General features: G+C 40.4%; 13 protein-coding genes across 25 annotated transcripts in view; 9 read left to right on the forward strand and 4 right to left on the reverse strand.

The window, feature by feature from the left end:
* Nucleotides 1–1,750: 1,750 nt before the first annotated feature.
* syt14b (synaptotagmin XIVb) lies at nt 1,751–20,640 on the reverse strand. 4 transcript variants are annotated; one of them, XM_084378477.1, is made up of 9 exons: nt 20,619–20,640; nt 16,346–16,393; nt 10,255–10,401; nt 7,773–7,904; nt 6,773–7,032; nt 6,072–6,509; nt 4,621–4,801; nt 4,154–4,210; nt 1,751–3,178 (listed from the first exon to the last, which is right to left on the reverse strand). In XM_084378477.1, the coding sequence occupies exons 1-9, from the start codon at nt 20,629–20,631 to the stop codon at nt 2,862–2,864; spliced, it is 1,593 nt and encodes a 530-aa protein (XP_084234603.1). In that variant the 5' UTR covers nt 20,632–20,640; the 3' UTR covers nt 1,751–2,861. The 4 variants fall into 4 exon arrangements, with proteins under 4 accessions (XP_084234603.1, XP_084234602.1, XP_084234601.1 ...); XM_084378476.1 differs by having other exon boundaries at nt 6,773–7,035; XM_084378475.1 differs by lacking the exon at nt 20,619–20,640 and adding an exon at nt 8,136–9,095 and having other exon boundaries at nt 10,255–10,322; nt 16,346–16,389.
* Nucleotides 20,641–24,169: 3,529 nt separating this feature from the next.
* On the forward strand, nt 24,170–31,695 carry LOC311272062 (cytosolic 5'-nucleotidase 1A-like; the record flags this gene model as incomplete). The annotated part of the gene is made up of 6 exons (XM_084378165.1): nt 24,170–24,280; nt 24,401–24,568; nt 26,787–26,916; nt 27,118–27,240; nt 28,764–28,948; nt 29,957–31,695. 6 exons carry the CDS (start codon nt 24,170–24,172, stop codon nt 30,317–30,319), a joined length of 1,080 nt encoding a protein of 359 aa, XP_084234291.1. The 3' UTR covers nt 30,320–31,695.
* Nucleotides 31,696–47,051: 15,356 nt separating this feature from the next.
* Nucleotides 47,052–54,448, forward strand: LOC311272061 (cytosolic 5'-nucleotidase 1A-like). Its single transcript, XM_084378164.1, has 6 exons — nt 47,052–47,253; nt 47,374–47,541; nt 49,510–49,639; nt 49,841–49,963; nt 50,887–51,071; nt 52,446–54,448. The coding sequence occupies exons 1-6, from the start codon at nt 47,143–47,145 to the stop codon at nt 52,809–52,811; spliced, it is 1,083 nt and encodes a 360-aa protein (XP_084234290.1). The 5' UTR covers nt 47,052–47,142; the 3' UTR covers nt 52,812–54,448.
* An 8,305-nt stretch (nt 54,449–62,753) lies between these two features.
* On the forward strand, nt 62,754–91,689 carry LOC311272073 (brain-enriched guanylate kinase-associated protein). 6 transcript variants are annotated; one of them, XM_084378186.1, is made up of 8 exons: nt 65,397–65,716; nt 66,277–66,314; nt 77,395–77,599; nt 79,948–80,109; nt 82,212–82,278; nt 83,269–83,376; nt 83,817–83,897; nt 89,356–91,689. In XM_084378186.1, the coding sequence occupies exons 3-8, from the start codon at nt 77,502–77,504 to the stop codon at nt 90,766–90,768; spliced, it is 1,929 nt and encodes a 642-aa protein (XP_084234312.1). In that variant the 5' UTR covers nt 65,397–65,716; nt 66,277–66,314; nt 77,395–77,501; the 3' UTR covers nt 90,769–91,689. The 6 variants fall into 6 exon arrangements, with proteins under 6 accessions (XP_084234308.1, XP_084234312.1, XP_084234309.1 ...); XM_084378182.1 differs by lacking the exons at nt 65,397–65,716; nt 77,395–77,599 and adding an exon at nt 62,754–63,126; XM_084378183.1 differs by lacking the exons at nt 65,397–65,716; nt 77,395–77,599 and adding an exon at nt 65,994–66,147.
* Nucleotides 91,690–94,071: 2,382 nt separating this feature from the next.
* rdh14b (retinol dehydrogenase 14b) lies at nt 94,072–96,803 on the reverse strand. The gene is made up of 2 exons (XM_084377203.1): nt 96,122–96,803; nt 94,072–94,936 (listed from the first exon to the last, which is right to left on the reverse strand). Exons 1-2 carry the CDS (start codon nt 96,473–96,475, stop codon nt 94,319–94,321), a joined length of 972 nt encoding a protein of 323 aa, XP_084233329.1. The 5' UTR covers nt 96,476–96,803; the 3' UTR covers nt 94,072–94,318.
* Nucleotides 96,804–98,330: 1,527 nt separating this feature from the next.
* Nucleotides 98,331–111,827, forward strand: LOC311271799 (interleukin-6 receptor subunit beta-like). Its single transcript, XM_084377656.1, has 16 exons — nt 98,331–98,969; nt 101,988–102,260; nt 102,393–102,519; nt 102,621–102,811; nt 102,918–103,045; nt 103,805–103,828; nt 104,027–104,195; nt 105,825–105,907; nt 106,035–106,248; nt 106,402–106,572; nt 107,071–107,172; nt 107,256–107,396; nt 107,500–107,637; nt 109,152–109,236; nt 109,358–109,436; nt 110,232–111,827. The coding sequence occupies exons 1-16, from the start codon at nt 98,915–98,917 to the stop codon at nt 110,640–110,642; spliced, it is 2,391 nt and encodes a 796-aa protein (XP_084233782.1). The 5' UTR covers nt 98,331–98,914; the 3' UTR covers nt 110,643–111,827.
* Nucleotides 111,828–112,235: 408 nt separating this feature from the next.
* rngtt (RNA guanylyltransferase and 5'-phosphatase) lies at nt 112,236–210,191 on the forward strand. The gene is made up of 16 exons (XM_084376700.1): nt 112,236–112,643; nt 115,338–115,447; nt 115,536–115,639; nt 115,721–115,809; nt 121,969–122,044; nt 123,684–123,936; nt 126,094–126,203; nt 127,558–127,659; nt 139,974–140,109; nt 144,732–144,803; nt 154,520–154,684; nt 174,552–174,620; nt 191,751–191,851; nt 198,823–198,889; nt 206,302–206,425; nt 209,611–210,191. Exons 1-16 carry the CDS (start codon nt 112,580–112,582, stop codon nt 209,775–209,777), a joined length of 1,809 nt encoding a protein of 602 aa, XP_084232826.1. The 5' UTR covers nt 112,236–112,579; the 3' UTR covers nt 209,778–210,191.
* Nucleotides 210,192–242,866: 32,675 nt separating this feature from the next.
* cnr1 (cannabinoid receptor 1) lies at nt 242,867–247,048 on the forward strand. Of its 4 annotated transcripts, none has more exons than XM_084378198.1 (2): nt 242,867–243,284; nt 243,993–247,048. In XM_084378198.1, the coding sequence occupies exon 2, from the start codon at nt 244,001–244,003 to the stop codon at nt 245,405–245,407; it is 1,407 nt and encodes a 468-aa protein (XP_084234324.1). In that variant the 5' UTR covers nt 242,867–243,284; nt 243,993–244,000; the 3' UTR covers nt 245,408–247,048. The 4 variants fall into 4 exon arrangements, with proteins under 4 accessions (XP_084234324.1, XP_084234323.1, XP_084234325.1 ...); XM_084378197.1 differs by having other exon boundaries at nt 242,867–243,279; nt 243,956–247,048; XM_084378199.1 differs by having other exon boundaries at nt 242,867–243,279.
* A 1,935-nt stretch (nt 247,049–248,983) lies between these two features.
* Nucleotides 248,984–252,598, forward strand: akirin2 (akirin 2). The gene is made up of 5 exons (XM_084376934.1): nt 248,984–249,513; nt 250,015–250,149; nt 250,535–250,684; nt 250,765–250,836; nt 251,968–252,598. The coding sequence occupies exons 1-5, from the start codon at nt 249,342–249,344 to the stop codon at nt 251,976–251,978; spliced, it is 540 nt and encodes a 179-aa protein (XP_084233060.1). The 5' UTR covers nt 248,984–249,341; the 3' UTR covers nt 251,979–252,598.
* Nucleotides 252,599–253,351: 753 nt separating this feature from the next.
* rars2 (arginyl-tRNA synthetase 2, mitochondrial) lies at nt 253,352–261,123 on the forward strand. Its single transcript, XM_084378175.1, has 19 exons — nt 253,352–253,642; nt 253,840–253,913; nt 254,023–254,125; nt 254,258–254,341; nt 254,431–254,528; nt 254,635–254,690; nt 255,171–255,254; nt 255,357–255,433; nt 256,076–256,234; nt 256,333–256,439; nt 256,689–256,784; nt 256,944–257,004; nt 257,963–258,039; nt 258,740–258,864; nt 259,141–259,208; nt 259,297–259,502; nt 259,624–259,698; nt 259,833–259,896; nt 260,918–261,123. Exons 1-19 carry the CDS (start codon nt 253,607–253,609, stop codon nt 261,002–261,004), a joined length of 1,737 nt encoding a protein of 578 aa, XP_084234301.1. The 5' UTR covers nt 253,352–253,606; the 3' UTR covers nt 261,005–261,123.
* Nucleotides 261,124–261,485: 362 nt separating this feature from the next.
* Nucleotides 261,486–266,180, reverse strand: slc35a1 (solute carrier family 35 member A1). The gene is made up of 8 exons (XM_084378176.1): nt 265,982–266,180; nt 265,526–265,706; nt 264,493–264,652; nt 263,704–263,856; nt 263,480–263,546; nt 262,982–263,158; nt 262,749–262,883; nt 261,486–262,251 (listed from the first exon to the last, which is right to left on the reverse strand). The coding sequence occupies exons 1-8, from the start codon at nt 265,989–265,991 to the stop codon at nt 262,118–262,120; spliced, it is 1,017 nt and encodes a 338-aa protein (XP_084234302.1). The 5' UTR covers nt 265,992–266,180; the 3' UTR covers nt 261,486–262,117.
* An 877-nt stretch (nt 266,181–267,057) lies between these two features.
* On the reverse strand, nt 267,058–270,642 carry LOC311271980 (protein yippee-like 5). Of its 2 annotated transcripts, none has more exons than XM_084378012.1 (3): nt 270,412–270,642; nt 269,379–269,527; nt 267,058–268,087 (listed from the first exon to the last, which is right to left on the reverse strand). In XM_084378012.1, the coding sequence occupies exons 2-3, from the start codon at nt 269,517–269,519 to the stop codon at nt 267,866–267,868; spliced, it is 363 nt and encodes a 120-aa protein (XP_084234138.1). In that variant the 5' UTR covers nt 269,520–269,527; nt 270,412–270,642; the 3' UTR covers nt 267,058–267,865. The 2 variants fall into 2 exon arrangements, with proteins under 2 accessions (XP_084234138.1, XP_084234137.1); XM_084378011.1 differs by having other exon boundaries at nt 269,379–269,524; nt 270,412–270,640.
* Nucleotides 270,643–275,666: 5,024 nt separating this feature from the next.
* LOC311271360 (phospholipase B1, membrane-associated-like) overlaps nt 275,667–288,358 on the forward strand; it is a gene marked incomplete at its 5' end in the record, with an annotated part of 13,598 nt that continues 906 nt past the window's right edge. Inside the window, 39 exons of the mRNA XM_084376975.1 lie at nt 275,667–275,734; nt 276,029–276,066; nt 277,042–277,126; nt 277,229–277,280; nt 277,661–277,741; nt 277,855–277,920; nt 278,026–278,087; nt 278,268–278,343; nt 278,471–278,578; nt 279,211–279,285; nt 279,411–279,482; nt 279,630–279,704; nt 279,791–279,851; nt 280,175–280,233; nt 280,702–280,775; nt 280,893–280,936; nt 281,060–281,168; nt 281,383–281,434; nt 281,885–281,965; nt 282,052–282,117; nt 282,492–282,592; nt 283,052–283,133; nt 283,218–283,322; nt 283,687–283,782; nt 284,250–284,321; nt 284,430–284,507; nt 284,797–284,857; nt 285,052–285,110; nt 285,457–285,524; nt 285,612–285,655; nt 285,892–285,991; nt 286,081–286,132; nt 286,220–286,300; nt 286,401–286,466; nt 286,574–286,668; nt 287,773–287,854; nt 287,952–288,056; nt 288,142–288,237; nt 288,320–288,358. The exon at nt 288,320–288,358 is cut by the window's right edge and continues 36 nt beyond it. Coding sequence (XP_084233101.1) covers nt 275,667–275,734; nt 276,029–276,066; nt 277,042–277,126; nt 277,229–277,280; nt 277,661–277,741; nt 277,855–277,920; nt 278,026–278,087; nt 278,268–278,343; nt 278,471–278,578; nt 279,211–279,285; nt 279,411–279,482; nt 279,630–279,704; nt 279,791–279,851; nt 280,175–280,233; nt 280,702–280,775; nt 280,893–280,936; nt 281,060–281,168; nt 281,383–281,434; nt 281,885–281,965; nt 282,052–282,117; nt 282,492–282,592; nt 283,052–283,133; nt 283,218–283,322; nt 283,687–283,782; nt 284,250–284,321; nt 284,430–284,507; nt 284,797–284,857; nt 285,052–285,110; nt 285,457–285,524; nt 285,612–285,655; nt 285,892–285,991; nt 286,081–286,132; nt 286,220–286,300; nt 286,401–286,466; nt 286,574–286,668; nt 287,773–287,854; nt 287,952–288,056; nt 288,142–288,237; nt 288,320–288,358 — 2,886 coding nt within the window. The remainder of the gene's footprint in view (nt 275,735–276,028; nt 276,067–277,041; nt 277,127–277,228; nt 277,281–277,660; nt 277,742–277,854; nt 277,921–278,025; nt 278,088–278,267; nt 278,344–278,470; nt 278,579–279,210; nt 279,286–279,410; nt 279,483–279,629; nt 279,705–279,790; nt 279,852–280,174; nt 280,234–280,701; nt 280,776–280,892; nt 280,937–281,059; nt 281,169–281,382; nt 281,435–281,884; nt 281,966–282,051; nt 282,118–282,491; nt 282,593–283,051; nt 283,134–283,217; nt 283,323–283,686; nt 283,783–284,249; nt 284,322–284,429; nt 284,508–284,796; nt 284,858–285,051; nt 285,111–285,456; nt 285,525–285,611; nt 285,656–285,891; nt 285,992–286,080; nt 286,133–286,219; nt 286,301–286,400; nt 286,467–286,573; nt 286,669–287,772; nt 287,855–287,951; nt 288,057–288,141; nt 288,238–288,319) is intronic.

Genomic DNA, 288,358 nt, shown 5'->3' on the forward strand with positions numbered 1-288,358 from the left:
TGTCTAAAATGACATCGGTGCACTGAAACAATAAACTTCACTGGGAATTTAATGATTATAGGTTATTCCAAGGATCTCCAAGGAAAAGAAAAAAGTTTTACATCAGCATATATCGGCCAACCATGACATCGGTCGGGCTCTACTAGATAACTTGGCGCAAAGATTTGAAACGAGGGAGAAGTGGGAGGTCTGGTTCCGTCCAAAGAAAACAAAACCCGTTATGAGCATCTCTAAAGCTTACTTATTAACATGTTATATCTCGTTTTTATAATTTACACAATAAAGGAGTGTAAAAAGTGACAATTTTCGATTCTACGGAGGTTGTGGGGCGGACTGTTTCCTGGATAGATTTCGAGGCAGAAAGACTCTAAAATACTGTCATCAGCCCCATAGATGTATTGTAAGAGCAGGACACTGGTCCCAACACTGGTACGTGAATGTACTGACGAATTGACAAACTGTTGACAGGACACCTTGAACTGCATCAATGACGATAATTTATGACTATGGAGGTTTTGTATTTGTAAAACTTTCCTCGAGCTGAGAAAAGCAATTTAAAAATCTGCTGTGTCATCACAATGTGAAGTCTGTTGGCAGAGCAGGATGTCTCAGGCTTCATAACCAGGAAGTAAACCTGGAGGCTAGAAAACTTTGGCTTATGCGCCAGGCGAGAAATTCTCCTTGAACCCTTTGTGTTCACTATGTAGTTCTATTTGAAATCAACGGCCCAATGCCAGCGTCCACGCTCAGACTTTTAGGCACATTCCCGGTAAGTCCGCAAGGGTTCAGGGCTCCCTTGCAGACATTTTGAGCCTTTCATTGCCGAGTTCTGAAAGGCTTGTTCAAAATCGACCTTGTTTGCAGTCTGAGGTGTCCTGTCAACAGTTTCTTTATAATGGTGCTCAGGGGAATTTTTTTTGCTGCAATACCACAAATGGCCCCCGGGGCAAAAATTGTAGGCAGAGCTGAGCAGCAGCACTGTGTCCAGTTCTTATTATACATCCATGTCGTAAACAAGAAATATTCTTGAGCGTAACCCTCAAAACACGACGCATTTTTAATCCACGCAACAAACGAGACGTATGTGTCCACTGCTGACCTTTAAACATGTTGGTAGGCTCACGGGATGTTCACAGCTGTTACAGTCTTCATGCTAAGTTAACCGGCTGTCTGTAGCTTCATGTTTATCACGCAGACATGAGAGTGGTATCTGTTTTTACTTAACTCTGCGAAAAAGCAGTGTACTGTAATTCCACTGCTCCTTTACTACTATAAATACTGCGCAAGCACAAACTGTGCCTGGACCAAATTGAAGCCAAACTTGTGATCCATCGGCTGTCATTCCCCTCTCTGCAACCAGAAGCCAATTGTTTATCTGCTAGGAATGCTACACATCTGGTTTTCATTCATCTCATAAGAAATTAGACTTTGTAGAGATTTGTCCCTGCGGAGGAGCTAAAGGGACGACGTGTTGTTCAAGCATCCCAAACCCAGAGGAGAGGCTCAGCTCTGACATCAGCTTGGACAAGGGGAGAGAAACATGCGTCCCACACCCTTTAGCTTCAGCCAGGAGAGAGAGGGGAGAGGGTTTTACACTTTTCCCTGAAACATGGGTGTGGCTGTCTTCAGTCGTCTTTTAGGGGATTTTCCGTCTAATAGATTTTCCCTTCTGATGAGGATTAAAAGATTGGCTTGGTTCCAGATGAGGACGAAGCAGGTACAACCCGATTCATCACAATTCTGGACAGTGTTGTCATTTATTTCTAGCCTTTATTTAATAATACATCATTCGTTCACTTGTAATGAGAAAAATATGATTCGCCATCTTCCTGTAATTTCATTTTTTTCTTGCCACTCCAACTCACTTCACGGCCGACACGCGAGGCTGTCGTCGGCAGCCTCACAGCAACAGCCAGGTTTATTGGACTGCGCAGGCTTTTTGCATATTCCTCCTCAGCGGGAAGCACCGTGTTTCTACATGAATGAACATGGCTGAGTTGTCAGAAGGCTGAATGGTGAAAGAGGCTCAATCTGTGTTACACAGGAAAGGAAACTGCTCTTTGATACCGGTGGCATGCAGAGCTGTGTCCAATTCTGTAAGAGACTCGGCGAGCGCAAGACAGAATTTCATTCCTCTCGTTTAAAGTGGCGTCAGATGCATAGTGTACCGAGTTATGCAAGACCACAAAAAAGAAAAAAAAATCTGGCTTTGTGTAACACATACCCCAGAGAGACATCCATTAAACCGGTAAACCATTTGACTGATAATCCAAAAACATGAAAGAGGAAACCAATGAATGGATCTTGCATAATGCCATGTGCATGTAAACAAACTGTACAAAGCATAGCTTGTAAGCGTAGTTGCAGCATGTTTTAGGCCCTTTGTAACAGTCTTTTTCATCGCCTTCTCCTTTGTCAATGATAGAGAAATGTCTGGTATGCTGGTGGCAGCTGAAGTCCGACACAGGGAGGAGTCTGTCAGTCCCGGACCGAGCTCTTTGGTCCAAGATTCAGAGACAGAGAATGTTTGGAAGGGTCTCAACATTGTCCTGTAAACAGTTAAGTGTGAACATGCAGATCTCAGCGCTGGAAAACCTTCTGTTCTCGGTTAGTTCGGTGATTATAATGTCATTAGTTTTCAGTCTGCCGTCGCCTCTTTGTGTCAGTTAAAAAAGGCTGGAGCTTTCACCTCCACCTCCTCCAATTAAGTCTGTCTGCCTCAGAGAAAAGTGGCAGATTAAAGGGTAATCATGCAGTCTCTGGCAGTGAAGACTGGGGACCCCTGCCTGTCCTCACACCTGTATGCAGCACACACACACATCACACTCTGATTGCGAGTTCAGTCCTCGTAGATCTTCCTCCTATGTGTCGGTGAGTGTGTGCCAGTGGCAGACCTGCTGACCCTCCGCCTCCTTCATCTCAGCCCAGTGGGCCTGCTGCTCCTCGCTGGAGCTGTTGAGGCCCAGGGAGACCCAGCCCAGCCTCTCCCTGGGCCTCATGCTGCTCCGGCGGCAGAACACCGTCAGCACCAGCGACACCTCGGACAGCTGGAAGAGCGCCACCTGGAATACGAACGTCTCCTTGTAGGTGGGGTTGGGCTGGCCGCGGCACACGGCCGTCTTGCACTTGGACATCTCTTTCCCCTTGGAGTCCAGCATTGTCAGCTTCACGTAGGTGTCTGAAAGGAGGTGTGAGGAGAGCGGTGAGAGAGTGCCATCAAGTGGTGGGTTACCAGTACTGCAGCAAACATTACAGACTGAGCAGCAGAGGTTTGAAACAGATGTACATTTCTCTTCTCGTGCTCTGAATAAATAACGATTTAAACTTTGAGACAGTGTAAGTAAACCAGAGCTGTGGGTCTCAGTGAAGACCAGGATTAAAGGATAAATTCACTCAAAAATCAAACTTCAGTCATTATCAAAATCAATTGAAGCTCGTCTTTCCAGAATTAGTGTCCTTGCTATTGTCCTTGGATAATCCACAGACATCAGGACATGTGGACAGTTCTGGATGAAACTTCTTTCTACCACAAAAAAAAAAAATCCAATCTTGCCGAGTTACATCACAAGGACGCCACCACTCTCGCATCTGTTGGTTAAATACGAAGCTAGAGGGCACGGTGACTGTTAGCCTAGCATAGCATACAGACTGGCTAGCCTGGCTCTGTCTGAAGGTTAAAATAAAATCAGTCTATTAGCTTCTCTAAAGCTCACATATGAACTTATATTTTCTTAAATTCCCTGTATTTGTTAAATCCCCCCAAAAAAAGTCAACGTTAGAGGTGGTGCTAAGAATATTTTGAAGAAGACTTCTTCCTGTCTTGACACTAAGCTAAGATAAGCTAAGCTAAGCTAAGAACTGACATGAGAGTCAATCTTCTGAACCACAAATAAGCATAATACTGACAATTTTGACGATTCCTTTAGAGTTAGATGTAAATTTTCAGAGCTGAAAGCACAAACAGGTCCAATAAAACCAAAACATTTTGTGTTGCTATCCCACAAGAGGTAAGTGAGAAAATACCTTGTTTTATTGTTTATTTACACACTGATAGAGCGTGATCCAATGAACTAAACCTAGACCTTCAAATATAGCGCACATATAACTAAAACATTTCAAACAGTAAGAAAATCTTAACTCACTGCTGACTTACCTCTCATGATATAAAGCTGCCCCCCTACAAAATGTTTTATACAACAGAAGAGACCGTCTGTGGCACACAGCACGGCACACAAGGTTGGAAAGAAGAAAGAGAGGAAGCAGTCAGTATTAACAGTTTAAAGATTGCGATACACACCAGAAGGTCAGCTTTCATGGGAATGCTGATAAAAAGCAATTGCTTCGGCATTATGGCTTTAATCACTCTGGTTATTAAAAAGCTGCTGCTGTTGCCAGGAAACATTTAAATCTAATGGTGCGAGGTTTGTTTTTGTTGCACGCTGCTGGGAGTCTTGCCCATCTGCTTTGCCAAAACACTTGCCAAAGTTATCAGCACACTTTGGGGAAGGAATGTTACAAGAGAGAAGGAAAGTTTACATCGACACAACTTACCACCTCACTCCACGCCGGCACAGAGCCCAAGAATTAAAACAATGTAACATGGAGGCGTTTTGTACGTACTGACGGGTTTATCCGACGCTGTGGTTTTGAAGTGGCTTCCCTGGATGACCTCAGCTGATAACTGTCCCGTGGCAGAGTTGTAAATGAGACCCAGGAGGATCTCAGGCAAGGAGGTGTCTTCGGTGGAGCGACAGGACAGAGCTCCTGCACTGCGAGACACGCTCACCAGAGAGCCGCAACCCTGGAAGATTCAACACAGAGAGGCTTCGGCATCAGAGGGGTCGCTTCAGTACGACAGAAATATCACAACTACTTCTGTTGAGATGAGTAAAAGTAAAGATGTATTACTTTGGTAAAAGTGAAAATCACTCATCTGAATATTACTCGAGTAACTTAAGTATCAAAATATATTTTCTAGCAATAAATGAACTTAATTATTTAAAGTGAAAGTAAATTATACATATATTTGGCTCTGATGCAGCATGTAATCTGTAAAGTAACTTGTAACTAAAGCTATAAAATAAATGTGGTGGTAAAGTAAATGTACTTAGTTACTTCCATCAGTGGAAAACTCAACAAACAAGTTCTTTGTGTAATTGAGACAAGTGATAAACACTTCACGTTATCATCATTCATCTGTGTTTTCAACATGAAAAGTAACTAAGTACATTTACTCAAAATGTTTAGTATGCTTAACTTGTGTTTTTCCATTTTATGCAACTTTATACTTCCACTTCACTACATCTCAGAGGTAAATATTGTACTTTTTACTCCACTACATTGTCTGACAGCTTTAGCTACTAGTTACTTTTCAGATTACCTTCCTGTCCAGTGAGAGCCACATCACTCCAGATGTGCTGATGTTGAATGTTTGTGATAAGCTGACAACATTGTAAAAAGTACCCAAAAGTTGACAGTTGGAAGTATAAAGTATCAGAAAATGGAAATGATCAAGTAAAGTACAAGTACCTCAAAATTGTACCTAAGTACAGTACTTGAATAAATGTACTCAAGTAGCCTTTTCTAGGCCGCTGCTGAGGACTCATGCTCTGCTAGGTGAGCAACCAGGGCACCCTGCAATGCAGTACCTTTAATGTAATTAAATATTAAGTAGTGAAAGTTGAATATTTTCAGGACTGTGTCAAAGTGCTGTCATACTCTATTTACTCTTTCATCTACTGGTGGAAATCTTTGACATTTGGTCTCAACGTTTCCTTCTCAAATGTGAGGATTTTTTGCATTTCCTTGTCTTACATTCTGGTAAATTGAATGTTATTGGGATTTGAACTGTTGGTTGAATAAAACAAGACATCTGAAGACGTACTCAGGCTCTGGAAAATTACGATGGTTATCTTCCACTGCTTTATAGCTTCATAAACCAAAACAATGTAAAAATGAATTGAGAAATCAAGTAAGTTGAATGAAACAGCTCTACAGTCGATATGTTCACAGCCCTCTGCCTCAGAGAAAACTATGCACAGTGCAGATATAAATTCACAAAGTGTTCTCACTGTAAGTTCAGAGCCCGGCTCCAGGGTGACAGGTAGAGCGATCTTGCCCTGCAGGTTGAGCTTAGTCAGGTAGAACACCTTCTCCCCCAGGACCTTCTCTTTTTTCATCCGTCTGATGCTGTACAGGCGGAAGCGAACAGCGTAGTCCCCCAGGGCCTCCTGTTCCACTCTGGAAAACTTGAATGTTTCTGTGAAGACGGGACACGGGCCTTTCTGCACACCCGTCTTGGCCCGTTGCTTCTTGGTGGGCAGCAGGACCAGGTGGACCTGCCACGCGATGTTGCCCGTCTGTTTAAGAGCAGGAATGTCTGTAGCCGCCGTGACCGTGACGGCCAAATACTGTTCACTGGAGTCGTACTCAAAGGCGACGTCAAGCGTGCCGTATTTGGCGAGTGGCTCTGGCTCGTAGGCTGTAGGGAGCTGAGGACCAGAGCCGTCCTGAAGGGAAGTGGAGAAAATGTTGTGTGTTTTATAGCTGCACATTTTCACGAAACACTGATTTTTTTCACCATTTACAGTGATCATGTCGTCCAATAACAGCCGTCTAATGAACTGGTAATAATTGTGACTATTTACACGTCGGTTAGGGTGAACTACAGGCCAGATTTAAGCTCAATATAAACTTTATTTACAGTATAAAACGAATAGTGATGCGCTGCCTCAGGACACAGAAGGTGAACCTAGAGTAACTCTGATCTGACCTCTTGTCCCAGCACAGCGGTGCTGTCACTGGGTATGTCCTCCTCACAGCCTTTGTTGAGGTAGCTCTCAGTCTCCTGGTCCACGCTGGCCTCACTGGAGCAGCGGGGGCTGTCGCAGCGCTGCGGGGACGACCCCCTCCTGACCCCGCGCTCCGAGCGGCAACGTGAGGACACGCGCCCCGCAGATCTCTCGTCCTGGTACGGAGGAGGCTGGGACTCGCTGAGGGAGGACTCTTTCTTTATTCTCTGGATGCTGTTGGCTGCTGTCAGGACAGTGATACAGAGAGGGATGCAGGAGGAGTAATGTGATATGAAAGGTGTGTTACTGGAGACTTACTGTGCTCTGCACTCATTATGTATTCAACATACAGTCGACCACAGAGTCACGTTGACCTCTTAAACTGTTCCGCACCCACAGGTGAGACCATCCTTTGAGAAAATAAACAACCTTGAAGAAGATTCATCGATTATCATATATTATTTTATATTGTTATATAACGTGTTATATTATGTATTATGTGCTCTCTAAAGATAGAATATGTAACTCTTCTGACTACGACTACACTTTGCTAGATATTTTTTGTTCGGATATTTTCATTATTCCAAATGTTTCCAACAATGTTCAAACCCAGAAAATAGGACTTTTGTTCAGTGTAACGATTCATTTGGTTGCCAAGAAAACATCACATGACACATCATGACTCAACATAATGTAAATAAAACTTTAAACATTACCTCGTCCATGAACATTTCTGCCTGAGCAGCATCAGATTTTCAGCAGCAATGGTGTTTGTTTAACAACAACTCCTATTGTTTTAATTGGGAAACCAGAATTTACATAGTGTGCATTTAATTATTTTTTATCTAATTCATTGTAAATCTTCTTCTGTGTTTTGTATCCTTTATCTTTTGTCTTCTACAACACATGCTTTGCTGAAATCTCGCCCGTTTCCTCCTGGTTGAATAAAATGATGTATAACACACAGCTGTTTGCTCTCACCTCTCTCACTGGAGGCTTCGCTGCTGTAGCCTCCCTGCTCAGTGGACTGTTTGTTGCTCCACACGGAGGTGGTGTTCTGCTGGGCCACAGCCTCGGGGCCTTTTTCCTCCTCGCTGTCTGATACAACTCCCTCTGGACACAACACATTCAAACAACACGGTGATCTAACCAAACATAATATGTGCAGTGCTTGAAGTAATGCAGGAGACGAGACGAGACAAAGGTGCAGATGCTTAAAACTGGCACTCTGGAAAGATTCAAGTTTCAGGTTATGATTTCAAATATTTGAAGAGTTTGAAAGCAAGAGAAGAAAAAAGAAGACGAGACCCCAAGCCGTGAAACAGAAGCAGCACACCATCTAACCTTGGTTCCCTTTCTTCTTTTTCTTCTTGCTTTTCTTCACTTTCTCCTTCTTTTTCTCCCCGTCTGACTCTTCTTTAGATTTCTTCGAACCCCTCTTCGCTCCTTTCCCCTTCTTCTTGTCTGACTTTTTCTTCTTCACTGTTGAGGGGGATCTCGAAGGCTCAGCCTCTTCTTCGTCATCTCCCTCTCTCTCGGGGCTGTCGTCCACTGCTTCCTCTTCTGCTCCCTCTTCTTTTTGCTTGTTCTGCTTTGACGAGCTGCTTTCAGTCTCAGGTGACTGGGGAGGTTCTTCAGCTCTTTGGTCTCCACTGTCACTCGCCTTTCTGTCTTGTCCACAGTTTTCTGCTTCCTCCTCTTGCTCTCCATCTTGACATTCCTCTTTATCTTTCCGTGACTTGGCTTCTTTCTCCAGCTGCCTCTCTCTCCTTTCTTTTCTCCTCTGTTCTCTCTTCTCCCACAGCTCCTTCTCCTCTTTCTTCCTCTTCTCTTCCTCTGCTAACTCCGCTTCTGTCTTCTTCACCCGCCAGCATCCGTCCCTCCACTCCCACTCCAGCTGGCTCTGAGCGTTCTCTGCCTCTGTTGAATCACTGGCCTGGTTGCTCTTTGAGGCTGCGTTTCCTGCATCTGAGTCTCTCGACATTTGCCACATGCTTTTACTGCTGGCCTTGCCTTCCTGTGCTGTGGAGGTCTGACCCGGCTCCTGGCTGCCGCTGTTCTCCCCGTCTTCCTCATTCTGCACCTTTTGGACGATAGTGGTGACCTGCTCGGTCAGCTGGTCGCTGACGGCGTAAGTGACGTCGCTGACGGCGTTAGCCAGGTCGTCCACGCGACTGGTGACCGAGTCCAAGATGGAGGAAATGTTGACAGATGGGAGGTTGGTTTGGAAGCTCTTGAAGAAGGCCATCTCTCAGCCGGGGATCCCGTCACCACGCTGACCGCTAGATTAGCTCATCAGAGGCTCTGACACGGACATGTGGTTGTTAGCAGGGTGTGGTGACAGCATCTCAGTGTGTGGTGAGACAAACACATGCATGCACACGCAACAATATGGTGAGTGTTAACATTTTAAAGGGGCACTGTGTAGTTTTGGAGAAGAAGTTTAATATTTACAATATGAATGAGAATAAAACAAACTCATAAATATATTTTATTCATAACTAAATAAACCCACTGAGCAACATATCTAAAAGACGGCTATTCAACATCTTCGACATCATCCATGCAGCAAAAGCTACAGGGAGGATTTTAACCCCTGGTCTCGATCTCAGTAGTCTGAATAAGGCATGTACTTCACCATCAAGCTTTTAATCAGCTTTGTTACACACCATCAGATTACACACCATGTTTTGGTCATCCAATCTTGCAATATTAGCCTACTTGATGAAGGTTGGATGACCAAAACAAGGCATGTAATAAAGCTGATAAATAGCTGGGAACAAGCTGTTCAGAGGAACAATGAGGTCCCCAGAAAACAGATTGAAGCTAGAAAGGTGGCAGGGTCCACCACATATAAACAAAGTAAAACAGTATGAAATTGTGTCGTCGTTTAAAGTCAGTTTGTTTATTCAGTCATGAACAGTTTCTTTATTTCATTTGTTTAGGCATATAAATCAGTCACTGAAGATCTTTCTCTTCGGATTTAAATTCCTTCCCCGAACCTACACAGTGCTCCTTTAAACACCTGGACATGACTGCTTATTCTCTATGAAAGGAGGGGAGTAAGCTCTTGTGGTGCTCTCATGAAGGCTTGTGTGCTAAAACACACCAGGATGTGCTATAAAACGAGTCCATTATGAGATACCTGTATTTTTTTTATCCCATTTCACAAACTGTTGTCATTTTAGCAGAACACAGATTAAAACATGGATCATGAAGACTTTAATATCTTTAGATGTGGATTGTTGTTACTTTATAGAGATGTGCTTTAACGTGATGTTTGTATATATCAAGTAAACTTTATCTATTTAAGCTGCAAGCTGTCCTGTTCTTGGATTTGTGTTCATATAGGACACGTGTCTAAGGAGGAAAAACAACATCTTTAAACAAAAGCAGAATTAAGCCAATAATCACCCTGATCTGAGTGTTCTGTGTGTGGTCAATCTATACATGTGTCGAGTACCTGGCTGGTTGTTCTTATAGCCACTGAGCTGTGTCAGATCGTCAGGACTCTCCACTGACAGCTTGTTGCTGAGGTAAAGAAAAAACAGAGCCATCAACGCCATGAAGGCTGCAATGGAAGACAGGACACCCAGAAGCTCAGGAGAGACTGAGGAGAAGAAGAACAGACATAAAGAGAAAACTAAAATTAGACATAGACAAACATAAGGTATACGGTTATGCAGGTATGTAACTTTTAGTTTGAAGAACAAATGTCCCGATGGCTATAAATAAAAAGAAACACAGATGGCTGCAAGCTAAAAAAAAAAAAAAATGCTTTGTTGAGGCTGTAAACAACCCCACTTTGATACCAAAAATAATCCTATTTGATGACGGGCATCTGATTCTGGAATCAAACTCCTCAAATGTTGCCTTGTCAGGGGAGCATCAGCTTTTGTACTTTTTAACACTCAGTGGTTTTTCCACTTCAAAGGCAAACCAGATACAATCTACAGCCGTGTATGTAGGCCAACCATACTTGATGTAACCACGCAGCCCTGTGCTATTTTTATGAGAGCCTCAAAGGGACTGAATCTTACTGAAACGTAGACTCAGTAAACCAGCCAAACCGCGCTGGGCCTGCACTTAATAGGCTACAACACATACACACTGCAGCGTAATAACTGAAGAAAAAGGGGAAGTCGGCGGACAATGAAGCATGAACGGCATTTCTAAAGACCAAATGCCTCGGTGGAAAGGGCAGCTTGAAAAATGAAGCGCACTGCAGGCGAGGCTTTGTGATACCAGATGTCTGAATTTCAAGTTTAAGCACTTGAGGCACATTATACCGTTTTTTGATCCCATAATTATACGGATTTATTTAACACTGAATCCCTAAGGATTTTATTAGAGACACCCCGATCTTACAGGCTTTCAAATGACGTTCTCTAAAACCCTACCTGGGACAGCAATTGTCCAATCGTAGCTTAACAACTGTAGGCAGGCTTGTCAAGCTTTGGATTTCTACACATGTTGAGTATGAAGGAGAGCTGCTTGTGATATTTGTCTTTTCAGCGATATTTATTGCGCTGCGAATGAATAAAGAAATTTTCACTGGAATTCTTGAATTGGTGTATTTTCCCTGATTCAGCAGCATGATCATGAGGCAGAAAAAAGGACCACAACACAAGGCACCAAGGCAGGCAGGCTGAAAAAAAAAGTGAGCTTTATTAAAATAAAGCTGAGATCCACAAAAACTAAAGGCAACAAAACAGGAATACAAGAGAGCAGGTACGATAGGAAGAAGAACATAGAACCGGGGAACAGAAAAGAAACAGACGAACTGAAGAAGAGTGAAGGAAAAACATAATATACACAGGGGCTGATTAGCTATCCAAACACAGGTGTACACAGAAAACAGGCAGGAAAAGTGGAAAGCAAGACATGACACATGAGCATATAACCTAGCAAATGGTACGACCTCATGCCTTGCACTTGTTTTGCTGGGAATGCATTTCTAGCTACATGTGTAGGTGTGATCAGCCTCTTACTCAACATAAGCTTCCTGCTATATGACTATTGCAATGCTGAAACGAATATGAAGCTATATAGCAATACTCTGTATTTAAAGAGTTTGCAGTGTGGTGTCTTTCAAACCAAAAACCCACTGAATAGTAATCTATCATGTCTTCCAAGGCCAAGCGTTGGCATATCATCTACTGTCTACATTCTGGTTACAGGTTAGGTTAGGAAAAGGTCCATCCAGGCCTGGATGTTATTAGAGTTTTAAGTTTACACTACAGCAACCTCAGCCGACTTTAGTCCTCATTCTGAACACCTAAGATTAAAAGCTAAACATACTTTTTAAAGGTACAGTATGTAGTTTTGGGGAAGAAATTTTAATCAGAAGAAAAAGATCTTCACTGACTGATTGTTTTATGTCTAAACAAACCAAATAAACAAACTATCTTAGTTTTCATGACTGAATAAACAAACTGAGCTTCATACCATTTTACTTCTGGCGGACCCTGCCACCTTTCTAGCTTCAAAAACTGTTCTGGGGACCTTATTTTCCTCTGAGAACAGCTTGTTTATTCAGTTATGGTAAATATAAATATTTCTAAGTTTGTGTTATTACCTCAATAATATTTTAAATATTAAAACTACATAGTGCCCCTTTAATTAATAAAGCAAAAATATGACTGTTATTTTTGCGACATTAGCCTTCATTTGGAGTCGTGTTTCTGGCCAACCAGTGAGGGTTATTCTAATATTCATTCTGCTTTCAGGTCTCTTTGAGCCTTCACCATCTCCTGCTGTTCACGAGCTAGTTCCTAACTTTGTCTGCTTCATGGTGCTGCTGAGCAGGTAGTGCACAGAGGATTTATCACGTTTTTTTTTGGTTTTTTTCTGCTAAAACATCTGCTTACTGTGTCTGGAAACGACACAGACAATAAAGTTGAAACTGAAGCACAGCTCTAAAACCAAAACAATGAGCTGAAATATGCTAAATGCTTCTTCAAAAATAAAAGTGCAGCCTTTAGGTGCTGCTTTAGTTTCTTTCCAGAATGTGTGTGAAAATGAATTGTCATCTACTTTGACGTTGTTGTAATAATACCAAACATTACCAAGTCGTAGCTGTGAGTTTTTGTTCTTTTTGTATGTCTTATGTGATAAAAAAGAAATTGATGATTGTGGGGTTTTAACTGTTAATCAGGCAGAACAGGTCACCATTTTCTGTTAAGACTAATAGACGATCAAAATATTTGTTAGTCGCAGCTCCATAAAAAAAAACAGACAAACATAAATAAAATGGTGGCTCATTTCAGGCAGACACAGCCCAAATGTTGCGTCATGTGGTTTGTAGCAGGTGCTCATTTCAGAAACAACCATCATCACCAGTCACTGATTAAAGCGATCGACAGTGTGAAACCTGGTATCTCCCTGAGAGCACAAACCAGAGGGGAAGAGAGAAAAACAGGGGCAGAGTTTCTCAAACCTCCTGGCAACAGGCAGATACCACTGCAGCCTGACAACTAGTGCTGCTGGCTGCTGCAGGCTGCCAAGATGATGAATTCCCCAAGAATGGCGAGAGAAGTAGCAGAGAGATGTGAGAGCGATGTGGCAGACGAGGCTTACCTTCTCTAAAAGAGTATCCTCTTTAAAGCCAGCTGTTCCCAAAAAGCACTATCAGTACTTCTGCTGCTATGCATAGAAAATGATCTCAGAAGAGGGAAAAACAAAGTTGTCCTGCTCTGAAGTAATCCGACATGTAATAAATCCCTTACACTCCAGCACTTGCCAGGCTTACGTATCGACTCTCACTGCCGACAGTCGTGTTGATTGAGCCAGAATGACCTCTGCCTCCACGGTCACACAGCAGCCTGTCCAAATGAACAGCTTATGGCCCTGTGCCCCTGAGTGTGATGACACTTCATACATGGACCTGTTCTGTAAATGTCAACGACAGCTGAATAATTTAAACACCTGAGGTAACCTGAGCCATCCGTCAATGTACACTGGAAAGTGGAGCGGCAGCGGCTGCCCTCTGAAACAGCTCACACCTAGTGTTGTAAAAAGTACCCAAACTCATATTATATATACTTTGAGTAAAAGTATCTGATATTAAATGTACCTAACCTGTTAATAGCTAGCCTCTATTTTGTGTCTCTGCTCGATGATTAACAGAGTGTGTCCCTGCAACTACAAGCTCTATTTGAATAATCAAGGTATCGTAATAAAGGGAACACTTGAAATATTTGCTCAGATGTGTAAGTATAAGTATTCATGTCACTGGGTCTGAGTAAATTAAGTTGGCACAAAGCATAAATGAAAGATCTTTTTTTTAATTACAATTTTGGAATGAACATCCCTGAGGAAGGATGCAGCTGCAGCTCCAGATCTCTAGCAAACCACAGCAAAACATCTGAACATTGCCTCTGCCAACTTTTATGCTAATAAAGTGAGTCAGAACAAAATAAGAGAGGTTTTAGTACAGAGCACTTAGGCAGAATCTCCAAATGTGCCATCTTGACACATTTTGGAACATTTTGGCACTTTTCAGCACCATTTGTACCATTTAACATTTCTCAGGTACCAAACCTTTTATTTTACCCTAGGTGCTCAAAAAATAGCCCAATTGAGCTCCACTTGGGCTTAACAGGTATCGAAAGTAGGCTACCTTTCTTGCAATAAATGTACTTGAAGGAAAATTTCACCCAAGAATGAAAATTCAGTCATTATTTACTCACCACTATGCTGATTGAAAGTCAGGTTTTGTATTTCTGGAGCTTCACAGCAAAACAGTGCTGCAGCATTCTCCTAAACAACTGAAGTAGGTGGCTAATCCAAGTCTTAGAGAACCTGAACTGATTTGAAAGGATGTTATTTACACTCTTTTTAAGCCAAAATCTTCACTGAAGCTGCCGAGCTAAAAGCACAACCCGTCTGGAGTGGGCGCACGAGCTCAACCGCACGTCGAGATCATAAAATACATCTTTTCAGATCAATTTGGAATCTAGGAGCTTGTGGAGACTTGGATTACACCAGTCGAGCTATATGGGGCCTTTTGATTGTTTTGTTTTGGTTGTTTCTTTACATTTTTAAAACATGTCTCCATCTACTCCAGTTGTTAGGTTGTTTTGCTGTGAAGCTCCAGAAATGTTTTGTGGACTACGAAACTTCACCCGACTTTCAGTCAGCCTGGGGCTGAGTAGATAATGACTGAATTTTCATTTTTGGGTGAACTTTTCCTTTTGCGTATCACAAGCACAAGTAAAAGTAGATTCTACATTTATCTACATGAGTATACTAGGGGGCGGCTGATTCTCGGATCAATTTTTTCGGATTATTTTTTATGCGATTACCAATAAAATAAATTAATTTAAAAATTGTCTTTTTTTGCTCTGATGCAGCACGCAATCTGGAAAGTAACTATTAAGTAAAGTTATCAGGTAACTGCAGTGAGTATAAAGTACACTATATACCTCCACAATGTGTTGGAGTGGAAGTATAAAGTAGCAGAAAATGGGGACACTGAAGTACCTCAAAACTGTTCTCAAGTACAGTACTTGTGTATATGTACGGTACTTAGTCACATCCTGTCTCTACTCACACCCCATTATCAGTTATTTTTAAGATTATACCCATCATTCTCAGAAAACTCTGATATTTTTCTTAACAGCAGAGCAGAGTAAAGTTGATTTTTCTCTCTTTTTCTCTCTTTTTCTGCTCTTTTTCACTCCCCTCCTCCACCTTATCCCATCCTCTCTGAGTGACTGCTTGTTCAATTTGTGTGCCTGAGCAGAATAAACAAGAAAATATAACCAAATAAATCTGTTTATTTTTTCTGCGTGTGAACTGAGGCTGAACTCAGGACACCGCAGTGAGCCTCAGGATTCAATCTGTTTTTTTTTCCCAGGTAATGACTCCAGCATGCCGACTAACAAACATGAAAACGCAGTCACTGAAGCGTTCAGCGTGAAAACAGCCACTGAATAATAACCTCGAAGAGACATGAGCTCATTTGGATGAAATGTTTTCCAAATAAATCAAAATGAAACAAATGATGCTGTCATGTTTCTACACTGTTATGACAGGAGACTGAAACAAATTATGTCGAGTTTACCTTCGTTAATTTGTTCACACGATAACTTATTACAATGTAAAGCTTTTAGACTGGTGCATAACTAACCTGGCTGTAGTTTGTAGGGCATGCTTGTTTAAAAAGTGGGTAGGCAATCTGGAAATGTTGCTTACACATGGACCTCTGATACGAAACAAAACCTCCACGCTGAATAAATCATGAACACACAGCTGCCTTCTTTTGCTGAAGTGAGCCAAAACTTGATATGCCATGCATAATTCAAGCTCGGACATTATGCTCTGTGAAGTCTATACAGAGACACTTTTTACGCACCAAACTTCAGTGAGGAATCACAGGAATAAGGGAGGTTGGGATAAACGTTTAGATGTGGCAATGCTTTTGTGCTTTTAAAGTGATGCAGTGGAGTATAGCCAAGAATGAACGCCATTAAACTCAAGCTGAATACAAACAAACACACAAAAATGTCCTCTAATGCTCAGAGTGCAGGGACCTGCTCGGTCGGCCTTACCTCGTCTGGCACAGATGAGCTCATGAACACCACAGTTCCTCCCCCCACCTGGGAGAGAAAGACAGAAAAGTTGGGAGTCTGAGGTCGAAAATATGATTCCACGTACTGAAGAAAGAAACATATGTTCAGGCCTCAGGTTAGCAGGGCTGGCAGATGGATATGCCAAGAAATATTAAACTGATTAGCTGGAACCAACTGAGAGAACTCACAGTCATAAATTAACAAGTTAACACAAATGTGCCAAAAGGAGGAGACATTTAGAGGGGAAAAAGCGAGTTAAGAATATCTGGATACACAAACGGTTCAACATTTTAAGTCCTTGCTGCGATTTCGATGAGAAGATCGATGCCACTCTCATGTTTGTCCATACATTACATCTGAAAGGAGATGTAAACAGCTAGCCTGATGTCTGTGTATCGTGTTGCATGCTAACTAGCTAGCCCTTGGCCAACCAGATCCAAAGCTCCTCTGCTAACAATGTAAACACTAAAACTTCTTTGGTCCCTGAGCTCCCTGCCTGAACTGCTAGCTGCACAGCTAACTGAGCTAACAGCTACAGTTAGCAGCAGTTAGCGGTTAGTCTGGTGATATGCTGCCCCCCTTTTTGTCAGGTGGACAATTCTTACATATTGGAGAAATATGAGAGTGGCGTTAATATTCTCATTCAACTCTTGGCAAGAAAGTAAATAAGCATGGGGCAATGGGCTCGTACGTTCTGCACCTGGGTGAGAAGAAATAATTCCCCACATATTCACACCACTCGCTAATATAGGCGATTTTAATCAAGAACATGCCTGATAAAAAGTTGTGAATGGTGAAGAGGCGGAGATGAAAACTTAGGAGAAGCCATACTGAATGGGTGAAATCATCACAGCGAAAGGCTCAAGGGTTTTTTTCCTTCCTTTTACCGTTTCTCTTCACGTGCACGGACTCACTTGGCTGAACAGTCAGAGTGATTTATCTCACTGACGCTGTCCACCGCCAATTCGACATGCTCAGTCGTCCAAAATGCCGCCTACCGACCTAGGCCAAAGGTGCGGGACACACGGCAAAAACTAGGGCCGCAGACACACACCGACTGCCGTCAGCTTCTTGTCTCAGGGCCATACTTCCAAAAGTGTTGAGCTATTCCTTTAAAATATTGCGTACATTCAGGGGTAAGGTACTCAAAATAACTATGAATAAGTAAAAAGTACAGTGTAAGCCATTTGTAACCAACTCTAAAGCAGGTACCTTTAATATGATCTTTTCATATTTTAGAGAAGTATGTTTAAGATTTCACTATATATTACATATCAGTTACTTAAATCCTCCAGAGGCTTAATTTAATGAATACTGACACTCGTATCTCCCTCGCACACATTCAAACACCCACGGGCTTATATTCTCACATTATCTCTCGGCTTAACACCTCAGTATTTAATGATTCAGGTATCTGCAGAGTGGCAGAAGCAAACCCTCGGCTCAAGAACAGTTTAAATATGAGGAATTTGGGAAGCGTCTTTCTTGATCTCGAGAAACAATTTTGTCCTTCCCTAAACTCTAAATGTAAACAAATCATCTGTGGATTTTTTGCTTAACTTCCCTCACTTCAAGCATTGGACACTGAAAATGGTCCGAGGTGACGACTGGAAGCCAGAGCAAAGAGAAAAAAAGCTCTGAAGCAGACAGCAGACAGCAGACAGACCCTCTCTGGACCAATTCACTTAATGGTAGCAAAACTCTTTGTTGGCTACTCTTGCAGACACAAAACACTTACCAAAATGAAGCGATAACTAATACGCTGGACACTGCTTTTGTTCACATCACTTGTAGTCTTACAAGAGAGCTTTTTCAAGTAGGCTAATAGGAGAAGATGATATTTTGCATGTCTTCAAGCGTGAAAAGTATGGAAAAATAAGTTATGCTGCTCTTAGGACAGTAGATTACCCCAAATGGCAAACCTTTCAATTAGACAAAGGATTTCTGACCTATCAATTAAATCATTTTACAAGTCTGGAGATCAACTTATATTTAAAAAGATAGGAGAGGACCAAAAAATGACAAACGCATTGTTGCAGTTTCAAGCTTTCTGTTTTACTTTATAACCATGATCAATTCAAGTATTTTTGGAGTATTTCTCCTATTAAGTGTTTTGAAAATCAGGGAATCTTCTGGTTTCTAGAACAAGCTGTCTATCAGTGAGCCAGGACCCAAAATGTATACTTGAGTGAAGATATCATGTTTGCGTTGGTTAAAATATTACTTTAGTAGAAGTGAAAGTCACTTGAATATTACTGGAGTAAAAGTCTTAAAGTATCTGATATTGAATGTACTGAAGTATTTACAGTAATCTTCTGGCAATGCATGTACTTCAATATCAAAAGTAGAAGTAAAAGTAAATTATACATGTATTTACATTAATGTATGTATATTTTGTGTTGGGGAATCACCAGAGGCCCCATGATATGGTATTATCACAATACGTAAGTCACAATATAGTATTGTGATTTTGCAATATGCCGAATATTGCGTCATCACATACTGTGATATATTGCATTTTTTTCTTGCCTTTTCAACTGCAAATCATGTCCTGAAGGTAAAACTTTTTCAACATGTTTCCAGTCTATTCATCTCAATCATTTTTATTGCAGCAGTTAATGGGAATTCCAATTATATGTTAGCATCAAGCTAACGGACTAGCTTAGGTATTGTAAGATCAAATCAGGAGTCAAAGAATCAATTCAGAAATTGTGAAAAAAAGAAACGCAATACGTAAGTGAATCAATATTTTTGATTTGATCAAAATTGATCTGAATGATTTGATCTATTGATCTATTGTCACGCCCTTTCTGGTTTGCCCCAAATACCTAACTTAAACATTGGTCAGCTGGTCCTGTATATAAGCAGCTCACAGAACTAACAAACTACCCTTTCACGTAACTGCAGTTGTCAATATGAGCAGATTTATTGTGATTTTCATCTTTTTAGTACTTTTTTTCTGTGCCGAGTTGGCGGCCATGTTGGTGTTGGTGACGTGTGTTGAGCAAGACGATGTAGTTCACTGAGCGGTCGAACACAAAACTAGATTATATTTTACTTATATTTACTGCGACTGTCTTGACTTAAAAAAAAAAACCTTTTAAATTGATAATCATATGTGTGATTCATGGCAGAATTCAAGCGGATCACAAATGATCCGTCTCTCTCCATTCACTACTATATGAAGTTTTTATTAAATAGGGTCCAACATGACTTCGGCTCTCTAAACAATCTTGTAGACGATTCTTTTAAAGTTGTATGATGCTGACTGTGGATTTCTATGTGACAGACTCCAGTGCCTCCTGCTTCTCCTCCACTCTGCTAACAGTGGCTAACATTAGTTTAGATATGTAGCCTGCTAACATAAACACAGAAGTTCCACAGAGCCCCTTTAACGCATCCGATGGAGAGGATGTGAGATGTGTATTCATGTCTGCACTGCTGATGTCTTCATGAAACCCGTACCCCTCCTCTGTCTCTCTCTCTCAGGTGTCAACAAACCCCGCTGCACGCTTGACTGCACGTGACACAATAAGAACTGTGCCCGTTACAGGACAGCGGGCACGGCACGCGCCTGTGCTCCACACCGACTCCATCCTTGTGTCACTTTCACTAAAACCTCGGAGGGACCCGCCGTCGTGCAGACTTTTAATATCCACTGTTCGCGTGAACAGACAACACGTAACAGCACGTGCTTCCACTAAAATAACGGTTTTCGACACGAGCGGAGTCGTCCTAGAACTCAAGATGTTCTTTTCGATCGATAACGTTGCACCGTATTCATCCGCCGAGTGATGTAGATCTTAATCAGCGGCGAAACAAAGTAGTTGTCATGTGATGCTCACGAGAAACCCGCTGTGATTTTTTTTTTTTTTTTAGATTAAGCCAAAAATATATATATTTAAATAAATCATCATATTTAACAACCGTCTTCAAATCAAAGCACGCGGACTATCCGTGTCTCTGACCACTTTAGCATCACTTCACGCGGCTGAGAGGGCACGCGCGCATCCCATGAAGGGATCACAACATTCCTGCATCGGTGCGGGTGTCCGCACTTCAGCATCAGCCCCGCGCTGCTAGCTGTCCCAGCTCCGGAGCACTGCGGTACTCGCGGCGAGATTTTACCAGACAAACTGCGTGGAAAAAAAATAACACACGCGCCGACTGTAAAATATGATTCATTAACATGCTGTTCTCATCCTGTCCCGAGCAAAGTTTCACCGCAGTACACCTGAGACCGAGCACTTACCGTCTATCGCCATGATGCTCCGTCCCGGACTCTACCAACTCTGAGGGGGTGTGATGGAGGAGGGAGGTCATTCATGTGCTAGTGGACGGTGTGCGTGCGTGTGTGTGAGTGTGTGTGTAACACTGAGAGAGATTGTGTAAGCATTTGTTACTATCAGAACATTGGCTCTGTGTGAGATATTACATTTAAACACACTCAAAATGGAAACATAAGATACATAACATAACATGAGCTTGATCTCCAGGGAGGAAGTTCAGTTGCTGTAGCAGCAGAGAACAGAACTAAGCAGGACCAGAGATGATTCTTTTACACAAAACTACAAGAAAAACATTAATCATAACATTTCACATACAACTAAATAATCTCAGATAATCTCTATGTGTATGTGTACAATTTCAAATAAACTGCGCTCTGAATATCATAATACAGAAAAGAAACTTTATCCGGGTTAATTGTTCTCATCTTGCAAGCTTTGCAATGTAATGTTTCATATGTGACTAGCCATCTTGACATATTACAGATAAATTCAAATTACGTCCTTATTTTATAAGAAATATATATAGACAAATTATTGCAGCAGCAGAAGAACATACAGAAACTTTGTACGATAAAAAAAAATATATGCCTGGTTTATGCACCTCTCTGGTGACAAGAATCAGACAAACCAGGCTTAGACCCAAATGCACGACTGTCAAGACAGTTCAGGTTTTCCAAGGCTGGTTCGGTACACAGGACATCAATCAGCATGGCAACCAAAACACAAAGGGCTAGGCAGAGGCAAGGTAAGGTCCAATAAACAGGGTCAAAAACACTAGGGGGCAAATACACGAGGAAGCTCATATCAGGAGTGTTTTTACTTTTAATTCCTTTCATCGTTGGAGAGTGATGTTTCCTAACATCAGTAGGAATGTCTGGACTGAATTTAACAGATTTCTTGTCCCTGAAGTTAAAGAAGTTCATATTAAACTCTTACATAGATACTATCCCTGTAATGAATTCCTTAACAAGTTTAGACCCGATGTGTGCCCTTTATGTTCCTTCTGCAAAGAAGAGGTTGAGTCTTTTTCTCATTTATTTTATGGATGCCCCCATTCTACTAACTTTTGCACTCAAATGTCTTTATTAATTGGAAGTCTCATAGGGTCCTGGTCACTATTACTATTATTTTTGAGTGTTGAATCTAATAATAAGGAAATTAATGATGTGATAAAATTGCTGTGTCTGTTGGGTAAATATCATATTCATAAAGCCAGATTTCTTCAATTTATTCCAAATGAAACTTTTTATGTTGAACTTAAGACTTTTTATGATTCTGTCTGTAAAGTACCTAAAAACATAAATGCTTTTAAGACATCCAGCCTGTTGAAAAATATTGTGGACTGCACTGCCAGGAAAACTATTACTGCCGCTGCTATTTTTTTTTTTTTTCTTTCTTATCTAGTGTTTATATAATTTGTTACATTACATGTGTTTTTTGTTTTTCTTTTATGGATTTTTTAATTTTGTCTTAATACTCCCTGTACATCCCTGTTGTTCCATGTTGTTTCTATTTTGTCTTTAATATGCTAATAAAGTTTGATTTAAAAAAAAAAAATACATGAGGAAGAATGCTGTAGCACTTGCTACAAAGGAATGAACTGGCAGAGAGAAAAGGGAGCACACAGACAGGTCAGAACAGATCAGGAGGGGCAGACAATCACAACAGCAGGAAACACACAAGGGCAGGAAGGGGATCTGAAAAGAGAGGAGAGTTAGACACCAAAAGAAAACAGGAAACAGAACTGAAAAGGTAAAGGAAAACAAAAACATGACCTAAGTTCAGATGAGACATGACATCTGGAAGTCAGGTCGGTACCAGTCTCACAGTAAACAGTGTTGGCTTTACAAACCAAACAAATGTTTACCTTGCCTTAACCTCTACATGACTGACTAAAAGTTCTGATACATATAGTGTACCAGAGCTGTACCAGGAAATCAGTAATACATAGCTTTAGCGGTTTCAGCTCTTCTGGGTAGGCTTTTCACAAGATTTTGGAGCCTGGCTGTACGGATTTGTTCACTAATAGATACTTTATAATAGCATATGTTTGCAGTGTTGCTTTCCTGTGATAACCTCATCTAAAAAGTAAACTTTTCGTGAGCTCAGCCCTAATGTCAGATTTGTGACAACATATTTTCCAAGTAACATAAGGTGGGTTATAAAGGGACAATAATCCCCAAGATTATCAGAAAAATTCAGTTTCAAAATCACAAAATTTGAGATACATGGGCTGCAATCGAAATTGCTTACACCATCTTGCTTACACATCCATCACAGTCCATAGTGTGAAACTTGAAGTAAAAAGGAAAGGTATGTGATGTGGAACACAGCCAATGAGCTGTCACCTGTCTGTGCTCTCTCAGCTGCTCAGTCCATGTGACATATCTTTCACTGTGCAAAGGCTTGTGCTAGAAAAGCCGGAAAAGCATGCTGGCTCACATAGCTACTGCTTAATGGATGAACCGGATGCATCTTGGTATTTTTAGCATATAGCACTTGTCAGACATTTGACCCTAGTTTGCGGCAGTTAATATTATTTTGGGAAAAAATTGTACAGTAGTCAGTGGGGAGAGACAAATAATGTTTTGATCCTGTTGGAACTACACATATGATGTTTTTTTTGTCAATTTAAAAGAATTCTTTCAAGTCAAGGAAGTCACACTTTGTCGTCAATAAAACAAAATACCATCTAGTTTTATATTCAATCGCTCAGTGAACTACATCGTCTCACTCAACACACATCACGAACATGAGAAGGTACTAAAAAAACAGTACAGTCTCTTCTGTGCTGAGTTGGCGGCCATGTTGGTGTTGGTGACGTGTGTTGAGTGAGACTATGTAGTTTGCTGAGCGGTTTAACACAAAACTTGATGATTTTTTACTGTATTTACGAAACTGTAACAAACTGTGACTGTCTTGACCTGAAAAATGATCTTTTAAATTGACAAACATCATACATATGTGTAGTTCAGGGCACAATTCAAACGGGATCGAAACATTTTTAGTCGCTCTCCATTTACTACCATACAAAGTTTTTCCAAAATAAGGTCCACGGAAGGGGCATGACTTAGGCTCTCTATACAGTATCTACATACATGTAAATATATGTATAATTTACTTTCACTACATTTAATATAAGCTACTTTTTACTCAGATTAGAATCAGAATTACTTTCCAGACATTTGTGCATCACAGCAGCCAAAGAACAGTTCAATATAACAATAAACAATAATAATGGTAAAAAATAAACAATATAATAAAAAGGTAAGAAATAGAAATAGATTTGTATATACATGGAGTGTCCACATACTTCTGGCCACATACTTTCAATCTCTCTTTTATTCAACCAACCAGGTTAAAGTGATGTTCACACCTGCCTGCGTCACGGCTGGAGGACACTCCACCTTGATTTCTTTTATTACATTTCCGGAAAGTTTTCTTGCCTGCTGCTGCCTCACCTCTTATCCGGGGATTAAAAAAGGTCTCAGGACTTTAGAAAAGTTGACAAAAGATGAGTGAAATCAAGCCGAACAAAGCTTCAACTGAAGACGGAGGAGAGGAGAAGGACTGGGCCGCTGCCAAACAACCTCCTAACAACCTCAAAACAAACAAGCCGAGAGCTGTGAGTAGTTTTACTCAAGTGTTTATGTTGAGCTGGTCGGTTAGCTTCACCTCCCTGAAGCTAAACACGCCTTGTATCATTAATCTAATGTGTTTAATGCCCCTTTCTATCCTCTAACAGCCTAAAACCAATTTTGCTGTCACCATCGCCGTCTCCTCGCGCACCCTCTTCAACATGGTGGCAGAGAGGAAGATCTATGAGGAAGAAGGTGTGGAGAAGTACGTGGCTCATCAGGTGGAGCATGAAAAGGAGCCCCTGAAGACGGGAGCAGCTTTCCCCTTCGTCAAGGTAAGGCCCGAGCCCCGGTACTGTCAACCTGCTGCAGGGTGTGGTCCCTGAAGTGCAGTCATTAAAGTCCACAGTACAGACAGTGATCTCTGTCAATGGGCTGCATCTAGAGTCAGCAGCAAAGACTGAAATACATGTTGCACAATGAGGCCACACCTCAATTAGTCATGCAAAAGTTTTTTATAGTTGTTTTTTTTGGTTTTATTTTTTTTATCAAAGACACAATTTCTCTCAATTTCATGTGTCTTTTTTTGTCTGTTCATTCATTCTTTAAATAAATACCATGCAGGGTTTTCCTAGAATACAACATACAGGTACAAAAGTCACTTATGACACATTATTAGTGTGTAGGTGTGTCGTATCAAGCTGCAAGCTGCAGGAGTACCAACAACTGCACTTCCTCAAATGGCCACTTGAGGCTGGCTCCAAAAGTGAGTTATGCCCACAAGAGCCCAAATTTTAACAACTTTAAAGCAGAAATAAACATGTTTACAGCCTGGTACAACAAACTGTTTTGGTCTCTATAGCTTATTTCCCCGCTGGTGATAACTGTACTTGTTTGATATAATTTAAACAAGTGAGTTCTCACTTGTTTAAATTATATTAAGGCTTAAAGTTATGTATAATTATTGCTGTGGCTGCTTTGAGTGATAGCTAGCCACAAGCTAGCTAATTCGAGTCACTAAATTTGGCCTCTTGGTCGTGTTTGTGCCTTTTGGAGAATTTTTAATGCAAATATCAGACTTATACACTACTCCAAATGAGTTAAGGATATTGGGATTCGGATGCATACATGCATGTGCATGGATATGCAATAAAAATCAAATGAAATGTGTCGCATTATTTTTGGGTACCAAAAGTATTCCTTCTTAAGCTTGTGCTGAAATCCACTGTAATGGATTTTTGAAAATTATTAATTAATTTTTTAATTTGACGGCTGGATGGAGGGGAAATGTACATCAGTTTATGAACGTACAGAGAGGAGATGGGGAAAATAAAAGACACTGCAGGATAACAGAAAGAAACTGAGTCTCTGGTGAGTGCTGACTTTGGTCAGAGACAACACAAATACACACACATCATGGTGCCTGTTGTTGCTTCCTCTCTTGCAGCCAATATACAAGGTATTGTGTCTGTTTGGGGCAAATAAACCCACAGCTGAACTCATGCTAGTAACGTGAGGTGAATTTAACTTCTCTTTATGTGTGAACACAGATAGCTTGTTAGCCAGCTTCCAGCTAGGTGGGCTTGTTTAACTAACTAGGCTCGCTTCAGCTGCATCCACTCTGCATTTCCTTGGCCATTTTTGAATAGCCAGGAGCAGGTAGAGTGAAGCACTACCAAGATGGCGACAGCTAGTACCACCCATGTTGAACTTCATTCTTGCTCTTCAAAACCCTGTGGGTGGCATCACGAACAGTCAATGGTCTGTATCTGCAGAAACCCTGCCGTTTACTTATAGTTTCTCATTCTCAGTTTTACTGTGTTTGGAACGTTTCTGGATGAACCAATTCTTAAGAAAGGTAGTTGATTGTTGAGTGTCATTTCTAGGTCATCAAATGCCATTGCTTATAGCTTGTGGCTTGCCAAGTTGTCAGATCACACCAGTCTTCAGCGTGAAAATCAAGCTTTTCTTAGAAGCATGCAGGATGTTCAGACTGGTTGATGTTCAGAGCTTCTGATTGTGCAGACGTGGTGTTCATCAGATCGCACTTGAATGTGCTGAGCTACTTGTTCACAGGCGTTATCAGCCTGGAGTGATTGCACACCGTTACTGTAAAATGATCTGGGCTGTTATGCAACTACTCAATGCCAGGGGAATAGATACAGACATGCTGCCACAGCTGGCAACAGACACTGTGGGTGTAAGGCTTCGTTTGGAGTCCTCCTTCCTGCAACTGTAAACCTGCTTGGATGTTGGGTATAAAGTGATCAATGACTCACTGGATGCATGTTAATTATTTCCATTGCACCATCACTCCTTTTCTTCTCTGCAATAAGTTCTTTTTTAATCAGGTTATCAAGGCTCATTTTGTACGCTACACATACAGAGCATGTATATTCTGTCTTGATTTAGAGGCATTAAGAGGCTTACATTTTTAATTTGCATGCAGATTGTTTCAGTGTTGTTTGAACCTGTAGTTCAAATCTTGTAATGTTTGTGTTGTAAATGCTCTGACAAAACACCCTGTCCCTCTGTGTCTATCCTCTCACACAGGCCCTGATGAATGTTAACTCTCGATTGATGGAGCTCTACCCAGACAGCGAGGAGCTGTTTGACATCGTCCTGATGACTAACAACCATGCCCAAGTTGGAGTGCGCCTCATAAACAGCATTAATCACTACGGTAAGCTGCGTCCTGAATGAAACATTGTTGATTGTAATCGCACAGTGGCTGCCGCGGCTCATCCACTGTGGCATCGACAGACATAATCTAGAACAAGAACAACACAATGATTACACAGTATAAATGAAGAAGAGCTGTTACAGTGTCATTACAGTGGGATTTCTGTCTTCACACATCTGAAACTTGCTTTTATACTTTCAGGTTTGAACATAGAGAGATTCTGTATGGTAGGAGTGGAAAGTCCTATAGGCTACCTGAAGGCCTACATGACAAAACTGTACCTCTCCAAGGACGCGGACAAAGTCACAGAGGCCATAAAGAAAGGTAAGTCAGTATCCATGACAACAGCTGTCTCACTTCACTTGTCGCTGGCTGGCTAGCTTAGCTAATGGATAAGGAAAGACAGGTGTTCAGCTGCAGCATCACTGAGTTGGAAGCATTAGTTGTTTAGTTGGAGGTGAGGATATTTAAACATGAATACATGGTGAGGAAAATGTAAAGCTAATAGGCTAACATCAGTGTTAGCCTCCCCAGTAGGCTAACACCACTGTTGGCTTCTCTAACAGGCTAACATTTGTTTTACCTGCTGTTACAGGCTAGCATCAATGTCAGTCTCTCCAAAAGACCAACATCTCGATAGCTTCTCCTACAAGTTAACATGACTTTTAGGTTTTCTAAGATGCTAACATCAGTGTTCTAACAGGCAAGCATCAATGTTAACTTCTTAAAAAGGTTAACATCGGTGTTAGCTTTCCCAACAGGCTTAAATCAGTGTTTGCTTCTCCAAAAGACTAATTTCAGTATAAGCCTCTTCGTTTGGCTAACATCAATATTAGCTTCTCCAACAGTAACGATTGATAAGATTTTTCTTAAATGGAGTTCAAGAACATCTTTCTGTAATACCAACAATCCTAAATGTCATCCTCTACTGAGGGTAACAGCTTGACGTTCCGAAACCCCTCCATTGCGAAACCCCTCCACTCCGACACACCGCTGTTCCGAATCCGACTTTCAACTTCCAATTACCTCCCAATATGGTTAGGGTTAGGGGTTAGGGGTTAGGGTCAGGGGTACCACAATAGCCTTTTCGGAATAGCGGGGTCTTTAGAAATAATGGGAAACCACGCCATTAAGATGAATGGAAGTCTATTTTCGGAACAGCGGGGTTTCGGAAAAGCGGGTTGTAACCTCTACTGAGATAAGACATGATTCAGTCTCAGTTCTGTCATGAGGCACAACCTTTTTAGTTTAGTAAATAAATGTGGCATGTGATTTATGGCTCCCTGTTGTCAAAATAAACACAAAACAAACTGATATGAAACATTCAAATGTAGTGCTGAGATTTACTGACCAGTTTTTTGACAGAAAATTAATTGACAGTTTTGATAATCAATTAGTCTGTTATCAACACTTTTAGGTTCTAGCATCTAAAATGCGATGATTATTTTAGCTTTTATCTGTTTTCTATCACTGTAAAATTGATACCTTTGAGTTCTTCGGCTGTTTGTTGTTAAAAAGAGGGTACTTAAAGATGTAATTTTGGGCTGTTTGTGATTGTTATAGGTAACACTCTATAAACACTCAATGAATTACTGTTCAATTGTGTTGCATGAGCTAAGTATCATGAAGTTCCTTCCATATTTGAATCGCTTCAGGAAAGACAGAATTATCAGACAAAAGTTTCTGCTCTTGTGATTGCATAAACTCAGCATGTGCAGTGACAATTAAAACATTGTTAAGAAAAAGAAAAGTTGAAGATGCCTGCAGCTGAGAGGTGTCTAATTGTAGACTCTATCAAAATGGAGTACAGCAGGTTTTTTAACTAACGCTCTGCTCCTTTCCTTCAGGCATTGCTGCAGCTACAATGTTTATGCCAGAAACGGAGAATGAATTGAGCGACACTCAGCTGAGAGTGGCCTTTGATGGCGACGCCGTCCTCTTCTCAGACGAGTCAGAGATCGTCTACAAGGAAAAAGGCCTGGACAGCTTCTTTGCGCATGAGAAGGAGTTCGAGGACAAACCTCTCCCTCGGGTAACTGATGGTTGTTTTATTGTTCACATTTGGCATCGACACGCACCCTGAGTGATCCAATCACAAGTGGACAGCTCTAAGTGCAGGTGTGAACACTTCGAGAAGCATTTGAGATCTGATCACTCAGACCACATTTGAAGGTGGTTACCTTTGTCTTACCTTGAATTAAACAAATTAATGATAAACATGTCAAATTTTACAAATACAGTAAACAGTAACTAATATAGGCTACTTCTTTGGTGTCTCTGGAGGAAGTCCCCAGACTCCCTTAGAAAAATGCTCAATTTAGAGACTTTGTTGCATGAGGAGAAACTAGAGATGTAGGTGTATTTTTGCATATAGATCAGGGAAGTGAGATCAGATCAGAAATAGGTCACTCAAGACGCATGCCGAGATGCATTTAATGCCAGGTGTGTATTGACGGGCTTAACGCTGTCTATTTGTGATCCGATCACTCAGGACGGATGTTAAAACCAACAGCCTCTATGTTCTTGACCTCATGGCAGTGTGTAGGCATATACTTTATATTTGGTGTTGCTGCATCGATTGTGATACCTTTTATTTTCTAACTGTCCATTGTGAGTCTGACAATGATAAAGGAGTACAATGTTAAATCGGTGGAGTTGGAGGATACTAAACTTAAGGTACATACAAAGAAAATAAATGACTGTGAGAAACACAAACTGAATCACATCTATATAACAGCACCTGTGTGGAGCAAAACAAGGGAAATGTCTGCAGGGTTTAGGAACCTGCTCTGCCAGCTCTAAATACATTTAAATCAGTTCAAGCATCACTGTTGTCCTTGTGTGCCCTCACAGAGATACAAACATACCTAGATTTAAGAGTTATATGTATCAATGTATCAATATGAGTTTAAAAGTTGGAGGAGGAGTTGGATTTGTATAAAAAAAGGGATTGAAGGGGATTTTCTGTTACTGATGTGTCTCTCTGTGTGATCCTTGTGTCAATAGGTTATAAATAACCTTAATTCTTTGTCTCTTTCAGGGCCCATTACTGTGTTTCCTGGAGGCTCTGGGGAAGCTCCAGAGAAAATTCTACGCCAAGAACGAGCGTCTGAACTGCCCCATCCGAACCTTCCTGGTCACGGCCCGCGGTGCTGCAAGCACCGGGGCTCGTGCCCTGAAGACTCTGCGCAGCTGGGACCTGGAGATCGACGAGGCTCTCTTCCTGGCCGGGGCTCCCAAAGGGCCCCTGCTGCAGACAATAAAACCCCACATCTACTTTGATGACCAGATGTTCCACATTGAGGGGGCCAAGAAAATGGGAACCATATCTGCACACGTCCCCTACGGGATCGGACAGAAGTACCACAGGGAGAAACTCATCGAACAGCCTGCAAAAAAGTAGTTAAGTTACTGAAGATGCACTACGTTAATTTCACCCAAAATAAAATACTGTTTTAGGAACAAATAATAACGGATTAAGGTAATGAATTGGTAATACAGTCGACATATTTTTCTACTTTTTGGGGGTTTTATGAAATATTTTGTTTGAGTTCAAATGGGTGCCATACTCTCTTAAAGGGTAAATCCACAAATTTTACACATTAAAGTGTGTTTACAGGTCTTGGGGAGTACTACTGCATATGTGAAAAAAGTAGTAGAAAGCCTTTGGTGGCTCCAGTGGAAGCTGCATGTAATCTGATACATTTTAACCAGTGATGTCACTCAGTGGCTAAGTTGCATTGTGGGTGATGTAGGCGGCAGTTTTTGAAAAAGAAAATTTCTCTGGTTGTGCTGCATCGATTTGATCATTTAAACTATCCAGAATGAGTCCAACAGTGTCACAGGAGTGCAATGCTAGACTAGTGGACTGCTTTTCAAAGACTGGTGTACCAGATTAATTCCACATCTCTGCCTTTAACCTCAATCTGTGTACCACTTTTTCAAATTTATGTTTCTCACTCGTTAATGCAATTTTTCTCTACAGTTTTATACAATAAATACATGTTATTTTATGTAACTTGGTTCTTCACACGTCCAAGGTGGAAGAATGTATCTGCTATGGTAGTTGTTTTTCTCTCTCTTTCATAGACTTAAAAATCACCAGCCATATAAAAAGGCCAATTCCAACAAAAGATTTCTAGCATGTTTGGTGTCTGGCATTACTTTTGCACATTTATTACCACATATTAATACATACCAATATGAGTTTTAAAGGGATATTTAACAGGGTAGAATGTGGTTTACATTCCATTTTAGTTACTGCTGTATGTGTGCACACAATATATGAAAGGTAGACTTTATATTCCTCAAACCTTAATACTCATGATCTGTACTTGATGCTTTTACATGGGGTCTGGATTTCAGGCAGCACACTGTATCTCCACATGCTGTGTTTTATATAGGACTATCTACATATATTGTATATGTTTGCAGACTGCATTTTACATATTATATATATAACTAAACCTGGAAGAGTTACAGTTACACTCACTTGTTTGTATGTGTTCATATCATGCAAGTCATGTTGTGAAATGATTGTACTGAAATGATTTTTGATAGTTTAGTACAATTTTAAGTACTTTTACTTTACTTGATTATTCACAGTTTTAGGCTTCTTTGTACTTCAAATATCATACCTCTACTTTACTATATTAATGTGTCTTTTACTAAATGTTGTGTAAAAGAAAAGAAAAACACACGATGAGCTCATAAAATCCATTTCAGTCATGATAATGTTCCCAAACCTCTTGCAAAAAGTTGTGTCTAGAGCAAATAAAGACTTTTAGTTTACACCTGTGAAGTTTGTGTCGCGAAACTTTGTTTTCTCTTCTTGTCACACGATCTCCCCAGATTAATGTTGTGACCTTTCAAGGGGCCCTGACCTGTATATTAAGTAGTTAAAACTAGCTCCATGTCAAACAGCTACAACAGTAAAACTCTACATGTGTATTTGCTTCTTTTTCATAGAACAAGCACTTTTACTTTTCGTACATTATACATTTTTGCTTAAAATACTTTTAATCAAGTATAATTTTAAATGAAAGACTTGTATCTATAGTGACGTATTTTCACAAGATAGAATTGATAATGAAGTAAATGATCCGAGCACTTTTTCCACCACAGGTCTTTGTACATGTCAGCAGTAGATGGTGGTGTTTAGCTGTAATTGTCCACCTTGATGCTTGTTTGCCCGACAGCCTTGTGTTTGGCAAAGAGTCACTTCCTTGTGAAAGTAACCCAGTTGGGGTGAAACTTTATCTTTATCAGCGTATCTTTGGGCAGATCTGTCCTGTCATTAAGCTCCATGTCCCTCACTCAGTGTCTGTCCAAACTCAGGTGATGAATATCCACTCTCGTCTTACATGTACATGATAACAGAAGCCACAAGAGGGCGCTCCTGTTTAAGTAGAGAAGTGGAACAACTTCAGAGACCCAACTTTCTGTGTTTACATTTTCTAAATATAGAGTACTGAATAATGAAAAGGAGGACAACATCACCAGGAAAGATCATTTATTCTTAAAAGGGCAATCAAAATGAAGTATAAAGAGATTTTTTGTTGTAGTTGAGCTCCCTCTTGGCCCATTTTTCAAGTAACTCAAATATAACTGCAAAGCACAGCAAAACAAAATGCAAATCACTCTGCCCTCAGTGTACTAACATTAGCCCTAATAGATGTTTCTTACTAAAATTCTTACACATTGCTCCTTTAAAGCACCAAAAGTAAAAGTACTTGATGCAGAAAAATGCTATCGTTTTAAAAATATCATTATTGGATTGCTACAAAGTTACTTCTGAGACAATGTGGGATTAGCATTTCATTCTGTAGTTAGTGGAGGTGGCGCTAATCTTAACAATTTTATATATTCGACACATTAATCCTTAGCAATTTATCCTTTTTTTTTTTAAAGCTATTTAGCTGTCATAAATGAATTCATACTCCAAACAAATGGGGCACAGTATATCACCAGAGTAATTGCTGAGTGCTGCTACTTGGCGCTGCCTTTAGCTAGTTAGCTAAGTTAGCCATGCAGCTAAAGTTCCGGAGAGGAAACTCAGTGGTATTATGAAATAGGACAGACCACTGCTAGCTTATTAGCATGCTAACTTTCAGTAGGAGCCCTTCATCACAATACACAGCCTAGATGACATCTAAACTCTGACATTATCGCATTCTGTCGATCATTTTTGTACAATTATTGTACAATTTCATATACTATTTGGTAGCTTATCTTCAGCAGTCTTGATATTACAGCAACATTAGCAGAGCATTCTGTTGACAAGCTTCAACAGCAGAACTATGACATATATTCACTTTTCACACACTTACAATATGCAAGCAACTTAGCAACATTACTGAGGTGACTCGATATTCCAATGGTGTGATAACACACTAAACCACGCCCTCTTTGGATCTGAACGTCCATGGGCTTTCCCCAACACGTTACAATATATTATAAACTAAATGCAGTTGTGTGATAACAAAATACAAAACGTAGCTACCTCTGAAGCGTTTAAAATAATCAAATTCAAATACCCAATTAAAGAGATTTACCTTTGTAAGTGTTCACAGCAGTGTACCAGTTTTTTATGCTAGCTGTCCCAGCTCCGGAGCACTGCGGTACTCGCGGCGAGATTTTACCAGATAAACTGCGTGGGGAAAAAAATAACACACGCCATGACTGTTAATTGTAAACTAGAAAAATTGTATTTCCTGCGAAAATACAGTGTGAATGCTGATTGCTGAAGTGATTTTGCAAAATCTGCTGAATGTGCTAGAAAACACTTGCCTAACGCAAGCTATAGCTGAACATGAAGCTGAATATTTTGATAGTTGAATGGTTTCTATAGCTGAACATGAAGCTGAATGTTTTGATAGTTGAACAGTTTCTCTAGCTGAACATAAAGCTGAATGTTTTGATAGTTGAACGGTTTCTATAGCTGAACATAAAGCTGAATGTTTTGATAGTTGAATGGTTTCTATAGCTGAACATAAAGCTGAATGTTTTGATAGTTGAACGGTTTCTATAGCTGAACATAAATCTGAATATTTTGATAGTTGAACGGTTTCTATAGCTGAACATAAAGCTGAATATTTTGATAGTTGAATGGTTTCTATAGCTGAACATAAAGCTGAATATTTGAAAAAGCTGAAAAGGTTGAAAAGGCTGAAAAGGTTGAAAAGCTGAAAAGGGTGAAAAGCTGAAAGTAATAGTCTGAAAGAGCTTAAAAAGCTGAACAGTCTGACAGCCAAACAGTTTCTGTAGCTGCACATATGCTGGAGCAGTAGCAGAACCAAAGTTGAAAATGTCCCCATAAGAATGAATGGGAAAACACCTCCCGAACAGCTACAGGTTTAGGAAAAAGTGTAATGGTTATGGCCAAAATATGTATACAGTGAGTAACAGGAGACATTTCTGAACCATGTGATGTATTTTTTATTTCTGAAGAGTGAAAAATGAGGGCACAAGAGCGAGAGACAAAACCGGTACCGTCTGCTCCACTCCAGAAATTTAGGCTCAAAGTTAACATTGCGGCTTATGGGGGAGTTGCTGGAGTGCTTGTCGCTCGAGGGCTTCTACAGCCAAAAGTTTAAGTCGCACATCTGAAATAAGATGATCATATGAAAGCCAACAAGATTTCCTACATTTCTATGTATATATTGTCTATGTGAAGTAAAAGCTGTGGGACCCAAATCAAGCTGAAGAGAGTTTTTTCTAAAGTTTTTGCAGCTGCTCTCCACTCTAGCGATGATGTTCCGCACTCTAGCTCACGCAATACACACCCATTATAAACCCAGAAGATGAGCTAAAAATCCTTAAAACTAAAACTGTGATAATTTCAAAACCGTAAAAGATTTTCAAAAACTGAAAATCAAGTTCAATAGTTCAAGGTCTTGTGGATAGTTTAAAGTTGGAATGGTGTCTCTAGCTCAAAGTATGAGGGAGAAGAAGAGGTTGAAAGTGGATGAGTTTTGAGGAGGATTTGAGGATTTTCCCATTTGTTTCCATGTTAAATTTTTTTTTGAAAAAGCTGAATATTTGAAAAAGTTGAAAAGCTAAAAATCTGAAAAGAACAAGGCTGAAAGAGCTTAAAAAGCTGAACATTTTGATAGTTGAACGGTTTCTATAGCTGAACGTATGCTGAAGTAGTAGCAGAATGAAATTTGAAAAAATCCCCATAAGGATGAATGGGAAAAAATTTTGGTTTTAGTTTTGAAAAAGCTGAATATTTGAAAAAGTTGAAAAGCTGAAAAGCTTAAAAGCACAAGGCTGAAAGAGCATAAAGAGCTGAACATTTTGATAGTTGAACGGTTTCTATAGCTGAACGTATGCTGAAGATGTAGCAGAATGAAATTTGAGAAATTCCCCATAAGGATGAATGGGAAAAATTTGGCAGAAAAAGCTGAATATTTCCAAAAGTATGAAAGATAGAAAAATGAAAAATAGAGGCAGTAATGTCCTTAACGAGCTGAACATTTTGATGGTTGAATGGTTTCTGTAGCTCAAAATTTGAAAGAGTAGAAGAGAGCTGAAAAACGTACGGAAGCTGGAATAATAATAATAACTAGAAAAATTGTATTTCCTGCGAAAATACAGTGTGAATGCTGATTGCTGAAGTGATTTTGCAAAATCTGCTGAATGTGCTAGAAAACACTTGCCTAACGCAAGCTATAGCTGAACATGAAGCTGAATGTTTTGATAGTTGAACAGTTTCTCTAGCTGACATGAAGCTGAATGTTTTGATAGTTGAACAGTTTCTCTAGCTGAACATAAAGCTGAATGTTTTGATAGTTGAACGGTTTCTATAGCTGAACATAAAGCTGAATGTTTTGATAGTTGAACGGTTTCTATAGCTGAACATAAAGCTGAATGTTTTGATAGTTGAACGGTTTCTATAGCTGAACATAAAGCTGAATGTTTTGATAGTTGAATGGTTTCTATAGCTGAACATAAATCTGAATATTTTGATAGTTGAATGGTTTCTATAGCTGAACATAAAGCTGAATATTTTGATAGTTGAATGGTTTCTATAGCTGAACATTAAGCTGAATGTTTTGATAGTTGAATGGTTTCTATAGCTGAACATAAAGCTGAATATTTTGATAGTTGAATGGTTTCTATAGCTGAACATAAATCTGAATATTTTGATAGTTGAATGGTTTCTATAGCTGAACATAAAGCTGAATATTTGAAAAAGCTGAAAAGGTTGAAAAGGCTGAAAAGGTTGAAAAGCTGAAAAGGGTGAAAAGCTGAAAGTAATAGTCTGAAAGAGCTTAAAAAGCTGAACAGTCTGACAGCCAAACAGTTTCTGTAGCTGCACATATGCTGGAGCAGTAGCAGAACCAAAGTTGAAAATGTCCCCATAAGAATGAATGGGAAAACACCTCCCGAACAGCTACAGGTTTAGGAAAAAGTGTAATGGTTATGGCCAAAATATGTATACAGTGAGTAACAGGAGACATTTCTGAACCATGTGATGTATTTTTTATTTCTGAAGAGTGAAAAATGAGGGCACAAGAGCGAGAGACAAAACCGGTACCGTCTGCTCCACTCCAGAAATTTAGGCTCAAAGTTAACATTGCGGCTTATGGGGGAGTTGCTGGAGTGCTTGTCGCTCGAGGGCTTCTACAGCCAAAAGTTTAAGTCGCACATCTGAAATAAGATGATCATATGAAAGCCAACAAGATTTCCTACATTTCTATGTATATATTGTCTATGTGAAGTAAAAGCTGTGGGACCCAAATCAAGCTGAAGAGAGTTTTTTCTAAAGTTTTTGCAGCTGCTCTCCACTCTAGCGATGATGTTCCGCACTCTAGCTCACGCAATACACACCCATTATAAACCCAGAAGATGAGCTAAAAATCCTTAAAACTAAAACTGTGATAATTTCAAAACCGTAAAAGATTTTCAAAAACTGAAAATCAAGTTCAATAGTTCAAGGTCTTGTGGATAGTTTAAAGTTGGAATGGTGTCTCTAGCTCAAAGTATGAGGGAGAAGAAGAGGTTGAAAGTGGATGAGTTTTGAGGAGGATTTGAGGATTTTCCCATTTGTTTCCATGTTAAATTTTTTTTTGAAAAAGCTGAATATTTGAAAAAGTTGAAAAGCTAAAAATCTGAAAAGAACAAGGCTGAAAGAGCTTAAAAAGCTGAACATTTTGATAGTTGAACGGTTTCTATAGCTGAACGTATGCTGAAGTAGTAGCAGAATGAAATTTGAAAAAATCCCCATAAGGATGAATGGGAAAAAATTTTGGTTTTAGTTTTGAAAAAGCTGAATATTTGAAAAAGTTGAAAAGCTGAAAAGCTTAAAAGCACAAGGCTGAAAGAGCATAAAGAGCTGAACATTTTGATAGTTGAACGGTTTCTATAGCTGAACGTATGCTGAAGATGTAGCAGAATGAAATTTGAGAAATTCCCCATAAGGATGAATGGGAAAAATTTGGCAGAAAAAGCTGAATATTTCCAAAAGTATGAAAGATAGAAAAATGAAAAATAGAGGCAGTAATGTCCTTAACGAGCTGAACATTTTGATGGTTGAATGGTTTCTGTAGCTCAAAATTTGAAAGAGTAGAAGAGAGCTGAAAAACGTACGGAAGCTGGAATAATAATAATAACTAGAAAAATTGTATTTCCTGCGAAAATACAGTGTGAATGCTGATTGCTGAAGTGATTTTGCAAAATCTGCTGAATGTGCTAGAAAACACTTGCCTAACGCAAGCTATAGCTGAACATGAAGCTGAATGTTTTGATAGTTGAACAGTTTCTCTAGCTGACATGAAGCTGAATGTTTTGATAGTTGAACAGTTTCTCTAGCTGAACATAAAGCTGAATGTTTTGATAGTTGAACGGTTTCTATAGCTGAACATAAAGCTGAATGTTTTGATAGTTGAACGGTTTCTATAGCTGAACATAAAGCTGAATGTTTTGATAGTTGAACGGTTTCTATAGCTGAACATAAAGCTGAATGTTTTGATAGTTGAATGGTTTCTATAGCTGAACATAAATCTGAATATTTTGATAGTTGAATGGTTTCTATAGCTGAACATAAAGCTGAATATTTTGATAGTTGAATGGTTTCTATAGCTGAACATTAAGCTGAATGTTTTGATAGTTGAATGGTTTCTATAGCTGAACATAAAGCTGAATATTTTGATAGTTGAATGGTTTCTATAGCTGAACATAAATCTGAATATTTTGATAGTTGAATGGTTTCTATAGCTGAACATAAAGCTGAATATTTGAAAAAGCTGAAAAGGTTGAAAAGGCTGAAAAGGTTGAAAAGCTGAAAAGGGTGAAAAGCTGAAAGTAATAGTCTGAAAGAGCTTAAAAAGCTGAACAGTCTGACAGCCAAACAGTTTCTGTAGCTGCACATATGCTGGAGCAGTAGCAGAACCAAAGTTGAAAATGTCCCCATAAGAATGAATGGGAAAACACCTCCCGAACAGCTACAGGTTTAGGAAAAAGTGTAATGGTTATGGCCAAAATATGTATACAGTGAGTAACAGGAGACATTTCTGAACCATGTGATGTATTTTTTATTTCTGAAGAGTGAAAAATGAGGGCACAAGAGCGAGAGACAAAACCGGTACCGTCTGCTCCACTCCAGAAATTTAGGCTCAAAGTTAACATTGCGGCTTATGGGGGAGTTGCTGGAGTGCTTGTCGCTCGAGGGCTTCTACAGCCAAAAGTTTAAGTCGCACATCTGAAATAAGATGATCATATGAAAGCCAACAAGATTTCCTACATTTCTATGTATATATTGTCTATGTGAAGTAAAAGCTGTGGGACCCAAATCAAGCTGAAGAGAGTTTTTTCTAAAGTTTTTGCAGCTGCTCTCCACTCTAGCGATGATGTTCCGCACTCTAGCTCACGCAATACACACCCATTATAAACCCAGAAGATGAGCTAAAAATCCTTAAAACTAAAACTGTGATAATTTCAAAACCGTAAAAGATTTTCAAAAACTGAAAATCAAGTTCAATAGTTCAAGGTCTTGTGGATAGTTTAAAGTTGGAATGGTGTCTCTAGCTCAAAGTATGAGGGAGAAGAAGAGGTTGAAAGTGGATGAGTTTTGAGGAGGATTTGAGGATTTTCCCATTTGTTTCCATGTTAAATTTTTTTTTGAAAAAGCTGAATATTTGAAAAAGTTGAAAAGCTAAAAATCTGAAAAGAACAAGGCTGAAAGAGCTTAAAAAGCTGAACATTTTGATAGTTGAACGGTTTCTATAGCTGAACGTATGCTGAAGTAGTAGCAGAATGAAATTTGAAAAAATCCCCATAAGGATGAATGGGAAAAAATTTTGGTTTTAGTTTTGAAAAAGCTGAATATTTGAAAAAGTTGAAAAGCTGAAAAGCTTAAAAGCACAAGGCTGAAAGAGCATAAAGAGCTGAACATTTTGATAGTTGAACGGTTTCTATAGCTGAACGTATGCTGAAGTAGTAGCATAGCGAAATTTGAAAAAATCCCCATAAGGATGAATGGGGAAAATTTTGCAGAAAAAGCTGAATATTTCCAAAAGTATGAAAGATAGAAAAAAGAAAAATGGAAGCAAGAGTGTCCTTAAAAAGCTGAACATTTTGATAGTTGAATGGTTTCTATAGCTCAAAATTTGTAGGAGAAGATAGGTGCTGAAAAACGTACGGAAGAAGAATAATAACTAGAAAAATTTGTATTTCCTACGAAAATACAGTGTGAATGCTGAAAGCTGAAGTGATTTTGGAAATCTGCTGAATGTGCTGGAAAACACTTGCCTAATGCATAAAAAATGCATAAAACTATGAGAATGAATGGTCAAGAATTTGCAGAAAAAGCAGAATTTTTCAAAGCTGAAAAGGCAGAAAAGGTGAAAAGGAATAGGCCGAATGGGTTGGAAAAGCTGAAGATTTTGAAAGTTGAACAGTTTCTAAGGTGAATATTTTGATAGTTGAACAGTTTCTCTAGCTGAACATCAAGCTGAATATTTGAAAAGGTTGAAAAACTGAAAAGGTTGAAAAGTTGAAAAAGGTGAAAAGCTGAAATGGTTGAAGAGCTGAAAAGGTTGAAAAGCTGAAAAGTAATAGGTTGAAAGAGCTTAAAAAGCTGAATATTTTAAAAGCTGAACAGTTTCTCTAGCTGAACATAAAATTGAATATTTTAAAAGTTGAACAGTTTCTCTAGCTGAACATAAAGCTGAATAGTTTGATATTTTAACAGTTTCTCTAGCTGGACATGAAACTGAACATTATGATAGTTGAACGGTTTCTATAGCTGAACATAAAGCTGAATATTTGAAGAAGCTGAAAAGGTTGAAAAGCTGAAAGTAATAGGCTGAAAGAGCTTAAAAAGCTGAACAGTTTGATAGTTGAACGGTTTCTATAGCTGAACATAAAGCTGAATATTTGAAAAAGCTGAAGAGGTTGACAGCCAAACAGTTTCTGTAGCAGCACATATTCTGGAGCAGTAGCAGAATGAAATTTGAAAATGTCCCCATAAGAATGAATGGGAAAACACCTCCCAAACACCTGCAGGTTTAGAAAAAAGTGTAATGGTTATGGCCAAAATATGTATACAGTGAGTAACAGGAGACATTGCTGAACCCTGTGATGTGTTTTTTATTTCTGTAGAGTGAAAAATGAGGGCACAAGAGCGAGAGACAAAACCGGTACCATCTGCTCCACTCCAGAGATTTAGGCTCAAAGTTAACACTGCGGCTTATGGGGGAGTTGCTGGAGTTCTTGTCACTCGAGGGCTTCTACAGTCAAAAGTTTAAGTCCTACATCTGAAATAAGACCATCATCTGAAAGCCAACAAGATTTCCCACATTTCTATGTATATATTGTCTATGTGAAGTAAAAGATGTGGGACCCAAATCAAGCTGAAGAGAGTTTTTTCTAAAGTTTTTGCAGCTGCTCTCCACTCTAGCGATGATGTCACCCACTCTAGCTCACGCAATACACACCCATTATAAACCCAGAAGACGAGCTAAAAGTCCTTCAAACTAAAACTGTAATAATTTCAAAACCGTAAAAGATTTTAAAATTTTGAAAAACAAATTCAATAGTTCAAGGTCTTGTGACTATTTTAAAGTTGGAATGGTGTCTCTAGCTCAAAGTATGAGAGAGCAGAAGAGGTTGAAAGTGGATGAGTTTTGAAGAGGATTTGAAGATTTTCCCATTTGCTTCCATATTAAATTTTTTTTTGAAAAAGCTGAATATTTGAAAAAGTTGAAAAGCTAAAAAGCTGAAAATAAGAAGGCTGAAAGAGCATAAAAAGCTGAACATTTTGATAGTTGAACGGTTTCTATAGCTGAACGTATGCTGAAGCAGTAGCAGAATGAAATTTGAAAAAATCCCCATAAGGATAAATGGGAAAAAATTTTGGTTTTAGTTTTGAAAAAGCTGAATATTTGAAAAAGTTGAAAAGCTAAAAAGCTGAAAAGCACAAGGCTGAAAGAGCATAAATAGCTGAACATTTTGATAGTTGAACGGTTTCTATAGCTGAACGTATGCTGAAGATGTAGCAGAATGAAATTTGAGAAATTCCCCATAAGGATGAATGGGAAAAATTTGGCAGAAAAAGCTGAATATTTCCAAAAGTATGAAAGATAGAAAAATGAAAAATAGAGGCAGTAATGTCCTTAACGAGCTGAACATTTTGATGGTTGAATGGTTTCTGTAGCTCAAAATTTGAAAGAGTAGAAGAGAGCTGAAAAACGTACGGAAGCTGGAATAATAATAATAACTAGAAAAATTGTATTTCCTGCGAAAATACAGTGTGAATGCTGATTGCTGAAGTGATTTCGCAAAATCTGCTGAATGTGCTGGAAAACACTTGCCTAATCCACAAAACATGCATAAAACTATGAGAATGAATAGTCAAGAATTTGCAGGAAAAGCTGATTTTTTTCAGAAGCTGAAAAGGCAGAAAGGCTGAAAAGTACAAGGTTGAAAAAGCTTAAAAAGCTGAACATTTTGATAGTTGAACGGTTTCTATAGCTGAACATGAAGCTGAATATTTGAGAGCTGAAAAAGTTGAAAAGCTGAAAAGTAATAGACTGAAAGAGCTTAAAAAGCTGAACATTTTGATAGTTGAACGGTTTCTCTAGCTGAACATGAAGCTGAACATTTTGATAGTTGAACGGTTTCTATAGCTGAACATAAAGCTGAATATTTGAAAAAGCTGAAAAGGTTGAAAAGCTGAAAGTAATAGGCTGAAAGAGCTTAAAAAGCTGAACAGTTTGACAGCCAAACAGTTTCTGTAGCTGCACAGATGCTGGAGCAGTAGCAGAACCAAAGTTGAAAATGTCCCCATAAGAATGAATGGGAAAACACCTCCCAAACACCTGCAGGTTTAGAAAAAAGTGTAATGGTTATGGCCAAAATATGTATACAGTGAGTAACAGGAGACATTGCTGAACCATGTGATGTGTTTTTTATTTCTGTAGAGTGAAAAATGAGGGCACAAGAGCGAGAGACAAAACCGGTACCGTCTGCTCCACTCCAGAGATTTAGGCTCAAAGTTAACACTGCGGCTTATGGGGGAGTTGCTGGAGTGCTTGTCACTCTAGGGCTTCTACAGCCAAAAGTTTAAGTCGCACATCTGAAATAAGATGATCATATGAAAGCCAACAAGATTTCCTACATTTCTATGTATATATTGTCTATGTGAAGTAAAAGCTGTGGGACCCAAATCAAGCTGAAGACAATTTTTTAACAAATTTTTCCAGCTGCTCTCCACTCTAGCGGTGATGTTCCGCACTCTAGCTCACGCAATACACACCCATTATAAACCCAGAAGAGGAGCTAAAAATCCTTCACACTAAAACTGTGATTATTTCAAAACCGTAAAAGATTTTCAAAAACTAAACACATGCCTAATAGTTCAAGGTCTTGTGAATATTTTAAAGTTGGAACTGTGTATCTAGCTCAAAGTATGAGGGAGCAGAAGAGGTTGAAAGTCCATGAGTTTTGAGGAGGATTTGAAGATTTTCCCATTTGTTTCCATGTTAAATTTTTTTTTGAAAAAGCTGAATATTTGAAAAAGTTGAAAAGCTAAAAAGCTGAAAAGTATAAGGCTGAAAGAGCTTAAAAAGCTGAACATTTTGATAGTTGAACGGTTTCTATAGCTGAATGTATGCTGAAGTAGTAGCAGAATGAAATTTGAAAAAATCCCCATAAGGATGAATGGGAAAAAAATTTGGTTTTAGTTTTGAAAAAGCTGAATATTTGAAAAAGTTGAAAAGCTAAAAAGCTGAAAAGTATAAGGCTGAAAGAGCATAAAAAGCTGAACATTTTGATAGTTGAACGGTTTCTATAGCTGAACGTATGCTGAAGTAGTAGCAGGGCGAAATTTGAGAAATTCCCCATAAGGATGAATGGGGAAAATTTTGCAGAAAAAGCTGAATATTTCCAAAAGTATAAAAGATAGAAATACCAAAAATACAAGCAAGAATGTCCTTAATGAGCTGCACATTTTGATAGTTGAATGGTTTCTGTAGCTCAAAATTTGAAGGAGCTGAAGAGAGCTGAAAAACGTACGGAAGCAGGAATAATAATAATAATAATAAATTCCAGAAGAACAATAGTGTGAATGCTTTGGAGCATTCACACTAATAATAACTTTAATAAATTCCGGAAGAACAATAGTGTGAATGCTTTGGAGCATTCACACTAATAATAACTTTAATAAATTCCGGAAGAACAATAGTGTGAATGCTTTGGAGCATTCACACTAATTAATGACTGTTATGATTCATTAACATGCTGTTCTCATCCTGTCCCGAGCAAAGTTTCACCGCAGTACACCTGAGACCGAGCACTTACCGTCTATCGCCATGATGCTCCGTCCTGGACTCTACCAACTCTGAGGGGGTGTGATGGAGGAGGGAGGTCATTCATGTGCTAGTGGACGGTGTGCGTGCGTGTGTGTGAGTGTGTGTGTAACACTGAGAGAGATTGTGTAAGCATTTGTTACTATAAGAACATTGGCTCTGTGTGAGATATTACATTTAAACACGCTCAAAATGGAAACATAAGATAACATGAGCTTGATCTCCAATTTCAAATAAACTGTGCTCTGAATAGCAAAATAAAAAGAGTCAAGTTTATCCAGATTGATTTTTCCTCATCCAGCCATTTTGACATATTACAGATAAGTTCAAATCATGTCCCAATTTGATAAGAGAGAAATATAGACAAATTGTTGCAGCAGCAGAAGAAGAATACAAAAACTTTGTACAATAAAATCAGACAAACCAGGCGTAGACCCAAATGCACAACTCGCAGACAATTCAGGTTTTCCAAGGCTGGTTCGGTACACAGGACATCAATCCGCAATGGCAACCAAAACACAAAGGGCTGGGCAGAGGCAAGGTAAGGTCCAATAAACAGGGTCAAAAACACTAGGGGGCAAATACACGAGGAAGAATGCTGTAACACTTGAACGAATGAACTGGCAGAGAGAGAAGGGAGCACACAGACATGTACACAAGGGAGGTGGGGATAATTGGACACAGGTGAAACAGATCAGGGGGATATTCCAGAAAGCGGGTTTTGTGAAAACTCTGAGTTTGTTAACCCTGAGATGAGAGAAACTCTGAGTTTTCAGTTCCAGAAAGAGAGGTAACTTAAACTCTGGGTCTGTTACTGCGGTAACTGACTCTGTGAACATAACCTGCTCACTGGCAGGTTTACCTGAAGAAACCCTGAGTCTGACGGAGCTGTCTGACAGCGGCTGTCCTTTCCTTCTCAGTCCGATCATGTTGTAGCAGAAATAATTCACATAGTTTTACACCAGGAGGAGAATTTAGATTCATTTAGATGAGCTCTCACTCCCTGACGAGGACTGAACCGAACAGTAGACCGCTCCTCATCAGTCCGTCATTTATATTCTCCGGCCGCACAGCGAATATCAGTCCTCTCTTCTTCTCTCCTCTTCGTTTTTTGTTTTGTTTTGTTTTTTTAATCACTTCGCAGGTTAATCAATCACCTTCCAGCAGCCAGAAGGAGGAGGAGCCACCGTGAGACTGTTTTTATAGGTAGGCTAGCCTAAAATAAAATAAAATAAAACATTGAACAACATTCAACCACTTCCCCAAAGGCTAATATGAAAGAAACTGTTGTTAAATTCCAAATGAAAAGAAGACCGCATCTAAAACTCTGTCAGTGATTTTTATTACGGCCGCAGCCGTGTTACTTCTTTATTTTTGTCCCCAGAAAATGTCTGCTTCCTGTTTTCTCCCCCGTTGCCATTGTGAATCACAGTATCGGAGCTCCATTGATGATGGCTTTTTACTAGTCGTCAGGCACGAGCACAACTCAGAGTTAACATACTCAGAGTCGACTTACCGAACTCAGATCAGCTGTTCCGGAACTGAAAACTCAGAGTTTCACTTCACAGGGTTAGTCAACTCGGAGTTCAGGGTTAGACTCAGAGTTTGTTGAACCTCCTTTCTGGAATACCCCCCAGGAGGGGCAGACAATCACAACAGCAGGAAACACACAAGGACAGGAAGGGGATCTGAAAAGAGAGGAGAGCTAGACACCAAGGAAACAGAACTGAAAAGGTAAAGGAAAACAAAAACATGACCTAAGTTCAGATGAGACATGACATCTGGAAGTCAGGTCGGTACCAGTCTCACAGTAAACAGTGTTGGCTTTACAGACCAGACAAATGTTTACCTTGCCTTAACCTCTACATGACTGACTAAACGTTCTGATACATGTAATGTACCAGAGCTGTATGAGGAAACCAGTAATACAGTCTCAGCTCTTCTGGGAAAAGCTTTCAACAAGATTTTGGAGCCTGGCTGTATGGATTTGTTCCCTAATAGATACTTTATAGCATCAGATGTTTGCAGTGTTGCTTTCCTGTGATAACCTCATCTAAAAAGTAAACTTTTTGTGAGCTCAGCCCTAATGTCAGATTTGTGACAGCAAATTTTCCAAGTAACCTAAGGTGGGGTTTTGTAAATAGGTTGTCTGAAGAAGTAGGATAATTTTCTCAACATATAAAGGGACAATAATCCCCAAGATTATCAGAAAAATTCAGTTTCAAAATCACAAAATTTGAGATACATGGGCTGCAATCAAAATTGCTTGCACCATCTTGCTTACACATCCATCACAGTCCATAGTGTGAGACTTGAAGTAAAAAGGAAAGGTATGTGATGTGGAACACAGCCAATGAGCTGTCACCTGTCTGTGCTCTCTCAGCTGCTCAGTCCATGTGACATATATATAACTGTGCAAAGGCTTGTGCTAGAAAAGCCTGAAAAGCATGCTGGCTCACATAGCTACTGCTCAATGGATGAACCGGATGCAGCAGGACAACCTGGTATTTGGACAAATGTTTACTTTTAGTACCTGTCCAAAAAGTATGACAATGAACTGAGCTAGAAATCAAGCCAGTTAATATTATTTATATTATTTATTAATTGTACAGTAGTCAGTGGGGAGAGACAAATAATGTTTTGATCCCATTGGAACTACACATATGATGTTTGTCAATTTAAAAAGATCATTTTTCAAATCAAGAAAGTTGCACTTTATTGTCAATAAAACAAAATACCATCTAGTTTTATATTAAATCGCTCAGTGAACTACATCGTCTCATTGAACACATATTAATATATAGATAATATATAGATAATAATATCAAAATAACAATAGATAATAATATTATTATTATTATTATTATTATTATTATTATTATTATTATTATTATTTCTGCATATTCTGAACTTTGAATGGGAGCAGCTATAACACAAACAATTTCCCCTCGGGGATATTAAAGTATTTCTGATTCTGATTCTGTCTCACCAACAAAAAGCTACTTTAAGAGTTTAACTCAAATACTATTTGTATGGGAGACTTTCACTTTTACCAAAGTAGTAGGTTATTATCATGATACCTTTAATCAAGTCTGTACTTCCAACACGGTAGTATCTTAAACTTGTACTTAAGTACAGAACCCTTGTAAATGTACCTACTTAGAAATGGTCAGTGACCTGGTAATTAAGATATGACTGTATGCCGGGGTGTCCACATACTTCTGGCCACATACTTTCTCTCTCCTTCAACCAACCAGGTTGAAGCGATGCTCAGACCTGCCTACGTCACTGGCAGGGGACACGCCCACCTGGATTTGTTTTTACTACATTTCCGGAAAGTTTTCTTGCTGCTGCTGCCTCACCTCTTACCCGGGGTTTGAAAAAGGTCTCCGGACTTTAGAAAAGTTGACAAAAGATGAGTGAAATCAAGCTGAACGAAGCTCCGGCTGAAGACGGAGGAGAGGAGAAGGACTGGGCTGCGGCCAAAGCCTTCTTTGACAACCTCAAAACAAACAAACCGAGACCTGTGAGTAGTTTTACTCAAGTGTTTATGATGAGCTGGTCCGTTAGCTTCACGTCCCTGGAGCTAAGCACGCCTTGTATCATTAATCTAATGTGTTTAATGCCTCTTCCCATCCTCTAACAGCCTAAACCCCGTTTTGCTGTCACCATCGCCGTCTCCTCGCGCACCCTCTTCAACATGGTGGCAGAGAGGAAGATCTATGAGGAAGAAGGTGTGGAGAAGTACGTGGCTCATCAGGTGGAGCATGAAAACGAGCCCCTGAAGACAGGAGCTGCTTTCCCCTTCGTCAAGGTAAGGCCCGAGCCCCGGTACTGCCAGCCTGCTGCAGGGTGTGGTCCCTGAAGTGCAGTCATTGAAGTCCACAGTGCGGACAGTGATCTCTGTCAATGGGCTGCATCTAGAGTCAGCAGCAGAGACTGAAATCCATTGTTGCACAATGAGGCCACACCTCAATAAGTCATGTAAAAGACACAATTTCTCTCAATTTCATGTGTCTTCATTGTCTGTTCGTTCATTCTTTAAAGGAATAATATGCAGGATTTTCCTAGAATACAACATACAGGTACAAAAGTCACTTATGACACATCATTAGTGTGTAGGTGTGTCTGTATCAAGCTGCAAGCTGCAGGAGTACCAACAACTGCACTTCCTCAAATGGCCACTTGGTGCTGGCTCCAGAAGCGAGTAAATGCCCATCAGAATCAGAATCAGAAATTCCTTTATTAGGCCCACTGTGTCACAGCAGCCAAAGAACAGTTCAATGTAACAATAAACAATATAATAAAAAGGTAAGAAGAAGAGCTAGAGCCCATAAGAGCCCATGTTAAAATTTTGACAACTTCAAAGCAGAAATAAACATGTTTTTACAGCCTGGTTCAACAAACTGTTTTGATCTCTGTAAACAAGTGAATAGTTTACTCACTTGTTTAAATTATATTAAGGCTCAAGGTTACGTATAATTAATGCTGTGGCTGCTTTTAGTGACAGCTAGCCACAAGCTAGCTAATTCAAGTCACTTAATTTGACCTCTTGGTCGTGTTTGTGCCTTTTAAATGTACATCAGTTTATGAATGTACCGAGAGGAGATGGGGAAAATAAAAGACACTGCAGGATAACAGAAAGAAACTGATTCTCTGGTGAGTGCTGACTTTGGTCAGAGACAAAACTTAACACAAATACACACACATCATGGTACCTGTTGTTGCTTCCTCTCTTGCAGCTTATATACAAGGCATTGTGTCTGTTTGGGGCAAATAAACCCACAGCTGAACTCATGCTAGTAACGTGAGGTGAATTTCACTTCTCTTTATGTGTGAACACAGATAGCTTGTTAGCCAGCTTCCAGCTAGGTGGGCTTGTTTAACTGACGTAGTGAAGTAGTGAAGTGCTACCAAGATGGCGACTACCCATGTTGAACTTCATTCTTGCTCTTCAAAACCCTGTGGGTGGCATCACGAACAGTCAGTGGTCTGTATCTGCAGAAACCCTGCTGTTTACTTATATTTTCTCATTCTCAGTTTTACTGTGTTTGGAACGTTTCCGGATGAACCAATTCTTAAGAAAGATAGTTGATTGTTGAGTGTCATTTCTAGGTCATCAAATGCCATTGCTTATAGCTTGTGGCTTGCCAAGTCGTCAGATCACACCAGTCTTCAGCGTGAAAATCAAGCTTTTCTTAGAAGCATGCAGGATGTTCAGACTGGTTGATGTTCAGAGCTTCTGACTGTGCAGACGTGGTGTTCATCAGATCGCACTTGAATGTGCTGAGCTACTTGTTCACGGGCGTTATCAGCCTGGAGTGATTGCACACCGTTACTGTAAAATGATCTGGGCTGTTATGCAACTACTCAATGCCAGGGGAATAGATACAGACATGCTGCCACAGCTGGCAACAGACACTGTGGGTGTAAGGCTTCGTTTGGATTCCTCCTTCCTGCAACTGTAAACCTGCTTGGATGTCGGGTATAAAGTGATCAATGACTCACTGGATGCATGTTAATTATTTCCATTGCACCATCACTCCTTTTCTTCTCTGCAATAAGTTTTTTTTTAATCAAGTTATCAAGGCTCATTTTGTATGCTGCACGTACAGAGCATGTATATTCAGTCTTGATGTAGAGGCATTAAGAGGCTTACATTTTTAATTTGTATGCAGATTGTTTCAGTGTTGTTTGAACCTGTAGATCAAATGTTGTAATGTTTGTGTTGTAAACGCTCTGACAAAACACCCTGTCCCTCGGTGTCTGTCCTCTCACACAGGCCCTGATGAATGTTAACTCTCGATTGAGGGAGCTCTACCCGGACAGCGAGGAGCTGTTTGACATCGTCCTGATGACTAACAACCATGCCCAAGTTGGAGTGCGCCTCATAAACAGCATTAATCACTACGGTATGCTGCGTCCTGAATGAAACATTGTTGATTGTAATCGCACAGTGGCTGCCGCGGCTCATCCACTGTGGCATCGACAGACATAATCAAGAACAAGAACAACACATTGATTACACAGTATAAATGAAGAAGAGCTGTTACAGTGTCATTACAGTGGGATTTCTGTCTTCACACATCTGAAACTTGCTTTTATACTTTCAGATTTGACCATAGAGAGATTCTGTATGACAGGAGGGCAAAGTCCTATAGGCTACCTGAAGGCCTACATGACAAACCTGTACCTCTCCAGGGACGCAGAGAAAGTCACAGAGGCCATTGAGGAAGGTAAGTCAGTATCCATGACAACAGCTGTCTCACTTCACTTGTCGCTGGCTGGCTAGCTTAGCTAATGGATAAGGAAAGACAGGCGTTCAGCTGCAGCATCACTGAGTTGGAAGCATTAGTTGTTTAGTTGGAGGTGAGGATATATAAACATGAATACATGGTGAGGAAAATGTAAAGCTAATAGGTTAACATCTGTGTTAGCCTCCCCAGTAGGCTTACATCAGTGTTTGCTTCTCCAACAGGCTAACATTTGTTTTACCTGCTGTAACAGGCCAGTGTCAATGTCAGTCTCTCCAACAGACCAACATCTCGATAGCTTCTCCACTCCATGTTTTTCAACATGCTAACATCAGTGTTCTAACAGACAACATCAGCGTCTTCAACAGGTTAACATCGGTGTTAGCTTTCCCAACAGGCTAATTTCTGTTTAAGCTTTTCCATTTGGCTAACATCAATATTAGCTACTCCAACAGTACCAGCAGCCTGGTGGCATGTTTGCACTACACTCATATTTACACACTTGCATGGTGACTTTGTGTTACTCATTCTCGACCCCATACTGTGCACCAAGAAGGAGCTGGTTGAAGACGCCGGCATGTGATTTATGGCTCCCTGTTGTCAATATAAACACAAAACAAACTGATATGAAACATTCAAATGTAGTGCTGAGATTTACTGACCAGTTTTTTGACAGAAAATTAATTGACAGCAGTTTTGATAATCAATTATCTTATCTCAGTCTGTTATCAGGCAAAAATGTTAAACACTTGTAGGTTCTAACTTAGCATGTGCAGTGACGGTTAAAACATTGTTAAGAAAAAGAAAAGTTGAAGATGCCTGCAGCTGAGAGGTGTCAAATTTTAGACTCCATCAAAATGGAGTACAGCAGGTTTTTTAACTAACGCTCTGCTCCTTTCCTTCAGGCATTGCTGCAGCTACAATGTTTATGCCAGAAACGGAGAATGAATTGAGCGACACTCAGCTGAGAGTGGCGTTTGATGGCGACGCCGTCCTCTTCTCAGACGAGTCAGAGATCATCGTCAAGCAACACGGCCTGGACACCTTCTTTGAGCACGAGAAGGAGTTCGAGAACAAACCTCTCGCTCAGGTAACTGATGGTTGTTCTTATTGTTCACATTTGGCATCGACACGCGCCCTGAGTGATCCAATCACAAGTGGACAGCTCTAAGTGCAGGTGTGAACACCCCCGAGACGCATTTGAGATCTTATCACTCAGACCACATTTGAAGGTGGTCTAGTACACATGTGACTACCTTCTTTTATGTGGTTCACTGTAATGTAAACTACATTATTGGGCTCTCTTAAGTTGGCAGCAGATGTTTGTGAACGCACCCTGCTTCAACTGTAAACGGCAATATCCCAGGCTCCCTTCCAAAAACTGTGATTTTTTTTGTTGTTGTTGCATGATGAGAAAGGCGAAGTGGCCACAGCAAATTCTTAATCATTGGTGCCTTCTTGTAATTTCGACATTAAATGCAAAACATTAAGATGCTTCTTACCTTGTAGAAAGTGTTTGTGAGGTATTGCTGTCAAAGACCTTTGTCTTACCTTGGATTAAACATATTAATGATAAACATGTCAAATTTTACAAATACAGTAAAAAGTAACTAATATAGGCTACTTCTTCAATGACTCTGGAGGAAGTCACCAGACTTCCTTAGAAAAATGCTCAATTTTGAGACTTGTTGCATGAGGAGAAACTTTATAAACTTTGTGAAACACTCTCTACAACAAATTATTAACTCTTTGGGCCTACTTGTTCATTCGGCAAACATTATACATGAAGATATTTCTTTCTCTCAGTTTCTTCCAGAGATGTAGGTGTGTTTTTGCATATAGATCAGGGAAGTGAGATCAGATCAGAAATAGGTCACTCAAGACGCATGCCGAGATGCATTTAATGCTAGGTGTGTATTGACAGGCTTAACGCTGTCTATTTGTGATCTGATCACTCAGGACGGATGTTTAAACCAACAGCCTCTATGTTCTTGACCTCATGGCAGTGTGTAGGCATATACTTTATATTTGGTGTTGCTGCATCGATTGATTCCTTTTTTTATTTTCTAACTGCCCATTGTGAGTCTGACAATGATACAGGAGTGCAATGTTAAATCGGTGGAGTTAGAGAATACTAAACTTAAGGTACTTACAAAGAAAATAAATGACTGTGAGAAACAAACTGAATCACATCTATATAACAGCACCTGTGTGGAGCAAAACAAGGGAAATGTCCGCAGGGTTTAGGAACCTGCTCTGCCAGCTCTAAATACATTTAAATCAGTTCAAGCATCACTGTTGTCCTTGTGTGCCCTCACAGAGATACATACTGCCTAGACTTAAGAGTTAAAGATTTGATTTGTATAAAGAAAGGGATTGAAGGGGATTTTCTGTTACTGATGTGTCTCTCTGTGTGATCCTTGTGTCAAAAGGTTATAAATAACCTTAATTCTTTCTCTTTCAGGGCCCATTAAAGTGTTTCCTGGAGGCTCTGGGGAAGCTCCAGAGAAAATTCTACGCCAAGAACGAGCGTCTGAACTGCCCCATCCGAACCTTCCTGGTCACGGCCCGCAGTGCTGCAAGCTCCGGGGCTCGTGTCCTGAAGACTCTCCGCAGCTGGGGCCTGGAGATCGACGAGGCTCTCTTCCTGGCCGGGGCTCCCAAAGGGCCCCTGCTGCAGAAAATAAAACCCCACATCTTCTTCGACGACCAGATGTTCCACATTGAGGGGGCCAAGGAACTGGGAACCATATCTGCACACGTCCCCTACGGGATCGGACAGAAGTACCACAGGGGGAAACTCATCGAACAGCCTGCAAAAAAGGAGTAACTTAAAAAAAGTTAAGTTACTGAAGATGCACTACGTTAAAATAAAAACACTGTCTTAGGAACAAATAATAACGGCAACTATTAGAGGATTAAGGTAATGAATTGGTTATACAGTCGACACATTTTTCTACTTTTTGGGGGGTTTTATAAAATATTTTCTACTGTATTCTTTTGTATTCTTTGAGTTAAACTGGGTGCCATACTCTCTTAAAGGGTAAATCCCCAAATTTTACAAATTATAGTGTGTTAACAGGTTTTGGGGAGTACTACTGCATATGTGAAAAAAGTAGTAGAAAGCCTTTGGTGGCTCCAGTGGAAGCTGCATGTAGTCTGATAAATTTCCACCAGTGATGTCACTCAGTGGCTAAGTTGCATTGTGGTTGATGTAGGTGGCAGGTTTTGGAAAAAGAAAGAAGATTTCTCTGGTTGTGCTGCATCGATTTGATCATTTAAGCTATGAGTCCAACAGTGTCATAGGAGCGCAAAGCTAGACCAGTGGACTGCTTTTCAGAACCTGGTGCCTACATTACCCACAATGCAATTTAGCCACTGAGTGACATCACTGGAGGAAAGTTGTCAGATTACATGTAGCTTCCTCTGGAGCCACAAAAGGCTTATACTACTTTTTTCACATATGCAGTCGTACTCCCCAAGACCCTGTTAACACACTCCTGTAAAGTGTAAAATTGGTGGAATTGCCCTTTAATGCTGTTTTGTACCAGATTAATTCCCTATATCTGCATTTAACTTCAATCTGTGTTTACCACTTTTTAAAGTTTTTGTTTCTCACTTGCATTAGAGTTGATGCAATTTTCTCTACACTTTTATACAATAAATACATGTTATTTTATGTAACTTGGTTCTTGGCATGTCCAAGGTGGAAGAATGTATCTGCTATGGTAGTTGTTTCTCTCTCTTTTTTTCTCTCTCGTTCATAGACTTAAAGATCACCAGCCATATAAAAATGCCAATTCCAAAGATTTCTAGCATTTTTGGGGTCTGGCATTACTTTTGCACATTTAATAACTCATATTAATACATATCAATATGAGTTTTAAAGGGATATCTAACAGGGTACAATGTGGTTTACATTCCATTTTAGTTACTGCTGTATGTGTGCACACAATATATGAAACGTAGACTTTATATTCCTCAAACCTTAATACTCATGATCTGTACTTGATGCTTTTACATGGGGTCTGGATTTCAGGCAGCACACTGTATCTCCACATGCTGTGTTTTATATAGGACTATCAACATATATTGTATATGTTTGCAGACTGCATTTTACGTATTATATATAAAACTAAACCGGGAGGAGTTACAGTTACACTCACTTGTTTGTATGTGTTCATATCATGCAAGTCATGTTGTGCACTGATTGTACTGAAATGATTTTTGATAGTTAGGTACAATTTGAAGTACTTTTACTTGATTATTTCCATTTTATGCTTCTTTGTACTTCAAATATCATACCTCTACTTCACTATATTAATGTGTCTTACTAAATTTTGTGTAAAAGGAAAGAAAAACACACGATGAGCTCATAAAATCCATTTCCGTCATGATAAAGTTCCCAAACCTCTTGCAAAAAGTTGTGTCTAGAGCAAATAAAGACTTTTCGTTTACACCTGTGAAGTTTGTGTCGCGAAACTTTGTTTTTTCTTCTTGTCACACGACCTCCCAAGATTAATGTTGTATCCTTTCAAGGGGCCCTGACCTGTATATTAAGTAGTTAAAACTAGCTCCATGTCAAACAGCTACAACAGTAAAACTCTACATGTGTATTTGCTTCTTTTTCATAGAACAAGCACTTTTACTTTTCATACTTTATACATTTCTGCTTAAAATACTTTTAATCAAGTATAATTTTAAATGTAAGACTTGTATCTATAGTGACGTATTTTCACATGATAGAATTGATAATGAAGCAAATGATCCGAGCACTTTTCCCACCACAGGTCTTTGTACATCTCAGCAGTAGATGGTGGTGTTTAGCTGTAATTGTCCACCTTGATGCTTGTTTGCCCGACAGCCTTGTGTTTGGCAAAGAGTCACTTCCTTGTGAAAGTAACCCAGTTGAGGTGAAACTTTATCTTCATCAGCGTATCTTTGGGCAGATCTGTCCTGTCATTAAGCTCCATGTCCCTCACTCAGTGTCTGTCCAAACTCAGGTGACGAATAGCCACTCTCGTCTTACATGTACATGATAACAGAAGCCACAAGAGGGCGCTCCTGTTTAAGTAGAGAAGTGGAACAACTTCAGAGACCCAACTTTCTGTGTTTACATTTTCTAAATATAGAGTACTGAATAATGAAAAGGAGGCAAACATCACCAGGAAAGATCATTTATTCTTAAAAGGGAAATCGAAATGAAGTATAAAGAGATTTTTTGTTGTAGCTGAGCTCCCTCTTGGCCCATTTTCAAGTAACTAAAATATAACTGCAAAGCACAGCAAGACCAACAAAATGCAAATCACTCTGCTCTCAGTGTACTAACATTAGCCCTAATTGTGAGTTAATGAGCAATCCTGATCCTGCAGCTCTAGTTATAGCCTCGTAAAAAATATCTGAGGTTTATCCCTCTTGGACTGAAATAACACCTCATAAGGGTTTTTATATTGTAATTATTGGTGTTATTTTTAAAGGAAGAGTTCAGCTCTTTTCAGGTCAGTGGTGGAGGAAGTTTAAAAAGTAAAAGTAAGTTCACCACATGTCTACTCCAGTACATTAAAAGTCTTGCATTGAAGAGTACATACTGTGTGCTTATGTCTACTGTAGTAGTGTGATTAAAAATGTATGTATTTTGAGTCAGGGTTTTCTTGTTTTCTTCCATTATGGGTCATTGTAACTGATAATAATAGTAATGATTGTTTAATACCATTTACCGTGATCTCATACCTTTGCAGCCCTGGTAAGAACAGCGCATGACCAAATGCAAATAGCTGGATTTCATTGCTGCATACCGAGCAAAGAGAAAGAGAGAGATTTTTAGAGACTGTCTTGATTTCTCGAGTCTATTTCTCTTGGTGCGATGTTGCATTTAGCAACAGGAACCTTTACCGATTTGGTCACTATGGTAATGGCAGTGAGTATTGTTTCCTGCCCAGCGACTATGAGGAGGAGAAGCTTGTTGGGCTTGAAGCTCAATACTCGGAGGGGGCAGGACTGATTTTTAATTTTATTGTAGATTTTTCTACAGTTGAGTTATTCATCTCGTCAGTAGAGCATCTTTGCAGCGAGGCACGGTTTTTTGTTAGGCAGCAGAATGTGTGTGTGTGTGTGTGTGTGTGTGTGTGTGTGTGTGTGTGTGTGTGTGTGTGCATCCCCGAGAGCTGGGACCAACCGGCTGTTGCCATGGATACTCAGTGCTGACACCACAAGAACTGTGTAGGCTTGTTGAAGATATAATTAATAACAAAGGATTAGAGGCAAAGGTAGCATGGGGCTCAGTATGAGAAACCTCATCACACAGTTACTATAATTGGCAACCTTTCTGTGTGTGCGTGCGTGTGTGTGTGTGTGTGTGCGTTTGTGAGGATGCCACAAGAAAAGTTACTGAAAAAAACACCCATGGAAACAGTACTCTCACACTCTCCTGCTGCATTTATCTTCTTGACAAGCAATTTGCTCTAAATATGTTTTCTTGGTCGGTGGCCAGAAACTTGTAGGTAGATGTTTTCTGAAAGTAATTTATTTGGATCAACACTACCTCGGAGGGTGCCTTAATGCCTACGTACTGGATATCTTGGGAACATTTATTAAACATAATGAGATAATTGATACTTATTTAATCAATAGTAGCTTTACATTTGGATGTGAGGCTAGAATCGACTTGATTTTAGCCATGTGAGTGACTTTATAGATGGTAATATTTCGCCCAGACTGAAATATCTCAACAACCACTGATACTGACGCTTTGGGTTGGTATTTCAGACCAGCCACCATTTCAAAGGGTCAGTATATGACTATCTACGAGCTACGAGCACAGATTCACTGCAGCTGTGACAGCCAAAGTTTTGGGATTTTATTTGTGTGTTTTTCATTGTTGCATTAACATAATTATGACCTTTGATTCGACTTTTTTTCGCTAGGTCTTTAAAAATGATTAAAAAATAGGACAGGTCATTAAAAATGATCAATAATCATCAGCAGATATGAAACTTCACTATCTTGATAGACTTTTCAGCCGTATAGTCTGGGATAATGATTACTTAAGAGTTATACGTGATAACAAAAATTGACAGAACAAGTATTTTAACTCAATAATTAATATTATTTTATTGTAAAGTAGTTTTTAGGTACACTTGACATTTACAAAAACTAATGCAGTCTAATACAACAGACCTGCAGTAAATCCAACCCTCATAATGTTCAGTTTCTGTTGACACTGTTTTAGAGGTGTTGATTCAACTTTGTGATATTTTCGGAGGATGTAGGTTGTGGTGTTGTTGAACTGTGTTGCGCTATAGAGAGAGATGTTTCTGTTATTTGGCCTAAAAGGAGTGGACAGAACAATAGTTAACTGGTGTCTTCCCTCAGAGCAAACTATCATGATGTCTCCTTCAGTTGGGTTTCTGCGGGAGGTGCTCATTTCCTCACGTAGTCTGTCATCAACACTCGTGGTAACAGCTCCGCTAATTTGCTGCACGACACTACGCTCACCATTTGCTGTGCGACCGAGTTGGGGGAGCACACACAGTGATGTGACAGGCTTTGTTGACACAAAACTGTGGTATGATAATGACATGTATTGAGGTCAGCTGGTCCCCCTCCTCAGCACATCCTTATAGATATATTATACAGGGTGCATCATCTCACGAAGCCTCGAGAATTAAAGCTTGAGATGCTGTAAATCTACTGTATTCATGAGGAGAGCGTGTTGATATTCCTGAAGTCTTTGATCCAGCACGGAGCTGATGCTGGATGCTTTGTAAAGATTAGACTACAAACTGTTTTTTTTTTCTTTGCTAACGCGCTTCCTGTTTGAAGCAGATGCTCGTCACCCTCGTGGTATGCAGTATGTGCTTCTGTGATTGCTGTCTGACTGATGTTATTGCAGACCTCACTGTGTGTTCTGCAGGGATCCCAGGAAACCCATCTCTACACCTCCAGAATGAGCTGGCCCTTATTCAATTTAGCCCATTCTCATTTGATTGCTCAGTGTGGTTCTCTGAAAGCGACCCCACAGGTCCGGAGGCATTGACAAGTGTCTCTGCATGAGATGGATTACTGATGCCACATCTGATGACACGCTGTTTCCTCATCTTGGCTTTTCACAAGCAGCACCTGTTCCTGTTAGCAATTATTGACAGGCTCGGCTCAGATACAAGACACAGTTAGTGCGCTCCACACTCCAACATCCAATATGCAGACCTAAAGTTGAGAACAGGTTAAGTGATTCTCTGAAAATGCTTCTAACAACCTGAAATCAATCGCTGCTTTGCCTGTTGCTTTGAAAGACGAGCAGGAGAGGGAGGCAGTGATCTTGCTGATAGCACGGCACTTTTAGGTTTTAGGTCGGGCTCATACGAGCTATTAATTCACTGACACATTTATCAGTTTAGGAACATTAAATGGTGCACAGTGGAAATAGAGAAATACTTTTCTTCCAGCGTTTTAGATTTATCTGCCCTGCGTGGAGGCCATCGGCCCGCTCTTTGTCACTGCCATCAGTAATATATGTTCAATGCAGTTTTTTACTGTAACTCAGCCACAAGTTAAACCGACTTTTGTCATTTCGAGAAGCATCAAACTGACCTCCTGTCCAGCCAGTGTTTGGCACAAGGCTGTGTGGACATGTGGACGAGCCAGCACTCTGATCTGGCAGAGACAAAACACACTGCCATAGTAACAGCTGAGCAGCACAAGGCCATACTTGCTCATAGCCAGTGCTGATCAGCTGTGGCATTTAGTCTGCCCTGCAGGCTCAGTGAGGGACATTGAATTAGTGCCTTGGCCCTGGGCTTTAGATTTGATATTTTATGTTGAATGTTTATCCTCACGTTATGTTTTACTTTCCATTTCCTGTTTTTGTCTTCTTTCCTGCCCATTTTTTGCAAACACCTGTTTCATTAGTTCATTCCTGTGTCTCTTGTGTTCCTGTGCCTGTTCCCCAGTCATCATGTGTCCTCAGTGTTCCTGCTTTGTTCTCCGTGGCTTGTGGTTTGTCTTCTGTTTTGTATTCTCTCTGGACTTTCCATTGCCCGCCTATTGTTGTTTGCATTTTTGGGATTGATCATCATCAAAGTTGTTCAACCTGCCTGTCCTGTGTCTGCATTTGGGTACTTGGATGAACTATCAGTAACCATGTTTCCATAAAAGTTCGCAAAAAATATCAAAATGCAAATCCGGCGTTTCCATAAACTGCTTTGAGCGAATGAATTAGGCTGTGAGACAAAATGGAGAGAGGTCTTCAGGAATTGCTTTCGATAGGTCAAGCTGTAACTGTTCTCGCATGTCAGCTAGCGTTGGCCATGTTGCACGCTGTCCGAAGACGATGAAGAAATTCAATGATCATAATGCACGCAGCAGACAGCGGAAACAGCTGATCATGTGAGTGAAATGTTCACAGCTTTCAGCTTGAAGCGAACATGATGAAACAGCAGAGAAACTAAACTTCAACGTGCAAAAATTCAGAACGTACAAAGCTTCTCCACAAAGTTGCAAAATTACTTTTAAAAATGCCTTTCTTAAAGTTTTCCTGCACAGACCTGAGTCGACTCTCACATCACAGGCCCAATGAGGGAGTGACAGGGGTTGGCATGGGTCAGCCGCAGTTGCGAGATGTCACCACGATCTGCTTTAAGGCAGGGTGGTCGCACTTTGGCCCTACCTGGAAGAGCATTGTAAAAACTGTTCATTGGAAAGCAGATCGACGTGGCCAGTGCCATTGGAAAAACCCCAAATGTGGCCCCTACAGAGGCTCATCCCAGCCAGCAACAACTACCCAGTAAGGGAAAGCAGACTGCAACCACTGAGCAAGCAAGCATCACCAATTATCTCCACCTCTGCGCTGGTAGCAGGAATCCATTTCAGCACCATTACCTCTGGGCAGCCACGGGCTGACAGTCTCTCCCGTCAGGGCGATAGTTCTAAATTGGCTCCCACCCCTCTCCTCCTCCTGAGATTGAGAAGAGATTATTAAAGACATTCATCATAGACGAGGCCTGAGCCTGTCTGGAAAATGGTGAGAAATGGTGGCACAATAGAGGAGGCCTGAAGAAAGCGGGGAGAAAATGATAGAGAGGTATGTCTGTGAGCTGAAAGCTTGGTTCTTCCTCCCCGGTACCAGACAGGGTGGTCCCTTGGGTGTCCTGTGAGCCGGCTGGTCTGTAGCAGAAGGCAGGGTGTGAGGCTCAAGTCTGGAGGAACGCATGCGCACTGCAGGCCACCCAGTTGTGGCTAAAACCCCTACATATTGGATGCAGCGCTAATGATACCCCTAGAGACCAAAACAGTCTGGCTCCTGCGTGACAGGATGCTCTGCCGTACAGTATATTATCCCTGTCTGATCCGAGCGAAGACTTGGGGAAAGACTGTATAGGTAGGACAAGTTGAAGGTCTCCTCTGAGGTCTTCTGCTCAGACATCCAATTAGATCGTCATGGCGTGGAATATTAAAGACTGATGGTCGAGAAATCTTTTCAGCCAAGAATACAAATTGTGTTTTCTCGTGGTGGGACAGCGAAGAAGACCACGAGTTGAAATGCTGGATGCTGCGCCTGGTGGTTTCTCCTGTTGCAAACTCCGGAGGACTAATGAGCCCTCATTTTTCAGCTTGTATCAATTTTTAACTCGTGCTTGAGATCGGGCTCTTACATTAAGGAGGCTCCACCCAGCCGAGCTTGGTAGGCGGCATGTAATTTCAGTCAGACTGCTGCCACTCACTTGCCAATCCCGATCTCTAACACTCCACCCATGCACAGACTAACAGAGGTGTTATCGATGCAGTTACGTAACCACCTGAATATTGATGAACATTCAAGCTACAGTATGCCCATATGAATGCTCTGTTCAGTATGTGAGAGCTGTCTTCGTGATACAGATCGCATGCGTATCAAGAGATGATTGAATTAAGAATGAGAGATGCAGAAGCATTAAAAATGTGGAGCAGCGTGTTTTACAGCAGCCAGAGCCAATTAGGGTTAAGTCACTGCAGATTTTGTGGTCGCTGATAGACATCTCGGTGATATGGGGTCATTTTATTTTTAACATCTGCTTTCTGTTGTCAAGAATCAAATTTGATTAGGGCTCCTAACATTTGAACAGCAGTCAACAGCTGTGCTGTGATATCGGTTTTTATTGGTGTTTAAAATGAGCGATGACAGAGAAGGTTAGGAGATACAAAACACTGTCATATGTCAAGTTCAGCCACAAAGCATCCGTTACTTGGTCTCAATGTCTATCAATGCTTGTCACACATGCAGAAAAACAACTCAAAACCATATTATTAATGTGGCTGCTGCAGAACAGATGCTTCACTTCTGAAACGTTGATGTCACACAGAGCCTTGACTTCATATCTTGGAGATAATGTCGGTAAATACACGTAAAATACAGACTTGTGTATCCCCTGCAAATGTGCCGCACAAAACACAGACATGGTGGGTGATTTCTAAATGACATGCCATCCCAGGGTAATAATGGTCCTGTGTGAATAAGGCTTTAGCCACTAATCCACAAGAGAACGAGTCTTTCATACATACAGTATGTCTTAGAGACCTCGCTTTTATTAATGAGAGATATTGATGAAATTACCATTATCCATTACTCAATCAACCCGTCCATTAGTCTGTGTGTCAGCTGCGATGTGCTCTGTCGGATCAATGCTCTATACGACCACTGACCTGGAAAAAGCTGAAAAAGCTTTGCCTGCTCCGCTATCAATAGACGGTCTAATTAAGAACAGCACTCTCGGAGTAAGCTCCGCTCAACTAGCAAAGACACTTGCGAGGATTGTGCTCAAACTCCCTTTCATTAAACTCAAACCTGAAGCTTCTGCAGATTAACGGCAGATGAGCCATGATTCTCCCTGTCTCCCACTTTGGCCTCACGGCATAAGAAGACGTTGTGTTGTTTGTGTGCGATATTAAAAACATATGAAAGTTTTGTTTGACCGACCTAAAAGGATGTCTCCCCAATTCTCTGCATTAAAATTTTAAGTCCTGCCTGTCCTTGCCTGACATAGCGGGGGGTTATCCTGGCACTAAAGGAGGCCATCTGTTCAGCCTAGAGTGAAAAGTATTGGATCCCTTCTAGGTCAGGCTTGCACAATAGTGACACAGGATTGGGGTAGAACTCTCTAAAATTGGAGCTGTCCACTGGACCGTGGATTATCTGCCAGTTGCAGATCCAGAGGAAGAACACATCGGTCCTGCCGATGGACGGGACAAGCAGCAAAGCCTGCTTCCTCTCAAAGCAGGGCCAGCCATCGCCGAAATCTTGGGCCTCCTCGAGAGCTCCCGTGTTTAACGACGATCAGGTCTGGTTGGAAGAGCTGATAGGCCCCTTGTCTAACCAGCCATCCAGCAGCCCGGCCGGCAGCAGGAGCAGCAGTGCGGGCAGCGGCAGTCTGTACAGCTGGAGCTCAGGAGTGACCCGTGTCATCAACAGCTCGATCAAGAAGCAAAGCCAGGAGGCGTTTCAAACTCGACTGAGAGAGGAGAGAAGGCGGGGGAGGCTTGCAGGATGGCCTTCCAGACGGCCTCGTTGTGGAGTTCATCCACAGGAGGAGCAGGGGGGGGACCACAACACGCTCCACGCATGGCCAGAGAGAGGTGGGCTGGATCAGGGGAGGGGCTTCGCTCAGACCAGCACCAACAGTGTGAAGCTGCAGTGGCTGCTGGAGGAAAAGGTCGAAGCCAAACTGAAGTTTTCACAGTTCCTGGATGAAGTGACGTCCAATGTGCTCAACCCAAACAGCCTGCAGGCATTTGGGAAACCGGTTTCTCCCTCCAGCTTCACCACAGCTCAGCCCGAGGAGAAGAATCAAGAGGTGAGACGGCAGACCCCGAGGCCGCCCCACTCGATGGCCCAACAGCAGGGCTGTTTATCCAAGGAGACAACCCAAGAAGAGCAGAGTCCCCTCGACCCAGCACAGAAAACATACCTGGAGACAGACATTGACGCCGTGAGGAAGGATGACGAGGTAAAAGCAGAAACACCACCACAGCCGGAGATAGACGACGAAACCGTGATCCCACCCCCACCACAGTTCTGCCAAGGGTTTGAAATGAAGAGTCCCTTTCCGGAGTTTCATTGCGACTTCCCCAGATACCCATCCAGATCTGCCTCTCTGCCCAGGGGCATCAACATGGTGAGTGATGAAAGTCGTCCCAGTCTTTAATCAAAGCCAGGCCTCGGAACATATGTTATGATTGGAGCGGAGATTGTTTCTCTCAGAGTTTGAAGTGATGTCTGAATAAATCAAGTCTTAGGATGATTGGAGTTCGCTGTTCTAGATTTTTCCGGGGCTTTGCTGCTCTATTACTCAAAGTGTTAAGAGGTGCGGGAAGAAATGGCAAATCAAATTGTTACGAGTTCTTTGTATGGGGTTTTCTTTTGTCGAGGATTTTAACAGCATACAGGGAATAATCTGTGCAGTAGTAACACAAACGAAGATGACAAATTATAAAAGCTTTCTTGTCTTTTGTTTTCACAATCTGCTCATGTTCATGTTTTACAAGAAAAACATAAAAATACACGAAACAAAAATGGTAAACATATGGTCATACACACACACATTCATGCCCTTATCCCCACATAAACTTGCAAACACGATGCTCATGTATATTACTACATACTGAAAGAAAACGTGGTATTATACATAACACATGGCCAACATTAGCCTATAGCTTTTCTTTCATTAGCATTTTTAACTACGCCAAAAAGGAAGGTATGTTTTCACCCGTATCCGTTTGTTGGTGGCTTGGTTGGTTCGTCAGCTGGATTACATAAAAACTACTGAATGGATGTTCATGAAACTTGGATGGAGGATGGGTCTCAGCCCAGAGTAGACCCCATAGACTTTTGGTGCAGATCGGGATAAAGGGACACATCCAGGAACTTTTTCACACTTTCTTTAACATTGTGAGATGGGTGTTTTTCAACATTTTGGTTAATTTCTCAGGGAGTAATGCATGGATCTTGATGGAAAAAATAAGGCTTATTTAGGTGGCTTGTATCTATGAGTGAGTACAAAAGGGGGCTGTTAGCCTTAGCAAAACATTGTCACCTTTTGAAGTTGTTATCTCTTAGCCCATAGCTCCCCATACAGATCCAGCAGACATGGAGTAGCATTATCATCCATTTTGAGTCGTGTTTGTGTCCACCTGATGAATGCGTGTTCAATTAAACTGACTTTTAACTTTGTTTTTGGTCTTTACCAACTGTTTGACCAGCTAGTTACTAACTGTCTAAGCAGGTAGCAATGAAAAACCACGCTGGTGAAATTAAAGATGTGGGCCTGAAACCAAAACAAGCTAAAAGTTACTAAAGCGACGCTGCATAGAGCTGAGGGTGAAAATGATATGTTGGATTTTTATACCAGTGACCACTTTCATATACACATTGTAAGCTGATCTGTCGCTTTTCAAAATCTCCATTTGAAAGATGATAAAAACAAACTGAAACTCGGTGTGTGTTATTCCACTGAACCACACAGACACAGCTCACACTCAGCTGGTCCACATGTTCAGCTGGGTGACGACGATGACGCGTGCACGGGAGCGGCGGTGCTTCATGCTGACCAGTGAGCAGGCTTTTTTTTTTTCATGGGTTCGCTCATTAGCATTCTACCCATCAGCAGCTCCTCCACACAATCTCAACTGAACAATGCAGTCATTTACTGAGTCAGCCCACTCACCAGCATTTATTGCGTGACATCCATCATTTACTCAGCTTGAGACATAACCTTGCTAAAATGGCTGTGGATGCAGAGAACCTGTTTGAAAACCGCTGTCTTTTTCTTCAGGAATAGCAACCGGTGGTTTCCCCCAGACTTTCGAGCAGCCGTGTGCGTGTCACAGGAAGACAGGCCTGAAGGCTCAATTAGCAATTACTGCATCAGAAGCGTGTTTGCAGTCTCAGCATGACATCCATCTCAGTGGTGGATCTTCCTCTGATTTCAAAATGTATTATTTCACTTACTAAAACACATAAAATCAGATTCTTCGGCTCAGACATCCGCCGTGTTTTGTATTCTCCGGACAGTGCGATCGCCCCGAGCTCTCATCTGTAGTCTTCCCGTGCGTCTCTCTGAGCACCAAAACATACTTGACAGATCTCCGAAAGCGGCACCGCTGTCATTTAATAACAAAGGAGAAGATCACATTGCCTTAATTTATTGTCTGATTAAAATTCAGCCTTTGCCGTCACCTTAGCAACTGCTTGAAAAAAGGTGGGTGGTGTGGGGGCTGAGAGGCAGGCATGTGAGCCTGTTGGTGTTCATCTCAGTGCAGCATGCAAGTGTCTATGCCTGTGTGTGTGTGTTGCTACCAAAGTTTCATCTCCTCACACGAGTCCTTGTACTTCTGCGAGCGCAAACGTTCTTCACAGGCACACGGCCTTCTGCTGCACACTCGCGTCGTTAAGCGTCCCCCCGGCGTGTTAAAAGCATGTTTTATTGGCATTCTATCCGTTATGTTTCCCGCTGACCCTGGAGATCAGATAATCTCGTGAACGGGCATTAAAGCCTCCCTCTGACTCCTGGTGCCTACTTACAAGCGTTTTTCGCCGAAACACAGCAGCACGGACGCCACACTCCTCGAGGCCTGCCCCCTCAATCTGAATGAAGAACACTGAGGGGAACATTCTCCAGATGATGCATAATTCATCGCCTTCAGGAAAAAGGGGCAGCAGCAGACGCGTATGAAACGCATTCTCCCTTACAGCCAGGGACTGGAGATGTAAGATTCAACAGATTGAACCACCTGTTCCCCCTACACCTCCCCCTTTCTTCCTCTATCTCTCCCCCTCCTCTTTGTCTCCCCCTCTCTGCGATTCAGCACCTCAACAAGGATATTGACTTGCTGCCAGTAGCCCTCATGGGGGGGCTTGCCATGTATCTGCAGTCTGGCTGCAATGGAGGTTTCCGCTCTCCCTCCCTCCCTCCCTTCGCCCTCCCCTCTCTTTCTCCCCTCACACTCTCCTGGCCATGATGCGATTGTTCTCCTCTCACCTCCGGTAAGCACAGATGTAGACGGCCAGGTGCAGCCTGATGAGCTCACGAGCAGGGGATGGAGCGGTGGAGGGGTGTGGGAGGAGAGGAAGAGGAGAGAGGGGGGAGACCAAACATAAACAAAAACAGAGGGAAACAGAGAGCGTGCCTGCTGAATATGTATGTTTCATTTCTTTTTTTTCCTCTTTTTTCCCTCTCGTCCGATGAGTGCTGCAGCGACGCTCCACTTGGCAGCTCCCGGGCCAGTTTGATGGGTCCCCTCCACTAACATGCTGTCATTTCCTTTAGGTGCCCGATGAAGAGATGATCGACATAGACACCATCAGGTGAGCTTCTCCCTCTCTTTCTCCATCTCTCTCTCTCTCTCTCTCTCTCTCTCTGAGGATATCTTTCAGCGCTCCATCATCACGCCCCCGCGTTCTCCCTGTCTTCTTCCTTTAAGCTCCTTCCCTCCCACTCTTCCTCTCTGTCTTTCCACACTTGCACTAGTCTCTCTCCCTCCGTCCTCCCTGCTGCCGTTGCTGCCGGAGTGGCGTGGTGGCTCTCGTTGGAGGCGCCAGTGGATGGTGGTGGCGGTGGTGGTGGGGTGGTGTGCATGTTGTGGGGTTTCTCTGAGCTTTAAGGGAGAGCTGGGTAAGCCAATCCAGATAGCATATAGAGGGGGGGTTTTCTCCGTTCTCCCGGCGAGGCTCAGGCGGCAGGATTTTATCTCTCGGTCTCCAGGATGAAGCTCTGCGTGAGCGGAAGGTACTGCTTCAGCGTTTGCATCTTTGATTTGGATTACAAAGCTTGCTGTCTGTGTGAATCTGTGCGCCTATGTGCTAATCTGTATGTGATGTGGCTGCGCTCATGCTCTATGCGTGCTGAGGGAAGAGCTGCTTTTCTGATAGTTTGTCAAAGATAAAAGGGTGTTTTTTCTCTCTCTTTGGTTGTATGCAGGGAATCTCTTGGCGAGGAAATTCACTGCAGCATATGTGGCGTTACTGTAAAAGCTTTTTCTCCCAGGGATCGATCATTTTAAATCAGTCTTGAATGTGTTGAGTTAGTAGAAATGTCCATCCGTGACTCTTGTGTATCTGCTTCTGCATGATTCAGACAGTCACCTGTCGGAATGCACCTAAAACACTGATTAATTACTCTGCATGGCAGCACCGGTAGCTCTCGCAGATGATTTCTGTGTTTTTAAACGAGCCTGACAGTCTCAAACGTCCACATAAAGCCGAGGCGATAACTGAGCCGATGCCTTCACATGCCTGCATAAACAGATTTTAATGAGCTCATTACAAAATTACAAGCGCTCACCCACTTTTCTGATTAAAGTTGCATTACACGGGAATTAAAAAGCGGCAAAGCAAACACGACGAGATGCAGGAAAGGACCTGCTCTTTTCTCTCCTCTTCCTACCTCACTGTCCTACAGTCGACACGTTTTAATTGACGCTATTACTAATGAACCATTATTAATCCGGCACAGATGGAAATAGATCTGGAGCGTTCCCTTTTGTGTTCGATTACCGATGGTATTATTACGATTTCAGGCAGATTACAGTTTAAAAGCCGTTTAAGCAGCCGATGAAGGGGTAATTAATCTGACTGGGTGTTTCTCCAGTATCAGACATCAATTGTCCTCACCTCTGTGTCACAGCTTTAATTGAATTATAGCAGCTCTGCCGAGATAAGAGGGGGTACTCCTGCGCCTTTTTTCCTCCTCGCTCATTTCGCTGAATAGGAAACAAGGTCACCTGTGGCCTCTGAAGACGCTGTGATGAGGTGAAACAGAAGGCCGGATCTACCTGAGAGCCCTGACCCTGCGTCTGTATCCCACCAGCCCCACACCTCCACCCCCTCACCTCATCTCCAAGACGCCTTCCAGTCTAAGTGATGAAACGTCCTGAAATCTCTTTCCCTCTCTTGCTCTCGCTCTTTCTCTTTTGCAATTTCTGTCCCTCCCTTGGCCGGGCTCCTGCGACGGGGCCCTGTGGCAGAGATAGAGATGTAAATTTTACATGGACACTGAAGCAGGGAGGCTCTAACCTCTTGGTTGGATGGACAGATTTAAAGTTTTTAAGAGTTTTCAAAGTGTTGTAAGAGTATTCTGTAGAAAATCTATTTAAAGTTGTTTTATTTTAAAAGTGAGATTGACACGACGAGTGACAGCTGCTCCTCCGGGATGACTGACAAGCCCCGAGATTGAATGCTGCTTCTGAAAGAGCGATGAGGAAAACGGCGTCCTTGGGTGGCAAGAAAACAAAAGTTTGACACAGTTTAGTGGTTTTTCAGTGACTTCATCAAACGTTCTTTCAGTGGATGTAAATTTAGAGCAATCCAAAATAAGCATTCTTTGTTTAAACTACCGTCATTTAGCTGAAAAATATGAAACATCTACATCTAATGGCGCCTTTGTTCAAATTGTTGAATATCACCGATTACTGCGATTAAAAAAAACAATTCAGTAGCTGTTCTGAAGCTTTCGATCACATCACATAATCTTCCTCAACAGATGGTGCTTGGCCATTCTTCACAGAAATGTAGATCATTGTAGAAGTTTTGCAGATTGTAGATGTCCTGCCAGCTTTTTTTTAAAGCTGTGTAAATACTAAAAAAAAATCTTATCAGTTATTAGTAGTTGTATCGCCGTATAAAGAGCTTTTGAAGCAGTGACTTTGATTAGAAAATAAGATTATTTTTCATGTGAAAAGGTTATATAAAAGGTTGTTTTTTCAAGATTTTTAAGATCCAATTTGTGCTTTTATTTCAAAAAAGTGTCTGTATTTAAATACTAGACCTTTGTCTATATTTTGTTGAGTTGCATACTTTTTATTTTCAAAAATGTTTACAACACATGTTCAAATCCAGAGAAAGTTACAAGTTTACTCATGTTAACGTTGCGCTTCACTTGGTTGCAGTTGTTACTTCCGGGATAGGGAAGTCATTGTACACTTGCCGTAAGCTATCGTTAGCAAGAAAAGGCACACGCAGAGATTGTGTGTAGGTGTTTAAATTCAGGTCAACTCTCACTAAATTCAGCACTCACCAGAGAGTTCTCTCCTCTGTAATCTGTAAAGTGTGTAAAGTGCATTTCCCCTTCTGCTGTCAACATTACAGTCGTTATTACAGTATATACACCACCGACGATGGAGGTCATCTCTGCAGATCTCTGCTGCAGTCAGGTTGATAAACAGGAGGGATGATAAATCCACTTTCTCATGCCAAAAGTTAAAAGGTAATCTCAGAGCTCTCCTCCCGTCAGAGCTGGGTTATTTGTTTAGTATTTGTAATGTCATAATATTATAATATATATCTTTTTCTTTGTGTCCGAGGTACAAAAGGGGAAATCAATAACATCAAAAGTTACAGTGATTTCCTTGAGTTTTGAGATGAAATTGCGAGGCAACCAGCAGAGCTGCTTTATAGGTGCTGGCAGGCAGATTTTGTAACCTTTGTACAGAGCTATGCTAGCTGTTTCCCATTGTTCCCAGCCTTTATGATAAGCTAAACTAACTAGCTTCCAGCACTGCCTGGATGAGCATTTCCCAAAATGTCAAATAATCTTTTAATTTCAACTTAAAGGGAAAATGTGGAACTCCTGTGTTGTGCTGGAAGCCGGTCCTTAGTTTACACTGGCGGACTCCACTTCTAAGCTAACATTAGCTGCTGTTGCTGTCTGTTGGTGAAAAGAGGCACTGAGACGAGGCACTCGAAAACGAGCATGAAGGCACATCCTTTTGGACTGTTGTGGAAAATCCAACCCGAGTCCTTCACAATGAAATCCTTAAAAACCTTTAAAAAAATCATCCACAGGCTTAAAGACGACCGAAACAGATGGTGAAGGTCTCATTTTTCACATCACGCTACAATCCGCTCACATACGGCCAATAAAACATTGATTAATGCATGTAAACTTCCACAAAGAGCTCCTTTAACTTAATTTCTTTTCTTTACCTGTTATAACTATATAATATTAATCAGATCAGCCATCGCCTCACCCCAGATGAATTAGTCCACAACTTCATCCATAATAAAAGTGATTCAGCAGACAAATGACTTTATCATGGATGAAGTTGTGGATTAGAAGAGCAGCAGCAGACATATGTAATAAAGTAGTGTGGGAGAGAGGCTGGTCTGAAGAGGATGGAGGTTAGTTTTGATCAGTTTAAGTGGACAGTGTTGCTCTAACAGACTAATGCTCTCTTCTATCCTCTGTGGTCTGAACAGTCGGCCTCTCTCACCCACTCTGCGTCTGGGTCTCTCTCTCCCGCGGAGCACTGACAGCTCCTCTGAGGGTCATTAAGTGTGTCCTATCATCTCAACCACATTATTCGTCCTCCCCTTTGCCCTCTTTAGCACCAGCGGGCAGATCGTACAGGTCATATTTTTATTCCTTGTGACGATGAAGCAGTCGGCTACGTAAATGGCTGAATGGCATCGCTGCGTGTGAGAGCTGCCATGAATCAATTTTTTGACAATTTGATTTGAACTGAATATTAACATAGTAATTTAAAGTGTAAGTCAGCTCCTTTCTGAAATAAGAGTGCATGAGTCACAACTTTATTGAAATGTAAAGGGGTGAACAGCAGCCACTGTGGCTTTAAGACTATGTTCAGACTTCAGGTAAAACTTTAAGGCAGATTGTCCGCACAAGTGATCAGAAAATCACCAACCTACCTGCATGGGTTACTGGGGTACGTACGCCGGTGACGTGGCTTTCCAATGTAGATCATGAGAAATATTGATCCATGTTGTCTCCATACCACTTTGCTAATAACAGCAGTGGACTCCGCACAGCTGCTCTGATAAACTTTTGTTAACTTATCGTCATTGTTGTGTGTCGTGCTGCAAGTGACAGTAGCTAACATTAGCCACAATAAGCTAATGGTCACACCACACCAGATAAGTCTGTAGCAGCAAAACTCCTGCGTGTAGTCGTGAGACTAAAAAATTGTATTTCCTCTTTCCTCCTTTTGCCATGAAATTGGATCTTGTCATTTTTTAACACTTTGGGTTTGTCTGAAATTACACAAAACAACAAAAATATAAAATGATATAGTTACTGTACTAGAGGAAAAGTTAGACATTTTCTGAGATATGCTTTCTCACTGACAGTTAGATGGAAAGTTGCTAGGTTGGCCTATGCTAACGTTAAGCCCCATAAAACCACAACATGTCGGTTTTCGTACGGGTTAAACAAACAAGATATAACCTGTTAATTAGTCATCTTAAGAGGCGCTGGTAAGGGGAATTCAATTACTTTCAGAAAGAGACAGACCAGCTGCTTCTGGTCTATGCTAAGCTAAGCTAACAAGCGGCTGGCTGTGGCCTTAAATTAAGCAGACAGATATGAGACGTATCCTTCATTTTGCCCGAGCATCAACCACCTGAATGTGAATTTACAGTGTCCTTCCTTACGATGAGTATGAAACTGTGAAAGAGGTTTAAACACAATAAATTAAAGTTTTCTCTCCGATTTCTGCTGCTTGTTTTCGAGCGATGATCCTCGCCGGAGGTCACCGATTATGCACTGCATAATTTTCTTTTTTTTTATATGCCACCACATTAACGGCACTCCGCTGGAAAGCTGTTAGTGCTATATTGCTTTCTATATTTTCTCAGTATAGTGTCTTTTTTGTGTAAAAGCTCCATTCATGCATCCCTGAGTTGAGGCTTTTTAGGTGCCTCTTGAGAGTTATGGATGGACCAGTAAGTACATCTGAGCCGCCCGCTATATGTGTACGAGAGCGTGAGGCAAATGCTTGTGGACACACACACTCGCACACACGGAAACACACAGAGCACAGAGCAGTGCACTGCAGGCTAGCAGATTTGCAGAGGTGGCTCCTTTGTTGTGTCTAATCACTACCTGTCCATTCGAGCTCCACTTGTAAACAATATGTTGTGATGGTGGGCGGTGTGCCGGGTACGTGTGTGCATGTGTGTGTGTGTCGACGTATCTGTGTTTGTGTCTGTTCTATTTTTAATGAGCTGAACCCCTTTGAAAGCTGCTTGCGCTTCTCCGTCCCTTCCCCTTTTTTTGGTCGTGGCTGAGAAGACGGCAAATACTGCTGTTATTTTTATATAAAAACAAAGAGCCAGAAGCCACAATATCTGGAAGCTATTTTAGGCAACTGAAACACAAGGAGACAGAATGAAAGACAGTAGGCAGGATTGTTTTTACTCTTAACGTTATAGAGAGGTTTAAATGCTAAAGCAATTCAGAGTCACTGAGTTTAAACGCGGTAAATCACAGGGAAACTTTCCACTCTCGAGTTTCTAATTGAGTGAGAGGTTTCGGTGTAAGTGTGTGGATTCTGGGTCGGAAGAAACTCGATGTCTCGGTGGTTTTGTTAGGACAGCTCTCAGATGGATTCACTGGCACCGTAACATGATTTTCCTGTCTTGAGGCTGATGCTGTTTTTGTAGGACAGAGTGTTCGTGTGTTTGATGTGCTGTGTCGGTAGGCGTGTGTGAGTGCATGTTGGTGCTCCCATGGCTTTGAGGTTGGCTCGATTGAACTCCAAACTTTATTTACGTATTTATTACCTCCGCCACAGAGGTTATGTGTCCTCCCGTGTCCGTTTGTTGGTTGGTTTGTCAGCAGGATTACACAAAAACTACCAACCAGATTTCCATGAAACTTGGATGTAGGATAGGTCTCAGCCCGGAATAGACCCCATTATCTTTTTGTGTGAGTCCGGATGAAGGGACGGATCCAGGGTTTTTTTCTCACTTTCTTGAATTAACATTGCTTTTGCAAGCATGGATCTTGATGAAAAGAATCAGGTGTAGGTGGGTGTACTGACTGAGTGCTGGATGAGGACCAAATAAAAATCTGGATATAGAAGATTTAAATATGTTTGGTTTGATTTCGGATTATCTTGATTGAATTACTCTCTATCGGCCGCACAATGTGTAAACTATGCGAACGATCCACGTAATTTTACACCCGGGACGTCAATTTTTTCTGGCTTCATGTGCCACAGAGCAGCTTTCAGAGGAATGATAAAACTAGGCTAGCTGTTTGCTCTTGTTTTAGTCTTTATGCTAAGCTAAGCAACCGGCTGGTGCGTGTAGCTTTATATTTGCTGTGCAGACATGAGACTGGTCTCGGCCTTTTCATTCAACTTTTGGTGAAGAATTCTCTAAATGTTAAACTTGTTCATGTTTACCAAAACTCCTCACCTCTGAACAAAAATCCTTTAGATTTTTTTTAAAGCGGTGCCATTTTCATTCAAAGCCCAACACCTCCATTTGGTGCATTCACACCTGAGTGTCTCTTTTCTTGTTAGGACAGAGGGGTAGGGCAAAGTGTTAGGGCTACATGGCCCTCCCAACAGAGGGTTTTCAGAGGCACACATTGTTGGGCGCACCCAAAATTAAATAAATAACTTGGTACCGCTTTTCTAACATCGGTGCAGACTGGCAGCGTAGGAGCACAGGTTACTGATATTTGCCTATAAAGTCACTGCTAGTGGCCAGGTCATGTGGTAGTTTTCTTCTTTATTTGATGACTTGATTGATAGGGTGAAAGTGTGAGCATCCATGCTTCGGCATCGTGATGGCAGTAACACACAAGAAATCACCACAGCTGAAGGAAGCATACTGGAAATGTCCTGTGATATCTGTTTACATAAATGTCACTAATGAAAAATGGGGAATTTGTGATTCTGTAATTCTCCGGGGGAAAGGTGGCACTAGAGAACGAGGCGTAGGTATAAAAAAATCAAAATGGCATTGAGCCAAAATGTCTAAATGTGCCGATTTCCAGCCGAACAGAGCTGTGTATATTTTTGTGTTTGTTTCGCAGCTCAGATAGCCTCCATCACCTCTTCCGCTCATCCTAAAAATCCTCCCGGGATGGTTGTCGTGATTACACACCCCCCCTGCGCCGAGTGCCATCAGCAGCACACGAAATCCGTTCAACGGGTCATTATCCCCTGCTGCTGCTAATGATGTTGGTAGTTGGTGTGTAACTCCTTAGGTGTCTGCTTCCCGAGTTAATCAGTGCCGGACAGAGAAGCAGCGGAGACATAAAGCCCACGTACGCTCACAGAATAGTATTTGAGAGTTGATGTGTTTTTCTCTGAGTCATACTGTACATGTCACTGCCTGAGCTGAGTGACTGTTGCAGGTTGGCTACCTTGTTAATCTGAAAGCATGCAGGACAGAAAGAGCGTCTTCTTCCCCTTCTTTCTCTCCTGCTGCTGCGGCTGCTGCTGGATGAGTCAGCCACTCGGGTTCCCCTTCTCTGATGCCGAGGTCTGGGCCTGTGATGAGGGCTTTTCCTGAGAGCCAATCTATCTGCAAGGTAGATGTGATCAGGAAGGCAGAATGGGCGAAACGGATAGACAGAACAGACGGAGGAGGAGGAGAGGAAGAAACGAGTGAAATTATGATTTTCAGTGGAGACTTCACACCCACTCTCTTTGCTTTTCTTCTCTAATTTAATGATGGCTTCTCCCTCTTTCTTGTCTTTGGCCAAATTGCAACTACTCTGCTTCCTGCTTTTCCCTCTTCTCCATTCCCCAACTTTAATGTCCTCCGCCTCCTCTTCCACCTCCCCTTCCTCTTCTTTTCAATGCTCCGAGTTCCTCTCAAATGTCAGCATGGCACGAGTGGGTGGCAGGCAGCAGCGCCATCTGAACGAGCCCCGTCCATGTTTTTTTTTTTTTTTGCTGCAGTGTGAGGATCGCCTAAAAAGAAAAAGAAAAAGAAAAAAGAAGAAGCGAGCGAGTGAATGAGCGAGGGAGCGAGAGTGGTTGTGCGTCGGCGGCTTCACAGCGGACACCTGATGTGGCGCGAGATGTGTCGCTGACAGCCGTCCATTTTTGACTTTCATGGCGGAGCGTGTTGATTTATTTCAACCCTTGGAGAAAGGGGTTGAATGGGCAGAGCTGATGCCGCAGCACACAAACACACACACACACAAACACACACACACACACACACACACAAACACACACACAACACACAGGTACGCTTTCATGCACAAGTGCACAGATGTACGCACCCTCAACTCACAAACCGACAGCGTCATGCGTCCACAAAGACATCTTCACGCCCACCAAATTTTACACACATACACACACACACACACACACATCCAGAGCCGGTGTGCTATGACTCAGAGGGGAGCAGCTGGAGTGAAGGCTCCAGTGGCGGCAGTGAGCTGTCACCATCTGGAGGAGTACATGTCTCCCTGCCTCCTCAGCCAGCAGCATAAATCACCTCCCAACAACTGGGTGTCAGAGGATCAACATGTTTCTCTGTGACATCTGTTTTTTTTTTTTTATTCACGTGAATGTACCGTATCCATGGATACAGCATCCCAAACGTGATGCTCTCCTCGGCTAAATCCTACTGCAGCCTGTCATTGTTTCCTGTCCGGGCGGACGGTCCGGCACTGGATCAGAGGAGCTTTGATCAAGCTTTGACGGGCCTTCTCATCTAATAACCCGCACCATTTGTCTGCCGTTTGACAGCTGCACCTGTGCTCAGGACGCCGTGGAGACACGTGGGGCGGAGGGGACGGTAGAAATGTTTGGAAAGTGTATCGGCCTTGTCAAACTCTTCTCCTGTGGACTGGGTGGATGTGTCAGATCATGTCCTGCGTGTTTGGACACATAGGCGATGAAGACGTCGGGTCTGTGAGAAAGGCTCAGAGGGATGTTTGTTTTTACTGAGAAGTCTGATGTCAGCTTGTCACAAAGGCCTTTCATCAACAAAGCAGGTTTGTGACCAATGAGAGCACAAATACAGGCACGAAAGCAACAAGGAATATTTTATTTTCTTCTTAAGGGGCCTGAAAATCTATTTTCAGTGGGATTCTACATGAAAACCAACATTTCCTGCTAAATTAAGAAAACCTTTAGTCATTTCACACGAGGGATTTCTGTATTTCTTTGTCTCTGTGCCCTGGACTGGTGGCTCAGATGGAGAAAGCTGATGTCGTGTTTCAATCAGAAACGTGGCGACAGTTGAGGGGTTGTTTGGTTGTTTTGAGACCACTGATCAAACGAGCCTGAAGAAGAATAAATAACACCTACAGATGTTTGTTTGTTATACAGAAATACTTTTCAAGGGCTTTAAAGGGTACGTTCACCCAAAATTATCATTGTCATTATCTACTCCTCATGCTGATTGAAAGTGGGGTGAATTTTTGTAGCCCACAAAAACATTTATCTTAATACTTGAGCTATGATATTTTAACTAATCATCATCTAACAACATTTTTTTTGTGAGAAATGAACATTAGATATGGTGATGTGTGATTCTCTGGTTTAAGTTGTGAGGAAGTCAGATGAGAGTCAGCTGGATGGTCACCCTCTGATGTAACAAAGGGCCATTGTGCTGAGGAAGACATGATCAATACTTGAATCTTCTCACGAGGTCTGAAACTACTCGGTTATTTCCTGATGGTATATGAGTCGAGATGTTCTGAGAGCTTGCTTACACTTTTAGCTTAGCAACTAAAGTCGAGATTTTGGCTCCAAAAAGGTTGTAAATTATGGGTTTATTTAAAAAAAAATCAATTTTGCATCTCAACGCTTTTGGAGACTTGGCTGAACAAGCTGTTTGGAGCCATTTTATGTTTTATTTTATTTTTTTTTCAGTTATTATTACATTTTAAAACAAGTCCCCATCAGTTGATTAGAAAAATGCTGCAGCGTTGTTTTGCTGTGAATCTCCAAAAAGGTTTTGTGGACGACAAAACACTTTTCCTTTCCATCAGCTTGGAAGTGACTAGATAATGGCTACATTTTAATTTTTGGGTGAACCTATCCTTTAATAGGCGTTTATCCCAATTTCCCTAAATGTTTAATACATGAAAACCCTGATATAAGGAAAAATAACAAATAAGCTGTTTGTAAGGGTGTAATATTATCTTTAACCAAAACAAATTCAACAAAGGTGGAAGCTTTGAAACACATCCCGCCTCTCTTTCTATAGATTCGTCCTCGTATGACTGTTGAACTTTGCTGTAAAACAGAAAGACGCCTCTTGCTCTTTAAGTCTGAAGCACTGAGACCAAAACTTGACATTTACCACAGATGTCTCAGATACTTTCATTTTCCGCTTCCAGTGTATCTTCACAGGAAACAACACAGTGTGACGTTGTGAGGAAAATGTGCACGAAGAAAACTAAAATTAGCCTCAAAGCTACATCGCCAAGGGGGCTTTTTAACCTTTTAAGAGCTGCTAACCTTCAAAATGATCTGTTACTGTGAATTTAGTGCAGCGTTTAATGCTGTTTCAGCTCTTCTTTTCCTGCCAAGTCCAAAACTGTGGGGAATTATGCCGTTATAATGACTATCATTGCAGAATATATTTCGACTTTGTCCTTCAGACAGGATCCCTGGTTGAACCGTAGTTACTAACAGTTGCCAACTTGTGTGTTTGCTTTGTTTGGCAGGGTCAACACAGGTAGAGCACTCGGTAACTCTTCAGGCCAGACTTAGCTGGTCTCCTTTGGGAAACTAACACACATGAAGGCTCCCTGTGGTCAACCCCTATAAACACATGAGAGGGAAGGAACACAGACAAACCATGAAAAAGATATACATTGGCAAAACCGCCTTAAAAGTCCCCCGAAATGGCGGCAAACATCCGAAAAAGAGGTAAGAGTTAAACCCTCAGACGCCATCTCTCCATCCGTCCTCGTTTTTACCTGTTTGTCCGCTCATCCGCCCACGAGGTGTCTCCTCTCGTCCACCCAGCGGTGCTACGGCAACCTCATCCCGCCTCTACGAGCCCAGAAGTCATGCTGCCTCGTCATCTCATCTCACCGGAATGAAAGCACTCATTATGTCTGACTCAGCTCCCGTTCACACAGGAGGTCACTAATGGGGGATTTTTTTCATCCCTGGAGCTACTTCACGTAAACTCATCCTATATCAAACAGCAAACACCTGTATTCCCCTGTGAATGCCCGCCACTAAAAGAGAAGCGGTAGGTGGGGGCTGCTGGGTAATGCAGCACTGAAATGCCAGCCAGTCAGTTGAGACATTCATTGAATCACTGTGGGCAGGTATTGTTTTACTCGCTGACCTGGTTGTACAGTAGATGCTGCAGCTTTCCACGTAAGTCGTCGCAGTCACCTGAAAAACAGACTCCAGATCTGGGATGAAAATATCATTTCTAGTTTAACCTTTACAGAGAAAAGTACTTCCTTATTTAACATTTATCCAATTCCAGGACTGTCGTTAGTGGTGTTTTATTTATTTGTATAAACATTTCATTAAAACACTTCCTTTTATAGGTCCCGAAATTTCATGGCAACAGCATATTTGAAATTACGCTGAAATTACCACAATAAATACCTCAATATTGATTGAAAATTTTCCAACAAGCCGTTAATAAATATCTGATCATTTCTTTAATGCATTTCCAGGAAACTTCTGTCTAACTTCCCCTCAGCAGGCCACTAAATAGTTTCTGTACATACTTTCTGTACTTAAGCGGGCATGATCAGCAGATGTTAGCCATAAATTAGTTGAAAATTAAGCTTCAACAACACACTTCAATTCTTTGGCCTGCTGAGAGGAAGTTCGATAGAAACGATTGGAAATTAAAATGATATGGTCAGCAGTAGTTAGACAGAAACCAGTTGGATGTTTCCTGGTACTATATCAAGAATATTTTCCTTCCCTTCAGTGTTTTATATAGGCTCTTGTGCATGTAAAAGAGACTAAAACAGAGCATTAAAACATGTAAACCTCTTCTAGCAGCAACCCAAAATAAAATTATGAACCTGAAAATGAGAATAATATGTCTCCTTTAAGAGCCCTTCATCATTTTTGCACTTCCTGTTCCTTGTCTCAAAGTCAGTGGATTTTTCGAATGGGTTTTTGTTTAAATGCCTTCGCTCAAGAGATTTTCATAAAATACATCAGTGACCCTACTCCTCAATGTTGGAGCGTTCATGTGTTTGCAATGAATAATCCAGCTAAAGTGAAAATGTAGACATAATTACACAAATGGCTAGACTTGTGATATTTAATAGTCTTACCATCTGTAGAAGGTGCCGACTGACCCGCTCTACCTTTCATCCCACTGATGACGCATTTTAATGAGCAGGAAACTGGATGATACCTGGAAGCATTCAAAGAAACCTGTTTTTATTTCTGTCTCTCTCAGCCCCCACCCTTCTGCATCTATGATCTTGTTAAAAGAGACAAAGAGAGGAAGCGAAAAGAGCGACGTGGTCACATCTCCATTCTCTCTCCACTATCTGTTATCCGGCTGCAGATAGAGTCATTACCCTTCTTCCTCCATCTGTCCGTCAATACAGGGTCCATTAAGCCCAGCCGTGCACGCTCAGATCCATCACGGCAACAGACATTTCCTCTTTTCCCACTCACACTTGCCCTTTTATTAGATTGAAGCCCAGGTAATGCACATACTCTGAAAATAGTCATCATTGTGCTGTCTGGCTGAATTACATGTGGGGGGTATCGCTGTTCTGTAAATCTGAGCCTTCACAGTCTATTCATATGATGTATTAGAGTTCATTGGCTCATATTTCATCACAGATTACACCCTCTCTCTTATTTTCTATTCGGTGGGACCAATCTCACTGATGATTGGGTTTCTGGGATGTGCTGCAGCGCTTTAATGCTGAAAAAGAGATCTCATGCTCAGAGATCAAATGACGTAAAACTTATTAAAAGAAAAAAAAGCTCTGTGTCCTCACTTACCCCTGCCTGGATTTCTTAATTAGAGATCTGTGTTTTGGTCTCATGTTTTCTTCATACAAAGCACTTCTCTCACACAACTTCTCCGCTTTTATCACTCTCTCATGACGTTCTTATCACCACTGCATGGGCATTCAGGGGTGCATTACAAAGATATGTAGTCCATTTAGACACACATATACACCCGAGTTACAAGCTCGTTTGCTCCCCCACATGCCCCGAACACAATCATCTGCTGTACTGTGTGTGTTTGTGTGTGTGTGTGTGTGCAGCTCACTGCTGGAGCAGAAGGAGGACTTAAGGAAGAGGCTTTCCTACACGACACATAAGCTGGAGCTGCTGCAGAGCGAGTTCGACTCCACGCGGCAGTACCTGGAGACGGAGCTACGCCGGGCACAGGAGGAGCTGGACAAGTTCACTGATAAACTGCGCAGGTACGACAACACACTGTAACACAGAAGTGGAAGAAGTGCTCAGATCTTGTAATAGTAGAAGTACTTACGCCGCAGTACTCCATTCCAAGTAAAAGTCTTGAGTTTAAAGTTCACAGGCTGATAAAGAACCAAGAGCGAGCTTTATTAAATAAAGATGAAAAAAACAGAGTCTGTGAAATCCAAGAAGAGGCAACAACACAAGGCAGACGAAGGCAAAGAACAAAACCGGAGAAATACAGGAAATAAAAGCAAGACAAAGTACAAACCAAAATAAAGTACAAATCAAAAGCAAAGTACAAAGCAGGTAAAACGCGAGGAAGAAAAGCCAGAAAGACATGATGGGGAGATGAAACCGGGAGACACAGGGACAGAGAGGAACAGGACGGGAAACTGAACAGACGAACTGACAAAGACACTGCAAAGCACACAGACTATATACACAAGGGCTGATTAACTAATAGGACACAGGTGAACACAGAAAAAAAGGGCAGGAAGCCTCACTAAGGGAGGAAATGGAAAGTAACTTCAAAATAAAACGTTTGAAAGTTAACAAAAAACGTTCAGAAAAATGTACTGATTTGAAAAAAAAAATATGGATTTGTATTTAGCTTAGCAAGTACTGAACTTTGAAACCTGTTAAAAGTCAGCGGCCTGTCCGGCTTGTTCGTCAAGCTGTTTGACGGACAGCTGATTTGAGCAGATATGAGCTTATGCCCGCCCTAGAGCCCACAACAGCCAATGGGTGATTGTGCAGACAAGTGACCCACTCTCTCTTCTTTTAGAGTGATATTGTTATCTAATTTAAACCTGGACCATGAAACACTGTATGATGTGGACAAATAAGTACATAATTCAGTGTGTTTGAACTCCAGTAGATAAATGCCATAGCACTTACAGTGCTTCTGACAGCTTGGTGAAAAATTGGCTTATAACCTTTCAAAGGAGCCCAAAACCATGCCTGTACTCCAAGTGGTTCAACAACAGCTTTAAATGTACTTTGGGCCGGACTGGGATAGGCATTTAAGGATAATTTCACATACATTTCCAGGACTAAAGACTGTAAAGGAAACTATAAATTCCCACTGTGGACATTAATGGGTTAAAGAATAATTTCACTCCTAATACATGGTCAGATTCATGATGGACCGCAAAGTGAATCTGACGAGCTGTTGAACCAAAAATATAGTCTTTTTTTTCAATACATTCTTCTTCCTGATCAAAACCTGGTATCTACATTACCCACAATGCAACCCTTGACCTCATAGTACCTAGTTTTAATTAGTATAAGAAACCTGAGCACAGCAGGAAAAACATCTACAGACAGGGGACATATTAACAAATAGTTCGGTCACGCATGTGAGTTTACAGTTTGAAATTAAAATTAATCCAGTGGGATGAGATATTGAAGTTATTAATGCTTCGTTTTTCACTCTATTCACGTGATACGAAGCGCTGCACTGCACTTTCAGTGTTTACCCACGAGTACCTAAGTTAGCCGGTCTTGTGTTCTGGTCCAGTGAGCAGCAGCTTTAATGTGAGGAGAGATATAATAGACAACATGTAACTATTCACTTGCTGCTAATAAGGACCAGCTGACTTTTTCTCATAGAATGAGATTGTATGAAACGTGCGGCTCGTGATAAACATCATCTCATTCATCAAGCACAGGATGGTTTCCCTGTCAAACTAAAATAAACATTTAATTAGTACTAAATGTATGAAGCTCTCTGCAGGAAAGCCTCCATGTAGATTTTACGGGTTAGGGTTAGTAACTGTTGTCCGAGCCAAATTCCCTGGAATTTAACTTCAGTACCATGACTGTAAGTCAAAGAAAAAGTTTGGGGAAAAAGTTTGGGGTCCCCTGCCTTATACAGTATCTCTGTGCCTTCTGGATCACAAATCATAGACTAAAACATTCCCTAAATCATCATATCAGTGCGGTGAAATGTGAAAACAGCTCACAAGTGCGCTTCAGCTCTGACTTGTAAACTGCTGAGCTTGCCGATATGCTTATTTCCAGTTTGGAGAGGTCTCTGGCTGCTACTACTACTGTACTACTGTATTATCTGCAAGTGAGCAATGCTGTTTATTGTGTTGTTTAGAATACAAAGCAGCTACTCAGCACTGCAGAGGATCAACCAAGATCTGGAGGAAAAGATCCACAGAGATGTAAGTGTTTAAGCCTCTGCGTGTGTGCGTGTGTGCGTGTGTGTGTGTGTGTGTGTACATGAATTCCCATGCTTGTGGTTAAGTACCTGCAGACAACGAAGAAAGAGAAGCACATAAGCAAGTCATGAGGTTTAGACGTGCTACAGAACACTCAGAGAGCCAATTTGAATATGAATATGCCCCGCTGTTGGTACCACTGACGTTAATTATGGCCTATTACAATTGGTTGTCCTCCCTCCAATGGCGGAGTGATAGCAAACCCATTGTTCCTCAGTGCACCGCACCTCACTTCATTTGTCAGACGTTGCTTGTGCCGGTGGAAAGATACAATTAACTAGCCTGCCCGAGAACACTGTATGACAATCAGGTGTCTCTGCTGCTGAATAGACAGCTGGAAACGCTCAGCGAATGGGTTTGTTACAGCACAAGATGATAATCATCACGGCCGTCATCGTCGTCGTGATTATAATGCTCCTGCAGTGAGATACTTGGTTAATAAGGAGCTGAGGGTCAACCGTCTTTTTGTGGGAATAAAGACTGTGTTAAAATATTTTTTACAATAACGACCAGCAGCTTTTCTCCCCCCCTTCATCAGCTGTAACTGATTCATCTCACGTCTCTCCTCCTCAAGGGTGAGAGAGGTGCTGAGTAAGTCTCTATGTAATCGTAAAGCTTGTTTACTCCGGAGGTGCCACAAACCCATCTGATCCCGTGGCCCTCCACAACTATAGGGAATGTAATTACAAGACAGGTAAACACAGTGATAGACTTTGAGTGCGGTTCCGCTCAGGAAAAGTCGGGAAAGAGAGAAGACAGAACCTTTTTACTCGTGTGTGTTATTGTTGCGTGTTATGTTACATCCTGTTTCATTTGGACGTAAAACAAAAGTATTCAAGCGAAACATCACAGATCAATGTGATCATTGAAGTGTTTATAAGTGTAGTCTTCTCCCCGTGCTGTTCATTTCTAAAACTGCTCTCTTGGCGTCAGTCTCAGCACCATGACGACGAGAAGAGAGCGTTGAGCAGAGAGATCATCGTTCTCAACAACCACCTGATGGAGGCGAAGCTCACCATCGAGAAACTGCAAGAAGACAATGTAAGAGCTTCTTTATAGTTTCATCTCTAGAGGATGAAGTCTCGCTCATTAGCTTCACTTTGTTTAGTGTCTGTGGCAGTACATTCCTGCCTTGAACCAAAACAATCGGCTTAATTTGTAACTAAGTAGACATTTTCCTCTTTATAAGTTTTTGTTTCCTCCACCTGGACGTACCTGTCTGTCCTACATGTAGATAATCGAGAGAAAATAGGAATCAATCTAATTACCTCAGGAACTTGTTTTGCCAGGCTTGACTAAGGTTGTCATAATAAAACTCATCAAATAGAAGCTTTTAAAAACACTTTAGCTCTTATTAATTTAGTAAGTGAAGTAAGTTTTATGGGGTTGGAGTTAAGTCAGACCTAACCTGTGGAGATGTTAAAAAAACTCACAAATGTTATGTCTCGTCTTCCATTTGTGGTGATGTTGTGGCTCCATAGGACCTGTACAGGAAGGACTGTAACCTGGCTGCTCAGCTCCTGCACTGCAACAAGTCTCTGTACATGGCTCAGCTCTCTGAGGTGAGCGCCACACTCACTTTCACATACTCGCAATCAAGCTCAAATTTATATTTGAAAATTCAGCTTTTCTAAATACTTTTGATCCAGTTTCAGCAATTTTATTAAGATTTCAATCAAATCTATCCATCTGAGCTCAACGCACTGCAGCTTCAGAAAACACATGCAAGTAGAAGCAAACTTGAATGGCACTCAGTAGAGTGTATACCTCCACCAAGACCCAACAGTCCCCTTTAATTCAATCAAGCCAAATCCGATATCAGATAAAACAGATTCAAATCTGCTAGATCCAAATTTTTATTAGGATCCACATCAAATTGTACTCACTTATCGATACCGGCCTCCTATATTCACCAGATTTTTTCTTCAATATCCGCACACTATACCTGAGAAATGAATGAAAATGTCAAAAACACACTGCCTTGTTATTTAAAAAAAGTGAGGAAAAAATCCTGGCTCCAGACCCATCCTCCCTCCAAGTTTTGTCGAAATCTGTTCAGCAGTTTTTGTGTAATCCTGCTGACAAACCAGCCAACAAACAAACAAACAAACAGACATGAGTGAAAACATAACCTCCTTGGCGGAGGTAATTAAGGAAAACGTCTTAGAAAACACGGCCAAATACAGAAAATGCTGCGAGATGACAAACAACAACAGAAACTATTTCCAGGGGGACACTTAAAAGTGATAAACACAGCTGGGACATGCTTGTTGCTGCCACGTTAGTGACTCACAAATTTATCAAAGATATCAGATATCGGTAATTGGTGTTGGAAAATGAAATGAAATTGTACATTTTTTTGGTTGAAGAAGATTAGGCTGGTTATACAAGCACCACAGCGGTGCAAGGCTATCAGGAAATTGTGTGAATGAAAAGAGGGTACTCCTGCACAATTGCTCCACACAGAAGTTTAATAAAGACAAAGTTTCAATCTCACTTGGATCTTTATCTGGTCACGCTGACCTGGAAGTGTGCAGGCTGTATCTTCTTTTCATTCACGAGTCAGTTCCCCTCTAGTGCAGTAGCAGAGAGGACAGGAAAAGTCAAAGTCAGGGTTTTTCTGGGTGGTTATACACAAGACTGTCCCTTTGGAAACTGGGGTTCCTGTCCCACATGTGACTTAGAGTCAAGATTGATTTGTTTGCAAGTTGTGTTATGTAAGTATGTAAAAGTCGTGACCATTTTCAATCATAATATTTCATAATTCTTGAGCTGTTTGTCAGCAAGCTTTATTTTGGAAGTGTAACTGTACGTAACATGGGTATTATTGCCCCTCATATGATGAAAACTGATGCTAGAGGGGTAGGTAGAGCGTCATTGTTTGAAGCTTGAGGCCACTGAGCAAGCTGCTGTATTTGACAAGTTGGGGGTTCCTAAAAGGTTTACTATGCAAGGTTGGATGGTTGCTGTTTTTAACAAACCTGGGAATGCAACTCAACTATCGAATACCTTTCTCCAGAATTGCTGATGCCCATAAAGATCTGCTAATAATTAGAAAATAAGATAAAACAGGAGGCGGTGAGTAATATACACATTTTTCTTCAGGAAAATCCGGCATAGTATACCTTTAACATACAGTGTGTTGAGCTCTCAGTGTCTCAGTACAAATCCATAGAAGTTTAAGTGTAACAGAAGAACACAATGACATTTTTACTTTATAAAAGGTCACAGGCAACCAAAGGGAGCCTTTTTGCCCTAAACTTTAATGTGAATCCAGAATTATCATTTATGAGATACTTTTTTCAATACAGCGGGCGCCAAGTGAAGGGAAAGAAATAGCTGTGATTTGTAAGGAAGAGGAGATGTGATGTGAGGGAGATGAATTTTCAGCTCACGACATAAGATGGGCATAAAAATGTTGCTCGCAACTGAAGGTCATCTTGCCCTTTTTGAGGCAGGAGAGATAAGAGACAAGACACGGTGGAGCGGTGACTGCTGTAGGTCACCGCAGGGAGGGCAGAGTTTCCAGAATTAAAGCTGCCTTTTTTTTGGGCAAAATAACCTTCAACTGAGAGAAGTGCGAGCGGCAAGGTTTTAGAAAGTTTGTAGCTGACGTACCACAGCTGAACTCCTTCGGAAAGATACAGTCCAGACATAAAGTCGTTTACTTTACGAACTGTAGATCTGCTCTGAGGGACATAATGAGGGAAACATCACACATCAGAGATTAATTCAACAGTCACTCTAACTTTTTTAGGTTTTAATGTGCGATATCCAAGAATTTAAGTTTAAAAGATTCGTGAAATTAACGAAAATGATCAACAAATTGTGAAGTAATACGAGTTTTGGCGAAATTTCATAGACATCTGGAGATTATGTTGAAGAGATATCTTCTGAGGTTAGCATGCCGACCAGCTAGCCCCTGCTCGTCCTTTCTTCTTAATCCCACCACGAGCTTCCGGTCCGGACCACTAGCTGCACGGCTAACCGAGCTAACTAGCAAATGGCAGCTACAGGTAGCAGCAGTTAGCAGTCGCTGTGTTGAAAAAACTGCGCACCATTTGTTTGGAGAGTGAATTCAAGTGGTGGCCAAATATTACATAGTACACCTTTAAAAGATAACATTTGTGCTTTTTTTTTTTAACATTTGTGCTTTGTTTAATGCTGCAATAAATTCCCCAATAACATTATAGGACAACTGTGGCAGCGACGTTAAACCTTGAGTTTTGGAGACTGTAATGGTCGACACATGAAACATCTGCACGTTCGACTATTGCTGATAGATCGCTAACAGTTACATTGTGGCTGGAGCGGTCAGTTTTGGTTTAGAGACTCTGGAGGGTTTATAAGCTTCCCTAGACGGCTCTTTTCTGACTGTAGTTATTTGTTCTGTTAGTTAGTTAGTTAGTTATTTCTTGATGCATAGCTCCTTAAAAGGCCTTGTTTTAACATCTTTTGCGTAATGATCTGTCACTGATCGCCAACTGAATCACATGTGTGCCTCTGCCACTTCACACTCATTTGAACTTTCACTTCAGACTTCAGATTTAGATGGCACAGGCACGTCCAGCACACCTGTGGCTACACAGCTGACTTAAAAACTTAAGCTTAAACTGCCAGTAGACAAGTTTTCTGCTTTGACGTTTGATTATGAAGCAATTGTGGATTGCACATGGCGTTAGATATGGAATAGATATGGATAGAAAAGGCAGGTTTACTGGGATCAATTTCCATTTCAGACTGAATGACGTTGTTGTTGTTATTTGCGATTTTGATAAAACAGAAATGACCCAGCTGACTTTGCAACTGGAACGACTTTTTAACCCACTTAAGTTCAAACAAATTATATTTACGATGCCTTTTCCACACATTTTGATTGAATTATAAATATTATTTCTTATATATCATATAAGTGCGATAACAGTTATGTAAAAATGGATTGAAATATAATTGAAGTAGAAAAAAAGGTACATTTTTTGAAAGTACAGCATTAGTCCAAAACAATGTTCTTAATTATATTAAAGTGCATCTTAATGGTGTCTAAAAATAGAACAGTCAAGAACTCTTCCAGTACATTAATCACGCTCATGAGGTACTACTTAAATTAATTGTACTTTGGAGTACTTTTTTTTTTCACATGGGTCGTGCTTTCATTCTCATTTCATTCTCTTGGCACTGAGCTGAAATTACATGTGAGCTCGGACATGAGAAGTATCACAACAGCAGCACAAATCTTGTGTTTGCGCCCATCAGCGAGGCAGGAGCCTGAAGTAAAGTCTCTGCTCCTGTCACTTAATATGCAGCTAAGTCGGAGTGAAATTACGCTGCTCCAGGTTTAGTAATCATGTAATTGTTTGACAATGATTAAACGGGAAGCGCCGCGTAAACTACTTCAAGGCAGATTGTGCTCGAATGTGACGGACAGCTGACTGTTCAAGGAGCTAAAACTACAGCATGTGGCAAAATGTAAATGGGAGAGCAGAGCGCTGCCTCATCACGCTCTCCTGCTTGTGAGAAGAGACGCATGTGGGTATTGATGAGTGTTTTAACACCAGGCCAGCTTGGCGCCACTTTTCGCTGCATCAGCCCTGGGCCGTGTGCCGCGCCCATGTGACAAGGGTGAATTTAAAAGCCACAAGGTTAAAAGTCTGCCTCTCTACGTTTTGCCCATATGGCTGAATGGAAATATCAATGCAAACTGCGACTGGTTGCGTAAGGCTCATAAAATATCCCCCACAAACACATGCACACCCCTCGCTTTGCACGGTATACGATCCGCTAAAGGGTGAAAAACTGTTCTGCTGGCATACCGCCAAACATAATGGGGGTCAGAGGCTATACATGCACTCACTGTATGTCCACCAGTCTGCTGCTCCTGTGGGCGGGAGCTAATCGAAAGCATATTGATGAATGGCGCTGCAGCATTTTGAGATGTGCAGTGGCTCTTCAGCGCCTACTGAAGTGCTTCAGTCGTTTGTTTTGCTGCAAAACAAGCACGGAGAGCGTTTCAAATGCTTTCTAAAAAGCTAATTGTGATCTTGTTCAAAACAGACCCAAATAAATAAAAAAATAAAAAAATGCGTGGACAGTAATTAAGCGGTGTTTAGTTTGGTCCAAGTTGTAATAAAACTGTTATGATAAAATGTCTTCTCATGTCCTGTGTGGTATTTGTCTTTTCTCTATCTACAAAGTTATAATTAGCCTTCCTCTCATTGCCAATTAGGAACAACTGACTAGATTCCTGTTGATGATGTGCTGCTTAATGCTTGTTGCTATGGAGAGGCACAGATAGTGGATGGAGGCTTCTTTTATTGCTTGGAATAGAGCGTCTTTCTTTTCTTTTCCTCAGTTCATCTTTCATTTTTTCTCTTTTGTTCAGGCGCTTGTCAGTGGGACTGAACACTTTCATTTTTTCTTATTACAGTCACACATACCAGTTTATCTAACTATGCCGGTCTGATCCACTTTTTGCACAGGTGTGTGTTGTTCAGACGTCACCTTCTATACTATGTGACATACTGACACACATACTGCAGTACATTACATTTAAAAAGTACAATGTAGTATGAGCTAGAGATATTTCTATCAATTGATTGAGTGTAAATGCAACATAGACTTCTCATGTTAAAGGATAAGTCCACCCCAAAAATGAAAATTGAGTCATTACATACTCGCCCTCATGGTGATGCAAAGTTAGGTGAAGTTTTCCAGCTCCACAAAACATTTCTGGAGTTTCACATCAACTGAGGTACTGAAGTAGATGGGGACTTGTTTAAAACCTTTGAAAACAGCCTCCATGGCTCCATACAGCTCATCTAGTGTAATCCAAGTCTCTGGAAGCCCCGATATCCCAAAGTTGTTATTGACACCCTGTTAAATGTTGTACTACGCAAAACCTTCAGCAAAAATTCATAATAAGAGAAAGTTGTGACCTCATGCTACAGTCAGGCTCCATCTGCTCCATCAGCAACACTTACATCATGTGTTTCCCTGCCCTTCTCTTCTCTCTGACACCTCCAGCTGCCTGCTGAGTTGCAGGAGCGTCTGGCCATGCACTTGGAGGAGTCTCCTCTCTGTCACACGTACCCTGACACCGTCCCGGCCTCTCTCATCGCCAAAGTGCTCGAGAAGCCCGACGAGGCATGCAGCAGCAGCCAGGCCTCCCGCTCCCCCAGCCCCCAAACCCAGGACCACGCTTTTATCTTGGAGCGTGTGGGCCCAGGAGAGCGGCTGGGGCTCCGTGCAGCCTACAAATCTGACCTGTACAGCAGCGACACGGCCCTGTACTGCCCCGATGACCGGCACCGCGAGAGGAGGCCCAGCATGGACCTCCACGGTCAGAGGAAGCTGCTATACGGGCCCCAAAACTCCACCGACAGCAACCCAGAGGAGGGCTCGGTGGGGTTGAGGGCTGGCTTCTCCCAGGAGCACTTTGCTAAGTTTCCTGCCACGCTGGGAGCAGGCTCAAGCTCCTACTCCAGCTTCAGTGGAGGGGGGTCTGAAGACAAAGGCAACGGCCCGCCCAGCAGTGCTGCTTCCTCCCCGCGCCACCATTCCCTCTACATGGACTGGAGAGATGCAGGGGACTTTGAGAGAAAGAGTGACTCATCCTGGGAGAGGGACAGTCCAAGAGGTTTTGCCAACGCTCATCCCTTCCAGCAGACGGAGCTCAGCCACCACCAGAACGGCAGCTCGCCTGTCTACAGCCGCACCATGTCCTCCTGTTTCAGTGAGCCCTACGAGCCGCTCCCTCCCTCTTCGTCCCCAAGTGTTGCCTACGGAGACAGTCGTCGAGGCAGCACATTAGCCCCCGAGGAGGAGGAGCTAATCGGCCGATGGAGACAACTTAGCGTGGAGGACTTAAGTGCCCACAGCTACCGCAGCCCAGGCCGGGCCTCACCTTACAGCTTCTCAGAGCAGCACTTCTCCGTCCGGCCTGCCAAGATCCGACTCGGGCCGCTCTACAGCAGCTTCCAGGAGGGGGCTGACTATTACCATCAGGCAGCGGGTGTCATGGACCCAGTGTGGGTAGCCGGCAGCCCAAGCCCTGAATGCAGCCCAGGACCGCATCAGGCTCACAGCCAAGCCCACATGTACCGAGCCGAGGACAGCCAGGGGTCGGAGCACAGCCTCTACCACTCAGGGAGCTCCAAAGAAAGGGAGGGTAACGTGGCAGCTGGCGGCCAGAGCACGGATTATGTAGACCCGAGCCCCAACAGCTCCACCGAGTCTCTGAACCAGAGGACCCTGGAGATGGCTGCAGAGCTGCAGCACTACCAAGTGGAAATGCACAGCCTGCCTGCACAGGTGAGCACATCGCCACCGCCGGCTCCACCCCCTCCTCCTCCGTACAACCAAAAATTTGGCTCCCTGGGACTTTCCAGGAAGGACAGTCTGACCAAGGCTCAGCTTTATGGGACACTTCTGAACTGAAGGACTTTACATTCAGGTTTAATCTTTGACAGGATGCTCGGACCTGCTGTGTCCGGCTACACCTTCTGTTAGCGTGATCATTTTGATAGAAAATGGTTTGAATAGGAGCCAGGAGCCAAATAAATACAGTATCATGAACGTGTAACTATTGCTGATCATTTAAAAAGCTTTGATTGTATGACAGTGGGTGGAAACAGTTTACTCTACAGTTGTCTTGAGCAAGTAAGTCATGTTGAAAGAGTTGGATGTGGGACGAGGAGCTCAAGCGGCTCATAAAATTTGTACAAAAAAATGTATGTATTGAAATTACAAATGTATAAATATATACTTATAACTAAAATTTGAGTGATATATTTTGTATGTAGCTGTTGGCAAGAATACATCCGAAACAATCGAACAAAATGCAAATCTTGATAAACCTGGAACTTGTACATAAGTTAAAAACTGCCAAACCTATATTTGAAACAACTCTGAGAGGTATTTTAATTGAGAACTAATGCCCATATAAACTGCACATAGATTTGTTTCAGTTGTTATTTTTTCTATGATTGAAACAACGCTGGCCTGAGGATTTAAATATGAATGTTGAACACAGGAAGACAACAAAAACAACTTAATCACTTTAAATGAACTATGAGAAACTTACAATTTGTTTTCCTTCTGTTGATTGAATTTGACAGTATCGGTGGGTGTGTTATATTGTTATTGATGGAACGTTTTGAGATCTGTCTTAGCATTCAGTATTATTTTATTTTCTGCTCTTCTATATCCCAACAGAGGTTTGTTTTCCTGCCCCCCATTCTACCTCAGATTTGGATGCCCACAACCCATCGCACCACTGTAACCCTGTTTCTTTGACAACAATGCATGTTTATATATTTTGGTTGTTTTGTTCGCCTAATAAAGCACAAATTATACATATAAGCTCCAGGCTTCCCTTTAATGTTCAAGTGTGGGGATCTAAAATGTGGATGTGTGGTAACACTTATGTGGGAGTAGTTACTAAGGAGTGAGTGAGGACTGAGTCAGGAACTACTTCATAATTAATGAATCATTAATGAGTCTTTCCTGAATAACTGATTAGAGGACTGGAGACTAGAGTAGATGAGTTGCAAGAGAAAAGACTGGGAGATACTATATTAATGAATCATTAGGTAATGATGAATTCATAAATATCTGTGAATCAACATCACTAGTTGTTCCTAATTAACAACAAACCAATCGTGAGTGGCAAAAAACTAGTCACTACTCATTAGTTACTAATTACTTAATCAATAGTTACTCTTTTTATAATAATACATTTTATTTCATAGGTGCCTTTCTGTCACTCAAGGACACCTTACAGTAAATAAAAGACAATGCACAGTACACGATAGAATAAAATAAGTTAAAAATAAAATAAAGAAAGAAAAAAGAAAAAAAAAGTAAAAATGATGAACAGTACTGAGTAGTAGGTAGTCCCTCATCACTTCACGATTGTGAAACTAATGGGTCTACTTCATAACTACTCAGTATTATGTATTACTTTTCTTGAGGGGCACAAAAAGAGTAACTAATGATTAAGTAATTAGTAATTAATGAGTAGTCACTGACTCATTATCTAATGATTCATTAATATAGTATCTTCCTGTCAGTTCTCTAGAAAACTCATCATTATCTACTTTATGGGGTTCTCGAATCACAGTTGCTCATTAACGATTCATTAATCATCAAGTTGTTCTTGATTCATTTCTCACTTGCTCCTTAGTAACTACTTACGTGTTTACATTAAGTGTTACCAGATATATGTGAACGGGACATCATGTTTTAAATGTTGCTCTACTTTGCGAGTACTGTAGCATGATCGATTGTTGTTTCAGGATAATTACATGCCAGCTGATCCACAGTTGAGGGATTGAACTGGGAGACCATTCATCAGTCAGACTCGCATGGCTGCAGTCATATGGTGTGCGCCTGCTGAGTCACTATGAAGCCCTGCTTTATCACTGAATTTAAAAATAGGTCAGTACAGAGGGATTTTTACCAAGACCAGTAAACTCAAGACAGTAAGGAAGTTAATTTCTGTTTTCCAAGGAGTTATACTTTACTGAAGTACTGATACCAAAATGTCAGAATACTTTGAAATAGCTTGAATCCATCCACAGGAGGGAGCCACACTGCAGCAGCATCTCACTTGATCTGCATTGTCAACCTTATTGTCAGCCGTCTCCTCCAGACACAGCAGAAAGCATTTACACTTCAAACATCAATAGAGGGGAAGTAGATTAACAGCTACCGTCCACTTTTTCTTCTTTTACCACACAGCAAAATACATGCTAAAGTATGCACAAATTAAGCATTCGGGTACAATAGCTGAGCTAGAAAAATGGATATGCTTTTCAAACGGCTTTTCTGAGGATTTGCAAAGCACAAGCAATAATGTGACCTCACAGTGGGGGAAAAGGTGGCAACTCAGCTTGACTTTGATGGATGCAATGAGGAGATGAGTTCTTTATCTCGATGCGAGGGTGAGTCTTGGTCAGCTCACAGGCATTTAAAGACACTGGAGTGGTGTGTATGGACCGCGTAAGCTGCAAATAAATTGCCCTTCTTTGGATCAATAAACTGACTCTGAATATAAACAGAAAACAATGCGCTGTCTAGGTTTGGTATTCATAAACCCAGACTGACCAGGATGGCTACATAAAGCAAATAAGTTAGTTTTAGAAATAGTTTGAAAGTCTTTTTGGTAACACTGATATAAGCCTACCATAGAGGCTAGAACTAATATTAGCCTGTTAGCTCTAAATTTAGCTGACCCTGTATTGACTGGTATAACCCATAACTCTTGGAGACGTTAACCCTGATGTTAGCCTCTTGGAAAAGCTTAAAGTAATGTTAGCCTGTTGGAGAAACTAACACCAATGTTAGCCTGTTGGTAAGGCTAAAAGTCACGTTAACCTGCTGGAGAAGCTAAAAGTCACGTTAACCCGTTGGAGAAACTAAAATAGAAGTTAGCCTGTTAGAGAAGCTAAGACCATTAATTGTCTGTTGAAGAAACTAACACCGATGTTGGACTGTCTGAGAGGCTAACACCGATGATAGCCTTAAGGAGAAGTTAACACCGATGTTAGCCTGATGGAGAAGTTAACACTGATGTTAGCCTATTAGCTTTAAAATTTCCTGACCATGCATTATTGGGTATATATATCTTCTCCTCCAGCAACAGAATTAATTCCATCGACTCAATGAAGCTAAAATTGAACTCCTGTCCTTTCCTATCAATCAGGAAGATGAAATAAAAGTCAATTCATGGTGCACTTTCGTTTGAAGAATCGCTTTCACCTTTTTTAATTTAAAGCTTTATACATTCTCTGATCAACCCACAGCAATGCATTATTAATTTACATTTTTCATTGGCAAAATATGTCATTTAGTTCATATTTATATCCCCAAGGTAGCAATCATTCTTTTCACATGCAGTCTCTTGCAGGACACAGTCTCTGGGGCTACTGAAGATTAAGTACTTTATCCAAGTCCTCTGAGTGCTGTCTACAGAACAGGTCTCTGCTCAGTTAGCGAGCCCAACCATCCTCCTGCTTATGTCCCACAGTTTCTTGGCTGCCTGCTCATCTGTAGCCTTGGCCATCAGCTCCTCCTCCTCACAGTTAGCGAAGCACTTCCCCGACACTCCCTCCACCTCAGGGGAGCAGGCCAGATAGAGGGGAGTCTGGGCCCCTTCCAGCGGACTCTTGAAAAAGACTAGCGAGGCGAGGTAGAATAGCGGCTTTGCCAGGAAGGGGATTTGAACATGCCTGCCTAGTCTGGTCCTGACGATGCCTGGGGTGAGAGCGTTGACTGTGACCCCCGTGCCCTCAAGCTGGCGAGCCAGTTCCAGCGTGAACAGCAGGTTGGCCAACTTGCTCTGACTGTAGCAGAAAGACTTGTTGTAGTTACTTTCACTGTTCAGGTCATCGAAGTTGATGTGGCCGTACTTGTAAAGCTTGGAGGAAACTACGACGATGCGGCTCGGAGCAGAAGACTTCAGGACGTCTAGCAGGAGGTGAGTGAGGAGGAAGTGACCCAGGTGATTCACACCGAGCTGCATCTCAAAACCCTCCTCAGTCTTTGTGTAGGGACACTGGTAGAGGCCTGCGTTGTTGATGAGCACGTCGATCCTGGATTCCTCCTAAAGGGTCAAAGAGATTTAAAGCATTTAAGACTTAATATGTCATCAAATACGAATCTAAAGCTATTTTAAGTTATTTAGAATGTAGAAATATTAGTAATACTTGAGGTTTAAGTCAATATCAAATTAGCTCCCCTGTTGTTGTACATTTGTTTTGTTTTTTTGAACATATTCAGACCTTTATATCACACCTGCCTTTATTAAAGCCCTAATTCATTCCTTTAGGGCATCCAGAACTTTGGTTTTAAAGAGGATGTCCAGAGACACCCAGTGGTTATGAGAGGTAACTGCCTGCTTCTGACATTTACCTCCACTTACTGCTTCCACTAATAAAGAGTTGAGTGTATCACTGGTTTCCTGGTTCCAAGTATTTACAGAGTTTATACAGAGTAAACCAAAACTACTGTAATAAAGGTTGCACAAAACACTTGGCAGTATATGTTCGTTAGAGCTGTTTGTCATAAATCAGACGATGAAGAAATGAGTGGGACTGAGTCTCAGTTTTCCTCACAGCGGGCCGTCCCTGTCAGACTCAGAAATGTTTTGTTATTTTGTTTAAAGTGAGAATAAATCAGAATAAAGGCAGCAGAATCATTACATGCGGTGTTGTGATTTGGACTGTTTAACGTGTGAGTCAAGAAGACTTTGTAAGAACGAGCCACGACAATGTATGTGACATAAACTAGATGCCAGAAGGTAAAGTGTGGAATAAATGAAAAAAATAAGATGATAATCGATTTATCTTTTGAGACAGGCATTTTTTGCAGTTTTTATGACCAAATTAATAAATTAAGTAATATTTGTCAGAATAATAATGATGAAAATAATCTGACTTGTACTGAATCAGCCTCCAAAGGATGGTTGGCTCAGCTGAAGTGACTGAGAGGAAAACAAACACACAATATGCTGACAGTAGAACAGACTTTCTTGCTCGACCTGTGGCAGGATTTGCAGGTGGATGCTGTCTCTCTCGTCCTGGATGTGTGAGCGTTAACAGTTGGTTGAGGGGCCACACTGAGTTCAGCACCACGGACAGTCCCATGCGGCTACAGTACCTGCAGTGCTCTCCTTTGTTCTGGACAAAAGCTGGAATGACCTAGACACTGTTTCTAAAGACCAACTGTCCACTAACTGGTAAATAAACAGCCTATTCAGTCAGAGACAGTGTGCTAACTCTCAACTCACCTCATGAATTTCCTCACAAAACTTCCGGACTGATCCCAGAGAAGCGAGGTCCAGGTGTTTGATGACCACCTCCCCCTGCTCTGGTCCCGCTTGCTTCTTGATGTCCCTGGCTGCCTCCTCGGCGCTCCCCACGTCCCGACAGGCCATGACGACCCGGGCACGGAGCTTCAACAGCTCCCCGGCCAGGGCCTTCCCTATCCCGCAGTTAGCCCCGGTCACGATGACCGTCTTCCCTCGCATGGTGTCGGCGGGATACTGGAGCAGCTTCGCAGCTTTCTGCCGGGGGAACAGACGGCGCATCAGGAGCAGAACCCCTCCGCCGACTACAGCGGCGACTAGCACCGCAGTGGACATGAACGCGGTGACAGGCGAGCAAGGGCAAGATATCCCGGTGTTGCGGCGTGTTGTGTGCCCGTTACAAAAGTGCCCCGGAAGTGCTTCGTCACAGATGTGTCGACTTAGCAGGCAGCCGCTACACAATATATATTGTGGAAATTACTTATATTAAATGTGTATTTTTGCATAACGAACACATCTGATCTGATTAAAAAATCTGATTAAACGAGTGAACCGAAGGCAAACAGCTCATACAGGACACAGTTTAACGGTCGCAAAGTCGCAATATAGCTTACCGGTATGTAATGCTAGCAGGCTAACTAACTTAGCAACGGTAGCCACAGCTCATAAAACTGCTTCCGGGGTATTTTTTTGCATTTTTTAAATTTTTTGTGTCTAAAAAAATAAATAAACAAACTCTCTTTGCTTTCATGCGTAAATAAACAAACTGACCTTAAAGGACAACACAATTTCATACTGTTTTAATGTGTTTATATTTGGCGGACCCTGCCACCTTTCTAGCTTCTAGAACAGTTACTCACTTGTATTAACTATTACCTCATTCATATTGTACCTAAATATTAAAATTCTGAGTTTGAATTGCTTCTCCAAAACTACATAGTGCCTCCTTAATAACTAATATTTTTTATATAGCCTAATTTATGCACCGAAACACGAATTTCAAGTATTTGAAGTATTTAAGCAAAGTTGGGGTTTTCTGTTGTTTAGTTTTTTGTTGTCTTTGTTTGTTTGTATCTTTGTTTTCTCACAAAATTCCAATATACAAACTGTAAGGCAGTTACAGTTACAATATTTCCAAAGTGCACGACACTTCATGACATTTTGCAAAATAAGACATAAAACATTAACACAGCGACCATAGAATATGGTTAAAAAAAGGGTAAAAAAAGGGAAAGAAAAGAAGTAAAACAAAATTATCATTAAAAGAATAGATCAAGGCATTACATTAGTGATATCATTTTCATACTACATAAAGACATTTGGCATGTTTGATCTTTCAGGGACTTAATATAAAGTGGGATTTAACTATAATTACACGTGAATTATAATAACACGTGAATTATTTTAACACGTGAAGATGTTTTATTGATTTTTTTTTAAACAAAATTCAAATTTACCAATGGTAAGGCAACAATTACAGTTACAAAATGTCCAAGGTCAACAGACACTTCTTAACACGTGAAATAAGACATACAACATTAACACAGCCTCAATAAAATACGGCAAAGTAAAGGAGGAAAACAGGAGGAAAATAAATAAAACAGAGTTATCATTAAGAAAATGTAAAATAAAAATAAACTTATTTCAGGGACTTAATATGAAGTGTGATTAAATTATGACAACACGTGAAGATGGGTGGGTTTTCATACATTTAGCCTCATGATTGTTTAAAAAAAATTTCCACTGGTTGGAGCCATAATTATAAATGTTTCTAGTTTAAAATTTGTTTTTTAAGCTATTTTATTTTAATGGCGTTTGAGGTCCAAAATATGATTATATTTTCTCCCCAGAAATATTGTCTGTTCATAGCCAGCCCAGTTTGGCCCTTACTAACCACTAGGTGGAGCTATATGAACACAAAAGTAGGGCAGCAAGCAAAGCATTTAAAGATAAAAATAGAAATTGTGAGTCAGTTATCTATCTATCTATCTATCTATCTATCTGTCTGTCTGTCGATCTCTCTCTCTCTCTCTCTCTTTATATATATATATATATATATATATATATATATATATATATATATATATATCTTTCTCTATCTATCTATCTATCTATCTATCTATCTATCTATCTATCTATTTAAATACCTCTTTTCGTTATACTTAAATAAATATGCTTAAGTAGCCTAAAATGTTCTAAACTTAAAGAGTATTTTTACAATATGGTAGCCTATTAGTACTCTACTATAATACTATAGTACTTAAGTACTTAAGTAAAGTATCTGATTACTTCCTCCAGCACTTCTCTTTTGTGAACCCATTTCTCCATTTCCTTACTTAACCCCTCGATATTGTTGTGCAACCAACTACTCCCCAGGCGCTGAATTGTTTAATAGTCTGGTAGTGCTGTGTGATTCATAGCGTCGTTATCAGGAGCGGGAAGGTGAAGTGGCTGAACCTCACGGTGCTCTCTGGAAATACGCGCAGAGACACATTATCAGTTTGGCAGACAGTCGACGAGTTCGGTCAGTTCCTCTCGGCTCGCCGCGGTTCCAGTTGAGTAATTCCTGCATTTTTATTTCAGGGTTTGCTTCAGTTCCTGTTGCATGGTTCCTGAGACACGGCGCTAGCAGGGGGAAATGCGGTGCAGTGAAGTGTACACTGTGCCCTAACACACACAGTAAAGTGGATTTTAAGCGTTTTTCTCTCGAGCAGATGAGAATCCTGCAGCTCTAAGAGAAGATTTCTTTCAGCTCTGGTAATGGGATAAAAAGACATGTATCCCCTTTTGTTCCTGTTAGTCCTGGGTGTAACACCCTCCGTCTGTGAAGGTAAGTTAACCTCTTATAATTTATTTTTATTGTGTAACATGGTGTGAAAATGCTGAGCTGCCTACTGGTAGCCTATTTCTGGGATTTCTGGGAAACGCTTGTTTTGTTTTGGTTTCAGATCATGATGGTCACTGTAGTTAATGCGGGTCAACACATACTCGAAACTTGCTAGAATCCTATTATAATATTGCTTATATTCTATGATGACACCTCAAATTAAAATAACATTATCATTATAATTATTATTATTATTATTATTATTATTTCGTTACAGACAGTGTTATAGGCTATAAAGTACCCAAAAGTCATACTTTAGAAAAAGTAAAGATATCATGTTAAAATATTACTGGAAGTTACACATATAAATAGCACCTGAGTAAAAGTATATGATATTAAATGTACTTAGGTTAATTTTTTGCTTGAAAGTTACTGTTGATACCTAAGTGTCAAAAGAACATGTAAAAGTTAATTATACATATATTTACATGTATGCATATGTAAATATTTTCTGCCACATTGTTTTTTGTTTTTTTTAATGCTAGCAATCAAATTTATTTTATTTTATTTATTTATTAGTAATTTATTTGATTTATTTATTTGTTTCTTGTGTGCTTTGTCTCTTTTTTGGCAGATAAATTATAGAGAGTATAAATGTTGTTTTAAAGAGGCTCTATTATAGCAATTTACATGTAATAATCACTTTTTTTATTGGGCATATGAAAAATGAGACCTTCCCCTTCTCTCTCGACTGCCTATACACGCCCGTGGATGATTTGTTTTAGTTGTTTAACGCTGCTGGACTGTGAATTTCTTTGTGAAGGACCTGGGTTGGATTTTCAGCGACAGTCCAAAGGATGTGACGTGTACGTGATCTGGAGGGCCTTGTCATAGCGCCTCTCACCTTCTAACTAACAGAGCAACAGTGGCTAGTATTTGTTTAGAAATGAGTCACAGATGTTCCACAGAGACCCTTTAACTTTCAACAACGCACGTAGGTTCAATTACATTTTTGAAACAAAGTCAAAACAGCCTTGCGACATGTCTGAGCCTCAGGTGACCCCTGAGGTACTGAAAAGCAGCACAACAACCCTGATGAATGCTGGATGCCAATTTAAGCTACAGAGGTTCTCACACGTAATGGAAAGAATGATCTCACTGACGTGAAGTGACCACAGACACACATACTGTACCAGTGTATGGAGCTTAAAGCCTAGCAGATCATCTGCACAGTCAAGTGAAGAAATAGACTACAGTAAGTTTCAGTTAAAAGACAATTTGGGGGGGGGCTACGATAGTCTACTGGTGGTTGTCACCTAAATATATTCCATGGGAGCTGTTCGACAAAGAAAAAAACATCACTATTGAAAACAGATCAAATTGTTTTTTTTATAATTGTTGGAAGGTTTCACCTATTTTACGACTTGGTTTTGAGGGAGCAATTACTCATGGATTGGAAAAAAAAGGTACATACTGTAACTCTAGTTTCATGACCACAGCTGGTGCCCTCAAATGGAAAATGTTTACCGGTAGCAAAAAATGAGCTTTGGTTTGATGATTTTCACCGGTATTGATTTTTAATTGCAAATGAAGAACCAGTGAGTGTCTATTGAAGACTTGACGATGCTGACATAAAACAGTGTTGGAAAGACGTGCCCGTCGCTCTTTCCTGAAAAGATGCCGCTTCACTGTGTGATAAACTCGTTAAATCGTGGGCTTTATGGGTTATGGCAGAAGAACAATGTGGGGAAAACCACTGTCCCGTAATTTTGCCAAATAAAACCTGCACAGTGAGCAGTTTGCATTACATTGGGTTGACTCAGACAGTTCACACTCCAGGAAGAGAAAGGACTCAAAACCCTGGTGTGTGATGCGATTATAAAACAATCTCAAAAATGTGATTTCTACACAAAACTTATCTTTTCTCATTGTTTGACTCCTTGTTACTTTTTAAAACAGATTTGTATTGATCCACACTGAAAACATACAGATGAATTTATTTATCATCGCTCACGCTCAGCATCCTCACCAAAACTTAAGAAGCATCATCTTAGAACGTAAACACAACCGAGTGATTTGTTACGTTTCACCATCCAGTTGGTGCAGACGTAAAGTAGACTTCTTTTGATCAAAACCAAGTAAATTTACGTCCGTGAACCGTAAAATTACAGGCAATCAGTTTGTGGTGGAGTAAAATCTAAAAGTAAAATCTAACCATGGTGCGGACTAAACTACCAGAGCAAGGGAGCTTGAAAAAGGGGGATTTCGATCTGTTTCTAAGAGGATGATGCAGGGTTAGTTTGCCAGACCAAACACAACAAGATTTCAAAAGCTGGACTATGAATAAATCCATCTGTTGTTTATAAACAGTTCACTAAGTCAATTACAAAATAATTCCACTGTAATTAACCCCTGGAATACTTTTTTGGTCCTGTATACTATACTATACTATACTATACATAATACTAACGATGCTTATGATATGTTTAATATCTTTATAACATAAACATACAGATAAAAAGCATTAAAGCGAAGAATGACCTGCTGTCATTTTCGTCAGTACTGATGATGCGCTTCCTTCGTTTGTCTGAACCGGACCAGAATCAAAAGCAACAATGTCGACTGTAGCCCGTGTTTATTGTCATTTTAACCATATGCAGCTATTACACAGCACACAAGCAGCTATTGTCCTGGTGCTGCATAACAACACGCAACGCAATATTTATAGTTCTGCAAAAAAGATTCGTCAGTGTTACACTTATAATTAAATTGTTAAAATACAATATATTAACATGTTCGTTAATCATAATATATATAATAGTAGATAGTAAAATATACTAGTTATTTATCATTTCTTCCCCTGACATTTCTTCCCCCTTACAAATTAAAAATCTTTGTGCTAAACTTAGCTAACCAGGTGCACAATTGCCCTCGGCACACAGCAGTCTTACTCTGTCCAGGAGAGAAAAGAAGCGCATTTCCTAATTGAATAGTAATTGAATTTAACCTCATCATTTCCAGGAGGCAGGCATGAGAACACCTGCGACGTTGTCCCTAAAGATCTGTACATTGAAGTGGGATCCAGTATCGAGGTAGTGTGCCAGACTTCATGTGTCCGTGGCAAAATCTACTGGACGCTGGACAACAAATCCGTAGATGAGAGCCTGTATAACACGACCAACTCGACACACGCAGTCCTGTCACTGAGGAACTTCACTCTCCCCAGAGCTACATTGCAATGCCACAGTAATGAAACCCGTCATGTCCTTGGAGGCACCACCATCACAACATACTGTAAGAAGTGTTTTTCCAAATTGTATTTTATCTCATTTGGGACAGCGCATATTAAGGAACTAGTTTTCATCTGTAGTTCCATCAAGTTACACCTGCTGTAACTTTATATATATGACAATGCTTTTTTTGCAGTAAAACCCAGCAACCTGTTATGCTTCCTCCATCATGAAAAACAGACTGAAAGTACACCAGATCGGTTCACATGCAGCTGGGAGCATCAGGTTGATCCTTCATTGACGATCGACTACACTGTACTGTGGTAGGTTTCATATTTTCTGCCTTTTGTGTAAGCACTAATGCAGGAGCAATTCTTTCTCATGTTGATGTTTGTTGATAATATAAAACATTTATGTCTTTCAGTACTAATTCGTCCTGCTCCCACCAGGGTGTAATCTGCAGCTCAAAGAATAAATCAAAGCGATGCAAAGTCGATTATATAAATATAGCGTCCAAAATACCTTTAACAGGGCGTCATAGTGTTACTGTGAAAGCTCAATCTTCTGCTTGGGAAGCGACCTCTGACCCTTTTGAATTTACACCTTTAAATATTAGTAAGTACCATAAAGTCAATTTTGTGGATTTCTCAATGATGTCTTTGTGGTTTTAACATTGCACGTTTCTGCATTTTGATGTGCTGTCATGTTCATCTTCCCCCAGCAAAACTCATCCGTCCAGAGTTGAGTAATGTGACTCTCAGCTCTGATAGTCTGCTGGTTTGGTGGGAAATCCCGGGACATCGCGGCAGCTCACTGGATATGTATCGCTGTCAGGTCCACTACAGCAAGGTATGTCCCTCTTTGATCTTTTTAAATCTAATCTAATCTTGAAGTATTTACTGGAAGCAACCGCGAGACAGTATTGAATCTCAGGCAACAATTCAATTCAATTCAATTCAATTCAATTCAATTCAATGATAGGAGTCACAAATCAGAAAAAGACAACCAGATTATGTTAAAATGAATACAAATAACGTTACTTTAGGTATCTCCAGAGGTTATGTTTTCACCCGTGCCCATTTGTTTGTTTGGTGGTTGGTTGGTTTGTCAGCTGGATTACACAAAAACTACTGAATGGATTTCCATGGATGGAGGTTTTGTTTTTTGTAATAAAATAATAATAATAAAATACAATAACATAATATATGCCAAGGAGTCCAGTCCAATTGATTACATATATTATAAATTTATAAATAATGTATAATGGTTATCTTAGCTTGCCTAGCACAAGCAGAACAGATACAACTAATATCTGAAATTACAAACAACAATCACAACAAGACAGCTGTTGAGTCCTGCAACTGTACTTTTCCCATCTCTATAATGTTGTGCATTGTGGCATTGATAGCAGACAGAGTACATGCCATGGACACTACTTTTTTGTTCCATTCTTGAATTTTGGAGTCTAGTTAGTGGAAATTCGAATCAGTTAACCCACAACAGCAACACCAATTTCATAATCTTTATTGCTCCTAATAAAAAAAGGTGTAAAAACTAGAGAATAGCTGTTTTTGATGAAGCCCGTTTCTGTTGCCTTTTCTGTTCCAGGTGGTCAATGAAGGAACTCCAGAGGTAAGAGACCCATTTTTCCTAGCAAGACACCGTATTTCAAAAAAAAAAAAAGCTGTGAAAGATTTCCAAAGCACAAAACATCTGTTTTATTTCATTAATTAGATGACTTTGGATTGTGGTGAAGGATGATTCATTCAGCATTACACGCTCTTTTAGTTCCCTGGAATTTGAATGGAAATCTGTGTGTTTTTTTCCTAGTGGGTGCTCGGTGATATAGAAACGTGCAGTCAGAAAATTGCAAGCTGGAACATTGCCATTGAAAAATTGGACTCCTGCAGTAACTACACAGTTGCGGTCCGCTGTCGTTTGAACGAGGGCCCCTGGAGTGACTGGAGCCTGGAGAAGACGGTTCTGACCAAACTGAAAAGTAAGAACGATGTCAAAACTGCTTCCACCTGCATGACCACAAATTATGTTTCATCTGCTTTTAAAATAGCTTACATTACTTTCGACTTTTTGAATTGTGTTTCTAATCGTTGTAATAGAATGTAGATGACATGAATATACCTTGGCTACAAAAAGACAATAACTTGGCACCACTTTGGTCCTGGTGTCATGAAGATCAACGATTAGACATTGATAACAACTTTAAGGTTCACATACTGTGTTAGTTTACTTAGAAATGCACCCATGCTTCTAGTGGCATGTTGGGCATGTTGGTCTTAAAATGGGGTATGCTATCTCAAAGCAGCAGAGGGCAACTGTACCAATGACCAACATAACCCGATATAAGGTCAATGGTGCAGTATTTTTCCACACTTTATTCAAATAGTAAGATATGACTACATAGGCGACATTTTCATATGCGCAATAATTACTCTGCAGGGAATATCGTGGCACATTTGAACAGGAAGACTAAAAACTTTTGTCTTTTAGTCTAGTCTTCTGTTGATGTTTAAATAAACACAGAACATTAATTAACATCAGATCCTCGGATACAAAACACAGCTGGAGATGCTGTGACTTCACACTTGGTTTATTCATAGGTTTCACACTCACAAATGTTGAAATGTAGTTTCAAAACTGCGGTCACTGACAAGGCAGCTTTCTCTGCCATGCATGTTTTGGCGGTGTGACGGTGTCAGTGGTTAGCAGAAACATTAACTGCTAACATTTTATCCTGGCGGCTGGGCTGTTACCATAGGCACTTTTATTGATCTACTCAATCACATTTTGGCTGATACTCCTCTCCCACAGCCTGATGAGTTGGGAGACGTTTGTTTCATAGGAGGGGTTGTGAGGGAAGGGATGTTGGTGACACAGGTGGTCGCATTAGCCAGGTTTCAACTTTATAGAGGGCAGTCACATATTTATAACACAACATGTAGAATTCAAATATTTTGCACTTAATGTCAACAAATGGACCAGAATCATTCAACAACCCTACTAAACACCCATATACACTGTTTCCCAGCTGGTTTCTGGGGTTTAATACAACCCCTTTGCGCTTTGCACTGTACTCTCCTTCCAGATTATGCGCTGTTTAACTAGTGAAAGGGAGATGGACATGCCCCAAAGGCACTTGCACCATGAACTTAAACTATGCACCCCAGTTTGTTTAAATCGAGCCCTTTATGTTCACCTAGTTCACCTGTTTACAAAGTGACGCTGGTTTTGCTTCAAATAAACAATTCAGAAGAGAATTGAAAGGGACTAAACATCAGCTCGCCCCACTGTTATCTGACACACATTTGAGTTGCAGGTTGGTACATGAATGTGAATATTTTAAGGCTTGCCTGCAAAACACAACAGTTAAAATGTATCAAGGCAACTGACAACAGACAATTCCAGGACAGGTAATACATAATGAGTCATCAGGTTTCTCAGAGTTGAGAAACAGTAGGAATCCTGGAAAACCAAAAAGAAACAATGACTAATAGTACCATCACCTCAACATTGATTTCCAGATGTTACCCTGAACTCAAAGCTGTTTTGCTTTCAGTTCCAGGTGAGAGCAGTGGTCCTGTTATATTAAACGTACTTTAACCCTTTACAGAGAGCGATTACAAGCCGCTCCTGTGGAGAAAGGTAGCTGAAGCAGATAAAAATGGAGAAAGAGAAGTTCAAGCCGTTTGGACGGTAAGGAAGCCTCTGAATGCCTGCCTTTATGTTTGAAATTCACTTCGCTTCATTTCCAAACTCATAACTCAACTTTTCACCTTTTTGTATTTCTCAATGTCTGAAGTGCTTCTAACTGTCTTTGCAGGAGATTCCTTCAACATGCCCAGACACATTTTACTACGCTATCAAACAAACTCCCTACAAAGAACACACGACTGGAGTAAATTATACGTCTGCTTTATGTGACAATTCAATTTGTGACGTGAACCAGGATGCACACACAATAACTCTTGAAGTCCATAACCATATTGACTCCCTGTTTGCGAAGGACTCCGTTTATGTTCCAGCGATTGGAGAGAGTGAGTTTTAATGCTGTTGATGTTGGTTTCTTAATGGGTTACCGCAATTTATGGGTCATGTTGCTTCATTTTTAATGGATTAATGCTCTGCCCTGATGCATGTTAGTGGCTTGGTATCGAGCAATTAGCTTCTTTTCATTTGATCTCACTTAGCGGGCCTCCCTGAAGTTACCGACATCCAGACGAACTCAACCCCTGAGGGTGTTATTCTGCTCAGCTGGAGGGCTCCTGCTCAGCCTGTCAGTGGCTACATGATTGACTACACCCACAATGGAAATCAATACTATTGGAAGGAGACCAAGGACACTTACACTAGGCTGCTTGGTATGTTAGACAACAGACGTGAAGTGGTTGATGATGAGATTTGATACTGGAATCTGCGTCATCATCAAACCCATGATAATTTATGGGCAATGACTTTTTTGACCGTCATATCAATTATACCCATCATCTGGGCGTGGCATGTAATGGATACACTGGTGGAAATAGACATTTGAAGGCTGCTCTTACATCCATTAGCCAGAGAGATCTTATAATTTGATAAATACGGAGTTCTCAATATCTGTGACTCATCTCTCACAGCTACAGAGCCACTTTGACATTTTTGTACCTCACCTACAGTGATGGAAGTACTCAGATCTTTTGCCTAAGTAAAAGTAACAAATCTACAATGTACAAATATTCTGTGAATCAGTAAAATGGTGTGAATTGGCGAGCTTAAAGCTGTCCACTTGTGATCGGATCACTCAGGCCGGGCCTGGTCTGAACAGGGCCATAAAGCTCCTATTACAGATTTTCAGAAAAGTCTTCCCTTTCTTCCAGACCTCCTGGATAAGACGCAATACAACATCACAGTAACTCCCCTCTTTGATGGCAAGTCAGGTCATGGCACACAGGTGCCTCAAATCTGCTCCAGAGAAGGAGGTACATCTTTCAGATTTTTTAAGGATTCTGAAAACGTATGTCTGTGTGTTACCACACTGATTTTGAGGTCATGACCCCTGCAGATCCAGGGAAAGTGGAAGTCAACGTTACGGCTGGACACCGAAGCGCTGATGTGAGCTGGAGTGTGGAGCCACAGGAGGCGTGCAGTGGTGAGGCTCTCAGCTTCATCATCTCCTACGGAACAAGCCCAGAAACAGAGCTCAGTAAGTCCACCACAGGCTTGATTGAATCTTGCTAATCAATTGAAGATACTTATTCCTCCTTCCTGTTGCATTTTACGGCATTTCTGTCATGGGTTTGTTCCAGATTTTACTGCCTATAACAAAAACCATCACACTTTGCAAGATCTGACACCAAGCACTCAATACAGCGTCCGTGTCGAGGCCATAGCTCGTACTGGAACTACCAAAAGCACACCACAAGTCTTTGAAACCACAAGATATGGTGAGTAGTCTGTAACACACATTTAAACACATTTTAGCCGCAGTTCTATGAACACAGCTGAAGCTCTCTACCAGAAACTTAAAGGAGTGTCAGAAATAGCGACAGGGTGAAGATCAGAAGCCCTGTCCTCGCACAGCCAGGATACAGTGACAGTGTTTAAATGTGCCTGACTTTAGGAGCTGACTGTTGTGGCATGTTTAATCCTGGGGGGTTAGTTGGGATTTACCTTGGCTTCCTAAGAGCTGATAGCACATTTTGATAATGAGTCAGAGGACTTAACTTTTCCAAATTGACAATTTTGGCTGCGGATGTCTTACCAAAACAGATGCATCACTTGTGTTGCATGCGTGTTTCGGCAGGTCAGGTTGAATGTGCGGCTCGCTGAGATACCTGGGCGAAAACACTACAGCTCCCATTCACTTTGAGCGTGGTTGGTGCGTCGAGGCTGTGTCTGTTCAGACTTCAGGGTTGGCCGAGAAAAGGCAGCGAGGCCTGCTGCGCAAAAAAATTTAAAACTTGGGTAAAAAAACGCAACCTGACGTCACGCTGTGGCAGCCATTCCCGTAAGCCGGAGATCAGATTTCAAATGAAAAAAAATGGACAGACATGAAATAGATGCTGCGTGTACAGACCAGAGCAACTAAAAGACTATACAGATTTCATTCACAGAAGATCTGATACAAGTAAATGATGATGACTGAGAAGGCCGAGGCATTGCCAAGTGGTTACCATGGTGACCTGGAAGAGGACAGCGCACGCAAGATACATATGATAAAAGCTTTTCTGATTGACTGTTTTTTATTAGAGCCGATTATTTTCACAATTAATTGATCAAACGATTTAAAGATGTTCTCAAGAAGCTTGAAACAGCACATCTTTGCTTAGAAACCGTCTGAAACGATCAAATCATCCTAACAGTTGGCTATCAAAATGAGTCGGTTGATCGAGTAATCATTCAAACGACATGACACGTTTGGTGTCAGGGTGAAACAGGTACTGTCATACGAGATGTTAAGTCTCATAAGTTTGTTAATTCATCGATATACATCTCCCTCTCTGCTCACCCAGGAGGTGAAGTCACGCTGAGGTCGAATTCTTGTTCCTCCAGTATCTAACCTTCATTATATCTCGTACGAGAGATGCACTGGCTCCACGATAGACCAAACTCCGTATTCTCCCATCAACAACAACGTGACTCATGTTCATGGATCAAAAAGCTGTGCTGCACAACATAACGCTAATTGCTACAATGCCTGATTTGGACTGAAGACAGCCGTTTTCAAACAAAAACGCTCTTTCATAAGCAAGTCAAAGAGAGCATTGCTCAGTTTGAAACACTCGCGGGTATTAAATACTCACGTCACTCACTTAACCATATCTCATCATCTCTTTACACTGTTATGTAGCTACTGGTTGCTCAAAACATCATAAATCATCATGCCTCACCCATTCATCAGAAGAATGTGTTTTGTTAAAGCGTGTCATTCGTTCATTGTTGTTTTTTCCTTTGACAGGTCCGCATCTCAGCAAAGCTCTCTTCCTCTGCGGAGCCCTCCTTATAATTCTCGTGTTATCTGTGGGATTAGGCTGTGCTGTTCAGTAAGTGTCAATAGTTTATTGTCAGCGATCACGTGGTATGGACAGAATAAAAAGCATATTGTACTACATTTTGTGTACAGTTCAAAATCGCCTTAATGAAGCCTTTAATCTGATTTTCTAGGTGGAAGAAATTCGAGGAGAGGCTGGTGCCTGATCCTGGCCGCAGTTCTGTGGTGTTGTTGGCGCCAAGTCAGAATACGGTGAGGAGGGAATTATATCCGTTTTTAAAGAGGCTAAGGGGAGTGACACTACTCAGGTAATTGTCAGTCATTTGTGATCAGGGAGGGAGACGTGCTTGATCATATTGTCTGGAAATTAGGGCAGAAATATCACAACGCAGACGGGCGCATGCATCTACTGATGGATGAGAGGCTAGATAACTAAGCTAACTAAGCTAGCTGACGCTACAGCTCAGCGGAGGAGGGCGCCATTAACGTTAACATCCAGCACCCGCTTCCTTTGTGATACAGATGAAATAAAATAGTTCCTACATGAAACTGCTCACAACAAGAAGGTCTGTGGATTATCTCGAGTAACCAGGTCAGGATTTCTGGAAAGAAACATTGCTGTTAAGTTTTTTCAAATGTACTTTTTGGCGCTTTGAGCGTCACAAGCCGAGCGCCGTCTAGCTCCATTATATTTGAGATATCTCCAAAACTCAGCAACTCAAACCAAAACAATCTGGATGAATAAATAGCGCTACAGGTAAGAGCAAAACATGTATTTATGATTTTGGAATTAACTTTCCCTTTAATTGTAGCACGCCTGCTAAACCCCACCAAAAACAAAACAAAAACAAAAAAAAACAGAAATGTAATCGTAATAATTAATAAAATGTTTTTTTTACATTTTGTACTCTTTCTTCTGGTTATTTGTTTCCTTTGTGTTTACTCTGTAACCTGTTTTCTTTTTGTTAATTAAAAGAACCTGCCTGTTCATGCCTTTTTTGTTAACCCTTTCTTTGTCTGTGTGTCAACCTGTTGATATGTCCATAGGGAACGTGCTCCTTTGAGCCATCCGAAAGCACCTGTGACAGGGTTTACATTGAGGAAGATCAGCTCGGACCATCAGCCTCTCCGCTTGACACAGGCTGTAATGAAAACCCAGCCAGCGACCAGACAAAGGGATACGCTGACCCTGCTATAGACCCGGCAACAGACATACAAACTGAAGACCCAGTTGAACCTGTAGAGACACAGCCTCTATCTTCTCCTGGAGAATTAACACAACTGCTTTCTTCAGAGAGCGGCCTGTCCAGCCCATATCGAAGCCAGAGTCCCCAGGAAACTCCTGCGCTGAAGATTAGTAAGCAATGTAAGCGTGTTCCAGTGAAACAGCAAGAAAAGGTGCCACCACTGAGTGTTTACGTCAGTCTGGACATGTTTGAACAAGGTCAGGGCAGGTAGGGGAGGTGACAAGAAAACTTGAATGACTTTCCAAGAATCAAGTCAGACTGTGACTTGAACACCTTGTTGTGTAAAATACTGCAAGTTTACATTTCGCCAATGTCTATCTGTTATTGATACAAACATGTAAATATTTATTAAAAAAAACGTGCGTAGTTGCTGCTTTATTGAGTCAACTTGATGTCATTTGCAGAGATAATGATATGGACTTAACTGTATGTCCCTCGAGCAAGAGTTTTGTGATAATACATTATGTGGTGGAGGTCGAAATGATGAAACAAATACGAACACATTCAGACTGAATCATATTATATCATAAAGCCCAGGTTTGTCCATGGTAGATATGTGTAAATAGTGAGAATTACATTCTGTTTTAAAAGTCAGAATGCTGTGTACTATATTAACGTTCTCATATGTTTCCTGTTTCTGCACAACTTGGCATCAGTTATAACATTAACATGTACTTTACATAAGCTGTTTGATAGTATAGCATTTATTGTTTTCCAGCCATTTTTAGATATCCCTTTCATAACAGTCGTTTTTGTATAAAATGAGGTAAAAAGGGCTCCAGAACTACACTCAACATGCTGTTTACAGATATAATGTAATGCCTTATCACACATTTTATTTTGTTCACTGTATATTGTATATACTGTATATTAAAATTGTTAAAGTGGCACTATGTAGTTTTGGTGAAGAAATTCAAACTCAGAATTTTAATATTTACAACACTGATGAGGTACTCAACTCAGAAATATTTATTTTTTCCATAACTGAATAAACAAGCTGTTCCCAGAGGAAAATAAGGTCCCCAGAACACTGTTTGAAGCTAGAAAGGTGGCAGGGTCCGCCACATATAAACTGAAATTGTGTTGTCCTTTAAGGTCAGATTGTTTATTCAGTTTATTCAGTCATGAAAACCATGAGAGTTTGATTATTAAGTTTGTTTAGACATAAAAAATCATCAAAGATCTTTCTCTTCTGGTTAAAATTTCTTCCCCAAAATTACATAGTGCACCTTTAAACGGTTCAAAGTTTATTAATTACCAAATGCATTGAAACATGTAATAAATATTCACGCATATTCACGTTTCTATAACATGTACACAGTTAAATGTGTTTGAAAACTGGTGTGAGTTTGTACTTTATTGAACATGACCAGGACTTCTGTAGCAGAACATCACAAGAATATTAAACAAACATGTAAAACAAAGAAAGGAAAATCAGTATTTTATCTTCTCTCTTGTTGTTTGAGTACGTATTGTTTTCAATGTGCTGCTTTTAATCCATTTCAAAGACAAAGGATGATATGGTCTGTGATAAGAGTATACTTTTATAAGCATGTGTGCATGTGCATTTCTGCAGAAGAGTAAAAGTACACTACATGGTCATAAGATAATGTACTGATGAAATGCTAAAACTTAGAGAAAACATATATCAATGTTATTTTTATTTATTTTGCAGGAAACACTTTCTAAATCATGAATTTTGCAGTTGTGTGTCCTCCCTCGTGTGTACAGCAGGTGGCAGTAGCACGAAGGTTGTCGTCTGAGCTACAAACATTAGCAACCAGAGTAGAAGACAAAGCTAGTTTAGCCCTAGCTAGCTAGCGCGTTTGTTGACTGTAGCGAGGCTGTGCTAGCTAATTGCTAACAATCTGGATTTAAGAGAAAACGGAATAAAAACATAACACCATTTTTGGGATGCTTATCGACCGTGAGTCGTAACAACATATGTTTTGTGTAAATATCTGCCGGCCCGTCAGGATGTTGACCGGGCTCAAACTTGTTGGATGATTCTCCTGAATTAGAAGCTAAAGGGCCTTGAGTCCGCGGTGCTTGGGTGAACGACAACCGGGAATCGGCGTGATCTGAGAGAGGGAGCATCAAGCTACAGGCTAGCTAGTTAGATTCACTGCACCAAAACCTCTCCTGAAAATGTCACATAACGGACCCCCTCCTCGATGGCGGAATTGTCCCAGAAGAGGACAGCCAGTGGCAGGTGAGACAGAAACAGCTAATCCGACGCTTCATTAATCATACTAAATTAACGGTACGTTTTGCAGTTGCTATTATAATTAGCTGTTAGCTGTGGGATTTATTGCAACTTGTGTTCTTCACCCTGGATGCTGATAGAACATAACTGGGTACCTTTTCTGGTATGTTGTGATCCGCTTTTTAATTTTCTGAATGTCCTGATGTACCAGGCAGCAACTTGGTTCAGTTTCAGTCACGTATAAATGGCATGTCTAGCATCACAACACAGTGACGTTAGTGAGCAGTGCAGTCCGAAGTCATGTCATTTTGTTTTTAAATGAAGCGATGTTTGATGTGAGATAAGATGCCGATGACACCAACGAACTCAATAAGCTCAGACATTTATTAGTGCGCATGTTTGTTTGCCGCTTACAGCGAGGCCACCTTAATTTGTCATATTTTTAAATGGAGTTTGGTGTGACACCATTCGAGCGCGCGTTGTTTAGCTAAACTGGCACCTGTGGCTTACTGGCTATCAAAGCTCAACTCTTTGCAGACACGCGTGCTTTTTTACTAGCCAACAACTCAGATTTAATCCTGAAGTAAAGCTGACTTTGTGGGCTATGTGTCTTTCATTTATTTCCCAGAAGAAAAAGTGCAGTAGAAAAGTGCTAACAGTTACAGAGCTGGCTAGCATCGCTGTCGGAGCGTCACGTGTCAAAACAAACCGGGGCAGTAGCATGGTTGTACACGATCCTGTGTAGTGGTCGCTGTACAGTAAATCATGTCAATATAACTACTTGATTACTCGGATCTGGCATGGAAAGACCCATCTCTACCCCTCGTATGCTTTTTATCAGTGCAGGAGTCGAGACAGAGGCTCAAATTAAAGGAGAAGTTGGTAATGGTGGCACTTTAAGATCCAGACGTATTGCTTTAACTGCAGCAACAGGAAGGCCATATGAGCCATAGATCTGAGATAGAAGGTCGAAATTCTTAGACATAAAGTCACAATTTTGAGATTAAAACACGTCATAGTATGAGATAAACAGTCAAAATGATACTCCTGTTGTGTGACTCAAATCTTCTCTGTAGCACGACCTCTTAACTTCCTCTGAGTGATTCTGATTCATAACAGTTGATGACTTTTCAGGGCCCATTTTACTAAGGCTCGATTGATACACCCATTAGACTCAGCCACAAACGCTACAATGGGAAAGTCTAAAGCGCTCAGCATTGATCTGGAAGAGCCCGCTATTGATTTGAACTAGTCAGGAAAGTCAATTGGAGCCATTTCAATGCAGTTACAGGTCCCAAGATCAACTGTACAAACAACTATTTGAAAGCATAAATTGCATGGCACAGTAGTGTCGCTGCCCCGATCAGGGAGAAAACGTAAACTATCATCTGCTGCTGAGAGAAAACTGGTCAGGATGGTCAGGAGTCAACCAAAAACCACCAAAAAGCAAGTCTGTAATGAGTTAGAAGCTGCTGGGAGACGGGTGTCAGTGTCCACAGTCATGTGTGTTTTGCATCTACATGGGCTGAGAGGCTGCCGTACAAGAAGGAAGCGTCTTGCTCCAGACATGGCACCTTAAAGCCAGACTGCAGTTTGCTGCTGATCACATGGACGAACATAAAACCTTCTGGAGGAAAAGTCTGGTCAGATGAAACAAAAATGTAGTTGTTTGGCCACAATCACCAGCAATATGTTTGTGGACGAGGAGGTGAGGCCTTTAACCCCAGGAACACCGTGGTGGCAGTGTTATGCTGTGGGGCTGTTTTTGCTGCCAGTGGATCTGCTGCTCTAATGAAAGTAAATGGAATATTGAAGAAGGAAGATTATCTCCAAATTCTTCAGGAAAAGCAAAAAGCATCAGTCAGAAGATTGGGTCTTGGGTGCAGTTGGGTGGACACTGATCCCAAAAACACATCAGAAGTGGTGAAGGAGAAGACCCAAAATAAATTCGTCACTGAACCAAACTTCATGAATGTTTCTTTTTGTGACAAAGTAGTTCCTCTCATTCCATCACAGAAAAAGTAGAGCTGTATTGGAACTGAAGAGTGCCATGATTTACTTGTTCTTTACAAGTGTATGTAAACGTTTGACCACGACTGTATGCATGTGCATGGATATGCAATAAAAGTCAAATTAAATGTGTTGCATTATTTTTTGGTGACCAAAAATATCCACAAAACACAAAATTCACATATATCACAGACTCGGATCAATTGAAACACTAAAATATCCCAATATCCATCACTAATTTGAAGTACTTTATAATAGAAAGTCACAATTATCAGATAAAAGTCAAAATAATGAGATGAAAAGTCAAATGTGATGTAGAAAGTTGAAATTATGAGCTAAAAAGTCAGACTTATGATAGAAATAAATCAAAACATGAGAAAGTCATAATTATGAGGAGAATGGGATACATTACATGAGATTCAGGGCATAAATATGAGATAAAACATCAGATATTATGAGATTAATAAATAAAATTTCTGAGAAATCAAAGCTAAGTTTCCATCAATTCTTTTTCTTTAACTTCTGTATATTTGTGTGCTGTTTAATGATGATAAAATGTGATTCATACATTTTCTTGATACATAAACTGCTAATTCCCAGTTTTTAAAACCTGTGAAAACACCAGATTGTGAAGTGATTTATCCAAAATTTTGATTTGGTCTGAAGTGTTACTTACATTTTCCCACATAGGTAAATTCCTGCCAATGAAAACAATGTTGGGTCCAAGATATGATGACCAGGTAGCAGAGGAGAACAGGTTTCACCCGAGCATGCTGTCCAACTACTTAAAAAGTCTAAAAGTAAGTAACTGTGTGAAGACTGAAGGTCTGAGTAACATTCTGAATAAAGCACCAAACATCTCAACATGTCATTTTTGTCTTCTTTCAGGTGAAAATGGGTTTGCTTGTTGACTTGACGAACACTACTCGCTTCTATGACCGCAACGACATCGAAAAAGACGGCGTCAAATACGTGAAGCTTCAGTGTAAAGGGTACGAGCACATTCACTGTCTTGAATCAAACACTTAACGGTAATACAGACCATGAGAGCAATGTCATTCTGTTTGTTTTAGCCACGGAGAATGCCCTTCGAAAGAGACGACTACAATGTTCATCAGGCTCTGTGAACACTTTATCGAGAAGAATCCCACAGAACTGATAGGTAAGGAAAGCATCGCTCAACAGATGGATCAGATCAATGACCGATCATGTGCTTCTAGCGCTTATCTTTTTCTGTTTGCACTCGCATCACAATTTCTTTTTATGCCGAAACAAACCAATAAACAAAAGTCTGTTTTGTTTATTAGTTGTGTTTATAACACTGTTATATTTTTGGCGGACTCTGCCACCTTTTCTAGCTTCAAACTTTATTTTCCTCTGAGAACAGCTTGTTTATTCACTAACGGAAAAGATAGAGAAGAATTTCTTCTTCAAAACTACGTAGTGCCCCTTTTAAACATTTGGTACAAGGGCGTCCTCGCTTCTTGTCTTCTGTTTAACTCATAAAGATTATACAAGTGTAACTAAAATCCGTGAAGTGCTCTGTGGTTCACCTCAGCTTACAGTACAATATGAGCAATATACAAAGCAGAACGTTGAGGAGCTGCTGCTGTAAATGACTGAGCAGGGTGTTTTGTTTACTTAGACTGCAGGAACAGCTTTGTCTCAGCAGTAACTCGTTTAAATCTTGTTTTAATGGTTTGGCACCTCACTGCTCCTTTAGACATCCAAGCTCCCTATCATCCCACTCAATGTCAATTTTAATGCCTGAGCGGCATCTCGAAACCTTAAATCTTGGGTTTGAACATCTGGAGCACCTCATTACACGAAAACATTACATTGGCTCTTTTATCTCGCAGTAAAAAGGCGTATCCTCAAGGACTTACAGTTTTGTGACCATAACATTCCTCTAAATTACCTAAAGTGTGCTGGCATACACCGCACTTCTCTGTGAGTACTTTATAATAAAGTTTCTTCACAATAGTTTTGTCGGGCTACTAGAATTTCTAGCATCTATATTTCTTTTTAATATAATAGTAATAATAGTTTATTTATAGAGCACCTTTCAAATTGTAAAAAGCAGCTGCAAGTGCTTTACAGAAGAAGTAACAGAAATCGATAACAGTGATTAGAAACAGGAGAAAGAAGAAGTCAAACGTTTGAGCTGTTCCTTAAAAGTATTGCTGGAGGTTGTTTGTCATATTTGTGATGGGAGTTCACAGCTAACAGGAAGCAGCTGTGATACTTTTTCTGATTTATTTCTGATACATTGAGCAAGCCAGCAGAAAATGACCCAGAGGAACAGTTTGGAACAAAAACAGAAAAGCAATCAGAGAGGTATGAAGGAAAAGAAGATTATTTCGAGCTGTATAAACGAGTAGATTAATTTAAAAATCAGTCTTCAGTGTCACTTGTAGCCAGTGTTATGATGCTAGAACTGGTGTGTTATGTTCTCTTTTCTTGTTTGCTGCATTTTGTACAAGCAGCCCATCAGTTGTTTTATAAATGTAATTCAGTATTTTAAGAAGCCTATTGATCAGCCTGATCTCACAACAAAGTGAATTACTGAACGCTTAATAACTTAAAACTGACACAAGAGTACACAGGGAATAGAAGAAGCAGTGGCTTTCCAAGAATCTGTTGGGGCCTGAGGCAAAAATTTCCACGGGGGCCCAGCATCCATCACGATCATTTAAAATAACCTGACACCAATACAGTTTTGCCAACATCAGTGGCCATTGGCAACCCCTTTTTCCCCCAAATTTCCCCAAACATGATGCTATTTTATGTTAATTTATAAAATGGAAGTAGCTCAAGTTCACTGAAACAGGCCTTAAGATTAGGAAAAAGTGCTTGTTGGCATTTTTATCCAATAGCCAGTAATTGTTAACAGAGCTGACTTGTTCCACATGTTGCAGCCTGTTTTTGTTAATTCTTGATCGAGTTTATTTGTGTCAACATTGAATTTTATAAACATAGATGTCAGACTTCATGTATTTTGTGTGTGAAAACGCATATTTGGATAATTATGTTATTATCATGTTAAACCACAGAGTGTGGGACTACACTGGCCCATTAGTAGTATTACTTTATCTCTCCAGCAGAGAGCAGCCCTACTCTAAAGTTAGACCAGTGCAAATGGAAGTAAGACTACATGTTTTATTCACAGTGTTCACACTGTTTTTTTCCCCAGTAAGCATGTTTTACATTCATACAGTTAAACTCTTGGAAGTGGAACTATGTTTAAAACCAGACTGAAGACTTGGCTAAAATCAGCACAAAAGGGTCATCACCAATGATTGCCTTGCATCCACCGTCTATCATACTGATTCGACTTTTTATACTGATGGACCTTTTATATATTGCATTGTTTTATGTAATGCAGTGCTCATATTCATGGACTTTTATGTATTGTGTTGTTTTTATGTAGTCTAGTTGCTGTTATGTGTTTTTATTTGTTTACCTGCCCAGGGTTAACACATGCAAATTAGCTGCTAGCTAACACTGATGCAATTACTTTTTAATTGCTGTCCCGGTAAAAATAAAATATCCATTGCAACCACTCCTCTGCTGAGGGTCACAAAGTAGCTCTGTGTAGCAGCTGGAGGCTTAATGGTTTGCTCACGTGTCACTGTCAATGACTAAAAATGTGCAAATGCACTTTCATAATGTGCATGGCTCTTAATTAACCATCCTTTAAAAAAAAAAAACAATAAGAATTAAAGTGTCGTGCAAGTGACTCTGTGGTTGGTTTTCTAAGTGTGGGAGTTTCACATGAGAAACAACACTCCTCTCCCACTGAAAACTGTGTAGGTGATTTCTAGGTGAAAGGACATCGGTAGACACCAAGCTTAAACTCTGACTAAATAAATATGGTTTAAAAGGCTGGTTTTGAATAGTGTTGATGTCTGTATGTGGGCAGTTTTGCTTTTGGAGTTTTAACCTCGTGGAAATACTGTAGTTAGGTTACAGCTTACTGTTATTCATCAGAATGTACTTTTTTTGGTTTCTGTTCAATCAAGTTAATAGATCATATTTTTCATATGGCTCATTGTTAACAATCCTGATGCACGTGTAAATAGTTTCGAACGCAGCTGAGCAACGCGTTGAAATCTGATACATAGGCAGATTTTAGCTTGTAGATGTAGGGGTATGGTTGTGTAACTGGGCCGATATGTCACATGAACTTATTGTGAAATATGAAGCAGCAAGTGGTTTTCCGATAATTTAGAAAACAGTGTCACAGTTTGTCGGCCGAAAAACAAATCTTCAGGATCTCGATCAAGGTAGCTTGTTTATTTCATGGGCCATTACAGTGTAAAATACTACACTGGGCATGATGGACTAAAGAGACGTTGTCAGAGAGGCAGCCCAGACATAGATCCAGCATGTAACCATAGTAAAATGATCCCAACTTCATATCTGCTGCATACATTTTGCCGGCATGGAACTGTTCCAATCCATTAGACGTCGTTGAAGAGGTCCTTGGATTGACTACAGACCCCGGCACTATTATAGCTCAGTTATATCCTCTTATGTCTGCTCTTTGGACCAGTTCCAGCTTGACTTCCTGGCATTCTGTACTGTGTTTGTTTGTTGCTTAATCTTCCCAAATATAAAGATGCATTTTCTCCATCTTGTAGGCAGTGGATCAGGGATATGTTATATGAGGTTTCAAAAAATTAACGGTACTCTGCGAGGAACGCTTAATTAGCGTCAGGGTTGCATGAGATCCCTTAGTGTAAATGTGATTATAGGAACTGAATTGGTGTCTCTTGTATTTAATCCTTTATTATTCCTTCCTTCCTTTCTTCCTCAAAAATACAACATATGGTGCTTTCATTTTCTTTAAACTATTCAGCATTACATTAGAATTAAAGTTTCACCTTGAACTGGGGCCCACACTTCAGTAATCTGCCTCTGAACAACACACCCAAGAAAGCTACAAAGCATCCAAAGTGACCATCTGGTCATGAACATTCTGTTTTACAGCTAAACAATAAATATACTAAAATATGATTCATATTTTAAGCAAAGATGCAGTATAGCGAGGTTATGCTGTAACAAATGTAGATTCGTATTTGACCAGCACTGCCTAATTTTACAGTGTGATCTGAGTTTGGCATTCAGATGCTGCTTTCTTCGGGCTAGTGGCAGTGAATGTTATATTTGTAACCGGCAGCAAACACCTATTTAACATTGTTAAAGTTTATGGTGCTGCCAAAACATTCTAGCCGTTGAGGCTAACTTTAGCTAGCATACTATTGTTGACAGAAACTCAAAATCGCACCTTCAGTTCTCGCTGAAGAACAGAAAACCTGTGTTCACCACGTCTTGTCATAACCCGGCTCCTAGGCCATGACATATATAGGAAGGGACGCAATGGATGGCAGGAAAGTAAAGATATTTATTAGAACAAAATAGACAACTAAACAATAATTTACAAATAGGGAGTGTGTCAGTCAGTAATATCAGTCATGTAAGTGTGGGTGTGTGAATAATGAAGTGTAGAGTGTTGTGGAGTGAAAACAGAACCAGAATCAAACAAACAAAAAGGCCTGCGGCTGCTGGCCGGTGGAAGCGTCAAAGCCAGAGAGGGCCAACAACACTGGGGGAGGGCCTTTTATCCTCTGTGGCAGCCAGGCACAGGTGCTCCAAATTCAGCTGGCTGCCACACCCACACTCTCCCAGGTACCCATAGATCTGGAGGGAAAATACTGACGCAACTCCCACCAGCATTAACACCTGGCTTGAGGCTTGGCTAGGTAGGGGCCGTCACAGTCTTGCAACTCATCCAGACTCGTTTAATCTTCTGCTTTTGTTTTTTTTCTCACTTCAACGCGTTACCACAGCAAATTGTTGCACTGTGCTAATCTCCATTTTGTTTACGTCTACTTCCCCATGAGATCATGGGATCAAGTATGAGCCCACCCTCAGTCTGTAGAGCCATGAAGCCAGAGCACTAAAGCCGTGCCCCTGCTGCTGCACAGTGGTGTTCGCTTTTTATTCAAGATTTATTGATATTGAACGGGTCATGTGTCCAAATTGCACCAAATTCGACACTACACTTCCTCGGGTCCCAGGCAAACAAACCTGCAAAGTGTGAAGTAGATTGGATGAACAGTTCTCGAGATATATGAATAACATACAGACAAACGGACAGAGATTCCTTACTTTAAGTAAGATAGTTAGATTGGTGACTGTAATGTTTTTGCTAGTACAATGTTATTGCTAGTACAGTGAAATTGGGTATGTAAAGCCATATAATTTGAGTTGTTCCTTCTTATATATATATATTTTATTATATTTATCCATTTATCTCGGAACAAGTTATCTCTTGAAGGTGCACTTTCACACTGGTGACAGCAGGGTGCTCTCTTGTACCTCACACTCCAGCATCTTTTAACCCTGTCCAATTCTGTTCTTGCTTCCTAAATCAAATTGCTCCAACATCAGAGCAGAATGTGTGAATGTCATCTCATCAATGTCCCGTCTTTATCCAGCTGGTGATTAGGTTTTGTTGTCTCTGCGGTACACATGTCCAAATTAGACAGTTGGGCTGGTAAATGTGATCCCCATCCTCTGACGTTGCTTCATTTCATCTTCATTATCCTCGGCGTTGCCAGGCAAACGTCCGCTGCTGGGGAGATATGAGAGTCAGATGGTTGCATTTTGTGTTGTGCGAGCCCTACTCTGCACCTGCCGAAGGATGCTTGATGATGATGTTTGTTACAAAATTATGGGATTATTTTCTTAGCTGAACATTCTCTTGAAATGGTGACTCTATTGGGCTTTTAGTGCGCTTAGGGAGTCTTTCTTCTCAAGAGACTTCAAAAATAAAGAGTGTAATTTCTCTTTGTTGTTTTTGTTCATCCTGTGCCCTTTTCATCCACCTCCTTGAATGTTACCTAAATTCTTGGATCCGTCTGTGCAACAGCTGACTTTTAATGCGAGTATGAAGGCAGGCCCCCCGCTGAGCAGAGAGAGGAAATCTGCCTGTGATGCCCTCGCTCCTAACATGGACTCTGCCTTAGTTCATCTCAAAGAGGACTGATGTTATTGATGTGAGACGGGAGCACATTGGATAAGATTGTGCTTAAACCACAGGGCTATTGAAACAATGACGCCACACTTGCATTATGCAACATTAAATTGTGTGAAGGCGGTTGAGCATAGATGAGGGGGAAAAGAGAGATTGGTGATATGACTCGCAGCGTATTTTGTTACTATTACACATCCAAGAGTGTTAGCTAAGTGCCTAAGATTTAATATAAATGTAAATTCTCAGTTTTTGACCACTGTTCTGCTTTTTCTCCTGAAGGTGTTCACTGCACGCATGGCTTCAACAGGACAGGCTTTCTGATATGTGCATACCTGGTGGAGAAGATGGACTGGAGGTAAGGGCCGACCCCCCCCTTCAATCACTCATACTGCAGGGAGTTTCACAATCCTCACAGTCGTCTTGCATGACAACACAAACCATACAACCCAGGTGGCCTGCATCATGAATCTGATTCAAAAATCTCCCACCCCTGTCAGTGATTTTTTTAATTTTTTTTTATAAAAGAAGTCTGCTGGTTGGCAGTGACTGAGCTCATCACCCCACGACAGAGGTGTTAAATAATTTAGCACAGCGGAGCAGAAGAGGGGGTGTGTTTAGTGAGAGGTGGAGCAGCTGTCTGAGAGAGCAGAATCCCTGGAAGCTGTGGACATGCTGATTAAAACCCTCCCTCCGCCCACTACTTCCTGTGTAATGAATATTCTGGGAGCATTTACAGTTCAAATAATCAATGATGGTGTATTTTTGTTTTTTGGCCCTTGAAAAATGCTCTTAACATTAAGTGAATTATGATAAAATGTTGCTGTTAAATAGCTTGGTCTTTAAAGGGGTTTTGTTTAGCATATGGCCAAATTTAAGTTTAAAAAAGTAATGTCCACTATACTGTATGCACTGTGTTGCAGAGAGTTAGCATGCTAACCGGGTAGCCCCGGTCCGTCCTAACTCCTAATACCATTTTGTACCTCAAGAGGTGATGGTCTGATGGTCTTTCAGCTGCAACTTCACTACTTAGTCCAATAAATAAACAAAATAAACTCACAAAATGTCGAGAAAGGAAATATTTTAAAACCAATTTTCCTTATCAAACAGAAACATGTAAACCTCCGTTACCGAACTAAGAAGAGCTTAATTGCCTCGTTTACTAACTGTGAAACACACGTCATTCAAACTTGACAGAAATGCAATAAAACTCCCTAAAACAGTCTTGGTTCGTCTTTCTACAATCAGCTATTGCTTGCTCAAAATAAATCGTGTGATTTAATAAATGGGAAAGTATTCTGGCTTTACATGCTCGCTGCTGATGCCTGACTCTCTCTCCTCAACATGCCTCTCCTATCCCTGGAGTCATAGTCCTGAACAGAGCCGCTGTAAATCGCCTCCATACTGTATTCCCTGTCTTCAAACTGGCATCTGTCGGACTCAGGAGTTTCAGTTTCCTTGTATTTCTTAGACTTGCCAGTTTTAAGATGTCCAAAAATTGTAAAAAAAAATTGAATCACGATTTCCTAGAGCTCAAGGTGATGGCTGTAAGCTGCCTGTTTTCTGATCCAAACCCTGAGAAATTCACATTAGAGCTGAGACATTTAGTTGATTAATCAGTTGACAAGGTAATCTCACTTTTTTCACTTTTTATAGAGAATGCAGTAAAACAACTGTCTGATTAAAATGGAATGAAATGTATCCTTAGCTACGGCTCTAATTCAGTCGACTATAGTAGAAGATTTGCAAAAGCATCCAGTTCTCACATTTGAGACCCTGAAATCCTCAAATGTTTTATGTTTTTGCTTGAACAAATCTTTATCATCAAAATGATTGCTGACAATTGTTTTTGTTGTTTAATCAATCAACAAATGGTTGCAGTGCTAGTGATGATAACCAGATCAAATGTGAAATACAGTAAGACGGAACATAGAAATAATGTAACAACAATACATAAAGCTCTTTAAGATTCCCCATCTGTGTTTGTGTCTTATCAGCGTCGAGGCAGCTGTGGCAGCTTTCAGCCAGGCCCGAGCCCCCGGGATCTACAAGGGAGACTACCTCAAAGAGCTTTTCCGTCGCTATGGAGACGAGGAGGACACGCCCGCAGCCCCCGCGCTCCCCGAGTGGTGCTTCGACGACGAGGACGAAGGGGAAGTGGACGATGACGGTAACGCTGTGGGCCAGGAGTCGGGCCCCAGCTCCTCTGGGTCAGGGCCCGGGAAACGAAAGAAGGAGAAGCTGAAACTGGTGAGACTTCCGGGGAAGCTCCGCGAAATGGACTGTTAAGTGGAAAATCCTTCGGTCCCTCTCCACATGACATCAAGCTTTTGCAGGATGATGTAGGGTCTATAGGGAGGCTTCTCTTCTAAGTGAGAGAGATGAGACTCTTGTGTTCAATTACGTATAATAATCCAGTAAATTTGACGTTTGGATTCACCAACACTTTCCATCTCAGCTGCTGGCAGAGGTATAATTTTGATTAGATGAAAGCCGCCTCCCCATCTTTATGTAAAGCTCTCATCAGGGCCGTTCGGTGAAATTAGAAGTGTTGAATCATCTCCAGTTGCATATAATTAGCTTTTCTTCCGTTTACATTGAGCTGATGCTCTCAGCCAGACTAATTTTGAAGCTTAAATTTGAACAGCATCACCAACGTTTCCTCAGTCAAAGGCGAGGCAATGGAAAGACAACAGTAACAGTGTTTGATCAGTAGAAAGTCAATGAAAACATGGGTTTGTTTTGTACAAATCACAGTTGTATCCAAATACAAACAGTGAATAGTTATTTGCCACTGTTATTGCAAAGAGTTTACTGAAAACCTGAATCAAGTCTAATCCAATTGTTGTGTTATGCAGCAGCTCCTCCAGGCTGCATTATTTCACTTTCATTAAGGAATACTGTCTCTTGGTTGAGTGGCCTGTCTCAGAGTCTAGACTGGCTTTGGCTGCCATGAAAAGAAACATAATGTCTGTTCAAAAGTAGGAAAAAAGTAGCTATTATGGCTGTCACTTGCATAAGCTAAAAAAAAAAAGGTTGCAGCAAGTCCAAATAATATTCATGAAATTTTAAGATTCTAGGGTTCAACAAAAAATACCACCCTTCAGTGATTTAACAATAAACAGCAAAATAAAAGAAATTTTGTTTGTTCCAAAGTTTGGTTTAGCAAACCTGTTCTTAGTAAACTATCCTCCCAAGCATCTCTGATGCAGACAGTTACCTTTGAACCAGTCACTTGTTTGTCTTTGTGCATATAAGGACAAATGTCTTGAAGTTCAGCTGCAGGCTACCGATAAGCTAGCTGTGTCGTTCTCAATATTGCCTTTGAATTAGATGATCAAAACTGAAAACTCATTTAGTTTAAATTACGATTTAGAAATTGTGACACCCCTAAAGATCTGTGATAAATCTGCTTCTGTAAAGGGGAGGTCATGTTGCTGCAGTGTGTGTTGGGGAAGTTTCCATGTCTTGCAGGACATTACTCTCAGAATCTCTTTCATATCCAAGCATAACTGGTATTTTAACTGAAATATCCCTAACCGAATGAGTCGACTCTGATCGGAAAGCGAATCAAATCAGGACCTTGTGAATGGAAATCAGATCGATTCAGGAAGTCAGTGTCGGTACACAGCTCTATTACTCGGTGAAGTTCAAATGGCATTGTCCTCACCTGGCTGGGACAAACAAGGTTTAATTTGCTGTTAATTTGTCCTGATTTACAGGTAGATAAATGAGATTAGGCAGCTGTTTAATTCACATTAACTCCCTCGAAATGGAAAAGTGGAGGATGAGATTAATCTGAACCATGACAGGACTTTCTCTTCTGAATGCAGCCATTCATACACAAAACATATGCACTGATGGCACTTGGGTGACATATATTACCGTTCCACATCTGTTTCTCTTCTAATTGGCACATATTATAATATTATACCGGTTAGCAAGACTCATCTGGGAAGGAATGAGGGTTGAAAAGGTCATGCTAAAAGGGAAATGAATGAGATTAGGAAGTGGGGTGAATGAGCAAGAATCCTTTTTAGTTGAAAAAGGAGTGCTACAGATGTCACCAGCGTAAGATGATAACTGCATAAACAAGGGTGAAGGCAGCGAGGGGTTGAGGAGAGAGGCTTCAGTAGGAGTCGAGTCTCCTGTGAGTTGAAGCGGAAGAACGGCCTTTATCGATGTGGATTCATAAAGTAATTAAAGTGAGAGAGAGGTCAAAAGGAAAAGCTGGATTTATAATTTTTCTACCTGTTTTTTCTGCACAGTGATTCATAAAGCAAAGAAGCAGCTGTTTGGAAGCCATCACCGGCATTTTAAAATGTTTTTTTTCTTGTATGTGTGGGAGAGTGTCTCTTTAAATTCAATCCAATTCAACCTTCTGTTTTCCTTCGTTTCCCCTCCCAGGGTGCAGTGTTCCTTGAAGGCATCTCGGTGAAAGGCGTCACGCAGGTCACCACACAACCTAAACTGGGAGACATCCAAAGAAAGTGTCAGGAGATGGCCGAGTGGGACAAGTAAGAAGAACCTCTCTTTACCCTCCTCACAGCCCTCTGGGATACTGTGTGTGTTTGTATACACATATGTGGGTGTACTGTACTGTACTGTGTTGGGAGTGACTCATTTTTCTTTTTTTTTTTTTTTTTTAGATCTTGACACTTTCAGACAGGCGGCAGAGTCAGGAATAGATTTTTCTTTTCTATAGAGATGTGCAGCTGCAGCTCTACTGCTGCATCTTGTAACACCCCACACTGCTATTTCCACAGTTGTTGGTAGTTAATTTTTTGTTACTGCGTGAGTGCTTTAATACAGATAAGTTGACGCTATTCAATTAAGCCATTGAGGGTTTTCACTGAGTAAAAGAATGATTCAGTAACCAAGAAGAGAACCTAATAAAATGTTAATAAGGTAAAAAGATAAATATTTGATTGTTGGATAACAGAAAACACAGGACTCGAGAAAGTTTCCATAGAAGTTAACATATTTAATTTATCTGTCATGATACTACATTTTGTTGTATATTGTCTGTTGTATTTATGCATCTGATCTCATAATGCACTCTTTCAAGGAATGTGAAAAAATATATTGAAATATCTTTAATAAATAAAAAACAAATTAAATTAAACCACACAACCAAAACATTGAATAAAATGTGAAAAAAACACAGCGTAGGTAACATCGTAACCTACACAACTGGCCTATTTTTCCGCAAGCCGGCTTTGCCACCGGGCTGCATATGGAGGGGCAGCCAGCCCTTCCAGCCTGTCTGCTCTCTCTAGCCCAGAGACACTCCGGCAGCGAGAAGCGGCTCTGGAGGAAAGTATAATGCAAGTAGAGCAGCAGCCGACCAGTCAGGAGGCACTGCAACAGGAGATGAGTGCGGTGTGTTTACTGGGGAAACTACATGTCTCAGTCCCCGGTATCCATTCAGGAGTGGTAGACAACCACAGGTAGATAAAATGGAAAATTAAAAATTAATAATCTCGATAACAGAACAAAACAAACACACAAATAAGCACAAGTCCTAGGGCAAGTCCTAGGGCAAAAGTACCCAGTTTGAACAATATGAGTGCTACAACCATTTGCAGCACTAGAACCAAAAATAAGGCAAACAGGGATGGACATGGAACAAATGCCAAAAACTGCAACCCTGCCACCTCTGCTGCAAAACAATGAGGAAAGCCAAAATCTTACTGAAAGAGGCTCTGGTCATGTTTGTACACTATGTTTTAACTGAAGTACATGTACTGGTGAGGGTTTACATGAAATGGATTCGTTCTAGAGGTCAGAATGCTGAGATTCGGGTGATCACATAAATGACTGTCATTCAGAAGGATCAATATAAGCTGTGTGTGTTCATTGTTGTTGCAGGTCTGGTTTTCCTGGTGCGCAGCCTGTGTCCATGGACAGGCAAAACCTTCGTTTCCTGGAACAGAATCCATACAAAGTCAGCTGGAAAGCCGACGGCACACGGTGGGTCCATTGTTCATGGGTTTCTTTACAATAAATGTCTTCTCGCCTACATATGTCGATACGGGCATCGCTCTTTGTGTCTCTGACTGGACTGATTGGCTTCTCTTCCTATTCATTAGGCTCCTTTTGAGATTCAATAGGTGTACAGTGAGTTTGTGTCCGTCAGAGTTGTGTGTAGCTGAGGTGTTAATTTTACCTTTCCGGGTTGTTAGAGAAGACTGAGAGAGAATACTAATGTGGATCCTGTCGCTTATTAGGTTTTAATCGCAGCACCTTCATCTAGCTAATCAACCTGGGCGCTCTTTAAATAGCAGTGGAGCTGTGAAATGGCTTCTCTGATGGACCCACAGGAGGATCAATGTACAGCACTTTTTCTTTCCTGTCACATTTCTGGGAGAATTTCTTATTTGCTCTCGGCTCTTTCGCCAAAAGCTAATGTTCAGGGGGAAAAAATGATTTTAGTATTCCAGTAGTGTGTGGCGTTCTCTCGCTGGTGCAAATGTGCTCGTGAATATTTAATGACTGCAGTCAATTTCAGAATTTTACATACCCGTGCTTTAATTTCCTATAAGAGCCAGACTAACAGGTTACACATTTGGCCTCTGACCAACATGCTGCAGATGTGTGCGATCGACTGCTGTCATCTGCGAATGCTTGAAAGTGTTGTGAGAAAGTTTTTCTCCCAAATGTATATATAGAGGGATTTTGAGCTCTTCCTCTCCTGCCTCGAGCTCTTGTCCTTCACCCTGTTTTTTCCTTTAGCTACTCGAGGAGGCTTTCTTCAGTCATGAGAAATGGAGAGAGAGAGAGATATAGTATGCAAGGTATGAGTCATCATCACTACTGCAGTGTAGGTGCTATGTTGAGAATATGATCTACTGCTTTCACGTAAATTTGAACACTGTAGCAGTGAAATACAAAGGTGAATTTATCAAAAAACAGGAGACATACCTCACTAACATACAATATGAAGTTTTATTTCTAATGATCAAAACAAGATCAACAAAGGAAGGGAAGTGTGCGAGGTGAAGGGCACCTTCTCTGCTGTATACTACTAATCACATGCATAAGAAATACGTTCCATAATTAAGCAAAGCTGGCAATTTCAAAACAAGAAACGCATGAAAGTAAAATTTTCGTAGTAAAAGTTTTTGTAAAGGAGGATCTGCTGATGCACAGACTGACAGCTGAAGCTGTCTGATCAGATTGTGCCTCAAGGGTACAGCTAGCTGCGTTTCATATTTTTTTTACTGTAATAAACGAACAGTATAATGAATTTATCCAACTACCAGCTATCCAGAGTGTTGTATGTTGTGCAGATTGAAAGCCCTCTGAGATAAGTCTGTGATTTTAAGCTCTATACAGTTGATGCACATTCCCTCAACTTGAATTCTGGGAATGTAGCCAGAACTTAATCAGAACCACCTATTTCATGTCTGCCATCGGGGAGTGTCGTTGCCATGAGGGTGTGTACTTTGTCCACAGCAGTGTTTGGGTGTGGGTGGTTTGTGTCAAGTGGCATCCACATGAATGCCACGATCCGAGGTTTCCCAGCAGGACGTTGCATTTTAAAGAGGTGATCAATGTTATTCACTTCACCTGTCAGTGGTTTTAATATTGTGACTGATCGGTGTATCCTTTTGTGCCATATACTTCTTTTGTTTCCAAAAACAATTAAAAACACATCACAACACTGTTGGCAGGGTGCTGCTTTATTATGACAAACGAGAGGTAAGGTAGTTAATTGGAGTCAATTCAATACTCTCTTGGATGCTGAATGTTTCTTATTCCATGGCGGAAAATAGTCCCCAACAATTGCAATACTTCCTCCAGTTTGATAAAGCTACAGCGCCCAGCCTTTTATGAATAACTAAGCTTCTTTGTGCCCCTGAAGCGGCGATGGCCATGTCCGGAGGCATTATGTTTTAGGGTTGTAAACACATTATTTCAAGAATGCCTTGAGGTAATTTCTTTAACTTTGGTCCTAATGTTGACTTGGACTCAAACTAATAATATAAACTCATATTAGTTAAACATAAGTGTTTGGAGTTAAGCTGAATGACGATGGCTTTTGTCTCTTCAGAGCTTGTATGAGCGATGGCTCTGTTCTAGGCCCGCCCACCAGAATAACTCGGAGTTTAGTCTCACCAGCACATATTGCGCTTGATTCTAATTGAGAGCCTAATACATTTATCCTTAATGTAATTCAATCAGTGCCGTGTGTGTGTTACGGTGGAGATGAGAGGCTCTTGAAAACATGATACTCTATATTTGTCATTATCATACATAATGTTAATGCTGCCCTAATACATGCAACCCTTGTTTTTATGACCACTCAACTTGGTTTCCAGACATCTGGGGCTCCATGTATAAGGGGAAACTGGGAGATGCACTGTGCAGTAAAACTTTCTCAAACCAAGCAACAGTATAACAGCATAGGAAGTGTTGGCACATCAGTGGTTTTTGGACTATCAAAACGTATGCATCTCCTAACTCCTGAGTTTTGAACTTTGTTGACAGTCTTCGGCAGAAACTTGAAGTTGCTTTCCACTCCTCACTATGTGTAGATAACCGCAGAACTTCAGCATATTTACATGGAAAAAAAGTTGTATTTGTTAGACAGTAAACTTTGATGACTCTGTCTGTGTTTTGCCAGCATGGTGCCAGTCTCCTGTCGGTGTTTGTTTCGCTCATTTCCGCTCTTAGCCGACAGCAGCATTGTGTCTTTATCATAATTTTTTCCAGAAAATCGAGACACAGCATGCTATACGGTACGTCTGACAATCTTTATAGGAACTCGCTGAAAGGATGTGGTGTCGTTAGGCAGTGATTCTCACAATTGTTGCCCTGCTGTTATCTGCACGCATGCAGTAAGGCGAGGCTGTGCTCTTACTTGGGGGAAACTTACCATTATGGATGCATGTTGAGAGTGAAGAGTCTTTATTCTGTCTGCGAGGGACAGTCTGTTCTTTCCTGCTGTCGATCTGATATTACTTTATTCGACTGAACTGAGAAACGGATCACCACTTTTTTTAAAGCCTGCCTCGCCTGAGTTTTAATTTATCCAGCGAAATAGCCACATCTTTCATACAAGATTGGCTTTTGTGTAAAACTCACACAAAAGAAGTGATAATGAGAGACAGTTTTGTTAAAAAAGAAAAAAAAAATTTCCATCAGGGTTTATTTATTTATTTATTTTAGATTAAAATTCTTCAGATGTGGTTAGTCATTACGTCGGGACAATGTATCAGATTGAAGGACAACAAACACAAAATGAGCTCTTTTGTGGTGTCAGTGCAAATAAGGAAACAAGGGATGCACAAATATAATGGAAGAAAACATTGGTTTTGACCTTTTCACCAGTGTCGCGAGCGTTACTTTTGAAAGTAACTTGTTGCATTACAAAATCACTGCCATTAAAAAGTAGCTGGTTACGTGAGAGCGTTACCTACTAAGAAAAGTAACTTGTTAGAGTCGCTGCTTGTATTGTCCAGAGGATCAACTCCACTCTGCAAGCTTTAAATAACAGGAATTACAGACGCTATATCCCCTTCACAGCTCTATAATAATCTTTTATACTTGATTAGAAAACGTGGAGTACAGCTTTTGCGCACCTGTGGATCGACAGGTGCGTAAGAGAAGACCAAAGGCCGACGAAATTAGGAAAAAACACTTGCAAGGAATTTTAATGACAACGTTTCGGTACAGAGACCTTCATCAGGTTATCTCAAATACTAGATAACCTGATGAAGGTCTCTGTACCGAAACTTTGTTATTAAAATTCGATGTTGGCCCATCAACAAATTGATTCCACTTTAAACACCATTTCCTCTGCTCTGTTTATCCTAAAATCTCTCTGATGATGAAAAAGTATGAATTCTGACAAACAAGCTGTAATCTTTGGAGGACTTGCAAAGCATCAAATAAAATTCATGAGTTTTGATGTTTTTGTTCATTTTCAGTGAGATTAACTGATTGCAGCGGTGCAGCGTGAGCTCAATTTGTCATACTCGCCAGGCATTGCAAACAGTGAGCAGAGAATTTCTTATTAAATGCCCCACTTTCTATCCAGTGGCATTTTTAGGACCTGAAATGGATTTTTAATAGGAAATTTGTCTCTTCAAGGTGGCCCAGAAAGATTTCCCCTCTCTGCCTGTTGCCCGAGGGTCTCATTTAGGTATTACATATTCTAAATCCCTCCAGCTTTCCTTTGTTACTTGGGCAAAGATAAGAATGTTTGCCATTCTTGTGCAAGTCATTTTGCTTTTAAAATGAGTAATTTCCTACAAAATTATTGTTTTCTGCAGGAAAAGGTGAACAACAACGGACTTCCTCTCAGGCCCACGTGAATGGTTCAGCCTCATTTTTTGGCTGCCGAGCAATGCATCAACATTTGTGACAATCAGAGTGCCTTGCTCAGTAACACACAATACCGTGACAAAGTACTCAGCCAACCCATTTTACCTCAAAATATTATTCAGCCCTCCCTGACGCACAGACCCTGTCACCGCCTGCTATCTGCCAAGAAGGTGGCTTCTAATGGGCTCTGGAAAGGACAGCAACATCAGTGGATTTGCAAAGAGGGGAAAGAAAGTCAGTGTTGGGTTTTTTAATCATCTTGTTGTAGAGCCTTCTGTCAGTGGTTGATTGGTTTGTGCCCCAGAGAGGGAGAGGAGGAGGGGAAAAGGCCAATTACGTCCTCGAGACTTTAAACAAACAATGCTGCTACTTGGACTTTATTAGAGAAACTGGACTTCCTACTCAGAGTCCGCTGCTATCCCCAGCCATTACTTCAGTCACTCTGAAGGATCAATAATCAGATGTTTTCCTTTGATTTGCCAGATTAGATCCTCACTCAGCTATAATAGCTGTTTTCTCTTAATTGGCTGGTTATTTTCAGAGCATTATTACTTGTGTTGTACCGTCTCTGCTGGTTATTGAGTTAATGTATAACATCTATAACCCTGCTTAGTGGAGAGCATGTACGCTGGACTGAATCAATATCTGCTCTCCTCTTGGGTTGACATTGTTACTGAAACTTTGGGCTGCTTATTTTGTGCATCGGTGGCAAGAAGAATGAACACGGATTCAGCTCACAAAAGCAGAAACTGTGTAACAAGGAATTTGTCAACGGCATTACTGCTCATTTTTGTTTACCACTACACCTGCTCCGTAATGCTTTATGAAAGAAACCACTGGGGCATGAGTTGCTACATCGCTTTTGTCACATCGGATGTTATTTTGTCATGACATCTGGAGTAACATCTTTCTGTTGTAAAACGTTGGGAAGCAGTTCCTTATCAGAGGCGTGGAAGTTTACCTGTGAGTGCATTTGCCTCAACAACATTACAATCTTGAGGTTTATCAAGATTTATAATTAATGAAAACTGACTGGTTGCTTTGGCAATGTGAAGCATTTAGGGCTGTCTCCCTTGTAGTGGATGGGACAGTTCCCAACAGGGCTGACACCAAAGTTAAATTGGGTGGGACCTCCCATTGTGTTTTGTCTGAAAAAGAACACGTAGGTTCATGATGTTGTGAAGCCGCAGACGAGGTAATGTATTCAAACGTTTTCACGTTGTGTTCAGCTAAGTTTGCTGACTTCCTCCCTCACTCTCTGATGTTTCCCCTGGAAGTTGTTATGAAAGGTGACTGAATTAAATTTAGTCAACTTTTGGATTTCTCTTGAATGAGCATTGTTGGAAACACTGTCACTGCCTGTCATTCACTCTATGGAGAGCGCCAGTGTTGTGTAAAAGTCTGTTCCCTCCCTGATATGTGATTCACCTCCCCCCTGGGACTTGGGACGGTTCAAAACTGGCATTTTTTTGCTTTACTAGATCAGAAACAACCAGGTGTCCTTTTGAAGCACTGAGCTCAGGCTTTCTTATGGTTGTTTTTTACTTTGGGCTGTAGCCAGGCTGCTACCGGCAGCCCTGTTGCTATGTGATAGTGGCGCCAACAGTAATACCACAGTGAAATGCCACGAGGGTGGGGAGTTAAAAAGTTGTCCATCTCTGCTTTATCCAAAAGAAAAAGAATCTGGCTGGCGTAATTTCACAAGTCTATCAAATGTGATAATTTTGCCAGAAGATCACCACATCAAACAGAGAAGTAAACAATGTGCCATGTGCAGTATGTAGTCCACATCATTGGAAGATGGAGCTTTCTGTCATGACTCTTAACTCTGTCTGAAAAAAAAAGAGAAATCAACACGTTCTTGCATCTGGTCTGGGTATAAGTCCTGCCTGTTGATGCACCACTAATGATGTGCAAAGCTGCTGGATCTGATCTAAGACCTCCCCTGGAGCTCAGCTGCTCTCAGTCATGCCACGGGACTTGGCTGGCAAAGCCCACACAATGGCCGCCTGTGCCTCATTAGGGCTAAAGTGCTCAGGGGACGGGGCGAAAATCCGAGGCTCACTGCGTCCATCAGAGGACAAGAGCGGAAAGGGATGGAGTGAGAAGACAGGGAGGGACGCACACTCGTGTGAATAAAGGAGCACTTCGAGTTGAATATTTTCCTACTGGTCATAAATGGAGAATACAGCGTCTGCTGTTACCATAACTTCAGAGAGGAAATGGGGAAGATGAATACGGTGAAACTGATGAAGGAGAGGACCACTGGGTGTAACGCAGCACTAATGGTCTCCCTCTGCTCAGTTCTCAACATACTTGACACAGTAGCCATGGCTTACTGGCCAATTAGACAGCAGGAGAAGCACTTCTGCTGAGTGTGGACCTGTTGTGTCCTCTCTGTTTGACAGATCTGCTCTGATGCGACACTTTGCCTATCTGTCTGATCTTGTCAGACACTGGTCCCTTTCTCAGATAAAAGATATCATCCCTTTGCACAAGAGGATTTTCCTAACCGTGGGAATCATCATTTGCCGAAACGAGGCATCCAGACATTTCCTGTTAAGTCTTTTTCATGCTCCCATTGCGTCCAATCCCGCCCTGAAAATGTAGGTGCAGCTATATCTGGCCCACTCGCCAATCTTTCCTTCTCCTCCCACCTTTTTGTTTTTTCCTCATAGTTTCCACAAGACTTTTGGATGACAAGACTTTTGGATGACCCTGATTTATATCTTAAGGGAAACTTTTTGTCTCCCTCTCCTTTCAAGACTGAAGGGGGAGGGCGGTCAATCTCAAAGCTTGGAGCTCTCTATTGGTCTCTCTTAAAACTGAAGAGTGTGCGGAGGGGTTATGATAACCTCTTTTCTTGGCCATTCTGCTGGAAGAGTTTTTGAGTACGTCTAGAATCTCTTCTCCCGCCCGCCTCCCCCCAAAACAAAAAACCTTCATTGAAATGCTCACTGACTGTACAGGGAGTGCCACCCACCCACGCTGTTATTCCTGGAGGTACATAAAAGCAGAGCATTTATCAAAGACAGCAGCTTTTTGTGAAGCTGATGGTTTCCCACCCAACTTTACTCCCATCACAACAATAACTAGGCATTCTGTCCCACTTTGAAAGATCGTTCTGTCCAGTTAGCCGCTGAGTAGTAATTCCTTCAGAGCTCAATAGTAATTTCACACACCATGCTGCGCCTCAGAATTGACGGACATTTTGAAAAAGACCTGGCCTCTCAAGAAAACAGACTTTGGCTTCATACTGCATGGATAAGTGTGTTTTTGTACTAAAGCTTGAAAGGAAAATAACAAGGGGAATAAAAATGATCCCATTCATTTATATTATCTATGATTTCTTAGGTGTGTGGTTTTCTGTTGTTTATAGGTTGTAATTTTGTACAGCATCAGCCTGATTTTGAAATGTCACTTTTTCCAAATATGTTTATTGCTTCTCAATCATGATTTGGCTCAACCTGTTATTACGCCCCTCTTCTCACCCTACTCAGTGTTCTTCAATCCTCAGGGACCCATGTCCTTCGTGTTTTAAATGTTCCACTGCCTCGAAAACACCTGGTTATAATGATCAGCTCGTCATAAAGCTCTGCTGAAGCCTGAAAACAACCCATTCATTTTAATCTGGTGTGTCGGGGCACAGAAACATTTAAAACTTGAAGTACAGTGATTGTCGAGGGCCAGAAATACAGAATACTGCTGTAGCTCATTTACTTAGCATGCTGCTTTTTGGCTTCATAGAGGTAAATAATCATTGTTGTGATATCATACTAGAGCTGAAATGATCAGTGGACCATCGGATTGCAACCATTCTGATACGATAGGATATGAGATACTTTATTATTCCCCTGTGGGAACCTGAGTGCCAACGTATAGGACAAAAGAAAAAGGTGTACATATCTCAAGGCATTACAAAATAAGTGGAAACACCAGAATAAATAAGTCTAAACATCAATATGACTGTACTATGTATGTTAGTGATTGTTTGACATCAACATATTCATGGATACCAACATTACCACAATCCTTAAAATGATCACAGTCCTCGTCATCAACATAATATCATCATCAACATTATTAGTGTTGACAGTCGGTGACAAAGAGAGATGGATTGTTTAGATTGTTTTAAGAGCAACGTCCTCTGATCTCAGCTTCTCGCGTATGTACATTTGTATGATATTATTGAAAATTAAATAATTGAGATCGGCTGTTAGCTGGACAAAACGACCAAAATTGAAGGATTTGACTTAGCTTTCCAAGGTATTTTTCACAATTTCCTTGCACCTCTTAGACAAAGAGTTGATCTTAAGGACGCACAATATAGTTTTTTGTTTAAGCAAATCCCAATAACCGATTATTTCTTCTCCTATCTTCTTCTTCTTCTTGTTCGTCTTCTCCTATCTCCTCCTCCTATCTTCTCCTTCTTCTCTTTCTCCTCAAACCTTCTGCTTCTTTGTCTTCTTCTACACTATTATTCTACACGCACCCTTTCCTGGCAGCTTGTCAAGTTTCCCACTTTGAACCAGCTGGTATCGATGGTATATTTATTATGCCTAATCCCTTTGTGATAATGGTGCGAGAGTCACAGCAGGTATGAGGAATGCATGGCTTTGTCAGTGGGGAAGTCATTAATCTCAGTTCCACCCTTCAGTCTGTGTTGCCTCTGAGTTTGTACACCTTCAAAGCTTCCTTCCTGTTTTCATGGCATAACTTATCCAATATGTTAAAGTTACAAGATAATACGTTTCTATTTTCTGCGGCAATGATGAGAATACTTGACCTTTGGAAATGTAGCCGGCCTGCAGTTGCTCATTAAGACATTAGTTCATCCTGCTTTATTCCCCTCTTGGTATTTTGTGTTAAAGAGCAGCAGGCAGCTCACAAAGTGTAATTAGGTTCATAAGAGGTGTGTAATGAAGCCGCCAGATTGCGAAAAATGTACATTTGTCAGTTGAGTTTTTATTTTTTTTAATCGGTCAATTCTTAGAAACAGTCATTATCGAGCTCTCCTTGAGAACAGAGAACAGAACAACAACATGCCTCGAAGGAGATGACAAAGATAAGCCCTCTCCAGAAAACTCACTAATCAACCAAAAGACACAAATAGGCAATTATACATGGTGCAGAAATAATCAGTAATTAATCAAATTGGTGATGAACAGAAAAATTACAGTCATTTCTTAAGCATAAATGGCAAATGTTTACTGTTTGTGCTTTTCTCTGTTTTTTATATTATTGGAAAATAAATTTTGTTGTTTTTTTTTTTACAGACAAAGAAGATATTTCAAGTCAACATTTGACATTTTATCAAAAAAATTGCAGCTGATTTAAATGTGCAGCTCTTATTTACATGGAAAAACCACGTTTAGACAATTGATATGAGCTTGTAAGTAACAGAAATGCATGCATCCCGCTAAATTACAGTGTTAACAAAGCAGTTGGATGAAGATCTTTCAGCAGTGAACGCTCACTGTTGTAACAGTTGACGACTATTCTGGAGGAGAGCACAAAGGCATCTCTGGTGCCTGTGATTCTGGGCGTGGCCCGTCTTTTCTCTTTTCTTTTCTCGTCTTTTGGAACTAACAGAAGGGAGGATTAAGGATTTTGTCTGTTTGCTGTCCCTCATTTGAATTTGTATATAATGTTTGCCGGCTCAGTGATCAGCCGACTCTGTTGATCAAACAATAAACATTTGGTACGAACGCTTTGCTTACAATCGTGCCTGTCTGGATGTTATTCAGATGTGTTTTATTGCATTTTGTTGCCACACCTGCATATTTTGCTCTATAGATTACAAGATGATTGATCGTATGGAGGTTCTATTTTATTTTATCCAGATTGGCCCCTTTTTTATGTAATGATGACTTTTCTTTTAGGAAGTTGGTGACCTCCGTACAAATAACTCATCTTAAATGGTTTAATTCAGCCCCAATCAGACTGAAATATTGCATCATATGCTACATATTAGGGTAATCATTTTAAATTGAGCTGCTGAAATTGTAATTTGGTTTCAAATGATCTGGATGACTACTGTCCAGATGGGGTGTTTTTTAAGAATATTCCCTTTCCATCGTCGTACTTCTTAGAGTGCAGATGGAGGTATATGGCTGCATGCATGTCTGCGCTTCATGCTTCAGCAGCCTGCCACACCTGTGAGCACAATGTAGAGGAAGAGTGGAGGCAAATTAATACCAGACAATTGCTAATATCGTGACCCACGCTGGTAAGCTGGCCTATTTTGACAGCTTTTTCAACAGTCTAACAGTCACTGCGCTCAAGTTTTTGAATCTCCCAGTCGAATGCACTCGTGGATAAAAAAGTAATCTTTTCGGATTCCTCCATTGGTTGAGCTTAATTTGGCTTTTACTGAAGCCAAAACAGAATAACATGGACAAAATAACAGTGAAACCCCTAGTGTAATCCGATAATACCAGCAGGAATAGACGTCTTAACAGAAACGTATCATTTAAATATTAAAAATGATAGTATATGTTTGTGAAATACTTCAGTGGATTACATATGTTTAGTGAAAGTGATTTGAAAGTTGCTACAGAGTCGTTTCAGCACATTTTTCTATGTTATATCCCTGCAGAAGTTCAATTTATGGGACACTGGAAACAATTTTTATATTTTCATGCTGGTGTTAATCTCACCTGCAAAGGCTGGCCATGGATTAGTTGAGCTCTGTGCTCATGCAAACAAGTCACCTAACCACTGGTGATGTATGCAATACGAAGATAGAGTAATCTCCTGCAAGCTTTATTTGTGTCGGTGTGAGGCAAACGGGGACAATTGTAATAGAAAAGCGAACATTTTATTCACATGGCTGTGAATAGTCCAGTCGGTGTTTGTGGACTGAAAACTGCTCTTTTATCAACCTAAAGTAGTTATGAGAGGTAAAAGTTTGAGGTTTCTGCCCAACACTGAGCAAAAAGACTCTCCGTTTGATAGTTCAGCTAGATAAAAGGAAAGGTGACGGCTTTGGTATTTCGTTGTAATTATCAGGTATCTGCTCACTGATCCTTCCTTTCTCAGTCATGATAAAAGCGCTTTCGCCTTCACCTTTTGTTTTATTTGAACTGAACACAACCAATTTGCACATTAGAGACATGCACAGTCTTTGTTGCTTTGTGTTGCTGAGTGGAACCCAAATCTCAAGTGTTGTTTGTCTCTGCTCACAGCGATTCTATAGTGAGATTACCATATTAAGTCCTCCAAAAAGAAACTGATTAAAGAAAATTATAGGCGCCATTGTTTGTCTGGAGGAATGAAATTTAAGCAGAGCAATGTTTAATTATTTGAGTGTCACGGGGGTCATAATAGTTGATGATGAGCCAAAGAAACAATCTGACGCGCTGCGCCTGAAATGGAGAACTCTGCATGTCTAATCAGTTACATAAATGTTTTTTTCTTTTAATTTCATGCTTTTATATCTTGTGTAACCATGTTTGCAGAGGGCTGGACACTATATCAGTTTTACTTCATTATTGGTTATTAATCTCTAGATGGTGGACATTGTTATATTGTGATTTTGCATAAGCGTTGTCTTTTCTGAATTTACCGACGCCTCTACTTGTTCTGATACCTACCTTTACCCACTTAGTCCCCATATGCACATTACTGATGATTATATTCAGCAAAAATCTCAAATATTTTATGAAAGTATTAATATTCACACCTACAATATCATCACAACATCGATATGAAGGTATTTGGCCAAAATAATGTGATGTTTTATTTTTTCACCCAGTCCAGGCACTTGCACAAGTGCTTTTGAGGAGATTTCAAACTGTCAACGTATTCGTATATTGCAATATGGCCCAACAATATTGCAATATAATTTTAAGGCTCGTAGCGGCTCTTTGAGAATCTGTCTTACACAATGACCAGCACAAGTACATCTTGCTAGCTTCTTATTACATCGTTTTTTTCATTCTCTTCTTTTGCAGGTACATGATGTTGATCAATGGGAAAAATGAAGTATTCATGATCGACAGAGACAACTCAATCTTCCACATAGCGAACCTAGAGTTTCCTTTCCGGAAGGATCCACGTATCCACTTAGCAAATACTCTATTGGACGGGGTGAGTTATTGTTCTCCCATACTTGTATTTCTAGTGTGCACAGGTCCTTAAAATGTCTAAAATTAGATTTGTAAATCTTGTTGTAAATTTGAATGTGTTTTTTGCCACCCATATTTTTATCTGACTCGATTTATTCATCTTTTATTTTCCTTTTGTCAAAATGGGTCAGGCTCCTCTGAGGGAGTCTACATGTCTGATGTTTTCACCTACCGCCTTCTTTTTACTTTATACTTGCTCTTACCTGTTGGCAAGTCAAGTTACTTTTTTAACTTACCTTCAGAAGATAATTTGTCCAATAATCGGTCTTAAATTTGGTGAAAAATAATCTTGAAAAGCATTTAAAAAAAGCAAGAAATTTAAAGGTGCAATATGTAAGTATTGAACACCTCTCGAATTCATACTCCAAACATGTTAGCATTCATACTCCAAACATGTTAGCATGCTAACTTCAGTAGGTATCTCTGCAAGACAATACATAGGTGTTTCTTCACCTTCTGTTGGTAAGTGTCCGACACCTGTAGACACCCTGATTTCTTTCGGACTGTACATGTATTGTGCCATGCCAGCTTCTGTTGTTGCTACCTGAAAATCCCATAGTCCCCCTCCATCTCCAACCTTGCAGCATGCCCAATCTGCCCCTGCTGTGCAGTCTTGCAGATAATTGACATCAGTTGCCAAACCTTAGGTGAAAGAACAGCAGGTTTCAGTCGGTCGGCGGAGCCTGTCAAAGAGTTCTGACAGGAAAAGGATCATCCCCGTTCTGGAGAAAAAGCTAATGAAATGTTTTACACTTTTTCTGTTACTGTTGTCTCTTTGTTCCACGCTGTGTTGTGTTGTAGCGCGCAGCAGTGAGCTCCCCGGGGAGGCGGCGGGGGTCGTGACTTATCCTCATCCTGTAATACCAGACTCAGACTTTTATTGGCATGTTAGGTCACACAGGTGCCAGCTTTCCGCCAGCAGCAGGTGCACATGCGTGAGTCATTATCACGCTCCCTAAGTGAAAACATGGGAAAGGAAATTGCTGCATGTTCATGTTATCAGCTTAGATTTGATTATGAATGCCTGGCTGTGTGTTCCAGTACTGGAGATAACAGATAAGTTGCCTGTGATTGTTTTTGTTTAGCTCCCGGCCTGTTTTTTTTTATTTTTTTTTATCAGAATTTTATGTAAAATAGGTTTGAGCTTCCTCTTGGCTTAATGGCTGCTGATTGATGCGGTGAATTTAGTTTCCTCACCCAGACAGGACATCTAATTGCAGCATATTAGCGTTCCTTTGAAGGAGCGTTGTGGATGTGTGTTTAAATTGCTACAAGGTTTGTTTTGACGCGAGTATTCATCTGTTGATGCTTCTGGCTCTCAGTTCAGTGAGGCTGTTTACGGCGAGCCCTGTAGAAGCCCAGCTGTGTTGTCTGATATGTTTCATCTTCAGCCCAAAGGCACCGGTCTTTGTCTTTACATGCTGTTACAGTTTTTAATGAGCTTTACATCGACTTGAGTTTCCAAAATTGGATGAATGTGCGCTGTAGATTGAATTCCTGGTGGTTTCCTTTGGTCATATTAATGTATTCACCCGCTGCTGTCTGTGTGTGCAACGGTTCAGTGCACTCGATGCATAATGATGGCAGCCTCCTGGAATGACATCATTTTTTCTCTCCAGCTCCGCCTGAAGTGCTGTGCCTGCCTCCCATCCACTCCTCTTTGTCCTCTTTGCCAGGCTGGCGATGGCAAGTGAACGTTGATGTTTGGGCCTTTTGTCCTATGAATTGAAATCACATCGGCCAGTAGGGATAGACATTATAAGTCGTTATTTTGATTGATGATGGTTATTTGAAACACAACACAAAATGGCTTTGACCGCTGGTGAAGCCAAGTCCCCGAGCTGCAGTTCTTCACATCTGATACATGTTGGGACCAAGGCCCAGTCCAAATACAGCCCTGGCCCCTACCCCTCACCTTTATCCCAATTCTTGTTGGGATAAAGGAGTAGTGCGAAGTGTTGGGACTAGGGTGGGGCCGATGAAAGCTGTAGCCATCCATTGCTGATGGTTGACAGCCACCGACTATTGAGCTGTGGCTACCGTAACATCATGATTTATAATGCGCCCCACCAGAGAATGCAATATAATGTTGGGTCCCCTCAGAGTTGCCATAAGGCAAAAGTTTGTGTTTGGGGAATCTGGGGGAAAGAAAATTTAAAGAAGTTTCCTCAGTGCACCCACCTTATGTCTCCATTCAAGGTGTCAAGATTTCGATTTTAAAATGGAGAATTCAATTTTGACAATCGAATTCAAATATGGTATCAAAGCAGATCCATTTATTTGTCTCATTTTTCTCTGGTACACACTTTCTACAACTACTCTAAATGCAGCTGAGTGCGTCTGAGTCCAGCAAGCGACTCTCAGCCTCACTGACAGTTTGTACTGAAAGTAATTTAATGCAGAACTCTTCTGCTGAGTGTCTCTGTTTTATTATGGCGTCTCGTTTATCTCAGATGTATAGCTGCTTCTCTCCTCTGCTGTCTGTCTGTGCCGGAGTTTGACACACTCAGAGGGACTTCATGGTGCATTCAGGTGCACGTCTTAAACTCTGAAATCTACATCGCTTCGTATGGTTAAGGATATATGTGCTGACGGAGAAGTCATGGTGCGTTAAAGTGCACCTCATAAAAAATGTAAATGACGGTCGTCAGGGCATCTAAAGCACACTGCCTTTTCAAGGCGGGAATCTTGCACCGATATCCGCCTCGCCGTTTGAGTGTTAAGTTACGGAGGCTTTCCCCCAGAAAACAGCATCCCTCCTCGCAAGTGAGAGCCAGACAGGGTCGCTCTTTACTGATGGTGATTATGTAATTATGTAATTTAGAGCACAAAACATAACTTTGTCACTTTCCACAATACATGGTGGGTCAGGACCTCAATCACAACACATTATAACAGCATCCATGATTATAGACAGTCGCGGATAAATGCTTAGATTAACAGGTGGAAACGGAGGGAAACACGTTAAAAAAACATGCAGATCTCAGGGTTATGTGTACCTTTGCGCCTCTTTTCTTTCTGCAACAGGGGATGCGTGTTGGTGGCAACTTACAGCGACAATGAGAGGAAACACCACCAACACTGCAAATTCAGAAGCACATATTACTCTGAGTTCTGTGTTCCTCACATCCTGCACCGTATGTCTGACTGCGGCCTGAAGACATCTTTTATCAAAACTGGGTGACATAACAGTCATTACATTAACATTTTTCTACAGGCTGTGTTTCTCTGTAAATCAAAAACACACATGATAGATAAAAGACATGACAGCACAGAACAATATCTGTGTTGACAAGAAGGAACTATAAGCCACGTCTTTTCTTCGGGTTTGTATCCTTGGTGCAGCTTTTAAAAATTCAGTAGTGTGTGTGTATACACTACATAGACATAGTCCAGTTGCTATAGGGTGCTCTGTGTATGTGTAATGAAAAATTAAAGATCCCAGGGAAAACTCAACAGGGATGAAGCTTACGAACATTCTGCACAGATAGAACAGCAGTGGCTTAACTATAAAGTCCACACGGGCCCAGCAGAGAGAAAATCCTGTCACAGACCTGAAAATGGTTCGTTAATCAGTTGTGCCAGGAATGTTGACAACTGTGTTGTAATATTAATGATAACCACGACAGCTGAGTGTCTGGATTTTAGATGGAGCCAGTTTCTGAGTTGCACCAACAAGGATTTATTTTTAAACAGGATTAAATCACTGTTAAACTTTAAAATATTACATTAACTTAATAAATGAAAAAATTCAATTATGTTGCACCAAAACTTTAAACCGCATTTTAAACTGTGATTCCTGTCACCCAGCCATATCTCCACCATGTTTGTTCATTTGGTCAACGCTGGTGCATTATGGATGTAGAAGGATTTTAGTTCCCAAAATACTGTTTTCGCCTTACACCATCTCACCTGCTCCCCTTTTACCTGTCTGTTACAGCGGTAGAGCCCAGTCGCCTGCATATTTAATGAGGGGAAAGGGCACAAATATAGTTTCGTAAATGTAGTGCTTCACCTTCAAATTCGTACCGAGTATCAGAGCTGCGACTCAACTTCTCCGCATACTACTTCACGGTGACGTCTGCACACTCATCTCTGCTGTCACTACTTCACATGGTTGTGTAACAGTTCTTTGAAAACTAATCATGTGTCTGCTGGCCGTCCTGCACCACCGCTGCACCTGACTCTCGACTTGAGAGTCTTGCATAATGGATGCGCAGTGCTATTTCTGCTTCATGTCCTTCTCCAACAGACCCTACCACACACACACACACACACACCACACACCACACCCACCTCCCCAATTCCCTGTTATCCTTCCCATTGCCGCAAGCGTCCCCCTTTCTGAACATGGATCCCCTTGAGAGCGCTCACCCCCTTGTGCCACACTTCTTCCCTTCCCACTTAACTACTTTCAAAGAGGAACCATTCTCTACACGCTATGATGTTAAGACTGCCCAGACTAAGGACTCTTCATTTATGTTTTTTGAACATCTTCACTCAATTGTATATTTTTATCTCAATAACTGTGTGGTTTTTTTCCTTTTCACTCTCTTGACCCACCCTTTGTCTTTATCTCTGCAGGAGATGATCATCGACAAGGTGAACGGTCAGCCAGTCCCCCGCTATTTGATATACGACATCATCAAATTCAACGTGAGTAGCCCAGCCTTTTGAGATTGTGTTGTCTCTCCTTTGACCCATCACTCCTGAAAACCGTCCAGATCAAGATGTCAGACAGAATAAACAAGCAGCACATTGAAAGCGTGCCATTTACTCTCTGCTCTATCAGCAGCTCCTTCTCCTCCCTACCAAAGGTTTGCTCCAGCAGAGGAAATTGTCATTTCTGTGGTCGCAGTCTATCAGCAGTGTGTAGCATTTATAATCAGAGCAAGGTGTGTGTGGGGGGGAGCATTGACGTGGAACAGGATTTGCTCATTTTGAAACCTGAAGAATCTGATTCCCGGTTGGGTTCCTCCGAGGCTACACTCTAGCAGGCAGCAGAGAGGGGAGAATATGCACAAGGATGATGCTGCTTGACAGTCTGCATGCTGGAGGAAAGAGCGTGGCTCTGCTTGACCCTGCACCCTGTCACGCACTGAGCTTTAATAAAGCCTGACCTTAACCACAACACTGGGGCTGAACTATCTGACCCATACTGAATATTTATTAGCTCAGTTTTTATTCTTTTACCACTGGAATTTACTTTGATGAGCTCCATTGACCTATTTTTTTTGATAACCACATAATTACAAAAAAAATGTAATTAAATATTCATCCAAACCTTTAACACTGACACAGTCATTGTGAACCTGATGATCAGTCCATTACTCAAATTGTAGTTTGTCAGCTAATTGCTCCAGTACCTCTGCACATATGAAATCAGTTTTCATGTATTTTTGACAGCATGTTCCTCCTGTTACATTATTTTGACTGGCCCTTTTTTCATGAGAACAGCCTGAGGACAACATTACAAGGCTGTTAATTGCCAACGCTCTTCCGAACTGTATATTAATTGCGATATGCGTGCCGCTAATGTCAAGCAGGCAGGCACAGAAACAAATGAGCATATAGTTTGCCCTCAGCGAGCCTTCACCGTCTTCCTAATAAAACTTTGATGAATACCTCAGGACAAAGGGGAGGGGTTACTTCGGCCATTATGTTTGTCTGTCGCCTCCTTTTCTCCATCGATCAGAGGATCAGCACAAGCAAGCGGCTCAATAAAGGCTCCATCGGTAATGGGCGGGGGGACGTCTTTGTAAGCTGGTGCAGAGGTTGGCAGCTCCACATGACTCCCCCCTGAGCCATCAGTAAAGCGCGGTCTTATCGATCTTAGCTGGCCATTATTAGACTTCTCCATTATCTGTGGTGGGCTGCACCTTGGCACCGAGGCTCCATCCGGAGACCGAGGATGGAAATGCAGCAGGAGGGAGAACACACCACCCGCCAGGCCCATGGCCTGACATGGCGCCTTACTTGTTTGGAAAGTCAGATGGAGGACATTACTGGGATTCTTCTGATTAGAAGTGATGAGAAGTGCGTGTTCGCTCGTCATGATGGGTAACTTAGCTGTGAGTAAGGGGTCAGAGTTGACTTCTGTGGATTTTGATGGAGATATGAGTTAGAGCAGTTTATATTCTTAGTCATCCCACAGAGCATTATTATTCTGAAGGCTTAATTCTCCAACTACGCAAGTGATTGACCCAGACTACCAACCTGAGTCATGGCATTAAGTTTTTATTTCTGATGTCGCTGCAAATTATAAAAAGCCTTTTTTTTGTCTTCCTGAAAAGTTTTTGCTGATTGTCAGTCACTGTCAGCTCCCCCACTGTGGGGGAACTGACAAGACAACAACAATTGCATATATGTCCTTAATTTTGAAGGTTGCTGTAGAAAGGCTATTATTTTGAGAGAAAAAACTTGATTGACCTCGTTATCTGACAGCATGCCAAAAATAATGCCTTCTTAGGGCAGAATTAGACAAGATAAATGGCTCAATCAGATTAACAGCTGAGCAGAAAGGAGTGCTTTCAACACACGCCGCAGAAACCTTATCTGTCAAGTTAGGACATTTTGGCTCCATTTACTTCTGTTTAAAAAGGTTTGTCTGTAGGTTCAGTCTGTAGCTCTGCTTCCCCCCAAGAATAGTCCCTGGGCTGCATCGCTCTTTCCAACCAACTGTATGTATACATATATATATATATATCTATATATATATATATCTATATATATATATATCTATATATATATATATATATATATATATAATATATATATATATATATCTATATATATATATATATATATATATATATATATATATAATATATATATATATATATATATATATATATATATATAAATATATATATATATCTATATATATATAATATATATATATATAGATATATATATATATATATAATATATATATATATCTATATATATATAATATATATATATATAGATATATATATATTATATATATATACACACTATATGGTAGAGAGATTATCTTTGAAATTTGTCCTCCTGCAATTTACATCTTCTGTACAGTATATGTATTACATATATAAACAGGCTTTAGTGGTATCTAGCTAGTATTGATAGCGACTGTCAGTAACATTGACAGTTGCTGAAATTTGCTCATAAATCACACTGCATCCACGCCAGTCTGCTGGGACTTTCATCTGCATTTTGCATGTGATTATGACATCTGTTTGCACCTTCATTTCCATGTTGAACATATGGTTGACCATGTGGACACTGATGGAGGAAATAAGGTGCTTATTACAGGGATAATTGTACTAAAATGTAGCAGGGGAGGCAGCAACACTATGCTCTGGATTTTCTATAGACTATGTATTCAGTCATCCATCAGGAACCATTACCACTAGATGCATATGCCTTTATTAAGTACAGTTCACAGAAATAATGCTCCCTTTTCATGTTGTTTTCTTGGATTAATTATAGACAGACATTTTTAAATCAAAGCAGTCATGTGCCTTAATATGTGTGGTAGAAAATGTTTTTTCTCTCTCCTTAAATTATCCTCCAACCACCTTAAACCCTGCTGAAACATACTGATCTGTCTGCTCTTTGCTACATGCAAGATGCATCATTTGATGTTTTTTTCTACCTCTGCATCTGACACGTAACCCAGCTCTGCATTAAAGTGACTCATAAAGGAGCAGGAATAGCAGGGTTTGGGAGCCCTTAAAGTAAAACTGCATAGACTACCGTCATAATTTGTGCCCTTCAACTTGCTGGTCTACTTGTGTACACACAAATTAAGTCTCTTCAAGCGACTTAAGACCCCCCCTCATGATCTCGGGAATATGGTGAAATAGATGGTGGTAAAAAAAATGGAGGCTCCCCTGTGGGTAAAGTCTGATTTGGATCTGCTTGTTAGTGGGGAGTCAGATCTAAAACTTGAGTATTTTCAGCTAAAACCTGCATTCTGTCTCTGAAAACAGCAGCTTTCCTCTAAAGCTACAGGATGTTGTCACAACATATATTTAGCGTCGCTCCAGACTGCTTGACACCAAAAGAAACAGAGGAATTCATAGTTTTGAGTGACATGTTCCTTGAAAAATTATAATATAACACCAGCAGACAGCTGACAACTGGAGCATCACCTTCTGGGAATAAATTATACCTTTTTCAATCTGCTTCAGTACTGCCTCAAAATACTGCTTGTGCATTAGGCTCCGTGCAAACAGATAACAGGACACACTGTGGTTATAAACAGTCTAAAAGCCATCTTTTTGTTAGAAACATCCCAATGGAAGCAGCGCATTAAGCTTCTGTCAACTGGTCCCAGCGCTGATTTTGTCACCTGCGTGTAATGTAATTTATTCCAAATGATCCCAGACAGTCAAACTGCTTTTAACTGTATTCCCAGCACTGTCACTTTTATGTAAGATACTTATGTTTCTGCTGTGTTCTTGAGTTTATCCCTCAGCCCTTCCAGCCTCACGCTGAGGAAAGCTTTATTTTTGATTCTGCAGCTCTCAGGTGTTTAACATTTAATGCGTGTATGTATATATATATATATATATATATATATATATAGAGAGAGAGAGAGAGAGAGAGAGAGAGAGAGAGAGAGAGATTTTTAGAAATTCATCTCACCCATAAAGGTGGTTATGTAATGCACTGAACTATACCCTTTATGGACTTGATACAGCCTGTGACTTTGTCCGTTTGGAATGAATGCATCTGTACATTTATGTGCCATAATGTAATGTTTAATTTGGTAATATTTTAAGAGTTTTCAGAATAAGAAATAATATAGATGGACTGCACAATATGGTTAAAAAAAAATCATGTAGTGATTATTTTGATAGATATTGCTATATGATTCATATCATAAATCATAGTTTTATTTTCACTGAAAAAAAACTATAAACATTTGTTGGGGTATATATTTTTTATTTACCTTTACCAGCCCTACTGTCTCTACACTGTGTGTTGAGGAAAACCAATGTCACGCATTTGTTAGGGACCACAGATCTAAATCCGCAAGCGACTAATGTTGGATTATTGTTGTGAATCACTTGATTGAAGAATATTTTTCTCTCATATTTAGATTGCAATCACTGAAAACTATGAAACCAATAAATATTTACACACCAGTTGGTGGAACCATTGACTTTTTGCCATTTTTCCTTAAAAAGTGGGTTTGCAAAGAAGGATTATTTTCAACTATGGATGAGTTACTGCACCGGCCTCAGAATTGGCCTGGTTTGAACCTGAAGTGTGCAGGATCGACTGGAAGTTGTTAATCTGAGCCTGAAGCCAATATGGGTTGACCAGAAGTTGCTATTTTTGAAAACTTTACAGAGCAGCCTCAGAATTGAGCTTCCGATCAGTTTTCTTGATTACAAGAGCAAGAGAACTATTTCTAGAACAAGATTTTTACGAACTGGAATGAATAAACCAGCTATCCAACGAGGGTTTTGCTTCATTGAGATTACTGACATTAACACATTGTACTCTGCAACCAACTAAACAACACCTGCCTCACCCTCCCCCCAACAGTGGCCACTAAAAATGCAAGTAAAAACGCTAGTATTTGGTTTGTTCCTTATGGGCAACTGTAAAAACATGACATATCTGTGGAAAAGGACCAATATAATGAAAACACAACAACATTATACACTGTTGAAATCATAACTGTGAATATCAAAGTCCATTTCTGCCAATAGATCCTCCTAAATCCTACACAGTCGACCTAACCCTAAACGATTATTTGATCATCAAAATAGTTACGGATAAAGATTTATATAAGTGGACTGACATGATAATTTGAACTTTACAGTCCATCTGTAGTATTTGAAAGCAATATATGCAGAGATATCCTGAGGCAATCTGCACATCAGTATCAAAGCAGGATCAAGGAATTTCTTTATAGATTGGTAGCTGTTGTATCAAGTCTGATCCATTGCTGTTGCTTGCCAAAAATCATGCACTGAGCTTTGTTGAAATGCTGGCTCTGGGCTTGTCAGAACCCCCAGTGATAACAGTAAGTCAAAGTGGAGCAGCACAAACATATAAAGCGGCAGCCACAAGTTAGATTTTATGGGAATGACAGGGTTATTCCACTGATATAATTGATCTTTATTCCCGGTAAAATTGGATCAACAAGATTCTTATCTGCTGTGCTTTTCCTGTCGATCAGGCGTGGACGGCACATGCCTTGAATCATCCACACTTACATCTTGTTCTTTCCCGATGACACAGCTGACAGATGGTGCAGAATGTGTGGGACATGATACCAGCTGTTGCTCCAGGAGACTGTTGTGCGTGTGTTTTTTGTAGTCACCCTAAAAGAAAAACAAGGCCTCAATAATAGTTTCTCAAACTTATGTTTGCCATTTGACGTTATTTGAAGTTCCCAAATTGTCCTTATAAAATTGTGACGGCTGCATTAAGCAAGTAAGACAGACTCTGAAACAAAGTCACAGGCATACTGCCCGGATGTCAAGTTGTTGTAGCTAATGTGTTGGCAAACAATTGCTTATTCATGCATTCCGCAGACACAGGGCAACATGGGCATCCCAATGGAGTTGTATCAGGCCACCTGACAGCGAGACAGTCCAGTGTCTCATCTTCCTTTTACCCATTTTGGACTAGCAACTGTTCATGGTGATTTAATAATTAATTTTATGGGGAATGCAACTGATTATTTTGATTAATCTGCTGATTGTTTCCTTTAATAATTAAAGCAGTTGTTTGGTCTAGAAAATGTCGGAAAATAGTGAAAACTGCCCATCGTTAGTTTTCATAGCCGGTTGTTTTGTCCAACCAAAAACCAACCAAAACCAATTTTACACAAATATCTAATATGATGAAGATATGACATTTTATATCCAAAAGGTCAGAGGTTCAATGCACTGTGATATCATAATATTCTTCTTAAAATGTTTCCCATTACTCAATGCCATAGTTCAGGAACAGCAACTTGACTGGTGCGCGGAGGCGTACAACAGAAGATACTGGAACCAGAGAATATTTTGCTTATCTGCTTGAAAAAAGATCTTAATGGTTAATTGATTATGGAAATACTTTGAGATCTATTTTCTTACCATATCAGCTCTTTTAAGTGCGTTTTATAACTAGAGTGAATCGTCTTATTTTACAATCTCGAGTTTTGTACCATTCTTTACCGCTCAGATTTAATCCGTTGACGTAAGCAGTTTATTTCAAAACTGAGTAAAATTAATAAGTAAAATCTCATCCTTCACACCATTTTAAGAACAGCAGCGGCTGTTGCATTATATGCATTATATAGGAAAAGTGATTGGTTGAAGATATTTGTGCTGTCATTTATAAGGTATCGCAGTGAGAGGGCAGTGCTCTTCTTTCTTGTTGTGATACATATCTATTTCATGTATGACACACAGTACAGTCTAGCAATCTACTATCCATTTCGAAAAAAAAATCAATCTTTTTCTTCCCCCCATGGCCCAATAATGTAATGTATGTAAAACTCATGAGGGATGTGGCCTTTACCAAACAGTAACAGAGCAGAATACAAATGCCCTCAAGTCACACCTTCCTGCTCAGTGTGTCTCAAAATATAGATCAGGGAATATTGATCCATAAACCACTTGTGTAGCAACAACAAAGGTGTTAATAGATCGCTATATCATTTTTATTTTTATTTCACATGAACATGTTTTTTAAAGGGTAAAAACAACACACAATGTTGGAAATTGCAAGAGAAGCCAAAGGTTGGCTGAAGGTTTGTCTGGTGCCGCCTCCAGTGTTGGACACACAGCTTGAAGTAAGAGCAACAGTAGAATTTATAGCTCCTCAAATATGAGTATAAGATGCCTCTCCCAGTCTTCTCAATAACTTGGATGCATTTTCGTTATCTTCACTTAATAGTTTAAAGACAAAACAATGAATTGAGAAAATAATTGACAGATGGTTTGATAATGTTTATAATAGCATTACATGTAAAAGTATCAATTACAAAAAATTACATTCAAACATTAAAACATGCAGGGAAAAATTAAATCTAAAATGATGAAATTGTTGCTAATCATTGCCTGAACGAAGCAAACAGCATGCAAAATATATATGCTTCATTAAGTCAAGATCATTTACATCAATAAGGAAAACGAAGGGCCCTAAAATTGATCCCTGAGGACCTCCTTAAGGAAAGCCTCCTATGGCCTGAGGAAACGATTTTCCATAAATCCAATTAAGTTCATCTTGGAAAACCACGAAAGGCTAGAGATGGGTGTGGAGATTAGAGTTGTTCACAGGCGGCGATAGCGGCTAAGATTTGCTGATTTAAACTGATCAGGAAAATATCCAGATTATGAGCGCGACTGGAAATAAGAAGAGTTATTTGAGATGTATGGAAGACTCACCATGCCCAGGTGACGTGGATAATGTTTGCCTCTCATCCTTTGGCATAAACAACGAAGACAACTTGTTTGCCAACTTTCTTTTTCGTACTCTGATAACTTGTGAGAAATATGAAATGTCAAATCGTTGTCATGCTTTCGGTCCATGTCCATCTGGCAGCTTTTCAATTCTCACTTCTCACTTTCCTTTATTTCGTGCAGATAAAAGTGAGTCATTATTTTTAATCACTTTTGTCAACTGAGCAACAGAGAGTCGGTTGTCAATGAAGCACAAGGATGGTTTCTTCACGATTCTTCTGACTCCTCCATTAAACACTTTAAAGTCCTCATATTGTCATGTTTGTTAAATTTGTCACTTGGCTGTTGTAATTTTCCACCCAGGCTTCTCTATTAATAAATAATAAGGTCATGAACTGGAGTGTTGTATTTTTTCCACCACAGTCACTGTGGTCCGCCAGATGGGTTTGGTTGCACCTTTGCTCTGCCTTAGTGGCCCTGTCTGTTTGAGAGGCAGTCATAGATCAGGTTGCTGTGCTTATCTGCTCAGAACGACCGTGTGTGGCTGGCCAGTGATGAGAGAAAGCTGTTGTCATAGTGACAAAAGAAACTGATTCCACTGTACTGTGTGCTATGTTCTTCTGGTGCTGATGTCCCCCATGAGCTCAGCTAATGTCAAGGTCTTGTTGTCCAGGACTTACTGTACACACCTGCATACTGCTCACCTATGGTGTAGCAATAAATAAGAGCTGTATGAAGAGACTTATAGTATGTTTTGTGTGCCACGGTTTTAGTGTTCCTGTGAGAGCTTCAACAAGCACTCATTCTCATTATGGATTCATGTGCTGTTTATTTGATCAACTAATTGATTGAATTGTACATAAGATGTCCCAAAAAGCTAAATTCCCTTAATTTCCCAAAGCCTATCTTGATATAGTTACATATGAAACCATATCACATCAGAGCCCAAAGATATTCAGTTTGATATGATAGACGACGAAGAAAGCCAGCAATAGTTGCCAATTTTTAAATTTTCTGTTGATCTATAAGTAGGGCTGGGCAATATATTGATATTATATCACTGGCGTGATATGAGACTGTCTTCTTAGATTGTGGATATCATTATATTGTGATATAGCGTACGTGTTGTCTTTTCTGGATTTTTAAGGCTCTCTTACAAACAGCTCTACTTGTTCTAAAACTTGCCATTACCCACTTAGTCATGATATCCACATTACTGATTAGTTATGAAAATCTCATTGTGTTAATATTTTGTGAAAGTCATCTCTACAACACTGGCGCAATATTATTATCATGGTTATTTGGTGCAAAATATTGTAATTTTTGATTTTGTTGCCCAGATTAGCTTTATTAGCAAGTGATTTTGAAATATTGAAATATTTACTGTGTATCTTGATGTAGTCTCAAAACATTAAAATATTATTCTAAAGCAACACAAGTTAGAAATGGGTACTTTGTAAGATTTGGCACCCCCACTATCTCAACAAATCCTAGGTTTCTGAGACAAAATGAAGTGATGTAAGGTCAGATGAGCTAACATCATTTAGCAGTTACTTTAACAACAGGTAATCTGTCCATCAGAACACTCTGTAAATCACAGAGAGTTGAGCCAGAGCAGCCTCAGATCAGAGATAAAACCAGAAAACAAGAGATTGTGGCCAGGGGACTGACAGAGGCCATTTATACTATTACAAGTCAGTGTACGCGTCTCATTAATCTTGGAATATCTGTAAATAATTCTTTCATATGGGATTCATTTCGGCATGTATGTTAGATGTATGCTATTATTGTATGTTAGTATATCACATAAAGACTATTCTATTTTGTTTTTATTGTATTTATATAAGATAATAGTTATTTTATCTGTACAGCCAATTGTGCTAATAATTTTCATCCATGCATGTATAAATGAGGTTATTCCCAGAGTACATTACGAGATGACGGAATTGATTTTTTTTGTGTGTTTTTCAGGGACAGCCTGTTGGCCAGTGTGATTTCAATATCCGGCTGTTATGCATCGAAAAGGAGATAATTTCTCCTCGGATGGAAAAGATGAAGACTGGACAGATTGACAAAACCAAGGAGCCCTTCAGTGTCAGAAATAAACCCTTCTTTGACATTCATGCATCACGCAAGGTAAGGCGATCAAAGGCATCCTTTTCACTTTCCGACCCATTTTTCTCCCAATTTCTTTTGCAGATGAGTGCCACTTACAGTCCATTCTTGATGTGCACACAAAGATATACAAATTGAAATGGCCCCAAATTCTGAGTCTACAAGAGAAATGTGTCCCAGTTACCTTTCCAGAAAGTTGTTTCCAGGGCGAAATTTCTTTGGAGGGTCTTTGAAGGCAAATTGCCCCTGGCTGGAGAGTAAGAGAAATCAAAAGATCTATGCACCGCCGTGTAACAGAAGGAACAATCTCTCTCAGAGTAAGGAAACAGGCCCCCTCTGGGAGTCAGGCCAGTGGGACTGAATTGGCAGGCACGTGCCTGGTGACTGGGCTGGTACTCATTGGGACTGATTAGTCTTAGCCATGTGCTCGCTGCCATGTGCTACTGTGGTTGCAGAAAAAGGCAGGGGCTTAGACATGCTGGACTTTGCCTGTGAAAACTATCTCTTGGGGTTTCACGTTATGACGTGGTCCTTAAAGCTGCTATTTGTTAAACCTCTGATTCAGTAAGGGGAATAAGGAGCACATATTGTTGCGGAGGAGTGGACCAGTTCTGTACTCTTGAGAGGATACTGGAGGGGCCGTTAGATGTTTTCCATACATTTGCTAAGTATTCTCTTTGGTAAAGTTAGGGAATGCCTTCTGGGGATGTAGATAATACTTTTTGGGCTGTTGTCATCTGGTTCTGCTGTGTCCAAAATATAGACCAAAAAATTGACTATGGACAATGGCAGGAACCTCTCCAGAAACCCAGAAACCCCTTGAGGAACTAAAGAACTTTACTTGTGTTTTGACTGGATAGATTGTGGCCTTATTGTCAATCCTGGGCCATCGTCTTTGCCCCCCAAAATTCACTGCTTTGTGGATAATTCATCTGGTAGCCCTGAAACAATCTTGGTGTAGTTTGCTGTACAGGCTATCATTGAGCCTTCTGCAACTGGCGCCTCCATGTGTATTCAGCTTCAGTTGACCATGATTGCGTCCTCCTATGTCTTCGTCTCATCATGTATGAATACACGATGAGGTACTGTATAAGTAGGATCATGTAGAAAGATGCCATGAAGTAAAGGAAAAGGACATGACTTTATTGATTTTGTCGGATGTTTCCTGGCACCTGGCACCTGGTATCCCTGGAATTTTGCTAAATAATACCAAGAATAAAATGCATGATGTTAATTGAGTCTCTTTTTCTGGACTATTTGTTTTCAGATTATTGTATTTTGTCCATTTTCCTTGTAGTTGTTATATAGTAAATAAATAATCATGCCTCAGGTTCTAGTACTATGCTGTTCACAGGCTGAGGACAGCAAAGCTTTCATTCTCTGAATTGCTGTTAAGCCTCCCTCAAAGGCCTGCACTTGTGCCCAATATCAAATCTGTAGGAGGTCAAAGCGCAATTAATTTGATGCTTTGCTCAGGCCAAGATCAGTCGGAAATCTTGGCACAGCTCATTCTCAGATGATCAAAGTATACGGAGGAGTTGAAGTTGTAGACATTTCTTGTGTTGTGGTCGCATGTCTTCCCCTGCCAACGCTGATATCTTGGTGTTTTTGTCCTTTTTAAGAATCTCAGTATGAATAGTTGGGTTACCTCTGGTCTAACCCTGTGCTGTGTACTCCACTAAGAACCTTTATGAAAGACCCCCCCACCCACCCTTTGGGGGCATGTTGATGAAGATACTCTAGAAATGAAGTCACTCTAACTATGTCTGGTTTCTGACTGCTCTATTGTGCTGTGCAGGGGCCATCTGCTCCACATACAGTCATATCTCTGTTGTATGCGACATTAAAAGAGGGAAACTGGAATCTGGCTCATTAATTCATAGCTGCACAACCCTCCACTTCATGGCATATCGACCAGAAATTCCTTTTAGGGATATTTCAGACCCAAGCTGGATTTGTATGATGGCTTTTGTCTGTTGCTAGGCTGCTGTTTTTCATCTCAGGCACTTACACATTCATGCCGCCATTTCCCACCAACTGGGAACATTTATTCTCTGTGCTTCCTCCACTTGTTCAATTATGTTACAAAGCCCCCTTTTTGTATAACCCAAATTGTACATTGGGACAACTAGATTATATATTTTGGGAAATTCCCTTTTGTGTAGGTTGAATGGACTCGGCTGACAAAATATATCTTGAGTAGAAAATAATTCAGAATTTAATGCCCCTCCATTACACAGTAGGTGGTGCCTGTTCAACAGCTGATGCATGTTCATGTGCAGTTCTGTACAATATTACATGCTTTAACATAAAGAGGTTCTTTGTTTTCATTGGTGGATTTGTTGTCCTGCATCTATTGTGAACCAGGCCCCTTCACAGTACTTGCAGAAAAGTATGAAAGATGTAAAGGTTAAACAACAAGGGGTCTGCGGTCCGAAGGGGGTCCTCAGAGTTACTTCATGTCATTTGAATATGTCTGAAATTACACATTAACATGAATAGATTTCATTATTAGCGAAAGTTAATTTGTAAAAAAAACAAAAAATAACCCCAGGATTATACCTATGTGATTCGACAAGCAAGCTATTATTTTGTGTGACCCCTCTCACCCCGTGGGTTACCGTTTACATCCACTTCTAAAATTAATTTGCATTATCAAGCAGTGCTAATTCATTCATGGTCAGCTTTAATAAATCCTGTCTAAATAATCATTAATATCTTTGAGGGGATCTGTTGATCATCTTTGATTGACAGTGGTTGCGTCATGGTGTCCCTCACACACAGTAAATTCCACTCATCCCCTGAGTGGGATCATGTTGAATTCATACTGTCTTAATATCAACATGGATCAACCAAATGTTGTTTATTTCACAGATTAGTGTTTACTCGCATTTTCCCAACAAATCACTCAATGTTACTGTGCGATGCTGGCGTGAGGCATCATTATTCTGCGGGAATGATCCTGACCCCGTGTTCAGCATTGCTTGCTTCAAGTGTTGACATTTACCCGATGTTGTTGGACTGATATAATCAGGTACGCGTTAAGTTCAAACAGTCTCTTGAGGGCTAGCTGGCTGGAGGGACAAATAATTGAAAATGCACACATTAAAAAGAAATAGATGGATAGCGAGAGATATAGAGAGAGAGATAGATAGAGAGATAGAGATAGATAGACAGAGATGTAGAGATAGAGAGATATATATAGAGATGTAGAGATAGAGATATATATAAAGAGATATAGAGATAGAGAGATATATATATAGAGATGTAGAGATAGAGATATATATAAAGAGATATAGAGATAGCGATATATATAGATAGAGATGTAGAAATATGGAGATAGAGATATAGAGAGATTTAGATATAGATAGATAACGTTAGATTGAGAGAGAGAGAGAGAAAGAGAGATGTAGAGATAGAGATATAGAGAGATTTAGATATAGATAGAGATAGAAATATAGAGAGATTTCGATATAGATAGATAACGAGAGATAGATAGAGATGTAGAGATATAGAGATGAAGAGATATAGAGATAGAGATGTAGAGATAGATAGAGATATATAGAGATAGATATGTAGACATACATATATATAGAGAGGGAGATTTAGATATAGATAGATAACAATGTGCACTGTATTTCACTTAATTTTTGTGTATGGATTGTTTTAATTTAGGTACATAAAATCTTCCATAGGAACTATTCAAAGTATCCATTCTATCAGGATCCATTCAGCCTGATGCCTTGGTTCATCAGCCCATTCTCAGCTCTATATATCACAGTAATAATTGTGTGGCTGTACGAACTATTCACTCTATTCAATGTTCATCAAATCCTTTTCACCATTTTCTTCATGGCATATTAAAAAATTGTCTAGGATTTGAATTATAACATGTAGAAATAATAGAAAGATTTGATTGATTTCTGAAGACACTACCGCCCGTACAGTGTACTGTAGCTCTTCATCCCTAATTCTAATGCTGCACACGTTTCCCTCTTTGTTATGAACAAGGCTTTACCCAGGTAAAACTGACTGTCAAATAAGCTTCTGTATCAACTTACCAATGCCAACAAGGGAATTAGTTTGTTTTCTCAATGTAGTGCACTTGTCAAATACTTTTAATATGATTTGGGGCTTGCTGACACTGCACATTAAATATACACCGCGTTAACGGCTGGCATCCACAGGACATAGACTGTAGATGAAAATCCTGTCCTCTGATAATCGACTTTTTTAAATTAAACAAACATTGTGTTTGGCAGAGATCTGCGTATTTCTTTCAAGGAATTCAAAATCAAGTCAAGACTGGGATTTCTTGCAATTTTCTTGTTCGCTGAAGGCAACGAAGTTGGCAATTTCCGTTGGAAATCTGTTTATGAGGTAGAAATTCATATTCCTCCTGGGATTATAGAAATGAGTGTTACAGTTTGGGGAGATGATACTTGCAATTTCCATAGAGAGTGAGCTTAACAAGCCCACAAACTCATCCAACTCCAACTTGTTTTTAATGTGTTTGATGATTTCAGTCCAGGATATGCAAAGCTCATCTATTTGTAGCGTAGGCTAGGTGAGTGACCTCGAGGATGAATGCCAAAAGTTATACAGTAACCCCACAGGGCTGAAACAGTTCTGGATGTAATGCGTTTTATTGTCAATTAAATTATCAATTTATAATAGCAATAATAATTTTATTGTCAATTAAACTTAAGTTAATAGTAACTTCACTGTAAACACACCATGAAAGGCTTTATACCATTTATTAATCAATTGTTTATTGTAAAGTTGCAACTGATGTTTATAATACTTTGTAATGGTTAATAAATGGTTCCCTACTGTCTGCCCTATCTGTTTTTAAATGGAGTTTGCCTTTGGTAGTGATCAGTTAATATGATAACATGATTTTCGTGAGAAAGCAGGAGGAGGAAAATAGATAAAACGATACCAAAAGCAACATCTTTCACCATTTTCTGACATTCTATAGACCAAATGATTAAATTAGACACAATAATCTCATTTTCAGGTTCATATTTTTATTGTAGGTTACGTCTAGAATATGTTTACATGCTTCAATCCTCAAAGAACACATCAGTTTTCTCGCACTGTCCGGTGCTGCAGCTTTGTATTCCCTCTCTGTCTGAAACGCCTTTTATTTAGATTCCACATGTTTTTCTTCTTGATAAAGCTCATGATGATCTATCCACACAGTACGGTTGAACTAAATGTGTCGTTCTCCAAAACAGGCGACATTTAATTGGAGTAATTATCTTCTCAGTTGTTATAAATGAAACACTAAACAATAAAACATTTGGTGAGGTACACCCTCTTGGAATAAGCCTGACATTTTGCAAAACACCCAGTAATGAAATGTGACTCATGGTGTGTCCAGATTTAATAAAGTCACAATTAGATGTTGTTAAAATCACAAAAGGAAATTAGATAGTGTTAATTCGTCTTTGCCCTTTGCAGAATATATAATCTCTCTCGGCCATTTATCATATCTCTAAAGAAATTAGACCTAAACTGAATAGTTTCCCCTAATGAGACTCGTCTCTCCAATTGACCCGAGCCCATCACCCAGCTCCTCCCAGGAGTCCAGACACTGGTGAAGAGAGGAGAGAAAGACTTGAGGTGGAAGAATGACTTTCTTACCTGAGATTAGATGTTATGTTGAATGTCTTTTTTCTTTAGATTGACTTTAGATAGAGAGCTGAAAGGTAGTTATCAAGATATTTTGTAAGACTGAGGTCTCTTCACGGAGCTCTAACCTATTCACAGCAGATAAGATTAAGGTTTAGCGTATGTACTGAATACAAAATAGGCAAAAGAACTGACTTCCTTGAAAAGTAAATGGTGAAGTGAGATAGTTTTAGAATTTTCCATCACTGATGTGATAAGTTGCCTATTTAGTATGATGGGCTGTGGTTTATGTTGCACAGAGAACTGCTTTGCTGCTGCAGTTTCCTCACAAGAATATTACCTTTCTTTCTTCTTCTTTTTTTTTCTTTTGTTGTCGTTATTTATTCTCCATTTTGTATGAAGGAAACAAATAAAATCCTCTTTATTAAAGAATAACTGAACTGTTCTAAAGTCATTCAGCAATTCATTACACTTTCTGTGAATAAGCAAAAATTCTGTCCTACAAATTTATAAAACAGCCTTTAATATAATATAACCTTTGTTCCGATGAAAAAGACTGGATAAGAAATGAATGCGGAGCCGCAAAGTCGCTGATCTTTCTCCGACACACTGTACTATTCCCATGCGGCCGACATTTTCTTAAACTTTTATTTGAAAACAAACCACACGTGCACACGGCTCATTGCCAGAGTCATGTAGAAAGTAATGAATGGCTTTGGTCTGCAGGAGGGCCGGTTGGACAGCACACAATTGATGAGACACAATAGATAAACATTGGTAGGACTACAATTGGTAAATGCCTTCTTATTTGCCAATAGGCCAGTGCCTGATCAACAAGGCCAATATTGGCTGATACTGATGTTCAGCCAATATATATTGTTGTTGTGCAGTTTGTTGTGACCTGTCTGACTTGTCTCCTTTTATTCGTCACTGCATGGGCGACCAAATTAGTTTCCCTTCTGTCAGTTAATGTAATTGAGCCGTCTTGTAGTTTCTTTGATTATCTTTTCCGAACTATACAGACTCTTCTTGATTTCAATTTTCTCTTTGTGTGTTTCCTGATCGCCATATCTGACTCCAAGCCAGGCTTGGTGTTAGGATGATGCTCATTAACAGGCTTATATTTGATATTAGTGGTGTGTTAATTGTGCCTGTTGTGTACACATGATTAACGGTCCAGTGGGTGGAGAATTATTGCAGATCATAACCAACTTTATTACATCCTCTCATGCCTCATCTGCTGTGTGTACTGAATTTTTTTAATTCATGCCAACAACAAACTGGTGGGTTTTTTTTTTTTTTTAATTAAACCAGCACCACTTATCTACAAAACCAGGTAGCTCTTATCATGTTAACCTTTCTAGATAAGGTGTAACTGGCTGCACCTTGAAAGGTCACCACAAATGGAATCCAGGTTCAAATATTTAACATTTTGAGGACAGAGACGAGGTGAAATCTCAGAACGTGTGCTGCATCTCAGACTGTAGGAAGCCTCTCTATCATCACTCTTATCAGAGGAAAACATTGGTTTGTGCAGAAGACCGAAGTGTTTATCCCAATGACACGACCAAGACAATACAAGACTCTTTATCCACTCCTGAGTCACCTTCCTCTTGAGACACCATCAACAGCCCTCGTCTCTATGTAAATGACCTCCTCTTGTTGTTAGACCCGGATCCATGAGTCAGAGTCTTGCTCTTCCTGTCCGAGCAGATAAAAGAGTAACTGCTCCCTAACAGCATGTCTCATTAGTTGAGTGCTGTCAGTCTGCAGGTTCCATGTTGCTCACTGACCTCACACCTCCGTCAGCTGTCGAGTCTCCAGCTGTTGGAGATGGAAGAGCTCAAATATAAATTCAGATGTAACAGGTGCTTAAAATTTGTCATCTGTGTTTCCGCTTGCCAGTGAAGTAAAATCTGGCATAATGACCTGTAAACCTACAGTTTTTATTCTGATTAATACCAGAAACATTTTAGGATTCCTTAGGTGAGCTGGAAAGACAGCCGGTTGATATCTCACAGCTCAACTGTGTGTCCTCATGAAATGTTTATGAGATACACTGCAATAAAGCATTCATCAGCCTGCACCTCTGGCCTTGGTAAAACAGCCATCCTCCGTGGTTGGGTTCAAAAACAAGCTGCACTTTATCACCTGCATCCTCTCTTTCTGCTGCTGCTGCTGCTGAGCTGCTGCACCCACTCGCAGAGGGGAGCATGTTGACTGTTGTATAAAGGCTTATGCCGCTTGGAAGAACACACGACATGGACTCGATGACTAATGTTTGTTTACCTCAGTTGCTTTGAAAGTTTTTAGTTTTCCTTCAAAGCCTCCAAGACATTATGCAACATCGAATGATGCACGGCACATCTATACTGTAAAGGTCTGATTCACTAGAGAGAGGGAGATAGAGAGAGAGAAGTGGATATAGTGTAACGGCTCGATTTATTTGTTCTGCTTGCCAGCTCTCGTCGTGCCTTCCAGGCTCAGAGTTGATCTACTCGAGGAGAGGAACATGCATCCTCTGGGTCAAGTCAGCAGGTGTCTTTCTTCAGATGTTTTTATGACTTTTGTGTTTATTCTGTGTTTCACCACCTACTCTGCCTTTAGTCTGTTGTCTGCCTGTCCTTTTTTTGTTTGACCCATGGCGATGTTGTGACATTATTGCCCTCCATTCCTCTCAAACAATAAGTCCTTCGGAGATATCCAGCACAGCTGCTGCCATCATTTATAATATTTCTTTTATTTTTATCATTTCTTGTTTCCCTCTCTTTGTGCAAGGACGTGATACTGTAGTTCAATTTCAACAAAGAGGATACAAGTGTTTACGACATATCTGTGGCAGTGGAATCTGACCTTAAAGCTGTAGATGTTACACGATTTGGACCAACCTCTTTTTGGTGTTGAGTACATTCACATACCAGGAAGTGTCCATGTGAATTTGGAGCTGCATGAATTAAACATTAGTTACAGTAGCAGTATTTCTGCACCAGTTGGTACAAACAGGTGGATGTTGTCAGTATACAGAACCCACTCACTCCACTCACTCCACTCCTCCACCCAGGCAAACATACTGTAGAATTTCTTTATCAAAAATGAATTTTCGAATGACTCAAATGAACTGAAATCTGTTTTGATGGAATAATATATTGATTAATTAAGTATATATGTATGGATTATAAATGCCTAACAAGCCAGTGTTCTTGCATCTCAGTTGTATGGATTTGCTTCTTTTCTCAGTCTTATGTGATAAAACTGAACTCTTTTTTAGTATTTTGTGCCTCAAGCAAATGATTAATTAGTCAGTTGCAGTCCTCCGCTCGTGCAGCCTTTTTAATATATGTGTTTGTTACAATTTCTTGACACGTTATATCATTCAGAAAAATACATTTAATACATATTTAACCACATCTAAATCTCGATCAGTTGGCCTACACCTTCAAAACCAAAGTCAAACAGTCTTTTCTGTCTGACATCCAGCTAACCCCAGCTCTCTCCATCTCAGCACAAAGAGTCTCTTCTCCTGCTGTAGCCTGGACATCATAGATACAGCAGCATGCTGTTGCAGCCGAGTGAAGGGCTGCCTCCCGGTTGATGCCTCTTCACACTGACTCTATGTCTGTCTGCTGTCTGTATCAATGTGTCTGAGTGTGTGGGCTGTGCTCGGCACTGCTGTGCGTTTGTGGTTGTCGGTTTATCTTTCCTCTCCGGGAGTTGATGTGTCTAACTGGCAGTACTGTAGCTTCAGCACAAACTTGCTCGGGCCAAATTCCCATCTCTGCAACATTACTTAATCCTGTAAGGTTTATTTGTTGTGCATTGCTTATATTAGTGTCCATTTTACTATTCTGTCCCACCAACCTTTGTAGCCTCAACTGTCCCAATGGGGACTGGTGCAGTTGTTTTTGCTTTATCTACATAGGATGCATTTCATATACATTTAATGAATGGAGCTGAAGAGTCTTTTTATGCTGTGTTTATCTTTTACTGCCGATCTGCTTAAACACATGATTTAAAACCAATTACCTAATGTATATGAATCAAATACTATTGATGCAGTCATTGTCTCTGTATCCTCAAACACAATCTTATTTTCCGTTAGCTCAAATGTTTTGTCAATTAATCGATTCTCAGAACATTAACAACATTAGCAACTGTTTTGAAAATTGATTAATCACTGCAGTCTTAACGCAAATGTGTCTACTAAGTGTATCTCCGGCCTTAAAAGGTAAAGCATATATCTGCACAGAGCCTATGCCAACATCCTCTCATGACGAACTTTGTGTATTGCAGACACAGAGTATCATTTCAGCTTCACCCTTTGACCACCAATGGTCTAACCCAAAGACTGGTGTTTTAAAGTGTATTTTGTCCTCAAGTACTTGCTAACTTATAGTACTTACAAACTTTAATCACTGACAATAGTTTTTATTTCTTGATGGCTATTCGTGATGATGTTCTCAAATACTGAAAACCCATCGTAGCGCTCATCTAGAGAGCCCAACCTTCGTAGATACCAACAGAAAGGTCACACACAATTCGCATGAGTTCCTACCTGCTGCTTAAGGGTCTCATATTGATGGTGCTCTATAAGCTAGTTATAGCTTGTTTTGTTCTGTGATTGATTTTTGTATAGGAATATCCGTACGTTAATAGAATAGTAAAATCTAGGTAGACTCTGTGCTAAGATGCCTGTGTGTGACAGGGAGATAAGGAAATGAATAATTGAAATTGAATTAGAAATGGCTCAATTAAAAGAAGACGTGAGCGCCAGTGTCCCTTGGCCTCAGCTCATATTATGAATTCCAGTGCAATGATTTCTTGATTCTTCGGGTCTTTACCATCTTGGATTGACTTGCTAATTTCACAGTAGGGAGTTCTAGTTAATTCTAGCTACTCATCAAGACACCTGTCCAGTTCACCACAGGCTCTGTTCATTCCACATTTCAATTTCATGCTGTGCCCTGATATTCCTCATCATCCTAGTCTGTTCTCATTGCATGCCTTCCCTTATTACTTTAATCCTCAAAGTTTTAATGTCTCGGTTCATCTTTTCCCCGTCATCACTATTGAATGTGTAAAATTCAATCTTGATCACGTTTTTTTAATGAAACGAGCAGTATCCATCAAAAGATGAGACATTCAGAGACATTTAACTTCTCCAGACTGCATAACCTAGTTTGACTCCAGGCCAGTGGTTTAGCCTGCACACTCTAATGTGGGCTTTTCGTTTAATAGGGATCTGCACACTGGCTTCAGACGACCATTCACATTAGGCTTGAAAGGAGCCTCCAGCAACAGCCCTGTGGTATGACTGGAATATCAATCCATCCTCTTCGCCTTTGATTCAGCCCCCGCACCTCAACCTCCTCAGAGCAATGAGGATGAGCACACAGCAGGAAAACACAAAGGCTCCAGGAATGGAAAGTGCAAACTATCAGTGCAGGTGTGCAGAGGAAGTACTGGTGACATGGTCCACAGCATTGCTTTGTTAATGACGGCATGCTGCATTTTCCTGCTTGCATATACACATTAATAGATCATGAGGAGTAGAAATAGTTTACGTGTGAGAAACAGTTGACACTGCTTTAAGAACATCCACTTTTTAAAGTTTCACTGCAGGTGTTGCTAATAGATGAGAGCAGACCTACGTCTGAACGACCACGCCCGCCTTAGGGTGAAAACGAGCGCTGTGAAAATAGCAAATAGTGGAACCACCCATAAAAGCTGCTGCGTCACATTTTGAAAGTTACGATTTTCTTATTTTGGCATCTTTTAACTGTGATAAAATATGACCCTACTGTAAATCACCTGTTTTTAGAATGGAGTTTGGTTTAACAGTTTGCCTGCTCAAAAGACTGCCGGAGCAGAGGGGATTTTAACTTTAATAATTCACAAAAATTGAGCTTATCTAATTAGGCTTCTAATAATAAAGCTTATAAACGGCATTAAGTAACTTTGGAAGTGTGGCTAAAACCGACCCGTTTCCTACTCCTCTGGCTGGTGATAAATGGTTGCTTTGTAAACACAAACAGAAAGGACACGCATCAACCCCTAAATAGTTAATTCTCTAATTTGATGTAGATTGACAACAACAATGCTTCACTATTTGACAAATTGGGAGTGAGACTCAACTATCTAGATATTGGACCTTTGATTTGGCCTCTGAACTCGCATTAACCGCCAGTCAAATTAGATGGACTGCTTTCACCCTAAAGGGACGGGGCATGATGCAAGGTCACAGTCTCTCTCATCTGTTGCTTCTAGAAACACAAAGTTTAAAACATTGGCTAAAAATCTGACTGCAGTCAATCTGAAAACCCAATCAATCTGTGAGCTCTTAGCTTACAGAAATAGATTCTTCACTCACAGCGGGATACTTTTTGCACATTGCTGTGTTTTCGTCACTTACACCTGTCGTGGTGGTGGCAGCATTCAGTCATTTGATTTTGTTAATTGCACATAGTTAAATCAAGAGACATACAATTCTACCATAAACCTTTACTGCATCCTGGTTTGGTTTCACCTGGTGGATGACACCTTGAGTTGAAATGAGTAAAACCGATTCTTCATTCCACTCATTTCTGCTTATTTTGTATTCCAGTTAAGCTGCTGTAGTCCTCGCCATTCAATTTGTTATTCCAAACCGCACCAGAAAGCGGTCATTCAAGGTCAAGGTCAAAGTATAATTTCCCCCACTAGGGACACTTTGTTGCAACAAAGCATGAAAACACAGCCTGGAAATTTCTATTAATCACTGGAAACAGGAATCCAGTAAAAGGTAAAGACAAAGACAAACTGACTTTAGAAAACGTGCTTCACAAAAAGCCCTCCAAGCAAATGCCTGTAGGCCTTAATACATTTACGATGCGCATACATATGTCGGTGCTTCACTCCAGATTACTCCTCTGCAGTTGAGTTTGACTGTTTTTTGCCACTGGTGTAGTGATGTCTATATTCAGTCTGTATAAAGAATTACCTAAATTTAACATGGGCTGCACAAAATAATTGGATCAGACTAAAATCAGCATAGAATCTGAATGTGTTGGATTGATTGGTTTTCGTTTCTCAGCTGACAGGTTGTTGCTCATTTGTTACTATGGGATGCATTCACAGTCGGGGATTTTTCTACCGATGCATCAAGGCGTCACATCTGCATGGGGATTTGACGAGAGCTGAAACAATCATTAATCTATAAAAGTTTTAAAAACACTTAAGTTTATAATCCACAAATCATTATTATCTTATTTGATATGTTACAGACAAAACAAATAAAAAGGAAATAGTCGTCCAATTAATTGGTAAAACAAAGAAAACATCGTTAAAGCAACAAAATATAACTTCTTGGAGTCAGTTTTTTGTTGATTCACATCGCCAGATCGTCAAATACTGACGCTTTGGGTTGACAGTTGGGTCGGACACGGATGCCAACCTAGAGCGTCAGTATCTTTCTCCAGGAAGTTACGTTTTGTTGCTTTAGTTCAAGCCCTGAAGCTGACTAATTTTGCAAAAAAATCACTGTCACTGTTACCACTTCTGCTTTGTCGCTGGAGTGACAAGAGGTTGATGCCAATGAAGTGTCATTGCGCAACTACTGTGAATGCTGTGTGAGTCCTTGGAGTGTGTCTGTGGTATTTCTTTTATGTCATTTAACTTTCATATCTTCAATTTACTGTTTCTTATCTATTATCCATTGAGGTAAGACTACAGGGCAACTTGAATGATGGCAAATCTTTCCGTCTGATTGGCTGATAAAAATACGCCGATGCTATGCAGAAGATGGAGCGCATATAAGTGAAGGTGATTGGCATGCTTCATGTCATTCCGATGCCATCCAGGGTACGCCGAGCCAGATATCATGACACACTGGAGAGGAAAATGGTCTGACTTCCATCACTCTGACATTCACTGTCTCGAGGGGAAAGACATTTCTAAGCATGTTAGCGGTTGATTCGTCTCCCTGTGCACTTCCATTGTCCCCTCTCTGCCCTGGAGTCTCCAATGAAAGCTCGATCTCTTAATGGGTCTTTGTTGCTCACCTCCACCCACACAACCCTACTGTACCAGGCACAACTTTGAGTTTCCTTCCTAAAAAAGGTTTACCATGAAAGCAGGGTCGCTGCCCCTTCTCTGCATTAACGCTCCAAGGAACTTCCTTACTGTAGGAGGATGTGTGAGTGGAAGTCTTCTCTCTGCTCATCTCTCTCCTTCCAGGGTTCACTGTGCTCGACGGAGGTGGTGGGTGGGTGTGCTAAGATGGCAAGAGAACTGAAATGGAACTCCCAGATCTTGCCGCCTACATGCCGTTCCCTCATAAAGACACCGTTTCTTTTTAGTCTGGCTATCTGCCTTCTCCATGTCAGCATGATTGTCAAGCTTTGTGTGATCTGCTGTGACTCATTCATCATTCTGGAGAGCACTGATGTTGCTCTACTTTTTTTTTTGCAGATAGAGCAGAGCCCGACCACTTTTTAGTTGCGCAACATGAATGTATGTAGCGCTCCTGTGAGGCCTGATGACTTCTCTTACTTTCCTGAAAGACATCTTTTGAGAAAAAATCTTTTGCCTCAAAGCATTTTGTGGAAATGTGAAATCATCAGCGGTATGAATATGATAGACAGAGTATTTTTCTCTATTAAATGCAGTTCTGTGCAGCTGGAGAGGTACCTGCGATAGCTCTTATTTACTTCAGAGAGCTGAAGTGGCACCAGAAGATCTGGGTTATATTCAAGAAGTAAGAAAACTGTTCACAATAACATTGAGTGCTTTTTCAGCCACCTTTTTTTTATGTCCTATTTTTCATTTCACGCATCGAAAAACCTAAATGGAAACTCGGGAAATACAAAAAAAAGTGCATCAGACATAAACTTATCGAATGGATCATGGCGCATGAAAAACTGCACACATTTTTATTTTATTTTTATTTATTTGTTTACCTCTGCACTGATTCATCTAGAAAAAGAAAAAAAAGGTTGACATTTCGGTCACCAAGACCTTTTTCTAGGCACAACACTCACAGAGTGACTTAGTGCTTAAATACAGCTCACCAAATCGAGATCACCATGAGCTAGTAAAGTCATACAATATATATTATACCTGACACCAAGAAAGAACATTTTTCACTTTCATTTGTATATATACAAAAAGGATCCAGTCCATAGCATATAGCATCCATACACACACACAAACAAACTCATGTAAAGTATGGCCTTTGCTTGTTCCTCAAGCTTCATGACACTGAAAAGACAGAAGATTGTGACACTGCTGTAACAATCCTCAGATTAATTCATGAAACAAACCCATCACTTTAGCATTGCCCAAATGCTCCAGTCACATTCACACATGATGCAAATGATTAATTTAATGCAAATAAACTACTAGTTTTATAGGTAATAATGATTGTTAATATAAATCATTCAGTCCTCTCCGTCCTCTGGATATTACTGTCATGTCTGAATCACAGATATACTGCCTGAGGACTGTCAGCAAGCTGTGACATTTAAGTGGCGATAGTCAAGGCCTTATGGGAAATGGTGTTCATCTGTTTAAATTACTCTCTGTGTAGACATATGGTGTGAACCACTTGACTTCCTGTTGAGTAAGTTTGTGTTCAAAGGCTGATTTTTATAGGTAAACTGTGCCATTACAAATGACAATATTGAGGTTCCCAGCCAGATGTCATACAACATTTAAAAGAATTTCCAGAAAAATCTGCAAAACAAAATTTGAATCATTGCAAATTGCATCCACATTATGTAATTCTTCAGTCAGGTGCAGAGGATGAGGCTACAATATGATGTCGTGATTTAAGGAGCACAAGTCAGACCTCAATAAATGGAAAGCCATGATGCATAGGAAACATAGATGTAAACACTGCACAATTTATTTATTTTTTATTTAAGTCTGCTTTGCAAATGTGATATGAGAAAGTAAATGATTTCTACATGTTGTTGAAACTGAACTTGTCAGCCATTTTACAACCTAATTTTGGCCCTTTTGATAATTCTTAGTCGTCTAATTGGCCCATTCGTTAATTGTGTCTGTTGCCAAGCACAGCAATGCTCTTATTAATTAAAACGCTTCAACCCAGGCTGTTGAAGCAGGGGGAATTAGGACATTAGGACGTCAATCTATTGTGTTGTAGAGATATCTACTGAAGTCTGAATACAGTTAGCACCAGTAAGCTACTTTGGTGCTATGTTGGCCCTATTTGTCTGGAGTTCGAGTTCATATTGCATCTTTAATGAGAGATTGCATCAAAGCTAACACAAGGAACTTTAATTTTTTGTTGATTCTGTATTGTAGACATGACGTCCGGCGTTTCTCTCTAGATATATTTCAACTAATAACTCGGACATATGCGGGTTGACACCAGCATCTTTGTACCTTCACTCAGTTCAAAATCTGAATAAGTATCCTCCTTTGCAGCAAATATTATCTGATGTATTACACAGAAATATTGCTTCACTTCAAAAAGATTTTTTGAGAGAGAATGTGTCATCATAGACGGCTATCCACCAAGCAGCTGAGACGGATCAATTTGGTCTTATGCTCGACCAAATGCACGAGTCAATGGCATCTTTCACAGGAGAGTCCATCTCTTACAAGCCTACAGTGCTGCTGTGGAGGAAACTGTTTACCCACCGTGCATTAAGTAAGAAATGTAGTTTTGTGATATTACACGCCTTCTTGTATTTGTGATTGAGGTTATAATTTGGTTAGTATCCAAACAGCACGAGGACAGACAATGACAATCTGTCGTCCCCCTGCATTGTGATTGTGTCTTGGCACCGATGATTGTTGACAGTCTCCATATCTGCCGAGCATCTCTATCTTCTAGTCAGCAGGCACTCACATGGCCTCACATGCCTGCTGATTGAAATATTAGAGGTGGACAGTCAGTGAAGAGATGCAGGCATTGTTAATTTGAAGTTTAATCATTTCATTTTATTGTCTCATTCAGACAGGAGACATCTTACTACATGTTTTAAAAGGCCACTCTAAGAACAATAACATAATTCCACCTTTCAATACCTTCCTGTATGGCTGAAATGCATCACTATCTGCTGTGGTTCATCTTGATGGCTTGGATATGATACCTGATATCCACTGCAGTGCACTAATGCATTCGCTTTCTATTTTATTGACCAAGGCCATTTCCTGCCTGCCTAAAATATATTTAGCCTCTGCATGAACATACAGAATAGCAAAGATTGCTTGAAAAGTTTTACTCAAAAGATTGGAAACACGAAAAATTAACTCCTCTGGACCTGAACAGGTTATGAGTACACCGAAATCGAACTACAGTTTCTTTGTAGTCATTTTGTTTGTCTTTGATAAAGTTTTCTGTGCCATTGTAGTACTTGTGTGTCCCCTCATAGTCCTTTTTTGTCTCACTGTGGTAGTTTTATGCCTCTTTGTAGTACTTTTGTGTCTCTTTGTGGTAGTCTCCTGTGTTGTGATTTAAGAAAGTCATTTCAAATAGATGCTATGACCCAGGGGGGCTCCCTCACACCTTTGGTCCCTGGGCCTATGCCTAGCAGGCCCGTTGAGTAATCCATCCTCTCCTCCTCTGACGCTTGTTACTGCCAGGGACTCATCCTCATTTTCTGCAAATTATTCCACAACATGTAAAAAGTATCCTATTCATTCATCATTTTTACCCATTTCTATATAAGGTGTTTCTGAAAATATGTCCTCAAACTATAGTAACTGATTCACATGCCGTTAAAAGGTTGACATAAAGTTGCCAAAAAACAGAAACCAAAACAATTAGCTGGAAGACTCTAAAACGCTTCCGAGGAATTGAGAGCAGGTACTTAATTCTCTGTGGCCAACTGATAATCGATGGTTATTCTGCTGTCTCCGTTAATGCCTACCCTTTAAAAAGTTTACACATTCTGCTCTGCATGGTTATGTGCAGTCATATATTAGATTTGGCATTTGGCATTACATTACAGCTGAACCATTTCCAAAGCATATGATACGTTTTCAGGATTGATTTCCCAGCTTCCAAGCAGCAGCAGTAGATTTTTCTCTTCATGTCAGTGCAGGAGAGAAACAAACTCTGTTTAGATTGGCAATCCATCACAAAGTACATAACGTCACATTAAACTTTATGCAAACTTTTATTTTGGTGGAAGAGACACGGTTGAATAACCATGCAGTTGCGGTTTGATCTCATATCTCGTGTTCAATTTCAAAACGTTGATTCAAAGGTCTTGGATTTCAGTTTCTTGCTTTTTCAAATAACACTGAAGATGGAGCACTCAGCTAACCTCAGCTGGCATCATCACATCGTCTCCTCCTTGTCTAAGCACACAGAAGCCTCTTCATGCTTGACTGCACACAATTCGCTGCATTGTACAACTCTGCCTCTCTGCTTTGTGTTTGGAATTAAATCCCAGAATTTATGTGAGTTAATCTGTTTCTAATATTGAAGGTCTGTTAATGTCCACACAGTTGGTGGAGCTGGTCCATTTCCACGATGAAAGAAATAACAGTACAAGAGAACATAGAATATGGACACTTGAAAAATAATTATATTTCTTCTCAGGGATACATATTGTGATTAAAACAAAAACATAAAATTATAAAATATTCTAAGGTAGACATAACAAGTAACAAAACACCAGCAGATTCATAATGATCTTAAATAAACCGCACTACAAGGAGGCACTACGTGACACAAAACCCCTTAAATCAGAGTTTGTTTATGTACAACAGACTTCTCTTCTGGATTATTAATGGAAAATGAGAATCGTGCAAGTTTTCCGTTTTGTTTTTATCAGCAAAAAAAGATGTAGCAGGGTGTGTTTGGGATTATTTGCTTTACCTGACATCACACGTCCTGCGAAGTGCATCAATATTTACTCTCCTTCTTGGATCCATAACTCAGTCAGACATGATTCACTTATACTCCCTGAGGGTATCACCGTCTCCAATGACATTAGCAAGTAAAAGTCTATAAATCTGATTAGAAATCACAGAAAAAAAAAACTAATGCTCCTCATAACTTGATAGAGCTAACCCGAGAATCATCGTTTTTGTTCAGTATCTGTCGATGGGCACACTGCAAACAGGAATTGTGAATAGCTACTTCAGCATTCCTTGGTATAGTCAAAAATATTGATATATCAGTACATACTGATTTTGAATATTTGAAACGCTTTCAGTACTCATGTTCTGAAGTATTGACACATTTGTATCAGCTCCTACCATTTTTCTTATTATGGTCAGAAGTACATTAAATTAGATGCTGTTGTGCTTAACACAGTCCACAAGCATTGTTATGTCATCTTCGAATAAAAATCTAAAATTGTATGCCCTCAATGTTGTGTCATTTTTTCCCTGTAGTACCGAATGTCAATAGAGATATAGTATCAGTGTCAAAAAGAAACAAATATAGGCCAAAAAACATCAATCAGGACCATCTTTTCCAGAATTAAAAACTGCTGACAAAATTGGTGCAAGATCTCTTACTTGAAGGTATCTGGAGAAAAATGGGTTTAGTTGAAGTGTATTATTCATGTAGTGGCTGGAAACTTTTTAAGAAGTCACATATCCTCGACTGACTTCAGTACTCTTCATTTTTCATTGTAAGAACGCGTTGTCGACGGGGGATTATTGAAGAGAGGTCAAAAAGGAAAGCACTCTCTTAAATAAAGTGGCTCTCATGTTCCCGCTGTAGTTGCAGAGGCTGCTGATGTGCTTCATGATGTAGAAAATGTGTCTTTATTGTACAGTAGCCCTGCCGCGTCTCCTGGGTATACCTTGTCTAATATGGTGCCGGAGGTTCCTTTTCTCTGCAGCAGCCGTGGTGTTTGGTGGTCGGTGGTCGGTGTTAATGGAAGAGATGAAATCATTCCTTCCCAGCCATCAGGACCTTAATGATTTGCTTCTATTCTCGTCCTCAACCCGGGCTGTCAAGTTACAGATATTGATCTCCGAGTCATGCATTATCAATCAAAGGGATTATTGCTCGGTTTTAGGGCTGGCTGGATGAAAACAAGATATCTGACTTTGTGCTTGTAACTCTGTAACTCCGATTTTTCGAGAGTGAGCCCTCCGGTTATTTTGAGACTCAATACTTTGTTCACTTTTCGGGGGGTTCGGTAATGTTGGCAGACTCAAAAGCTGTAGTTGACTCTATAAATCAATATCATTTTGTGTGTCCCAGCTGAAGCTTTCAGCCACCCGTTTTCATTTCTGTTTCGCTTGACTGAATGTCTGTCCTCTTTTTTATGTTTTTCAGCTACTGGAAGGCAGCTTCACGTCCCAGGTCAGCCACGAAGTCGACGGGCTTATCTTCCAGCCATGCGGGGTAAGCCTCCATCTATGTATGACAATGTGTCATTTTTCAAAGCTGCAGCCGTGTCGCCACAGGTTGATTGCCAGGTGCAGCTTTTTCTCCCATCGAGTTCTTACATAAGAGTCGGACAGCTTGTCACTACCACCCGCCATTTGTCACTCTCTGTATCAGTCTCGCCCTCTGTTATTGTAAAGGAAGCCACACTCCTACATGACTTCACATAAACACAGGCCTCCCTGTAAGAGGCTGCACAGCGAAACTGGCAGTTTGTGTTACAACGGAAACGGCCTTGGTTGGAGTGCTGATTTAGTTGGTGGTAGAACAGCAGAAAATCACTTTTATCTGTGACAGTGATGTTATTCCTCTTTTCATCTCCTGTGATGGACTAAGCAGTCTTTATTCCACATTTGCGCAGATATAGGACGGGCAGGTATTTGAGAAAAGGATTAAAAGCTCCATACAGCCATCGTACCTATTGACTGTAATGCTGCTTGAGAAAAATGTCAGTGTCCTGAATAATGTTTTTGCATATTATTCTCAGCTTTTGCACATTCTGTGTATGATAACGACCCCTCCACACATGTATTAAGGCATTAAAAGTTCATTTATCTGTGTCTGACATGATTTGTGCAGGAAAAAAGATAATATAATAATAATAACCACATAATTAATATATTATAATTACCACATTATAGTCCTTAAAATAGCACCTTTTCCTTCTCCCTCATTACAAATCATGAATATGCAAATATCTTTCATTTCACAAGTTTAACTGCAGGACACAGGATGTCTCCTACTTCAAAGTGAAGTCCACTTGTCCACTGAAGGCTTTCGGTTTACATCACACTTGTTTATGCTGATTATGTATATTGGACCAGGATTAGCTTCCAAACATAAGCCTAGTTTCCACCAAGCAGTCCGGTTCATTTCAGTCCTTTACACTCTAGAAAGGTTATTTTTTCATTTACATTAGAGCCTAATAACACTTGTGTCAAAGATATGTAACGGAGGCAGGAGATTTTACAATTAAACATTAATTGAATTGTCTAAAATGACATCCGTTGACAGTCCGTGGTGGAAACGCAAAACAGATCTTGCGTTGAGGTACAGGTGCCACGGATTAAATACGGTTCAATAAGTACGACACGGAAAGTGCTTTTAGGCCTGGCTCTAAAAAGTAGATTTGAAATGTGTACAGAGGATATTTATACTTTCAGTATCAAATGTGAAAACAGCCTTCAAGTGTCAAACATCAGTCTCCACAGAGAAGCTCCAACATTCAACTGTAGGAACAGGAAGAAAAGGGGATTTTAAGTACCTCGTATCTGTATTCTGTCTCTATTTTGTGAAGCATCTGCCTTTTATGACTACTACTTACTTTTCATCATTAAAAATCTGAGATAAATATGTTTACTGGTGAGGTACAACACAGTATGCTAATTGAGGCCATTGGGAGGTCATGTTTTTAATAGAACCCTCAAGCAATTTAAAAAATGATAATGACATTAGAGTCTTTTTCAAAACCAGAGACTATAAGTGACATCCAAGAGAATAGGATACCCTGAAAAAAGGGCAATCAAGAGCAATCAATTACACTTGCATCCCAAATTATAAACCTGCCTTAATCGTACATTACTGCACACTAAATAAATGTAAATGATAAGGTTTTAAGCTCTTTATTAGTTGATCATTTCTCCCAATTTCCACGGAGGGAAATAAGCAGGTGGAATTTTAGTCATGAGATAGATTTCCTAAGAAAATCTCGCTTTAATGAGAACCATATGGATGCTATGTTTTGCATAGTTTGCATAATTCGTTTAATTAACATTGATTTTGTTGATTTACATCAGAATAACATAAAGAAGCACAGCAGGAAAAAACCTAGGACGCCTGACCTGCTCAATCAACACATAAATCTGAAGAGATGCGGCTATTTGGATCAATATAGTGAGATTAAAATTTATGGGGCTCAAATAGCGATCACACATGACGTCAACCAAACACAAGTTGCATAATATGCCCCTGGCGGTATGAGACTTAATGCCAATTAAATCGTACACCTTCCCCTAAGTAGTTGTGAAGTCCTCCGCAAAATATAGGTTTGCATGACACATCATTTTGAAAGATACATAAACTTGGAGGAAGAGGACAAACAGATGTTACCGCCTGTATTGCGTCTAAATATGACATTAGACACTAACATTATAGTGTTGAAAAGCAAATATATAGGGTTAGATAACTTTCTAATCAACAACTAGCTACTAATTTGTAAAGGTTTTTGTTGTTGATTAATTTTCGGCCATTTCACTGATTGGCCACAGGAAGAGAAAACCTCCTTTTCTGAGACAATATTGTGTTTAGTTTGGATATGGCACCAGAGTAGCTAGGATGTACCTTACGTATCTGCGGTCCAGCCAAACAACAAGATAGTTTTAGTATCAAACTAACTAGTTTCAGCAAATCTTTTAATGTCGACTTTATAGTCTAAGAAGACAGACCTTGCACATTGCAAGTGCAACGGGCAGCAGGTGAATAGTTAATGATGAAGTCAGTGACAGTTTTAGAGAGAAACTAGAGACCATCTGATTGGATGATGGGATCAAGTTGCCAAGGTCGTATTGAATATAATTTCCTTTTTACAGTCACTGTGTTGAGTTAATGAATAAATTGAACTCGACACAATCCCCACGCAACAGAAATGATATTATAAAGTAAAGTAGCCTATGTTCTCAGATACTGTGATTTCCTTCTCACAACATCACGGAATTTACCATTAACTCTTACCTGAACATTTAATGATGTTGTATATATTCTCAGTGTAGTCCATGACCATCAAAACATAGAGACATGCGTCACCTGTTCTGTGTCATTATGTTTGGTCCAGGAGATATGATGTAAAATACATAATTCAGTGATGCAGAAATAAAATGGACGCCACGAGGTGTTTTTGTGATGGCTCCATTTTCTGAAAGTGTTCAGGGCCCCAAACTGTACCAAATTTCATGCTTTTATGAACAAGTTAATGCTTCACCTCAATTTGACGCATTTCACCAGGACTCTTTAATGGATTAGATACAAAGTGAACAGATGTCACATTAGCATGCAGGATGTGTTGTTTTAGAGCAAAATAACACTTTAAATCTTTGTTATTCTGGTTCATCCAAATGTCACAGTCCTGGTGTTTCTCCCCCTGGCTGTTGAGCATTTTCCATTTTTACTCTTTTGTGTGATTTGTGAAGTAATTATCATTCACTGTGTTACTGTGGCTGTAGCCATCAAGTAGCATTAGCGGTCTGGAGAGCCGGCAATGAAATTTGGAGGAGGCAGCAGGTTTACACAGCTGCACTCTCTCTGTCTCCCTCTCTACCCCAACATTATCGGAGGTGATCTGCATCCAGACGTCTCTCCGGGGCGTCACTGTCTTGATCAATAACCCAACATAGACATCTCAGATTCGCAGGTGCTTGCAACTCCTGCCGCTCTGTTTTGTTTCTTGTTCAATGTAATCTTTCCCCGTGATGCTTGTCTTATAGTTGTTTTTTGTTTTTTGCTTGTTTGCAGAAAAATGCTTGTGTACTGTCATTCTCTCTGGGGGATGTTAATTAGATTTCATTTTCTTATTTTCACAGTTCTAATTTAGCAAACCGTAGGGGGAATAATATTGTACAGTATGTTTGTAGGAAGAGAAATTAATTATGTAAAAAATAGGGTATGATCAGTGGTTTATTTTTTAGCTGCAAATTATGCAAGAGTTTTCTATTGAATGCTTTTGGATTTACAGCACTGGGGTTGCTGCTTTTGATGCAGGCAGCCATTGATTTCTGGTCGTCTTTCTCTTTGTAGCCTCAGTGAATCTGATGGATCATGAGCAACAGAGAAAGGTGTTGAAAGCACTGTGGCCCTCTGGATGTGGCATTTATCGAACCGGCAGAGGAAATTGCAGCAGCATCATCCGCATCCAAGTCATGGATTAGGAATACAGTGTTAACCAGTGTTTGTGATTTGTTTTGGCAGATGCTTTTTACAGTTTTGAAATGAACGCTGGTCAACAAGCAGGAATGGAATCAGTGTGCAAATGATCTGTCAATAAGAAAGCTGATTATGTGTCTCTGTTTTGTTGGCTGGTACCTTTTTCACCTCCCTTTTTATTTTTCTGGTGATTGAACTGAAAGTCCTTTCACAACCCTGCAAGGCTGTGAATGATCTGCAGCTCATATTAGAATTGACCACCATAGACAGATTTTCAACGTGTCCCTTTAAAGCCAGGGTTGATAAGTTATTACCTCCACCAAGGAGGTTATGCTTTCACCTGTGTCCCTTTTTTTGGTTGGTTGGTTTATCAGCAGGATTACACAAAAAAGGACTGAACGGATTTCCAAATAGTTGGATGGAGGATGGGTCTCAGCCCAGAATACTACTTATTCACTTCTGTGTGAACCTGGATAAAGGGACAGATCTAGGATTTTTTTTCTCACTTTCTTTAACATTGCGAGATGTGGCATTTTTTTTTTTACATTTTCGTTAATTTCTCAGGGAGTAACACATGGATCTTGATGTAAAAAAAATCAGGCTACAGTTTTATTTGGCATTGGATCAGGCTTGATTGAATTAATAGGGACTGTTTGGCCTTGGAGGAGGTATGCGCTCTACTGAGTGCTGTTCTAGATTCTATTTTCCTGTTTTGTTTGTAGAAAATCTCTTACCATTCAATAAATCAAATGCTCTGCAAATAAAAAAAAGAAATCCAGCAACTGTAGCTGTTGCAGGTGTCTAATAAGCCCATCCATTCGTCTCATCTGCTCATATGAAAAGATTGGACAGGCTATCTGTCAGTCTACCTACCCAGAGCTTTGCACTCATTGCCAATAACCAGAGTCTTCCACAAGGCTAGACAGATACGTTGCCAAAGGTATTAGCGAGCTAGTCGCTAATGGAAGAGAAAGTGCAGCCTAAATTGCCCAATACTAACATGCTAGTAAAATTATCCCTGTTCAGTCTGAATTGTGAATCTGTGATCAAATTACATGAATCTGAGAGGAGGAAATCTCTCCAAACTCTTGAAGTTCAGCAGCTGGTTCCTGTCTGCACAGGCGCTCAAACAAATGGACCAGGTCGTAAAAGCTGACACGTCTAATGCGACTAAATAATGATGTAAACAGTCGGCCATCTGATGTGAAAGTACAAAAGAAAATATTATGCAACACTGTCTGGCTTAAATTTCCTATTGCAGCATTTTCATTACACAATTAAACAGCTTGCTTATGAGGGTTTTGGTTCTGTGAATCTGCCATGAACGGAGAGAAAGTCCAAAGCATTACAGACACATTATAACACAAACCAGCACGAGGTTTGTAATAAACCAACACTCATTACTTAAATTAGATTATATCACATGCATCTAACCTTACCCGGCTAATGAGAACAACGGTGTGACAGTGACCTCGAATTTCATCACGACAAGCTCTGCATGAGCTTAAATGCAGCAGCAGAGACGAGTTTAAAGTGTAACAGCAACCCTTAACAACCACAGGCCTGGTGATGGCAAGGTGACGGACACAATACAAACGCAGTAATAACTTAATGCAAATAGCAATGACTAACCCCTGCTGTCAGTAGGTCTCTTTGAAAATGTCTGTTACTGCTTCGTCCTCCTCCATAGCCCTCAGCATCGCCATTTTATGAGACTCTTAAGAAATGATGGCAAGAGACTTAAGTCGTCCTTGACGAGTTCTCTTCCAACTCTGTGTGTATCTGTAGAGGATATTAAATATTTACAAGGGAGAATTAAGGACATTGACTCGAGGCAGAAAAGGGGACAATGAGCTTTGCTGCTACTTGACACTCATTCAATTAAACTTGTTCTCTTTTATTTGAGAAATGATTTACTTGAAATACAATATTTGAAAAGCCAAATATCAAGTTTAATGTCATTCGGCTCATCTTGAATATAAAAAACAGTTTGACAGTGTATAGTCAACTGAACTAATGCACCTTTTTAAATTCATTCACTTTTTTTGACCTTAAGCTTGTCAATGGTTTATTGACTGACACCGTGGCTCCTGTTTGAAATGTCCCTCACAGGCCAGCCGATGTAAATAAGCTATTATTTGTGGAGGATGCCGAGCAGCAAGAGCTATGTCGAGTTGTGGGAGAGCTCTTACCGCCACCTCCCAGAATGAAGACTTGATGTTCTCCATGTGGAATTGTGTATTTTCCCTCCGTTAGCAAGAAATGTTTAATTAGTTTAATTTTCCTAAATTGGAATGGAGGCATTAGCCAATATATACTGACATTATTAACTGACTGAGTGTTCTCCTGAGCTGCTGAGTGACAACACTACCACCAAATTAGCTCTGGTTCTTGAACAGGTTGTGTTAAATATTAACCTTGGAGCTTTCTAGCGAGCCAGCATTTCCACCAGTTTTGAGCGGAACCATTGCAATCGAAGTTGTGTCATCAATGGAGGACATGGCACCATTTTTTGGTTCCAGACCAGTTCTTTTGTTGGTTGTAATGCTCAGATCAGGACCTGGTGCCATGTTGGTGGAAAACTGGACAACAGTATGGGAGGTTGTACCAGCGTGTAGTTCAAAAGTAACCGACTTCATTGAGAGACCCTCTACTTCCAATTGTCTTTATGTTTGATCGTTTTGAGACGAGATATTTTAAGTTTACATATTGTCGTTCTTCATTGTTCATGAGTTGCTCTGTGTACAATGATTCCAGTCAACGCAGGTCTTCTCAATTAATGACTGAGGGGCAGCCCTAGTTGAGTTACTGCTGATGCTCATCTCTTTTTTCATCCGCCTCACAATAGATGCATTGTAAGTCTTGGGCCTTAACTTTTAAAACCTGAGTGATGACAGTGTTGTTTGCGGTAGGCTGACGTTAGCAAAAACTCACTTTATATATTACTTACAGGACAGTTTTTGTACTTGTCATTTTAAACATTGCATGGTTTTGGGAGCAGTGTGACTCGAAGGACGATAACGGCAGACAGTCGGTCCACCTTTTTGGTCCAGACTGAAATTGGCAAATATTGGATCGATTGACTTGTGATTTTGTACAAACATTCATGGTCCCTAGAGGAAAGATCGTAGTGACTCCCTGACCTTTCTTACAGCAACACGATGAGGTTCTCACAGTGTTTCCCACAGAATAGCTGTGTACCTGTGCTATAATGTACTTAGGTGGCCGTTAATATACCTGAGCCCGGCCAAGTAAAGTCTATGTGTGGGAAACACTGGTTCACAATAGAGTTTTGTAGTTATTGGAAGGAATGCCGTTAAATTTGATGCAGACGTTGATGTCCTGTTCAAAGATGTAATCACTTTAAGGATCTCTTCACTTTTCATAAGGCATCACGATCAGGTCCAAACTTTTTGGACGGATTTCTTTCATTATATCTGCTAAACTTTAGCATGCTAGCATCGTCATTGTTAGCATGCTGATGTTAGCATTTAGATCAAAGCTCTGTTGTTCCTGAATACAGCTGCTGGCATGACTGTTGGACTCTTAGGTTTGTCTTTACACGTTTAATATAGTTTGATTAAAAGAGTAGTTCAGAAAACTCAGATTGCTTTTGCATTTTTATAACGATAAACTTTTGGTAAATGAAATGCACTTTGGAGTTATGAAACATTTCAAACAGCTCAGCTTTGGTTTGTGAGGAAAATAGACACATTCCGCAACAAAGAGACCTCTTTTGTTAGATGTGCACTCAGTTTGTACAGATACTGAGTGTACATTTGGTATCAAAACAAGAAGAGAAAACATGGCATCATTGCTGGGGTTGGAAATTCTTTGGTTAATGTCCGCGTCAAACTAAGCTAAATATTTGATAAGCTTTAACTTTAACAGCACATAGCTCCCCTACTGAAGGCTCGTTCACAGCAGTTTACAGCAGATGCAACAGCTTGAGGTTGAATTCCTGTATCACAAACACAACTACCAACTTTTAATGTTTGAAGGGGGCCAATAACACTGCCTCACACTGCAATTGTTTTCCAAAGTCATTGATTTTGTCAATCGCTACACCAAACAGTGCCGTGTTAATCTCTCCTTGTGTGAATGGGATTAGGGTGGTCTCGGGGTTAATCTCCGCAGGGGTCTTGCTGCCCTGAGTGTCCATTATTATTAGCACAAAGGTTGAAGCTGCAGCAGCTCGCAGTCACTGGGCGTGTTATCACACCCAACACATGGTGTCCTTGGAATATTTTTCTTTGTTTCGGAAACATGAGAAAGATTTTTCACTTTTAACAGAACTATTGCCACAGATGGCTGAATTGCTTATGGGAGAGCACTCCAGATGGTTATCAAAGAACACAAAGAAGAATTTTTGTTCCCTCCACGCCATTTTTTTTTTGTTTTGTTTTACCTCAAATCATTTCAGCTGCACTCAAAAATCCAAGAAGGCGTGATTCATATTGATGTTGACCCAATGAAGTTCTGAATCATATTGTGAAAGATGATCTGAGAGGTCACATCATTGGTTATTGTGCATTTTATCCAGTTCATGAATCAGTATAATCATTTTACGTGGGCTTTGCTATTCTTATGAGAATGTGGTAACTGATGATCATTTATCTCAAGATTTACCATTTAACTCCCCCCGTCCCTTCATCCCTCAACCTTGTTTATTCTCAGACAAAAGACACCATTTTACACTTTCACGCTGAAGCCCTAGCCTCAAAGAGATGGACCAGTGTGTCTGAGCTGTAAGAGGAAGCTTTTCTCTGTGGAACAGACTTATTGGATTTTTCCAGCCATTAGTCTATAATCGGCAGCACATCTTAACAATAAATCTGCCTCGGAGCAAGAAAACTATTGAAAAGAGAGATTGAGAAAAACACTTTAATCAAAGAATTCATCCCGATGCATACCTTCAAGCAAACTAATAAAACTACACTTATTTTTATTTTGTTACTATGTATGGCTTCTGATATTATGCCACATTCACCACATCTGTGTTGGTACGTGTACAATAATAGACAATCAGCCTTTTGATATGAACCTCACTGGGTTGGGTTTGTTGTATATCATATCATTGCTCTTAGACTGCTCTTAAAATGTTTGTGTGTAATAGCTCTGATTTATTTATTACTCATTTCCCAGAAAAGTCAAAACACTTCTGACAGTACTTAGAGATACATAGAGGGAGGCTGAGCTTAGAAACTCCAGAGTAAATTGCAATTTCTAGCTACGCTAGACTGCATTTTGCAAGTGTTAGAAAATTAGGAGCAAAGATTAAGCACGAGGGTGATATGGCCTTAAAAATTGCATTATGGAGTTTCTAACTTCAATACAATCCTTTTAAAATTATCAATATTCGATACCATTTTCAATACTGGATGGGGAAAAACTGACACAACATTGAGGCCATAAATTTTGGGCAGAAGTGTATCTGTTGAAATGTAGCAACTTATCTTTTCATCTCTAATGCTATTAGGGGTGTTAATGATTAATGATCAATCGATCACTGTTAAGAATTTAACCGATTAATAATGAATGAACAGACAATCAGAGAGAGGCACAAATGCATCAAAAAGTATCTTGTCACAAATAACAATACTTGTTTATCAAATATAAAAATCCAATGAACGACCAACACAGCGGTGTGAGAAATTGTATTTGATAAACACACAAGTAGTGCTTCATTTAAAAAATCCAAGAAGACCTTCGATACACTTATCTCAGTGTAGGTGAGATTTTGATGGGCCAGTTGTTTAATAGCGACAGACGGGAGCTCCGCTATTAGCTCCGCTATTAGTCATTATTTTGTTATTTTGGTTATTATTCAAGTAGCTTGGTGTTTACTTGATCAGTTGTTTTAATTCCTAATGTTTCCATCAAACAGTTTTCTACTGGAAAACTTCCAACATATTTAAAACATTATTAAAGGTGCACCATCTTGGGGAAGACATTTTAATCAAAAGAGAAAGATCTTCACTGACTGATTTTTGAATGCCTAAACAAACTAGATAAATACATTATCTTTGCTTTCATGACTGAATAAACTGAATAAACAAACTGACCTTTAAAGGACAACACAATGTCATACTGTTTTACTTTGTTTATATGTGGTGGACCCTGCCACGTTTCTAGCTTCAAACAGTGTAGGACTTTATTTTCCTCTGAGAATAGCTTGTTTATTCAATTTTGAAAAATAAATATTTTTGAGTTTGTATTATTACCTCATTAACATTTGAAATATTAAAATTGAGTTTAAATTTCTTCTCCAAAACTACATAGTGCCTGTGCCATGATTAGCTGATAATCAATTGTCAAGGCAGCAAACTATTAATTAAAGAAACTGCTTAAAATTTGCATCCCTAAATGCCATTATGTCAATGATTTATGGTTGAAAAGATGCAAAACTAATTACATTCTCGCCTCAGTTGCACTGTGTGCCTTTTGCAATGCTAAGTTGCTAAACCTGCATGGCAACATGTTCATCTTTATACCTGCATGGCAACAGTTAGAGAGCAGTTAGCGTGGCTGTAGACTGTTGTGACACTTTCTGCCCCAAACACATGTGCTGTATTAATCAAGCAGACATACCAGCTCGTGTGTCATTCTGTGTGAGTGTCTCTCCCTGTTACATATGCATCTAAGCGAGGATCAGGCAAATAATGGGGGGAGACATGTTAACAGAGCTTGATTATGTATTCAGAAGGATTTGCTGAGGTCACGCTCTGTGCGGCTGTCAGTTTTGTGTGGACAAGTCCTTGCCTCTGAAAAGGTGTAAACACAGTGCAGAAGGGATTTACAAGGAAGACTGTAGCGAGAAAAGAAATATGTAGCCGTGTATATGACTAAAATCTAGGGCACAATAACAGATAGTGTGAACAAATAGTGGACGGATGCTGTGATCTGTGTCCATCAGTCTACAGCTGTAGAAGCACTGAAGGGCTAAAAAGCTATAGTTTGTTCCTACCAGCGACAATAAACTTATCGTGTTTAACTGAATAATGGTGTCATTAATATAATATCCCTAAAGTTCCCAGGTTTCTAGAGGAACTTAATGTCTCATTCAGGCTTGTGTGAACGTTGTTGGTGTGTTTTCTGTGTCCAATTTGAGCTATTTTGAAAATGTACTCACCCGTGGAAGTTATAAAGTCTTAGCTGGCAGTTTTGTGGACTACTTCGAGTTTTTTATCTTTGTCACCAAAAAGGTTTAGCCGAAGTGGGAAGAGAAAACTTGCAGAGTCAGCGGAGCTGTGCTTGCACAGCTGAACTGCTGGTGATGCCTGTAGTTATGTCACGTCAGTTTTTTCTAAAGCTGACACAATTTATAAGAGTTCGTTATAGTCAGAACTCTTAAACAAGAGATAAGAAGATGGAGTTCAAGAAAAAAATGTTTTAGAAGTAAGGAGAAAGCAAATGTAATTTGCTGAGAGAGTTAGACAAAAGTTACCAGTTAAAGTAATGGAGAGCAGGATGGAGAAGAGTTCACCCAGAATACAGAAATACACTTTGTTTTCTCACTTACTCAACAGCTTTCACTTCTTATAGAAGAAATAGCCTGCATGGAAACATCCCCTGACTGTGAGGTGTGTGTATTATCCTGAGTGACAGGGACAATATTTCTAAATAAACACAGCTTGTTTTTTAAAAAATATAATTTTTAATGGTTAAGCGGCACAACAACAACAACAACATTCTGTTCACATGCGTTGAGGATAACTTCACCCAAAAAATGCAAATTCAGTCATTATCTACTTGGCCTCATACCTTTGGAAACTCAGGTGATGATTCAAAGTCCACAAAACATTTTTGGAGCTTCACAGCAAAACAACTGTGTAGATGGGGACTGTTTTTAAAACGTGAAACCTAAAATGACTCCATACAGTTCGTCCAGCATAATCCAAGTCTCTGAAGACCTCAAGATCCCAAATTGATTCCAAAAGATTTTATTAACACCTTTTTTAAGACGAATGTTTCACTGTAGCTACTCAACTAAAAGCGTTAGCTCGCAGCCTGTCTGAAGTAGCTGTACGAGCTCGAGCTGGCATCAAGGATGTTAATAATGTCTTTTCACATCGAATTCAACTCGGACCTTGCTGAGACTTTGATTGCCTTGGACAAGGTCATTTTATTTATTTATTGCTGTTGTTTTTTAACGTTTTAAAACAAGTCCCCATCTACTTCAGTTGTTTAGGAGAATAACGCTGTTTTGCTGTGAGCCTCCAGAAATGTTTTGTGGACTACAAAACTTCAGCTGACTTTCCATCGGCATGGGGGTGAGTAGGTAATGACTGAATTTAAATTTTTTGGTGAACTTATCCTTTATTACAGAGCAGCAATAGAAGTTTTAATAAGTGGCTTACTGTTCATTAAAACTCCAGATGCAGCTTTAAGACGCTCTTTAAATAAAGAGTGTGAAAAGTCTTTAATTAGTAAGAAGAGAAGAGGAGCTGTTTGAAGTTGGTTTTCTTTATTCACTTGTGTTTAAATGACTTCAGTAGCCAGTGAAATAAAGTGTGTGTGTGCAAGCAAGTATACATTCATAGCAGAGGCAGAATAATTATTTTAAATTAACTCCTTCAGAGGTCTAGAATTGGAAATTAGGGTTAGGTTTTTATTGGGTGAGTTATAGATTATTTTTTGGCTGAAGAGTTTTATCAGACCTTGCACCCCAGTGTGCGGTGGTTGTAGCGTTATCTTTTACCCAAGCGTTGTTCTTGCATATTTACGAAGACCGTTTATATAATTGATTTGTTAAAAAGTAATTAAAGTCACTTGTTCTGGCATCTATGCTCTGCTTTTAAAAAAATTGAGGAAGCCAGCACAGCCGCACTTTTGCTTTCACACTGTGCATCTCCCTCCGTTTTTCTTCCCCTCAGCCTCTGAATTTCTAACTTGAAACAGCAGGCAATTTATAAGCAATGCAACATCATTACATGAAAATGAATTTGATAGATGAGAGATGTGTTCCCGACTGCAAGGTCGGGTTTGGAGGTCTGTTTTGCACCTCAATAATGAAGCTCTTGTTTTGTTTGTGAAGTCACTTTATTGGCAAGGCTAACAATAGTAATGAGAGTGAGAGTGCAACTGGCGGCACTTTTCATTTAGGAATGAATTTGAAGGTCGCTCATTTATATAATCTGCAGTCTGATTGGGCTTTCATGGTGCTGTTGCTATGGTTCTGCTGGCTTGGATTCATTTAAAACAAATTTCGGTCGGGTTGAGCATGCAAGTTAGAAACGAGCCTCAACATATCCTCAGGGTCGCGGATATTCTGGGGTGGACTGCTTTTTTATTGAGTAGTAAAGTAGTGCTGTTAATGTTATCCAATAGTGAAGATATACATCAACCAAACTGTTTTGCCTGTGGTGGAAGAAACGTTCAGAAGTAGGAGAATTTTTTCAACTCTCAAAAGAACACTTAGGGAGGGGTTTCCACACACGTGAAGGCTCGGTTTGACTCGACACGTCAGCCTAGCGTGGCAGGCATTTGCATTTCCCTAACAACAGGTCTACCTGCTTAACGTTGTGCCTTTAAATGAGGCACGCTTTTTAGTTTTTTTTCCTTTCCTTCAGTGTGTTATATAGGTCCATCCTCCTGCATGTAAAAAGTCTTGAAAGTTAAAAAGCCCAAAGAACGCACCAACGGGAGCTCCTCTTTCCCACAGAAAACACTGCTCCTGAAACGCCTCGTCAGTAGTCCACCTTTAATTCTGTGACTTTGTGACATTGCGCTGTGTCACCATGTCACACATTTGCATAATTTATGTCCAGCGGCTAGTTTGGCAGCCTGCTTGGGCTCCGGAGAGTGTCCATACCAGGCATGGCAAGGGACAAGTTGACGTGATAATAGAAATGTAAATAAGCATGGCTCGGTTTGACTCCAAATTTGGAGATAAAGCAACTAAACTCTTACTCATAATGCTGTAGGAGCTAATCACTAGACGCATGTGTATGTTTCATTTTCTCATTAGAGCTGCATAAGTGGAATAAATCATTTCACAAGAGGTTATTTTGATGTCTGTGCAGCATAGCATAGCTAACTGCATTGAAGAATGTTCCTTTCCTCACCCACGTTTTCAGAAGAAAAGATGTACTCAGTCGAGCTCTTTCAAAAGAGACATGCCCTCCTTTCCTGCTCTCCAGCTAACGGCGGTGAATAGCCTTTGTGGAGTGTGCTGGTTTCAAAGGCACACGAAGGCCGCCTCCTACACGGAGAGCTCCGCTGCGGACAAAGCAGAAGGACACCCCACACTCCCGTTCCATCCGCTTTACACCAGAGACGACAAAGTCAGGTTATTATTACCCAACTTAATCAGTACATTTAATTCCAAGTAAAATCACATTGGGCATCGCCTTGTCTTGGTCAAAAATAATGTTTCTTATGCCTCCGTGATGGCCATTATGTCTTCGGCTTGTCCATCCGTACCAGCAGATGGGCGCCATAATTCAGGAACAGAAGGAGAAATTCTGACTGTATTTCATTTTTGGTTGAATACTGAATTGGTGGGCAGTTGTCGCTCAGAGGGAAGGGCTGTCTGCGTGTGGATACTAAACCCGAAATTGCTTCCAAAGGCATCGCCATAGGTTTGTGAGTGTGTGTGAATGGTTGCTGCTCCTTATGACCAGGTGGCACTTTGCATGGTAGCCTCTGCCACCGATGTTTGAATGTGTATGTGAAGTGTGTGTATGTGAAGTGTGTGTGTGTGTGTGTGTGTGTGTGTGTGTGAGTGTGTGTGAGTGTGAGTGTGTGTGAAGCTTCTTTGCAGCAGCATTCATATTAGGAGCATTGTAGTCCACCACCAGCTCTTGGTTTTGCTGATATCAAGCTTCAGATGATTTTATTTTAACCATGTGACAAAGCTATTTAATGGGTCCACTGTAAAAATAGTCCCTCAACAAAGACAGAAATAATTCTTTGGAATCATAAACGTCAATATATTGATAACCTTTTTGGAAAAAAATTCACTTGATAGCAAAATGACCAAAATGCGCCCTATGTTAACCTGCCGGCCCTCTCCACAAAACCCCATCCCACCACCCCACCCTCAAGCCCCCAGAGATGCTGCAGCTGCCAACATGACAGTGTGTTTACCGGGGCAACCGCAGCTCACAGTCCTCTGCATCAGCTCAGACGTTGGCTATTTGTCTATTCAAACCAACCACGAGGAAAACACAAGCACAATCCATTAACACCAGACAGCGCCTCAACATCCGGTTAGGAAATAATTAAGTGCCAGTTATGCTGACAGAGATTTTCATAGTCCTGGTAGTATGCTTTACAGCAAGAGGAAGGGAGATCAGTGGTATCAGAGTCAAAGAACCAACACCACAACTCAAAGATGAAGCATCGTTTTTGTTCCACTGTTCAAACTCCAAGAGTCTTGTTACAATCCCAAGTTCCAGCTGATCCCTTTCAGTCCATCCATTAATAGCCATGTTGTTGTGTCGTTTTTTAATTGGCCAGCAGATGTATCAATCTTCCACATATTTTCTACCATAACCTGAACTCTAAGCTTTCGATTGTCACCTTTGACTTGATTCAAGCTTCCATATCCTTAAAAATCAACACCAACAACAAGCAAACACAGAAGTCCACCAACTCACCAAAAATGTCCCATGGCAATCAAAGAAGTAAAAATCCAACAAAAACTGTGCACTCCCAAATCTCCAGTCAATCCAGGAAAATATTTAGTCCAAAACATAGTCTTGCATTCATCAATGGTCATCGTGTATTTTCCTCATAACTCAAGTTTGTGTTTGAATACATGTATCATTGGGATCTGGATACCAAGATGGCGGTTGCGGCCTTAGCTTTTAATTGACGCCCTATTTCAGCCCACATAGCCAATGACTCTTCACGTTGAAAGAAGGACCCAGCCTCTTTTTTTTCCTCTATAGATGGAGCCAATTGCAGCTCATGAGTGGCGCTCTGTATAGCCAATCAAATTTTGAAAAAGCTCATATATGACTTTAAGTTTTAAGTGTTTCCTTTAAAATAGGCAGTTTTTCAACCAAAGAACTTGCCTTTGACTATTTTATCGATATAAACACAGGTGCCTTTAGACAGGGTCAGACAACACAGTATACAACTCCTATGGTTTCAAGCATACAAAGCCCATTGCATTCTGCAGTGGCACTGAACTTTGACATGTAAGTCAATGTAGGCGGCAGAATCGTACAACATGAGAATATATTCTTGGTACTGGGCTTGACCCTGAAATGACTAAAAAACATTTTGAAATTTTGTCATGCTGCAAAATTTTCATGCAATTCAGCAGGTCCAACAGCTTGCCAAACTCAGACACCAGGCCTTGTGTGGAGGAGTAGAGTAGATTTTCTGACAAGTAGCGGTATGTTTCTCTCTGCAGATGATGATTTAAAGTTATTTTTTTAAAGTCCTGCCATGGGGCCACACGTGGGTGGGGCCAGGAACCCCTTATTTGGTCCTGAGCTATGACAGTGCAGGTTCTCCTGAGGAATCCTGTCTCCTTTTCAACACATTCCCTTGGAGTAGTCTTCTGTTACCGGGCAACCTGACAGTGACGGAGTCTGATCATCTGTTCCCGCCTCCACCCATCATGCCTTTACATTTCTCATGTTCCTGTGGACCCGTTTCATGTCCTCTGAAATGTCAGGCATGCATAAATAATGAAAGTGTGTTGTGTGGTTATGTCATATGTTGCTGCACATTCAAACGCAGTAGTGATGTGAAAACTGCAATCATGTTGAATCATAATTTGTCATCCTGTAATCTGTTTACAAATCTATTATTGTGCTCCTTCCGTTAAATCGTCTATTTATAATCATTTCATTTCAAATGTGGAGCTGTTGAGCTAATTCTTTAATTAGCTCCTTTTTTGTTTGCATTTCATGATGTTGTGGATACCCAGAGACCAATTTTTAAATTAAGATCAATTAATTTTCATGTCTTGCTGCTCTAGATAGTTAGATACCAACAGTGTATCATAATGGAGCCTGATTTGTATGAGGATCATTATCTGTGACTGTTGCTTAAAAATTCTACTCAGCTCGCAAATTACTCAGCCATCTGCAGAGTTATGGGTTGACAAAAATGAACAACTGCTCCCTTGTTCCGTGAAAGCAGCTTTGATATGTATTCATCCCCGGCAAATCTTCCGCATTACTCATTTCTCGGGATTGGGTGTCCCCGCAGAGATACAAGGCCGGGAGGTGTGATGACATCCTCAAGTGGAAGCCCCCCAACCTGAACTCTGTGGACTTTCGCCTCAAGATCACCAAAGTCGGAGGAGAAGGGTAAGTCATTGTTGCCAGGGAAACGTTCTGCCTGATGAATCTAATAGCACCTATGATTTTGTGACACACTGGAGCACTCAGACACAAACACGTCGAGTTGCTGTGTTTGTCGGCGTCAAAAGCATGCTCTGAATCAAAGAAATCCAACAAATTGCTTTGACGTTAATCTTTTCTTTACTGTCCCCTCTTTCCTCTCTGCCTCTGGGTTCAATTACTCCTACAGTAACGTCGTCATAGTGTGCAAAAGTTCATTCCTTTCACCGTAATTGCTTTCGAGCTCTTCTGTCTCCAATCCCTGAAGTGTTATGTTTGGTTTGTATGACTTATACAAAAAAAACCAAAAACACTACTGCCCTTCCCTGTTTCTTAGACTCTATGCTTATTATCCTCTGCAACATAAATTATTCAGACCCACTGGTGCTGATCCTCGCCCTCACCCTGGTAAACATTAGAACACTGCAGAAAACCAATCCTATTCTTGAAAAGACAATTGACTCCTGCAGGTTATTACAGCCCTTGGATGTGTATGTGTCTCAGATATGAATTAGAAACCAGTTGTGCTAAAGTCCGATGCAGTACATTTTAAAACTGATTAATAAAAAGAAAACCACTTTGTGTCCAATGTGAAATATTCCAACTTTTAGCCATGCTTGTGTTGTGGCTCTTGGGATTGCAGTGAACATCTCTCAGTTGGTCATTTTAGACCAGATCTCCACAGTGCTGGATCGCTGCACCTATTGTCATTCTGCTAAATGCTCTGGCTTGTTTTTATTTCTTAAGGCCACCATCACAATTTTCTAAGCAGCGCTAAGCCCAGGATGAAGCGACGGTGACCTTGCAAAATATGGGGCTTTTGACATTTGACATTTTGGGCTGCGTCAAGTCAAACTGTGCCATGCCAATTTGCTTTCCCTCAGACAAGCGCGTGCTGCGATACTCTACTGATGTCTGTGCAGAAAACTGTAACTAATTTAGTTTCTCTCACGAGTACCTTCAGACAAACACTTTATTTTAGTGTTTCCTCATGTTTGCTTTCAGCTTTCTCAGTATTCGTCTCAACTAACTGCTGGTGAAAACCCAAATTTCCTGATTTTGCTGTTTCATAATAAGAGCTTTTAAATAACTAAGTAAGGGGGGACTTTTATTGTGAAGAATCTGTAAGGAAACGTGATTAATGCCAAATTGGCAGAGCTTTAAATGGGAGATGTCCCCGCAAAAGAAATATGATATTTTTTGCGCAGACATTTGTCGTCCACCGAGGATGATTCCTGTTATTGTTAGTATTTTCTATAGCGCCACCAGCTGGTAACAACTTTTAAATTGCCATGAAATTTGGAACAGTTAATTGTCTCCGTAGCCTGAATCATAGTAACTCTTTCCCTCTAGAACAGCCAGCAGCTTAAAGCAAATTTTTCACTTATTTTGTGAAATATAGCAGCAAATATTGAATGGATTTTCAGCCATTTTTTCCCAGAGCAAGAATCCTAAAAATGTTGATGATCCTTTGATATTTTCCATCTCACAATGCACCTGGCAGGACTGAAGACCCGTATTCTTGCTTTTTTTCTATGTGGACAGCACAATGCACATCTCTTTGCTTTGTGTGCTTTTTTCTCCAGCTCAGTGTGTGAGTATTGTCCGAGTGAAGGCAAACAGACCAAAAGCAGTGAGAATTCTGGTCATGCTGCCTTTTCCTCTGAGAGCCAGGTGACCTTAGTGACTGTCCCAGCTTTGTAGCCATGAGCCTGCAACCAATCACCAACAACAGACTGAGAGGAGCACAGCAGGGCACAGCCACTCATTCTACTCCAAAGCCGGCCAGCAGGCCAGCTAGTCAGCATCTTGACTCCTCCCTGTGTGTGGGAGGACACAGACGAATACTGTTGCCGTTTGAAAATGTTCAGATAATTCCCCAAAAGATGAATTTTGCTGGCAGAGGAGCACTCAACAGACCTCTCTGTCTTGGTGTAGGTATTCAGATCTCTCTTTGGTTGCTGTCTGAGAGGGAGAGAGTGTGTGAGAGAGAGATGGACAGACATCTAAGAAGGTAACAACTGTTTATTCATCAGCCCACACAGTCAATCCTTGAGCACATCTTTGTGTGCCACTGAGGCATAAAGCCTTGCAAGTTTTATTACCTTCACCGAGAGCGAGCACAGAGGCAGACGGTGCTTATTGTACAGCAGGAAGGCTGGAGAAAATGGAGAGCTGAAGCATCCCTGAGCCACTCCCAGTTGTGGAATTGAACAGTCTTGAGTGTATCATATAGATAGCTTGAATTACGGATAATTTGAGCCGGCATTCTTTCTGAAGAGGTCATGACTAATGGTAATGTCATCATTCATTAGCTGTGTCGTGAGTTTGAAGAGCCAGAAAATGAAAATGGTACTATCTGACTGGTTTGGATTGGCTCTCTAGAGGCCAGCTTCCAGGCATCTTGTTACTGGTTTCTCTCCTCTGTTGACTCAAATGTCATTACGCCATCCCAATCCATATTTTGTGCAAAGGATCCCCGGGCAAGTTGAGTAAACAACATGTGATAGACGCTCTTCAGTTTTTACTTCTTGACTGCATCGGCATGGGTGACATTGACATTCAAACCGTCACGGACACTTCGTGTTGTCATAAGTTTGATTTTAGCTAAACTACTTCTTCAGAGTCGATCGTAAGATGCACAGTTGACGTTTTTTAGAAGCTGCAGAAGAGGATTTGTGTAAGAAACTTGCAGTGTAATTCAGAGAAAGAGGATGTGAAATGTCAGGAAGAGCCTCTGCTCGCAGCGTTTCAGCTGTCAGCACAAACATTAAAGATCCGGCAGAACACACACAGTGCCTGTCTTTAGACTCTGAACCCCGTGAATGGATTTCTCTGTGCGGACACAAAGATTTCTGGAATTGGTGCCCGGATGACCCGGCTGTCTACAGTTGGCACGTTATCACAGGGAGAGTGTAGCCTGAACTCCAGCGTGCACATATCGTGGAATTTAATGTCTAACTGCTCCAATGTTAAATTCACACTTGGCCTGTGTTCACAGTATAAATTATTATTCATGATATCCATATTAATTTGCAGCATGTCCTAATCGCTACTCCCAGTCAGCATATTTTGAGAATGGTGTTGGCAATATTTTGTATTTCTGTTATTGTCAACAAATCCATTGAAAGATGACACCCAGCAATGTATTTGTTGAAAAACACAAACAGTATACAGTAAAAATTCCCTAAAACTCAATGACAAGCACCACATCAGTCAGGAGTATGAGACTGATCCCTCTCTAAGGGAGATCTATTATGCTTTTTCGCCTTTTTTCCTTTCCTTCAACGTTTTATATGTTCTTGTGCCTGTAAAAGATCCACACCGATGGAAGCTCCTCTCTCTCACAGAAAACACTGCTCCTTAAACGCCTCTTCAGTCACCTCGCCTTTAATCTGTGACTTTGTGACATCATACTGGAATAAATTAAGCACAGCTGCTCTGTTGTTGTTAGCGGTGCTGGCTCAGACGTGTGTGAGCTGACAAATCAGAGCAGACTGGGTATTCAGAAAGGGGGGGGGGGGCGGTAAAAAAGACAGGAGCGTTTCAGACAGAGGGGGGAAGACAGTGCTGCAGTATGAGAAATCCAATGTGTTTTTTGAACATTAAAGCATGTGAACCTATTCTAGCAGTCGCCCAAAATACAACTATGAACCTGAAATTGAGCATAATATGTCTCCTTTGATGCTTCAAATTGAGTTTGAAATGATCCCATTTCTGTAGCTCAGTGGGTAGAGCAGGTGACTAGCCACCAGAAGGTTGCTGGTTCGAACCCCGGCTCCCCTGGGCGGAACTGAGCTACATGCCGAAGCATCCTTGAGCAAGATGCTGAACCCCTACACTGCTCCTGATGCGCAGTTGGCACCTTGCGAGATGCAAGGCAGCCTCTGCCATCAGAGGGCCCTGGATGAACTGGCGTCTCATTCAGGGGTGTGCCCTGGCCTTCGCCCTGTGAGCTGGATTTGGCCCCAGTAGCCCCGCAACCCCCAGAAAGGGGGGATAAAAGCGGCAACACCCCGCGACCCCAATAGGGAAAAAGCGGAAAGAAAATGAGATGAGATGAGATGGTCCCATTGATGATCCATTTTGATCTGCGTGTAGGAAGTAAATCATTTTGATTTGAAGTTTTCTTCAGACACATCCAGTGTCACTGAGCCAGAAACCCTGAGAGGTACCACCATACTTTACAACTTGTTTACATCTTGTTAACCTAAACCCATTTGTCCACCTTATTTTTTATTTTTTATAAAAGAAGTGAAGTGATGTCCTAAAACAGCACGGCACTGTAGATTTTAGCAAACAATACACATGAATATGGTGCTGGAAATCCTTAAAGCGCTTGAATTTACATTTTGGGCGAACTATTCCTTTAACATCATCAAGACAGTACATATGGCATCTCTAAAAAAAAAAAAAAAAACACATTTGCCATGTTGATGGTAATAATACATAAGCAGTATCAGGCTTGGCTACACAGGCAATAACCGTTAGATACAAATAATTGATAGTATTTCTTTTCATGGCATTTGTTTGATAACAGAAATATAGAATACAGATGACAGAAAAGAAAAGTACAGCCTTGGCTCTGATAATACCTCAAGTGTATTATATTGAGGCAGTGAGTCGATATATAACACACATTTGTCATATTTTATTTTCTTCCTCCAGCCCAGGTCATAAAGGATTTTTATGTTTGAGACGAAGCACCTTGGCCAACTCTTTGTTTCTTGCACCATACAAGGTTGTTTTTCCAAGGTTTTTTGCTTCTATGGATTTATAAATAATTTGACGTATTGTTCCAGCTGTTAGGTAATACAGGTCTGATTTCATGCTGTTCGAAGGCTGCAGTGACATTTAACAGCATCTCGATTGCTTTAACAAAAACCTTGTGTTGGAGTCTATTTTTATCGGTGTTGTTATGGTATCTCTCTCTTTTTTTTTAACTCATCAGAAATTAAATAATAAAAGAAGTGAAGTTGGAGTGACACAGCAGGAGTCTCAACACAAGTCTATTTTTCTGAGTTACTTACATATACTCTCATCTGTTTTCTCACCTATTCCATTCCCTTTGGTAAAGTCTCATTTATCTTAGTGATGTTTCAGATAACATGTCTCATGATCGGTACATTTTCCTTGTTGTCGCATTCGACACACAACACACTAGACTATTAATAGAACCAATGCTAGAGTGGACATGTCCATCACTACATGGCTATTTGGCTCTCCTAATGTCTACTGCTGCTTCCTTCCTGCTCGTGCTAGCTATCATTACACAGGAGGGGGCTCGGGTGGATGGAAACATGGTCTCTTGAAATCTCTGAATGGGGTGCATCAGACTACATAAATGCACTGTTGTTTAGCCGTCACTTTCGCCCCGTAGCCCCCTTTATTTCCGTTCTAAAAATGTTTAACTAATATGAAACCAGTACCAGTGGTCGTGTGTGCATGGTACACATAGCGGCAGACATAGTGTCTGGAAATAACAAAGGGCACATGGGGGTGTTTTTGGTGGAGGGAGGTAAAGAGCAGTGTGTGATTAAGACATCTGTTGGGCGTGATCTCCGGGATGAGACACAAATACTGCACGGGCACATGCTCAGGGTACTGAGAGACATACACGAGACTGTGGTACCACAAGGATTGTACAAAGTCTTAAAAGTTTGGAAATCTTATGGGGATATGTAAAAACGTTATGTTTTCAAGGTAAGTAATAATGATTTGATAATACAACTTAAAAAATGCCTGATTTTTAACATCTCAGTCAATTCAATCTAGTGTTTCATCCACACAATCACTCATGTAAACCAAAAATATTTAAATATCTGAAATAAACAACCATATGATCATATACAGTATATAATCATGTTAAAAACATACAATAAACTAAGTGACAGTACACATTGATTGCTGTGGTTATGAAGGAATACTGTAAAAAAGAGACATTTTCAAATAACAAATACAATTTTGAAGTTGTACTTCCATTATTAATAGTGTGGTATTTCCATTTTCTGCTAATTTATACTTCCGTTCCAGTACATTGTGAAAGCAAATATTATATATTTTTCTGTCTACATTTTTTGATAACTTTTATTACCAGTTAGTTCAGAGAAGTTACTGCAGATGGCATGCAGCATCAGAGCCAAAGCAACACATTTTTTAATTAAAGTGTTGATTGGATTTTTAAAAAAAAACACTGATAATTGTACTTTTGATACTTAAGTACATTACATATCAGACACTTAAGGACTTTTACTCGATTATTATTTCCATGGGTGACTTTAACTTTTGCCAAATTAATTTTTTAGCACGATATCACTGATTATATGACGGGTGCTACTGTCTTGTCTTGTCTCTTAATAAAGACTGAATAGTTCAGGTGTAAGACTTAAGTGTCGATGTGGTGGAAATGTGCCCTGACTTAGGACTTGACTTGCTTTAACTAAGAACTCGACTGAACCCGAGTTGACCTGACGCATTCTGTGGCTTGACTTGACACCAAGGAAAAATGACTCGGGACTTGCTTGAGAATTGAACTAAATAACTTGAGTCTGCTTGAAAGTTCTTGAAAAGTGCTTGAATTTACTCTTAAAAAGCTGTATGAACCCTCGGTACATATAAACACTAATATAGTCTAAATTAACTGTGCTCACAGTGCTGTGAAATGCCTGTGACTGTGTTCAATCTCTATATATATGCTCCACATGATTATTATTGACTCTGAATGTGCTCATACTGTTTAGGTTTAGGAGTTTAGAAACATCAAGCTTCACGGAGAGACAGAAGGGCTCAGAGAGGTGTAATCTCACATGTCTGCTGTTCTGTTACTAGCTGGAAAATGAATGCTGCGTAGTGATTTCTTTGCACCGTTGTCACCACTCAAATACTCTCTGAGGCTGAGGGTGTTGTGGGTGTTAACCATGATCTTTTTGTCTTTCTAGGCTGCTTCCACAGACTGTCGGCTTGCTCTACGTCGGCAACTATGACAGGCCCTTTGCAAATATGAAGGTGAGAAAATAAATGTGTTGTCTTGTTGAATTCCTCCCCTCTTGCCAGCAAGTCAAAGGCCCCCTGTGCTCTTTCAGCTTCCCTTTAGCATAACACAAGATTTAGCTTTGTTGCAAGGATAAGGCTGCGTGTGTAGCTGCCAAGAATAAACTGTTTTTTTATCTTCATCTGTTGCAGTGTGACATGAAGAACTCATTGCTGTTCAGTTTAGTTGTTTCGCTCACCATAACCCAAAAAGTGGCTAACTAAGCTATTATAAGAAACAGATTGTCCCTGTTTTAACCTTTTTTTGGCCTCCTTGTTTTCTAATCTGCTCCTGTTTAATTTAATGTTAATGCAAACCTAACACACACATAGTTACAGCACACGCAGCCTTACTTTTGCTATTATCTGACCATGTTTAGTTGTGGTATGTTTGGTCTGTGATCATGCTCTACTGTGAGAGAGATATTTGACAGCTGCACTTAACTTCATGAGATTGATTTCCTGTTGTCTGTTTGAACAAAGCGTTGTTCTGTTTGGCATCACACTCGGCATCATCAGACCTTTGACCCACAGTAACACAGACTCAAGTCAAGTGCACTCCACAATAACAAGCATCCCACCTCTGTGAATCTGTTATAGGAATTCACTCGTCTGAAGTGGAGCACAGGTTGAGGAGCAACGTAACAGAATTATTACATTTGTTCTCCTGTTTCTATTTTGACGTAGATTTCTATAATGCTGTTACACCATGTGTAAATTTGCCACTTTGACTAAATTCGACAAAATTGTCTGAAACTCTCGGTATGTGTAGGCCTCCCATTAGTCACAGTCATGGTTCAGAAACCCAGTAAATGAGTGGTTCCTTTCCCTCTGGTATTGTGGTAGTTCCCATGTATCAGCCCTGGGCTCTGTAACTGAACAAGATAAGAGTCTGTGTTTCCTACTCGGTCTCTAAGCTCCTCTGTGGGAGACTGAACAAAAGCAGCAGCCCTGGGGTCATCTTCTGTCAGCACTCGTTTTGCTATTTCTGTTAGGAAATGCGTTTTACAGTCAGTCCAAGTGTGAATATGGTAAAAAAAATGGTAATTACATGCCAACTCAGAACATGTGTGACTTGTGGTTTTGGCCGTCTGAATAATGTTCCTGGTAGATTTTTCATGTAGTGCCACGCCTGCAGTCCGTGTATGCTTGCCCTGCAGTCCACTACAGAACAGTAGCTCTGATATTCATTGCCTTGCTCATGGGCGTGGTAGTGACGTCACTGTGTCGATTACATGTGATTTGATGAACATCCAGTTGCCAGCTCATTTTAAAGCATCAGGCTCGTGATATAAAAAAAAAAGAAATCAAACCAAAACTGTTTCTTTAACTCGAAAAAATGTCGTCACCCTCATGAAAACATGTTTTATTGGCTCAATTCGTCCAATTTAGCTCCTTATTGTTGTAATTCCTTACTCTCTTGGTACCTACAGGGAATTACTAAAATGAATTTTGGAAGAGAGCTTTCATGATGATCTATCAGCTCAGCCTTTCCTAAAGAGCAAATGTTGGGAAAGAGCAGAGCAACTGAAAACCTTTTGTCTAGCCGTTATGCGTTTAGGTGTGTTTAATAATAAAAACATGGCAGCACCTGTTTATGAGTGAATATTAATATATATACCGTCGTGAGACGTGCGTTCATGCAAGGTAATATCTTCGTTTTCATTTTAGATCTCTTCTTCATAAAAAAACAAAAACAGATCCAAGAATGTAATCACAGGAATGATCAGTCAGGCAAATGCTGTATAACTCGTGCAATGAGGCTGAATGTGAGCTAACCAAGCTATAACACACAAAGCCAACTTTTAAACATAGATGCATAACAACAAATTAATTTGTGGTTTTCCCTCGTCACTCAGGTAATACAACGTGCGTGCTACCTCTGTGACTTTTGTCGTGACCCTTTTCCCCATGCAGACATGTCTCACCACGCCTCACAAACCACAACTTCACTGATATAACCATCCCATCAGGCACTGGTTCCTCCTGGCCTCACCCAGAACTGAACACTGATAACTCCGCAGTGACACGCCAACCGTCGCACGTAGGTAGTAGCAGCAGCTAATAGTACAGACAAACAGCCTGTAATTCATTAAGACAGATGAATTAAACTGTCTGCTGTTTTCATCTGGAAAACATGTTAGGGGCTTGACGAATCAGGAAAGGGCACGTGTCGACCGGCGTAAGTGTCTACAACATCGTTTCCGAATGTCTCCGTATATGCGGCCCACATTAAAACGCAACCCAGAAGTTTTCAAACTAAAACGGGGCCAGCATCATTTCAGAAAGTCTCCATATAGGGCTGCTAAGCATATGCATTTTAAAAGAAACACGTTGTAGTCTGGACGTAGCCGCAGACAATGAGAATGGAAACAGCCTTCTTATATTACTTGCTAAACACTTACTAAGCACACTTACTTTCTGTTTTAAATAAAGTGGTAGCTAATCTTTTAACTAATCTCATAACCACAGTTATGATAATCCACTAATTGCCTACGAGAAAAGGACTAATACTGTAGGTTTAAGTGCTTCTGGTTCGCTGTATTACAACTTTGACTTCTAGGAAAGGGAGAATTAGCTTAAGCCCGGTAGAAGTAATGGCTATTCATTCCCCATTTGTGGTTTAATTTCACCACTTCATGGAGTCGGCTCCCTGTGCAGAACTCTATGTGGCCTGTGAACGCAGCTCATTAATCATAAATAATTTGAATGGTGCCTGACAGACCTAGTCACCAGAGACAGAGATAAGAGCAGCTCTCTGTCAAAGACCAGCCGCTTTGATGAAGGCGTGAGAGATCGGCCGTGCGCACCTGCTGGCTGCTGAAATGCCTTTGACGGCTTTTTTCCATGATTTCCCCAATTTGTACGTCTCCATATGCATCATTAAGTGAGAGTTACGACAATTTGGTCTCCCTTTAATCAACAGCAATCATAATATTTGTAAAGGCTTTCTGTTTTCTGTTCGTTTTCATAATTTGTTTTGCTGACAGCTTTTGTAAATTACATGAGATGTGGGCTTAAGAACCATGAACACTTTCAGAGTAATTGAATGCACTTCCCACCGAAAAACACTCAATCACACGGCACAAACAAAAAACAAACTAATCAATTAAAAGTTTGCAAGGTAAAATCACAATTCTGCGTGCAGCTTTTCCCCACTTTCTCGTGCTTTGTTTAGCTGACAGACCTGACAGTGTACGCCTGCATTCGCCTCATTTGCCTCAGTTACACATTATTAGCTTGTTTTTCTCCTCCGAGAACTCCTCAGATCTGACGCGACAGTCAATCTGAAGGCGTGGGATAATGACCGGCATTATACAGATTCACTCGAGACCCGGCGCTGACGTCAGATAATGGGTTCATGAGGAGTCGCTGGACGTCGCTGGACTTCGCTGGACTCTCATTTGTTTGTTCTCTGACAGCTATTAGCGGCCGCACAAAGCTGTAATTGGCCCTGATGATTACGTTGTAGGTAACAGAACATGTGAGGCGACTTTACAACTGCTCGCTGAGTCACTCAGTTGAGTTTTGAATTCTTAAGTCGGAGCTGATATTAATGCACATCTAATGTATTCTGTTGGAAAGCATATTAAAGATTGAGCATAAGTTGCGATACTGTCCATCAGCTGTGTTGTTCCCTCTGAGGGAGCTTTTTCTCATGTTCATACTCTTGCATCTTATATCCTCTCCCCACTTATATATTCTTTCATCTCGTTTCTTGTTATTAAAACGGACCCGAGTGCTGCGGTGTCGCAGGCCTGCGGGCGGTTTCTGATTAAGTCTCGAATAAAACAAAGATGGGGTCAGTCGGAGAGCCGTGTCGGGGAAAACACAACAGCAATTCAAGGAAATTACAGACTTTGAGTTTTTGCTCATCCGTGTCATCCTATCTCTACAAAATTCATGTAGAGTATAACAGATCCCAGCGTTTGATAAAGAAGCAGGTTGGCTTTCTGTGTTTTGCACAGACTAGTTAAAGGTCACATGCTGTGTACGCTCAGGAATCTTTAAATATTTGTTTTCTTTGGTCCCAGTTTCTGCTTTACTTCATGACAGAATTATTGTCGTATGTGTTCAGTTGTTCCCAGTGATGAAGAGTCTTGTTCTCGCTTTTGGGGTGTCATCATCAGGAGACACAGCAGCACTTTAATGATGTGGTCGAACTGCATTTATAATGTTAATATGCTGATTCAAGTAAGTGCCTTCAGGAAATAGCGAAATACACTAGAATGTAAGTTTATTTGCAGAGAGGATCAAAACCAATTTCATATATGTATGTTAACAACAATCATAATGCATGTCCCTGCCTTTAGACCGCAAATTGAGTGTTTACATCTCTGTTTGAATACAGATTATATAAAGGATACATAACATCTGAATTGGTAAGCATTAGGCAACTTTTTTTTTAACTTTGGAAAGCTTTTAGCGAGCAGTTTCCAGTTTCTAGTCTTTACATTAAGCTTAACTGTACTTTATGCACAGAAATAGACAGAGCAGTATAGATCCTCTCATCCATTCCTTGAAAATTACTACACTCAACTTTATTTTCTTTTATTTTTCTCTATTTAAAATGCTGGCGTGTTGTAGACTGCTGCATCTGCATTTCCAGTGTCCTGATTAATTCATCAAAACAAGCCATTGTTAAAAGTGAAGGACACAGAAGGGTTCCTCACATGTAGCAAGAAAAAAACAGGACATACTGCTCTTTATTCTCGTTGGTAGTTTGTAGTTTCTAAATCTGAACAAACCATAATTGGCATAAAAATGCAGACACGACTGCTCTGCAGCAGTGCAACACTGGCTGATAAAGACTTTGACCACCAAAGTCCCTGATAACGGGTGGCACACGTGTGCTGCCATAATGAGAGAGATTTGGACGGATTAAGCACCAAGTGGTGATGAAAAATGGCAGCCAACATGTCACCCTTCACCAGCAGGAAGAGATCCCAGCCTGCAGCAGAGCGTCCTGCCTGCATGTACTGCCCTTCACAGTTCTCTGGCAGCCGTCTGTGTCGAGCTTTAGGAAAGCTCAGAGATTCTGTCGCTCCTTCGGTTCATCTGCTGCTCGTCTCTAAATGAAGAAATGTTTGATGTACAGTAAGTCTTGCTAAGGTTCTGTCTTCAGACTGACGTCAGAGTCAAAGGTTGAGGAGATCAATCTGAATTTTGAAACAGTCACAATGACTAATTAATCATGAGTTATGATTCGTCAAGGTCGTTATCTGAAATCCAATAACTCGTATTCGCTCCCTCCCACTCTGTCTTCCTTCCCCACATACTTTCTTTGCTTCCTGTGTGATTTGGACCCCCACTGTGAGCCCAGATGCCCCACACTCCAGGATCACACAAGCTCTTACTTTGTGTTTAGCGTCTTGCCAAATATCGTAGCGTTCCTGGCAATGATGTTCACTCTGTGGCCTTGGAGGTCAGCCTCTTCATCTTGAGTCTGTACACAACATGTCAGTACAATAAATACATGGACAGCCTCTTTCTGTGTGAGGTCGAGGTGAAAAATCACAGAAGAACACTTGATAATGACATAAGTCACTATTCATATTTTCTTTCACAGCCAAACGCTGCATTCCAGTCTCTCTGTTGCACTTTTTGCTCTTCAGCAGCTCGAGGATTTGCATTTTCCAAGTCTCGAGAATCCTCTCAGTGAGACACAGTCCCTCGACAAATAAACAACAGATGCTCAAATGTCTTCTTTGACTCATGCTTGATCTTCAGTAATGTGTGCCATTTTCATATACTTCAACTATGTTGCAGTGTGCCCAGTGTGTAGAGTTGATTTTGTTTTCCAAGCAGAACATGATGTAATAAGTCAGTGATCCTGTGTCGTAGGAGGAGCGGGAACAGTTGCACGTTTTGTTGAGGGCTGCATCATGAAGATGCAGACACTCGTACTGTGTCACTAACCGTCTGTGTTTTTGTAGAAAATACACCAAATATTAAGGCAGCACTGCAACAAAAAAGTATGTTACATTTAGGTTATTTAATATAGAAAAATCCTCTCAAAAATAGACTCACCACCTTTACATCATCACCTCTATCCTATTATTTTACATAAAGCAGTCCTGGCTGAACATATTTGTAAATGGGAATATTTTAAAGATGTCACACTGAAGTGACTTCTGGTGTAAAAGACTTGAAGCAAAAAAAATTCCCTTTCATTACTCTCGTCCTTTATACCCTTTGATGCTGAGCATGAAAGTTCATTTTTGATCTCTCAAAAGGTGGTTTGACTAAATAATCTAAACTCAAGGACCCCTCGCTGCATATTTTTGGGGGCTTTATTTGTCATCACATGACAGAGTTCCCATTCCTTTAGTCATGTGATGACAACTCAGCCTTGTGATAATATCAGGATTACCATAGTAACACAAGAGGAGTCACCATGGCTGACGACGACATGTTGGAAATGTCTGGTCGCATCTGTTTACACAAACATCATCAATGACAACTGATGACGTCTGAGGGTCTTGAATGGTTGTCCATTTCCTTGTAACTCATTTCTGAGGGTCAAGAGGGCATTCAAAAACCAGGACTAAACAGTGGAAATGAGAGGGAGCCGTTAGGATTAATTGGCTAATTATACTATATTAATGAAAGTGATGGATGCTCGTCGCCGCCCCCATATTACTCCTCACCGTCGTGGCAAGGCCTTGTGCAGTTTAATCACCACATTACATGATGTTTGACTCCTCAAAGGTTAATGGGATTCAAAAGCGTGACTTCTCACTTGCATTTGTAGAAAGCCAGAATGTCATTTTTTCTTGGCAATTTAAAGAAAAATACCAGCGGAAATGCCTGTTTTTTTTTTCCTCTCCCCATTTAGAAAGGTGAAAATGTTTAACCAGTAGCTGTATTTCCTCAAGTCAAATGCCTCTGCTGCCTGAATCAACATAATTCATCATGTCGAGCTGCACATTGGTTGCGTTTTAACACAGAAGTCCTTGTAGGCTACATTTCCATTTTTGTAAATCATTTTATCCGTCTAAATGTTGCCCTCTGAGGCTGCCTGAAGTTTCATTTCGCCCTTTAACTGCTGTTAAAAGTGTTCGAATGATAAGTCATGATAGCAAAAGTGAAGATAATTTGCAGCACATTCATATCATGTTTAATAAACTACAGTTACACTGCCAATCATTGTCAGTTATTGGTATTCATAAATGCAGCAGCATGTCTCAGAGAGCTATTATGATAATGGGACTTCCATGGAGTAGATCAGACCGTCATAGCTTCTGAATGTGGCAAAGAAAAAAAAAAACATTAGAGGGTTTGTAATTTTCGCAGGCGGTGATGGCAGAAATAAAATTACACTCATTCAGTCTGTGTGTTGTAACAACCATCAAACCATCTGTGTCCTTTCATCTTTGTCTGCACAGGCCACTAAAGAGCTGAAACAGTACGACAACAAGATCATCGAGTGCACCTTCGCCAACAACACCTGGGTGTTCATGAGGCAGCGGGTGGACAAGAGCTTCCCCAACTCCTACGACACAGCGATGGGTGAGACTTTGTCCTTCACAGTCATACAGTTATTTTTTAATATCTCAGTCTCTTCTGTCTTTGTCTTTTATCTGGGTAAACAACAACCAGTCAGGCTGCAATAAGCTCATTTCATCTATTTTATTATTAATTCCATTACTTCACATCAGCCTTCGGTCATAGTTTGATATCTGTGTTGCTAGAGATTGTGTTTGATTGTGGAGGGGCAGACGTTCTGCTGTGTACTTTCCATTAAGCGTGCACACAGACAGTCTGGCCTTGTATTTCATGCCCAGAATGCTCTTTTCAGCAATTTGGGACGAGATGTTTTGTTTATCTCTTTACCTTGAGTAAAGAAAACTGACATTATCTGCTAGATTCAAGAAATGTGTCTCCAGATACACATTTTAAACAATTTCTTTAGTTGATAGCCGGCTGCCTTAACAATTGATTATCAGTTAACCATTAATAATATATGAAATGTGTTTTTCCAATAGAAAACTGTTGTTACCTCTGACTTGATTTATTTTCAATCTAAAATCAGATTAGGCTACATTAAGAGTTAAGAACAGTTAAAGTAAACGCCAAGTTGGATGATGAACTAAACAAGTATGTCACTCTGTTGTGCCAACAGTCCCCTTTAATTCATTCAAGCCTAATCAATATCAAAATATATAATCAAATCAGCTAGATCTGGATTATATCTGGATCACTCCTAATTTTTTTCATCAAGATCCATGCATTACTGCCTGAAAAATTAATGAAAATACCAGCACCCTATCACTAAATGTTAAAGAAAGTGAGAAAAAATTCCTGGTTCTGTCCATTTTTCGGGAATCGCATCAAAAGTTACTGGGGTCTATTCTGGGCCGAGACCGATCTTCCATCCAAGTTTTGTAGAAATCTGGTCAGAAGTTTTTGTGTAAACCTGCTGACAAACCAACAGACGCAGGTGAAAACATAACCTCCTTGGCGGTAATAAAAATAAAAGAGACTTGATTGTTGACATTCTATCACGCATTTTAGCATCTTTCAGCTCATTGTTTTGGTTTTACCACCAACAACTTCAGTGTGTTGGTTTCAGGCCATAGCAGACAGACGTAGTATGCGACTAGCTGGTGAACTAGTGGAGCATTCAGCAGCTAAAGAGACAGATATGCCCCTCAAGAGTTGGTGGAGACCAAACTGGAGCTAAAACTAGAAAGATTATTGGACTTCTTATCAGGTGGCTTGAAACTCTAAATGAATGCTAATGCTGTCTGCTGGATGTATAAATAAGCTGTTTACTGACCTGTCCCCCATTAAAACTTTGTTTCCATGGTGGGATTATGATAATATGCTTACAGTTTGTTCCACTGCCGCAAGCAGCAAGAAGACAATTATTCCTGCTTTAGAAATATCATAAAGAGGTGGTTAAGCCCTTAAGGTACTTAAGCAGAGCTGCAGTAGAGTCATCATTATTGTCTGGCTGCAAAAATGTGAATTATGTTTAAATGGGAGCATCATCTGAGTTGCTTTAGATAGATCTTATAATTTGTTTGATACTAATACCCTGATACCAGTTTTTACTTTCAAAAACTTAAGATCTTTTAAATGTAGTAGTCTTCAGATTCGGCAGGAGTTGAACTGTATTCCAGTATTTCTCTGAGTGTAATTTTAGTTCCCCAGTTCAATATAACATTACATGGATCTAAACTCTTGACAAAACATTTATCTCAAATGTTCTTACATAAAAATATTGCAGAGCTGTAACGGCTTCCTGAGGAAACAAATGGAGAAAAACAAGAGACTGAGAATGAATGCAAAAATATTAGTTTAGCACAGTAATAGTGCTCGTTTGTGTAGCACTTACCTAAACGCTGACTTTACAGTGCTGTACGAGGAGGCGCATAAAAGTCCAAATAGAGGCAATAAAACAAGAAGCACAAGCGAGGGGAGATACATTTAAAGATGAATTGAACTGATAGAAGAAGATAGAAAAGATAGTCCTGAGTTATTGAGCTTTAGATCCTCAGGCAGGCTGTTTGTGCAGCCTCGGCGCCCAGATGGCAAAAGCAGCTTTTATCTAAAAATCTAGACAGATAGCACAGCATTTCTCCTCCAGCTAATAACAACTCAATGAGCTGTTTAGAAACTCGTCTACGTGCTCTTGGAATCATGGTCATGGTCATGAGCGTGCTGATTGGCTGAGCCTCGTCCCCTTAGTGACTGTTGCTATTACTGGGAAGCATGGCATTCAAAGTCAAATATCCAAAATGTCCGAAGTCCCGACCCTTCTGGTTTCCTCTGGGACCTTGTTTCAGAAAACCTTTGTATGGTAGTGAATGAAGAGATCCTGTCTGAAAACATCTGATGTTTGTCAATTTAAAAGATAATTTTCAATAAAGTCGCAGTTTGTCATAAAACTAATGAAATATAAGACTGTGAAAAAGTTACTACACAGCCAACAGTCTCGTTAGTGACGTGTTGGATGACCACATTTGAGGCATCATTTCAAAAGACGTGTATATATTGGTCAGTATATCAGTTTCTGAATTTTTACTCACTGCTTTTGGTATCAGCATCTGCTCCAAAAATTTATATTATCATGTAAAGTCATCAACAGAAACTAAATACATGTCAGCATACAATACATACAAGCATATATCTACACACCCACCATGTACAGATACAGCAGACACATGGATATGGATTCAAACAAACAAACAAAGAAAAGGAAAAGTTTTATAAAAGATAACTCAAAATGTCTCGTCCACCATCATTGACATGATGACTGTCGCTGGCAGGTTCAGCAGCTGCAGCTGTAGCTAACTGGCACGTAAACGGCTTATCTTGGTTTCAGGAGACCTTTTACTGGATTTAAGAAAACTGTTTATGCCGCCTGGAGTAGTCAAAAAGAAACTGCGGCATATTTGCACCCTACCACACCTGCAGGCAGACGATATGGATATGGAGAACCAGGTTTCTCATGTTCAATAAAAATGTAATTTCCCAAAAAGGATCCAGGATAAGACTCAAAACCAGGATACTAGAGAACATATAAATTCACTAAATGTTGTCTAGGTAATATTTGAAACTACGGCTCTTTATTTATCTGTTAGATGTGTTTTTTTCTTGCCTGCGCTAAAATAAACAAACACTGTGTTCCACTTGACTCTGTCACCATCTCTGTAGTAACTTCCTTCCTTCCTTCCTTCTCTCCCCAGCTGTGTGTAAAAGCATTCGAGAGCCCGTCACGAAGGAAATCCTCTTGGAGTACGTGGACCGCTGTGCTCAGGCAGTCCAAGCCCAGAACCGGAAACACCCGCCGGACCCAGACTCTGAGCTCATGCCCCCTCCCCCTCCAAAGAGACCCAACCGGGCCATCCCGTAGCCCCACAGCTGGGCTTCATGGACTGCTCTCCAGTCACGGTGTACATCTCCATCACCAGCTCCATCAACCTCCAACAGAAAACAAGACATTTCAAGGCTTTCTTACCATCAGCACATTTGCTTTCTCAGCCTTCAGAAACCTTTAATTGACTGCCTCAACGTCATTAATTTACCATGTAGACTTCTTTGTAGCTTTAATTGCTGGTGTTCTTATTAAAATGAAAATCACGATGCTTTAGTTTATTTTTTTTTTTGTTTTCCTATTTATCTTTTTTAAAAGTCTGAGCTAATTGGTATTTATCAACAAGGGACTTTGTTATGGCTACGATTAACACCTGACGACGAAGAACTTGTTTATGTTTTGTCGACTAGTTCCTTATTTGTACTGAAGGAAGAGTAAACATCGTCAAAGCTCCGTCTGCTGTCTGAATGCATTTTGAATCAGGAAAACAACACTTGGAGGATAGTTTGTAGCATCAGAGATCTAATTTAGATTAACACAAAGCTGCACAGGTTTTGGGTTTTAGTTTCGGTTAAGAGAATAATGTTCAGTCGTGGCTTTCCAAATGTTTTCATATCCAGAGTTTTCAAGCAGATAACGATTAGATCTCGGCTCTCTGTTTCATAAGACTTTGTCCAAAGTAAAGTCCATCTGTGTGGACTTTTGTTTTAAAGGCCACATGGGTGGGCGAGGAGATGACAACATGATTACACAGCCACAACAAACCAACTACAAAAGAGTACAAACGGTGAAATCGAGCTACAGATGGTGACCGAGCGACTTAAACCAACATTAAGTTTGTCGGTGAGGTGAACAACTTCAGCGCTGTTTGAGTCTCTGAACTCTAGAGGTCCTTCAGAAGATGTTTCCTCAAATTGGTGTTTTGAAAATCTTGATTTAGAGAAGTAGCAGCCGTGTATGAATGTGTGAATGCTGACTTGTCTTGTAAAGCTCTTAGAGTGATCGATAAAATGAGAAAAGTGCTGTACAAGTCCATTTATCGTGATACCATTTGATTGCAGAGGCTGCCTTGTCAAGGTTGGGGCCTTGACACAGCAGCTCAGCAATATTTCTGCACTCAGACATTCACACACACACACACACACACACACACACACACACACACACACACTGATCGAACAGCCATCAGGAGCAATTGGGGTTTCGGTGTCTTGCCTGAGGATACTTTGACATAAAGGTGAGGATCCAGGGATCAAACCACAGACCTTCCAATCAGTGGATGACCCGGTCTACCTCCTGAGCCACAGTGGGGTTATTTAATCTTTATTTTACCTGAAATATTCTCCTTGAGACTCAAAATCTCTTTTACCAGACAGCAGCAGAAAAAGATTCATATAAAAGTTTGAGAGCATAGAGAGGTGTAGGGAGGACTTCTGATTTCTGTAGGCTAACCCAGAAGTTAGCGTCGTCATTGTTTCCTCAACAAAAGTTGAAGAGTTGGATTTTGGATTATCGCTGAAAATAAGCTTTGGGGCAAACACAAGTTTATACGTTTGGTTCTGCAAGATAATCTTCACAGATGCACTTTTGTGATTTTTGAAGCGCAAATTGAACCGCCAGAAGTGAAAAGCTAACGTAAGGCTGCAAACAAACATCATGGTAGCATGACTTCAGCGTCTTACTACGCTATAGTATACACACTTGATCAATCTACAAGTTGTAAAGTCAAAGTTAGATTAGTCTATAACTGAAGTCGGCCTGGAAAGACGGACGACTGAGTCTCTGTGACAACCTCTGTAGTCTCAGAGGCACTTGTTAGCAACCTCGCTTTGTAATTAATTACATTTTGTGATGTATTTTATGTTGTAGAACAAAACGTGTAAGTATTTGAAGTCTGCGGTAACCACAGCCTTTATTTCAGGCATGTAACCGAAAACCCATTCAAAGAACTCATTGACTTTGAGACGAGGAATCCATGAAATGTTCTGAATTCTGCGCGAGTTGGCGTTAAATGACCCAGATATCTAAGATGATGTAACCATTCCTAAGCCCTCCTACAAAACTCTGATTTCTCTCCTCGAACAAGACTTTGTGTGTCTGGTTACATAAAGGATTGTTTCCGTAATGTTGTGATTGTCAGAGCAACAGCCTCGGCCTGTCAGCGGAAAAAACAAGCACTTTTACTTTGGCGGTCTGGGTTGCCCCAAAGGATTACACTGCAGCCAGCAGCCAGGGTAAAAAAAAATACAGACATTCCCTTTTAACACACAGAAAAGCACAGTGTCTACCCAACTTATCGTCCATCTCACTGCTCATATCATGAAGGTCATCACAGTTTAACAGAACTCCATCTGTAAAGGTCGACCACTGAGATCCGTCAGCCAGCCACAAGTCTGAGGAGACAAACGTGTCCTCCACCATTCACTCGAGATGTCTGGCACATTATCTCCTGCAACAATTTCCACCAGCTGTTCAACGCACCTCGTCTAAGCAGTTGACCTCTGACCTCCCTGTGGAGGGCAGGAAAATGAAGATAATTCCCCCTCAGGTTTTCAAACACGCTCATCGTTGCTCTTTTATCTTAATCCAATACGAAAAACCTTGTTGCCAGGGAACATTTGCATTTTCTTTTTCTTATCCTGTTGCCCACGTTGTTGCCTGTTGCTAGGAGTGTTGCCCATCAGCACTGTTTATCACCCACTGTAGTGTTTGTAGGAATGATTTACTCTGCAGCACATTAGTAAGAGTCTTGGTTTGGTTTCAGTTTTTATTTATTTAATTATTTATTTACGTTTCTGGTTTTCTCGCTCAACCAAGCGTGGACGTTGCTCCAGAAATGAGTCAACATTTGGGAGAATATTTCTATTTCTGTCTGACTAAAAGTGCGTTTCAGAACAATTGTGTTGTTTGAGAGTCAGAATGTGTGTTTATTTTAAGATTAGGGGGACAGCAGTGGTTAGCGGTTAGTCATCCAGTGTGAAGAATTTAGACCAAAAGTTATAGAATAAATGTAAGTCAGTGGAGTATAACGCACAAGGGTGTAACAAATCAAGCCCGTGTGTGTCGGTGTGTGTGTTTGTGCCTGTTGGTTGCCTGAGGCGACTGTTCTCCTTATAGCAGAGAGATGGATGAGTTGTACTCCCAGGGCTCTCTTCCCCTCTGGCTGCACATGAAAGCTGGCTGATTCTCATCAAAGCCTCGCTCACCTGTCTGTCACGAGGTTGCTGCCGCTGAGACATCGCCACTCTCTCCGGCAGCAGGTGCGGCGGACACATTTATACCTGTTTGTCCCTCTTCTTGGACTCCATTCACTTAAATTCATCAGCCGTACTCTCAATCTACGCTACTCGCTGCCTGATTTCATATCATCCAAAATGTGTTTTTATTCCAAACCCCCTTTGGCATAATGTCCTCTCTTTCTGCATCATCCTCCTGGTGAAAACATTGCTACGGTGGAAGCTGCACAAACATATGAAAAGGCACATCCAGGAACATCAATAATGTGTTTTTTTCTGGCTGTGTTTGTGCCCTCCGAGCACAGGAAGGGAGGAACGCTGTGACTGTATGGATGTGGAGAATGTAAACAGGCTGCATCTTTGCATGAGCACAGGTGCTGCAGCGATCATTACGAAGCTCTCTGCCGGCTCAGGTGTTCAGAGGCTGAAGCCTCAAAGCTCCATGGAGATATTAAATCGGCACAGACGACTTGCAGGTCATTATCATCTCAATATTACCTGTGTTGTGAATAATGCATTCACGCTGTTCTCGCTGTCTCTGCGATCGGAGGTGCACGGATTTCAGTAGCACTCAAACCAGCCTGTGTGCTGCTGACATATTGTTTTGTTTGTGCCTGCTTAAACCAGAACGTCTCCTTTTTTATCATCATCATCTCAAAAGCAAGTAATAGAAATACAAACAAAATGAATCTGTTTACATACATCTGTTACATGAGGCCGGACACATTTCCTCATCTTCTTTCACATACATGAAAGCTGCTTCCGAGCTTAAATGAAATTTGCTCCACGGTTTGAAATATCCTTATTTGTATCCAGTCAATTTAATTATTTGTCAGTTTCATAATACACACCTGGTTTACATGTGAGCAAAATGTTGTTCTCCACAGCAGCAGCAGCTTTCAGCAGACAAGACGCCATGAAATAAATAATACAAACTCTGAAATATTAATTTTTCCATAAGTGAGTAAACAAGGAAGGAAAATAAGGTCCCCAGAACACCGTTTGAAGCTAGAAAGGTGGCAGGGTTCGCCAAACATAAACAATTTGTTTATTCAGTTTATTCAGTCATGAAAACAAAGAGAGTTTGTTTATTAGTTTGTTTGGACATAAAAAAAACTCCCCAAAGTTCCCCAAAACTACATAGTGCACCTTTAAAGTGAAAACATAACTTTTAAAGTCCTCAATAAACGACTAGAAAAATGCTCTTTGCTTCAGCGTTGACAAGTTTCCTGTAAAAACAGGCGGCAGTGCTGAATGTAGGTCACACCCCCTGACCATTAAGTAGCGATGCTGACTGGCAGCTTCCACTCCAAGAAGATGGGGGCCAGTCTGATGACAGGAAATAAAGTACCGAGGTTGTTTTCTGGCATCACAGGGCTGAGTCAGCGAATAGAACCACTTCTTGAGCTAACCGTCACGGTAATGAAACTGTCGGCACCGGTCCGGAGGTGTTCATTTGTTAGCAGTTACTATAGCAACAAGTAAAGCTATCTGTCAGGAGTCAAGGCAGAGCAGCCCGAGGCCAGCGGAGGATACACCAGAAAATGTTTAAAATTATTCCAAATTGCTTCTAATATTCAACGTAGCTTAAATAAATGTGTGTTGTAGTTCATTATTCCTTTTTTGCTGATTAATTCTACGTGACATGAGTGTTTAAGTCGTTTCCTCTCAAAGATCTGTAAAGGTTAAAAGAGCGAACCATCAGTGATAATTCCCGCTGCACTAATCTCAGAAGAAAGCTCCAGTGAACCTGTGAAAGTCACAATTGTGAATCCGATCATCATCTGATTGATTTTAATAACAAGATTTGCTTTTCGTAATGAAGTCAGACAGGTCTGACCTGATTACCCCACTGAAATTAGAAATTTAATTGCATACATTTGTCAGCTGCTGGAGTCGGGGAGGCTTGACGCCACAAATCTATTATTGCAGATTCGCCTCCTCATAAACTCTTCTCAGGCGCGATGCCATGTGGCAACAAATGAGTCCAATTTGGGGGAAACGGCAACAAAGCTGCAGAGCTCATCCTCTGTCTCCCACAAGTAGCAATCAGGAGGTGATTGTTTGTGACGACAGACAGCCATTCTGCCGGCATCATTTGTATCAGGAGCACGGCGAGGCTGCAGCCGTCATGATAATGCACTCTCACATCTCTCTGCTCAAATAGAGGTTTTCTTCAGAGTCTGAACAGGACAGAAACTGCACTTATGTCTGATGTTGCTTCACTAAAGACTCCCAAGCAAATCGAAATTACTTCGAGTCACAGTGAAATGGCACTTATAGAGCATCTTTAGCACTTAAGTGATGTCTTTACGAGTGGAACTAAATATGTGGGTGTGGTAAAGTACCGATCAGTCCAATCAACTGGATACGTTTGGTTAAGTTTTTACAAACTGAAATCCGAAAAGGCACCTCCTGCTCTCATCGGCTAGCACTCTGCTATGACGTTAGCCACTCCGACTCCCAATGCCGTAGTATTACAAGGTCGCAGTTAATTGGTCAGTAAAATGTTATTTCAACCAATAGACCCAGTGGCTGAACAAATGAAAACAAAACCCATAAAAAGTAATAAAATGCAGTTTTTCTTTCATGCATTTACAATGAACTGGTTAAGGTCACAGTACACCGGAGGCCATGTTCAGCACCGTCAGACTGTTCAGTGAAATGTTCGAGGACGCGCTGTATGAATGGGAAACAGCCTCTTTAAAGAATCAACTGTAAAGCTTTTAGGCCAAACTGCAGTTAATGACTAAAAGATTTTGAAAATGTCACAAACAAAAAGATAAAAAGCGTCCCTCCACCTCTCGCTGACATTATCGCATGCATTGAGGCTAATGGAGTAAAGAGAAAAGCGCGAAGAACAACTCATTCTTTAATTTTCTGGGTTTTTACTCCGCAGTCGCCGGCGAGGAGAAAGAAAGAAAAAAAAATCATTGGCTTTTTACAAACTTGGTGGAAGTGCAGAAAACTTATTGGTGAAGTGATTTGATGTTGATTACAGCAAATGTTGGCGTGCAGAAGGAGCACAGCCGTGCGTGACAATCGCTGGAGACGCGTCTGGGGAAAAAAAAGAGGAAATTCAATAAAAAATGGCCTGACCTTTTCAGAGTAAATGTAGGCAATCGTTGCTGCTTATTTCCCTGCATCGAGCCACTGGGGCTTTAATAGAGCCGGCGCTGAGTAAATGATGCAAACAGAGAAAAGTGGCGACCGCTACCCCTTAAAACTCTGCAGAGCGACTTAAAGGGAAATTCCACTGTTTTTACACCTCAAAGTCAGTTCATCCCTGTAGTGTAGTAAGTTTACTGTAGTGAGTTGACTGCATTGATTGCATTTGGGATAAACGAGCCCTTGTAGATCTTTCCTGTGCACAGCTGCACGTTACAAATAATGCGCTCTTGGGCGTTTGTCATTGGCTGAAACTATTTGCCCAAAGACATTTCACTTTTCCCAGTCCACTGAGATCAAACATCTCTTTTACATCTCTTGTAGATAAACACAGTAACCTCTCAAGATAAACAGCCACGTGTCTCCTTTGTCACATTCTTTACAATAATTAATCATCAGTGGATATAAATGTGCCACATTTTTGCAGGTTATTCCTTTACATAGCTGCATGGTATGAAATTGCAGATCTTTCCATTTTTTTAATTTATTTTTTTTATACACCAGCGCCTGGTCTGAGTAAAATCAGTGATATTGTGCTGTTTTCTATCTGAAAATGGCCCAATCAGAGGTACTATTGAGCTGCTTCAAGGTAAAATCATCCAGTGTTTTTGAAAAATCACTGACTCTGGACTAAATATGATGTTAACTCTGCTCCTGCTGCATAAATGTTGACTGGAACCTTTTATGAATCGCGCTTGCTTGATGTTCGGCTGCGTCGGCAATGTTGTCAACTCGCTACTCTTTGATCACAAAGTCAGCCTGTTTCAACAGAGGTTCAGCTGGCGGCACGTTACAGCCGGGTGTTGTTGTCTCCGGCTCAGGTTCAGGTTTGTGTGACTGCAGCACGACAAAAGAGTTCAAGTTTTCAAGACATTTTTCAAGACAGTTTTGCACATATTACGTTACATTACGAGTGACAAACGGTTACAGAAACCTGGGATTTGTATTTCCGACAGTTGTGTTGTGAACCTGGTAAATCTGCGTTACGCTCACGGTGCTGATTGTACCGTCGCAGACCATCAATCTAGTTGGAACTTGATGACGAGGGACTAAAAGCTGTGATGTCTGAGGAGTCTGCTGCATTAACGAGTCCATTTCTAACACTTTCTTATATTTCATGAAAGTGCTGTAGTAGAGTGAACTCTTAATGTAATTTTTCCAGAGATGGAAAAAAAAGAAAAAGCTGATTTTGCAGTGTGGAGTACACTTCACAGAGCATTACCTTTGTGCCAGGAACACGAGATGAACCAATCTCTGCTGTGAGAGTGCTTAACAGTCCACAAGTTGGAGATGGCCTACACTCTACCATGTAGCGCTTTTGGAGACAAGTTCAGTCATTATCTACTCACGCGATGGAAAGTCGGGTGAAGTCTCTTAGGCCACAAAACATCTGTGGGTCTTAACGGCGAAACAGCGTTGCAGAATTCTCCTAAACTATTGAAAAGCACCAACTCTTTTTCTCTCAGAGCAGCGGTCCTCCTCACAGCCTCACGCTTTCTGATCACTTCAACCTATTCGAGGCTCAATAGTCCAAGAGGAGCACTGTTGGAGTCAATCATTCAGAGTCCTGCAGAGAATAGCAGCTCAGATTGGTGATGCTGCAATGATGTGAAGCCCAAAGCTCTCCATCTGTGATCTCTGGGAGGTTTCAGGTTCGTGTCTGGACAGTCGAGTGACCCTCTCCTTCCTCGCTCCAGTGGATCTGTTGCCCACCAGCGTGGTGCCGGTGCTCCTCCTGAGTGTCATTTCTAAGATGACCTTGATGTTGCTGACAACAATGTTAACCAGGCTGTTGTTGCTGCCCTGCAGCAAACGTTTCTCCTGAGTGTTTGCTTCCAATCTGTTGTCAATATGTTACTCATTTGTTATTCCGCTCCCGTCACACCGCCGACTGAAAAGGTTTGTTTCATTTTGTTTCTCTCAATTGAGACTTTTTTTCTCATTGTAAACAAACAAAGTGGGTGTCGTGAAGCCTTCTGAGACTTGATTTTAAAATAAACTAAATTTAAGGATGGTGTTTGAAAAGTCATTCCCGCCCAGATAAACCTTGTTTTGCAGTTTTTGATTAAATCAGCTCAGAGCAGAGAATATTCTTACACTCTCGCTCTGAAAATCTTGGCGTTGTCATCTTTGCTGTCCTTCCCCCCCGCCCCCACCCCCCCAGTTTACTGCTATTTGCCAAATCTTTATGACAGAAACGTTTTTAATCAACTTCAAACTGGCCGGCGGCATGAAATGAGGAAACAGAACAACAAATATGAAATCAGGAGCGCAGAGCAGTTGATTTGCTCTTTAAAGTTTGAAGCCGCGCTGGAAAGCATTTTTATTTTACATCTATCTAATCAGCATAACTCAAAAATTCAGGCTGCGAGAGAAGGAAGCAGCAGTTTTTTTCCACCGTGTGTTTGTTGCAGACTGAAAGTCACGGGGAGAAAAAGCATCTCAATCCACAGGAAGTCAAATACTTCAATATCCATATAAAATCGGTTAAGAATCGAGGACGCTCTCTCATCTGTTTTTCTATAAAGCATCAGCAAGCGTTTGTGTTGCTCAGTGTTTGCTACGTGTGATTAACAGGCACCACTTTATTTAATTTCACAGAAGTGAAGTGCTTAAATTTCACAGGCTGAATCCAGTTTTTTTTTCCTCTTCCCGTGCACACTGAGCTCCTCTTGGCTTTGAGTTATATGTATGATAATGTGTCATCAGATCACGTCTGCACTGTGGCCATGAGGGGATGCCAGGGTTTTAAATACTACTGCAACAGAGATACATAACATTTGATACGCATGGTCAAAGTTAACATGAACTTCATCACTGGTGAGATTTTAATAACGGATAAACTTATGGTGGCCCTGAGGGTCGAAACACATATTCAGAAAGCACATGATTTCACAAAAACACAATAACATTTAGTTGTTTTCTGAAATGTTGCGTCTTGTAAAATGTTGTGTTTGGACCCTCAGGGCCACCATATAAACTTAGGAACATCTTCACAAATAGATTTATGTTACATTTGGCCTGTAGCCTCAAAGTTCATCTCCACATTACTATAAATTATAAATATCTGATAGTTTTAACCCAGAGCAGAGTCTCTGGAAGTCCACATGACGGCTGCTTCAGGCCTCTTCGACCTTGGATGAATTTCAAAAAACACAAAAACATCTTAGAAAAGACATCAAGATTTCACAAAAACACAACAAAATTTCAGAAAACACAAGATTTAAAGTAATATTCTCGAAAATTTTCTAAGCCAAAGATGTACACTGGGTGTTGGTGGAGACAGTTAGTGACACGTTCAACCAGCAGCATTTGGACTGTAGGCTTCAAGTTCCTCTTCACATCCACATTGCTATGAATCATAAATAATCTGGTAAAGTCTAAACCCAGAAGAGTCTCTGGATTACACAGATAGTCTGTAGATTTGGAGAGATGTCCGGTTCACCAGGACTGTGGCCATGAAGTCTGCAGTGTTCAGTCAGTTACCAACGTGTCAGGAGGCAATTTGCAGCTTTAATATCCAGTAAATGGGTTTGAGAGGCTCTGTGTCATCCAACCCATTATTATACTGATGCTGTACTTCATCATGTGGTGTGTGTGTGTCTTCTTATTATAAACATATTCTCTTGTTTTGTAGATGTGCTCATGTTTTTCTTGAGATAAAAGTTTATTTTTCCCTCTAGTTTTGTTGTTCACTCCACTTATTTGTATATTTGTCATGAACACAGCTTTTTGTTTTCTTTTTGAGGCAATTTCCAGATGCAATCGAGCCAAAATCTCTTTAAGATTGTGCTAAAAAAACAGGATCTCCAGAATCTTGACTGGGGTCCCACAGATCTACAGATTATCATACTCAAAGAGGCGGAAGGGGGCTTTGGAGACGAGCAAATTGGATTTGGTGGAAGCCAGAAAAGAGGGGGGCAGCTTTTGTCACAGCGAGTGTAATTTTTCATTTGGTATAGCTGCAGGACTGTGTGCTGCTGCTGCTGCTGCTGCCGCTGCCTGTGTGTTAAAATGATGGAGGGGAAAAAGAACAAGTCCTTTGCTCAGTGGGCATTTCCATCAACTTTACTTTTTCCTTGACAAAGTTTCATCGCAAAAGCGCCAGAAGGTACAGTCTCATCTTGCCACGCCTCATTATGTTCGGGGAAACGGAGACAGTGAGGTGTGGGGAGAGTTGGTGTGTGTCCAATGAGGAGCTGTAAAGGAAATGGACTAGCTAAAGGCTCCCCGAACAGGACTGCTGCCTCAACGACAGAGCTGACACAGAAGGAAGACTTTGTTGTCTTTGGAGAATCTGTCAAGTCATTTCTGAGTTCACTGCTCCCTGTAAAGCAGCTCTGTCTGACCTGAGAGGAGCTACTGATGAAATATCTTTACATTATTGATACATCTCCACTGCTCTCAACACTCGTTTCGCCTTCGATCTCTGTCTCTGAAGTTCCCTGCACGTTGCCTTTTATGAACACACAATGCTGCGGATACAGCCCCATTTGAAACCACAGTCAGTTCAGCAGCCAGGCTGATGCAGATCGGTCGGGATCATTACACTGAAGCACAATAAAAAAGCAGATTTGAATAGTCTCAATAAATCGCAAATACGTCCGGCTCTGAAGGCTAATCGGCATGTGAGTTTATTTGTGCGGTGATTCAGCATCTTTTGGTGAGCCTTGTCACCAAATCACCGATAAAAAAAAGCAATATTACAAATCAAACGACATTTGTGATGAGATTGAATGGATTGATTATTAAATTTTAACATGCAAAGTCACAGAAATGAGTCACCACTTGTGATTGTTCCTTTTACTATCATACAAAGTCTATCCAAGATCGAAAAGTCCCTTGTGTCCCCAAACATCAAACTTCCTATCGAGTAACGTTAAACGGAAAATCTGCAAAACTTTAGTATCGATCATCGCGATGGCTGTGTGTCCTTCAAAGTATTATTAATCCACATTTTGTATTGCATTAGAAAAGGTTGATGGAAACCGCAAAATTCGAAAAGACTTCCTCAAGTTCGGGAGAGGTTTTTACTCCTGCTCTCAGTGCTTTTTTCCTTTTTGGAAACAGACTTAATGCATTTGAGATTAAATGATAAAAACGCCTTTTTTCCACAGAGCTGAAAGTTAGCGGCAGAGTAAAACAGTCTCCTCATCGCTCGGCACAGATCTGATAAGCTTCCTCACATTAATACACAAAGTAAAACATAATTGTCATATTTACAGCGTTTCTCTACATCGTTTTTTACCGTTTGAAGTTATCTTGTTATCTTTTTCTGCAATGGTAGACTGGTTTTCCAACAAGAGAATTTGTGCTACTAAAGTCCTTTTAAGAAAGTCTTACCACTCGGCAGCCAGCCCAGTCGCCAGGATGTAATGTCAGCAGGTAACGTTTCTGCAAACCACAGATAAGTGCAAGGTTGGCTTGTGTAGTAAACATGACATATCACAGTCACACTATATGCTTATTCATGGACTGTCACATCAGGAGGTGGAGGAAAGCCACAATGCTGCCAAATGTGTGACCACAGTTCGAGTCTGTGGACATTTCCAACCATTTTAGTGGCGACCAAAACCGGCTATTTTTGTGGTGAGCAACACGGGTATTTTAAGCCAAGCTATGATGTTTTCCTAATGCCAACCAAGTAGTTTTAGTGCATTGAGCGAGATATCTTCCCGTTCCTGTCAGAAGTCGCATCAGTGCAACAACACGATTGGCTGATGTTTAAATTCGGCTGAGATAAAGCAGATGATTGGCTTTTGCAGGAAAAGGGGAGATTATGTATCATGCAACCGCCATCCCTGGCATTTTTCTATTCAAAATGATTTGTCTCTTCACTTGTGAACAGTCATATGCACTACAAGACCTTCTTCCACCTCCACACTCACTTTCTTAAGAACACACTCCCTCCTGCATTAGTTCTGATTAATGGCAGTTGACATCCATTATGAACATTATTCTTCATGACACTGTCAGCAGTTCTCCTCATCGTAAAGAAAAACCTTCATCATCACTTCCTCTGTGCAAATACAAAAATTTAATATTGTTTATGTGAAAGTTCTGTTACGATCTCCCGTCATCGACAACTGTGCTAATGTATCGCTGTCCTGCTTCTATCACTCTCGTGTGCCTGCAGCCATCGAGACGTGTTAAACTAATGACTCACATCTGGCTTCAGGACTTAAATAATCTGAATGTGAGTCAAGAGGATTTGTCGAGGTGAGCGTCATATCATGTCACACGTGTTATCAGATCATTAATTCAAGGTTGTGAGCCCAAAAACTAAACGGGCATCACTCAGTCTGTGGTACATTTAGCTCATCCTCTGGGGCCGGGCAAGGTGAGAGGAAACAGATGTTTTTATGGAGGTCTTTAATAGCTTGTTGGCAGACACTGCCCCGAAATTTTAAAATTACCACGTTACAGGTTCTCATGAAGTTGTTCAGCAATATACAGTATATCTTATTCATCTTATCTGTTTTCTTATTTTAACAAGTGGAATTTAAAGACAATACCAACCAACCATTCCCCAGTTCAGTGACAACTCAGCCCAGTCGCCAGAATAAAATGTTGACAGTTACCGCTTCTGCAAACCACTGATACGCTCACATTTGTGGGAGTCATACGTAGGTTACCATATTCACATTTCTACAATACATATCACCTTCACAAATACATGTTTGTGACCTGACTTCCTTGTCTGGAGCAGAAGTGTCTTTTTGGAGGGGGCGGTGGTGGAGCTACACGCCAGAACTGACAAAACATGATCTCTTCCTAACCCTGACCAAGTGGTCTGTGTGCCTAAACCTAACCAGAACATAAGCACAGCGTTGTCACAACATATAACTGAAAATTTTACCTAAAGAAACGTAACGTTGCAACTCGATGAAAGACGAAAGAAAATGACAACCAAAGTGTCTGCAATCAAGAGCTGACATGTTGCACTGGTCTCGTCACTGGGGTTAGGAAAAGATCATGCTTTGGTTGAACTGGCTCCGTCACCATCTCTTTCAAAATATCCAGTGACCAGCGGTCCTTCATCTAGCTGTCACTCCACCGCTGTCCCCTCCTCCTCCTCCTGCTGACATGAACATCTGCTCTCATACATGTAGTGTGATATGACACATGTTTGAGAAATGTTGATATGATGTGGATGAAACTTACAAACTAAACGTACTTGCGGTTTGGAGAAACTTTGGCAGCCAATGAGATGCATGCTGGAGTGAGTCAATATGAACCTCAGTGTCCATGTTGATGGTGATGACCATTAGTCACCCAGGAGCCACAGTGCGGCTCCTTGATGTGTTTTTAATAGTTTTTGGACGACACTGGGGCTCTGTGGTGCAGAGGAATAACACACGTCAGGTTTAGGCTGCACAGGTAATACTTAGTGGGTTCAATTAAGTGTTGGTTCTGGTCATTTTATGAGTTTTGTTAACAATAAGAAAAAGAAACAACATGACCAGACTTCTCCGTTAAGCCAGGAAAGCCAATAACAAACCTGGCAGACCTTCCCTGGTGCTCGCCTCTAATTTGAAAGTACGACTTTATTTCTGGAGTCAATTACCGGCCAATATAACTCAAAGCAAGGGCCAGTTCTGGTCAGTCCTCCCTCCCAGCTGCTCTAATAGAAAGAAAACCCTCTTAACGCAGCAGCAGAAGTGTTGCAGGTCGGTGTAGCTCTGCTCAGCCTCTACAGCTGTCACCGCAGGGATCTATTTGATTTCTGTGAGCTCCGCCTCTCCGCTGCCTCCAGCCACACTAATGACATGACTTGTCTTTTGGCGAGGTTTTTTGATAGCCGAGGATGAAGGGCTTGGAGTGGGTAAACTCTGAGCATCGTTTAGCCAACAGTTTGTTCGCTGCAGTAGCTGATGTGGCTGCTTACAGACTGACACGTCTCAAACAGAGAGATTGACGGGTGAATGAAAACATACAACAGTGTCTTTGTGCTGAAAGAGAAAACAGAAATAATGAGTCCTTCCTTCGCACTGTTGAATATTGTAAATTGTGATTCACACACAAAAGAAACCCACACAATGGTTGTAATATATTACAAATTGCTTTTCAGATGTCTATGCATCAAAAATACATTTCCGCTTCAAATCAGACCCGCAGCCTATTTGGCCGTGAGGCTGGAAAGAAAATAGATGTAGGAAATTGCACCCCAGCTGCTATTTGTAATTATGCATTTTTGAAACCCAACAGCAGAAAATCGAGTCAGGATTTTAGTGTGAGGGGGTGTTTGTAATTGATATAATGGAGCAAAAGGGAAGAGCTTTGAAATGAGAGCTATAGCAGAGAAAAGCCTTTATGAAGCCGCTGCACAGGCTCTTTGTCATATCCGAGCAGAGGCTACACAAAGCGCAGCTCATCTGAGTTACGGCATTATTTTTTTTGAGGATTTAAACGGCTGGATTCCCTGACAACATCAAAGAGTGCCCTCTAACTCAGAATAAAGGGGCTCTGTGTTGTTCGGCATCGGTGCGGACGGCATTAATGAATGTCTCCTTGTATCAGAACATCTCCGGATTACCACCTTCCTGAGACAACAACTAAATCCTTCAGAACAAGAGCCGCATATTATACAGTCAGTCCACTCTGCTCCCAGCTGAGCGAGGCTCTCAGATCTCAGAATGCTGTGTCATACTTTCACATAGCAGCAGCTGCATACTGTTTGATGATGAATCAATGTTTCATCCTGTCTGATTTGGGAGAAGCGTAAAGCAAAAGTGCACTTGATCACAAGATGAAGGATGAAGAATGAGAAATGTTTATTGCTGTCACAGAAAGTTGTGTATGTTTTTTCTGACTTTAGTCTCTTTTCTTGTGATTACTGGATATCCACGGTGGTATCATGCAGGTCGTATGCAGGTATACGGCAAAAATCTACATATTTTTCAGTTGTCATTGCACAGAACAATTTGTTAATGTCGTAGGATGCTGCATGCTGCTTGTTTTCTTGCCCGGCTTCATTGGAAGTGTGAGTGTGAAGATGAGCTTTTCTATGTGAAGCATCTGGAACTCAGAGACCGTGAAATTGGACTAAATGTTTATTTAAGCTCCCTTTAGGTATGAAAATAGATACATCTGTTCAAATGATATAACCGTCACTGCCAGCATACTTCCATGCGTCCTTGGGTGCCGCTTAGAGTCAAATTGGTCTCACACAGACCTCCACTTTTCCTTCTCCACCGTCCGATCTCCTCCCAGCTGTTCTGCAGTAATTGTTTGCCTTATATATAAAGAAAATATAGACCTGTGTATGATTTTCTGTAAGTTGGTGGAAATAACTTGAGTTATTCAGTTACCAACGTGTCACGGTGATCAACAGGGAGTCCGGTCAGAGCTCTGAGGAATTACATGCAATCACACTGGAGGTTGGCCTGGACTGATGTTATAGTCCAGGCCTTAACTGTTGCCCCCTCCCCCTGAGAGGTTAACAAAGTCAAGGTTGGCTAATCTGTTTTTTTTACTACTAACTAAAGGGAAGACAGTAGTGCCCCGAGGCCCTGCTACAAAAAACAACTACTTGTCTTAAATGCACTTAAGAAGGTATTGATTCATTTATTGAAAACACGTGTGAGGAAGGAGGAATCAAATAAGAGCTGGACAGTGATGAAAACAGGAGACACACATGAGTGGACCCAGGGGGTTGACGCTCAGGGTGGGTGCAACATTTCGTTGATGAGGCATGTCATGGCTGCATCTTCCCCCCCGAGGTTCTGTACCGAGAGAGAGGACAGAGAAAAGACTTAAAGAGAGAAGATGTGAGAAGACAAACTTGGGTTAGATATGCCTAAATACTAGGACTGGAAATTAAACGTGAGGCTTGTTTTTTTATTCCAAACTTGGTTTATAATCTTTTCTTTGTATTCATCTTTCGCAGATGTTTATGGTTTTAACAGCTAAGACTCAGAGCTGCAAAATCCACTTTCTAAGAATAATGAGGTATTGGCAATACAATGCTTTATCTCCTGAGTCAGACAGTGTTTAGATCAACGCCTCAGAGCTGCTGTCTCCTCTAACTTAAAGCTCCAAATCTGTAATTGAAGTACGGTGCCACCTGTGTGGACACAGTCTCCTCAGTCCTGGCTTTGTTTGGGTATCACTTTGTCTGTCTTAAGATGTCTTTTAGGGCTCAAATTGATCACTTGAGCTTTGAGATTTTCAAACAACTGCAGCATAAATCTAATAATTATCCGCAGCAGTGGTGTAGCACAAAAATCTGGGTCCCATTGATATGCAGCCTCTGTTTGGCCACGTCTCCTTTTAATACATCCATTACCACGCCTGTACAAATGACTGAATCAAGAAGTAAACACATGCATTTTCTAAACTGTAATTATTGTGTGAAGCTTTTACAACGTTAAAACAAAAATGGTTTTAACACATTATACAACAAATGCTTCTTCATTTAACAGCAAGCTAACTATTATAATGTTAGGGTCCTGTGTAGCCAGACCGCCACAGCACTGTGTCAACGCTCGAGAAAGGTCTGTTATCATTCATATTATTCATAACCAGTGATACGTACACATCTGTACATTTCATAGGCTACATACCATATCGGCATTTCTACAGTACGTGTCCTATCACGTCGACGCTGCATGTTATGACCAGAATGATGGTGGAGTTTCAGGCGAGAAGGCCGAAGAGCCAGTGACAGTTTGAGACTGTGTTTCAACATTTGTAAGGGTGACGCCAATGGACATTTTCAAGGAGCACTCTTCCTGGGGGCTTGCTAAATCCCCAGAAAAGGAAACAGCTGCTAGCTTGTTTGGGTTTGTACTGTTAGCAGCAACGTAAGCTTAGCATGCCATTTTGGTTGCGACTGTAGCTTAGAGGTTCCTGTTGATGTTTCGTAACAAAGGGGATTTTGAAATACACAGCATGCTCGAAACAAGCTTATACCTGCAGTCTACATCTGTCGAGTCAGACAGTTAGAGCGTTAGCTAGCTGGTTAAGTTACATACCAATATTAAACCGTTCAGAAACACTGCTCACAAGTTGTGTTCTCACACTTCCTTTTGGTTGTCAGCAGCTGCTTTCCCTTCATTATTTTCCTTCTAGCTCTTCTTTCTTTTCACTTCTGGCGAATTGATTTAATTTGACATATTTTTAACAAAATTGCTGCAAAGTTAAACTGACATCTGAAGTATCGGCTCATTAAAAATGTTTGAGGACAAAATATTTTTGCCACTGCAGAGGTTGACTAAATCATGTGCTCTTTTCAGAGACTTGAATATTGTTTTAAATACATCTAGTGATGCTAAAGTAACATAACAATTCAAAATTACAGATAAACACAAACTTATTCAAACTAATTCCCCTCACCACTCTATGCCCCTGATCCAAAGATAACAAAGAGGGCAAATAGATCAAATTAAAGAGAAAATGTTAACTATGTGCCTTAACAAAGCCCTACATGCATTTCCTTCTTCTTGGTTTCCTCTTCAGAGTCCTGACAAATGAGCAACCTTTTCGCTCCTTGTCAGCTCAGCCACAGCTCTGTAAATTGTGCCAAACCTCCTCTTCTATTCTAAAAAGTAAGAAAAAAAGTGTTTGTATTGTGACAACATGGTGTGTGTGCACAGAGTCTGTTGAAGATGTAAATAGCAGAGGAGGGGAGATGACAGCCGTCCCTCCCCTCCTCCAGCTTGTCCGTCAGGCCTCAGCCTCACTTCACACACCAGCCTCCATCTCCATCAGCCTAAACTCCATCTGAGACAACACCTCCCAACCTCTGAGGCTGCATAATGTCTCCTTCTTAACACACACACACACACACACACACACACACACACTGCCGTCACAGATCAGTGTTATGGGTTCATTTGTGAGGCACCAGTTTAGCATACGTTTGTATCCACTCCACCTCACCTAAATATTAAAAGGTTGGTAAAGACAGCGTGTTTTATTTGAATGGGTTTTATAATTCAAGTTGTCAGTTTTAATTTGAGATGAGATGCCTTCATACACTAATTTAGGTTTTCTGTCAGCACAATCTTCATCGATTAACGTTAACCTCGCAGTGTGTGGTTTTTACCATCAGGGTGTTAAAATGTTCGACAGACTCAGTCCTGTACATTTTGTACAATATAAATCCGTGACGTCAACACACTTGCCGAGCTGTCTGCTGATGTAGCAGGCACAGACAGAGACACCTCGAGGTATAAATGGAAATTTAATCTCAATATGATGCACATTTGTATGTGCTGTCATTTTTCATCACGTATTTTCTTCATTTTCATCTCATTTGTTATATTGCACATCCAAACACTGCCCTGTAATGTTTGGTACAACCATATATTGTGAACATATAAACAAATGGTGTAGAGCCTAATGTGGTGCAGAATTAAGCTGTAAGATCTCTGTGTGTACATTTATGTTCAGGTACAGTCGAACAAGAGAGATTTTTTACAAATGAAAGTCTTCTCAGGTGTTGGAAAAACACAAAAAGATTGCAAATTAAAAAAGATCATTATAAATGTTAGTAATATGTTTCTGCAAACCACGGATATGTTGCAATTTTACGTTTCTTTAGGTTCAAATTTAAATTTCATGTTGTGACAACGCTGTTCTTATGGTCTGGTTAGTTTAAGGTACCAAACCCACTTGTTTTGGCTTGCCAGATCCTGTTGCCGCAAACGCACCAGGGAATTGACCCGACATTGGGTCTAAAATAACCAGTGGTGACTGTACTGTCTGCATGAGTTGACCTGTAAATACCCGCACCAACATCTGTTTTTGTTTCTTGTTTTGTCAGTTTTGTTTTTCTGGTTTGTTTGTTTGGTTTTTGTGTCCATGTGGGAATATAATGTTTTGCTGTATTTTCTTTGGTTATTGTCGATGCTTCTACGAGGCAACCTACAAGTGCAATTACTGTGTAAATGTGTACAGGAGAGGCAGATTGTATTTGTAGAGTCTGTGGCAGGAGACAGAGATCTTCATTAGCAATGTAATGTTTTATGTATAAAGTTGTGTTTTTGTCTGAGAAAAAGTTTCATTGCTGCAGTGGTACTTTTGTCTCATAAGTGGGCTGGGCACTTGTTTGTGCATAACACAACAAATTAAATAACTACCTAACTAAGTGCAGTATTTTTCAAGTACTTGCGCATACATTTTCATTCTCATCAGCTTCTCGTTGCTGCTTTAAATGCTGCTGTGCATAATTGTTCCTCTGTGAATTCATTTTTCGACTAAATACTCCAGGGCTCCAAAGTTTTGTTGCTGTAGTCGAAGTTCAGAAACCCATTTGCTGTCTTCTTATTTTGTCTTTATTTTGTCCTATTACAATGAGACTGCAGCATCATCCCAGTTGAACCCAAATCGTAATTAAAGTTTCTTCCTCCAACCTTATCTGTATCTGCTTATCAGCAGAGAGAAATCGGATTTTAATGTGGCTCTGGATGATAAATGCAATCTGTGTACATAAATCATATCAGGACACAGTCTGCATGAAAAGTGAAAACTAATAACAGCCTTTCTTGTCAGTGAAGTGAAGATTTAAGCTAAATTCTTTTCAACATCACAGAGTTGCATTTTGCCGATATAGCACACTTTATTTTTTCTTGTTTCGTCCTCCACTTCTTTCTGTTCTTGCTGTAACATGTTGGATTTAACACTGTTCTTGCACTGACTTAGATGAGAGGACTGATACCACTCTCATGTTTGCATGGTAAATAGCTAGAACCAGCAGCCAGTTAGCTGAACTTAATAACACCTCATGAAGCTGAAAGTGGGGGGAGCAGCTAGCCTGTTTATCTCCAACGTTTAAATAAAACATAACCATCAAATAAGAGGGTTGGGATGTACCCAAAGTCTGCATACGAAGGAGGGTGGGGTTGATCTGACATTGACACAAGAGATCATTATTTCCTGTTTCCAGTCAACGTTGTTTATTTTATAGCATGACTTTGATCATACCGTAACTTTTACCATGTGTTTATTATCTTAACAACAACCACGAAGCTCTTTATTTTAAGTAAGTAGTGAGTAGCACCATGGTTTTTTTCTTTAAACTAAGTTGTTTTTGTTCATAAACCTAACTAACCCTAACTAAACATCAACCATGGAGTTATCATATCATAAAAGTCACTTTTAAAAAATGTATTTGCAACTTTATTCCTGTTTACAATCACTTTCATTTGTTGTGTAAGAAATTACAACTACATGCACCTAAGTGATGTGCTGGTGCACCTGCAGCCAGGGTAAAAAGTTTGTCTGGAGCCCTATCTAATGTACAGACATGAGACTGGTAGTAATCTTTTCATCGTTGTTACGGCCCTAACGTAAACAAAAGCAAAGACTCAAACACAACGAGGCCAGTAACATATAAAGGACGCCGACTCAGCACAGTCAATAACAAAAGAGGATTTATTTGATTAAAGCAAAAACGGCCGTAGCCGAACACAATAAACCCCGATAATTAAACAACCCAAAACAAAATAAAAGGGGCAGGAGTTCCTGGCCAAAATGAACAAAAGGAGAGAAGAGACCCCAGACCAGCCTGCCACGACCGTCGCATCCGGGGTTCCTCCCGACTAAACTGCCTAACCACAAGAACTAAGCTATAAAGGGAAAACAATAAGGACACGAAAACAGGACTACCAGGAACTCAAACCCAAATGAAAACTACAAAGCCTGGACACTCTAACAGGCCAGGGAAATGAAAGCAGACACAAATCAGGAAAACCACAAAAGACTGCGCGACCAGCGCCCACCTCCCTCCTCCGGCACCACACCTGCAAATGAGAGAGAGAGAGAGAGAGCCGCCCCGCTGCTGCCTCCTTTTAACCTGCTCAGGTGATTGCCAGCACCTGAGCTCAGGCAGAGCAGGGCGGAGACAGAGGACACACACATACAGGTAGACTACTGCTACCTGGTCACACGTAACAATCGTACTCTCAAGAAGCTTATCCCCCCCCCGAAAAAATTGCCTTAACCAATAACACAGCCTTAACTGAAGTGAGACTGAAACCGAGAACAGTGTGTCACTTCAAAATAGCTGACACATTAAACATTCACTCTGTTTTCACAAATCCAATACTGACGCTGAGTTAGAACAGCTGGTAAATTTAAGAGGGAAACACAATCTGTGTCCCAGCAGCAGTGACTGAGAGCTCTGTCCACAGAAACCTGGTAAACATTAGCAGACTGTGTGCATTTTTGGGTACTGAACTGTGTAAATTGCCCATTTTGGAGCTGCCAAAGTACAAAAAATTGCCTCGTTTAGATTTGAAGCGAAAATGTCTGGTGGTTTCATAAGTGTGTCTGGCAATGTTTCAAGAGAGAGGTTTGATAACAAATGTGTGTCCACCTGTGTGTTAAAACTGAACGCTTGTGTACGTGTGAGTGAAGCAGAGGGAGGAGATCATAAACTGAGAAGCATATTCATGTGAAATATCAGCTTTATCTGCTTTGCTCATACACCTGCTTTCTCTCATTAGCTATCAAGACGTGATGGCTAATAAAGCACCATGTCTCTTGCATGTGTACTATTGTATACTGCACCACTTACACTCTGTACTCTGTGTCCTTGTCCTTGTTCAGACTCCAGTTTACTGAGGCATAAAAGTGCTGAATGCCATTTCCACCAATATAGCGAGAGATTGATTCAATTTAAATTTAAGTTTGAAAAGCCTCGGCTTCAATGCATTTGATTTTTGTGACCGTGGCTCCTCTGGAAAATCTTGCATTCCAAAAGTATCAAGTTTTAAGGTGATTTATGTGCGACAGCTCAATCCATGATGTTGTGGTGGAGACAGGTCTCTATGAAGATGTTCTGGTGCAGAAAGGTCTCTGTAAAAATGTTTTGTGATGTGGTGGAGACAGGTCTCTGTAAAGATGTTCAGTGATGTTGTGGTGGAGACAGTTCTCTGTAGAGATGTTCAGTGATGTTGTGGTGGAGACAGGTCTCTGTAAAGATGTTCTGTGGTCTTGTGGTGGAGACAGGTCTCTGTTAAGATGTTCTGTGGTGTTGTGGTGGAGACAGTTCTCTGCAGAGATGTCCAGTGATGTTGTGGTGGAGACAGGTCTCTATAAAGATGTTCTGTGGTGTTGTGGTGGAGACAGTTCTCTGTAAAGATGTTCTGTGGTGTTGTGGTGGAGACAGTTCTCTGCAGAGATGTTCAGTGATGTTGTGGTGGAGATAGGTCTCTGTAAAGATGTTCTGTGGTGTTGTGGTGGGAGAAATGAAAGATGGATTAGCATGGCTCTTATTGTGACTTCCCTGACTTCAACCAAAACTCTTTGGATTAAAGGCTCATCAACCTGCTTTCTTCTCCAGTGATTAATATATTTCTGTCACTGGTAATACAACAAAAATGTTGTGATATCCGTAGTAGCTACCGACCGCTGCATCTGCATCATTTCATTTTTGACTGAATAACCTTTCGATGACATAAAGGACAATATAAAACAACATGCATTTAAATGTTTATTTAATTTAACTTACATGCCTGACAAAGCCTGTCTTGTTCATCAGTACCAACATAAAAAAACAACATCTGGTTTCCAGTTATGTGACCTGTATATTCATGTTCAAACAAAAGCTATGCATAATGTAACATGTGTTATTGACTGAGGATCTAGTCCTGTCTCAGTAAAGGTTGTGAGTTCTCTGCTGAGGTCTCGGGGGACTGGTATCTGACTGTGAATGACTGCAGCCCCTCGGCGCTCACACTCCAGCTGGGATCAGCTCTCCATGACCATATCTATCCAGAGGCCTGCTATTCAGCCTCATGATGCAGCAGCACCACCAACATCTCAGCCAAAGGGACAGGCTTAGCCTTGGTTCAGATAACAGATGTTTACTGTTTTATACTCATTTTTTCTTTTGTTCTTTGTCTCCTCACCTCTCCTCAAGGAGCTGTAATGCACCATTTGTGCACGGCTCAGTAACACTTGTCGGATCACGATGTGCTGGGCTGGAATATACACCCACTTCAGCTCTGTTGTGCAGCAGAGGAGGCATCCTCGCACCTACTGGATGTCCCTGGGATAATTGGCACAGAACATCTTGTTATTGGCCCCTATTTTGGTGCAACGTTCACTGTTTGTGAAGTCTTTCCCTGTGGAAAAGATGATTACGTTCTCTTGCTTTGTCTGTGTTCAACCTTGGCTGTGTCATGTGACTAGTCATTTCAATCCTCACTGGTTGTCATGCCAACAGCATATCTAAGGCTGTTGTGCCAGTTCAGTGGAGAGATGGGATGTTTGCACTTCACAGACAGGCAGGTAGGTGCACGCAGTAGGTCAGAGTGTGAGCTTTGCTTTGGCTGGTACTCAGATACATTTTTAAAAAAAATGTTTTTTCTTCCAGTTTTGTAATGTTCAAATCTTATCTGTGATCTGGAGTAATGTACAGGCCTGATGCCCAGATTAGATAAGTCTCTAAATCTGCAGTGAATTAACTGTAAATGCATCTTTTCCATCGCTGATTGTCTGATAAATATTCTGTTTGCATTTTGAGTTTTCCCTCAGGAGGAGATGGGTTTTAAAATGTCCTTTAAAAGGCCAATTTCAATTCTTGAATTGAATTTAGCCTTTTGTATTGTATCGTGTAACGCCAGCAAACAGCAACGTTAACTAGGACGTCCTTGAATGCTAACGTTAACTGTTGTGGGGGGAAAAAAATGCCATATACTTTAGTGACTTGATTTTATTGACAGTTTAAACTTTGGCAGAAATGTCTGCTCATGTAGAACCTGATCTTCTATAGCAGGAAGCTCTGGAAGAAAATCAGTTTTCAGGGCCTTGAAGTTTAGAAAAATCCTCTTATTCCACGCTGAGCTACAGTATAATGTGTGAGCTTTCTCCACCATTTCACAGCAGCTATATGATGTTTCCATTGAGAGGCGTATTTTAAATCTGTGAATCCATGTTTTTATGGCCATGATCAATCGATTTGAAATGTTCCGGCTGTTCTGTGCATCATTTAATACAAAAGTTCAGCTTGATATATTCGGTTTGTTTTGAAAACTTTGGGATCTTCTTTTGAATTTATATAAAAAATAAAGATCAATGGAATAAACAGCTCATGTGCAACCTGTAAGATGAGATGCCGTAAAGTGTTACAAGCCAAACCGAACCAGTGTTTTGAGTTTTTAAAGCATTTCAGAGCCGTGAAACACTGTTTTTTATGGATACTTCTCAATTTTGTTTGCCCCTTTTTGGTGATTTTAACTATCTTGCGAACATGCTGATCAAATTTAATTCAATTAAATTCTTCTATGCTCGCTGTTGTCTCGTACAATGCTGCAGGAAAAAAGTCTCCTGGGGGCAATAACATCTCATATTAACAGAGGTTGTTGTTATTGCCTCTATCAATAGTGGTTGCTGATAGTTACCCCGGGAGGAAGAGTTGCAGATACACGGTCATTATTTTACTCAGATGCCTTTTTTTTTTTTTTTTTTTTGTCCACCATTAAAAGTTTGTTGCGACCACATCGTGATCTTCAGGGTGATTAATCATTACCTGTGAATGCACAACTCAGAGTTCACACTTAGTAAGACTGAAAGTAATTTGTGTCTGTTGGAACAAAATGTCATGAATATTATGATTTCTTAGCACACAAAAAAAGATCCCAAGATGTCTCACAGTGTCCTGAAGAATAAAGATGAACCAGTATCAGAAGCCTCCTGGCATTAATTTGTGTATCACCGATGACTAATTACTTTTGTCCTGTTCCCGCGGACTAAACAGGGATGTAATCCTTTTTTAAAAATTCTAGTAAGTTGTACAATTTAATGAGTTGGAGCCTCAGGCATTCCCAGTCCAGATGGGATCCATAATCCTCCAGTGTGTCCCGGGTCAGCCCTGAGGTCTCCTCCCTCCCAGGCACCTTCAACAGGAGGCAGCCAGTGGGCATCTTCACCAGCTGCCCTGCTCTTATCTGACAGACAGTCGGTCTCACTGTGTTTCCTAATCCCTCTGCAGAGTAAGACTGCAAGATGGCTGCTGCCCCCGTCACCTGGATGGGTCGGGCCTCTTTGTTCTGGGAGGATTGTGAGCTCTGACTCAGAGGTGGCGATCCTCGTTTGAACTCCTGTCAAGCTGAAATGCAAAGTGCTTCAGTGCACATTGAGGATTACGGTCCGATGAAGCCGGGAGGACAAACAGCAGAGAGAACACGTACATGTCATTAAACCTTCAGATATGCATCCAGTGACCTTTCATTAATGGGATATCAGGAATATCTCATACAACAAATAAATGCACAAAACAATGGATCTAATTAGAGAAATCTGGATACAGCGTTGGATGCGGAGCCCTGTTCTTCTGTAGCGGAATAGCAAAAATTCTGATAATGAAACATTTCTCGGGGGTTGTGACGCTAAAAAAATCCATTGTTCCCAGACGCTTCTTTCACAATGTAAGCTTATGGGAAAAAGTATTTTTTGCCCACAGTGCATCATGTGACAATGTAATTACGTGGTTTGGCCACTATGAAAAATCGCTTCAAAGCCTGGTGCTGTTCCCGGGTTACAGTTATGGATTTAAGAAAATCCTTTAAACACTTGAAAGTTAATTGGCGGCTAAGAATTTATTTAATTCTGACAAGTCAGCTCAGAAGATAAATGGTTATTCTCACACACTTGCAATTAAAAACAATCCTATTACATACATTTCTCCTTCTGTGCCTTTGTACTCCAGTTCGATTGCACACATGCTTCTTCCATTAGGATTATAGGGTGTACATGCAGTAACGGAGGCTTGCATGTGATAAAGTGTGAAGTGTTTCTGCGTCTCCTGATTTTTCCAGAGTGCAGCGCGTTCACCTGCATTAGTCGTTCTGACTAACGTGATTTATAAAATGTGTATGAGGACGCTTGCAGAGGCAGCGTCATCACTCTACATTCAGCAGCAGAGAGCTGCTTATTCATGTGAGACGTCCCAACTTTATTACATTTCATATATATTTTGTCGGAACAGGGAGATAAACAAATGCTGATTTGCCCTTTTTCTCCTACTTGTAATGCATTTAGTTTCTTATATCACAACCAATATGCCTCTCTTCCATCATCCACTTTGACTTATTACTTTGTGACAAATGAAAAAACATGTTCACATATATTGTACCGACATATTGAAGATACTGACATGTATTTGCACTTACACGTGTTTACATACATCGCTTAAAAATCACACGACAGACAGGTTGAGGAGGTATCTGTCGTTATACTTGCATTCAACAAAACATACTCTCTAGATGTTGCATGTGTCTTTAAACCCCGTCACTAGCAATTTATCATATCTACCTGATCAAACTGCTCCTTTAAGAAACCTTTTCAGTCTTTATTTGAGTCATTAAATGCTGTTCTGTTACCTGCGCTGTCAATCTCTCTGTTAAGTTTGTATTTTCAAGCAACGCTGTTTGATTTGCACATGAAAAAGTGCTTTCAAATACAAAACAATCCAGTCAATAAAAGCATAAACAAGCCCAGTATCTGACTGACAGCATTTCAATATTGGACGTCCTTCTGAACTTTCAGAGGCTTTCAGGGGGGCGAGGGCGAACAATGGAAACATCCATCCACCAATAATTTAATTCAGAGCGTCTTCTCCCGCCACAATAGATACGGATGAGTTTCATCAACGGATGACCCCATAACTACTGTTTTGAAACTAATCAAATCTAATCATCACCATCGCTGTTGATTATTCAGTGTTTAGCATAATTACGCAAAAGTTCAGGGTCGCCGCAGAACTGAAGTAAACTGTAATTTGTCATGAACCGATCATGCAGCTGCAGCTCGGCAACATTATCACACAGAGTTTATGGCTGGATCGTATCTATTTATGGAGGCAGCAGACAACGGGCTCATTCGTCTCTATAGTTTTCACACAGAATCATGAGCAAGTGCCACACGTGAATAATTAGCTCGAGGTTAGTTGAACTGCTTACTGGCAAAAAGTACCTGCTTACAGTGCATGTGGTCTATTTTCAGATGGAGTTGACTCGTGCATAGGCCATGTGATAAACTTAATCACTGGTGTAGCCTATTTAATTAAAGCATGAGCAGGTGAATTCTCATGCAATTTCAAGATTCAGATCAGGGGAACACCAGTGAGGGATGAAGTTCAAATGAATGCAGCAATCCAAGACAGATTTTGTTTATTAAACCTCCACAGGCCTGTCATATTGATGAGGTTGTTACTGGTGCATTTGTGAGGTCTCCCTGTCAGTCAGAGCTCCTTCCTGAAAAAACCTTTGAATGTGGAATAACCTGCAGGAGACACGCAGGATATTAGGCCGGTGCAAAATGCATTACGAGCCCTGAGTAAACTCATATCTGCCTCACATGCAGCATCACTGTAATATGAACCATGTGAGGCGGGGAGGCACTTAGCACTTCATGGGTTTAACCTGCAGAGCTGCGTTGCAAATCCTTTTAGTCGTCGCTAAGAAAGAACAATGAAACAGGACTTTCACTGCAGCATCAAGCTTTAACAAATCCTCCAAAAAATAACAGTATTTAATGTATTAAACCAACTGCCAATCCTTTGACTTTGACTAAACTCTTTGAAAAAAACTGTAGCAAGCTAACATTAATTCTGTAAATTAGCTTTTTCAGCTAGCTCAGTTAGCTATGTAACAGTTACACCTGCCAGTTCTAGGTGTACATACGCCTATTTAGTAATAACTTAGCTCTGTAGCAGGCTAACGTTATTCAGTCAGTTAGCTCATTCAGCTCGCTACACAACAGTTTCACCTGACAGTTACTGAGTGTAAATATTAGTTGTAACAACTAAACTCTTTAAAAAACTATAGCAAACTAATGTAAAGTCTGTCAATTAGCTCGTTAAGATAGCTCAGCTAGCTACAGTTACACCTGGCAGTTACTAGGTGTAAATAGGCCTATTCTTTAGTATTAACTTACCTCTGTAATATAGCAACCTAATGTTAATTGTCAGTTATTAAGCTAACTATGCAAAGTTAAACCTGGCAGTTAATAGGTGTAAATATTTAGTTACAGTTAAACTCTATGAGAACTTTAGCACGCTAACATTACAGTAAGTCTGTCTGTTAGCTCCTTCAGCTAGCTACACAGCAGTTACACCGGGCAGTTAGTTATTAAGTTACAGCTTGACTCTACAAGAACTATAGTAAGCTACAGTTAAGTCATGAAAGATTATGCTACAACTAGCCTCCAGAAGCACTTATATGTGGCATAATAATAAGTCTTCACTTGGCAAACATGTTATAAAGTCTATGTCTGAATTCACAAACAGCTTGTTTAATGGCTCCTGCACCTTAATGTTGACATATTTTATACGTAGGTTGTAAGATTAGTACTATTGTACAATAGTGTTGTGGACATGTTTCGAAATAAACTCTGTTTCATTATGGAAGCAATTTTCCATTTATGCATATTAATATGCTTTAAGTGTTTACCGAACAGGCCTAAAGTGGGGAGTCTGACATTAAGCACTGAATAGCAATCAGTCAAATTACAACTGGATCACATAAGTCTTCCTTCTGACTGCATTTCCCCCCCCCACCCCCACCCCTGAGCTCTTTTGTCTGATACATGGACTCAAAGTGAGTCACTAGAGGACAAAATGTTATGTACCACAACTGAAACGCAGATGGCCGTGAGCTTTGCTTGAGCCATCACTCATTGCTCACTCACAGGTTAGCATGCCAACCAAGTCAGAGGAAACTGTCACAGTACACCAGTCGCTTTGGCAAGAAACCCTGCTGCCTAAAGTCTAACTGCTCCATGTGGTGGATATTACAAAGTCTCAGTCGCTGGGATCAGAATTATAAGCTGATGAAATTCTAATTATATTCAACACTTACTGGACATTTACTGGTTTTTATGTTGAGAGTAAGAAAGATATTTCATTCCACATCATGCCTGTAGCTGTTTCATGGCCGCCTAGATGTAAAACATTTTTATAGGTGCTGCATTTCTAAGCAGACATGAAAGACAATTACTTTTGAGACATCAGTCACACAGAGACATGCATAGCTACGGCTGGTTATCAATCAAGTGGGTGTGAATTGTGCAAACCTGTGGAAATAACATGTAGCTGCGAGAAAAGAAAATCTCATTTCAGCATGCTGTCAAATAAGCTTAAGTAAAATCTACCAGTAAAATAATATATGGTTGTTTTAAGAACTGCTGTTGCTGATGAACCTTCCAGTTCTTGGTTTATCCATCGTTCGGTCCACCATTTTGGACAAGGGTGAAATATCTCAACAACTGCTGGATGGACCGCCATGAAATTTGAACTGAAAAGATGATGATAGTGAAAATCTTGAGGACATTGGGCCATATTTCAAGGTAAAATAACATATAGCATTTTACCACTTCCTTACCATGTAATTACACCCAGGGTTCACTGCCGGGCTCATATAAATGTGTCCAAGATGTACGTTGATATTTTAAAATGAATTAATGTATTCCCTATCATGACCGTGTGACACTATCAAATAGTAACGTTAGTAAGGAAGTGGATGACTGCTAATATTAGCTGTTATATTATGCAAGCTAATGGCTTATCAAATATGTTGTTTGACCTTGAAATATGGTCCAGTGTCCCTCCAGATTTTCATTATCCGTCATCTTTTTTTTAAGTTGCTATTAAATCAGGAAGAGGTGAAATGATAATGATTTGTCAGATTCCCTCGAAAATGAAGGAAAAAACGTCTTACGCTTTAATTTATGCGAAACTAATTGCACATTCCCATCAACCTCAGCTTGTGTTTAGTGCTGATAAGCTCATTTTAGCTTGCTAACTCACTAAACTATGATTGTGAACATCAACATGTTCACTGTGAACATGTCAGACTGCTGATATTAACACTGAGTTCAGAGCACCACTGTGACTCGTCGGCCCAGAAAGCTGCTCGCATGGCTGCAAACTCGGTATTCATCATCAATAAGCAGCCAAATGTCATATAGCTGAGTATCTACATCATTTATTTTTCATTGATCTAAACTTCAGTAACACATTCTCATGTCAGTACTCTATAAAAATGTTTTATTTTTCTACAATTTTACAAGGCCACTAACACATAATGCAGAGAGAAATCCATTACAGAGATGGCAGAGATATGGATTTCTTCATAAAAGATTGCTTCATAGATAAACAGTTGTTTGGTTTACAACAAGACAGTAACTTTCCTATAAAACTAATTGCATGAAAGAACTTCATGAGCTCTCTGTGGATGCTCCCAGAAACACAGAAGGAACGATCAATGAAAAACTACAGCACATGATCAAAACAAACTCCTGGAATGCACTGAAACATCACAGATGGATGCTCTGAACAGTGAAAGTGCATCTGAGGGTGATGTTTTCCTGCACAGGTTTAAGAGGCAGACCGCAGGCTGGAAGACTTCAGGCGTGCAATCGTAGAAAAACCCAGAGCAGAGGAAGTGAACCAGTGTTTTCTCTTCTTTCTGTCCTTTGATGTTTCCTAGCATGAGGCATTTATCTGCCACTTACTCTGCTCGAGCTAATCAGTTATCAACGAGGAAGAGGGCTTTTATTTTTGGGCCGCTCGCAGGTTTGAGTCAGTGTGTGGAGCTCAGCTTTGATCTGTATCTAGTCCAGCAGATCATGACTGTAAATAAAGTGTTCTTTCTGTTTGCTTTAAGATTCGATGAGAATCAGCTCGGAGATTTACAAGAAACTCAGCTGCGTACACTGACGAGTATAGAGCCAGCATTAAATAAACCCTGAAAAGATTAATAAACCCTGACAATGAGCTCCTCAACATCCATGTTCTTTGGACATTTCTGACATTTGCTGACCGTAAATGACTTCTCATGTCGGGATGTAACATTTTGTTCATTTCAGACAGAAACATTAGCTGTGGCTGAGCGACACTAATAATTACACCTGCGATTATAGAGCCGTAGCCTCATTTCCATTCTGAGTGGCAGAAGGTTTTTTATCCGTGGCAGCAAAATGTCCATTAATGCATCTATTCTGGTTTTATCTGTGCTGCCTCCTCGTACTGGACCACTGATTCTGCAATTGTGTAAGACGGTGTAAAGAGGAGGAAGGACAAAAAACATCACTAAATGTTTTCAGGGATATGGCCACATGGAAATTAGATCATTTATAATCAGTGAGTTTAATCTGTTTTTATTAGGGCCATGGAAAGGCTGTATTCGTATTGTGATTCATTGCAGAATCTGGCTTGTTAATTGGTGTAAATGGGCTTTTTTAGTTACAGCTACCTAACAATTATAGCAAGCTAACGTTAATTCTGTTAGTAAGCTTCAGCTAGCTCTGCAACAGTTACACACAGCAGTTATATCTAAAAGAACTATGGCATGCTAACGTTTACTGTGTCAATTAGCTCATCAAGTTAGCTACGTAACAGTAACACCTGGCCAGTGGGGATCATCCCTATGTTCCCCGGGTCCTATGTTCCCCGCTTTGTATGTGACCGGGAAACATGGGACCCTTTTTTTAGAAAAAAGTTAGTTAGCTCTTTCAGCTAGCTACACAACAGTTACACCTTGCAGTTATTTGGTTTGTCTGTGAAAAAAACTATAAAAAGCCAACGTTAATTTAGTCATTTAGCTCGTCTAGTTCGGTTAGCTACGTAACAGTTACAGTGAACTAAATGACAACTAAACTCTATAAGAACTCTAAAAAGCTAACATTAATACATTAGCTCATTTAGCTTACACCCGGCCGCATAAGAAGTGTGATGCACCCTGTTTTAATTGAATAATGTACATCTTCACTTATAGTTAAGACTTTATAAACGCTACGTTTGAACATTGAACATGAACCATTTTGCTGATTTCAGACAGAGACAGCTGCCATAATTGCACCTCTGATTATGGAGCCATGGCCTCATTTCTGTCCTGAAGTGGCAGGAGGTCTTATGATCTGTGGCAGCAAAATGTCCCATTATCTATTCTGGTTTTATCTGCGACAGTGCAGCCACTCAGCTCCTGCCTCCTCGTCCTGGACCACTGATCCTGCGATTGTGTTAAGAAGGTTTGAAGAGGAAGAAGAACAAAAAACATCACTACATGTTTGAATGGATACGGCCAAATGAATAAATGGAAATTAGATCATGTATAATCAGTGAGTGGAATCTGTTTTATTAGGGCCATGCAGGGAAAGGCCGTATTTGTTATTGTGAGTCATGGCAGGATCTGACTTGTTAATGTGGTCGTGTGTAATCTGATTGGATGTGCTGAGCTGGGCTATCCTCTTAATGTTATTTTTAAGCATCTAAATGAAGTTTTTGGCCCTTTAATATGTTTTTTTTTTCTTTTTAAGCCGTCAGAATAATTGGTTTGGATCAGAAAATCTCTGTAAAGTAAACAGCTTAGAGTGAAAACAGTCATTAAAGGGGAGAAACGTGTGAGGATGAGTGGCTGAAGCTTTTTGTTCTTTGAGATTCTCAATTTTTGGATAATTGTGCACACAATAAAAACAGACATGCACTCACTGACAATCCAGACAAGAAAAGAGTCTCGAAAGTTGTGAATTTCACAGTTGAAATGCAGCTTTTTGTTCCTGCAGAGAGTCAGAATTATGCTCACAATTACCTCATGAATTAAGCAGATAACACGTCTATTATAAACTGTTTCTTAATCCAATCTTTTGGCTCTTTGTGCTCGTGTTGATGCTGGTTTCTTTGTCCGAGTCTGCCTCAGAGGAGCTTTGGAGGGATTCAAATCAGATCCTTTTTTTTTTTATAAGCCTCCACCTCCACTGTCGTCTCCCTTGTTCCTGTGTGCAGCGCACTTGACAGCTTCATGGGTTGGGCAGATAAAGCTATATGGAAACACGTGACAGGGCTTGTAGGAGCGACGCTTCATAAGTGTGAAGACTCGGAGAGAAAGGAGTGGAGAGCCGCTGGAGCCATCAGCAGCAGCAGCAGCAGGAGCAGCAGCAGCAACCTGTATCCAAGCTGGAGGAGCGCACTCCAACACCACTTCTACTGACGTTACAGAAAAACTTATGTCACATGTAGACTCAGAAAAAAGAAGCTAATAATCATGATTGTAATTGTGGTTTGTTTCTAACACGTGCCCGCTGGTTGTCTCTGCTTTTATGTAAGATCAGTTTGTTGGATGATGCGCTTCTGACTTGGATTTAACGCGCGGTGATAAAGGGCGATTCTGCGCACTTGGGAAAATTATGTAAGGTAAAGAAGCACTTTCCTTCTTTTTAATGTTTGATTGCGGCTTTTAATGTTGTTTCCCAGCTTTTATTAGTACTTTAAATGCTTTGTGTCAGTGTTTTCTTTCTTTTTGTGGGCGGATTCTGGATGCATTTGTGCTTTTTTGCGCCAGATTATCGATAAATCTACACCCAGACTTACTAAATAGCCTCATATTTGAATAACTTTACAAATTTGGCAGTTTTGAAATTATATAATAGCAATCATCCTGATGTTATGTACCTCTTTAGTGCTACAGTTGATCAGATTACTGTAATTGGAGCATGCATATGCTGTTAATCGTTTTACATATTATTGCAAGGGGATTGGATTGCGTCTCCATCTCATAGAAAAAAGAGGCGTTCAGGCTCAAGTAGGTTTTTCTGTTTTTGAAAAGTAAGGAATCAGTCATAAATAATTTTATATGATGAAGTATTCATAAGAAAATCAGCTCTCAGAGGCCAGATGTGCAAAAACTCTTTAGATGTGTTGAAATGCGTCAAATATTCAGAGTATCTGCGATGAGATATGTTTGCATGGTGTGGATAATGTGTTGAAGGTGTGAGCGCTGCTGCAGATATTCCTTTCACAATATGCACAGGAGTCTTTGTTAGGTTTTTCAAACATGTCTGAAATGTTTTTCCATCAATCTGTAGGTTGCCCAGGTGTCTTAAACTGCCGTATTACCCTCAGACGCAGCCATGAAATCTGTGCTGGACGGTGTGGCGGACACCACCTTCCGGACTATTACATCTGGTTTACAGTATCTGGGCTCCAACGACGCTAACTATGACGACCCCCTCAATGATGTAGACTTCAAGGCGGGCTTCTCTCTGCAGAAGCCCTTATCTGCCTTCCGCAGCAACTCCTTCCCAGACAAGGTACCTTCGGACGAGGAGCTCATCCTCAAAGGCATCCCCTTCTTCCCCACCAATGCCACAGACTTGTTTGGCAACCGGAGCACGTTCAGAGATGAGAACACTATACAATGTGGGGAGAACTTTATGGACATGGAGTGTTTCATGATCCTGACCCCCAGCCAGCAGCTGGCTGTGGCTGTGTTGTCTCTGACTCTGGGTACCTTCACGGTGCTGGAGAACCTGGTGGTGCTCTGCGTCATCTTTCAGTCGCGCTCCCTCCGCTGCCGGCCGTCCTACCACTTCATCGGCAGCCTGGCTGTGGCTGACCTGCTTGGAAGTGTCATATTTGTGTACAGCTTTCTGGACTTCCATGTTTTCCACAGGAAGGACAGCCCCAACGTTTTTCTCTTCAAGCTGGGTGGAGTCACGGCGTCGTTCACTGCATCTGTGGGGAGCCTTTTCCTCACCGCTATTGACCGCTACATCTCCATACACCGGCCTCTTGCCTACAGGCGCATTGTGACACGGACCAAGGCCGTCATTGCCTTTTGTCTGATGTGGACCATCTCTATCGTCATCGCAGTGCTACCTCTGCTGGGCTGGAACTGTAAACGTCTCAACTCTGTTTGCTCAGACATATTCCCTCTGATTGATGAGAACTACCTGTTGTTCTGGATCGGTGTCACCAGCGTGCTGGTTCTTTTCATCATCTACGCCTACATATACATCCTGTGGAAAGCACACCACCACGCTGTGCGAATGCTGAGCCGCACCTCCCAGAAGAGCCTCGTTGTTTACTCAGCAGATGGGACTAAAGTGCAGACGACACGCCCCGAACAGGCACGCATGGACATCCGTCTGGCCAAGACCCTGGTGCTCATCCTGGTGGTGCTGGTCATCTGCTGGGGCCCACTGCTCGCCATCATGGTCTATGACCTCTTCTGGAGGATGGATGATGACATCAAGACAGTGTTTGCATTCTGCAGCATGCTCTGCCTGCTAAACTCCACCGTCAACCCAATCATCTACGCGTTGAGGAGCAAGGACCTGCGGCACGCCTTCCTCAGCTCCTGCCATGCCTGCAGGGGCAGTGCCCAGCAGTTGGACAATAGCCTCGAGTCAGACTGCCAGAACAGAAATGCCAACATTTCTGCCAACAGGGCTGCAGAGAGTTGCGTGAAGACCACTGTGAAAATAGCCAAAGTAACAATGTCTGTGTCAACTGAAACTTCTGCAGAGGCCGTCTAATTGGCCGTCACTGGGGAAACTGTGTAAATGTCATCATCCCCAAACAATGCCATTCAACACAATAAAGCAGAAGTTAGATTAAAAACAAAGCAAGAAAAAAATCAAATCCTCTCCTGAAAGTATTACATTCTCACATAGATGCTTTAGTGGTTGCATTAATTTATGTTAGCGTGTGAGCACATGGTGTGCCAAAGTGCCAAACGGTAAGGGACTCACAATTTGAAAGGTTTTATCAAAGACTGTCATAAGTCTGCTGTTTACCATAGACTTCATGATATCCAGTTAGTGAAGGCATATTATATTTTTGTACTGTGAATTCAGGTTTTGAAAACAATATATCTTCATTTATGGGATAAGGGGCTACTGACATTCTTAATTCAAGATGTTTTACTGTGTCATCTAGACTCTAACGTGTGTCTTGCACCATAAATATAAGACAACATCGCGCCTTGACTTTCTACAGGCTTCATGTAAACGTTGCATATAAACATTTCTACGAGGAAATGGTGAAAAAAAGCTCAGATGACTCTGATTGTTTATTCATTTTTTGTACTTCATCTGACAACACTCAGTGAGTGGCAAATGTGTGAAGAGGTTTTTGAGAAACGAGAGGTGATTCATGCTCGAGAGAGAGAGAGAGAAAAAAAAACGACAACATATTTATCAGCATCACAAATAAACTGATGAGACGGAGTTAAAACAGATTCACGGCTTTTGAGTACGTCCGATCTGAAATGGCATTTTTCTGTGGCGGAGTGACGGTCGTCCCTGTCGTCCATTTCCTTACTCACTAGCTGTTAGACCTTTAGGGAAGCGTGTCTTTGTTCAGATGTATACCTAATAACTGTACAGTGTTTTCTTGCTAAATAAAAGTGTTCAAGTCGACTCATTCAGCGACACAGCCAACAAAACAACAACAACAACAAGCTTTTTGGCAAGAGCTTGAGGTCTTCAAAATTTGGCTGCAGCGTGCTGGTCACTACTGCAACAAACTGAAGTGGTTCCTGACGATAGATGCTTTCATCAAATGTATGATTTTACTGAACTGTATGTGTGTGATAACTTGTGACTTGGTGATATATTTCCAACCCCAAGCCTTTTGATCATTGCAGTGAGTTGTTTTAGTGCTACTGTCGCAGCGGGGGCATCATTTCGGTAAAATAAAAAGCAACCCATGCACAGGCCTAGTGAAGTACTTCTGGCGTGACTCTAAATAAAAAAATATGTCTGCTGTTAATTTTTACTTATGGAAACAAAGAAACAAAAGGTTTGTTCATTAGCTGGTGACTTTGGGTGGAAGTCTGTGTGTATGCGTTGTGAAGAAGATCGACAAACTGGCCTTACAAAAGAAAACTGAGAAGATGATGTAGTACTTTTAATCTAGAAATCTCACAGCACAATTGTTCTGTAGACATTTATCTTGGTGTAAAGTTATCCAGACAGCTGTTTATCAGTATGCTTTGCTGCCTCTTGTATTATTGAGTATTGAAGATCAAAATGTCAACTGTCAAGTGGCTTCTGTACAGTGGTGGCATAATGAGGAATCTATGACTTAAAAATCACAATCAGTCAAGTGTTTTTAATATTGCTGTTTAAAAAAAAATACAACTTTTGAATAAAGTCGCAGATGGTTGTCCTGTCGCCTGTAGTCATTTGATTGATTATTTGATGATGGGAAACAGCAGGTCACAGCACATTTTCTGCTCAATTCATCCAACAGATTCAAGAGAGAGGAAGCCCAGCCCCGAGCGATCAGTGAGGTTTCACTGCCCCCTTGTGGAAATTGTCATTTCTGAAGAGAGAAGACATTTCTGCATTGATTTTTAGCTTTATTAGTATTGCTCTGGTTACGTCTTGTAACCCTGAAAGTGACAAAGAAAATGGCCTCCGCAGCATCGTCTGACAGCAACGTCTGCTCTGTTCTTTTCATCTCACGGCTTAGAGGGAAAATTACAACATCTGTTCACCAGATACAAACTGGATTTATCTACCAAATACTCCAATTTATGACAAGCCACATGTGTGGAAAACTACAAGAGTAGAAAATTACAATTAGAGTTGAATTCGATAAATAAACATAGGCCGAGGCTAGAGCCAATAGAGATTATAGATTTACTGATTGGCAGAAGATTAAAAGCTAAACATTGCCTCATTAAATTTCTTACTTGTGAGTGTTTACTTCTTTTCTTTGTCTCACATGATGGTAAACTGAACATTTAAAACAATTTGAAGACATCAACTCAGGCTTTAGGAAGCTGTGAAAGAAATGTTTCACTGTTCTCTAAATAATGTACCAAAAAACAAAACAAAACATTTGGCAGATAATGAAAATAATCTTCTGTTGCAGCTCTAGTTAGACTTAGACTTAGACTTAGACAGATTTTAGTAGACCAAGAAGCAGGATATTATATGGCCTTTAGGACTTACACCTAAACGTATGACATCATTACGTAAAGGTGCACTACATAGTTTTGGGGTAGAAATTTTAATCAGAAGCGAAGATCTTCATTGATTGATTTCATGCCTAAACAACCTGTTTCACTTTGTTTATATGTGGCGGACCCTGCCAGCTTTCTAGCTTCAAACAGTGTTCTGGGGACCTTTTTTCCGCTGAGTACAACTTGTTTACTCATACATATACATGTTACTGAGTTTATATTATTTTCTAAAAAAAAAAAAAATACATAGTGCACCTTTAAGAATTCATATTGTTCATATTTCCCAAGAGACTTTCCAGCTTGAGACTGGAGGATGATGACACAAAAGTACAATCTTGTGTAATCCAGTATTATAATGGATATTGCTTTTTTACCTGAGAACAAATGTTGAAATACCAGTGGCTCCAAATTCCCCTTTCATTTCTGCACAGTTCAATATGAGTGTGTACTGGGATGGTTGAGGAAGTCGTGGCGATGGAAGGGAGTGTGTGTGGGTGTGTGTGCAAGGCCTGGGTCAAAAACTGCAAACCAGACAGGATGTTTTACAACCACAGTAGGCTTTTATAAGTCCAAGTACATGTATGTTAAGTAACTTATTTAGATCAATACTTAACGTGAACCACAGGCAATTAGTTGACCACTTATTTTCAGACTGATTTAATTATCAAAGTTCAAGACCATTGATTCATATTTGGTATTTGATTCTGTGGTGAAATAATGAAATATCTCAATATTGGATTACATCTACTTTGTAGTTGCATTTTAGACAAACTGGCCTGAGAACAGTTAACTTTAATTATTTTTTTACGATTTCAAACTAGAAAAGTTAATTTAAAATGTCCCCTTTAAAGTGTTCTCTTAAAGTGTAATAAACATATGTCTGAAGTATAACTTTATTTCTTTTGTAGAAACACGTTATAAACTCCTTTTTATTGTTTTTATGTGAACGTTTTAGGCGAAAATGAAACTTTTCCGTGATTTAGGGGGTTTTGTAAGCAAACAAATCAAATTTGAAAAAAAGCACTTTCTCAAGGTATTCGGGAAATGTAGTTTTTCAAGCTGGTAAAAATAATGGCAGCGATTCGAAATAAAAACTACAAGTACCAAGATGAGACCGTTCCCTTGCGCATGCTCGCAACCGACCTAATAGATCGGAATAAAAAGTAAGCTAGTCTGAGCCGTTGTTGGAAATACTCACGACTGCCGCCGCAAAATCTACAATCATCTGATTATATACCACATTTACCCTCACTTCGTTTATCCAGAATAATTCGAGATATACTCGGTGACCTGAACTCTATGAGATTTATCAGCAGAAGGCGACGAGAAAGAAAAGAAGTGCGTATTTGTCTGAAGACCGGAACCGCTGCTGCCGTTTGACCTAGCTAACGTGAGCTAGCATTGGTAGCACAGACCGGGGCCCAGGTCAGCGACTTACCAAGATAACAGGGGATTTTAGGTTTTCTAGTTTAGATTTTTAGACACAGTTCAGTGTGATGGCTTGTGGGGCTACTCTGAAAAGGACCCTGGACTTCGATCCGCTAATGAACCCGGCTTCGCCTAAAAGAAGGAGGTGCGCCCCGATCATGTCTCCAGTCTCTTCACCACAGAAATATTTGCGTATGGAGCCCTCACCTTTCGGGGAAGTGTCGTCCAGACTCACAGCAGGTACGAACCTAAATCCAGATCTCACATTTCAATGTAATGTCAAGGTTACACTGGTTAAACAAGCCTAATTGTAAACTTGATAATGATAGCATGTACGCCATTAGCATACCGGTGTCTGTCGAGAGAGTCGAACAAAACTCCACAGGCAATTTGCCAAATTAAATACGTGGTAAGTGTTATTTACGTTGCCTGTCTGTTAACACACATTGTAAACTATGTAGTATGAATCTTTATTGCCCAGTGGTAAATTCGGCATTGACTGTGTGTGAGTTTTTATGTGAGAATGTAAAATTTTAAGTAGTAGTTTGAGGGTGTGTGAATAACAGGGAAGATTTCTCTGAGGTTTGTGTTCTTGTTGTGTAAACAATAGATGGACGTTGTGCTGCAAGCTGTACATGAGTCCTGGCTTTTTTAATTGTACTGTTTGTTCGAAGATGTTGCTTGTGTGTATATATACAAATATGATATATTATAACACTGTATTTTGTTTCTGTGTTTCAGAGCAAATTCTACACAACATCAAACAGGAGTACAAGCGGCTGCAGAAGCGACGACACCTGGACAGTGCTTTCCAGCAGGCAGACGGCTCCTGTCCTCTTGACCTGCAGAACATTCACAGTGGATCTGCTCTCCCAGGTACCAGTGGCACCTCCTCACTGAGACTGTTGGGTAGTTTTCATAGATCCATTAACCTATTTTAGGTCAGGATTTAAAGGATAATGTCAACTACATACAATCTCAACAAACAGCTCAACTCCCAGAGAGAGAGAGTAGAGCTGGAAAGCCCCCTTATCCTTTCATTTTCTTTTGTCATGGTGGCATGTTACCACAACCTCACTCTGTTTAAAAGTAAAATGGACTTAAGCTCCTACAGGGAGTGTACATCAGATAGATGAAGAACGATGATGGCACTACTGCACAATACACATTTTTTTGACCATAAATATGCTGCCGTTCCTGCTTGGCATTATTGCAGTATATTGTATATCTTATATTGATTGTGATGTAATTCTCCCAACAGGTACGTCCTCAGGTGCCTCATCTCCCACCAGGAAAGAGCAGCCTTTATTCTCCCTCAGGCAGGTCGGGATGATTTGTGAAAGACTACTGAAAGAGCGAGAGGACAAAATTCGCGAGGAGTATGACGAGATACTGACCACAAAGCTTGCAGGTATGAATTATTTTTTTTGGAGTGGTACAGACAACAATCTGTAGTGAGCAATCCCTAATGAGCGTTTGTTCTTCCTACAGAGCAATATGATGCGTTCGTCAAGTTCACACATGATCAACTGATGCGAAGGTTCGGAGAGCAGCCTGCGAGCTGTAAGTATATTCATTTTCACCACACACTTGTAGTTTATTGATGGTCCATTTCAGACTTGTCTCTGCAGGTTGTCAAATTGTAAATGACACAGTATTTGCTTACAAAGGAGACATTTAAACGAGCTCTATGGAACATTTATAGCAATTTACATGTATTAATCAATTTTTTATTGGCCATATGTGAGCGGATTGTGACGTGACGTGAGAAATGAGACCTTCTCCGTCCCTTGGTTGTCTTCATAAGTCTGTGGATGATCTATTTGAGTTGTTCAATGCTGCTGGACTGTTGGCTTCTTTGTGAAGGGCTTGGGACTTGTGTTTAACATTTTCCTGAAAACAAAGTTTGGTCCTGCTGTTGCACATGGATTAATTCATGTGTTTACTTCTTCCACAGTGGACTGTAGCTTTTGCTGTTAAATGGTGGGGTTAAGATACACAAATAGCAGTAGCGTAGTACAAAGGAGGAGTCTTGACAAATGTGACACATTTTATCTGCAGTAAACTGTAAGAATGCAGTTTTCACTGTCTCCAGTCATTGGCATAATGCCTCACAACAGGCTTATGCTAGCTTGTCCAACTCAAGTTAAGCCTCTGAGTCGGGTCAGTGTTAATGGAAAATGTTATTCCAGGGTGAGCATTTCACTTAGTTTATAATCAGCTATAAAACCAGTGTTTGTCCCTCTTTACTGTCCAGAATCCGGGTGGTCCAACAAAGGACAAAGTTAAGCTGTGGTAACTTTGAAAAAAGTATCAGGCTAACGCTACTGAAAATCTTAAGTAGTGGTAATCTTAAGTGGTAAGTAGAACAGGCTTCTAAAAGTCAATAATTCAACCTTTATGTGAACAGGGCTGTCTAATATGAGTAGAAATAGAATATTATCCAAAAATGGGAAAGAAATTCAAAATTTACTCAAAACAAAGGTGTAGTTAACCTTGAAGAAAAAGAAGTGAGCTTGCTGATTCTGTAGAGGAGATGAAAGATATGTGGTCTGTTTTTCTCTCCTGACTGAGAAAGGGCCACCCAACACTCCTGTATAAATGAGTCCTGAGCTCTAACGCCATCTACTGATATTAACTGAAATGTGTTCAGAAGTGTCCTCATGCTCTTGCTGCTGTGTTTGTTCTCCACAGATGTTTCCTGAGTGTCAGCGTCCAATATCCAGGAATACCATTTTGCTGCAAACTATTCCAGGGACTCAGTGGGTCTAGTTGGACTTTTCTCCTAGCTGTGCCATATCGCCTCTATGTGGACTCACTGCCTCAGGCATCAGTTAGTGGCATCCACGTTTGCTGTGTCTGCCAGAGTTAGGAGGGCTTCCTGCTGCCAACCTGTTGAAGGACTCTCTGTGACTCTACCAGTGGCCTCTTAACTGCCGTGTCAATATTTATTTGGCTTTGTTCTGATGCCTTTGTGAAAAGGCTGACTGCCACCATACACTCTGCCTTTTGATTTTATTTTGTCAAATTTGTTTTTTCATGGAGAGGATGTTGGTCGTGCAGCTTCTCTATGTGTACATTTTGAAAAAGGGATTGACGAGAGGACAAACCAAGGCCGCGTCCAGAGACGGGCATCTTGGCTTTTCTCAGCATTATTTTAAAGTGTCATGGCAATTATTGCTATTACATTTGTATACACTGTATTTTTTTTATTTTTCTGCTTGACTTTTTTTCATTGTATCAAAATTTCATGGTTTTATTTGCTGTACGTATAAAGGGGCTTTGATTCAAGAAAATGAATGAATAAAGTGTTTACACAAATGTTTGTTTGGGTTTGAGTCTCCATGGTTATCGCCATCTTTTGAAGGGATCTCACAAGTCACACAAGCATTATAGTTTTGTAATCCCTATGGTGTCTGTCTTGAGATATTCATTACTCCTGAAATACCACGTAGACCCACAAAGACAAATGAACCCACTTTTTATATAATTTTGACACCAGGAATCAAATTATGTCGCTGAAAATGGTACAGCCAGTCTAAAACAGGCAAATATCACTTTCTTCTCAGTGATACACAGTACCAGCCAAAAGTTTGAACACCTTCACATTCAATGTTTTTTCTTTCTTAAAAGTGCAATGTGTAAGATTTTTAGTTGAAATAATTAAACAATTAACCAAAATTAACAGAATAGAGGAATAACAGTTTTGACATTAAGTTAGCATGCTAGCTCACCCTGGCCTGTCCTGGTCCCAAGCTAACTGAGCTATATAGCTACAGTTAGTTTAGCTACCGCAAAATACTTTAAAGTTTGTTAATATTAGAACAATTAACAAATTATAAATATGTTTTGGGAACTACATTTTTTTTTTTTTAAGTAATAAAGTGTAAAACAGGGTATGTATTTCTTTACACCAATCAGAATCTAGCAGAGTAAGACTGTTGTCAAGGAAACGCCATAAAGTTAGATCAAATCGCATTAACGATCGTGAGGAAGTTTTCCTGGGTTGTTAACTCATTAAAACAATAAATCAGGATGTTTTTCAAACTTTAACCTTATCAAATCATGAACATTTATCTTAGCGCAAACATTTAACGGTTACAACTGATTTAATGTAGATTAGGTGACCGGAGAGGCAACGGTGATACAATCGAACAAACCTTTCGTAGTTGGTGACGTTGTCGGCTGTGATTGGACGAGCTGAGAGGAAGTGGTGCGGTACTGAGGAAGTAGAGCAGCTGTCAATGAGAACAGATTAAACAGACATTTAAATGGAGCTCGTTGTAATAAATAAGTGTGTTATTCTATTCTGTTAGCACGTTTAGCAAGAAGCATGGCTTGTTTCTTCAGAAGAAGCATCGCAGCAAAGGTAACGAAGCTAAACGCCTTGAAAATGACACTGTATGCTAATGCTAACATAGCAGCATGCCTTGACCCTGGAGCAAGTGACAGCAAGAAAGATGACTGTGAGGGACATAACGGTTAGCTTAGATGCTCTGTGAGCTTTCCTCGTCCTAGTGTTTAATGAACTCTTGTCCCTGTTTGTGTGTTTATTTTAATGTGTAGCTGGGTCGGACGCTGCAGCAGCCTGAAGATGTCTTCATACCAGCTCTGTCTGCAGTTCCAGTCTTTAAGAAACAGTTAAGTGTTTTCTGGTAAACACTACTACTTGTGTTAGTTTGAGTCAGGTGCTCTTCATGTGTTGGTCCTCTCAGTTTGTCAAAGCTTCCTGAACCTTGTTCTCCTCAGGCAGACTGCTGACTTTAAACTGTCAATCAACACATTACGGATCAGTGGGATTTTACCATCCAGTGGTGACATCCAGCTGCAGACAGAAAAGCTGGCCTCTCAGGTAAGATTCATCTGGGAGGATGGATGACAACAGATCTCATATGTTGACATTTTGTTACGTCACAAGTCAAAAGCAGAGAGTAGTGAAAAATAGTACTTTTACTTTCCTTGAAATCTACTTTGTGTTTTCCAGGTGAAGCAGGACAGTGTGCTTGAAGACGTATCAGCTGGACGTGGAGTGATCCACTTTAAAGTTAATCGCAAACTTCTTGTCCAGGTTTGTGAGTTTTCTGTTCAACTGTTGTGAGATGAAGTCTCTAGCTGCTTGTACTGTGACCATAATCTGCTCTGCTGTGTTTGTTTTAGAAAATCTTGGAGCCATTTGGAAAGGAGGACGACAGATTTGGTTTGAATAGTGAACTTTTCAATACTCTGAAGAGAGGGACAACATTAGTCGAATATAGGTATGTTTAACAAATGTTGTATATGTGTATCTTCTTTAACTCTACATGTCTTCTTTTTTTAATATATTTTTATAGATATATAGAGTTTTGTGTTTTTATGTTGCAGCTCTCCAAATATTGCCAAAAAATTCCATGCTGGGCACCTGAGATCTACAATTATTGGTGAGTTTTGGCTTTTGAGTTGATGTGTTCAGTAACCTCACACTCAAACTTTTCTGTTTTTAGTTTGATAATATCATTGTCATTGTTACTGTATATATTGTGTAATTAGTAGTTTACTATTGTTGTATGTATTCATATTATTTTCTGCATTTTAATGATGTGTTTTCTATAAGTTTGTGATATCCTGTGATAAGTCTGCCTCTTCCTGCACTTTATATTATTTTATCCTTATTATTTGTGTATGTATATATTTTTTTAATCGCGCAAAATAAATCTAAACATCTTTGTTAAATAAATACGTTTCCAATTGTTGTTTAAAATTGTTTGCTTGCATTCTCATAGCCTTGGGAGGAGTTGCATATTTTTGGTGCATAGATAAAGCACCAAAAATAAAAAACTATATCAGTCGGGCTGTACTGTAAACTGACATTTTAACTGATGGTCAGCCAACTGGAATTAAAACATAATCTCCATATGCAGGTAACTTCATCGCTAACCTAAAGCAGGCCTTCGGAAACAATGTCATACGAATGAACTACCTCGGGGACTGGGGTATGCAGTTTGGTGAGTAAATAATGTGCGTCATATTCAAGAAGTGTCGTCCAGTCTCACAAAGGCCCAAATGTTATTCTGTGGGTGAAACCAGTTTTCCTTCTTGAATTTCAGGTTTGCTGGGTGCTGGGTTCGGACAGTTTGGATGTCAACAGAAACTAAAACAGAATCCTTTACAGCATTTGTTTGAGGTGTGTTTGCATGGTTGGATGAAGACAAATACCTGCGCGCTGACTCTAATCACAGAGAGCCTGAGAGCCGTTTATGTAGACATTTTTGGAAAGTTGAACGAGTGTTTTTGATAAAAAGTGCTAATTGTCCAGGGCCTGGGGGAAACCCTGGGGCAACATGAAAATTAGACCCCCCCTCCTCCCACCCCCCAAGCACCACCAGCAGCAAAGCATTTTTTAAAGGTTTTATTTAAAAAAAACATCTAGTACACAAATGGACTTGCTGGCAGTCTGGAGGAGAGAGGAGAGCCCCCAGGAACTGGAAAGAGCCAGCATTTAAACTTCTGGCCTCGAGGCAGGAACCAATCAGCTCCCTGGACAAGATACACTCACTCAATTAACCAAACACACACACACTGGGGTAACACAGAGGGACATTAAAGCACAGAGGCAATAAAAGCACATACAATAGAAATGTTTATACGACCTCTGGGGTCTAACAGCGAGCATTAAAATAATTATGATCATTAAGGCTTCAAAAGTCTGAACATGTTTGGTTTAGCTGCCTTGAACGTGCTTGAATTTCCCTCTTAACACGCTGTACACACCCTGTGTTAATCAGTACATGACGGCTCATCTATGTTTTGTATTTTTGCCCTGCAGGTTTATGTTCAAGTGAACAAGGAGGCTGAGCACAATGAGGACATAAAACAGGCTGCCAGAGACTTCTTTAAACAGCTGGAGCAGCATGAGAGCGAGGCTGTGTCGTTATGGCAACAGTTCAGACAGATCACAGTGGACGAGTATCAGCGTGTTTACAAGGTGAGACCAGCTGGACTGAACGACAGCCTGACTCTCTGTCAAGTGTGAAACATTAAGTAAAAAAAATAGTGTTGATTGTCCATACATGATCTTTGCAGCGGTTAGGAGTCCACTTTGATATTTACTCCGGGGAGTCCTTTCACCAAGATCAAGCCCAGGAGGTGGTGCAGCAGCTGCAGAGCCGAGGCCTGTTGAAAACCTCTGAGTATGTACTTTAATCAGTGACTGGTACCACAGACATGACAAGGAAACATGTGTTTGGAAGCCAGTAGCTCAGCTGCTTACAGCTGGTTTATTTCCTGTGTTAGGACGTTGAAAGTATTGGCAGAACATCTTTGATTTATTATTTCTTTATTTTGAAAAGCAGTCTGATAATATGAAGATTATTCGTGTCACTGATGCTTTCCGATCTTCTTACATGGACTTGATTGAAGGGGAATTGTTGTATTTACAGGAAAGGAACAGGTGTAGTCGATCTCTCTCCCGCTGCAGACATGAGCAACATCTGTACGGTGCTCCGCAGTGACGGCACAACTCTCTACATCACCAGGTCAGTACGAGTACAAACGATCAATTAAAATACAAAACCACTTCAAACGTAGGATTACACACTTGTGCTGTCCTGGCCTGGAGGAAATACTGAAGCTGAGTTATCAGATAAAAGTGTGTTAAGCAATTATATCTCTATTTTCAATCTTCTGCATTTCAGAGATCTTGCTGCAGCTACCGACCGCACAGAAAAATACCAGTTTGATGAGATGATTTATGTGGTAAGTAAACTGGTGCACGCATTCCTGTCCTGAATAGAGCAGTTGAGTTAACATCACATACACGAGACACATTTATTTACAGCATGAGCCGAAGGAGTGAGACAAGGAAACATTGCAGTCATAACATATTAGAATTTAGTAAATTATGTGCTGGTGCACTGAAATGAAAGTTAGCTACACCAGTGCAACCAGTGTAAAAAGTTAGTCTGGAGTCAAGCACTTGACAGATTTTTGGCGCATGTGTGACCAAAACAGTGGCCGCCTGGAGCCCTGAAACTGAATACCTTTGAACATGTGAAGATGTGATCGCCAGTTTTCACCATTTTCTAGTCATTTAATAGACGAAACAATGGATCGAATGATTGAGAACATAATTGGCAAGTTAATATATGATAGAAACAATTGTCCCACTGACTTATTTTAATAGTGTTTTGATTATTTTGATGTATTATCATTATGTTCTGCTTCACATCTAAATAAGTCAGTCGATTAGTTGTAATGACTAATTTTATCATATTTTTTTCTGCATTTGTTAAACACTATGTAAATGTAAATGTAAACACTATGAATGCACCCAACTGAATATTCAGCACAGTTAAAGAATAGAAGATGGACACCTGTTTCCTCGATAAACTCAAGAGTCATTACGACTACTCACGTTTTCATGACGAGCATATCATGTACCAGATGTTGTGTTTGTCCACTTTGTTGGCAGCGGAAACAAAAATGCAAAACATTATGATCAACGTCATGATACCAAACACATAAATGCAAAGTGGCTGTGTGGATGTTTACCCAAAGTTAGAAACTCATGGATTTGAATGTCCGTGATGAGGCTGCTGCTGTGTGAATGTAGAGCCTGTTAGTCCATATGTTTGACCCACTGTGCTTCATTTCCGTTATACACTGTATTCCTGCCTGTTGTTGCTTTATTTTCATCAGTTTGTTTCTTTTGAAGACAGATAAAAGTCAAGCGACTCACTTCCAGCAGTTGTTCCAGATCCTGCACCGTATGGGACACTCGTGGGCTGACAGGTAGCAGAAAAAGCACCTCAACACAACCACAACCACACACACACACACACAACATAGACAGTTCTGTGATCAACGAGTAGCATAGTAAAATAAGTGAATGCACATTATGGTTAAGATGGGATTAATATCAAATATGTGTTCTAGCCGTGAATTAGTTGGAAATATTTCAGTCTTCCACTAATTGAGACCAAGTTTAGAAACATGAAGTTGGATTTAGCAACACTTAATGTAATCAATGACTTTCTTCTCTATTACTTTTAGTTAGTTTAGTAATAGCTGTAGTTATAATCACTGTAAAGGTAAACATTTTCTCTAAAGTACTTCAAATTAGCTCTAACTCCACCAATGCCAACATTAAATTGCTGCCTACAGGTTAATGCATCCGTAATAATGGACAATATTATCATGTTAATGCTGAAAAAGGCAAATAATTTGATACATAAATGACATTTTTACTGTTATTAAAGCAAACTAATATAAAGATATTGTACCAGAATGTTACTCAGGTAAAAGTGAAAGTTTCTCATACCAATAGTACCTGAGTAAAAGTCTTAAAGTATCTGATATTAGTACTATTTCTTAGTACTTGAGTAAATGTACTTACTAGTTAGAGTCCATCAGTGCTTGTAACAGAGTATTTTTATCGTGTGTTTTTGCCGTTACTGGTAGAAGATATATCAGTAAATGTGTTTTTCACCAGGTGTCAGCACGTGCCCTTCGGCCTGGTGCGGGGCATGAAGACACGGAGCGGTGAGGTGGTGTTTCTGGAGGACGTGCTGGACGAAGCTCGGGCCAGGATGCTGCACAACATGAGCCAATCAAAAAGTAAAGCCTGTCACACATCAGACAGTTATTTATCAAGTCTGTTTATATGTGTACGGTATTTAAATTTCCATACACAAGGTCCGTTATCACTGACGCCGTTTATGTGTTCAAAAGGACAAAACTCGCAGCAAAACTTTGGTTGAACAAACACCTGTGTGCCCGACTGTATATCAGGATACATTTTTAAAAAAGAAGCCAAACATTCAGTCCAGTTTAGGCGCAATAAGCCTGTATTTGAGGACAGAAGTGACACGTGCTCTCTCCTGGTTTCCACAGCAACAAAGGACATGGACGACCCAGAGGACACAGCAGAGAAAGTGGGAATCAGTGCACTGATAGTCCAGGTGAAACTTTACCTGTAGGCCCAAATATTCAGTCGAATCACAACTACCTGTTTGATTCCTTGATTTGATTAGAGAGACTTTGTTTCAGGACTTCAAAGGTCCGCTGCTGTCAGACTACACGTTCGACTGGGACAGGATGCTACAGGCGCAGGGAGACACGGGAGTCTTCCTCCAGTACACTCACGCTCGACTCTGCAGTTTAATCCAGAGGAATGAAGGTGCAGAAGCAGCTGTATTTGATCCATCCCTCCTGCTCGAGCAGACGAGTATCTCCATCCTGCAGCACCTGCTTCGGTAAACAAACTGCATTTTGTAGGCTGTCATCCCTCGATTCCTCTGCATGTCGTCAAATATGAGGCAATAAAAGAAGCTGCCAGTTCAATATTTGATCTATCTGCTCCGTGTTTGTTCGCAGCTATGACGAGGTGCTGTACCAGTCGGTTCAGGATCTGCAACCCAAACACCTGGTCAACTTCTTATTGAAGCTGAGGTGAGGAGCAGGATGTTAGTCCTGAGGGGTTGGGAACTTTTACCGCTGAGTTTATTACAATCATTGATGCCATGAAGTTGTTTGTTCGGCATGGGAAATAAAACGGTGTACTTTTCATGTCCTTTCTCCTCCAGCCACCTGATCGCCTCAGCACACAGAGAGCTGCCGGTGAAAGGAAGCTCTCGGGATGTTGCGCAGGTAGAGAGAAAAACATTTATGCACATAACAAAGGTTTCTCCTGTAACCCCTCAGAGACCCATCATTTGAAACTAGACACCCTAAGACATTTATTAGTACCACGTCACAAAAGGGGCTAAAAAGCACTCCAAAGTTAGGCTAAAACTTGGTGGAGAAAGTTTCTTGCTCTCTTGCTCTTCCTTTGATACTATCCCCTGCATTTTTGGGGAAAAGCCATACAGAGTTTTGCATGCAGTATAAATGTGTTATTTTCTCCTGTCTCAAAACGGTTTATTTGAATATTCCTGTATACCTAAACTGTCTTGGAAACAGTACAACCACAAACTAAAGACCTCTATTGACAATAAGGAGTCGTTTTAGAGCAACTTCAACTGCAGAAGTGACTGCCATCCATTCCCTGAAAAAAGCAATTTTTAAATAAATCTCAACGTCAAAATTTCGTGACACCTTAAAGTGATAGTTCAGGTCTTTCATGTATGGTCATCCGAGGTACTTATGCCTAGTCAGTGTATTACCTGCAGTAGATGACCGTCAGCTCTCCCCGTGTGGAGAAGCAGCACATAGCACCAACAGGAAGCAGAACATTGTACGTTGAAGTTTGCACTATATTTTTTTGTGGAACTTTTTGGTGCTTTATGTTGTCATCAGACAACTGTGTAATACAGTGCCGGGCAGAAAAACCTACTGAAATTATTATTTCTCGTCTTAAAGGTTAAGACTCTTGCATTAAATATACAGAAATACACAGTAGCTTTGTTGTAAGCATGACAAACTTATTTCTACAAAGAAAAGTTTGGGACATTTTTATTAATATTCTTAAAATTACTACTCTTGCACTGAGAAAATGCAACTATTTCAGATTTCAATATAAAGTGATAAATCATTCAGTCCAACGTCTGCATCATAGCACATAAAAATCAGACTTGTAATCCAGCTCATGAACCGTTTACAAAATGCAAAAATTAAATATGTATATATGTTTAAATATGACGTGTTTTTCTCATTCGCTTAATGTCAACAGGCCAGGTTACGACTGTTCAGCGGAGCCTGCTCAGTCCTCGCCAACGGGATGAGGATCCTGGGCATCACTCCGGTCAACAAAATGTGAAACTGAAAAGTTTGTCATTACTTTATCTGTGTTTTTTTACTGCTGCAGTTAAATTGTATTGTAAACAAATATTAATAATAATTTATATTTTCAAAATAAAATCGTCTTCCTTAATTGAACTTTTGCTACTATATTACTGAGTATTTTTCAGTGTTTCTGTTATTTAGCCTTCCCTCACTGATAGAAATGGGGTTGTGTTGACTGGATGTCAATGATTAGCATCGTTCCTGAAGCTGTTGAACTTTGCTCCTGATGGAAATGTTTTAGGCCACCATAGGAAAGGCTCAACGAAAAAGAAACCACCCCACAAACTTTATGCGTGAGGACTCTACATACTGTGTAAAAGATAAATTGAGGGTACATTGGTAAGATTGCGTGTACTCTGAGCTGAAATAGTAACAGTCACTTTTATCACGTTTCCATCTAATTTTAATGAACGCTTCAAAACAGAAGGCGACACGCGATACAAAAGATTACAAGACACTGAAGAGATGATGTTTATAAACATATGATCATACATGCAATCTGTCGTCAGTCTGCTTTCAAGTACGTTCTCCTGCGAGTCGGACACATTCAGAATCAGAACTATGTGATATGGACATAAGACACTAACATTGCACAGTGTAAAACAGACTAATTACTGATTGAAAGAAACTACTCCGTGATAAGGAGCTGTGATATTAATTAGCCCCCTTTAACAGATATACGGAGGCTTCAAAGTAAAAGTAACACTGTCCTGTCACTGCGTATCGCTCCAGCATGGCTGAGGATGTAATTAAAAACTTCACCGATTGCTTCAGATTATTTACAAAAGTAAAAAGCAGCTATCTTTAAGGGTGACATGTGATTGTTTTTTCCTATATATATTAACTAAAAAGATTGCTCAAACCTGGCAACATTAGGCTTTTTTTAGATTATCTGGAAATTCATAGTACTGTCACCAGTCCCATGTCTGAAGTGGGCTGGATCGAGGGAGCAGACCTACTTTAAAGTGGAAACAAGACTGTCGTTCGGCTCCCTGATCTCCCCGGTTCAGGAGCTCTTTGAGGTCCTTATTAAAAGGTGACCTGCTCCATCAGCGAGAGAGAGACTCCTCTGCTGCAGGTCAGTGACTCACACAGTGATCAGTTTCTGTTTGGACTCCTTGTCCGTGTCCTGCCGGCTCAGCTTGGATGTGTCTTGTTTTGGAAGTCCGTACAGGTAGATGGAAACACACACCAGGAGGGCTCCAGATGCAAAGGAGATCGCTGCACAGGAGGGAAAGAAGATCAAAATGAGACATTTCCAGAATTAAAACATGTTTGCAGTGTCTTTTTTTATGCCATCATGCAGGCGTTTTCGGGTTGTCCGTCCATCCCATTCTTGTGAACACAATGTTTCATGAAAGCTTTGAGGGAATTTCCTCAGAGAGAGCACTTTTTGATATTTTCATTAATTTCTCAGGGATTAATATATGGATGAACTAGATGAAAAAGAATCAGGAGTATTTAGGTGGCTGGTATCTACGAGTGAGTACAATCCGATGTGCATCCCAGACCTGGCGAGCTTAAATTAGGGCTCTGAGTTTGATATTGGATCAGGCTTGATTGAATTAAAGGGGACTGTTGGGCCTTGGCAGATGTATACGCTCTACTGAGTGCCATACTAGTTAAAAATGTGTAAACATACAACTCATGAACCCCAACACCACAAACACAAGCGCACATCCGTCATCATACAGTGCAGTTATGAAAAGCTAACATACTTATGTGCAGTCCAAACAAGAGGACAGACGCCACAGTCGAGAGCACGATGGCGGCTGCGGCGGAGAATCCCTTCATGATATTGTCCGTGTACTTCACCACCACTGACGTGTACAGACCGCCCACACTGGCCAAGACTGGGAGCGCAAAGAGCAAAGTCAGCTAAAATACTGTGAGATTTTACTGTGAGAAAATGAAATCACACAGGCAACATCTTGTGTTTAGATGTACTTACACACTACAAAGCACACCCAGGGTGTGTAACCGAAGAAGAAGCCTTTCTCCAGAACCTTGTCGCCATCGTTCACGTAAACCCCGAGGAGGGTGACCACGATACCGGACAGGTACATCTGGATGTTTCTCACCCAGAGAGACGTGTCTGAGCTCTTCAACACTTTCTCAAAGTACACACCTTAATCAGAGAGTAGACACAAACATGTTAGGTATGGGAGCCAAGAAGGTCCATGCTTGCAATATCGATCACAAGCTAATTATACCAAAGCTTGTGCTCTCATACTCGTGCTCTGACTCCACAACAACACAAACACAAATACAATAATATCCTTTAAGCAACATGTGATAAGAAAAGACATCAGTTAGTGTTATGTTGAGGGCATCATGTGTTTACTTGGCTGGTGAATGCTTTGGCACAGTGTTTGTTTAGATACCGAAAGCATTTGTATTTTGTGTTGTAACTTTGTGTCTTTTCCTTAAGCGACCTGTTTTTCTTTACCTGCAAATCCTGAGCAAATAACTGCAACAGCGATGGCCATGAATCCAACAACAGGATTTTGCTCGATCTAAAAAAAGAAATAACAAGATAAGATGTTTAAAACCGCCTTTGCACTTTGAGGAGATACAGGTAATAAACAGCAGAATCCATGATAGAGTGAGTCACAGTGCGTGGATTAAATCTCACTGAGCCATCATTTAAATGTTAACTTGTGCCACCCCCACCTGAACTTTGGTGGCCTCTGCAGGCTTCCATTGGACGAGTGTCACGCCCCCACAGAGCATAAAGACAGATAACCACTGCAGCCGGCTGAGAGAGCGGTTCAGCATGAGGACCGTGCACAGGGCCGTGCACGGGATCTTCAGCTGATAGGTCACCTACACAGAAAAAACACAAGACAGGTCTAATATCTATTGATTGTTTTTTTTTTTTTTACCTATTTATGGACAGGAGGTGAACTGAGCGTTCCTTTACTGCTTCACACACATACTGTAGATATTATGGGAACTGCTGAGAATAACTACTGCTGACTAACACCAGACACACTGAAGGAGTCAACATTCCTCTATTTAAAGTTGAGAGAAAGAGAAGATGTTCTATAATATTAGCGTTCTACCGCAAAACCAAAGGCCAAAGCGAGCTACAAGTTTGTGTCCAAACATTAGCATCTACTGGGGCTGAAAAATTATACACAACAATACATATAATTTATCAATTATTGGAGTGATACATCAAAAAAAAAAGCCCAAGGTTCTCTGGTTCCAGCTCCTCAAATGAGGAGGATGCGCAAGGGTTTGGGGTCTTCCTGGAATAAACGTTAGCTTTAGAAACTGTCAGTAGTCAAGAAAATCAAGACAATAAAAGACCTAACCTTGGGATCTAAGAATGTGTAATGTCATTTTTCACACCTCAGACACTAACTAAGCGTGTGGGTGCTGCACAAGTTCACCAATGATCTACACCTAGCCTTTGTGTTAAGCATGCATACTATACACTCAAAAATCAGAACTGACCTGATAGACCGCTGCATCGAGGTTACTCAAGGCAAGAAAGGCCATGTTATTCTGAACGGCGTACACCACCGAGGGCACGCTCAGCTTCAGCAGCTCTTTCGGGCTGCAGAGTACATGTTCCACTAAAGCGTTCTTCAGTCTGGAGGGACTTCCTGTTTCTCTGGGAGAGGAGACATAAACACAGACAGAAGAAGAAGAAGAAGAAGAAGAAGAGCAGACCTTTTAGATGATTCATGAAACAGATATTCATTCCTCTCTACACGTGTTGAAGCAGTTAAGCAGAAACTTGCCGCTTCTGCCTGGATTTTGATTGGATGTTTCTTGTTTTTTAAGACATTATTTGATTTCCTTTTCTGCCTTTTGGTTGTCTTATATGGATATTATCATGATTAGCATCATCATCTTTCTGTAAATGTTTATCTCATATAACTCTTGTTGTAAAATACTTTATTGTGGTTTTATTACACAACAATTATTAGCTTTAGTGCTCTGTTAAGCACTTTGAGGTGCACTAGAGCTCGACCAATACTCAAGTTTTGGGGCAGATGCCGATATTGATATTAGGAAGTAAAAAATTCAGGTATGTCAGCCAATATAAACGCAGGTTTTTTTGCACCATTACCTAAAAATCAGTTCTGAGGCAGGTCACTGTCCAAAATGACATCAGTGCACTGAAACAGTACAACTCACTGATAATTTAGTCATTATAAATGCATCTATGTTTCTGTATTATAATCCCTTTGAATGAAAAGGTTTTCATATTAGTGCATATACATCTATGAGAAGCTAATATCAGCCGTTGATATTTGGCGCTTTTCTATGTTTTATGCAATAGTAAAGTGAATGTCTTTGAGTTTATTTTTGGGATGGTCAGTCAGACAAAACTAGCAATGAGAGGGAACTTAATTATTGCCTTTACCTGGGAAGAAAAACAGTGTATCCACTAACATTGTCACTTTTCCACTAATAAGGGGATTGTAAAAAACACAAACAAAAAACAAACAAACAGCATATAACGGTGACAAACACTTACTTTGTCAGCATCCCCAGACTGAGTATCAACTTAATGACCTCAGTGATGCACACTGCAGTTGTGGAGAAGTACAGGTCTCCTGATGAGATGGTCCTTGTGTACCGTAGTGCCACTGTGTATGTAGCCGCCACCAGGGTCATCACAGTCAGGCAGTACAGTTTGAAGACCACGCTCACATTTTCTGAGGAGACAACATGTAGTGACAGTATGAACTTAACGGAGATAACTGTCACTGCCCTACATGTCTACCGTTAACTACAATGTCCGACTATAAAATAAACACTTTATTAGTTATTTAACAGTCACAACACGTCACTCTGTCAGCTGAAAATGTCATCTCTTAAATGTCGCTCTTTTGTGTCCTCTGCTCGGTAACATAACGTTCCTAATGGTCTTCTCCCACCGCTAGCTAACACTAGCCTATGATGCTAGCTTGTATTCACTGGCTAAACTCACCGACGGCCATCGTTGCTCCGGTTTGTGTCCGTCCCAGCGGCAGCGATATGAACAGTCCCGCTCAGGTTACATGCCTATAATACTGCTCGATATAATCAGTGTGAAGTGGAGAATGCTGCCCCACCAACACATCATTCACGAAACGAGTGTAGTTCAGATTTTCCTGTTTGGCAGAGTAGTGACTACCTGCATTTCCCAGAATGCAGCGCGAAATGACTTTAGGAAGGGTGCGTTTGTTTTCCGTACCGCCTGTCGGTTTGTGACATGTCTCTCATCACGCTGTTGAAGCCCAGTTCACACAGTTAAATAAAGAAACAAAGAATAAAAACTTAAACTTATTTTTATGACAAAACGTTCCCTTGGTTAGTCAGTATTAAGTAGTCAGTCATAATCATTAAATAGAAAGTCATAATTATGAAATAAAAAGTCAAAATAATGAGATAAAAGTCATTATCGTAAGATAAAAAGTTAATTAAAAAGTCATACATTTGTAACTAAAAGCTAAAATTATGAGATACAGATTACAAATGAGATAAGTCATAATTTTGAAAAAGAAAGTCAAAATAATTAAATGGCAAGTCAAAATTATTAGATAAAAAGTCACAAATGAGTTAAAAGGGTGAAATTGAGATTAAAAAGTCATAATTATGATAAAAAAGTCAAAATGTAGCTAATATTTACTTTTTATCTCACATTTTTGACTTAATTTTTTTATAATTTCACAAAGTATTATGTCCTGACAGACATGAACATTGATGTAAACTTTTCATTTTAAACAAACACTAATAGGGTAGAATTCAACATTGTATATAAGCAAATTCACATAGGAACATGGTTTGAAAACATTGCATCAATTCTTATACCTCGCTGCAACCCTACCTCCATCATACAGGTTGAGTCTTTAAAGGCCAGTAGTACCAACAAATACTTGGTATTGCTGCATGGCAACTGTCCAGGACTGCAAAATCAACTAATAAATAAAGTTAGATGTTAAAATAATATTTTGTGATAGTTCAGGCAGGATACAATAATCAAAATTGACAGACATAAGAGAAAATACACTCAGTGAACACATATTGTTTGAATGTCTTTATTTTTGACAAAAAACAAATAAACATGTCCTAAGTTTCATTCTTTTTTTTTGGAGCAGGAGTGTAATGAAATGCAAAAGACAAAAGTTGGCTTTTTTCCATCACTTTAAAACCTGTTCTGATCAACTTTATCATCATGTCTGATAACAAAATAAAGTGGGGATATCTGAACTCGTTATAGGTTCAGTAATAATAACACCATACACAAGTATATGATCAATTTAAATAAAGGGATACAAATCTGTTTACTTTTATAATGTTCTTTTATTCTCCGGTAAAGCTAATGTGTAAAAAAAAATTCAGTGATTATATGAAATAAAGAACTTGTGGCATAGTGTGACATTTAACTCTTGTCAGGAAATGAATGTATTGCACACACTGCTTGGTGACTAAATCTTCTGTTAAGAGTCAGAACTCACCAGTGCTGTTCACGTCTATCCAAACTTCTACATAACAATCTGTCTGTCTGAGCTTCTTGTAGGGAGCGAATCCTCTCCCTCTAACAGCAGCCAAAATCCCACCACACCAACACATTTTACAAACATCACAGCCTGTTGGGCACATACTGAAGCTCTAAATGGGTAGAGAAGCAATGGTTTTATTACCCATCATAGAAGAAATTCTGATGTTTAAAGTTATGGGAAAATGTCCACCACGTCTTGTTTCCACTTCCCACAAACACCCAGCTTGTGATATTATTTTGGTGTAGCTCTACTCACAAATTGCACACTGTCCATGCAAGCCCATGCACTGTAAGCACGGGTTGAGCTTTGTAGCGGCGACACAAGTGAATTCAGGAGTTGTCAGAGGGAACATGCTCGAAGCCTTCGCTCTCCCTCACCAGCGCCCTCTCCAGGATGACACGGCCCTCCTTGTAGCGCTGGCTTTCCTCAGTGGCGAACTCGTACATCCAGCCCAGCTTACTGTTGCAGTTCTTGCAGCTGACGTCCCGCACCATGTGTCTGCCGGTCAGCATGACTCTGTCTTGCACCTCGCTGTGCTGCAAGTTCACAACCTGGAAGGCAGCAGTCAGACATGTCACTGTAACAGTTAGCTGCTTTTTCAACAGAGAATTTTTTAGGTTTTGTGAGCAAAATTGAATTAGTCTAATAGTCTACTACAATAGTGAGAGGAAAGAACCAAAATAAATTAAATACGCAGTGGTGTTAAAGGATAAGTTCACCCAAAAATTAACATTCAGCCATTAACTACTCAGCCCCATGCCGATGGAAGTTTTCTTTTTTATACATTTCAAAACAAGTCCCCATCTAAACATAGCACAAAAAGTAAGGAAACTTGTGTTTGGTAGATGATTTCTTTGTCGTAACAATGCTTCTTGGCAATAGATCTTATAACGTTGGATAGCCTGTTTATTTTCCTTTAAATGGTGCCACATTTGTAAGGAACATGCATTTGTGGGATGAGCAGCAGAGTTATGTATGTGGGTTGCGCCCATGAAAAATTTTCCAAATCTTCTCTGCCAAACAGCTTATTCTGCTAATGACTCTTGTTTGGTGGATTGGATGATTGAAGTCTGTAGAAACAAGATATATTGGCAATTTAACAATTTATTAATTTAACAAACAGGAGCCTCAGTAGCGTGTGGAAGAACCATACACAGTCACAACAGCCTGGCACCTCCTCCTCATGCTGGTCACCAGCCTGGTCACATACACAGCAGGGTTTCTCAGAGACCACCTCCAGAATTTGGGATGGAGAGGATGGAATGGCTGCCAGCAGTCCTGTCCTCAACCCCATTGAACACTTGTGGGATCAGCTTGGGCATGCTGTTCGTGCCAGAGCGACCAACACAACCACTTTGGCTGACTTGCGACAAATGCTGGTTGAAGCATGGGATGCTATCCCACAGCAGTGTGTGACCAGGCTGGTGACCAGCATAAGGAGGAGGTGCCAGGCTGTTGTGGCTTAATAAATTGTTAAATTGTCAATATGGCTTGTTTCTTCAGACTGAAATCATCCAATCCTATTTCCCTAAAACAATTTCTTCTGTATATGAATGCTAACCACTAATATGGGCTGGGGCTTGTTTATGTTGGCATGACACTGCCACCTCCTGGATAATTTTATGTTTACTAGCAAATGAGAAAATGGTCTTCAAATCTGTATTCAGGAACTGATGATGTTGACAATATAAAATCAGCCACATGTTCAGTATATCACTGTGTTAACTATATAGAACTATAATGGAAATGACTATCTGACCCTTGGTGATCTTTTAACATCCTGAAATGTATGTTGACATATTTTATCTATGGTCCATAACTACAACAGTGATGTGCTGGTACCTTGTTGAACAGGAAAGCTCGGCCAGTGGCTCCAGTGAAGCGTGTGGAGATGAGTTCAGCTCGGTTGGTCAGAATGGTGTCACAGTTGGCGCAAGAGAAGAGGCGTGTCCCACCGATGTGGTCCAAGAAGATCCGTCCCATCGTGTCTACTTTTCAGCAGGTTAAAACAAAAACAAAGAAACTAGCCTCATTAGATGACGCACCACACATCTCTTTTGCAATTGCAATAATATAAAAAGTACATAGAAATAACAGACAGTTGTATTATCTTTTTTCAGGGTGAGAAATATGATACAATCGGTAAGATTTCAGAGATCTTGCATATTGTTTATACCCATTCTGAGCCATGTTGTACATTAACTAACAGGACTGTTGTGGACCAATGAGATGATGTACCTTGATTTATCAGTTATATAATTAGCTGGGTTTGCTAAAGACATTACTGATATTTTTTTCCATTAAGTAAATTAAACTAAAATTAGTTTTCCATAAAGCTAACATTCCAATACATAGTAACATTGTGATATAAAATTGCATTATACACTGTAACAGGTTATTTTATCCATATTGCCGACTTCTTTATTAATGACACCCTATTTCTAAAAGGTGTTGCATTATGTATTATAATGACATGGCGTAAATACTAATTATTAAAAGGTACCGTTTCATTTTGCATTCATTTTTTAGCTACCACTATCTGACAGAAACTAACCACACAGTTTAAGATTCATTTGGTGCTCACTCGCTGTAATCAAAACTGTACCATTAACGGATTTAACTCCGGAATGGAGGGATTTTCTAGGATGCACCTGAAGGCATCATTAGGCCAGTATGTCACTAACAAGGTTAAGCAAAATACAAGAAAACTCAAAGCATTTCCCTGTGGATTAGCTTTTTCTTCGAAACCAGCAAAAGCTGTAAGTTTATGAAACAAAGAACAACGCTACAGTGTGTTTGACAGCCTGTCAGAAAGAGGAGACCATGTCAACAGCATCCACATAACGGCTAACAACGGTTCAGCCTGATGTCTCACCTCGTAATGTTAGCTAGTTGGAAGAAGAGAGGGATGTTTTCTCGTCGAGGTGTCTTATCCACCTGTATTTCTTCACCCTCCAGTGATTAAATAGAAGGTCCCTGTTTCGGTTTCCTCTGGGTCGAGTTTGACAACAACAATAACAGAGAACAGTTGATGCAACGTTCACTTGCAATGGCGTTTGTTTCAGCCAAGCTAGCAGCAGCGAGGCCGCCATCTTCCGCGTAGAACTTTCAAAGTAAAATACTTGTTTCGACCGGGACGTTTAAAACAGCAACATCCTAATTATAATGACTACAGTCAGAATGCCTCACATCTTAAACGTGAAGCAGAGCCCGCACTGAAGATCACAGTCCACATTAATATGTTCGGAATCAGTGTTTGTTTCCAATTACAAACGCTGTGCTTTTATTTTGAATGCCGAGTTGGCTCGGTGTTTTCCGTGTTTCAACGGGACCTTAACGTAGCTCTACGTGATGGCCACAAGGAGGCAGCAGAGGAGGCCAAGCCTGCACTCCCCAGATGTTTAAGGACATTATTTAGCTCCCTTTTCAGTGAAACTAAATCGTAATGAGTATTATTTGAACATTTACATCTTTGTTGGAACCAGTGGTTTTGAGGCTGAAGCCCTGAGATTCCAGATTGATTTGAAAAGACGTTGTTAAAGCCAAAGTCTTCACTGTAGCCGCTAGGTTAATAGCATTAGCGTGCAGCCCTTGTGAAGAGGGTGTAAATAATTTCTTTAAATCAGTTTGCTTCTGGTCTGGAGACTTGGGTTATGTTGTAAAAGCTGTAAGAAGCCATTTTTGTTCCAGTTGTTCTTTGACATTTAAAACAAGTCCCCATTTTTAAAAAAAAATAATGAACTCTGCTTTCACACAACTGCAGTTGTCAAAATGGACAGATTTATTGTGATTTTCATTTTTTTTAGTACCTTTTCTGTGCCAAGTTGTGGCCACGTCGGTGTTGGTGACATGTGTCAATTGAGACGATGTAGTTCACTGAGTGATTTTTATACAAAACTAGATGCTATTTTACTTTAATTACATCAAACTGCAACTTTCATGACTTTAAAAATGATCTTTTAAATTCACAAACATCATATGTGTGATTCATGGCACAGTTTGAGCGGGGAAAAAACATTTTTGTCTCTCTCCATTCACTACCATACAAAGTTTTTACAAAACAAGGTCCCATGGGGTCCACCTGAAGGGCCGTGACTTCAGCTCTCGATGCTGCAACGCTGTTTTGCTGTGAAGCTCCAGAAACGATTCATGGACTGCAAAACTTCACCCAAATTTCCATTGGGATGAGGGTGAGTCAATAATGACTGAATTTTCATGACTGGGTGAACTTTTCCTTTAATACTGCAGACAGGTTGATACATTACAGACATGGCGACACCTCCAGATTTAACAGCTTGTTGGGAGGAAGTGCATGTAGTGTGCTTATCAATTATTACAGACCAATTAAGCATTGATCAAGGCTACCACATGCCCCAGATATACTGTATGCAGCCAAGTACAACAAAAACTTTCGAATAACATTAACCTGGTGATATAAAAAGCCTCAAATCCTCCTACCTTGAAATGTAAATCTAAACAAAAACTGAACTCTTTTGTAAGGAGTTGACTGAACACAAGGGTTCATATGTAAAGTATACACACCCTCATTATTTGATTTGATTTATTTGATGTTGTTGCTGTTAACTTTAAGAGCGTTTTTAAGCTGAATCTGAAGTTTCAGAAAAGGTATTTTTCTCTTGAGTCCAGAATCTTACTTACAGTTTTATAAATATCATAGCATTTTTCTCGTCCTCTGTAACAGGAGGTTCAACCTTGTCAGAGAAAAACTCCTTAAAAGCCTGTCTGTTTCATCTTTTCTCGACACAAACTAAGAACACGGTGATTTCATTCCATGTCAAGTTAGGTCAGTCAGTTTTGAATTGTTTGCACAGACGTTGAGGAAGACTGTATCTTTGCACATGCAGCAGTGTAACTACAGTACACTACAGGACAAACTGTTCAGCCCAACTAAGCCTGTTCAAAGATTATTATAGATCGGGGAGATAAAAGCCGTGCTTCATACGGGGGTTCGTGCAGAGTTAATGTCCTTGAGGGACGATAACGGACTGTAAAGGCAGTTTGCCCTCATATCTGGATTATGGTAATCAGCGATCATAGTTGTGCTGCATTCAAGATCTGCTGGAAGGACACAGTGGAGAGAAACATGCAGTCATGACTGAACAGCTGAGTCATTTAAATGCATACAGACTGCGGGTGTGTGCAGCTGTCCAGGGGATTTAATGGAGTATTGACACCTGCAGGATTTGAGGTGGTATTATTGTCTGTAGATAATGACATAAGGACAGTAGTATAAATCATCTGGTTATTGTTTGCTTAACTTTTTTGCCCCTCTGGCCATCCATCACCTCTCTAATCAGAGCGGAGATAAGAGGTGGTCGAACCTTACAACACTGAAGAATCATCGTTACGTAAAAATTAAGATATTTCTATAGCTAAGATGAGAATATAAAGATATCTGTACATCATGCACAGTTAGATCTAAAAGAAATACAATCACTTTCAGTTTTTCAGGTTATCTCCAAATAATTAAGACATAAATACAAATATTTCATCAAATTATGGGAGAAATGATAGAAACATTTGTCCATTCATTTTAGATTTATGTAACTTGTCTGACATGAAGAAGCTTGTTGGGAAAATCGTTGCTTTTCCTCATTGTGCTCATAAAACCTGTAGATAAAAAGAGATAGCGGCAGCTATTTCTGCTAATAAGTGAGATAATCCTTCCTCCTTTCACCGGCGGTGTTTTGAAACAACCGTCCACACAGTTAATAATTCAGCCTGCAAAGTGGCGTGATACTTGACCTTGTGCTGTTGCCAGTCAGGTCAACATGTCAAGGACTTGTTTATTAGATAATAAAGGGAATAGTTTGATATTTCGAGGGAAATGCTCTTTTTCATCTACAAGCAATCAGCAGCTTTAATTGAAGTGACTTCCAGACGTCTCCTCGTCACTGTGAGGTTCATAGATGACCAGCAGGATGAAATAGTTCAGGCAGCTACATAACTCAACGTCTAACAACTTGAAGTTTTTTGCACTTAAACAGAAGCAACACAGCAGTATGAATACACAAAAGTAAAAGTCATGCATTTAAAATTTTACTTAAAAGTACAAAGGTTTTAGCATTAAAATATATTTAAAGTAGCAAAAGTGAAAGTATTTATTTTGGCATATTTCACAATAATGTATATTATATTATTGGATTATAATGACTGATGCACCATCACTTTAATGTTAAAGCTTGTTAAGCTGGTTTAACTACTATCTTATCTGCTGGGTAGCTGTGAATTTCCTGTCAGGGATCAATACAATTTTATCTTAATCTTTAATATTACATCATAATGTATTTATGTTAAGTAGGCTAAATGTAGAAAAGTAAAAAGTATAATAATTGGCTTCCAAAATGTGATTATAAACTAGCAAAAAATGGAAGTAAAGTACCTCAAAATTGTATTAAAGTAAATTTACTTAATTATTTTCCAGCACCATTGTTTGGATGGTATCTAGAACACACTGGTAGGTGGATTTTGTTTGTTTTGCTAAGCTAAGCTAGCCAACTGCTGGCTCCAGTGACATATTTACAGTACAGATGTGCATCAAGCCTATTAACAGAAATAATCAGATTGAGAGTTGCATTCAGTTTTCAAACAATCTCTCGTCACTTGTTTGACTGCACTTAATGGCGAGACGTTGAGCTTCAAAACTCAAAATATAGAAAGCATCCATTGAATAAAATAGAAGCACATCTGTTGACTTAAAACACTGGAGATTTAAATAATCGTGCCAATCACAGAAGACAAAACAAAGCTTATGTAACATAAATCCTGCTGTGTAGATGCTGATGAGCAGATTTTTATCATAACTAAAAAGCTAAATGATAATGTGACTGTGTCGTAGCAGCTTGTTAAGACCTCAGCCTCTTCTCTTATCACGCTACAGGACAGATAATGTATTGCTCTTTTCTCTGAAAAATGTTAACACCTTTTCCATTAGCTTACCGACAACAATGTGACCAGGTAAACAAGTTAGAAAAACATAAAGTCATGTTTTATTGTATCGTAGATTCTCATATTTATACTTGTTTTTATTTATTGAAGGTAAACGACCAATATAGTGGTCGAAGTGAAGTAAATGTAAGTCTTCGATAGTCCAGAAATAGAATCAAATTAACATCCCAAAGTTCACTTTCACTCATTATCACATAAGCGTTTCATTATCAGGGTTATCGTTTCATCACAAAACCTTACAGCTGTGTCCTTTGGACAAGTCAGCCAGTCCCTCCCCTCTGTGCGTATTTATGATACGTATAGTTTTCTGGACAGGTAGAACTGATCATCACATAGCAAGAAGGCTGATCACCTGACAGAGAGAGCAGAGAGGAAACACGGCTGCAGGAAAAAGATCAATGAGGACGAAACCAGAGAATATGAGAGAGATGAAGTTTCCACAGCTGCTTCTGATCGCAGTCCTGGGGCTCACATGGACAACAGGTTCCTCTTGTTTTCACTATCTTAAACTGCTGTAGAGGATATAAACATTATAGATCATGTCATGACCTATTAAAGGAGCATTATTTTGGGGGGATGAAAGTGGATTTGATGGTTTTGAATTATTGACACCCATCAGTGGAGGAAAGTATATTAAAATACATTTAAAAAAAAAAATGTTTTCAGCTCACCCTGAGGATTATTTTGTAAGACAGTTAGTCTTGAAATTAAAATTAATTTTTAGTTTATAATTCTTGGACTCCCCTTTTGATCTGACAACAAAACAATTATTTTTTCTGCTTTATGCCTTTTATAAATTATTTTGAAATGACAAAGTTTTGCATCCAAAGATTCTGCACGGCTCCTCAGTTGTTGAGAGTGATGAGTTAATGTAGCATGCTAATGTCTTAGTGTAATATATTGGTGTGCCTCTAAAGTAAAGAGGGTTTTCCCATTATTTCCAATCATTTCTTTTTACAAATAGTATGAAAATTGTACATAGGATCTCTACAAGCACACCAATCCCAATGGAGACGCATGAGTTGATGTGTTTTACATGCTTGTGGTGCAAAAAGGGTGACATTCAGGCTAAAAGAGGAAATATACAATAGTAATATGTGTGTTTTAATACTTCATCAACTATATTTAATACACAAATGTTTATAATAGTGTTTGTTACCAATGCCTGATTTCAGTAACCGGGCTGCCCTGCACTCAGATGTTTCCCTCTCGGTCGCCCCCTTCAAATGGTAAGTCAAGTCAGGGTTTTTAGTTCGACTACAATTTTTTTTTATTTCTGTTTCGCAACAAAGCAAATTCTCCTGCATCTCAATGCAGATATAACATTTAAATGTTCCTTTTTTCTCTCTTAAGTGAACAGCGTTAGGCCCTCAGATGTGGCGGCTCTTTCCTCTATTGGACTTCACATGCACAGGTGAGCACAGGTCACCAGTCGGCTTCCACCTTGAATTGATGATTGTGCAATAAGGACTTCAATTCAACGATGTAGAGACACACTCACACCCTGATCTTTTCTTTTCCAGCAGCACTGAGCTATCTACAGTGGTATCACGACTCAGAGGTAAGTATTACTTTGTTGTTCGTGGTGTTTATGAGGCCTAAACCTGAATGTATCTAAAATAACTTACTTAATTTAATTACTGCACTCTTGCAAGCTTTACTTATCACGCATACTGTATGTTCAGGATTGCTCTGAAAGCTTCAGTATCTTCTGGTCACTTTCACTAAAACTTGATTACAGTCTAAATACACGGTGTAATTCATCTGAAGAGGTTGATACGAGCTTCTATCACACTACTGTGCACTATCTTTACTACACCGATATCTACACTCGCCATGATAATTTGAAACAGTGAACCCCAATACGCCTAAAATACACCAGGCCTGTGGTCTGTTATCTTATGTGAAAGCCATTCATGAAATACAAAGCACTGCCAGTACTTCATGGAGATAAAATACTGACTGACACAAAGCAGGAAGTGCCAGTTCAGGATTTAAAAAAGCCCTTTTGAAACACTTTAAAGGGGCACTATGTAGTTTTGGAGAAGAAATTCAAATTCAAATTCAAAATATTAATATTTTTTTCCATTACTGAATGAACAAGCTGTTCTCAGAGGAAAATAAGGTCCCCAGAACACTGTTAAGCTAGAAAGGTGGCAGGGTCCGCCACACATAAACAAAGTAAAACAGTATAAACTGTGTTGTCCTTTAAGGTCAGTTTGTTTATTCAGTTTGTTCAGTCATGAAAACAAAGAGAGTTTGTTTATTTAATTTGTTTAGACGTAAAAAAATTTATTTCTTTTTTAAAAATCAGTCAATGAAGATCTTTGTCATAGTGCACCTTTAATTTGTTTTTATTAGAATAAAGATCTTTTCTGTATTTCATTGTCATGTTTGTGAAGTTTATAAAGTTTATATAAGTTTTATAAATTAAAAACTAAGACACTGTTTTCATGGTCAAGTCCAACTATTTTATCCATGTTTCATGCTCTGCATAGGTTTTAATGGTAAACTTGTGTTAATTTTCCCCCATCAGAGCTGATCACACTCTTCAATCCTGCACTGATCAGCCCTCTGTCCGATGAGATAAACCTCTACGCCCCTCAGTTTGTTCAACACAGGTACAAACAGCACTTTCTGACACATGAGATATGTTCAACAGATGACTCTGTCTGCTTCAAATGGTTTAAAGTTGATTTCTCCTTGTTTGGTTTGGTCTGTAGCACACTGGTGGAGCAGGCGGAGGAAGTGTCCCTCTACCTCCAAAACAATCAGGTATGATTTTATCATATCAGACACTTTCACATCTTCATCTATATCTTAACTTGAGTCAAATTAAATGGTAGAAGACTCAACAATATGAAAAGACTTCCCTGCAGGTGAAAGTCCTGCATTTCTCATTCTATTTAAATAAAAGTGTACAAGTGTTATTCACCAAAATATACGTAAGGATTTCCACTGTCACCAATATTATTATGTATGGCATTATTAGACTGTTAATACTAAATGCTAACACTATATACTGTTACGTACATTAGCCAAGTGGTTTCCAGTCAGTCGGAGCCCTCCAAAGGGAGAGAGTGAGAGAAAAAACAATTCAATAATCAAAAAGTATCTCTTTAACTATCTGGGTATCCTTGATTTTTCTCCTGCAGGCCACTGATGTGGAGCAAGACTGGAAGCTGCTCCTTCTCTTTGTTCAGGTGGATCAACTCTGTGCCTGTGAGCCACAACAGGTACATAAACAACAAAATATATTAATATGGATGAAACTATTGGAAATGAAAACATACATATGTGGTGTGTTTGTAGACATAAAGCCAAGAGGTCAAATTCCTTGTACTTTCAGGTTCAGTCTGTCATCAAAGCAATGGTTGAAGAGGTGGACGATGCTCTGCAGCTGCTGCACTCTCAGGTAGATTTCAGATTACTTCTATATACAGCATTTTTCATTCAGTCGCTGTTAATGTCAATATTCACACATTTTACGCATTCTTTGTTTAACTTCACTGTGTTGTAGCTGAAGCGAGCCATCGTCAGTGTTGCATTGTGGGATGGAGAGCACAACAGATATCACAACAAGTGAGTTCATAAGTAAAACTACACTTTTACCGGTTGTTCCTTAAGACTTACAAAGAACGATAAAGCATATCTCACTGTGATAAACTGAGTTCCTGAAGCGCTGATGAGTGCAGAATGTCTGTGTAATCGTCAAGTTTTATGAGTATAACGTTTTAATGAGTGAATCTGTTTTACTGACAGGATGTGTCCATGCATGGAGACATACAGTGAGGGAGAAGTCAGACTTCAGAGAGCCATGCTGAGTCAGGCTCTGCAGGTTTGTCCATTATTCATATCCAAAATGATCTGTTAGCTCTAGTCAGTCCTTTAGCTGACCTGTGGTGGTGGAGTCTGCTGTAGTGCACACGATGTATCTTTATGGGGAACTTTTCTTTTCAACCCAGGAGTCCTTGGATGAGCTCATGGTAAAGAAACGTTGGTATGGCGACAGAGACGACTTCACTGTCATTTTGCAGGAATCACCGTTCATCACAGACCTTTCATCTATTTCTGTGAGTCCTTCAACTCCTAGTGTTATAGTTTCTCTATTGTTTCTGAGGTGAACAACATCACATGGAGATGAGTATGATGAGACACAAAACTACCACAACTACCAACTACCCCAATGAAAGACAAAAATACCACAAAGAGATGCAGACATTCTACAAAGAGAGACAGAAATACCACAAAGAAACACAAAACTACCACAAAGAAACACAACAGTCCCACAGAGAGACACAAAAATACCACAGAGACACAAAACTACTGCAAAGAGCGACAAAATTACCCCAAATCTACCACAAAGAAACACAAAAGTACCACAAAGAGACACACAACTACCAAAAAGACAAGTAACCTACAAAAAGGCATAAAACAACTACAAAGGGTCACAAAACCATCTGAAAGAAAGAAAAAATGGCTGCAAAAAGACACTGTCTCTTTCCATTTCGGCGTGTGCCTATAAAGGATGGGCAGGTTTCTTTTTACAGACCAAATGCATTCAAAATAAGTAACGATAATGAAGTCATACAGTCAGTGTGTGAGGGTAACAGATAAGGAGTCCTGGTGATCTCTCTGCAGGACAAACTGTTCTCTCTGTATCTAACACACAGTTTGATGTTGTTGATGTTCTGTGTTTGAACAGAGTGGAAAACCTCTCTCAGACTCACGAACCTTACAGCAAACTGACAACCTGATGGTGCAGATGTGGACGAACCTGGTGAGGCCTAAAGAAATCTCAGCAATCTTTCCTTCTTTCTCCTACAGACACACAAACACATATACACAAACATACAGAGTCATTGTCCTCTCACACATAAAGACAATGAGTTTTCTGTCTTGCAGCTGCAGCCCACACGTGTCCAACGCAACACAGACGACAATGGAAATATCATCGCTTTGCCGTGTCCAACTGAGGTGAGAAACTGCGCTGAAAGCTCACACGCATGCAGTTACTAGATCAGCATGTTAACATGTGTCATTATTACACGTACTGTATTATATTCTACCTTTCTTCTCTCCCAACCCGCCTCCTTCTCCATAATCACATCTGCCCTCCCTAAGGACCGACCCTTCCTGAGGACGGAGGGAAACTCTCCTTCATATCACCAAAGTGATGCCTCTCCTCTCCTTCAGCCAGTGAGTACTGTCAAATGGAGATTGTCGCATTGTTGCACGCTTCCTGTGCGATTCTGACTGTGAATGTGCTCTATGTGTGCGCTCAGTTTACAGGCACAGAGATGCCCTGTGAGGACCTCGGACCTTCACCCACCACACCCACCTCAGGTAAGATGGTTTATGCTTTTACACTGCAGAAAGGTCTTGCCAAGATTTGAAAATTTTTAATCTTACTCAGATTTTCTGGAAATATTACTTATTATCTTTTTTTTAAAGTCAATTACTTCTTTCTATATTTAAATCAATCTTGAATTGATCCTGAAGGCGTCTTTTAGGCCTCAGTTAGTCAGGACATGTTAAAATACAGTAATTTACTGGTATCTGGTTGCTTAAATTATTGTTTTTTCTTGTTCCGTGGCCTTTTTTCTTATGTGTGCTAAAAAAAAAAGCTGTTTAATTAATTAAGTTTTGTGTCCTCTGTATTTTCCCAGTCCATGAACTCAGGCCTGGTGATATCAAAGTGGTGGCTGCTGTGGGAGACTCGCTGACAGTGAGTCATTTTCTCATTCTTTTAGTTAGTTAGTTGGATGATTAGTTAGTTAGTTAGATAAATATATAAAAAGTAGGACCATAATCTTTAACTCTAAAACATAGGCTACTAAATATGCAGTGTAAAATTACATTGCCTAGTAAAGTAGTGATGTTGCGTTCCTGTACGTTACATGTATATCTGCAAGAAGTGGTAATCAATCGTGCAAGATAACAGGAGACAGTGCTTCATTTTATTGATTGAAAAGATAATCATTAATCTATAATAGTGTAATAGTCAGATTGAACTATATAACAGTTGGCTGAAATCTTTGCCTCCACTGTGAATGGTCCAAAGATCTCAAGGCGTCAGTGGACATTTAGACCAAAAAGATAATGATTTTAGAGAAATGGAGAGATGAACAAAGTACAGTGGCGTACACTCTAAAATATTCATAACTTATGCCTTATGTCCTCTTCCATCTGTCAGGCAGGGAACGGTGTAGCTTCCAGTCCTAACAACATCCTGGATGTCCTGCGTCAGTACAGAGGTCTATCCTGGAGGTATGTCAGCACTTTTCTCACACAATAGTTAAATTAATGCATTAAGTGTTGGTATTAATGTGTCTCTGTGACCATTCATTTCTCCCATCATAACACTGTATTATGTGTTTTTTGCAGTATTGGTGGAAATGACAACCTCACAACTGTCACCACGCTGCCCAGTGAGTCTTCTAATGACGTGTATATGAGTCCAATAACATGCTGAAGTCAGTTTTTGTTGCTATGGCATCTCAAGTGCTGCTATTTTTTTTTTTTTTTTAATCATTATTTCTTTCTTATAACAGACATTTTAAAACATTTTAATCAAAACCTGACGGGCTACTCTGTTGGCATGGGCAAGCAGGACACTCCTAATGCCTTCCTCAACCAGGCTGTGGCTGGAGCGAAGAGCAAGTGAGTCATCTTCAGCAGCCTCTTAGCAGTTTATACCTATTTAAGACCAGAAACTGAAATCTGTGACTAAACTGCTCTTCAAGAATCAGTTCCTATAAAAACTAAAAGAAAGCGGAATTTGGCAGCATATATCTTAAAATATATGTACTTTTAACTCCCTGAGTAAACTCTTTGCCAGTTAATGCTCAATGCTCAATTTATTTTGTGTTTAAAGGGACTTGCTGCCACAGGTGCGAGCCCTGGTGGCAAGGATGAAGAATGACTCTGTAAGTTATAATAAGTTATTTATTCTTTACCTATTTTTATATTTGACAAGATCCTATGTCTGCTTTGGACAATAACAATGAAAAAGACATCTGTTTTGAAGTCTGACAAATCTAAGAGACATGGATATCATGGTTTGGGGTTTTAGTTGAGTTATTTCCCTTTTTATTTTGAAAGAGCCTCTCCTCATGTCTCTTGGTTGTCTTTACTTCCTGTCTTTATTTCTTTACACAAGGAACTAATTAACTTTAAAACACATGTGACATAGAAAACTGGGGGGGGGGGGGAACGAAGACAAGAAATAAAATAAACAAGACACATGAGGAGAGAGCCTTTGAAAATAAAAAAGGAAATAAATAAACTAAACCCCCAAACCATGTCATACAGTATATGTCTTCTATGTCCCTATTAACAACATTACTTATTCCTCCACATTCTTCTTTCTTGTACAGAGAATCAATTTTGAATCAGATTGGAAGCTGATCACCGTCTTTATTGGAGGAAATGACATGTGTGACCACTGCTACAACTCTGTGAGTACTGATGGAGAGTGATAACTCATAAGTCAAAAGGCACACTTTAAAGACACAACCTGAACATGTTTTTCTTTACTTTACAGCTGCTTTACTCTGTAGAGAGTTATATTCGTAATGTTCAGGACACCCTGGATTATCTTCACAAACAGGTAAAATCAACAGACATACCAATGTAATGCTTTGGCGAATAATGTAATGTAAGATCAATGTGGTGAGCATCAAAACTTAAGTTATATGTCCCCGATTTAATGGTTGTACTCCCCATTGGATGTCTTAAACAAGCTTTTTGGGTGTTTATTTATTATCTGTTCTGGCTGTTTCAACTTTTTCTACACAGTTAGCCTAGCATATTAACATTGGTCCAAAATGATGTGGTATTACGTATTTTTATTGAAAAATGTAACATTTTCTTTGGGGAAGAGCTCAAAACTCTCACCAAATACATGCACCTACGTATCCCACAAACCTATTTTGTATAGTGAATGTCGGTCTTGCTGGAGTTAACTGAGCCTGTCTCTGTCAGGTACCTCGGGCTCTGGTGAACTTAGTAGAACCTCTACATATTATCCCACTGAGAGACATGCACCTGGACGCTTCACTTAAATGCCCAACCTGGCTGGTAAAGTGAGTATCTCTTTGCCTTTAAAAAAATTGCTTCAAAATAATATACATTTTGAAGTTTTTTAAATACACAGAAAATAATACTTGATTAAAAGATACTGTGTGAGTACTTCTTCCACCACAACAGCACAATAGAGCTCTGCATACTTTTTAAATCTGGATTTACACATTTCATGTTTTACTAAACACTGATTAGAGCTAATCTTAGATTAAATTAATACTTGTTGGTGCAACCCAGTCTGAACAGCTAGCTAGAATGTTGTTTGAGAGCTAGTATAATGGCTAGCTTGTTTAGCAGCTAATTGATCGCAGAAAAACTAAATTAACAGATCACAAAACAGCTATAATAAAAGAGTACCTATAGAAAATGGGGCCACGACTACCTTAAAATACAGTCAGTGACTATATAAGCATGATAAAATCATAAACAGTGGTATAACCCCGTTATGTCTCCTTTTCCAGTATTCTGTGTCCTTGTGTTATCTTGCCTAAAGCCAACTCTAAAGCTCTTCAAATGGTGGAGGACCTTAACAGACACTATCAGGTAGGAAGATAAACCACGTGATTGTGATTGTTAAACAGCCCAGTTTTTCTTCAGGCATTGACACCTTCTCTTTCTTTCTTTAAGCGTTCACTGCGTGAGCTTGTGGAGTCGGGCCAGTATGACACTCGCTCAGACTTCACTGTGGTCGTCCAGCCTTTCTTCAGAGAGATCGTCGTCCCTAAACTGCCGGTCAGTGACAAATCTCTGTTTTTCACATGTGGACCAGACACACTTTATGGGAGTTTGGTCCATCAGGCATTCAATTTATAAACACATGTTTAGCACTACAATCATCAGTACCCAGACCTTTTCAGTTCTAGGGCCAGTTGAACCTTATGGTGGGCCAACATTAGCATGATTTAGTCAGTAAGGATTGTTGTTTGGGAACTATACTTATTTGCTTAATCAAATCAAACCACCACTTAGCTTAGCTTAACCTAGTTTTTCTTATCTAACTCTCTGCAAGAAAGTGAACGTATTGTGTCTGTTTTTCCCCAAAGTTTTGAACTATTTCCTGAAAAATAGTTCATACATTTACCTACCTTTTCCACAGGATGGCCGCCCTGATCGCTCCTTCTTCAGCGCTGACTGCTTCCATCTCAGCCAGAAGGCCCAGACACTGATGGCTCGCTCCCTCTGGAACAACATGGTAGGTATCAGACGAGAAGATGCTTTTACAATATTTTGTCCAATTAACACTTAACAGTGAGCTAGAATGTTGTATTAGCATTCAACAACAACATTCAGACCAAGGACGTTAGATTCGGACAGCTAGAATAATGGCTAAACTAATTAGAAGCTTACTGATCGCAGGAAAACTAAATTAACAACTCACAAAACAGCTAGATAACACTCCAACAACCACATTTGGGGAGTAGATAAAAGATCTACTAATAATATTGGTGACAGATATGACAAAATGGTGGATGAAAATAGTAACAGAATATTTAACTAACACCAACTGCTGGGGCTGCTACACTGCTACACTACCTGGACTATAAAAGCCTGATAAAGTGCGTTTGTTATGATAACATCATTGTGTTTAATGTCACAGTGTATTTCATATTAAAAGGCCTGAATGATACTCAGCTGTCACACTGATCCTTGTTTTCTCAGCTGGAACCTCTGGGCAATAAGACCTTTACACAGGACTTCACCCACGACATGGACCTGAAATGTCCGACCCTGGTAGGAAATCGTGTTTAAATGATTTATTATTCTATTGCTATTATTTTTCCATATTTTGAGGGTTCAAAGTCACTGATCATGTAATATATGTTTTTCCTTTGCCTACAGACTTCACCATACATCCGGACCTATAACAACAGCGATTACATATATGCTGGTCCCCCTCCAACACCTGGACCTATCACAGTGAGCGTCTACACTTGATCAGAAAGACTGAGAAGTGACTTCTAGTACAAATAAAATATATAATGTTTAATAACCAAAGACCTGAAAAAATCTCCAGAATCTCACAGTAACTCAAATACTGGTAAAACAGTTTGTTGATAAATTGGAAAAATAAAGGAAATAATCATTGCAGCTAATGCACCATCAGAAAAATGCCACTAAGGACTCAGTTTGAATGACTCCTTTTCTCCATACATTTTCCCACCTATTTTCTATTCCTGCTGATCATTTGATGATTCTTTTCCTGCAGAACTGGGGAAGTAACTTCTCCTGTGTGGACCTTGCTCCATCTGACACTGTGCCAACTTCAGGTGAGACGTACAGCCGTCTCTGCAACAACATCAGCAGACGGTCGATATGAGGTTTGATGTCCTCTTTTATCGGCAGTTAACTGAAGCTGAAACACAGAAGGGAAACGGCTGAGATATTACATTGTATTCAGATGACTTTTGTGCTTTATCTTGATGTCAGTGGGTTGAATCTCCTTAATGTGTTTTATCTGTAGTTCATAAGCTGAGACCAGCAGACATCAAGGTGGTGGCAGCACTGGGAGACTCTACAACGGTTAGTGTTGTAACACACAGATATCCATCTTATTATAATATATATTATATAACCCTTAAAGTAAAGTAAAAGGAAGGAGAGTAAAAAAACATCAAGCAGCAATAAACAATACTTCTCCAGTACTGTTAATTATTATTGTTATGGTATAAATGTGGGCGTGTGTTGAAGGGAAACATTCATTTGCAATTGAGTTCCAACCTGTTGGTATCAGCTATTTAGTGTCATTGAACTATGAACTATCTAATCAATTTGTTATCAGCCAGATAGCTTGCACCGTTGATGATCATCCGTTTTATGTTCTCGTGTTCAATCTTTGATGTAAGATATGTTTGTTCTCTGTTCACAGGCCGGCACTGGGGCCAAAGCAAAGAACATGTTTGACCTCAGTAAAGAGTATAAAGGGGTATCGTGGAGGTACAACATGCCAGCAGTGTTAATGAGGTTTACATTAAACATCACATTTTATGAACCACGCTAATGTTCCTTTGCTTTTTCTTGCAGCATTGGAGGAGATAAGGCTCTGGACACTGTCACAACACTACCAAGTGAGTTTAGTTTCTTTGAGTGAATATCTGACAGGAATAACAAAAGCTCTAATATAATGGGTTTCAGTTTCAAAAATTGTTGTCCCAGTTTGTCACTTGTCACTTGTCACAAAAACAGAGTTCTCCTTTAAGTAGCATGAATGATTGATTTTCAGTTTTAGAGCTGTAATGTTGCATGAAAGAACCCGTTACTCGCTTTTCTTTTACCTGATCCTTTTTGCTCTTTCTCTCCTCAGACATCTTAAAGATGTTCAACCCCTCCTTGAAAGGCTTCTCCAAAGGCGTGGGCTCTTTACAGAAGGGCTTCAACATGGCTGTGTCTGGAGCTAAGACCTCGTATGTGCCTTTTCTTTTTAGTAAAACCTTTCAGGAACTCATTGTTGTCATCTCTCTAACGTCTACTGCCTGTATTTGTTCTAATACAGAGCAATCCCAGCACAAGTCCAAGCTCTCATCAAGGCCATAAAGGGGAACAAGGTCAGACATCCCTCAAGCTAAGTCATTTGTAAAACAGATTGTCTACCTCTACCTTTCATGCTCATGTTTTGTACACATGCTACACAGGCGGTGAATTTTGAAATGGACTGGAAACTTGTGACAATATTCGTCGGGGGGAATGATCTTTGCCATTACTGCATAGACCAAGTAAGTGTTCTTTAAAATCACATTGTACATAGATAACCACACATTTCTTGTGTGATGTGATGGAACTGCAGTTAAAACCACGCTTTGCATATCTCTGCAGAATAACTTGTCACCGAAGAACTACAGCCACAATCTGATGCTCAGTTTGGACATGTTGTACAAAGAGGTGAGATATTAAAAGCTATCAGTTATCATCACCTGCTGTACTTTTGAGTACAAGTGGGTCATGCCTTTCCTGCCTTTTCACCCTCCTCTCTTTCTCTGTATCTTTAGGTACCGAGGGTGCTGGTTAATGTCGTGGAGATCTTGCAGATAGAGCTGCTGAAAACAGTCAAGAAGAACACGATTAGTTGTTCCCTCCTGCAGAGGTTTGTTGTGCCTGTTTTTCTGTGATTTACAATCTTCCTATACGTCATGTAGAACATTAGAAGTCACATGATTTTAAAGTGTCTGTAATCAATATTTTTGTATTATATAGATATTTAATTTTTTAGATTATATATGTATTATATTATAGACACAATGATGTATAATGTAAAAGGAGTCGCTCATAGTGATGATACCACTTGACTCTGCAGTTTCGTATCGTATCGTATCGTATCGTATCGTATCGTATCGTATCGAATCGTACTGTCACTCATAGCTCTCATCAGTGGGGTTTTCAGTCCCAGCGAGCAGTTGTTTTTAGCCGAAAAAGCTCTGAAACCCCCACTACGCTACCAATTCAGCACCGAACAGCCGACGGACAAAGTTAAGCACTAGCGTGTGAACACAGGAATATTTAGCGGCTAAAGAGACAGATATTTATATTAAGAGTTGGTGGAGACCAAAAAAGAGAATAAAGGAGAGTGGATATCTGACTTAGATTCATCACGAGACTAGATGATAAACTCCAAATGAATTGTAATGCTCTTGAATGTGTAAAAACACAACTGTAAAATATGTCAGCACTTTGTTAAAGCTGGTTTCTGCTGCCCCCAAGTGGTTAAAAAACAGTAGATGCAGCTTTAAAACTCCAAATACTAAAATCTCAGAAAGATTAAGATTTTCTAAAGCAGATATGAGAATTAAAAGAGACATGCTTTGCAAATTGGAAAAAACTGAAGGTGGTTAAGCGCTTCTGATTAGATTATTCAGTGATATTTGTTTTGATTGGTTGATATGTTCTCTAACTCAGGCATATTGTAATTTTGCAGTTAACACTAAATAATAACCTATTTTCCCTGTCCATTTAGTGGACATAAAGAGATGTTTTGGGAGTTTCTGGGAACATCAGAGATTTTGAAAATACCTCTGGTTCAGTTGTTTTGATGCAGAGATATAATTCCTAACATTCCCTCCTACTGTAAACCTTTACACCTATCTATTTTCACTTAATCAGTCAAGGACTTAATTTAGAATTTAAGGATTTTGAAATGAAAAAATATTTAATTCTGTAATTTGAAATAATTTCCTTTCTCCTTTTTTTAAAGGACCAACTGTCCCTGTGTTATCAACCCGGATGAAAACTCCCCAGAGCTGGAAGAGATAAAACGAATCAATCACAAGTATCAGGTAGAAGCAAAGAGCTCTTTTAACCATTTTAAATATTTTGGGGGGAAAAAGAGGGTTGTGTCTATAATTTCTCCAATTTTTCTGTCTTTTTCCGTAGGTTGAGCTCCTGCAACTTATTTCTGGAGATCGCTATGACGGAAAAGAAGACTTTGCTGTTGTCCTTCAACCCTTTTTACATAATTCCTTCATCCCTTACATTGGAGTAAGTTACAGAGACATACACATATATCAAAACAAGCATCCAAACATAAGTAAGGAGACATACCCTGAATCTAATCATTTCACAGGTTGGTGAGCCTGATTCCAGTTTCTTCTCTGTGGACTGTTTCCACATAAGTGAGCGAGCTCATGCTGAGATGGCCATTGCCCTGTGGAATAACATGGTGAGAATGAAGAACAGACTGAACTGAAGCACAATGTGTCCAAGTTTTTGGTTTTACAAAATGTTTCTGTCTGTTTTAACAGTTGGAGCCCGTAGGCAGAAAGCAGGCCTACAACAACTTC

This window comes from Pagrus pagrus, assembly GCF_965226575.1.
Source record: "Pagrus pagrus genome assembly, chromosome: 16".
NCBI classification, from domain to species: domain Eukaryota; kingdom Metazoa; phylum Chordata; class Actinopteri; order Spariformes; family Sparidae; genus Pagrus; species Pagrus pagrus.

What these genes read in the sequence shown, in the direction of transcription:
- syt14b (XM_084378474.1), bottom strand. Translation starts at nt 9,039, where the DNA reads ATGGCCTTCTTCAAGAGCTTCCAAACCAACCTCCCATCTGTCAACATT. An exon ending in AGCCGGGCTCTGAACTTACA is followed by an intron (nt 4,802 to 6,071) that starts GTGAGAACACTT and finishes TGAATCTTCCAG; the next exon opens with GGTTGCGGCTCTCTGGTGAG. An exon ending in GCAGCTTTATATCATGAGAG is followed by an intron (nt 3,179 to 4,153) that starts GTAAGTCAGCAG and finishes ACCTCCTTTCAG; the next exon opens with ACACCTACGTGAAGCTGACA.
- LOC311272061 (XM_084378164.1), top strand. Translation starts at nt 47,143, where the DNA reads ATGAGTGAAATCAAGCTGAACGAAGCTCCGGCTGAAGACGGAGGAGAG. An exon ending in AAACAGCATTAATCACTACG is followed by an intron (nt 49,640 to 49,840) that starts GTATGCTGCGTC and finishes TTATACTTTCAG; the next exon opens with ATTTGACCATAGAGAGATTC. An exon ending in AGAACAAACCTCTCGCTCAG is followed by an intron (nt 51,072 to 52,445) that starts GTAACTGATGGT and finishes TTTCTCTTTCAG; the next exon opens with GGCCCATTAAAGTGTTTCCT.
- LOC311272073 (XM_084378182.1), top strand. Translation starts at nt 62,839, where the DNA reads ATGGCCCAACAGCAGGGCTGTTTATCCAAGGAGACAACCCAAGAAGAG. An exon ending in TGCCCAGGGGCATCAACATG is followed by an intron (nt 63,127 to 66,276) that starts GTGAGTGATGAA and finishes CATTTCCTTTAG; the next exon opens with GTGCCCGATGAAGAGATGAT. An exon ending in TTCACTGATAAACTGCGCAG is followed by an intron (nt 80,110 to 82,211) that starts GTACGACAACAC and finishes TGTGTTGTTTAG; the next exon opens with AATACAAAGCAGCTACTCAG.
- rdh14b (XM_084377203.1), bottom strand. Translation starts at nt 96,475, where the DNA reads ATGTCCACTGCGGTGCTAGTCGCCGCTGTAGTCGGCGGAGGGGTTCTG. An exon ending in TTTGTGAGGAAATTCATGAG is followed by an intron (nt 94,937 to 96,121) that starts GTGAGTTGAGAG and finishes TTGACCCTTTAG; the next exon opens with GAGGAATCCAGGATCGACGT.
- LOC311271799 (XM_084377656.1), top strand. Translation starts at nt 98,915, where the DNA reads ATGTATCCCCTTTTGTTCCTGTTAGTCCTGGGTGTAACACCCTCCGTC. An exon ending in AACACCCTCCGTCTGTGAAG is followed by an intron (nt 98,970 to 101,987) that starts GTAAGTTAACCT and finishes CATCATTTCCAG; the next exon opens with GAGGCAGGCATGAGAACACC. An exon ending in TGGCGCCAAGTCAGAATACG is followed by an intron (nt 109,437 to 110,231) that starts GTGAGGAGGGAA and finishes ATATGTCCATAG; the next exon opens with GGAACGTGCTCCTTTGAGCC.
- rngtt (XM_084376700.1), top strand. Translation starts at nt 112,580, where the DNA reads ATGTCACATAACGGACCCCCTCCTCGATGGCGGAATTGTCCCAGAAGA. An exon ending in CAAATACTCTATTGGACGGG is followed by an intron (nt 140,110 to 144,731) that starts GTGAGTTATTGT and finishes TTATCTCTGCAG; the next exon opens with GAGATGATCATCGACAAGGT. An exon ending in GGCCCTTTGCAAATATGAAG is followed by an intron (nt 198,890 to 206,301) that starts GTGAGAAAATAA and finishes TTGTCTGCACAG; the next exon opens with GCCACTAAAGAGCTGAAACA.
- cnr1 (XM_084378198.1), top strand. Translation starts at nt 244,001, where the DNA reads ATGAAATCTGTGCTGGACGGTGTGGCGGACACCACCTTCCGGACTATT.
- akirin2 (XM_084376934.1), top strand. Translation starts at nt 249,342, where the DNA reads ATGGCTTGTGGGGCTACTCTGAAAAGGACCCTGGACTTCGATCCGCTA. An exon ending in CAGTGGATCTGCTCTCCCAG is followed by an intron (nt 250,150 to 250,534) that starts GTACCAGTGGCA and finishes TTCTCCCAACAG; the next exon opens with GTACGTCCTCAGGTGCCTCA. An exon ending in ACTGACCACAAAGCTTGCAG is followed by an intron (nt 250,685 to 250,764) that starts GTATGAATTATT and finishes TTCTTCCTACAG; the next exon opens with AGCAATATGATGCGTTCGTC.
- rars2 (XM_084378175.1), top strand. Translation starts at nt 253,607, where the DNA reads ATGGCTTGTTTCTTCAGAAGAAGCATCGCAGCAAAG. An exon ending in AGTATCAGCGTGTTTACAAG is followed by an intron (nt 256,235 to 256,332) that starts GTGAGACCAGCT and finishes TGATCTTTGCAG; the next exon opens with CGGTTAGGAGTCCACTTTGA. An exon ending in TTGATGAGATGATTTATGTG is followed by an intron (nt 257,005 to 257,962) that starts GTAAGTAAACTG and finishes TTTCTTTTGAAG; the next exon opens with ACAGATAAAAGTCAAGCGAC.
- slc35a1 (XM_084378176.1), bottom strand. An exon ending in CAGAGGCCACCAAAGTTCAG is followed by an intron (nt 263,547 to 263,703) that starts GTGGGGGTGGCA and finishes TTCTTTTTTTAG; the next exon opens with ATCGAGCAAAATCCTGTTGT. An exon ending in TATTTGCTCAGGATTTGCAG is followed by an intron (nt 263,159 to 263,479) that starts GTAAAGAAAAAC and finishes TCTCTGATTAAG; the next exon opens with GTGTGTACTTTGAGAAAGTG.
- LOC311271980 (XM_084378012.1), bottom strand. Translation starts at nt 269,519, where the DNA reads ATGGGACGGATCTTCTTGGACCACATCGGTGGGACACGCCTCTTCTCT. An exon ending in GAGCTTTCCTGTTCAACAAG is followed by an intron (nt 268,088 to 269,378) that starts GTACCAGCACAT and finishes GCTGCCTTCCAG; the next exon opens with GTTGTGAACTTGCAGCACAG.